Source organism: Caretta caretta, chromosome 17, assembly GCF_965140235.1.
Source record: "Caretta caretta isolate rCarCar2 chromosome 17, rCarCar1.hap1, whole genome shotgun sequence".
Lineage (NCBI taxonomy): Eukaryota > Metazoa > Chordata > Testudines > Cheloniidae > Caretta > Caretta caretta.
The window spans coordinates 7,154,124-7,439,408 of record NC_134222.1 but is presented as its reverse complement, the minus strand read 5'-3'; the positions used below and the strand labels follow the sequence as shown (position 1 = coordinate 7,439,408).

General features: G+C 42.2%; 8 protein-coding genes across 23 annotated transcripts; 2 read left to right on the top strand and 6 right to left on the bottom strand.

Moving 5' to 3' along the window:
* Positions 1–32,817: 32,817 nt before the first annotated feature.
* Positions 32,818–50,750, bottom strand: MRM1 (mitochondrial rRNA methyltransferase 1). 7 transcript variants are annotated; one of them, XM_048824110.2, is made up of 6 exons: positions 50,717–50,750; positions 47,571–48,454; positions 44,086–44,179; positions 39,570–39,690; positions 33,726–33,845; positions 32,818–33,620 (listed from the first exon to the last, which is right to left on the bottom strand). In XM_048824110.2, exons 2-6 carry the CDS (start codon positions 48,416–48,418, stop codon positions 33,580–33,582), a joined length of 1,224 nt encoding a protein of 407 aa, XP_048680067.1. In that variant the 5' UTR covers positions 48,419–48,454; positions 50,717–50,750; the 3' UTR covers positions 32,818–33,579. The 7 variants fall into 7 exon arrangements, 6 of the variants coding, with proteins under 6 accessions (XP_048680067.1, XP_048680065.1, XP_048680063.1 ...); XM_048824108.2 differs by lacking the exon at positions 50,717–50,750 and adding an exon at positions 50,493–50,710; XM_048824106.2 differs by lacking the exon at positions 50,717–50,750 and adding an exon at positions 49,729–50,474.
* Positions 50,751–64,275: 13,525 nt separating this feature from the next.
* DHRS11 (dehydrogenase/reductase 11) lies at positions 64,276–130,948 on the bottom strand. Of its 2 annotated transcripts, none has more exons than XM_048824235.2 (7): positions 130,743–130,948; positions 83,890–84,099; positions 75,189–75,283; positions 73,567–73,696; positions 72,163–72,255; positions 69,857–69,922; positions 64,276–68,014 (listed from the first exon to the last, which is right to left on the bottom strand). In XM_048824235.2, exons 1-7 carry the CDS (start codon positions 130,872–130,874, stop codon positions 67,973–67,975), a joined length of 768 nt encoding a protein of 255 aa, XP_048680192.1. In that variant the 5' UTR covers positions 130,875–130,948; the 3' UTR covers positions 64,276–67,972. The 2 variants fall into 2 exon arrangements, with proteins under 2 accessions (XP_048680192.1, XP_048680193.1); XM_048824236.2 differs by lacking the exon at positions 130,743–130,948 and adding an exon at positions 127,242–127,431.
* Positions 130,949–145,250: 14,302 nt separating this feature from the next.
* On the bottom strand, positions 145,251–171,635 carry GGNBP2 (gametogenetin binding protein 2). 7 transcript variants are annotated; one of them, XM_048824543.2, is made up of 15 exons: positions 171,332–171,635; positions 169,770–169,894; positions 164,238–164,318; positions 162,461–162,714; positions 161,522–161,620; positions 155,481–155,606; positions 155,256–155,369; positions 152,338–152,547; positions 151,029–151,203; positions 149,154–149,348; positions 148,073–148,223; positions 147,730–147,855; positions 147,485–147,636; positions 146,646–146,888; positions 145,251–145,916 (listed from the first exon to the last, which is right to left on the bottom strand). In XM_048824543.2, the coding sequence occupies exons 2-15, from the start codon at positions 169,860–169,862 to the stop codon at positions 145,713–145,715; spliced, it is 2,223 nt and encodes a 740-aa protein (XP_048680500.1). In that variant the 5' UTR covers positions 169,863–169,894; positions 171,332–171,635; the 3' UTR covers positions 145,251–145,712. The 7 variants fall into 7 exon arrangements, with proteins under 7 accessions (XP_048680500.1, XP_048680498.1, XP_048680496.1 ...); XM_048824541.2 differs by lacking the exon at positions 171,332–171,635 and adding an exon at positions 171,193–171,287; XM_048824539.2 differs by lacking the exon at positions 171,332–171,635 and adding an exon at positions 170,993–171,116.
* A 2,694-nt stretch (positions 171,636–174,329) lies between these two features.
* PIGW (phosphatidylinositol glycan anchor biosynthesis class W) lies at positions 174,330–180,482 on the bottom strand. The gene is made up of 2 exons (XM_048824551.2): positions 179,902–180,482; positions 174,330–176,857 (listed from the first exon to the last, which is right to left on the bottom strand). Exon 2 carries the CDS (start codon positions 176,847–176,849, stop codon positions 175,329–175,331), a length of 1,521 nt encoding a protein of 506 aa, XP_048680508.2. The 5' UTR covers positions 176,850–176,857; positions 179,902–180,482; the 3' UTR covers positions 174,330–175,328.
* An 862-nt stretch (positions 180,483–181,344) lies between these two features.
* Positions 181,345–211,968, top strand: MYO19 (myosin XIX). Of its 2 annotated transcripts, XM_075120748.1 has the most exons (26): positions 181,345–182,317; positions 185,558–185,698; positions 186,182–186,552; positions 187,780–187,924; positions 188,983–189,131; positions 189,700–189,813; positions 190,532–190,664; positions 190,934–191,003; positions 191,447–191,549; positions 191,797–191,893; positions 192,417–192,493; positions 193,333–193,423; positions 195,138–195,309; positions 197,070–197,143; positions 197,247–197,368; positions 200,805–200,918; positions 201,392–201,568; positions 202,596–202,742; positions 203,321–203,428; positions 204,584–204,654; positions 205,806–205,912; positions 207,717–207,886; positions 208,670–208,799; positions 209,021–209,106; positions 209,639–209,947; positions 210,889–211,968. In XM_075120748.1, exons 3-26 carry the CDS (start codon positions 186,334–186,336, stop codon positions 211,015–211,017), a joined length of 3,114 nt encoding a protein of 1,037 aa, XP_074976849.1. In that variant the 5' UTR covers positions 181,345–182,317; positions 185,558–185,698; positions 186,182–186,333; the 3' UTR covers positions 211,018–211,968. The 2 variants fall into 2 exon arrangements, with proteins under 2 accessions (XP_074976849.1, XP_048680476.2); XM_048824519.2 differs by lacking the exon at positions 186,182–186,552 and having other exon boundaries at positions 181,348–182,317.
* ZNHIT3 (zinc finger HIT-type containing 3) lies at positions 211,300–220,433 on the bottom strand. Of its 2 annotated transcripts, XM_075120749.1 has the most exons (6): positions 220,347–220,433; positions 216,937–217,031; positions 214,756–214,787; positions 214,546–214,638; positions 213,152–213,232; positions 211,300–212,574 (listed from the first exon to the last, which is right to left on the bottom strand). In XM_075120749.1, exons 1-6 carry the CDS (start codon positions 220,416–220,418, stop codon positions 212,384–212,386), a joined length of 564 nt encoding a protein of 187 aa, XP_074976850.1. In that variant the 5' UTR covers positions 220,419–220,433; the 3' UTR covers positions 211,300–212,383. The 2 variants fall into 2 exon arrangements, with proteins under 2 accessions (XP_074976850.1, XP_048680511.2); XM_048824554.2 differs by lacking the exons at positions 216,937–217,031; positions 220,347–220,433 and adding an exon at positions 215,457–215,635.
* A 3,355-nt stretch (positions 220,434–223,788) lies between these two features.
* Positions 223,789–224,751, bottom strand: LOC125624101 (lysophosphatidic acid receptor 1-B-like). The gene has a single exon (XM_048824447.1). It carries the CDS (start codon positions 224,749–224,751, stop codon positions 223,789–223,791), a length of 963 nt encoding a protein of 320 aa, XP_048680404.1.
* Positions 224,752–239,850: 15,099 nt separating this feature from the next.
* CA4 (carbonic anhydrase 4) lies at positions 239,851–283,798 on the top strand. The gene is made up of 8 exons (XM_048824553.2): positions 239,851–240,156; positions 273,411–273,464; positions 275,253–275,423; positions 279,178–279,335; positions 280,318–280,410; positions 281,021–281,084; positions 281,713–281,876; positions 283,208–283,798. The coding sequence occupies exons 1-8, from the start codon at positions 240,099–240,101 to the stop codon at positions 283,397–283,399; spliced, it is 954 nt and encodes a 317-aa protein (XP_048680510.2). The 5' UTR covers positions 239,851–240,098; the 3' UTR covers positions 283,400–283,798.
* Positions 283,799–285,285: the final 1,487 nt, after the last annotated feature.

Sequence of the window (285,285 nt, the reverse complement as noted above, 5' to 3'; positions counted from 1 at the left end):
AATCCGAATGTCTGCCTTTGATTCTGACCTAGTCTGCAAGCTCTTTAAGTCCTCAGGATAATATCTTTTGGCGCACACACACAGTTATTTCCTATGTAAATACAGTCAAATGTGAAATGTTGAAAAATGTTCCCCCATCCCACGATTGTATTATTTGATAACACCCATATTGATTGTAAACCTCAGCAATCCTTACACACTGACACTTCAGCTTTATAAAAAAAACAACCTAGCATGTTTTCACCTGCTTACTAAATACCTTTCTTCAGATAGACATTTTGACATTGGAGACAACATTCTTCACACAAAACTTAAAGGAACAGACACAGACTATTGGAAAAGAGTGAGTAGGTCTGAAAATCTCTTTAGACACACCTCTGTATCTTGATATAGTAATTCTTTGTGTACATATTTATCTAATTCAATTCCCTCAGAAAACATATGATTGCATTAAATGATAAAAGACATTATTTTCATATATACCCCAAAAAATATATATGCCAAGATAATTTGACGCAGCTGTAAAGTTCTTGTAGTATGTAATTCCAAATCAGCATATTTTCATTGCTTTATGCAAGACTTTGCATTCAGATAGCAGGGATATGGGATGGAGAAGACACTGCCTGAGGTCAAAACAGAGAGATATCTAGTTCCTTCTCTCCACAGTACAAGAAGTATTTGTGCATCAATTTCTTTTTCAATAATTGTATTCTCCTGTTCTGCAAGATATCAAGGGCATTTTCCTCTTTAAAATATGTTATGTATCAAGATGTAGAGGCCTGTGTGATTATACATGCATATGCTTGATTCTCATTTAACTTAAGCTCCTTTTACCACTCTGGCAGTGTAAAGGCTTCCCCATTGAAATCCAGAACATAAGCAAATTAGAAGAGTTAACAGTTGAGAGTTACTTAGATTATAAACTCTTTCGGACCAGGACCATCTTTTTGTTCTGTGTTTGTACAGAGCCTAGCACAATGGGGTCCTGTCCATAATAAATAAAAATTCTAAATAATTATGTCTTACAGAGTTGTCTGAAGATATTATAGGGTAACAAAGTCTGATTTGTAAGGTGGTGTCACTATTCTGCTTTCTGCAGTCCCTAGGCATAGAGTGGTTTAAGGTATGTAACCTCAGAATTTCCTTCAATTTTCAGTTTAAATCATGCCCTTAACCAAAAATGCTAAAAAAAAATAAAACCTATGGTTAAATTATATTATAATTCACACAAAGAGAGAGGGATACTCTGATATAGGATTCAGAGGGGTAGCCGTGTTAGTCTGTATCAGTAAAAACAACAAGGAGTCCTTGTAGTGCTCTATAAGTGAGAGATGGCCATATACATGCAAAGAGTTTAATAAAGTGCCAGTAGAGGATGTTCAAGAATATATGTCACAGGTTTCTGATTTTTGTAGGACCAATACAAATTGTGTACTATAAATTGCTTCTTGTGTGTATTCTTTACATGGAGCTTTTAACATATGCCATATGACAGAGACAGGGAGGTGAAGTAATCTCTTTTATTGGAACAACTTCTGTTGGTGGAAGGGACAAATTTCAAGTTTCACGGAGCTCTTCTTCAGGTCACAGGGTAGAAGTGTGATAAATTACACAGCCACATGAAAAACTGCATTTGAACATGCACCTTTGACCACCTCACGAGCACTCTGCTCACTAATCCATCCCACCCAGGGTTTAGCCTAACATTCTAAACCACAAATCAGGCTCAAAGAGATACCTTTATTTTCTTAATACATCTGCCACCAAAATGTTTCCTTCTTTCTGTCCCAAACGTGAACTTTTTCAGCTTTCCAACATGGCATTGCTTCCCCTATTTTACATCACAGGCTAGCCAAAATTCAGGGTCCAGGGGGTTGTTAAGGTTAGGAAGAGAAATTGATGCTGGAGTCAAGTCTCTTTGATGCAATCATAGAATATCAGGGGTGGAAGAGACCTCAGGAGGTATCTAGTCCAACCCCCTGCTCAAAGCAGGACCAATTCCCAATTTTTGCCCCAGATCTCAAATGGCCCCCTCAAGGATTGAACTCACAACCCTGGGTTTAGCAGGTCAATGCTCAACCACTGAGCTATCCCTCCCTCCTCCCCTGAATCCTGTCTATTCATAAAAAAGGTATCAAGTCCTGTTTCCTTAAACATAACAGGAATCAAACAGCAGGAGACAGTTTTCTTGCACACAGTTCCAAACCACTTTCCAGCCAGCACCTATCCCAAAAGCTCTCTCTCCTTCTAGGCTTTTCTCAGGGCCACATGCCCCGTGCTTGTTCTGGCTATGTCCTTTGCATTCTGCTGCTTCTCTCCCAGCTGTTTCTTCTCATGCTTCTCCAATAGAGACAGACACACACCCCTCCACCAAACAACAGCCAACAAAACCCCTGCAACCCACATGTACCTTTGGTTTGAGTGGTGACATGTGCCTCCGGTTTGTCATGGTCATAGACCTTAAGGCCAAAAGAGACTATTGGATCATCTAGTTTGACCACCTGTTCTGGGTGGACCCTGCTATTATTTTAGCTATGTGGTTCCATAGAGGGGCTTAATTGTTTCTTACATTTATTTATAACGAAGGGTGGATACTACACCCACCATTTTCAGCAAGTTTTAATTCAACCCATAACTAGGGCCCTACCAAATTCGTGGCCATGAAAAACGCCTCAAGGTCCGTGAAATCTGCTCTCCCCCTGTGAAATCTGGTCTTTTGTGTGCTGCTACCCTATACTGTATAGATTTCGCAGGGGAGACCAGTGTTTCTCAAACTGGGGGTCCTGACCCAAACGAGAGGTTGAAGTGGGGTTGCAAGGTTACTTCTGTGCTGCCTTCAGAGCTGGGAGGCTGGAGAGCAGCAGCTGTTGGCCGGGCGCCCAGCTCTGAAGGCAGCGCCCCGCCAGCAGCAGCATAGAAGTAAGGGTGGCAACGCCATACCATGGTGTCCTTACTTCTGCGCTGCTGCCTTCAGAGCTGGGCTCCCAGTCAGGAGCCGCCGCTCTCCAGCCGCCCAGCTCTGAAGGCAGGGCCGCCGCCAGCAGCAGCGCAGAAGTAAGGGTAGCTGTACCGCAACCCCCCCTACAACAACCTTGCAACCCCACCCCCCACAACTCCTTTTTGGATCAGGACCCCGACAATTACAATTACCGTGAAATTTCAGACTTAAATAGTTGGAATCATTAAATTTATGATTTTTTAAATCCTATGGCCGTGAAATTGACCAAAATGGACTGTGAATTTGCTAGGGCCCTACCCATAACACCACGTAGCATTTGTTTTTGGACTTGAAGGTCCAGAGATGTAGAAATCCAAGACTTTAAAGTTGAGACATTTTTTATGTTTAGAAGACCTATTGTAGGTAATTTGGATAGTTGTTTTTAATGTATTAGTGATTTTTTTATCACTAATAAAAAAATTTTATTTGTAGATTTGTAGAATTGGACTTGCGACACCGATGAGCCAGGCTTTACAGCCAGAGCTATACAAAAGCAAGCATCCCAATACATGTTTTTAAATTCACCTACACTTTTCTAAAATATATGACAACTATAGAAAATGTGATGGGAGATGCGCACGCCAGTACTCCTTCAGGATAGCCTATTGAACTCACTTGAGACTTTGCTGCACAAGTGACACTGCTGTCCCAAACACAAGCTGTCAATACCTTTATATCACACTGTACTATCATGTCTATCTTCTTTGGCTATTCGGCAGGACTGGTTTAGATCGAGCGTTCATCTTCATGAGTTTAGAGACAATGTCGTAACTCAGATTTAAACACCTGGTTGAGAAACAACAGTAGACCTGCAAAAACCAAACTTTATGGGCTGTTTATAGAGCTGGTCCTGTGAACTCTGCTCTTCATAATGACAGGTTTCAGAGGAACAGCCGTGTTAGTCTGTATTCGCAAAAAGAAAAGGAGTACTTGTGGCACCTTAGAGACTAACCAATTTATTTGAGCATGAGCTTTCGTGAGCTACAGCTCACTTCATCAGATGTATGCATGGTATGCATCTGATGAAGTGAGCTGTAGCTCACGAAAGCTCATGCTCAAATAAATTGGTTAGTCTCTAAGGTGCCACAAGTACTCCTTTTCTTTCTGTTCTTCATGACTCTTAATGAGGTTACAAGGCCATGCTACTTTTTCAAAATGCAGGATTCACAGCCCAGGACACCTTTTTTGTATGAATATCCAGTTAGAGATCTTCCTTCATCACTAATTTCTCTTAAGAAATAAAGACAAACCTGAGCTGCCAAGTTCACACCAAGACCCAAACTTCACCATAATTAAAGGATGTGCCAATCTGGGAGCGTGAGTTAAGGCTCAGTGCTAACTCCATTTTACCTGATAGTTCATTTCTGATGACCAAGGTAAAACCTTTCCACTGCTTTGCTTTGCCATTTCGGACAGAGGTTTAGTAGCAAACATATACAGATCTTGCTGTATCAAATGTCCCCCATGGCATGGATTTACAGAGGTATGAGCAACCCTAGCATATATTGTATATCCACTGATACCTGGCATCTTTGGACTCTCTTAGACCTATCTGATCTAAGGTCAGACAGGTGAAGTCACTCAACACCATGGGTATAGATGGATAGCTATCAAACAAGACTGTCCTCAGAAGTTGCAGTGGAGGTTTTTTAAATTCTACCCTTTAACCTTGAAAATTAACCTAAAATGTTAGCTGCTGTACACATGACTTACTAAAATAAATTGCATCCTTAATTATGAACACCCTCCGTTCTTCTGTGCTTCAGGCCACACTGGATCAGAGGACACCTCCCCCTTCTAATGAGTAGTTATTGAACATGTTAACAACAATCAACCCTAATTAAATACTCAGCTGTTGAGAGGAGACAATGTTTATCAAAAATGCAAGAAGAGGGGAGCACATCTTCTGTTTTCTATAATTAGTTAACAATATTCCCCAGGCAGTGCTTGGAAATCGAACTTGGGTTTATTCACATCTGTTTCTCACACACACACACACAAAAGATATCCCACTTTTAGTAACTCTGTCACCTTATCATAACACTTAGGCGAGGCTGCAGACTAAAGATACAAACAGCATTTCTTTTCCTTCAGAGCCACAAGAAAGGTTGTGTTCAGTTTAACTGGAAACTTCCCCTCTTGTTTATGTTTGTGTAAATCAAAAGTAATTCCACTAAAGACAATGGAGTTCCACCGGTGTAGCTGATGTATGTGAAATCAGAATAAAAGTCAATGAAACAATGGCATTTGTTGGATAAATCTGACTACGGGTCAGAGCCACACCTGGTGTAAATCAGAATAGTTCTAATGACTTATGCCAAATTACTCCATCTGAGGATTTACCCCCAAGAAACTCAGGAAGTTTTGCCCCAGGATTAAAACTGAAAACAACAGCTAGTGCATAAATAACTCTCTCCCGGGCTGCTGAAAGGTCGATGCGTTCTCAAATGATGTTATTGCATCCAAGTTTCCTCCACTTCTGACTGCGAAGTACAAAATCTGCCATGAGTTATGCTGGAAAGTGCAATAAGCTCAGCTTGACTGTTTAGGCAGCCAATCACCCCTTAGTCTCCTATGCAATGACAGATGACTGAAAGCTGCAGCTGCTATGGGGCAATCAACAAGATTTGTGTAGGGAAAAGCGTCTCTCCACCACACCACGTGCACCGATGGCACTTGGTAAATAAGTAACCCTTCATTTTAAAAGATCCTCACCATGGGTAAATCAGCATAGTTCCATTGGAATCAATGGTGATACACTGATTTACATTTGTAGAGAACTGGGCCCTATGTTCCTAGTCCTACTAAAACATGTCCTAATTAATATAGATCCAAATCCTATATTCCTTACACTGTACTGGCCCCATATTGATTAAACCAGTTATCCTCAACCTTATCCTCAGTGGGATCACCCCAGAACACCTCTTCAATCTAACCAGGGCCCTCTCCCGTTTTGCAATGTGGAAAGGGCAGAATGATCATGCTCCTTTGACATCTAACAACCCTTGAGCTAGAGCAGGAGTTCTCAAACTTCATTGCACCGCAACCCCCTTTTGACAACAAAAATTATTACACGACCCCAAGAGGGGGGACTGAAGCCTGAGTGAAAGCCTGATCCCCTCCGCCCCGGGCAGGGAGGCCAAAGCCGAAGCCGAAGGGCTTCAGCCCCCCGCAGGGAGCCTGTAACTTGAGCCCCGCTGCCGAGGGCTGAATCCCTTAGGCTTCAGCCCTGGGCGGTAGGTCTCAAGTTTCTGCTCTAGCCCCGGGAGCAGCAAGTCTAAGCCAGCCCTGGCAACCCATTAAAATGGAGTCCCAACCCACTTTGGGGTCCCGACCCACAGTTTGAGAACCGCTGAGCTACAGCTTACAATGGTGGTGAGAGGCCTTTTGGAAAATCAAAGACTCAGCAAATAATCCCAGTAAAATCAATGGCAGTTTTGCCTGAGTAGAGACTGCAGAATTTGGACAATGTTATTTTAGCTAAAATAGAATTAAAATCTCTGATCTGTGAATGAGGCAATTGCCAGATTTTACTGTATCCACGAAAGACTTTGGTCTTAATTCTGCTCTCAGTTACCCCAGCATAAATTTGGAATAACGCCACTGAAGTCAATAGCGTTATTCTGGGTTTATACTAGTGTAATGGAGATAACAACCTGGTCCATAAGGAAGAAAAAGTCTAGTCAACATGCACATACTGATATTTATTTGATCTGTAGAAAATAAACTATGAAAATAAAGCTTAGGGTTTGTCTTCACAAGGTTTTTTTTCCCATCAAGATAGCCTGATAGCGAGCAAACCTCAAACCACACACAATGCCCCTCTACAATCCCGAAATAAAATGTGACACCCCAATGATGATCACTTCAAAAAAGGTGCGTGTTTACATTCAGATACTAATTCCATGTAAAATTCTAGTGGAGATAAAGCACTGTCATTTCTACCTTGCTGTAGCTAGTCAAGGTGAATCTCAGCTGTGGGGTATAGGGCTGACGTCAACTAGCCACGTCCAAGTAAAAACTACCTTTGCCTTCGCCTTGTCTCCACTAGGATTTTACATCGAGTTAGCTATCTTGATGCAAACACACACCTTTTTTGCAGTGAAGACAGAACCTTAGATAATCAGTGGGGGTGTCACCTTTTATTTCTGGGTTATCGGGGGGAGATTGTGTGTGCTTTGGGGTTTGTTTGCCTCTTGCTTGAGCACCACTTTAAACCAGTTCTTTACTCCCATTTTCTGCAGTCCTTATGCATCCTCCCAGATTCACAACTGTAAATCCAGAGTAACTCCTGAAGCCAATGGAGCATCTCCACATTTACTTACAGTCAAGTGGGAGGAGAATTTGCCCCTTATCTGATGCTACAGCAGAGAGCTCGATGCATGAAAGACACAAGCATCAGATTGCAGACATGTGGGAAATGTTTAGATGTGACTAAAATCAAAACACACAAAAAGCAAGCGACGATGCATTCCTCCTCCTAAATGTCAGCAGGAGGCCCTGCTCTCTCTGAGTGCATGTATAATGGGGCAAGTCTGGGACACAAAGCATCTGTAATGATGAATTTCCTTCTAGTTCAGGTTTCAGAGTAGCAGCCATGTTAGTCTGTATCCGCAAAAAGAAAAGGAGTACTTGTGGCACCTTAGAGACTAACCAATTTATTTGAGCATAAGCTTTTGTGAGCTACAGCTCACTTCATCGGATGCTGATGAAGTGAGCTGTAGCTCATGAAAACTTATGCTCAAATAAATTGGTTAGTCTCTAAGGTGCCACAAGTCCTCCTTTTCTTCTAGTTCACATTCACTTCTTGCAGCGTACTCCACCTCAGGTGACTAGGTAAGATCACACAAACCCACCGACTCCTTCCATCTCTTAAAGCACTGAGCATAACGCTCACCCTGCTACTTAGAATTCCTGATTCAAGATGTCCCCCGAAATGCAGAGATTCCCATCCTCACTAGAGAGCCCAGGAGCCTGCTTCCCTGGTGTAACAGCCAGCTTCTGGACTCTGAATCCAGCAATCCGAGTTCAAATCTCTGTTGGACCTCAACATTTTTTTCTTTAGATTGTAAACTCTTTGGGGCATGGATCATCTTTTTGTTCAGTGTTTGTACAGCACCTAGCACAACGGGGCCCGGTGCATTACAACACGCTACCACAATACAAATAAAGTATTAATTATTAATTATTATTATTATTAATAGAAAAATTGAATATAGAGCAAGGCAACACCTGGAGTGAAGCAGACAGAACCAAGAGTACCCCCCACAACCACTTGGCATATATACCCCTGTGACCACAGTTGCCCGTGTGCAGGCTGCTTCAGAAACAGAACAGGATTAATGTAGAAGCAGGAGAGAAACCAACAGTGAAACTATTAGAACGGAGTAAAAAACAAAATCCGCATGTGTGGTTAATGTTTAGTGTCCTCTGTTAAATGATCGTAGTTCTCAGCCCATTTTCCAGAAGTCCATGTCACCCTACTCAGCATGGTCCACACCATGTTAAAAAGTTTTCCTTTTTATTTCCTGATTACATTGACTCTCTTTACCCTCTTGTTTCAAACACTAACCTTTGAGGAGGAGATCATGCTGACTGCGACTCTTTGCTTTTTTTCCTGCTGAGTCATTCCACAAACTCACATACGGGCCCCCAAAGCCTGATCAACAGGGCACTTTAAATTTCTCCTCTCTCAAGATCTGCTCGGGGGTGCCAGAATCACCAGGAAAAGTTAATGCAAAAAGTTCCCTGAAGCAAACTGAAGTCCAAGCGGAAATATGCATAAATGAGTGAAACTACTAATGGTTTCCGGGAAAGGGTGAAGAACATAGTAGACACAATCCCATCACTGCCATCATATTGAGCAAATTTCCCTTCTCTCTGTTATTCATTCATGAGGTGTCTTTTGCTTGTGAGGGCAGCTGTTCCTGGCTTTTTGTCACCTCAACAGCAGTGAGGTGGGAGGACCAATGAGGATTAAGATTTATGAGGAGAGGAAAGAGTAGCTGACGCAAATAAACTACTGTAAGCGAAAAAGATCCTATTTCCAAGCATATGTTCTAGGCACTTAAGGGGACGTACATCTGGCCAGAATAATTTCCATGGCTGTGGGGCTTAGGAGTTTCCGTGAGTCATGGTTATAGAGGCTACTATATACCTGGTGGGAGAAGCACCCCAATTTGTTAACTTTTCTCACTGCCCAGGAGCAGAATTTCTCTCCACCAAGCCCTACTGCTGTATATTAAGGAGGAGGTAGGTTGGGAGAGACACGGGAACTCCCTTCAATCAGCAGAGAATGGAATCTTTCACAGCTGATTGGCAATCAGCAGGACGGTTAGTCTCTAAGGTGCCACAAGTACTCCTTTTCTTAAAGGACTATGTGGCTTGAAGTCATCTCCCTGGCTAAGGAGTCTTGATATCTCTGTGTAGCTCTGTTTCAAAGGGAGGAATCTAGCTAGGCTGAAGGTAATCTCCACCCTACTCTGCACAGGCATGCCATGGTCACCCACCCTGCAAGGTTCAAGTCCTACCCTTTGTCTCTCATCTCCCACCTCCTGCCCCAGCAGGTAAGAGCTGCTAAGGGAAACGGGGATGCATTTCCATGCAAACCCAGCAATACAGAGCTGCAATGCCCATCCTGAGGAGTGGTGATAGGTCCCCTCCTCTCCCATTACACCCAGCCCAACATCCTCAAGAGAAATGGGTCCTGGGGGACAGTCAGTGACTTTTGTTCATATCAAGCAGCGGTAAGATCCTTACCGTTCCCTCTAAGTTAGAAACCAAGGGCCAGATTTTGATCTTATTTATGACTAACTTTAGTGGAGCTATTCCATTATTATAGAATCTGGCCTAGTGGCAGAAGTTTTCTAGAAACTGGCAGGCTACATCTAGATGCTAGTTTTTAAACAGGTTCCTTGGCTGAGGAAATAAATTATGGAAGGAGAATTTACAGGTAATCTTTCACCCACAACACAACACAACACACTGGTCACTACAGAATAACTAACCTTGAGACTGCACTGTGGGAGAATAGTACGTGATACATACCTAATTATACCTATGCCAAAAGCTTGGAGGGATGCAGCTAAAGATAAAAGAGATGGCAAGGAGGGGAAATGTACATAATATTCCTCACATCATGTTAAAAATGAACCCCTCCACAAGAGAAAAATAATTTGAATGCAAATTTATACCCCTTTAATTCTACAGCTATGATCTTTGGAGGTCTTCGTAAACAGAATGGGCAGGCAGAGCCAGCTAATTCCCCTCTGACTCACATTATTACCAGCTTAAATATCTACTCAGAACTGAGGACAAGAGTTAAAATTTCCCTAATGAAGGGAAAGTAAGACGATTAACGTTCATGAGTATTTGAATACCGAATCCTAGAAAGGGTTCCTGATAAGAAAATGGTGTTTTCATTGGTTTGTACATGAATGCAGAACAACAGGAACAAAATAATTCTTTGTTATACTTTATGCTCAGACATTTATACTAGGCCTACTGAACATTCCCCACATTACAGCCTCTTCTATTAAATACCGCTAGCCTTTCTGAATATTCCCCAGGCCACATTGACTCATTTTAATAAAACTAATGTTACTGAACAAGCCCTAAGTAACCCTACCGAATGCTTTCAATATTGCACCACTTACCAAAACTACTGGCTCCTCTGAATACTGTATACTCTGACATTGATACTGTAGACCTATACTGCAGACTTTTTAATATTACCAGCTCTTATAAATAGGTACGCTGTCATGCACACTTTCATACCAATACTACTAGCCCTTCTGAATACTCCCCACACTCCCCTATTAATAGTTAATCTTATTAAATACTCTACATACTCTCATATTAACTGTACTGAATATTCTCCATGCTACATAATCTCCCACATTAATGCTACTAATCTATTAATACTTCACATATTGCATACTTCTTAATACTACTGGTTACTAAATTTTTCCCATGTCTATCCTACTAGCCCCATGCTGCATGCTCCTATTAAGAGTACTAGCTCTTATGGATAGTCCCCCATCCTGCACACACGTTAATATTACTAGCTCTCCTAACTATTGCCACTTTCAGGTGCAGCGAGTCACATATTATAGACCATTACTCTTGAAGTCCAAAGTGACTCAAGTTATAAACTGAAATATTTTGTTCCCTCTGCTGTAGTGAAAAGAAGTTAATATGTTTGGGGCTGGGGCTGGTCATTTTACAGAGTCTAATCCTTAGAGACACCACTCTGCCTTCAACCCCCCGGCCCATGTACAGCCAGCAGACGTTTGTTCCCATAATAGGACCCTGATAGCCAATTCAACCTGTCAATACTCGACCCAATCACCATGAAGAGAGAGCACATTCTTGCTCCAAGCATCACTGCTCAGGCTCCCATCCTAATCAATAGGCAGCAGCCGCTATTGATGGCCCTGTTGGGAATTTCATTTTGGTTTGTGCGGGGAGATGGGCCAGTGTGTACAGCGCCACACTGGTCGACTGAAGCTAAGAAAAGAAAAATCATATTTAATAGGTACCCGTTTTTTAAAAAATCAGAGGGCGGGAGCAGCATAAAGTCTTGTAATAAACTTCCTAATGCTAATGATGATGTTGGCAAAAAGAAATGCCAAACAAAAGATTTGAGAGGTTTCAGAGGAACAGCCGTGTTAGTCTGTATTCGCAAAAAGAAAAGGAGTACTTGTGGCACCTTAGAGACTAACCAATTTATTTGAGCATGAGCTTTCGTGAGCTACAGCTCACTTCATCAGATGTTTACCGTGGAAACTGCAGCAGACTTTATATACACACACAGAATATGAAACAATACCTCCTCCCACCCCACTGTCCTGCTGGTAATAGCTTATCTAAAGTGATCATCAGGTGGGCCATTTCCAGCACAAATCCAGGTTTTCTCACCCTCCACCCCCCCACACAAATTCACTCTCCTGCTGGTGCTAGCCCATCCAAAGTGACAACTCTTTACATAATCAAGTCGGGCTATTTCCTGCATAAATCCAGGTTTTCTCACATCCCCCCCACCCCCATACACACACAAACTCACTCTCCTGCTGGTATCAGAGGAACAGCCGTAAGTACTCCTTTTCTTTTACCAGCAGGACAGTGGGGTGGGAGGAGGTATTGTTTCATATTCTCTGTGTGTATATAAAGTCTGCTGCAGTTTCCACGGTATACATCTGATGAAGTGAGCTGTAGCTCACGAAAGCTCATGCTCAAATAAATTGGTTAGTCTCTAAGGTGCCACAAGTACTCCTTTTCTTTTTAAAAGATTTGAGGTTTGCCTTGAGAAGCAAGGGCTTCCCTTAACACATCTGTATCACCATCCATTGTGTTTCAGCCATTGCCTCTGACACAGCTAACAACTGACAAGCTACTGGAAAAAACAGATTAAACTTCATAGTGGCGCAGTGGTAACTATGGGCTCTTGGTCCTGCACAGTTCCTGATAAAGAGGTCTTCCCCTTGCATTTCCTCTTTGTCTGGAGGTTTGGGTAGCTTTACTCTTTAGAAATCATCTGGGTGGAAAGCTCTCTACAAATCAGGATTTGACTTGTCTTGGCAAGCTTAGAGGTTACAATAATTGGTAAATGATATTTTTTATAGTGCCCCTCAGCTGAGGATCTCAAAGCGTTTTTGCTCAGACTATGCATTAAGCCTCGCCACACCTCTATGAGATCAGTAAGTATTCCTACCCCATTTTTACAGATGGGAAAACTGAGGGACAGAAGTTAAGTGACTTCCCTGAGGCCACACAGCAGAACTGGGAACAGCACCCTGATTTCTGTGACTTCAGTGGCTTAGGATCTAGCCCTAAAATAGATGCGGTGGTTTACAGGCTAGTGAATTCACCCTTGCACAAGTCCTATGTACCATTCAAGTCTTCAAAATAGCCATTGTGCTGGCCCTCTGAGAATCTCCCACTGAGCAGTCACTTGAAAATATCAGCTGAGTGGTCAACTGTACATCTCTCCCACTAAAGGGGCCTAATTTTGTTTTAAATGGCTTAGCAGGAGAGGACCTAGACGAATCATAGTCCTGTACTAGGACCATAATGAAAATGTCCTTCTCAAATTAGATTTCATATAATGAATATGAATTTCTAATAAAATATTATTTTTTTAAACTTGGGTCGTTCCATAAACTGCAGTTTTCATAAATGGTTGACTAATGGAGCTAGGACTTTTTTTTTTATTAGAAGACTAATAAAGCTAAATCTATAGTTCAATACGTATTTTATGAAAGGCTGTTTATTTTAATAATATTGTAAACTACAGCTATTCTTTTCAAGACATCAGAGACCCTTTAAATAGAGCCTGACCAAGGACAGAGGTGATGCATTTAGGGGCAGAGCAGCAGGAATCTGCATTTACTTTAAAGCAATTATTGGAGAGTGTACTTTCTATAATTAAAAAAGAGATTGCTCTTTTTGGGGGACCAAAGCCATGATTCAGAAACAGCTGCTTTCCCACCCACACAGAGCCTGGAAATGCAGGTGGCCTGTGCTGGAAGCCAGAATTAAAAGCATGAGTCTCTACAGCTTGTACTAAAGAGACAGGCTCTGTAACTTGCAGACTGTACCAGACTGACATCCTCTGTGGATCAGACACAAAACAGGACACACAACACACCCTGACCGGTGGGTCACAAGAGTAAACAGCTAAACTCACAGCTATCCATTGTGAGTAAGTATTTCAGAATATGGCCCATAATAGCTGAAGAGCATTTGGCCCATAATAGCTGAAGTGCCTCAGAGAGAATATGGACCGTAATAGCTGAAGTGCCTCAGAGAGAATATAAATGCATCCTATCTACCTAGCTATGCATCCATCCATCAAGGTTCTTCTATTGGCACCCATCACCATAGTATTCAAGTGCTTACTCCACTCTAATTCTAATTCACCGCTGGCAACATACTATGGAATTTGTATTTTTTTTAAGCTGTGGTATTAACTGGGATGTTTTAACAATAGTGAGCTGTATATGATACATGTACCTTCACCAGTAGAGGGTACATCCTTTAATAACTTACTAGGCTTGTGGATTTAGTATTACTGATTTATAACATCAGGATTTGGAAATAAATACATTGCCCCCACATTCCACTGTGATACAGCCTAAAGACCTACAATATTTCTGGTAGTAAACAATCTCCAAGACTCATTTCTTAGAGCAGCAGCAGATGGTCAAGAGCATTTCCTGAAATTGAATATTATAATGAATTTAGGATAGAAAACATTTACATAATAATCTTTTTTAGATTCTGATAGTGAAGAAACCTACACAGAAACTGCTTCTTTTCAGCTATTTGAATTAAAATATAAATCCTCAAGTACTTTAATTATAAACAAACTGCTCTCTATTTCGGATCCCTGAAAGAAACGGAAAAATTATCTACCCAGTAAAGCTCAAGGCCACGTGTCATACTTAATTCATCTACAAGCTTAACTCTTGTGACCCTTACACTAGGCTCACCAACTAGAGAGGGACTGGAATGAGACAGCATGGAGCTATGAGTGCAGGGGACTGGACTAGATGACCTCTCGAGGTCCCTTCCAATCCTATGATTCGATGTATGTCAGAACTCAAATGTAATTTTGCCTGTTGTACTTTTAGGTTGAGAACTTATCTAAACCTAGCAAATCACCACTATATCTACAAAGAGTAAACTCCTACACGCTTTACTCGTATGACGATTCCCAATAATTTTCAAACAGAGTTGGTGGAATTACTCACAGGAGTAAGGGTCGTTGGATCGGGATCTATTTTGGAGTTGGATGTTGGCCACGAATTTTCTTGGAGAGTCAAACTGCTAATTATGAAATAGCTCACGAAGAAGGAAAAATAAAACCTTAACAGAGTGATGGAGAATAGGAGGGAGAATGTTGTTTAGTCATTAGAATAGCCGGGAATGGAGCATCCAGTCTCACAGATTCAGCTCCCCGCTCTGTCGCTGACTTCTGCCCAGGTGTGGACAGCATGAGGGCATCTTTGCCCTTTGTGGCCTTTAGGAACCCCCGGTGTCACACTTCAGCCATGTGTGATGTGGATGCTGATAACACCTCAGAGGTGTGTTGTCTTCATTAGAATGTGGAAAGTGCAGAGAGATCACTGGCTGAAAGGCTCTGCATTATTGCAAAGTAACCTACTTATTACAAAATACAGATGATATGAACGCTCTTCAGGGTATTAAAATTACACAACAGGGAACAGCAACAGGATTTGTAAAACACAGTCAGGGAGTGGGAACAGCGCAGTGTGGATTTTCTCAGAGGCAGGTGGCTTTTCAACCTACAAATACAATGAAAAACATGCCTATGTGTCAAGAATAATCTTATTTCTTTTTCTTAACATAGACAACTATATGAAGGGTAATGCCAAGCACTTATGTTCAGTTTAGAAAAAAGCCCTGAAAGGCCTCGGGTTGTAGGAAAACAAAAAGCCCAGAATGGGTAATAGGCAAGGAGAAATGTAAAAGGGAATCCAGATTTGAACTCTAAGGCTATGTCTATATTGACCCAAGTTCTGACTACAGGGGTGTGAATAGCAGTGTGCACCAAAGTGCTGCACTGTAACTCCCCCAAGTGGGAGCTGTGGGCAGTTAGTTCAGGTTAACCTCGTCCTCTTCAAACAGGATTAGATTAACATGAACTAGGAACCTCTTAGTTCGCGTCCACAAGGGGGAGTTACCATGCAGCACTTTGTTGCACACTGCTATTCACACCCGCATCGTCTGAACTGCAGGGCAGAGTATAATTGACCTAAGACACTAGGCATCACCCTTAGACTGCAAGCTATTTGGGGCAGGGACCATCTTTTCATTGTGTGTGCACACATGCCCAGCACAATGGGGTTTGATCCCTGACTGGGGCCTCTGGACACTATCACAATAGAAGAAACGAATAATAAATAGCAACAACCATGCTGCATGGAAACTACTTATTGTCACTGGGCACCACTGTAGGAACACAAGCATTTACTGATTTTTAAAACATGCAAGCAACTTTTGGAGGGCTTTTTCCAGAAAGGATAAAAACAGAATGAAATCCATTAAATGTCAGTTCTAACATTATACTAATACTTAATATTTACATCAACTTTGCATATTAAAGCACTGTGCAGACACTGAGTAATTAATAATCCTTACATCACCATGAGGTAGGTGGGTAAGCATCATTATCCCCGTTTTACAGATAGGGAAAGAGATAGAAAGGGTGACTTACCCAAGGTCACACTGTGAATCAGTGACAGAGCCAGGCTCAGCAGTCAGATCTTTTCCTTGTGTCCATTCCTCCAGAGCACACTTCCTTCCATAGAAATATCACAATGATGCTATAAAAGGCATCTGGGTGAAAGGGATGCAATGCAGTCTAGGCTGAAACCTATAAACAAGGGACATCTGCCAGCCTAGTGTAGCCAGCCCCCCGTTTCTTTAAAGGGTCATTTCTCTACAGCTCTAAAGATTTCCAAACTGGCTTCAAAGGGTCTCACTCAGGAGTGTTTATCTTCTAAATATGCTCTGCACTAAGCAGTCATTACACGGCGAAGAAATTCCTTGAGTAGCCCATGTTCCATCATCCCTCACAACAGCATTCGGTAACTAATTTCATTTCCATAAATACCACCCCTGGCCGGCAAATGATTCTGAAGTGCTGCTGCTCCACCACAGTGGCACGTGGTTTGTAAACGAGGGCACAGGCGCACAATGGCGAAGGTGATGGAGATGGCACTTCGGAGCAGGGGTCCAGGCACAATCTTGCTCTCAGGATGTAGAAACTGCAGGTGCTAGAAACTGGAGAGGAGGTGCAGGGGTTGAGGCTCGCACAGGGACAAGCAGCGCTGGGCCAGCACAGAAAGGATCGTATACTGCAGCCTATGAAAGGGTGCAGCAGACGACAACCTGCACTCTTACAGCCGTTGTGCCTTCTTCAAGCATAAGCCCGTTGGCACTACTGCCAAGGGATGTGCATGAACAATGCTGTTACCATGGGCAATGTCTTCTAGCCAGAATCTAGCCCTGATCAAGTCATTGCCTAACATTTTAGGTTACAATATAAAACATCAAGAGCATCATCTAACCTCCAGCTGCACTGGATCGACCAGGGCTGCACTCAGCTACGCACACTGTCTCCTTTTTGTGCTCCCCCAATTGGCCTGTCTGTCTGTGCCCATCAGTTGGCTATTGTCTTATAATTAGATCATAACCTCTCTGGGGCAGAGACCATTTTTTGTCCTATGTTTGTACAGCACCTACCACCACGGGGTCCTTGTCCATATTTAGGGCTCCTAGACATTACAGTAAAACAAATAATAATACAAATGCCAGGAGACAAGGGTGTGGCTTTTATGGTCCTTTAATGTTATCACAAGTCATGACATTATTTTACTTGTTTTATAAGATCAACTTTTAAACATGCTGAGGCTGAAGGAACTGCTACAAGTCAAGATAACATCTCTAGGTACATATCAGTTAACTTGGTCTCTTCGTTTGCACAACCTGAGAGGGGACTGAAAGATATAGACTAATTTTTAGAGGCACAGATCAGCCCCAAGGTCCCACTGAAATCAGCCGGGGCTGCAGGTGGCTCGGAACCATGGCAAATCAGGCCACGTTTCTCTCATTCAAGAAAATAACACCAGTTGCTGTCTTTATTACTGAACAACCGTAACGTGCTCACAAACGATATGAACTGGCTCAAAAAACCTACCCTTATTAGATGCTAACTGGAAGCAAGAGGGAAGTTTCTGAATTTGAAATGTGTTTGCGCTGTTCAGTTTGTTTTTCTCCATCTTCCGATTAGCTGACCACCATCACTAGCAATAGCAGATTCCAGCCACAGGGGGTGGAATACGCCTGCTGATCTATCAGAATCAGACATGGTCTTTATGGCAGCAACGCACTATGGTTAAGGAGGGCAGTAGCATTCTACAGGCTCACAGGTGGGAGAACATTATCTACACAGAAACAGCCATTTGTGGAGGGGATGTGACATGACAATGCTGGGATGCCAGGCTGTCGCCCTAGTAATGTGAAATTGCTGAGTTATAAATCCCTGAGAGCAATGCTGACAAATCCTTAATTATAATGATAGCCTAAAGCATCATAGCTGGAATCAAATGTTAAAGTCAAGCAAATCTTAAAGATGTTCAGACACCACCGTGAATGGCTGGGAAATAAGAACCTCAGCAGAAGCGAATATAGAGCAGACAAATACATTTTGAAATACAGCTCTTAGCTGAGTTTTGTGGGGGTGAACGGGGCCAGACTGACAGCCTTGGAGACTGATAGTCTCTACATATCCACACATCATGGGCAGTAGTAACATGAGCCCTCCAGGCACATAATTATGTAAGAGGGAAAACTGACTAGGTGGGAGATTTTCAGTGGGAAAGTCAATGGGAACTGGGAGCCTCATTCACACTGGTGCCTTTGGGAATTTCCGTTTTGATGGCTAGTCAGCTGGTGATGTTGATTATTATTGTTTACTATTTGTATTGTGGTAGCTCCTAGAAGCCCTAGTCAGAGATCATGCCCTCCCTTGTGCTAGGTACTGTATGTACACATGGTTAAAAGACAGGCCATGCCCCATGCACCTTGCAATCTCAGGATAGGAGGACTAGCCCTTTTCAGGCCTTCCACTGAGCAGCTCTTCCTGCAAAGAGTTTACAAAAGCAAGAAGAGAGATTACAAGGAATCCTGCCCCCTCCAAAATTCACAATAATAATACAGGAGGCAGAGTGAAAGGCACAAAATAAAGCAGCAACAAATGGAGAGCGGGGAGTCGAGAGGAGAGACGCCCCCAAAAGAATCAAAGAAAAGGGAAAAAGCGAGAAAAAAGCAACAAAGAACAGGTGGAAAAGAGATTTTTTAAAATGTGCAAAAGGCCCCCTTTCTGTCTCTGTGTCAGAAAATCTCCTGCTTTCCAGACTTTTACCCTCTGCAGGCATGTGGGTCATTGGAGGGGTGCGTGACAACCCAGACAACAGCACGTCCTAGAAACTCTGCTATTGGACCCTGGGCAATTGCAATCGAGCAGCCTTGGATTAGACAATTTAAACATCTATGATTAGAACTGGCAGTAAGACCCAAGGAGAGCCAAAGGAGCTGTCTCCAAAAGAATTCAGAGACAAAGCCACTTAGAGTATCTCAGGTCCCTAAAAACAAAAGGCGAGATGCAAAAGCAGCACCTAATCTAAACAAAAGAGCATGCAGGCTGAGCATGAGCCAGCTCCTCCCTCTACACACAATCAAAGATCAAAATACTGCATGAACTTTAAGAGAAAGTAAAAGTACAACTTGTAATTACTGGTGATTAAGCCAATGATGAATCTGTTAAAGGGGTGCAGGGAGACACCAGCAGGAATCAAACTGGGAATTTGGAATGGGATCCAGTCAGAATTACTGCAGTACTTGGTATAAAGCAGAGAGAAGTGGGGGAGAAAAAAATCACTTCCTGTTATGCCCCCCTGCAAGGTGTCAGAATACATGGTAATGTTTTAACACAGGGCCTGATCTTGCAAGGTCCTAACAGCCCTTCCTTTTACAAAAGCAAATATTTACACTAGATAAAGAACTCTGAGTACACTTTCCCCAGGTAATACTAGTAACTAAAATAAGCACATTAGAGTTCCTGGTTTAATTTTATATTTCCATTTCTACTTTATCTTTTTTCTGCAAGCATCATTAAACTGCACCATAACAAAAATACACAAACTGTTATTCTTTCAAGAGAGGCCATAAACCACCTCAAAGCTTTTCAAGTCTATTCTTATCTCATACATTTGCCTCTGGTGGTGGGTTGGTTTTTTTTCCCCCCTCCATGCATTTCAGAAAGGTACGTTTTCCCTGGCATTGAAAAGAGGTGCTGCCTCTGAACACCCCTCTGGAGGATTAAAGACGTAAAATATACTCAGAAAATAAACCAGAATTTCATTAAAATAATTTTGCAAGAAGAAATCCTACTTTACAATAGGTTTTCAGTGTCACTTAGAAAATTCTTAAAGTCACATATACATGTTTTTAATTCAGGACCGTCTATTACAAAAAGGCATTAGGAAAGGATCTGAAAGGCCATTTAGTACCTTTGTTTACATCAAAATGTATGTTACGCACAGATGAAATCTAAAGTAAAAAATTTGTGTTATAGTTTGAACAAGCGCCGCTTTGCTGAGAGGTGCTAATGAGGCTAGGTAAAGCTGTGAACATGTTGACAGACACTGCTGCCTAATTTATTCTGCTGGGTAATACAAATCCTAGCACATCATACTTGCATCCCCAGTCACTTTTAAATATTATAATGCTGCCAATTCACCTATGATCCATTTCGAAAAATGCAGGTGATTTTTTTGGGGGGAGAAGGGGGTTCTTAGTCTATGTACGCCAATGTTATTCATTGGGCTTTTAGAGAATCTTTGTGTGAAATTGCAAAACTACTCAATTCTTCAGAATTGATGCACAATTTGGTGGTGTTTATGTCTCAGTAATAATCCCACAGGGAAAGCCAAGGAAAGGGGCACAAGCAATTTTCCTTGCCGTTACTAAATGACCCTCAACGCCCCTGCCGTAGAAGCCCCTTTTTAATTCTGCATAAATCTAAATAAGTAAATATCAGTGCCAAGTATTATTATTCATCTGCACACATATGCCCTCATCATAGAGATGCAACTTTTGTAGTGAGTTGATAACTTTGTGCAATCAGCGTCCAAAGCAGCCACAGTATAAATAATCCTTGGCCTGAACGTTATTTTCCAACAGTTCAAGACATTTGGATTAAGAACAAAAAACTTTAGCCCGAGACATTTTTTAAAAATGTTTAAGACGTATACATCTGTGCTGAACTGGGGCTAGTAGACCTTTTGCTCTGTGAAATTGACACTCAAAGGAACAGCAGCTCCAGGACCTTAGTATCTACATGACGTAAGGGATCAAATTTTTAGATATTCAAATAAAACAGCTGATTCATCACTTATTGAGCACATGAAAAACTGCTGATTTTGCAGCTTCTAAAACAGGCCAACAGAAAAAAAATTGGCAGCATTAACTTTGCATCAAATTCATACTGCATTGTTACACTTTAAAATATATAAACTATTGATTATAAGCAAGCATTACATGCAACTCAATTACCTTTCCCCATATTTTAAGTCACATGCTAGGCAAATAAGGAGTGATTGCTTAATAGACATAGACCAGTAATGCACACTCCATTTGACAACTGGGCAAAAAAAAACCCAAGTCAGAAAAAAGACAAGAGAAGGGTAATTATACTGGAACCCCAGTGTGTTATGTCCAAGACTGCTGGTTTCAATAAGTGCCATATGCTGCACTTTAAACATATACAGTTTGTAAGCAGAATAATTCCAGCGCTAAAGAAAAGCAGCACTGAAAGCTTTCCACAATTCAGAAGCTATCAACAGCTATTTTTATTGAGCTCAAAGGGCACAATTGTTGCCTCTCTCCATACTTTGGCAGGTATTACTTTTCACGAAGGGCACCGGGTGATAGATGGAGGAACAAACAGACATGCACTTTCTTTGGGACATTTGTCATGATGAGGTACTTATAGGGTTCCCATTACTGTAGTTTCTGAGCATCTTATACTCTTTATCCTGAGAGGTAGGGCAGTGCTATTATCTCCATTTTACAGATGGGGAATTGAGGCACAGAAAGAATGAATGACTTGCCCTCAGTCACACCAGAAGTCTATGACAGAGTAGTAAATTGAACCCAGGTCTCTGAAGGCCCAGGCTAGCACTCACACCACTGTACCATCCTTCCTTTCTCCCATTTTTACTCTGGTACTGGGATTTGTTTGCTGCTAAAACAGCCCCATGAACAAAAAATAGCCACATTCAAAATACACCATTTCACAGGCTCTTGGGACACGATTCACCTCTCATTTATACCTAGTTTTACATGGGTGTGAACTGTACTAACTTTCTGGAACCAAGCCAGTCTCAAAGGAAAATTCATCTCATAATAAGAAAAGGAGTACTTGTGGCACCTTAGAGACTAACCAATTTATTTGAACATAAGCTTTTGTGAGCTACAGCTCACTTCATTGGATGCATACTGTGGAAAGTGTAGAAGATCTTTTTATACACACAAAGCACACACAATACAAAAAGATCTTCTACGCTTTCCACAGTATGCATCCGATGAAGTGAGCTGTAGCTCACAAAAGCTCATGCTCAAATAAATTGGTTAGTCTCTAAGGTGCCACAAGTACTCCTTTTCTTTTTGCGAATACAGACTAACACGGCTGTTACTCTGAAACATCTCATAATAGTTTATGATTAATTGTGAATTTCCTTGAGGAACGTGGATTGATTCCTGGGATCAGCATGATCTGAACAGGCATGGCAGCATTTTTCTCATGAACTTCCAGATTGAGATCAGATTGGATTTGGACGTCATTTAATCTCATTGTGCTTCCACTTCATCTTCATCAATATGGGGACAATCTGGACACTAGGTCAACCTGTGGGGCCAGTTTGATCTGTGTGGGAGAACTGTAAACGCCTTCCACATATAATTTTACTAAACCTGGATTGGATCCAAAAAAGACTATGGGTCTGATCTTGCATCCATTTAAGTCAACCATCATTTTTGTCCATTTAAGTCCCATTCATTTAGGTGGACACAGGATCAGACCCAATCTGAATAGGACAATAGCCAATGATGTTCTTGCACTGACATCCATAGAGATCAAACTGGTCTGAGGATGTAATCTGTTCTATGCAGAAGAATGGTACCAGATCAGATTTCAGACACGTAAACAATGAATATCCCCAATTTGAATCACCAAACAACCATTCAGTACGGCTGGTCACACATTTTTACCAAATCCATTAACCAAAAACAACTTTAAAAAAAAACAGTACACTAGATGATGCGAATCAATGCAAACAACATTCACCTACAAAATGTTCCCAAAAACTTAAGCACAACAGACCTTCCAAGGGAGGTTGTAGAATCCCCATCACTGGAGGTTTTTAAGAACAGGTTGAACAGACACCTGCCAGGGATGGTCTAGATTTATTTGGTCCTTCCTCAGTGCTGGGGGCTAGACTTGATGACCTCTCAAGGTCTCTTCCATCCCTACATTTCTACGATTCTATATTACTGGCTTTCTTAATAGACCCTGGTAAGCCTAGTAATTGAGGGCATAACAACAATATGTATTTCCATAGCAACGTCCATCTGAGAATCTCAAAACAATTTACAAATATTAGGCTGAGATTTTTCAAATAATTAAGGAGAATTAGATGCCCAAATTGCACGGAAAATTCAAAGAGAGCTAGGTGTCTGACTCCCCTAAACTCTCTTGAAAACGCCAAACTTCTTGAATTTTAGCCTTATAATATTCTTATTTTACCAATGGTGAAACTGAAGGATAGTGAGGTTCAATAACCTTCCAATGTAACCAAATAATGTTTTGACCTTGTGTGTCAAAAATGAATGTTCCTTAATGTTAATATTGGTGCAATATTCCATGTATATACACAGTGTATAACAAAAATACGTCTGTAGCAAACAAAAACAGATTGTATACAATATTTGAGTAACACAAGTCTTACAGAGAATAGTATCACACTTCAATATCATGGTAACTTAATAAGTTTCACTGGCAAATACGATGGCTTTTTTATGCTTCTACCAATTACAGAAAAATTACATGTAATATAGATCTGGAGGACATGTATTTGAGCTGTAATACATTCCTTTGTTTGTTAAAAAGAAAAAGGCAACTACTAAAAAACAACTTTTTTTTATAAAAACTCCCATTAAAAGCCATGTGCCACTATATTCCTGTGTGACATTATTAAAACTCAACATCAATATCAAACTCAAAGCGAACACTGCCATTTCATTAACACATCAGTTGTGGGATGATCAATAAAAATTTACTTTAAACCACGCCATATGTCGCTTCCAACAAAGTTTTATTATTCAGATTCATCAGTTAGTGCCCCAACCCCCATGCAATTAAATCCCATTTAGCGGCAGCGACCTTTTGATTTGAACTTGTCATTCCTACAGCTGGTTTGGAGTTTAACAGCACTTTTAAATAATGAAAACAAAACGTCCTGTGAATTAATGGCGGAGTATTGAGAACCCTCCACCGGGAAATTCCTTCCATGCTTCCACTTCTAATGGTAACACACACACACCCACACACACAAAGTGAGGGGGGGGGGAAGAGTTCAGGCACATTTTAACATGTTGTAGCATATTTGTAAACATCGTTAATCATGGATTAGCAGATGGTAATGTTAATTGCACCTGTGGAAGTAACAAGACCTCAAGGTTGATTACATTTACAAACTCCGATTATCACTATGGTGCGGCTGGAGGATTCAACACAGTACCCAGAGGTATCATTTATTCAGGAAGAACAGTCTGCAAAATGAACCAACAAGCAATATTTTCATCACGGCCTCTTTATAAGGCTGACACAAACAAACTTGGGACAATTAACAGTGGTGAGGACCTGGGATAGTGAATGGCTGGGGCGTTGGGTTTAACAAACATGATACGGCTAACAAAATGATGACTATGTAACTTTCTTGAAAACAGCCTCAGGAAAAAGTCAGAAGAGGAACTTTTTAAAAAGCTCTTTAAGGGCCCAATTCTGGGACATGCTAAATCTTCTCAACTCTCACCTATAGGAATGGAGGAGACATGGGGCCAGGTTTTTAAAGATATTTAGACTACTAAAGATGCAGATAGACACCTAACGGGATTTTCAATGGGAGACAGACATCTAGGTACTTTTGAAAATCTCACTAGGCACCTATCTGCATCTTTAGACACTTAAATACCTTTAAAAATCTGGCCCATTGAGCTTAGTGCCAGTGAAGTCAATTTTCAGAGTAGCACCCGTGTTAGTCTGTATTCGCAAAAAGAAAAGGAGTACTTGTGGCACCTTAGAGATGAACCAATTTATTTGAGCATAAGCTTTCATGAGCTACAGCTCATTTCATGCGAAAGCTTACGCTCAAATAAATTGGTTCGTCTCTAAGGTGCCACAAGTACTCCTTTTCTTTTAGTGATGTCAATGTGAATAGTGACAGACTGCTTAATCAGGACCTAAGCGCCAGCCCAGCATCAGATCCGACAGCATGCATCCATGGGGAGTCTCAGTGGGTATTTATATGAGCACTGGGTTCTGCACTCGCAGCGCTCAATGCAGGATTGGGACCTAAGTATTTCGGTAACATTAACCACTCATCCTCTCAAAGACAAACAGAATCACGTTACACTGATTTCCAGACTTTACACTTCAGATCAGAACAAACAAACAACTAGACAGGTTACTGCAAAATCATTTTTAAATTCCTAAAAAGAACAAGCTGGGATTTGTTCACAACTTGGGGTTAGGGGCATTGTGTGTATGTTGTTTTCACATTTAATGTTTGTATGCTTTAGGGTTTAGGGGGAGAAGGTTAATTGGCATCCCCTCTGAAAAGGGACATGTGTGAGCCTCAAAGAAATTAACATGCAGAGTTAATCGTATGCACGAGAGACGGGGTATGTATGTGTAAACTTCTCTGTACAGCTATCAAAACACTGCATAAGGGGCCAAAGTCAAATCAAGTGGAAGTGAGTATTAACCCTTCTAAAGCTGAGAGCTGTGTTACACCCAGGCTGTATTTAACCCAGCATGAGGCAGAGCGCTGGAGTTCGGTGGGGGATTTTCCATCTGTCTTAGAAATTTTAATCGTGTAAGAGCCAATGAAAACAGTCCAAGCACAACAGGCTCAGTGTTGCAGCTTGGTTAGTAAGCATAGAGGCTATCAAGATTATGTTATAATTGTGGCAAAAAAACATACATCCGCTTTGTGCACTGTATAAACAGGTAGAGCGCAGGCACTGGGTAAATGGAAAACTCAGAGAACTTTGTTCACTAAACAGCTATGACATATCTAAAACAAATATGACATCTATATCCCTTTTAAGATATAACAAGAAACAAGAATTTGATATGCACTGTATGTTTGTTAAGAGGGGGCACTGCCAAGATATAAAAAAAGTATCTATTTTTAAATCCCTCACTGAATTACAGATACAAAACTTTACCGGATTAAACCTGAGAGAACGTGTAGGCAGAGATGTTCAAAGAAGCCTGAGGGTACGGCTGCACTGCAGTAAAATTCCCACAGCTGGCCATGTCAGCTGACTTGGGCTCAAGGGGCTCTGACTGCAAGGCTATAAGATTGCAAAGTAGATGTTCAGGCTCAGGCTGGAGGGTCCCGAGCCCGTATTTCTAAACTGCAATTTGACAGCCCCACAGCCCAAGCCCCACAAGCCTAAGGTGGTTTTATGGCCGTGTAGACATATCCCAAGAGACTTGGACACAGTGACCCCAGTTAGGCAAAGCATTTGACTATGTGTTTAGCTTTATGCATGTACTTAAGTTCCATTGAAGTCCACACACCTGAAGCGCATGCTTAAGTACTTTCTTGAATAGGAAGGGACTTAAGTATTATTACTTGTCTTGCAGTAGCCCTCAGGAGCCACTGTCATGGATCAGGACCTCAAGGTGCTGTACAAACAAAACAAAAAGATGGTTCCTGTCCCAAAGTATTTACGCTCTAAGTATACGGCAAGAAAGAACAGGTGGATACAGACAGATGTGAGAGCTCCAGGAAACAAGGAGACAATACTGGTCAGCATGATGGGCAGTGATGTTAGCTCACCAGCTGCCTAATCACTGTCAAGTTTTTGGAGAGTTTTAAGGTATAAGCACATTCTTAAATGCTTTCCTGAATTGGTTCCATTGCAATTAATGGAATTTGGGTGTCCAGGTCCCTTAGGCAGCTTTGACATTCTCAGCCTTCAAATCTCCTTTACTTTTCACCAGGATGCATGGTCTGTTTACCTTCTGCACTCCTTTCACTTTACAATCCAGGCAGTTCTCCTGCACTAAAACGGTATTGGCCAGATTCCTAACATGGGAGGGCAGGGGTGGGGAAATGATTAAATTAATTTTAAAAATTTAAAATCTTTCAACTGAAAATAAAACATATTTGTATTTTTAGAAATAGCCTCCATTTATGTATGTGCAATTTTGCACATGTAAGCACCTAAATTTGCACTAACATCTGCTGCACACAGTACTATCACTTGTGCACACAAGTGTTAGAATTTATTATTATTATTAGTCTTGTGAAAGCCCCAGACATGCATCAGGACCCCTTGGTGTTAGGCGCTGTATAAGCACAGAACAAGAAGGCAGTTTCTGCTCCCAAGGAGCTTCCAATCCAAGTATATGTGCAAATCTCATTGAGACAAGTATTTGATTTCAGAAAAAGGTTTTGGGTTGTGGGGGTTTGGGGTTTCTGTTTTAAAGCACAAAACCTAAATTTGGGACTTAAACTAAATTAATGGAGTCCCTTTAAATAATGCCTCGCTTGAACAGTGAAGATTGGGCATGAAACAGATGTACTCAGCTTTGTCTGGGCAAAGACACAATGTGCATGAAGTATCTACTGAACTAATAAGGAAAATATTTTGCCAGTGTGCTTAGACACTTTGACTATTGAAAAATCATTGTAGAAGGGCAATTACTAAATTTTAAAATCAATTTGGTAAATATGTTCCTGAAAATAATCCATGACAAGCAGCAGGGAGGGAAGAATTGACTTTCAAATTACACACTCACGTTATTCATATCGAAGTATCAAAGAGATGGTATGTACAAACAGAAGTAATCAGCCAACATGTTTTGATCTTGCAAATGTACGCAAAAATGACAATTAATAACTTCCTTTATGATATGAAGCTGGGAGGTTTTTTTACAGTTACATTACAGGGACAATTATATTCAAGCTCAAGGCTAAAAATAATGAAAGACTATAAAAACTACATTTTAACATTTAAAAATACCCAGGAAATTAACTGGAGAAGAAGGCAATGATCCAATTAATGAATCGCATTTATTAAATCAGGGGGCAAATGAGATAGCACAGAGCTCTGTCTCAAAGGGCATGATCCTGCCAGGGGGCCAAAGATCCTTGGCTCCTGTTGATCTCAATGGGATTCAAGGGTGCTCAGTGCTTCTTAGGAAGCTTTCAGCATCCTGCAAAATAGGGGTCAAAATATGGAGAGAAATTCTGATGGCAAATGATCGTGACTATCCCAGCCACCTGGTCAATTGCTGCAGTGAAAGGACATGCATATCAGCACAATGAAACAAGAGTGAGAGCATCAAGTGACCCTCCCTCCTTGGAGATTTGGATAGGAAGAACCCTAGAGAACAGAGAACGCAGTCCCGACTGAATGTTAATACGCTTACAATACCTTTAATACAGCACATATAAATACAGGAACAGATATCTGCAAAAAGAAAAGGAGTACTAGTGGCACCTTAGAGACTAACCAATTTATTTGAGCATAAGCTTTCGTGTATGCATCCGATGAAGTGAGCTGTAGCTCATGAAAGCTCACGCTCAAATAAATTGGTTAGTCTCTAAGGTGCCACAAGTACTCCTTTTCTTTTCGCGAATACAGACTGACACGGCTGCTACTCAGGAACAGATATGCAATTCTAAGTACTCAGTGCATTTGTGGAGCTGGCGTTTTGAATCATGTACATGTGTGTCAATTCATACCCCTACCCTATGTCTGCATTAGACCTAATGTAGTCACTAGCACACCAGATGCATTTCCACAGAGATCCAGCAGTGTGTTAAATACACAGACTCATTAAAAAAATTAAAAAACAATGTTGCTACCATGAAATGTACACTATATGCCACGGCCAGCCCTTGTCCTCTGATCCTCTGTTGCCAAATCAGATTACCAAAAAGAGCATAAAAGACCACAAGAATGAGAAAAAAACAGAGAAGAAGGCAAGGAGTCTGTCATCCCTTTTGGTAAATGCAATTAAACTACAAGACAAACAACTACAGTTTCTTATTTTTGATATGCATGTGCAAGCTAATAGTGAGATCTATAAAATCTATGGAATAATCTACCAAGAGAAGTGGTGGAAACCTCACTGCTTGGCACATTTAAAAACAAGATTGAACAAAGCACTTGCATCTGTACATACGATAGGGAACAATTATGCACTGGCCAGGGAGACCTAATAGGTCTTTCTCCACCTCTAAGCTCTTCACAAACTTAAAGCCAACTTCTGTTAGGCTTCTTCCACATGTGAGTAGGCATGGCTGACTTCTAAGGGTAAGAGCAGCAAGGTTTGGCTCTAAATTCTCACATTCTGACCTCCATATCCTCTCACTTCCAAGTGCATTTATTCCTTCTATGATAGAGGGAAGCCACAGTTTACACAGCAGCATGTTGTGATATCAGGAAGTCAGGATCAGGACTTCACAACAGACAGGAGCTGGGTGGCAATAAACGATAACAGGAGGATAATAAAACAACATAATGTTCCAAAAGTTCCCATCAGTCTCCACTCATCTCTAATTGTGTATCAGAATTCCTACAGGTCTAGTGTCTGCAAAGTACTTTTGGAACCTTCAGGAAATGGTCAAAATAATTGTCAAACATGTTCACGTTATTTACAACTGCCTCTTTGTTAATGTGTAACTTTGCTTTACTATTCTTACACTTGAAATTACAAGAAATTTCTCAGCATACATACAGGAGCAAATCAAACCTAAGGATGTGCCTCCCCTTGCCAACTAATTACATAAAAAAATCAGTTAGTACATAGAAAAAAAATATATACCTACCTATATGACAAGAATAAAGAAATGGCTTTATTCTCCTCTCCTGATGTTAACAAGGATGGATTTTGTTTGCTTCTAAGTCTCTAGAATCTTTCTTTCCTCCCCTAATGCAAAAATGCATAGTGGGCACCACCTAATGGACAGAACAAGGGTTCTCCTTAATAACAACCTGAAATACAGGGAAAAGATTCATATGAACCTTTCTTTATCCCTAGCCTTTTTTATTACTATATTAAAACTGACTCATTCTGCACAGGAAACTAAAATGCTATATATCTACCAGAAAAGCATTACTACTCTCCAGCAACCAGTTGTTTCAATGTCACCTAATAGACAGCTCTCACCTTTAAATTTGATGACTACAAAGAATCTGAGTTCCAAAGAGCTGTGTTCCACAAAATAATAATTGTTTGCTTGGCGAGTGTTTTATTTTCTCAATTAAGAGTTGGAGGGGAAAATATAATTAAGTATAACGAGTCTGTTGCAGGGATGCTGAGCACCCACATCTTCCCTGGTTTGCAATAGGAAACATGAGTGCTCAGCACCTTTAAAAATCAGGCCAAATAAAGGTAAAATGTCAAGAATTCAACACAAAACACAGATGATCACAATCTATTATTCATTTGTATTACAATTACCCCAAAAGGCCTTAATATGAAATGTTTGCTAGGCACTATACAAATAGATGGAAAGACAGTCTGGTCCTGAAGAGCTTACAATGTAAATAAACAGGTGGGAGAATGGAAGTGTTACTATCCCCATTTTACAGAAGGGAAACTGAGGCACAGAAAGATTAAGTGACTTGCCCAAGGTCACACAGAAAATCTGTGGCAGAACGAATGTTAGCGTTATCTCTCAAGTCCCAGACCAATGCCTTAACCTCTATCCCAACTTTTTTCTCTGTCCATGTCTACATGGAAAAGTTGCAAAGGTTTAATGTAATCAGTTTTTAAACCAAAATAGTTAAACCAGTGTAAATCCATGTGGATGCTCTTATTTTAGTTTAAGGGGGGCTTACTTTGGTTTAAACTTAAATCTTTTCTCTATCAATTTAAGCTAAACTGAAAAAAACCACTCCCATACCAAAATCAGTGTGTTTGCACACAGGCTTGACTCAGTTTAAGTCTACTGGTTTAAATTCACACCTCAGGTGATACCAGTACATTTTTCCCATATAAACAAATCCTCTATTTTATTAATGTAAAAAGGTACACAGATTCTGTCTTTGGAAAAACAATTTGAAACCATGCTTTAAGAAATGCCACGAGCAACAATTTGTAACAAATGCCAGTCGGTGGGATCTTGCTATGAGCTGCACAAAGCAGGCTATTTAGGTGCCAGCATCAAAGGAAAAATAATGTGTGCAAAGCAGCCACAAGACAATTCAGTTCTTGAAAATATTTGGCAGGTTAGTTTTCGAAACAAGGCAAATGCCAATGAACTTTGCCTGTGCAAGGCTTCAAGGTCCATTCCCTTTTTGAGAAACCATTCGCTTCATCAAGGTTTTAAGGAGACTGTACAGTGCCAAGTATAACTGAATGGAAATATTGGTAAAAATAGCAAGCCAGAGGCATGCACCTCAGATAATGCAAAAAGAAATCCTGAAGGAATGGCACCTTAGTGAGCAGCAAGATTATTATGACTCTGTTCATTTCAGATCCCAAGCATCCACCCTAAAGGAAATATTTCACAGCAACACTTCTCCGCAGAAACCTAGGCCCATGGCAAGAACAAGACGGAGAAATGGTTGAGAGTGAAGTAAAGAATGGAATCTCCCATAGCATATTGACAAAGACTATGGGCCAGAACCTCAGTTGATGTAAATCAGATAGCTCCACCGATTTCAATGGCACTACACTGACTTACATCAGTTGAGCATCTCGCCTCGGGGCAGCCTGTATTCCTTGCACACCTGAAATTCCCATCAATTTCAGTGGCATTTTTTGGGTCTGCACAGGAATGCAGGAACCAACCCCATAACTGCTCCAAAGAGGGGCTGCGATGAAGAGAGATTGCAAAAACAAAGGAATCAAACAAAGTACTACGCTAAAAAAAAAAACCAAAATCCCCTAACAACAACAAATTGGGACGATAGCATTGTTTAGACTGAAAGTTCTTTTTGGCGGGGAGGGTTTCATTTATTATGTGCTTGTGCAGCGTCTAACACCATGAGGCCCAAATCTGATTGTGTCCTTTAAGTGCTAGCAAAATACAAATGTAACACAGATTCACACCCACTGCATCTAGAACCTACAGCATCCCAGAAAGGAATTCACGTACATGAAAATGAGCTAGGACATCACCTTCCTTCCTACTAAATAAGCCAAGGCAAATCCAGGCAACGGAATGGCGACTGGGCTGGCAGACACCACAGCTTTTCCAAAGACTATGAAATCAACCACCCGCCTGAAACATCTGAAAAACTTTCAGATTCACAGACCAGAGTTTACAGACTTCATTTAGCTCAAAGGAAAGTCTAATTAGTCTCTCTGAGTGATTTAGCTGCTCATTTGAAAGGGGGGGATGGAGTAAGCTAAATTGTTTGAAATTATCCCTAAAGGGCACTGTAAATCAAGTGTTAATGAGTGATCCTATGCAAAGGGCCACAGTAACTAAATAAAATAGTCAAGGTGCTAAACGATAACATTCATTTTGTTTTCAATAATTTAACAAGTGTGGTTTTCCAGCCAGAAATATTTGCAAATGAAACCTCCGTCACACACCCCCCCAAATGCAAGGCAAGATGTTGAATGTCATGAATTCCCATTGACTTCAATGGGAGTTGAAGGTGCTCAGGTGTTCAGCCTTCTACAGGACAAGAACCATAATGGAAGAGGAACATTCACAATGTGAATGAGAGAACATGCTAGTGAATCCACTAATGTGAGGCTTGACAAAGCCCTGGCTGGGATGATTTAGTTGGGGATTGGTCCTGCTTTGAGCAGGGGGTTGGACTAGATGACCTCCTGAGGTCCCTTCCAACCCTGATATTCTATGATTCTATGATCCTTGTTCCTCACCCACAGCTCACACAAATACACTGTGTCCTGGTTCACTAATCATATGAGAGAGAAAAAAAGGAACAATTTAACACAAATCTATGACAAATCTTTAGACAGTTTTATTTCAATGGGTTACTTTTTTTCCCCCTCAACTGAGTTTCATTATAGGTCACATCTGTCACACGATTGAGTTTACGGACCTATTTTACAGTCAGATTCAATGCAACTTTTTCAGATGTCCAAACAGTGATGTGGAATGGGAAACACCATCACACTATGAAAAAAATACAGAATAGGCCCGACTCTGCAGTCCTTATTCCTAGTGAGATCTTTGCTGCAATGAGTTCTGTAAAGGGGTGTTAGTGTAAAAAAATCCAAGGTTCATTTACTTTAATGACTGTTTTGCATCAGTAAACACAGAGAGATTTGGCTCCGCTTTTGAAATCTAGCTCTCTCTCTGTCACATTTTCCTTTAATCTTGTCTCTTGGGAGTTTATGTATTCATCAGGTTCCTGGAGCTTTTGCAGTCTGTAAACACAGCTTGATGAAGCAAGTGCATCCAATGCTCAGGTGGAATATTGTGCAGAGACAACCTGGAGTGCAGGACATTGGACATAACCTGGAATGGTATCTGGAATCTTCTAAAGTTTAAGTTGAACATTTCACAGCAGAAGGTTCAGTGTTTACTTTCTCCTTAGCTTCTCAGGAGCTCACAGCTGTACAAAGACTCTGGAAAGTGCAAAAGGGTGTCCACCTCTACTTATTGTCAGTGAAACCACACAACGCTGAACTGTTTTCCCTGCTCAAAAGGGTTGGATTTGTAAAGATCTACGCAATTCATGGTAAAAATCACATTCTGTTACTTTATTTTTTGGCTGCATATAGAATGCAAGAGAATCCCTGCAAAAAAACAAAAAGGCATCATTAATAGAAACTCATCCTGAAAATTTTTATCTTTAAAGAAACAGGAATTGCAATCAGTTTGAGCAATTAAATTATTTTTACCAGTAGCAACAGAGACATTTAATGATTCGATCCCAGGCTGCAACGTTCTTCCAGGAGGGATGATTAGCATCCTGTGGCACAAACTTTGTGTCTCCGAAGATAGCCCATACCCTTCATTCCCTGCAGAAAAAAGATATTATGTGGGTATGTTCATGGATCTGTGTTGCCAACTTCGCACATTTTCACAACTCTGCTATTGATTTATGAATAAAACCGTCAAAACACCCTCCTGACAAACGCTGACTCACAGAAGTTGTCCCATTAACTTTGTCCCATAGGACAATATACATGATCAAGAGCAGTTTTGCAGGATCCAGCTGTTAAATTGAAATCGGAGGTAACAAATGACAGTAATGCATGCAGTTTTCCTTACTGGCCCATTTCAACCTGTCTGGATTTGCTTTTAGAGGTCTAGGGAGTTTCTGAGCCAGTGCTAATACCTTGCACTTCTGTAGCACTTTCATTACAAAGCCTCATAGCACCCTTTCAAGGGCCAGGGGAAATCCTTCCCTATTCCCAATGTAGAGCAATGCACAGTTGACCAGGTACTTAGTAGAGGAAGCTTCATAGTGTCCACTGCTGGCAGCTGGATACAGGGGTTGATGGACCAATGGTCTGATCTGGTACAGCAACTCCTATGTCTCTACTGATACTGACTTGTTCAACTTTTCCAATAGACGGTACTACCAGCTGGGTGCAACTCGTGAACACAGAGAGTTTAACCAGAGGCTTCAATTGATTAGTTGCTAAACCATCCAACAACCCTAATATGTTTGACCTGATACACTAGTGAAGCAGAGTAGAAATCTATGCCAGGTCATTAGTAGTAGTTTGGCTTCCATTGTCACAAAGGAAAATGGAAAGGGAGCTGCTTAAAACAATTCCACTTGTGCACAAATGAATACAGAAGGCCCAGACTAACCCCAGTACCATCCCCCCCCCACCTCTGACTCCAGATCGGCTCTATTATTTATAGAGCTCCACAGGTGCACCTGGCACAGTTCAGACAAACACAGAATAAGGTCCCTGGTCTGCAGTCAACAGAATAGATCCATGGACCAGGAAGCCACCTATTCCCCTTTCTTAGCCTTGCCAAAAAGGGATTGATAATAGAGACACTGGCTATCTCTACTGGATTTTAGGCTTATTACTCTAGAACCTAGCTGCTGTCCTACATGCTGGAATTGTCTCTGTAAAATGCCTGCAAGCCTCCATCTTCTAATGCTGTCACCAAATCATCTCTCCAGTCTAAGGTACTTATATTACCACCATTGCTGTACTATCTGCGCACCTCAGTCTTTAATGTATTTATCCACTCAACACCCCGGTGAGATAGGGCGGTGCTATTATTCCCATACTATGGATTGGAAACTGAGACACAGAGCAGCTAAGGTAACTTGCCCAAGGGCACACAGGCAGTCTGAGGTGGAGCAGGGAATCAAACCTGGGTCTCCCAGGTTAGCATCCCAACCACTGGGCCACCATTCCTCTCAGTCACAAGATACTGGTGGCAAAAGCAATGATTTCACCTTCCCTTCTACTTTTTCTTGATTTGATACAGAAGAGAAAAAAGTTTTATAACTTCAAACACATTCATCTCATCAGCCTTTCACGCTCATATTATGGTGTGTTCCTTCAGCTTGGGCCAGCAGCTATTGTCAGAGGTGTCATGTTTCCTAGAACACTCCCTTTCTCTCACTGATAAGGGTCTTATGATTCCCAATAAAAGCAGCAATTTTCCTTCCAGCTTTTACAAAGCTTTTTATGGCCTTAGTCGCTTAAGATAATTAGAACCCATAAATTCAGGGCAAAAAGACTTGTAGATAGAGAATGATGTGGGAGGGAGTGCTGATGGAATCAGATAAACTAATACAAGATGCTAGTTTATATTGCTGCACAAAACATTTACCACTTTGGCTCTTTGAATTTAATCTCATAGTTTTGTCTCTCCTTGAGAGTGCAGCTGAAATGCAATCATTTAATTATTTTTTTTGTCCCCATTTCTGACTGTAATATTGTTCAGGGTGTGGCCTGATGATTCGGGGGGTTGACAGAGATGAAAGGCTCTGCATCCCATTAAGTTAGGATTTGCCAGACTGAATCAGATCATGGTCCATTTAGTCCAGTATCCCATCTCCGTAGTGACCAGCACCTGATGCTTCAGAGGACAGCGCAAGAAACCTCGTACACCACGTAGTCAGAACTTGGCTTACGCCATGAAGCATGATGTTGAATATCACATCCAGAATTTATGTTATCATTAACTATTGTAGCGTTGGATGTTGACAACTCAAATCCAGCCAAAATAAGCAGCGACCAAAAGATGATGGTTGTTCAGTGGCCTGTGAAAAATGAATTTGATTGATCTAAGTGGACAGGTGTCCAAATAAACAAAACCACAGTAGGCACCCTTATTCCCAGACTCAGCACCCATGCCAAGAACTGAAAGGATATGAATAGCTGGCAGGACAGGAAAGGGAGCTAATCCTATCCTGGCCCATGCAGAGATCTTCAGTCTCTAGGGAAGTCAATCTGTTGCCTTAGGCATTGACTTTGCACACAGACAACATTAAGAGATATTGTTCAGATCATTCTCTTTGGCAAGCAAGCAAGACTGTAGCTGACTAGGATGCTGGGAAGGCAAATGCAAGTCTGTAACACTTTTCTTATAAGACAGTGTGTGGGAAGCTTGCTTCCACACTAATTTATTGCTGCTCTTCTCTGTTTGCTGCTACAGGTACGCTACATATTTAGATCCAGGACATTTCTTCAAACAACCCCAGTATCACACAACTCCATAATGTTCAATTTTCTTTTCAGTGAAGAGTTAGTGCTCAGCAGAGAGTTGAAGTCATTACTGTTGTAAGGTTTGGGAACTCTTCTCATGCATCTACCAATCAGCATCCAGTCTCCCCTGACAAAAGAATATTTGGACTTTTTCCTGGAGAAATCTCTCATAATTCAAGATAATGACACTTCTGTCACTTTCTCTCTCTTCCTTTCTCTTGCGGTTGTCATTGTTTCTGGTATGTATTTCTTTGTGGTCCATCATCTGCGTTGCCAGCCTTTCTATTCCCTTTGTAATATAGTGCCACACATCTTGTAGAGATGCCAGATTTGCTGTGTTGTCTTGTCAGTATTTCCTGGAGTTCAATAAACATTTTAATTAAAGAAATGTCTTCAGAGCCAAGTAAATGGTAGCATCAGGCAGGATTACAGCCCCTCAATGGCTGATCATCAGCATGACATTACCTTTCAGTGCAATGGTTCAAACCACGTTTGTTGCCTGCTCACATGGAGCAGCAAAAAGAGCTTCCAAATATGCATTCTTGGATGAATTCTGCAATGTTTCTTACTTCAGCTGTAACGTCCACATGCTTCTTTACCATTCAGACCCTATAAACTCAAACATTTCTCCATAAAAGACACCATCTTGATAAATTCGTTGCAATCGTCTCCGTTATCTGCTTAAGATAAGTTTGGTGGGGAGAGGTGTGCATTGTTCAGGGGTCTAGTAACAAACTAGAGTCGCTCCAAATGACAAAAGGGTTGGAAGTGAACAAAAGGTAATATTGTATCTCCATGGCTCCCATCTTTCTTGACTACTGTACCCCTTCAGGAGTCTGATTTGTCTTGCATACCCCCAAGTTTCACCTCACTTAAAAACTACTTGCTTACAAAATCAGACATAAAAATACACAAGTGTCACAGCATGCTATTACTGAAAAATTGCTTACGTTCTCATTTTTACCATATGATTATAAAATAAATCAATTTGAATATAAATATTTTACTTACATTTCAGCACATAAAAGTGGCAAAGAGTCCTGTAGCACCTTATAGACTAACAGACGTATTGGAACATAAGCTTTCGTGGGTGAATACCCACTTCGTCGGATGCATGTAGTGGAAATTTCCAGAGGCAGGTATAAATATGCAAGCAAGAATCAGGCTAGGGATAACGAGGTTAGTTCAATCAGGGAGGATGAGGCCCTCTTCTAGCAGCTGAGGTGTGAACACCAAGGGAGGGGAAACTGCTTTTGGAGTTGGCGAGCCATTCACAGTCTGTGTTTAATCCTGAGCTGATGGTGTCAAATTTGCAAATGAACTGAAGCTCAGCAGTTTCTCTTTGAAGTCTGTTCCTGAAGCTTCTTTGCTGCAGGATGGCTACCTTTAAATTTACTATTGTGCGTCCAGGGAGATTGAAGTGTTCTCCTACAGGTTTTTGTATATTGCCATTCCTAATATCTGATTTGTGTCCATTTATCCTTTCACATAGGGACTGTCCAGTTTGGCCGATGTACATAGAGGGGCATTGCACCTTATGAGTCCTGTAGCACCTGGCACATGATGGCGTATATTACATTGGTGGACGTGCAGGTGAATGAACCAGTTATGCTGTGGCTGATCTGGTTAGGTCCTGTGATGGTGTCACTGGTGTAGATATGTGGGCAGAGCTGGCATCGAGGTTTCTTGCAGGGATTGGTTCCTGAGTTGGAGTTACTATGGTGCAGTGTGTAGTTGCTGGTGAGAATATATGCTTCAGGTTGGCGGGTTGTCTGTGGGCGAGAACTGGCCTGCCTCCCAAGGCCTGTGAAAGTGAGGGATCATTGTCCAGGATTGGTTGTAGATCACTGATGATGCGTTGGAGAGGTTTTATCTGAGGACTGTATGTGATGGCCAGTGGAATTCTATTGGTTTCTTTCTTGGACTTGTCTTGCAGCAGGAGGCTTCTGGGTACACGTCTGGCTTTGTTGATCTGTTTCCTTATTTCCTTGTGCAAGTATCGTAGTTTTGAGAATGCTTGGTGAAGATCTTGTAGGTGTTGGTCTCTGTCTGAGGGGTTGGAGCAAATGCGGTTGTACCTCAGCACTTGGCTGAAGACAATGGATCATGTGGTGTGTCCGGGATGGAAGCTGGAGGCATGAAGGTAGGCACAGCGGTCGGTGGGTTTTCGGTAAAGGGTGGAGTTAATGTGATCATCACTTATTTGCACCTTGGTGTCTAGGAAGTGGACCTCCTGTGTAGACTGGTCCAGGCTGAGGTTGATGGTGGGGTGGAAGCTGTTGAAATTATGGTGGAATTCTTCCAGGGTTTCCTTCCCATGGGTCCAGATGATGAAGATGTCATCAATGTAGCATAGGTCGAGAAGGGACATGAGCTGATGAGACTTCAGCATATAGTGTATAGAGCAGTATAAACTAGTCATTGTCTGTATGAAATTTTAGTTTGTACTAACTTTGCTAGTGTAGCCTGTTGTAAAACTAAGCAAATATCTAGACGAGTGGATGTACACTCTGGAAGACCTCTGGGTACCCCCATGTACAGATGAATACTGAACTCCCTGGCCACTCCTGTAAGTGGTCAGCCTAGATCAAGGCACGGTGTGAGGAAGCGAAACTGTCATTTGCCCTGTGGTACCCATTCTATGACTAAACAGGGACTGGGTTGCTAGTCTCTTTATCATCAGCACTAAATTTGCAGGGTTCTTTTTAATAAAAGGAAAGGTTTTCAGGCTGGCTCATTAAACTGAAAAAAAAAACAAAAAACAAGAAAAATAAAAGCCAACTGCTGCTCTCCCATCTATTGCACCACTAGGCATAACCCACTCAGCAAAGGGTGAGCAAATGTCCACCTAATAAGCTTCCCCTTAGCACATTCACTTTATAGGCACCTCGGATATGACTGTCCCAGACAGAGTGATTGTTTTACGTCACCTGATGCTTAGCTTCTTTTCAGAGTTAATGTGAAGAAGACAACACCGCTACATCAGCACTAGCTTAAGAGGTGACGTCTCCATATCACAGACCTTCACCCCAGTTAAAGTTTTGCAACATACCATACCTAATACTAAAAGAGTGGGTTTATTCCAGTGAAATTCTAAGCAGCTGATGACAGGGACCTTATCCTCGACCTCAGATTTGCTGACTGTTCCTATGACTTCCCAGCCTTCTTCAGTTTTAGCCTTAGAAAGAAAACGGGACAAAAAAGAAAAATATGATTCCAGGTTCTTTAAATTCACAAAAACAATACATACACACACAAGCTTTTAGATTTTCAGCACAACCATGTAGCTAATCTACTTTGCTTCTTTTTGTTTGTTCATTTTTTAATACATCTAGGTCTTGTTTACACAAATTATACCAATATAGCTATTCCGGCAAAACTCTGCTACTGTAAAGATAGCTTCTCACAGTTTCAGGGTAACTGCACCTGTAACTCCACCCCCATGGGCCACTCCAGGAGTTCCCAGTCAGGTCTCCAGCCGTCCCCTGTCTCTGGGAAGGGACCCTTCTCCCACTCCTTTCTGACCAGGGATTTTTAAGGCTGCACAGCTCCCTGCTGTGGTATCCCCAGCAGGCCAGCCTGTTGCTCTTTCCGAGGGCTATGAACAGTGTATTCCCAGCTGTCACAAGTTACCACACAGCTCTTTCCAAGCACACACACATTTTCTAAAAGTAGAAAGAATTACAGAGAAAGCATACAGAAAACAGTAAACAAATTTAAACACACACTAAACATACCAGGAGTTACCCGTCAGTCTTAGGAGGCCCTAGTAGGCCAAAGTCTTTCCAACCCTTCCGCAAGGGTCGGGGTCCCTCTTGTCCGTTTGCTGGATCAGAAAGAAGGCCCTGAGTCAGTTCAAACCCAGCCTTTTAATACCAAAATCCCTTTCTCTGTCTGTTGGTTTCTGGGAAAACCAGTACATGCAAACCTCCCAAGGGGATGGTACCTCTCTGGAGGTGTTTGCAACCTAAGTGATTCACTTTAATAGAACTCCACTGTTTCTGGTTCCTGAGGAGCTGCGGTAACCTTCCCCTCTGGAGTAGAACACATTCATATATAAATTTAACACAATGCCCCCAAACATACTGCAAGGGGTTGCAAATATCTGTCACATAGCTTATACCAGCAAAAAAGTGCTTTTGCTGGCATAACTTATTCCAGTCTGGTGAGCAAAATAAACTATGTTGGCAAAAGGATTTTTTTGCCGCAGTAGCTGCATCTCTGCTAAGATTTCTGCCAGCATTGCTAAGTCCTTAAAAAAAATATCACACCTGTAACCAATACAGCTATGCCTGCAAAACTTTAAGTGTAGACCTAGCTTAAGAAGCCCAAACCAAAATTTTCAAACTTGGGTGCCTAAAATTATGCCCTTAAACATGGAACCTGATTTTCAAACACTCTGAGCACTTTCAGCTCCCAGTGCCCTTATCTAACTAGTGGGCCAATTCTGCTTCCCTTACTCTTGTTGAGTGGCAGTTTAGAAGACTATGAATCCCATTTTGTTTGATAAAATCTCAGTACAGGTGCCTTAATTTGGCCAGGGTCCCTTTAACTAGAAAATCCACTTTAACAAGAGTCAAGTTGCTGTTTCTTGCCAGCTTCATTTCCTGTGAAATCTGCACTTTTTACATTACACTACATTAAATTTACACTCCTGTGATGCCACAGGTTAGACTGACCAATCTGGGTCCAATTAAATGGACTTCAGCAATGGCCCAAAATGTTAATAAATTGAGCTTTATAGTAACACTGTGATTCTTCCAGGTGTTTCAATTAAATATCAATATCTTTTATGTGCTTTTTATCTCACCATCATCCAGAGCTCTGGCGGGAGGGGATGAGGGCTCTGGCTGGGGGTGCAGGCTCTGGGGTGGGGGCGGGGTTTGGGGTGCTGGAGGGAGCTCCAGACTGGGGCCGAGGGGTTCAGAGTGTGGGAGGGGGCTCAGGGCTGGGGCAGAGGGTTGGGGTGTGGGCTCTAGGAGGCAGTTAAGAGTGCGGTAGGGGGTTCCGAGTTGGGAAAGGGAGTTAGGGTGCAGGAGGGGGTGCAGGCTCCGGAGGGGTCTCAGGGCTGGGGCAGGGTGTTGGGGTGCAACAGGATATTTGAGGTGCAGGCCAATGGGAGCTGCGGAGCTGGCGCTCGGGGCAAGGGGAGCGTGTGGAGCCCCCGCAGCCACACCTGCACCTAGAAGCCGGACATGCCGGCTGCTTCCGGGAGCCACGCGGAGCAGGGGCAGGCTGGGAGTGTGCTGGGGTGTGAGTGGCCGGTGTTCGAGGAGGACCGGACTTTTAGCAACCCGGTCAGCGGTACTGACTGGAGCCACCAGGGTCCCTTTTTGACCGGGAGTTCCGGTTGAAAACTGGAAGCCTGGCAACCCTAATGCAAGGATATTTTTTGTTTAAAGAGTCTTTTCAAAGCCTTCTTCCCTCTCTGTAGAGTCATTCATCAGAGGCTTCATTATGGAGCTCAAATCTCCAGATTCGTTTTGTAGCTGCCCCTCCAGCGAGGTGAACACATCCACAGCATTTCAACCCACCCACAGTTTCTCTTTTCCTCTACATTTTAACTACTGCACAATGCTGCCCTCGTGTGACCAGCCTCTGAGCAGCAGCCTGTAGCGGGTGGTACATAAGACAGAGAAATATTGCACAAACTCAACAGAGGCCTCACAGGGTATGTCTACACTGCAGCTGAGAGCGAGCCTCCCAGCCCAGGGAAGACAGCTAGGCGCTAGCTCCACTCAAGCTAGCGCACTAAAAATAGCAGTGTGGATGTTGCAGCATGGGTGGTAGCACGCACTAGCCGCACAAGTATAAGCTCGTCTGACCCAGTGGATCCACGCTCAGGTGGCTAGCCCATACCACTGCCCGTGCCGCAATGTCCACACAGCTGTTTTTACTGTTCTCCCTTGAGCCCTCCCCAGTGCATCTGTCCACCTGGGCTGGGAGCCTTCCTTCCAGCTGCAGTGCGGACATACTCCCAAAGTCTATCGCAGAGCTGCCTACTTGCTCTGGGCTCAGTGACGTTGCTGCAGCAGTTTCTTTCTCTCAGGCTCCTTAATAACTTCACAAAGATTTTGTGTATCAGCTAACACCCCTTCTTGGGATCTGGTTTATTAATACCAAGTTCTAAAGGAAACAAACCCCCTCCTGAAACTTCTCCTTCAGCAAGCTTGGTCCCTACACTCTAGCCTCTCTAGCTGGTACTGGCTCTGCACTTTCCGAGCCCAGTGCCTGGGAGCTCAGAAGAGTTGTGTAGACCTGCTCACACAATCCTCCTGCTCCCTTTTTAACTTTCCCCTCAGAAAGCCTGATTTAGCTGCATGACCTGCCTGTCATGTGATATTATCATTCTCTCCACCTGTTAAGTGTCACGGGTGGGGCTGGGACCCATCTCCCCTTAAAGGATCAGTCACACTGAGACAGGTGTAGGGTACAAATTTCAAAAGCATCTAAGTGACTCATGAGCCTAAATCTCATTTTTCAAAGTAACTTAAGTCACCGAAAATGGGATTCAGTCGATTTTGAAAACTGTACCCATAAATTACATCAATATTAGATCTGCTCTCTTTGCACATTTAGGGGGATTTTCAGAAGCATGTAAGTGCCACTGACTTTCAATAGGAGTTGTGCTTTTGAAAATTCCCTTAGCCCTTTAAGGGACATTCATTCAAAAGAATTACAAAGTGCTTAGTTCAAAAGCATCAACCCTGACACCATGGAAACAGGTGCCTTTATTCATTTCAGTTTATAAAAATGTTCCTATATGAAGCATTAAGATCTACAACCATTGATACACGGAGAGAGGTACTCACCTGGCCCTGCAATGCATTTATTGCAACTTATTTACTGATTTTAGCCCCCTTAGAAAGCAGACACTGCACAGTCTCCTTTGGCTTGAACCATTGTCCGCAACCCGTGGGGAGTTCTTCCACAGACGCCTTGGACTGAGGCCATTACTGCTAGTCTAAAAACAGTTTGGGATTTTTATCTAGTTAGATTGTAAACTCACTTGGGCAGGAACCATCTTCATGTTACATATTTGTACAGCGCCTAGCACAATGGGGCCTTAATCCCTGATTGGGGTCATAAGCACCAACACAATACAAATAAATAATAAAGTGGCTGAACCAGGTTCTCACCACCGAGGAGAATCAGAATAAGTGGCAGTCCTGTTATTGTTCAGCTAATACATGGTATGGTGGCCTAAAATAAGCAGCTGATAGATATTTATTTATTTTAAATTCCCTTAGCTGTTTAAGGGCTATTCATGCTAAAAGGCTACAAGATCCTTAGTTCAAAAGCATCAACCCAGGCAAGTGCCTTTATTTACTTGATAGATAAAGATACAGCTTATCGCTATAGATAGTAAGTGAAGCTGGGTGTCATTTGTACCTTTGAAAACCTCCATCTCTGTCATCGGGGATATGTGTGTAACAGCTTATAACTATGCACCTAATGCTGTAAAATGGTGATCTCCCCTACTGACAGGCCACGCAATCTAGCTGGTGAGACAGCCTGAAAGTTCTTGGTAAAAGGGCAAAGAAAATAAAAACGGAAAGCTGGGCTCTTCTACCTTCAGAAATCTCTGGAGATTATCTGTGCTGTATACTTCCAAAACCTCCATGGCTCCAGCGCTTGCTTTGCTCACTGTAGGAGTAAGGGGGCAGCTGTCAGTAGAGAAGCCAAGAAAAGTTCCAAGTTAAACAAAGCAAAACAAAAACCCTGAAAAACTGTTTTGCTAGGTCATCCTACTGCCTTCATGACTCACTTTAAATCGGTTTACAAATGATTCTAATCACTGTATAGATGCACTTTCTTATAGGGAATGGGAGGTTTTGACAGGAACACAGGGACGAGGCTGGAGGAGTACTTTTGAGCACAATGAACACCAAGACTAACTAAAAATGGTAATAAAACAAAACTTCTCATCAAACCAAGTTTAAATATCTCTGGCTATCTTTATATGTACCTACTGCACTGGCGACTCCTCCCCGTTGTTAAAAATCTATGTGAATCCTAGCCTTGCATACATGAGACCCTCCTGCCACACACCTGAATCAGCGGGGCTAATCCCCTATTTGCCTCCCTCAGCAGAAGCTGTTCAGAAGAGAGAGGGCAGGGAGAAGTGAGCATCCCTCCCATTATCACTGGCCTCACAAGGCTTCTACACTGTCCTCCTTAAAATCTCTCCTTAAAACTACCTCTGCTGTGATGCCTACAATGCAATAGTTAGGCTGCTGGTCTGCTGGGACCATTGCTCATCACCCCGCTCATAATCTTCTCGCTATTCCCTTGTGCTCCCCATGTCTGTCCATTTCCACCTGTTGTTTCTCATTTTATACTTAGATTGTACTTTCTTTAGGGCAGGGATTATCTTTATGGTATCTGCATGTCCAGTGCCTAGCACAGTGGCACCCTACTCCCTGACTGAGGCCTCTGGGTGCAACCTTAATAGTTCTACTACAAAATAATCATATTCCCTCTGCATTAAAAGATACCTCCAAAAAACACACACAGTGGTGGACTTGCTCAGCAAGTGATATTGATCAGAAAAGCACAGCTCAGAGGTGCAAGAATGCATTAATCCCTGGAGTGAGAACAGCAGGGACCAGGCCAAATCTTGCAATCGTGCAAGCAGCAGTCTTGCACTTTTGAATCTAGAGGCAGAGGGACTAGAATAAACGTACCGTGGAAGGAAAGAAAGAAAAAAACCTAGGGTAGTAAAGAATTCAGGGCTCTTCTGACTAGCAGCACCTGCGCTTTTTTAAACAGATTATACACTGCCCTTAGGAGCTACGGACACCTGGCAATCTGCACGTGTGTGTGTGTTTGTGCACAGCACAGAACTGTGAGCATGCTTACAAATCTCTTTGCATCCCAAGAGATCCCATCTCTCTAGCTATCTTGAGGTTCTATACTGCTGCCCATCACCACAGTAGCTGAATGCCTTCCCTCTAAAATCAGTAGCAATAGTCTTCTCCCTAGCAGACTTCAAGGGGGCTCCAGCTCTGTTTCAGGGCAAAACTCTACTTGGGGGTACAGGTTTTCAATTTTTTCGGTAGCATCTTGGGGTAGAAAGCATGTCAGTTCTGTGAGGGTCATTTTTATGATGGAAAGGCCTTCTCAAAGAGGAAAGCTTTGCAAGATTTTCTAAAGATGGTCAAACTCTGGATTCACCCGATGTCCTCTGGGAGTTTGTTCCATAGCCAGATCCCCTCGACCGAGAATGCTTCGTCCCCACCTCTCACACACTTTTTCCTGGGCTTTGTGATCTGCATTGACCCAAAGGAGCGCAGCTGTCATGGTAGTGAACAAATCAAAATTGATGTAGCTGGGGCATGATTAATTGCTTTGAAACCCTCAGTAGCTCAAACATATACACACACCCTATAAAAGGATATGGCCATCCACTTCTGGGGTGGAACATGGCAGCTCAAAAATTTAAGACCGAAAGTGAAGAAGGCAACATCCAGCTGAAACTACAAGGTAGGCAGGAGGCAACAACCTGAGCTGGAATGCATCCAGAGTGGTGGGACTGACTCTTCTATCCTTACAAAAAGGATGATAAAAACTTTAATGCCTATAAAAGGACCTTGGTTTTACCTCTTATTTGAAAGACCGGTGAACTGTTTAGGCAGAGACAACAAAGCAATATTTACTGGAAAAAGGAAATTACTCTTGGCAGCTTGTATAGAATAAGCTCAGAGAAAGGCTCCAGTTCCCTTTATGTGGAGTTAATAGTACAGCACTGGGGGACAGGACAGTTAAGAACATGTGAGCAAATCCTCATTATATCCTGGAGTCCTTCCACATGCAGGATCAAACCCATAGGGTTTGAAAACTTGGACTACAGAAAAAAAATCCCTTAATCTCTCCACAGCTGGAAGGGAATGGCTTTTCGGTCACTGAAATGAATGAGTGCAGAGGGGGCAGTTAGAACGCCAAAGGTTAAGATATGTTTTTAATCCCTTTGCAACTCAGAAACTCCTACAGCAATAAGGGGAAAAAGCAACAATCGGGGATTGCCCAGTGTGCTGGTGGCTACACAACACGCTGTCCAATAGGAAGCAGGGGATTTTCTGATTTTGACTCATCGTCCTGCTGCAGAAGCAGTGAGAGGGCAGTCCAATGGGGAAAGGTGCACCCCCCACCCCTTCCAGCTGAAAAATGGAAACTGCATTAACTGGCTCCTGAGGCAGTTGACTTCAGCAGCCTCAGGTATAGGAGGAGGACTTCAGCAATAAAAGGGGGGAACGCATTTGAAAATGGAGAGATCCAAGAGGAGTTAGCAAACAAAACTTTCCCCACCTTCCATCCCTGAAGGAGCACAGGTTGCTGAAATGAAATCAGCATCTGTCCCAAAGCAGCAGGCAAAGCCGATATCCTAATGCTGCCATTATTTACACAGCACTATCAATTCACAAGGCACTAGACAAAGCAAATAAGAGATCTAGGTCCCTGCCCCAAAGACTTTACAATCTAACAGAAACTAAAACAAAACATGGGACTGCACTGGTGAGAGGAGCATCGTAGGAAGGCCCTGTGGAAAGGAGGGGAATTTAAGAAGGGATTTGAAGGAAAGGGAGGGCACTTGGTAAACAAGAGGTGGGAGCTTTTCCAATTATTGGAGGACTCATAAGTGAAAATCAAAGATTGTAGATGGGGTGAAATAACAATAGTACCACACTCGACCTGCTTTTCATCAGTAGCTCTCAAAGTGCTTTACAAAGGTCAGCATTATTATCCCATTTTACAGGCAAGGAAACTGTACAGGCACAGAGGCGTGAACTGACTTGCCTAAGTCAATCAACTGGCCCAGGGTAGAACTGAAAATAGAAGCCAGGCCTCTCCAGGCCAGTGCTCTATCCACTAAGCCATGCTGCCTCCCATATGCAGAGCTTCAGCAGCCAGCATAGTTTCTATATCTGCTTGGAACACGCTTTGGGGGTCATTTAGGGTAAAAGGAGCTATACAAATATGCAAGATAGTAACATCCTTTGGAAGCCAGCAGTAATGTGAACAGGAAACCCCACCACAGAAGCAAAGCATAAAATTTACCTGTCCTTTCGGCTGGTCACCACTCTGTCAACTCCTAAGAAGTGCGCGGAACGCAGCACTGCACCCAGATTCATAGGATCCTGTATCTGCTCCAGCACCAGCCAAATCAGCTGTGTGCCCAGTCCAGTGGCAACCCCAACATGGGAAGCTTCAGCTTCTTCCAAGCTCCTAAAATGGAGAGGAGTAGCCTCTAAGCAAACTCCCTGGTGGACTTGACCTTTGCAAAGGGCATCCAGCACCTGCCTTCTAACATGGTGCACGGGGACCCCGCAGGCCTTAGCTCGTTGGGCAAACTCTTCCATCACAGGCCGTGCGCAGCTGCTGCCCGACTTGAGGAATAACTTGAAAAAGTCCCTCTTTGACTGCGACAAAGCCAGGGAGCAGGGCGCAATGCCAAACAGGATCTCCGAACCTTTGGTCCTTTCAATGGATGTAGGCTTTGGCACTTGTCTTTTCCGCTCTTTTGAAAAGTCATCCTCTCTCAGGTTCCTAAATTCCTCACTGGAAGATGCAGCCTGCTCAGTGCTTCTCATGTTAGACTTCCACTGCCACCGCAAATTCTTCTGACGGGCGAGACCTTTATAGCTTTTGTGAGGAGGATGTGATTTAGGCATCACTTGTGCAGCATCCCCAAGTCCCGACATTGGAAAATGGTGGCTGCCGTGGTGGTGTGAATTTCCTTCATTCCCAAACCCTGGGGGTGATGCAGATTGCGAGGGCTCCTTCTCCTGAGTTGAAAAATGTTTGACTGCCTGAAAATGACTGTTGCAACTAAAAGTAAATGAAACTCTTGCAGCTTTCCAGATGCTGAACTTAAAGATCGGCACCATCTCCACCACAAAGGCCATTCTACCACTCAGTCTCCTCCCTCGGAACGGCTACCCCTTGAAAAAGGAGATAAAGGGCCAGTTATGCAATATGGGTTAATATCCCACTGATATTTACAATTTTAAAACATGCTTATGATCAGAAAAAAGGACTATTTACAAATGGAAACTTTACACTTAACTTTAACATCTACTCCCTGCCTGTGTTCCAAGTCATAGCTGCTTTTTGCTGACTAAAATAAGTTTTTAATATTAGCCTAATATGCTCATGGGAGAATGAGCTGGATTCCATTCTCGCTCATGCATCACTAATAGAATAAGCTAAATTCAAACTGCAGAATCTTTCACTGATGGTCACATGTAAGCCACAGAAAGTGTCCAGCTTGACTCTCAAAATCTAGTTAAAATACTCTGGGCCAGATTCTGAGCTGGTGGAAACCGGTATAGCATCATTCAAATAGAAGATGCTATGCCCGTTTAAATCAGTTAATGATCTGGTCCTCTATTTCATCACTCCAGCCCTCCTCAAGCTCTGGCCAATAACAATAACTTACAGTCATGGTTAAGAATGTACCCTGCATGATTTTCTTTTAAATACACATCTATTTAATCCAAGCATTTCTGATTGTATCAACAGACTTAAGAAGCCATAGGTTGTGCCATGTCATGTGACAGAGTATTTCATAGATTTGCAATAAAGTTGTCACACTGAGTATTACCTGTCTACATGATATATTACTGATGAACTCCATGAAGGAAATATACATATTTTTTGTGTAAGTATATATATATTTACAGTAATAAACTCAACTGGCAGGACTTGTTCACACTGAATATAGTCTATTTAAGGTTCTTATATGGCCCCCATTGTCATACTGAGCACCTTACAAACTGTAACGTATTTATTGTCACAATACCACCCTGAGGAAGGAAAGTCCTTCTTTCTATTCTGGGCTCTCCCATTGGCCTACTGGATGACCTTGGCCTAGTCACTTCCCCCTTCCATGCGTCAGTTTCCCCATCTGTAAAATGGGGGCTAATGATAATGACTTCCTTTGTAAAGTGTTTTGAGATCTGATGAAAAGCACTAGATAAGAACTAGCTATTATTATTATTATCCCAGTTTTCCAGATGGGGAAGTGAGGCACAGAGCAGCTAAGTGATGGACTCAGTGTCAAACAGGAAGTTTGTAATAGAGCAGGAACATGAAGCAAGGTTTCCCACGTTCTAGGCTTGTGTCCTAACCACTGGAGCCTCCCCATTCCCCTCTCGGGCATAGCTTTATTAGCCTAATATATTGCTACAGACATAAAAACAATAAGCAGCTGCACCAAGTCTGCATCGATCCTTGCAGCAAAACTTCAGTCATCTTCAAGTGCTTGCCGCTGTTGCAAACCCGAGCACCAAGGCACTCGTCTGCTATCCAGTAGCATTACAGCAGTGGCCCTCAAACTTTTGTACCGGTGACCCCTTTCACACAGCAAGCCACTGAGTGCGAACCCCCCCCTTATAAATTAAAAACACTTTTTTGCATATTTAACACCATTATAAATGCTGGATGCAAAGCGGGGCCTGGGTGGAGGCGGACAGCTCGCGACCCCCGTATAATAACCTCACCACCCCCCGAGGGGTCCCGACCTCCAGTTTGAGAGCCCCTGGATTACAGGAAGATGGAAACAAACGGCCTCCAGGGGGGAAAGAACTGCGGGTTTTAGGGCTGACAGGGCCGGGACTCCAGGGCTCTCCGTCCAATTCCCAGCTCGGCCACGGACTTCTTCTGCGGCTCCGGGCAGGTCCTGTGCTCTCTGCCTCGGCTGCGCTGGGCCAAGACACGGGCGGACAGGCAGGAGATGCCCAAGCAGCACGGGGGCCCTGGAAGCAGGGTAGCAACAGGGCTCGTTACGGGGAAAACGAGAACGGGGCCCAGCTCCGGGCTGCGGCGTGGGGCTGTTGTCTACCCGCTGCGAAGCCGGAGGCGGGTGGTGCTGGACCAGCCCAGGAGGGAGACGGGAGTTCTGCGGGGCTGGGAAACCCCGCGGGCCCAGCGCGGAGGAGACAACGCCGCGCCCGCCCCGCCGCGCTGCAGGCGCCTTACCCGCGGGGCTCGGGCCGGGGGGCGCGAGCCGGGCCTGCGGCCCTGGGCGGGAAACCCGGGAGGCAGCGCAGCGGGCTGGGGGGAGGGGACCTCCCCCCCTCAGGGAAGAGGCTCCAGTCTCCCCGGGCTGGGAGAGGGGTCACCCAGACCCCGCCAGCGGGGACCGCTCGCCGGGAGGGCTGAGAACTCAGCAACCTCTTCCCCGCCGCCACCCACTCCCCTACCTCACACTCCACTTCCGGGTCCGCGCGCCAGGCCCCGCCCCTAACCCACCATAGAGAGGAGAGGACAGCGGGGCGCCCTGCCCTGCAGCGCCACCTGCTGGTAGGCGTTGTCCCTTGCGGGGCGTGCCCCGTGGTGGTGGTGTGGGGGGAAGGCCTGGTGGCGTGGGCAGCTGGGTCACTCAGGCTATAGCAGGTCTCGGGGGGGGGGGGCAGCTGCTGGGCAGGGGGCACCAGCACCAGGGGCTGGAGATCAGCTGCGCCCTGGAGGTTGTCCGGGGGACTAATGCGTCCTGCATGTCCTGCAATGGGCTGGCACAGCCCGAGAGGGCCCCCAAGGTTCTCCCAGGGTGGGGTGACCGTGGGTGTGCCCTGGAGTGGGCCGGCGTGGGCTCTGTGCCCCAGAGAGCGCCATTCCCTGCAGAGAGCCATAGCCCAGAGAAGTGCCCCATAGCCGGCCGGGCGCCTGTGGGACCGGCTGCTGTGCCCGAAGGCTGGGAATAATCATGCTGACGCCAGCAGATGCTCAGGACCCATGGTCAGAATATCCAAGTGAAAACAGCCCCTTGGCAGCGTGCACTGAGAGGAGAGACCTGGCCTGGCACCTGCAGATTTGCCTGCTTTCCCCACTGAGGAAAATCCCACCACCACCACCACACAATCTCATGCTGAGCACAAGCTTTTGACTCCCACCCACCTACTGTGGCTTTAGTTGCACACTAAATGGTTCCACGACCTGAGATATAAGCTTATTTTGTAAAGACGTCATTTATGATGATGATTTTCTATCCTTTAGTGTATGTATTAGTTTGTATTACAGTAACACTTAGAGACCACAACGGAGATCAGAGTCCCCTTGCGCTAGGTGCTTTATAAACACAGTGTCATAGACAGTCTTTGCCCCAAAGAGCTTCCATTCTAAATAGACAAGACAGGTAAAGGGGAGACAGAGGCACAGAGAGGTGAAGTGACTTGCCAAGGTCACGCAGCAGAACTGGGAGTGGTATTTAGGTCTCCAGCTTTGCTGATATTTTCTTGGAAAAACTAACTTCTTGGCAATTATTACTTCCCTTTTCTGTAAAGTGATGCACTTCCTCAGAAATTCCCAAAGACAGCGACCAGCTCTTTATCTGTCCTAGTTTGACAACTTGATTTAATTTCCACAACTGCCAAGTGAACCTTGGGCATGGGAGAGAATGGCCCAAGTTGCTAAAGATGTTTGATTCCTTGGTTGCCAGCAGAGGGAGCTTGGCTACTACTAATGCACAGAAAACCTCCTGATGTACAGTGTTAAAATCCAGTTAGGGTAAAGAGATGCTTGACAAGGCTGACAGCATAAACAAATCTTACAGAGCCAAATTCATCCCAGGTGTAATTCTGTTGGCTTCAGTGAAATCTGGCTCAGGCTTGTGCTTGAAAATGCACATTTAAAAATGCAGCTTCTTTTGCTAATGACCAAACGCCTCAGCTCCTCTCAAAGAAAAAGCTGCAACAGTTCTAAAATGCCAGCTCGGAGGTTGGGCGTGACCTGCTGCTAAAAGCACAGTGATGGTGGATTCAGGTTGCCACTTTTCAGATCTCCGGATTGCCCATGACTTGATACAAGAGAGTATGTTACATGATCTGGTGAGGCTGTGTCATGATGTCAGAAGGCAGTAGCATCACACACTGGTACGATTGGGTGACATAGACCTCATCGACAATACAAAGTTGTACCCTTTAATAAATCAGTGTAGGCAAAGCAGTGGAACCTTCCTCATGTGGGTTCAGTATAAAGGACTATACTGGTATAGCTATTTTCCTACAGCAAGGGGAATAACTATACTATATAATGCAACTTTATAATGGTATAACTCTGCCTAAACTACAGCGTATACTAGGATAAATCACACCCCTAGCAGACATAGTTATATTAGTACAACTTTCAAGTGCAGATCTACCCCTAGTGTCATTTGAGTCATAAAACTGTTACAATATCAGAGGGACTGGCTATTGTGCTATAAGCTGAGATTCCAGGATGTGGGATTGATTGGACAAAATCTAGGCTGTCCCACAAATTCTGTGATACACGGCAGATGTGTGCCCACTACGTGCCATCCTGCTCGCCTGCCAGTTTGCTTTCTCTGGCACTCGAAAGCAATGCACATCCTGCTTTCCGACGCTGAGAAAGCAGTGTGACAGCTGGTTACGTACAGTCACAACCCAGCAAGTCCCTGTGCACAGGATACTTCTACAACAATAATACGTGGACCTTCCATCCAAAGATCCGGTGGAACGTTGAGGAGTGGGATGGGGGTGTGTGTGCGGGAGTTAAGTGTTTCTTTCAATGAGCTGCAAGAGCCTGGAGACAGGTGAAGGGTTTTGCTCTAGATTGCAGTTGTTAATAACTCTTTATAATTCATATGGTCTCATTAGAACATTCCCACAGGAGCCCATGGCCTGCCTGAAGGACTTGCGCCCCCAGTAACAATCACCTTCTAACGAGTGCCCTGTCTGCCTTTCCCTCTAAGGCATGTTGTTTAAATATTACGAGAGGGCGGGGAAGTGACTCCTCCTATCTCTAATAATCAAAGATATTTGAATAAGGCCTTGCAGCAGAGCTTGGTATGTAGAATTAGATTCAACATAGGCAGACAGCACATGGAAGGAGCTGTCCTACAAACACTTGGCCACAGTCCCCCTGCTTGAAAACAGGTTTCAGAGTAGCAGCCGTGTTAGTCTGTATCCGCAAAAAGAAAAGGAGTACTTGTGGCACCTTAGAGACTAACAAATTTCTTTGAGCATAAGCTTTCGTGAGCTACAGCTCACTTCATCAGAAGCAAAGTCCATATTTTTGCTACTCATCCACGCCCCTCTGTTGCGCAGCCAGTGGCCAGCTGTCCTCTCAGCAGTGCTGAGCCCCTATGGTGCCCACACACAGACTGGGAGGATCCATAAAAACAGACATCCTAGTTTCAGAGCTGCAGACTCACTTTGTTTTCTCCTCCAGGTCAGGAGGTTCTAGAAATAGAAGGAATCTTTGCACGCTGACTGCAGTGTCCTGGGGACATCGCCCTCTGGATTTCTGCTGCAGGAACAGACCAAATCAAACTTTGCTGCTGCCTTCTCCCCCCAGATTGCTTATGATGTTCCGTGCAGTTAAGGCTGAGGCTGCAGCATATAAAGATTACAAATAACCTAGCTGGGCTGAGGGCTGGAAAGGATCCATTCTGTCCTCTGGGATCTGTTTTCTTGATGGTTCTGCCTATGCATTCTTCACAATTGCTTATGCCGCATTCCAAGGCATCTCAGGAGGACATAATACTCCACATTTCTTCATGGTGCCTAGTCAGGGGCAGCTGACATGTTTTCTTATGTTATTTATGTTATATTTATTACATTTGCTATTTCTTTGGTGTGCTGGTGAGAGCCCACCTGTTGGTGAAAATTGTGTCACTCAGGGGTGTGGTTTTTTACACCCCTGAGTGACATAAGTTATACCAGTAAACGTGCTAGTGTAGCCGTACCATAGACACCCATGTCCAGTAGTTAGCCAATGACATGGGACTTCATTTACCCCTCTGTAAAATGAGTAAAATACCATTTATCTAAGTGTCGTGAAGCTTAATTAATGCCTGTAAAGGACTTGATGATGCGAAGAGACACAACCCGGTCTAGAAGAAAAAAACCAGTTCTAATCCTGGCCCTGCCACTGACGGACTTGGCCATCTCTTTTAATCTCTCTGAGTCGCATTTGTTCCATCTGTATTATGGGGATGATACTGCTTGCCTCTCTGGGATGTTTGGAGCATTAGCTCATGTTTGTATAGTACTTTGAACATGGAAAGAGCCGAGTGTTAGTTTTTGTAATAATACACTAGCCGCAGTGTGCATAAAGGAAAATGTACTTTCATTGATTGTGTGTGTTCAGGAACAGCAGCAGCTTGGATGGTGTATGTACACACTTCAGCTCGCAAGCTACTCTTCTGCACCAAGTACTTAGCTACAGATCATCAAAGGCATTTAGGCACCTAACTCCCATTTCCCACTCTCCCACCCCGCAGTGTCCCAGAGCCCAGGCTCCAGCCTGAGTCCAGAAGTTTACACAACAGTGAAACAGCCGCGCAGCCTGGGCCCCGTGACCCTAAGTCAGCTGGCATAGGCTAGCCATGGGGTTTTCTGTGCTGTGTAGACGTATCCCTAGAACAGCAGGTGTGAATGACTGCACAACATAGTTAGAGAAGGTGCTACTTCTATTACACTTTGCCTGTGACCCAGAGACAACACATGCACCACCCAGCTGGAGCAGGGTTGTGACTGAACCAATGGCAAGATAACAGAACAGAGGAAAACAATTCCTTGGCCTCAGCCTCACAATCTGCAGTGTAATAACATATTAGGCGGAATATGGGGCTGGTGGAATTGGAACCCTGCCACTGAGCTCTTCTCTTTACTCCACATAAAATATATTATTGGGGAAGGATAAATGCTCTGTCTCCTTAGGGCAATTCCAGCTGTGATGGGAAGTGCCTGCTTGGGAGCACAGACCTTTCACGCGCCTTGAAATAAATCAGATTTTTTTTCCCTTGGCTTAATTAAATAGCAAAGTGGCTGCAGCAATAATGAAACCTTTTTCTACATAATGAATTTTCTGGCTTTCACCGTCAAGCGTCGGGGGGTGTCAGGAGCTGTCTTCAGACTGCTTGGCTCTGGGCTCCAAGATGCAGAGGCATTCAGGAACAGTCCTACACAGCTGTGCTGCCTAGGCCAGCCCCCAGCTGGTGTAAATCAGCTTTATCTCTATTGATTTCAATGGAGCCCTGCTGATTTACACAGGGAACCTGCCCATGACTCCCCTAAACAGAGCCAACGTTATCTCTCCGCACGTGTACAGTGAACCCCGTACAAGCCACTTTTATTTAGGCAATCTCCTTTCTTAAGAGACTGCCTTCAAAGCCACTGGGCCCACAGCAATGCATCTCCATCCACTTCAGTTCAATACTGTTATTTCTTATGATTCGTATTACCATAGCACCAAGGAGCGTCAGTCAGGGACCAGGAGCCCATTGTGCTAAGCTGCCGCTGTGTAGAGAGGCTGCACTCTGGATCCAAGGACCCCCCAACATAGCTCTGGGGCAGTGGATGAGTTTTTCTTTCCAACTCACTGCCCTATATGACCACATTAGGGCTCATAAGAATGGCCATTATGGATCAGACCAAAGGTCCATCTAGCCCATTTTCCTGTCTTCCGACAGTGACCAATGCGAGGTGCCCCAGAGGGAATGAACAGAGCAGGTAATCATCAAGTGATCCATCCGCTGTAACCCGTTGCCAGCTTCTGGCAAACAGAGACTAGGGCCACCATCCCTGCCCATCCTGACTAATAGCCATTGATGGACCTATCCTCCATGAATTTATCTAGTTCTTTTTGAACCCTGTTATAGTCTTGGCCTTCACAACATCCTCAGGCAAGGAGTTCTACAGGTTGACTGTGCATTGTGTGAAAAAATAATTCCTTTTGTTTGTTTTAAACCTGCTGCCTATTAATTTCATTTGGTGGCCCCTAGCTCATGTGTTATGAGAAGGAGTAAATAACACTTCCTTATTTACTTTCCCCACACCAGTCATGATTTTATAGACCTCTATCATATCCTGCTTTAGTCATCTCTTTTCCAAGCTGAAAAGTCTCAGTCTTATTAATCTCTCCTCATATGGAAGCCGTTCCATGCCCCTAATAATTTTTGTTGCCCTTTTCTGAACCTTTTCCAATTCCAATATATCTTTTTTGAGATGGGGTGTTCACATCTGCACGCAGTATTCAAGATGTGGGCGTACCATGGATTTATATAGAGGCAATATGGTATTTTCTCTTTTATTCTCTATCTCTTTCTTAATGATTCCCAACATTCTGTTCGCTTTTTTTGACTGCCGCTGCACAGTGAGTGGATGTTTTCAGAGAACTATCCACAATGGCTCCAAGATCTCTTTCTAAAGTGGTAATAGCTAATTTAGACCCCAAACGCTAGCCCTTTTCAAACACAAACCTTTGTAGGTTTCGCAGTTCCTGATCACAAGTGTGCGCCTCTGGGGAACACATTCGCTACATTCAGCTTAGTCAAACGCTGAGCCTAAAAACACCGACATTGTCCCTTTTAGTGTGTCTCCACTGTGTGCTTATTTCAAATCAAACCATTTCTAGGGGTTTTCTGCCGCATAATCCTTGAGGGCTGTAAATACAGCCTCCTTTACCCTGCCTCCTTTACCCATCTCCATAAAAGTCTAGGATGCTATATAGGAAAGGTGAAGCCAGTTGTCCTTTCTGCCCTGCACCATGTGATAAACACAGGGTAACAGTACAAACTATTATTATCTTGGATTGATTAAAAGACAGTAAATCATTAGCAACTCACTTTAAAAACAAAAGATATATACAGAGACAGGAATGTATAGATTACTTCATCTTTCATTTCTATAGAGCATGCATTAACCTGGCTCCAGCACCTTGTTGTGATGCTGAGGCAGACAGTTAATTTCAGACCCATCACTGAATTACAGCTGTGCATTGGAGACCAGAGGCAGTGGGAAGCAGTTGTGTGTATGTGGGTGTAAATCAGAAGGCCTAAGGCCCTATTCATTAAAACTGTGTTCATTTAGGAAATAGAAAGATGAAATGGCAACTTGCCTTTCCTACCGTCTGGTATTTAGAGCAGTTGCAGGCTGCTGCTGGCAGATGGCATTTTCAAGCAGGCCCATATGTTCCTCTCCAGCTTTATTTATTTATTGTGAAGAACACACACACTCTCTCACACACACACACACACTCACTCTTTGCACCCACAAAAATAAAATCAAACTTAGAAGTGCAGAGGCAGATTCTATTCTCACATGCCTGGGCACCTGGAGATCAGGTCCAAAAAGACATTGGTCGGGGAAAGAGCAATTCAATGAGACTGGGATCCTTTGGGAGCTCTTCCATTTTCCAGCAATATTTGGCCCTCTGTGCTCCTGAGCCTTCTAGCCTTATAAATAGGCCGTGGGAAGCGAGAGAGAAAAGTTACTGTGTTGTAGTACAATGCACGTCGGCCATGCCCCCATCAGCTCCTGCCACTGGGCAGGGTCAGCAGTTTTCCACCAGCTAGGGTCTGTTTTCTGCAGACTTTTAGGTGTCTTTATGCTGTCAGGTGAAAAGGGACCTTTGTGTGACTGAGAATCAGGCCCAAGGTCTCACACCAGTTTCATACTGGTGTAACTCACTTGGCTTCAGTGGATTACTCCTGATTCATTCCAGTGCGATAATGAAGCAAGTCTGCACGTTACAACGGCAACAGGTTTCATGAGACATTACCCCCTGCATTTATAAGGTGCCCATCAGGGTAGTAGCCATCTGCCATTGCATGAGTTTATAAACACATCAAGGCCTTGCTCCAGAAGAGTCAGCCCCCGACCCCCCCCAACAGAAATGACATTTACTTAAGAGAAAAAAATTAATCTAATTTGCTTCCCAGAAGAGAACAAGTCACCAAAGTCATTCCTCAGCATCAAAGCTGGTTCGGAGCTCTCCCTCTGCCATTAGTAACACAGCTAAAAAATGTCCATTGAAACCGGATTTTTAACCTGACAGTGCCCTGCCTATATGCATCTGTCTACAGGCCTGATCCTGAGCCCGCCGAAACAGATGATAGTGTAGCCGCTGATTTTAATGAGCAGACACATGCGCTATACCTGTCTAGCTCCTGTACATTGATTTATAAGATACTAGGGTGACCAGATAGCAACTTTGAAAAATCGGGACGGGGGTGGGGGGTAATAGGTGCCTATGTAAGAAAAAGCTCCAAAAATCGGGACTGTCCCGATAAAATCGGGACATCTGGTCACCCTATAATATACTTATCACTGTAGCATTTGGGCAGAGGTTGTGGATCTGAACAACCTGTCCATGCTCAGCTGGACACAACTGGAGTGCCAACAAGCCCTAACCCAAGGAAGAGGTATAGAGCAATCCTTATTACCTTTGCATTTACTACTATATGCCCTTGCTTGTAACTAACCCTGATAAATACCCTCACCACCTAATCCACCTAAGAACGCTCTTTAGGGCTCCTCATTTACCATGATCTTTCAGCGACAGCTTTGTTTTTAGCTTCCCTTTTAGCCTGAGCAGGATGTGCTCCATATACTGTAGTCCATTAGTGCCTTTTGTCTGCTTTCCAAACTCAAAGCATTTTTCAAAACCAGGGCTTCTGCTTTGCTGACCACAGTTAAAGGAACATTTTGTCTTCTCCCTGATTGGGTTTGACAGTCTGAACATGGTACCTTCCTGTTGCCTCTTAACTGCCCCTCATTAGGCGGGATGACCCTCAGTTTAGACCCAAGTTTGTCTCAGTCCCATCCAATGTTGTGGCCTCTCGCTTTCATCATCATCCAGAATTGACATTCCTGACACCAGGTCATGTAGCTGCCATTACAGACAATACAAACCATTTCTTTAGAGGCTTCTTTTTTTAAGGCAGGGGCAGCTGCTCGTTTTGGGGATCTCTCTCCCCACTGCATCCCACATTGGGGCCTTGTCATCATGAGGTATCCATCAGTCTCCCCCGCTGATGGAGCTACATACCCATCTGCAGAGAGACAGGCTTTGCCAAGGGAACCGCTCTGCAAAGCAACAACAGTTTGCATGGTTTAACTCACACTAGAAAACAAAAGAAAAATTAGGACATAGCAACACCAAAAGGTCCCAGTTCCAACCTATAGACAATCAGGGCACCATGGAATGGGTATTCATATTATTCCCGTGTTACGGATGGGGGATACTTACGCACAGAAGGGCTTTCACTGAGCTCACACAGTGCATCAGTAGCAATGGTCGGACTAGAACCCAGAGGTGCTGAGTCCCCATCTCCTGCTCCAACCGTTGCCCATCCGCCTCAGTGTTTCCATGTCCCTTAGTTCCATAGCACTATCTGGGCACCTTTTGTGCCCAGTGCTAATCCCCAGGCTATTGCTGAGCACCATAGGTCTGAGTGGATAATAAACGGGATGTAATAGCAGTCAGCAGTATGTAAGGGCTGGCCCTTCCTTGATTTCACTGGAGCCTTAAAGTTATAGTGGCAGGACAACCAGAGAGCTAGCAAGGAAAGGGTCATATACCAGCCGCATTTTTGTAACCAGTGGTTAGTTTCCAATATCTCTAGGGGTTACTAGGTTAAAGAGATTATCCTGAACAACCACGAAAGACAGGGTGCATCACGGTGCCTCTGAGCTCATGAACGCAGGGCTCAAGCACCTGCAATCCAATTATCAGGTTTTCATTGTCAAGACATTAAACAGAAAACTCACCGGTACTTTTTTAACCACTTAATTATCACATGCCACAGGCTGGGGTCAGAGCAGGCGTGTGCTGAGCCCGTCCCCGTTCTCCTGCCTCCCAGCAGCTGCCGTGCCCTGATCACCACTCCGCCAGTGAGCCTGGGGGCTCAGGCCTGTGAGCCAGAGCAGAGCCCACACTGTGCAGGAGGGAAAGCAAGAGCAGGAGCGGTGCGTTCAGCAGAAGCGCTGAGGCTGCTGCAGTCAGAAGCCAGACTAGGAATATAGGTCATGTTGGAAAACAAGTTAAATCCCGAAACTTGAACAAAACCAGCTAATGCTTTCTTATCTTTAAAAAAAAAAAGTGTTAGACCCTTGTCTACACAAGCATGTAAACACATATTAGCTAACATTTTAAACATGGATTCTTTTCCTGGTCTCTACATGGCTGGAGAGCAGAGATCTGATCCTCTCTCAGGGCTTGTAAACCTACGAACCAGGCTTGACAACTGGCTACAACCTGTTTCTCCCCATGTGCAGCAAGGTCTTGTCTACATTCCTGGGGCTCTACCTTGATTTCAACCATCAGCAGAGCTGCAACCTCCACATGCAAAGCTAGTATTTGGATCATTGCTACAACGGGAGTTGCACTGGGGCAGTGACACCAAGAGTTGGAAATAGGACTTCCCCAGGATAGACAAGGCCTAAATTAGTTCTGTAAATCCCGCACATACCAATGGGAAAATTACTCTGTCCCCCAGATCCCATTGTCCTCTGCAAAATGAGGCAGACACCGGCTGACAACTGGGACAGGAAAATTAGCCTCAGCAGAGCCAAAAAAAAAAAAAACTTAAGCAGCTGGGCAGAACAAAGCTAGCTGGATAATTGACCTTTATCAACGGGGAATATATATGGCCTGGTAAAGGTCAATGTTGTATCTTCACGGGCGAGGTTACAAAGAACATAAAAGAAGAGTACAGGCTGCTGTATTTGCCAGAAAGCACCGATGAGCCTCCAGGACAGGCGACATGAAGAGACTGCACAATGCTGCCTTATCCAGCAGTGTTTCCTCCCTCCACAGCTTTACGGGGAGGGGTCAGGTGTACCTAGCAGCCCGTGGCAGCACAGCCAGAAAAACAGGTGCACTTTGGCGGGGACTAAGGGCTAAATTTAGCTCTCAGTTGTATCCCTTTAAACTAACGGATTTATTCCGGTTTCGAGGTCAGATTGTGCCACTATGCCACAGACATGACCGGGGGGCTCTGTGGAGCCCTATCAGCCCCCAGGGAAGCTCCAGGCTCCAGCCCGCAGGGAAGCTCCAGAGGACGCATTGCACTGCATGCAGGCAAACTGGGCTGGCTTCTCCTCTTCTGTACGCTGGTGTAATTCTGGAGTCACTCCATTGCCGAAAGTTGAGCCCCTGTGGGTGCCAGCTCTGAGCAGCTCCTGACTGTGAGAGCCTAAGGGCTGTGACTGTGGCTGGGCCCTGTAGAGAGGGCTTGAGATGGAAGCTGTGTTCATGCATGCACAGAGCCTGGCCCACAGACTGGTTTAAGGCTGGCAGAATTTGGCCTTAGATATCTGTCTGCGTGCACACATCTGGGACCCACATAGGCAGTCTCTTCTGTCCACCCCGAACCCCAGTGAAGTCAATGGGACTCTGTGTGGTAAGAAGGGTCCCTCTGTGGGACCGGGGCCTCTGATGTGTTGCCGGTTTCCAGAGCTGTTCTTGAACTCCTCGCTTCCAGCAACACCACCCAAAGAAACCCAACAGCAAAAAAACAACTGCTGAGAACTCAGGGGCCTCTCAGCCTGGCACGAAGCACATGTACATTCTGAGGCCCAAGGAGCGCCTTAAATATTGAAAAGCAAGTGAGAGAACGTCAGTTACTCCAGAGCTATCTGTGACTCCCTTCTGCAAGGCATTGTGCACTCAGGCAGGCTGTAAAATTCAGTGGACAGCTGAATCTGTCCAAACAATGTCTAACCAGCTGGAAATACAAATTGTAAAGGTGAAATCCCGACCCCTTGAAATCAACAGCAAAACTACGATTGACTTTACTGAGGCTGGTATTTTACCCTAAATGTTTACAACTGAGCTACATCATATTTGCAACATATTTAGGATTACAAATAGGAATGGTTCATAAACGATGCATTGAATCAGCCAAATCTGCTCCCATTGGCTCCAGTTCACTATTACCCTGCACCTTTACACCAGTGCAAAATGCTACCGTTCTGATTTGGAAGTATTTTTATGTCCTCTTTACACTTGTGTAAATGACTAAACTGGGTGCAGGACAAAGGTGAACTGTGCCCATTGACTTCAGTGGGTGCGGGATCATGTCCATAATAAATGTTAGTTTGAGCTTTTGGACCTTTAGGATTTTTTCCTGCACACCTTGCTCACACAAGTAATTCTCCTAGGCCCAGCTCCTGCAAAGTGCTGAGCCCCTTCTGCAAACCTGGAGGTTCAAGACCTTAGAGCATGTATTCTAACATTCGGACAATCTTTTAAACAACAAAGGATTTAATAGAACCAGTCAAGTTTCTTTTAGTCCTTTCTAGTATTGTCAACCTGAAACTTTCAAAAATCATGAATCAGGCCCCCAAAATCATGAGATTGGCTTTAAAATCATAAAATGTAAAGAAACACTGGGCTCTGTTTATTTGCCTTCTGGTTTTTGAACCTTTAGAATGCACTTACATTACCTTTCTAAGGTTTTCTCTGCAGATGGCTAGCAACTTACTATTTTTTAATTAAAGCTGAGATTCTCACAAACTCATGACTCCCGGAGCTAGGGCTTCATGATAAATAGCAAACAATAGGAGACGTATGATAAAAATCACTAGAGTTGGCAATGCTGCCCTTCTATTTCACAAGGTCTTTCTGGCTGCTCACAAGACACCCAACCATTCGTTAATACTCAGTTAACAATTTTTTTCCAGCCACCTGTTTGTGGTTGCAAACAATTCTGTTTGCACTTGGGTAAATTAGAAGGTGATTCATAAATAAATAGCCATGATGGAAAAAAGAGTCTTCTGTATTGTTTGCCCCCCAGTAATGAACGAAAGACTCCCTATAAGGATACAGTGCTAGTTTCAGATGCAAGTCTATGTTTTCCAGGGTGGTCGTAGCTCATTTCTTGAGTAGCTCAAAAATGCAATTCAGACTCAGAGTCTGCCACCCCGATGTTTAGTACTTTACCTCACAGACAGTCCCACTGAAATCAGTGGAAGTACTTGCAGATTAAGGTACTATTCAATGCGAGGACGAGTAGCAGAGTCCAACCTAAACTGGTTATTCATGAGATAACTGAATGCTCTTTCTGCAAACATCTCCCTCTGAAAGACGAACATCCATGAGGCCAATCAAAAGTCCGCTGGAGTCATTGGGACACCTTATATTGACTTCAGTGGGTTTTGGATCATCCCCTGTATGTTTTAAAGCAATTACACAAATGGTTGCCATGAAAGTAAGAGCCCAACCGAGACCTTGGTTTTAGTGAGAGTACCCTTAGCACAGACCATGCAGTGGGATTCATTTGGGTGCTCTGGTGGATCCCTGTTGAAGTTAATAAGGCTCTGTACAGGTGCAAGGCCAACCCATGCGGCCTGACTGCAGGCTTGGGGCCCACCTGAGGAAGGGATCAGACCCAGACCCAGTAGTTTTAAAACCACTCTGTTGGAAAGTGTTTACTTAAAATGCTGAGACAAATAGTTCATTTTGCCCCTGTACTATGCAGAGTGGGACTGAAGGAAGAGGGACAGCTTTCAGGAGGGATCTAGTTAGGTGTGACACCAGAGGCTCCGGATTGTATGCTGGTAGCCCAGTGCTACCTGACAAACAGTGGCCTCTCTGCGTGTAAACACTGGTCTCTATGCATGTTCAATAAAAGTCTTTCTCCTGCAACTCCACCTGCCTGCTGCATCACTTAACAGCTAGCAAAACCACCACCAGCTCTTACACCAGTTTGAGTCACCCATTCCTAGAGATGTAACCCGAGAATCTTCCCTCTGCCATATTCGGACACAGGCATTGGCAGATACTGTCAGAAAGGACATCTGTATCTTTAATAAAACAATCACTGCTACAATTTAACATCAAGAATTAACATCGGTTTCCAGTAGTGCCACCAATGTGCTAGGCCCTGTACAAAAACAAAGGAAGCTATGTTCTCCACCCTGAAATCACTCCGCTTGAATTCTTCATAAGACAAGTGTTTTTTTACACACGGATTTAACTGTATATTATATCTTTAAAAAGTAGGACAAAGCCATAGTATTTTTCTCTTTTTATTTTACAGTTCACAATTAGAAACCTATCGATAAATTAAACAGTTCACCCTTCTGTTTGGGAGTTTCAAAACAACCCCTCCTCTTCCTAGTCGTGTTGCCAATGCCACATCATTCTGGAAAGATGGTTCGAAGTGCAATCCATCTAGGTAAGTGTAAATGAGAGGCAGAGCAGCAGAACTAGCCATCTGTTTTCAAGCCCCTTAAAGGTTTGCACGTGTTTTAGGAAATCAGCCAAAGGTAGAAACTTAACCGGCAGCAGGAAAAAAATTCCCTAAAAAATTTGGAATGGAAAATATACTGGACAGTTGGAAGCAAAATAATTTGAAAGACAACACATTATTTTATCAGTCTGAGAAGGTTACAAATGTAGAAAAGCATTTGAATGGGACTTTTAAAACCATGAGGCTGCCAGTTCATATTTTAAGGAACACTAGCAAACTGGAATGGCCCTTTTCATAGAATATCAGGATTGGAAGGGACCTCAGGAAGTCATCTAGCCCAACCCCCTGCTCAAAGCAGGACCAACCCCAACTAAATCATAGGAAGATACCTTAGGTAATGCTTTCTGAATTCAAAGCAGAATTATCAATTTAGGCCCTGATTAAGAAACACACTTAAGCATGTGCTTAACTTTAAGCGTGTGAGTATTCCCATTGACTTCAATGTTAAGCATGTGGTTAAATGCTTTGCTGGACGGGGGCAGCAGGTTTCCAATTTCTAAACATTAATTTGGCTCAGACTCCAAATATTGTCACCATTTCCAATATTTTCTTTTTATAACAACACATAAGAATGGCCCTACTGGGGCAGACCAAGGGTCCACCTAGCCCAGTGTTCTGTCTTCTGACAGTGGCCAATGCCAGATGCCCCAGAGGGAATGAACAGAACAGGTCATCATCAAGAGACCCATCCCCTGTCGCTCATTCCCAGCTTCTGGCAAACAGAGACTATCACAAATGTGGCACAAGTACATCTGTCAAAATGATGAGCTCCAGTTCCCAATGCATATAAATCCTTGGAAGAACACGAAGAGTTTTAAAGTTAAACCAAGCTGAATATCACAAGGGTGCTGTACAAAATCTGGGAGGGCAGCTTTCGAAAATGTCTCACTGCAATTATGCACTAATGCTGTGACCCTCCTTACCCCAGTGCCACAAATCTGAGCACAACAAGGGCTCCAGTATCTAGAAAAGCATGTGCCAATTGTCTTGAGCTCTGTTGGACTGTTGTTAGGGACAGCGTCTGTTAATCAAGGCCTCACTGGTGTCCCCTAATTCAGCACCCAGGGGAATGCTGCCCAAGTAACAACAACAACAAAAAAGGATGGCCGGAATGCCGCCCCTGGAATTGTGCCACCCCAAGCACGTGCTTGCTTTGCTGGTACCTAGAGCCGGGTCCTAGTTAAGTGGGACTTGAGTGGTGCATTTGCTTGTTTCATGTCCTCTGCACAGTGATGAATTTACCCTGCAATGAATTAAAAAGCCAAATCCAGAAACGGCTGAGTCAGCACTTGCCTTACCCAGGAGGGAGGGGGATGAGAAACCAGGAATGGAAAGAAAAAAAAAATAATGAACACACTTTTAAAGAGAAAAAAAAGTTATTTGTTTTTTCATTTATGCCAGCATTACTAATGTATGCATTACCAGCTATTCTGGCCATATCTGTCTACTGTTGCCAACTTTTGGCACAAGCAATTCTGTGTATCACAAGATGTAATTAATAATACTTAATAACAATACTTAGCACTTACATAGCGCTTTTCATATTCAAAGTGCTTTACAAAACAGATAATGAGTCCTCACAACACCCCTGTGAGGTAGGTAAGTATTATTATCCCCATTTTACAGATGGGGAAACTGAGGCAGAGAGGTTAAGTGACTTGCCCAAGGATAAAGAGGGAGTCAGAATTCAGGAGGTATTTGGCCTGATCCTGGTCTCTCGTACACTGATATAAACAAGGAGTAACACCCATAGATGGTGTAAAACTAGTGTACATGAAGATATCAAAATCAAGTCCCCTGACTCCCAGTCCTTGCTCAGGTCCCTTGACCAAACCTGCTCCACCTAATACAACAGGTTCACCACCAGAAATGCTACAGGAAATTGAGAGCACAGCAGAAGTGAAATCAGAATCTTAAGGCAACACATATTAACAGCTCCACAATTGCATATCAGGTTGGAGTGCACACCTATGGCTCTTTTATACCATTCTAACGGAGCCTAAACATGGGAGCAAAAGTAGTTTCGCAACTATAAGTGTAATCAGCTATGGGCCTTACTGTCCTCAGTCCTAAACCAGTGTAAATCAGGTGTAACTCAGCGGAATTACACCAGCATAAAACCGGTTATGAGAGCAGAATGAGGTTTTATGCAGAAGTCATGCATTCTGGACAGCTTCAGTATGGTTCACCCCTCTCTCTCTTCCCCCGCAACTCCAAAAGAATCTGATCGTATACCATTTCACAGTTTCAACATTTCCAACTCACTAGCTTTCAGCAATCAGCATTTAAACAGCACCATACAGCATTTCTAAGACTGTGTCAATACTTCCAAAAAGTGTCATTGCATGCAAATATCAAACATACAAAAACATCAAGAATGCTATGAGATGGTACAAAGGATATATATGATCACAAGAAGACCGTACACAATTTTATCTTACTTTTATTAAAAAGACCAAACAACTCACTCATACTTTAACTATGCCACTTATACGTTAGATCGTCATTCCCTAACCTGTGGAAATTCAGGTGCGTATCCCTCCATCTATCTACCTATCTAGAAAGAGAGAGAAACGGCAATCACACAGAGATACTTCTTCGGATCTGTCAGGCACAATTCATGTAAACAGGAAAGGAGTATTCTTTACACTTCTTCTGGCACTGTGGGATACAATGGGGAAGGGGAGTCACATGCGCCATTACTGACAAGGAAAATTAGCTTTGAATAGATGCAAGAGGAACAGAAATTAGATTGACTGATACACAATATACACCAAAAATCTGAAGCATTATGTATGTTGAAAAAGGTGGACAGCGGATGTCTTGTCTATTGTTTTGACTTTAGAAGAGAGGACTGGTATTAAGACAAATCCTTTGTTCTAAGTACAAAGGAAATCTCCTTCCAATGCATTAGTATGTCACAGCTGAACAGGGAGGAGGTGGAAATCACATCTGCCAAATGAAGTAGTTGGGACACCTCCAACAATAATACTTAAAAAACAGAGAAGAAAGTGACAGGTCATGTGCCATTTAATTCATTGCAACAATTCAAAGAATGCACAACAGCAGAAAGGAATCAGCAACCAAGTGATGCTTTGAAGTTGGCAAATATCTCATGACGCTTCACCTGTGTCTGTCTGGAGCATCAGCAAACAAGACCCAAACAAACTAAACTAAAAACCCAAACCAATCATATACAGTATTCCACTGATTTGCTTCCCTGCAGTGTTTTCAAATTACATTTACAGTAACAGTGAGGGGGAGAGATACCCAAGACCAATAGTAATTTTTTTTACTGGCTCAGCACCAGCTCAGAGAGAGAAAATGAAAATTAATTCTTCAAATGCGATCCTTGGCATCCAATTAAAATGTTGTCAACCAGCAGATGAAACCCTAAACTGCTGGAGGGTGTGAAGGGGGATTGATGCATGGTGCTGCTTGCATTCCTCTTCATTTGCTATGAAATCTGCTCTGTAGGCCTCATCTGAATATCTCCGATCTGGAAAAGACCAATAGGTGATTTTACAGTAGCACTGAAGCCCATTTTAAAAGGTTCGCAGTGTGCTAAACATAAACACGCTAAACATGAGTGAAACATAATAATGACAAACTGCAAATGAACACAATGCATATGACAAGATATAGATCCCTTCAGAGTTATTCAGCCACCAGTCATTAGGTTCTGTTAGTTTTTAATAACAGGTTTTTTTCTTTTAACCATGATTTTTTTCTTCTAACAGAATTACAGTGATTTTAATCTTAGTACACAGAAGAGAAAGAAGACAGCGTAAACTGATATTGGTTATAAATCCTCATGCTTCAGGGCATAAAGCAACTTCTACCGAATGAGAGTCAGGAAGGAACATTGCTCACAGCCAGGTTATTCTATAACCGCTTATAGCACAGATTCTTGCAACTTTCTCTGAAGCAAGTAGTGGCCACTGTCAGAGAGAGGACACTGGACTAAACGGGCCACTGTAATGATTCAGAAAGACCGCTCTTATATCCACATGTCTCATGCCCTGGCTTTACAGGAGCCCATGTAAAGATCTTGCTAGACATTTTTTTCATGTCCAAAGTCATCTGACATGTTTTCTTGCTTTCGTGGTATGGACTGATATCTACATGGGTCTCCACTCATTAATATTTTTTTCAGAGACTCTACAAATGTGGATTGTCGGGGGTTTGTCACTTCACATCAGCAAAGAGCTGAAACGCAGCAGAGAAGCAAACTATTTATTTATTTATTATATAGTGGGTGAAAAATATGTCTGGAAGCACAAAAGATTTGAAAACCCCTTTGGGACCCTCGATGAAGAGGCATAATGCGAGTACAAAATAGGTATCAGGCAGATTTCCTGAAGTGCTCAGCATCCAAAATCTGGCCATATAGCTGAGGAATGAGTGGAGTTTGTGCATAACACAGAGGGAGACATTCAAGTTATTTTCATGTCTGAGCCACAAATTCATTGTGATTTTAAAAGCAACTGAAAGTAAAAACTACTTCAAATGCAAATTTAATAGAGGCATAAAAGCAAGACAGCCAGGAGCAGAGGATCAGCTCTTCAGTGTCTAAGAACTATTGGATTTAGTTGTGGTGAGGTATTGGAAATTTGATACTTCACTCTGAATTCGCAGCTTGCAGGTGTCCTCACTGGTAACAGAACCTGTGCTCTTTAGCACTAAAAGCACAGGCTTCTGGAACTAAAGGAGCAGCAGCAGTAGTAGTCTGTTATCTTCTGTGTGGACCAGCCACTGGAGGGGAGCGGGTGCACCTAGGTGTCAGACCTGTTAACAGCCCATATGGCATCCTTGGGTGAAGTACTCAGTACCCCTTGGGAAGAGCTGAGGGACAGGAAGGATGGTTCAGTGGGTAGAATGCTAGCCCTGTAGGACACCTGCATTCAATTCCTGCTCCGCCACACGCATCCTCTGTGACCCTGGGCACTTAGCAAGATTGGGCCCTAAATTGGTGACTGGTAGAATCTGATCTAACCCCAAGAATGTCAGCAGGACATCAGGCGATGGGCAAGAGATGTCCATGTTCCTTCCATTTTATCTAGGTTCTAGAAGGAGTCCCAGATAACTTTTCTCTGGGGGCAGGAACTTTTTATCTTGTGGACGTACAGTCTTTAGCGGTTGGATCCTTGCAGTTTCAATGTTGCCACAAGGTACATGTAAACGAAAATGATCAATGTTAATCCCTAGGCCATGCTCTTCTGAGCACACAGCTGATATGGAGACTACAACGCTGATTAACAGATGTCAGATCTGCAAAATTCCCCTTTACTCTTTCAGTTACACACAACAGAGATGTCATTTTACATGAGCTGCAACTTACCTGTACATGAGGTGGAGCGCTTAGTACATATATGACAGCATTGGCCATATCTTCAGCTTTTAGACACTGGAAAGACAGAACCAATATTAGCCAAGACAAAGGATTACTTAGGAAAATATAACAGTAAAATTGCTCAGTTTTTAACAAACAACACTTAGTGCATTTCAAAAAGAAAAACAGACATGGGGAAAACTGCATAAACAATTTAACAAGGGAAGTGGATTGTTTTTATTTTTGCATCGGCTATTATTAATATTACTATTACAACAGTGCTTTGATGCATCAGCGGAGATTAGGCCCCCAGTGTGCTAGGTGCTGTACAAAAACACAGTGAGATAGGCGCTGTCCCAAAGAGCTTACAATCTAAATAGATGAGGCAGGCAAGACTCAGAAGGGAACCAGAAGCAGAGAGAGAAAGTGACTTGCCCAAGGTCACACAGCAGGGCAGCAGAAGAGTAGAAACTAGAACCTCGTTTTCCTGACTTCTAGTACCGTGTGCTCTCCACTACACCACTCTGCCACTCCCAGGAAGTGTATTTCACCTTTCTGGACCTCAGACACTATCCCTATGAGACATATTGCAAATACTTCTAGCAGATTTTCAGCCAGTGGCATAGTCATAATTTAATGCCTGCAAAGATGATTTTACCAGAGCAATAGATTTTCAGAACTGGGCTGTTTGCTAAGGAAAAATATATACTCTTCTCTCCCTGCCTTAGTCAGCGGCAGACTATTCAGTATCAAAGTTAAACATACTCTATGCACATCACTCACTTGTGCTGGCTTTTATGTTCCATACTGTGTATACACAAAAAAGGTACCATGATCTAACCAGCATAACTAGTGAGTTTGTGATGTGCAGAGAGTTTTCAAGCTGCCAAGGAAGACCTGCTCCCTAGGTTAGGCAAATTGTGATCACACACAATAGATTCTGGCAGGCTCAGGTTGGGTTTTAAGCTTGTTTTAATGGGATCTGTTTTATTTAGACACTTTCTTAATATATTTACAACCCAAAAGGCTGTTCAGAATAAAACTCCCAGTATAGTCATTGTGTTAAAGATAAAGGGACAAGTCCCAGGGTGTGTCCAAAAACACCTGGCCCAATAAGCAAAGGATAGCAGCAGCAGCAGAAACCACACATGGGAAAATCACCCTGGCAAGACTCCTCATTTCCCCCCTTAGAAAGGAGGTTTTGGGGTGAGCAAGGGATGTGGCCTGTGACAATGTGCATTACACAGATCCACTGGGCCAAAATCCTGCATAGGGTGGGGAGGAGAAGAATCAGACCATATCTGATACTCTTATCCTTGGCCTGGATTACAGCTCATGGCTTTACTTAGGGTCAGACCAATCAGTTGGGTTGAAGATTCCATCCCTCAGCCCCGATGTACTTCCTCACAGACCTAAACTTTCTGCCCTTTACCCAGGATGGAGACCTACATTCTGCTTTTGTAGTGGGGAAGAGGGGGCAATGTAACTAGGAGAGATATGGAAAAGCAACCTTTTAGCAGAAAGCTAGGGGTTTTATGAGGAATGGGGTGACACTCCAGACTTCATGGACAAACTGCGTAATAATTAGGAACATTAAAATTTCCAGACTGGATCAGTCCAGTGACCCATCTCCATACTGATGAGTACCAGCCATTTCAGAGGAAGGTACAAGAACCCTACATTTGTCAATTAAGGGATAATCTGCTCCCTTGGAAGGTTCCTTCCTGACTTCCATTAGTTTGAGGCTGGCTTGTGTCCTGAAGGGTTTATATTCCTCCTACAGCACTTCATTAAATAAATCAGATTTAAGATGAGCTCCAAAGGCAAGATGCTTAGTTTTTAAAAAATATTTTAAACCAACATCTCTACAAGAAGCTGGTTAGAGTCTGAATTTCCAAAACTGCAAGGTCGAACTTTCAGAAAGTGTAGTAGCTAATGGAGTACACATTCTCTCCAATAAGACACAAGTCACTTAAACCCACACAATGTTAAAAATTGGTTGATCTTTATACTTGGATGTTCTTCTTGTAAATAAGAAAATTTAAAAAAAAGACTGAGACATATTAAAATCTACAAGGTATATGTGGAGGTCAGTGGTTCAGTCTGAAGAGTCCAATCCTGCTGAGAACCTCCTAATGGGTCCTGAGTCCCTTCACCTCCCATTGATTTCAATGAGATTTGAGGGTGCTGAGCATTTTTCAGGAAGTGCTCAGTGACATGCAGACTTGGGGTCCTAAAAGATTATTAGTTAGAGAGAGATAATTAGCCATGCAATCAGTGTAAATGTACTCTGCATTAGTTTCTCAGTTCCCTACCCTAATGCTCTCGTAGGTTGCAGCAGCTCTTTCTGGATCATTATCGTGAAGTTTAAAAGCAAATCCAGTTTCCACCAGTCCTGGAGATATACACTGGAAAAGAACAGAGCACATCCTAATGGGATCTGTAACTCCCCTTTCATTAAAAAAAAAAAAAAAAAAGACAATTATGTTAAGAGAATAGATATTGACTTAAAGATCACTGAAGGGTATTACCATGGGGACCTCTGATAGATATCCCCTACCCCACAAAGAGAAGGTTCAGCACAGCAAATAACAAAATAACTTGCAACACAGTATAACTGCTGAATAAAATACCTTTGAGAGCCAAGCTTACTAAACAGTTCGAGCAAAGCTACTATCTGACTGGTATTATCCATTTTTAATATATTTCCCCTGCTTCCTCAGTAAGTTACTGCAGCTCAAAAAAGGCTATTCTCCCAACAGAATCCATATCTCCTGTCTCTTGGTCTGGTTCCCCATCCCTTTCTCAGAAGGGAAACTGAGGCACAGAAGGGCTAAGTGACTCGCCTGAGGTCATTCAGTGAGTTAGGGACAAAGTCAGCAGTAGAACACAGGTCTCATGACTCCCAGTGCGAGGCCTTGTCCATTCACATTTCTATACTTATCACTTCACTAACATGAATTAAGCCTCCTCAGACCCTGGTGAGGTAGATAAGAATTATTAACCCCATTTTACAGATGAGGGACCTATGGCATAGATAGGTTAAATTTCTACAAGCATCCTTAATTTTGGTTGCCTCAACTTTTGGGTGTTTAACTTGGACAAATTAGGTGCTGATTTTCAGTGTGTAGTATTCTGAAAACTGTTAAATCTGTACGCTGTCACTTTTAATTTCAGGGATTTTTCCTGGTCCTTCTTGCAGGTTAGGGAGGTTGGTAGGGGGTCATGTGATATGAGTCTAACAGCAGTCAGTCAGCATTCAGCTTAGAGTAAGGTTGGGTGAGTTGTGCCGCTCTGTTTTAGGGAGCTGTCTGCTTTCTCGCTCTCTTGTTTATTTGCGGCTCTTACGTGTTATTCTGAATTCTAAGAAATAAAGCAGTGTTACATGGCAACCTTGTGGTAACAGTTTTTATGTTTTTATCTAACTTCTCTCGGTGTGTGCCACGAAACATAACACAGTGGTTCTGAGAGCCTGTATCTTTGAGTAGTAGGTTCTCAACATCCCTTGAAAATCAGGCCTGAGATATCTCAAGTTTGGGTGCCCAGAAGCTGAGGCACACAGCAAGTCAGAGGCAGAGCCAGGAACAGGTCTTCAGCCCTCTGGTTTAGGAGTGCTACCCTCGCCCTCAAAAACATGACTCAAAAGATAAAACTTCCGACACACATCACGAGCGAGCATTCCACTGTTCATTACAACAGCCGAGAGAAAAACCACTCACTGTAGCTCGTATATGAGTCTTGGCTTCCCTAAGTTCTTGTCTTAGCCCCTCCGTCAATGCTGTAACCGCGTACTTGGTGGCACTGTAAAAATGAACAACTGACTGGGGTACGACACTGTGACCGTTCATGCTGAGAAGAGAACAGAAAGAAAGGGGGTGATGTGGGGGAGAGCAGGGAACAGCCTGAGACGTCCCAAACAGGAACCAGCACCCCAAAGAGGGATGGGGGGGAACAACCTACCTATCCGACATGGATGAGTACATATGGAATTTCCCCCTTTCCCGCTAATGGGCTGTGAATAGTGGAGGAGCATAGTCAACTATAAAATGAAATGGGGGGAATCATGTATGCTGAGATTTTTTTTTTTTCTTTTAACACCATTGATTTCTAGAACTAGTTGAAAAGTTCGGAATTTTTTTTTTTGAAGGGGTGGGGGCAACATTTTTATGACAATCTTTCTGGCTTTTGACAGGAGTGGTCAGAATGTTGAAAACATTTGAAATTTTCAATGAAAATGTTCCAAGTTTTTAACCAGCTCTACTGAAGTTCCCCAAAACAAATTAAAAAGAAAGTTCAGACCCATCCCAAAGACCGAGCTCCTAGGGCTTCAATATGGGATAACACTAAGGCTCTGTCTACACTGGGAGCGTTAACCAGAGGTAGCTGGTCAGTGGTGTAGCCACACCAGAGAGTCAACAAGAAAAAAAAAAAAGCTAAAAGCTGTGATTTGTACTGGTGCTATATGGCTGGATAGACACCAATGGTTGTAACCAGGAAAAATCTCCAGTAAACAAAGCCCGAGTTTATTAGAAGGTGAGAGGAATGTTTGTAATTGTAGGTACAAACAGAATAGGACAACATACAGGGCCCAGCATCAGTTGAAGTCAATATTAGTACCAGACATGGGATTGTATCATGCCAGTGCAGAGGGCCAATAAAATGTGTAAACCCTACATCGTGGCTGTGAATGGAGTCCCCCTTCCCAGACGGCTTCTCCATGCTACCCCTACATTTGCCAGCTCAGTGGGCAGCGAAGAGTCTGGGCCAGGGAAGAGACCAGAAGATCCATGTGTTTGTGCAGATTCTTAAGTGGGTCAGCTGTGGTCTCTGCCTGTACCTTGGTCCTGGGCTAGAGGAGTGAATTTCATCTTCCCAAACCCAAAACTTCACCCACACAGAGCTCCATCATTCAGGCTTTACATGAATGAATGTTGTCCATGAACTGCCAGCGTGGGCGCCTGGGAGAGAAGAGGGCTCATTGATAGCCTGTGTCCCGATACCGCGTGCACAGTGGCACAAGCAGCAGCCTTATCTGGAAAAGGAGAAGCTGTGAAGTGCTACAGTACAGGCCCATTACTAGAGCATGAAACAATGTGGGACTAGTCAGCAACACATACTGGCAACCTGCTGCATGAATCTTTGGTATCGAAAACAGAAAGGCCCAAAAACACAGATGCACAGAAAAACTCCCAGTGAGATACAGAGACTTCCAGAGACAAGCAGCAGGGGAGACAGGGATGGATAGCTTTGCACTGTAAAGCAACAAAAGAAAACAGCGAAGAAAGCCAACCCACAGCAAATTAGGGTTATTTTCAGTGACAGCCACAATCCAGTCTCTCACCTGTTAATGTTAATAATGTGGCCATCATCAATGTTTCTCTCCTTCATGGACCGATAGACCTCCCGGGTGCAGATACTTACGGCCATAACGTTTACCTGAAATAGCAGGGAAAAAATGAAGATTAAAGCCCATTGCAGTGATCAGGGATTTCATGCTCATCCTTGTATGCTTGGGATAAACTCTGCCTTGACTTACACCCCATGTAACCACACTGCAGCCAAAGAAATGGGTTTTGCTTAAATATACTAACACACACTTTAAAACAGGTCATGGAGGGAAATGTGGCTGGAACTAGCGTTGGTGACTTGCAAAGAATCCACAGCCACCTGGGACTTCACAGTTCTCACTACAATTCAACCACTACCATTCAGAACTTAGCAGGATAGAAGTCTGATCCTTCAGCTTCAAAGCACAGGTTCTTACAACTTGAGATAAAAAAGACCTGCCATTAGCTGTCACCAGTATAGGTCCTCAGATAAATGCCAGGCAGTTCTGATTCCACCCTGTAGAGTGCAGTGGTGATATATACACCCTAGCCAGTTCGTTACAGTATCTATAGGACTTGTAAAGTTTGATACCATAACAACAACATCATTCATTTTAGGGGATTAAATTCTCTAGGCTTTGTCTAAGCCAGTATGAATTTGATTTAATTGTTTTAAAAGAAAGTGAGAGGAAACTCGTGTTTGGTTGGTTTTGAGTTACGGGAAAGTGAAAACTATGTTTTCTCATTGTGAGTTCTTTGAGGCAGGGACTGACTTTTTATTCCGTGTTTGTATGACACCAAGCACAGTGGGATCCTGGTTCATGACTGGAGCTCCTCACGGCTACCACAATTAAAATAAATAAATTAAATAATAATAATAAATAATAATAGTAAAAAAAATTTTTTTTTACTACACATTGGCTGAGCATATAAACACTACCTGGGCATTTAGCCAGCACAATGCCATCACACTGGGAACTTGAGGCTGAGATCCCCACATACCAGGTTAAAAATTTACCTTGGTTATGTGGGAGGTCTCTAGAGGTCTCACCAAAGTTGCCCTGTATTCCAGGGCTGGAGTAAAGCCCAGAATAGGCAGGGTATTTCAAATCTATTTGATTTCACAGTTAGCAAGGTCAAGGAAGTGTGAATGGATTGTTTCAATCCAAATCTTAAACAAACAACCAAAAAAAAAAAAACCTTTGCGATACAGATCTTGGCTTTTAGTAGCACAAAAAGCCTCCATGAACACCAATGCTGCTCCCCGTGAAGCCGTAAAGTTGTGAGTATAATGGCCTCAGATTCTTATCTGATGTAAATCAGCATTATTCCACTGAAGTCAATGGAGCTGTGCCAGCTTACATTAGCTGGGGATCTGGCAGCTTGCCTCTCTATTAGGCTATTTGAAGGAGCAAGGACAGGGGGGACGGGGGGACATTTCTGCACTGTTTAATGTAGAGGGCTAAAATCATCATGATCTTGCAACACAGAGCGCTTTACAACATGCAGTTACGTTTGGGGAGGATGCCAAAAGTTAACGTTTTACCATCAGGAAAAAAAACCAAAAACCCCACCCACCACATTACGAATCTTATTAACGGCGCTACTTTAGTGACAAGTGTAGGGAAATCTATCCGTAGCATCAAAGAGCCTCCACGCCTCAGCTGGACAAAGGTGAAGAAGCAGCTGCCAGGATTCATTTTGCTTGTCCTGAGGCTCGCAATCATCTCAAGTAGTCGAAGCCTCTCCAGGAGAACGTGTTAGATCTACTGGCAAAATCTGCCAGCGTCAGAGCTACCAGTTTCACGGGCCTCTGTGAAAATGTGCCTTACACGGTACTGTATTGTCGCTTTGCATACACGCACAGCAGAGGTATAGTCAAACAAACTGCAAAAAGCACCCCCGGTCAATGAAGAACTGTCAAAAGACCCAGAGAGCCAGGACTTTTCACCCAACCCTGCACCGTGCAAGAGTTACTGAAAGTGGTAGTATGCATACTAGAATCTTTTGCCTCTGGGCTGGAACGTAGCCCACATGGAGTGGATGGAAGGTTCTGCTTGAATTCGTGGCTGTAAAGGTCAGTGGGTAAAACGTGAAGGCGCTGTTCAAAGATTACTGTGTAAAATAAGGTGTGTACACAACACAGGACTCCAGATGCTCCTGAGCAGAATGTAGAAGGCTGAGCAGACTTTAGTCCGGTCTCATTTAGAGCACAATATTATAAACAAGCTGGGAGAATAGAGGGGAGAATGGAAATCTCATAAACCGGAGGAAAGGAGATGGAAGATTTTTAAGAGCAGGTTAGATACACACTTATCAGGGATAGTCTAGATAACACTTAGTCCTGCTTTGAGTGCAGGGGACTGGACTAGATGACCTCTCAAGGTCCCTTCCAGTCCTACTATTCTACGAAAAGAGAGGAAGGATAGTCCTGTGGTGAAAGCACCATACTGGGGCCTAGACACTCAAAGGTATCTAGGTTCCTATTTCAGTGAGAGTTAGGCACCTAAATACCTTTGAGAAATTGAACCTGAGTCTTTGGGCTGGTGTGGATGGGCATGACAGGTGGGACTACAGCCCTGCCTCCTAACCCTTTCCCTTTGGAGGAGCTTAGCCCTGAGTGTCCCCTATACAGCTAAGGCTATAACTATGACCAGCCTCTGCACTGAGGATGCAGGCTCTTTGCATCCTCCCCCACTTGGGCACTCTTGCAGGGGGCAGCCATAAATCACGCCATTAAAGTTTCAAGGCCTACCAGACATTGCACAAGGTGGTGGCTCTTGCGGAGTTTGAAAGCCTAGATCTCTGATTTGGTGTTAAACGTTAACCTTTGGTTATCTGTTTTCTGGGCATAAACCTGGCTGCTAGAAGCCTCTCTGTGCCAGGAGATGCAGGGATTGTTCTCCAGGTATGGTGTGTGTGCGCTCCTATCCCAAAGCCACCACCTTGTGATAATGCAGAGCCATCCCATGACTCGTTGGGCGTTGAGATTTGGGGTGAGATTTTCAAAACCCCACTGGGTTTTATATCCCTAAATCATATAAGTGCTTTTGAACCCTTCCCCCCATCCCCACCCCCGGTTCACACCCTAGCCGGGAGCTGCATTGTACATGTGGAGACGAGCCATGCTGAGGAAGCAAACATTGTTTTCATTCTGCCTGTGATTTTATGAGCTAGATCTTTAGCTGGTGTAAAATCGGCACAGCTCCATCAAAGTGAACAGAGCAACGCTGATTAACACCAGCTGAGGACCTGCTCCAACACATGTAAAACCTTTCCTATTTTTGATCAGAGGGATTGTTGCCTTTGATCCATCTTGCCCGGGATCAGCCAGTTCTCATTTCTGACCTTTTCAATTTCTCCGCTACTTTCTGGCTCTACCTGGAGTGATTCAAAGAAAAGAAACTCAATAAAGAGATATTGGAAAAGTTGGTAATTTGCTGGGAGTCCCAAAATAGAATCAGCTGAGCAATATCCTACCAATATACCTCTCCTCTCTCAGCAATGGATTGGCAAGAGGCCATTTTTCTGCCCATCCAGCTGGAGACAAAGTACCTTAATAGGAAACAGAATCAGGGGGAAATTCAGACAAAACCATGCTGTAATACCAGCCAAATCGGAGGTCCTTCTCGAGATTCTGGCCAATGTCAATGAGAGTGCATCCGACCAAGGACTGATAAAAATCTCAGAGTTTGTTTCCCAGTTGCTCCATTCTTGCACTTAGGGGAAGGGCACAAGGGTGGCTTTAAACCACCTTTGTAAGCCCCATATGCTGGGGTCCTGCAGGAGCCTGGCTAGCCCCTGCCTTGAGACTGCTCGAATGTAGCCCTCTGTGAGCCCCGGGACACAAAGAATAGCCATAATGCAGTATGCATCCGTGATGCCCCCGACGTCCCCCTACACCAGGGGCTGGAGCCAGGGGCTCTCTCCACACCATTCAAAGGAGCTCCTCTGTACAAGGGGCATTTTGTGGATACTTTCAGGCTAGGGAATATTTCCACTCATTTTAAGGCCCCTTTATGGGGCCAGAGTGGCATAAAATTCACACTCATGCACTGTGAATTTGTTAAATGCCAACAGCTTGCTCAGTGCTTTAGAGGACACAAAGCGGATGTGGTCCATGCCCTAAGAAGCCTGCAGTCAGGGGCGCGGAGGGAATAAACAACAGACAACAGTTCAGGTGACGAGGATCTGGAATCCTGCAGCAGAGCATTAGGGGCTGTAATAAATAAATGATAGCACATCTTCGGCTGGTGAAGCTACAGGAACAAGTTTCAAGGAAGAAACATGGGAAGAGGGATCGTTAAAAGTCAAAGTCAGTCTCAAAAGCTCATAAATGATGTAAAGAAAGAAGGAACAATTTAAAAACCCTTCCAGTAGATTTAAGGCCATAAATGTCTCCTAATGAAGGGATCTACGGTTATTTGGGGATTTTTTTTCCCCTCTCCTTCAGCACAGCTGGACTTTGAAATGCTTCCGTAACACCCTTCAAAATAAAAGCGTTCTCTAATGCTTTTCTTCCTGCAGAACATTTGAAGAAATTCTCTACGTACTATTCAGAGCACTGCGAAGACCCAATGGCCCATGAAAGGAGCTGGCAGCCTCCGTTTCAAGAAACTCTTGAAAAGTTTTGGAAAGTGCATCAGAACCAGACCAGACAGATGTTGATTAGAGGCACACATGTGGCACTCAGTAAGCATATCCCTCTGATGCATATGTAGTTAGAGAGAGACAGCAAAAGCCCCACTAACAGACCGAAAGTTATACTCAGCTACAGTGTGTTCAGAGAGTGAGATTTCCAAGCTGTGAAAAGGGGACTATTCAGAGAGGAAGAAAAATCCAGAGCTATTTTTAATGGCATTTTCAATGTTTACTAGCAGGTTAAAAGTCATGAGCCAGGTTCAGTAAAGCTGCTCAGATCAGGATGGCTTATAGCACACGGGGACCTGTGGTTTCCATGGACTTTCCCTCCAGATTGAAAGTGCCACTGAAACTGGGTTCATTAGACACAAGTTAGGTTCAGCTCTCAGCTGCTGGCAAGCTTTCAATAAAGCCGTCATTTGGATAATATTTGGACATCCCGGTTTATCACAGGCGGCATAACATCACCCTGACAATTAATGCCACAGCTAGGTCAAAGCAGACACACACGGGTATGTTGTCTGCACACAATGAGCAGAACATACATTTCCAGAATGGAGGACTCTCTTTGTCATTTCCCATAACTTAAAATTAGAAAAAATAAAGTTTCCAGAAGAGGGAGAGAGAACAGAAAGTATCTTTCATGCTGTAAGATCCCAAATCACCTCACAACCCTGCCTCCACTGCAGATGGACTTCTGACCTTTAAAGGCACAGTGTGGTACAGAAAACAGAACCATAAATACATGCACTTATTGTTAATATTACAGTAGTATCTCCAGCTAAGATTCTGGTCCCATTATGCTAGGTACTGTATGTACATATCATAGAAGACTGTTTTTGTAAATAATGTGATAGAATTTCACAATTTCCTAGTACGGCACGTGAAATCGGCTCAGTGGTATCCAGCTCTAACCAGATTTTGAACGGAAAATAAAGTAATAAAGACCAGAAAAAAAGGAATGCTATAGCTTATTAGGCTGAGGGGCGGCTGACTACGGACCTGAGCAAGCAAGATTTAAGCTAACTTGGGGTATGTTGGCTCAGGCTGCAATCACACCCAGTGGCTGCAGTCTAGACATACCCTTATGTGAGTGGACATTTGATACAACTACGTGGTAATGACTCCCTGAGTGTGCAGGGATAGGACCATTCTCTAGGGCTCCTGGAATCAGCATGCCACAGATTCCAGGTCACCAATATTACACACAGACCAGGAGAGAACATTCTATCACATGAAATCTATTAATCAGCCGTGGGTTATAGATACATCAGCCACTTCCAAGGAGACCTTTGGAGCATTTGTCTACTATAAAGGGGACCTCCGTGTTGAAGAAGTGTGACACAATCACGACAAAGTGCAAATCTACATGAAATTAAAAGCTTTTGTATTTTGGTACCAAGTCAAAAAAAAAAAAAAAAGGGGGCTCATGTACTGGATTTGTCATATTTTTGTTTGGGGGGAGGATGATTTGGAGAGGGGGCTGCTTGAAAATAGGTCCTTTTTTTCAATTAAAATGAAAACGAGGCCATTCCCAAGTTAAAAATAATGGGAGCTCAGCACCTCTGAAAATCAGTCCCAAGGTAAAATATAATCCAGTTAAAATTCAGAATTAAACAGTGATGCAGTATTGCAGACCCCAGTAATATCACAATCCATAGTTTGGAATCCATGTAACACAAAATGACGAAGCATAGTTTTGGCAAGAAAAAGCAGAATAGTCCACAAGTGGCAAAGCCACAAGAAAGCAAACTGTGGTCTTTGCCTTCACGAAAGAGGACAGCAACGGCAGACCTATCCATGTAATGAAGTCATCCTGCAGGTATGTAGCAGACTCTCCTGGAATGCTGCCACTTCTGTAGCCCAGTGGGCTAGTTTGCCTTTATTTACTGCTTTGCATTATATTCTGATTTGCATTAGATTTAGCAGTAATGCAAGAAACCTACAGGCCTGTATCCTGTAAGACATTAGCTTCAGCAAGTTAGCATAAGGCTAAGACCTGTGACCCTGTGAACTTTGAACAGATAAACTTTGCACAGATAAATGCCCCAACCGAAAACCCCAAGTATTTGGGGAGTTTAAGGGGAAGTTCTGACCACAGATAAATAATTTAACTACAGAAGTGTCCTGGCAACGAACTGACGTACATAACAGGTACATGAGATACATTTAAGGCTGGCCTGCTTACTTGCCTATATATCTTTTCTTATACGTTTCTTATGGGTTTGATTATTTGTTTTATTATAATAGGTTTATATTAGTGTATATTTTGGCTGTAACATAAGGTACCTGCAAACCACATCCTGTATGTTGAGCTAAGGCAAAGTTAGCATACATATGGTTTGGGACCTTTCACTAGATAAATGGTGATGAACTAAAGCATATGGTTCATATATGGCTGCAACCTTTAACATAAAGAATGCATTGAAGTAGGTTGGCATAGGGGCTTTCCTAAGTTCATACCCTTTTAAACTTAACAGGTACACCACCACTTGGAACTTGGAAAGAGCCAAAATAACCAGTTAGGACAGAAATAACAAATGTGATACCTAACCACAAAAGGGCCATGGTAACGAACAGACGTATACGATAATAAGTTAGGATCATTGATAAACTAACCTGTAGGAAAAAGACACTCCAACATCAGTAAGGTGAGGAAATACAAATAAGGAGAAGGGAAAAATTCCCTACTGAACATGCATCAAACATAGCGGCAACAGCATAATGTATTATAAAAGCCTAAGGGGGGTAGGAGAGAGAGATTTAGTCCTTGGGAGGTGCCACAATGATGGCCACTGATGAAGATGAGGAAGGTGATGGTGATGAGGAAGACGATGGCTAACGTTTCAGGCTGTTCTACAAGGGATGGTGTGAGTATATGGGTGTGCAGATGTACATGCTGTCGTATTTCTATCTATCTTCCTAAGTTGGGGTGTTTGTGACCGTGCTAAATATATTAATAAACTATATTTGTAAAGATAAGAGAGTTCCTATAGTGTGTGTATTGCAACTGTGTACATCAGGGTTCCCAACTGTATAATAATTTAAATAATACTGGGCATGATCTTGGGGCAAGAATCTGGCAGCCCCCAAAGTGATAACTGGGGATTCTAAAGTAATCAATATAATTAATACATAATCTAAAGATCAGGCAACACTTCTAGGGTGGAACACAGCAGTTGTTTAACAGCACACAGCAACAGTGCTCAATTGAGATGGTGAACCTCTGTGAGGGGTGGAGATTTTGCAACACTTCTAAGACTATTTGTTAGGCTGTGCCTTCACATTTGCCAATCTTTTTCCCATGAAATTTATACCCATGTTTCACCCCCTGCCAGAAAGTGATCTCATTTAAAACCAAAACTGATGTTTCTTGGTAAAGAGAAGCCTGTGATGAGTACTATATTGGGGCAAAATAATCACTCCCCACCCCAAACTAGGCCAGGATCAGTGGATGCCTACAGCATATCAAGATAGAGAGGCGGGTCGATTGGCTAGGACACTGGGTTGTGACTGAAACTGGGTTTGATCTCTGGCTCAGCCACACCCTGCCTGGGTGACCGTGGGTAAGACACTATCTACCTAATGCCTCTGTTCCCCATGTGGAGACAACAGAATTTTCTACCTCACAGGAGTGGCCTGAAGATAAAATCCATGAATGACTGTGAGGTGCCCAGATACTAGAGTGATGAGGGCCAGATAAATACCTAGGTAGACATACCACAGTGTATTTTTTAATTAGGATGTCCTCTCACCATCCCTGCTCCTTATTTCCCCATTGTCTCTTTGTATTTGGTTTTCACTCCACCTGGTCTCTGCTCCATTTTTTGCCCTATTTTTTCCGGTGGAGAGTTCCCTCCCTTTCTGCTCCCTTTTCCCCCAATCTGTGCCCTACTCTAATCACTCCTACATTCCAGATGGTTCAAGAATCAGGCAAAACACATTTTCCCACCCCTAGCACCCAGCCAGCAGGCGACACTTGTCTCTGCATCCAAACGCTTGGTCATGGCAAAGACTCGCTTCTCTCTGTCCAGCCCATCATAGTTCCCATTGTCTCGTGGGCAAACTACTCACATCTATCATCATCCTCCAACCCTCCGTTTTCCCAGACAGCAGGGGCTCGGGGCGAGCCAAGCCAGCATTGTTGATGCACACATCAACCCCTTGATGTAGAGTCTTGATTGCAGAGAACATAGATAGGATCTCCTCTTCATTGGACAGATCGCACTTATAGGGAATTAGGATGCCAGGGTATCCCGCACTCTGGCATTCTGCTGCCAATTTCTAGAGAAAGAAAAAAGGAAGGAAGAGAAAAGCAATCAGAATCCCTTTCCCTGGGAAAGGCCCAACTGATCAGCTGTGCACTTCATTTCTGCCAGCAAGTACTTTCGTCATTAGTTTGTATTACAGCAGCACCTAACAGCTCCAACCAAGATCAAAGCCCCACTGCGCTAGACCTGTATAAATGCATAGTACGGGACAGTCGCTGCCCCGAAGAACTTGCAGTCTAAATAGGAGAGACAGACAATGGGAACAGAGGCACAGACGGGGAAGTGACTCACTCAAGGTCACAGAGCCAGGAACAGAACCCAAATTCCAGCGTGGTACCCTATCCACTGGACCACGCTGCCTCTGCAGATAAGGCTGCCAGAATCTCCTGTTCTGATTACTAAAATTATGGTCCTTGACCCTTGATTTTAAAACGTCTTCGCAGAAAGGGACTAAGGCTAGGTCTACACTACAAGCTACACTACTGTAGCTATGCCACTGAGGCACAGTAGTGTAGACACTTGCTCTAGCGATGGAAGGGGGGTTTCAGTCACTGTAGTAAATCCACGTCCTCGAGAGGTAGTAGTTGGGAGAATTCATCCATCATCCCATCGACCAAGCCATGTCTAAATCGGGGCTTAGTTTAGTTTAACTACATCTCTCCAAGATGTGATTTTTTCATACTCCTGAGCAATGTAGCTACATCAGCCTAAGTTTTAGGTGTAAACCAGGTCTCAGACTTGGCAAGAGGAGGCCTGATCTTATGTGTAGCATAGGCTGTCTTGCTAATTGCCTGTCACTTGCACATTACATTTGCTCATCCAGCTCCACAGAGCTTATCCTCTTGGGTTGGATGCTATAAATGTCACAGACATAACTACTCAAAACTGAATTCCCCTTGGTTTGCATTTGTAAGGCCAGATCCTTAGCTGGCGTAAATCAGCATCATTCCACTGAAGTGAATGGAGTTACATTGATTTACACTAGCTGACAATCTGGCCCCATGCTGTCTAATGTGTGTGCTGGATTGTAGTATTTTACAGTAAGAAGATCACCTCTGCACCTGGCAGATTTTTTAAATATCAGCCATTTCCAAGAAGCTTGAATAAATTGAACCAGGGCACAGCATGGACTGTGTTCTCAGAACCATTAAAGGATTTATATAAAGTTCAGTCTTGGCCCTTATGACTCTTCACTGAAGTCATTTTTTAAACACTTAAATGTGTTTATTATTCAGATCACTTAATTCAGCCGCCTTGCATGGTGCACATAATTGTCAACCTCTACATTTATAATAAAGAACAACAAAAAGCAAAATTTGTCCACTGAGCCACTGGGCAGTAACTCAAACAAAACATATGCTCTTATCAAATAATCCCCCCAAAAACACCCAAAGGAGAGAAAGCCTTGTAAAACAGATAGCTTTGCCTTCTGTCCTGAAGATGGTCAGCAAATTTAGGGCCCGATCCAGTACTGTAAACCATGGGAGCCTTTCCATTTACTTCAATGGGAATTGGATCAGGCCTGGGGAGGAATGAATTCAAGTCAAAGGTCCTCCAAACACACCAATCCAGCACTGTTAGCTTGAGCTTTCCATTGATTTCAATAGGACTTAAGTATGTACTTAAAGTTAAGCACATGTTTAGGTCTTAGCTGCATCAGGGACTTGGTTTAAGCTGACTGGCTTCCATACAAGTACTTTTCAGCGCCATCCGCACTACAGCGTATGCACCATGAAACACTGATTTAGATCCACCGAGGGTCTGAGGTCTTGGCACACCCCAAAATGTACAGTAACAGAGCCCACGCCTGGAGGTGACTTGCTGTTGATTTAAGTTTCATTCATGTGGTTTAACTAGCCAAAATAAATTACAAAGCACCAGCTCTTGAAGGAATCTTCCTAAAGGGCACTTAGGTTTGGGAGGACTGGCCTGTCTGCTGCCCAAAAGGAAGTGATCGAGGTAAAGGTCTAAGGATCAGATCCAGCAGCCACTGACGTCAATGGAAAGACTCCCCTGGATGTGAGTGGGCACTGGATCAGGCATTAGCATTGCTGTGCAAGAATGATTCCCAGGCTAGTGATCCAGCCCTGATCGTCCAAGGTGACTTACTGTGACAGACGTAAAGGGTACCATATATAATAATATATATTATTAGTATTAATAATAATACAAATAATTAAATTGATCAATTATTATTAAATAATTAATCATAATAAATATTACCCTTCCCTTACCAAGTGATATATTCAAAGGGGTTAGCTCTACAAAATGGACTAAAACGTATCATTAATGCTTTTAGGTCATTCTGACCTCCTGTATATCAGAGGCCACTAAACCACCCATACTCAACCCAACAACCAGAGTTAGACCAAAGTACTGTATTACGGCCTTCGGTGACTAAACTATTGTACGCCCAACCTCGCTCTTCCCAGTTGAACTGAGGTGTTTGTTTTATAAACCAGTCTTTGCAGTAACAAGTAATTTAAACAACAACTAAAAGGCAAGCAAAAACCATGCCTGGCTTCTGGTGAGTCCTGTAGAGGACAGGGTCTGAGTGAAATTCACTCTCAAAAATACAGACGCAGAGCTTTGCTAATGCAAGCAGCAGGAGGGGATGAGTGATTTAAATTGAGCTCTCCGCAACAATCAGTTTGTCAAAGAAGCATCAGTGGAACATCGACATGAAAAGAACTAGCTCATTTTTAAAAGACACGGGGTGAAATAAATTCTGGCCCACTGAAGGCAATGGCAAAGCTCCCATTGATTTCAATGAAACCAGGATTTCCCCCACCGTGTGTACATTTTGGGAACTAGTTACCTTGACATTGTCTTTTAAAATTAATATATAAGACAGAGTGAAAGCGTACCAGAGTTCACACATTGCCTTCTTGGAATATAAATACTCAGTTGGAATGTTAAACAACAACATATACCATATAAAGAGTTCCTTTCTTTGGGGGGAAAAAATTAAAAACCAAATCAGTAAATGAAACTGGATTCTCTTAACTGTTCCCCTTCCTTTTCCATAAAATATGAGGGTTACAGTTGGTTCACATTTTTCAAAATTCACCTTTTTGATTACATTTTCCATTGAAATATCTATTTTTGCCCAAGAGGGTTAGAGGGGGAGGGAGAAATCACAACAAAATGTGATTCTCTCTCCCCTACTCATTTTCTGATTAGCTCCAGTCAGAATTTTAAAATATTAGCAACTGCTTCAGGGGTGTTTTGGAGGGGGTTTTTTTGGGGGGGGGGCCTCAGTCAGGGAGGGGGAGTCAGAAAACCTCTGTTTTGTTCCCAGTTACTGCATTCGTTTGTGTGTCACAGCCACTTTTTCAAAAGTTACTGTTTCATGTACTTCCACCTTTAGAGGCTGATCTTCTCCTTTGAACCTAATTTTCAGAGGCACTCGGCTCTCACTGACTTCAATTGGAGGTTTGCACTCTCAGAGCTCTTAAAATTCAGGAAGTTTGGGACTCCATCAAAGTCAACAGAGCTATCCTGATCTACACCAGCTGAGAATCCAGCTCAAAGAATCTCAGAGGTGGGTACCTAAAATCAGCGGCTACTTTTGAACATTTTGACCTGAACGTTTCCCACTGGCAACACTAAAGCGCTTTAATGTGGCTTGTGTGGTTGTGGCAGAGAGCTCTCCCTGCGCTCGAAAAAAACCCACTTCCACCAGGGGCGCGGCTCCCAGCACTGGTGCACTCTTTACACTGGCACTTTACAACGCTGAGACTTGCTGCACTCGGGGATGTTTTTTCACACCCCTCCGTGAGAAAGTTGCAGCACTGTAAATTGCCAGTGTAGACAAGCCTAATTCTGACTTGCCTCACAGGCATATTGTGAGGCTTTATTCATTCATGTTTGTGAAGAACTTTGAGATCTTGGGTGGGAAAGAGCTACTGTATTCCAGGTTTGGACAGGTTTCAGAGTAACAGCCTTGTTAGTCTGTATTTGCAAAAAGAAAAGGAGTACTTGTGGCACCTTCGAGACTAACCAATTTATTTGAGCATGAGCTTTCGTGAGCTACAGCTCACTTCATCGGATGCATACCGTGGAAACTGCAGCAGACTTTATATACACACAGAGAATATGAAACAATACCTCCTCCCACCCACTGTCCTGCTGGTAATAGCTTATCTAAAGTGATCATCAAGTTGGGCCATTTCCAGCACAAATCCAGGTTTTCTCACCCTCCACTCATTATCATGGTATCTGAGCTGGAGACCATGTAAAATAATATTCATAAAGCTTTCAATGTACACACACGGCACCTCCAAATAGGGCCTTGTGTCACTATAAACGATATACATAAGAAACAAGAATGGTTAAAACCTCTAAAAAGTAAGAATATAAAAGCCAGATGGAAGGGTGGGGGGATTGAATACATAAAACAAGAGTCATTTAAAAGACAAAGCACTTGAGAAGGAAAGACAATCTCACATCCTGCAGGCTACTGCAGTGAAGCAAAAGGCTGCCTGCCGACCTGTGGGGAGGTGGTGAGACCTCAGATAGGTTGGGGGAGGGACTTAAGTCACAAGCAGATCAGCACTGTTTGTGCCAAAGCAAGGAACGTGATCCTTCGGGACTCGTTCACTCAGCACTGGTGCAAATGATGAGACAAGGCGTAAGTCAACCAAGACTCAAACCCTGCCCCAGATAAAAGAGAAAAAAAAAATCAAGCTTTAAATATGCAAAGAATAGTACAGAGTGATACAAAAGTCTGTACCACGAGTAAGAGTCTGTAAGGTGATGTCCTTTCAAATTAACCTCTCTCTGATATTTTTTCCATATCCTTGTCCTTTATTTCCTTGAAATTTAGCTGGTCACCTTGGGCCTGATTCTCAGTTATGCGAAGGCCCTTTTATGCTACACTGGCAGCATAAAAGAGTGATGGGACTAAGAGTGGATGCAAGTGTAATTCAGGGTTAAAGTAGTTCTCAGAGCTTCCAAAAAAGAGGAAAAGGAGTACTAGTGGCACCTTAGAGACTAACCAATTTAAGCTTTCGTGAGCTACAGCTCACTTCCGATGAGCTGCTACTCTGGCTGCTACTCTGAATCCAAACAAGAGGTAATTTACACCACCTTTAACACCCCTTTTACATGGCTAGAGTGATGCAAAGCAGTGTTAAGCCTGGTCGACACTGAAAATGTCCATCAGCATAGTACATTTCTGGGGGTGTGAAAAATCCACAGCCCCGAGAGATGTCGCTGTCTCTAACCCTTGTTGTAGACAGCACCAGGTCGAGGGACGAATTCCTCCATCAACCTAGCTACCGCCTCTCTGGAAAGTGGATTAATTACACCGACAGGAGAACCCTTCCCAGCATTGCTGTGTGTGTCTACACTGAAGAGCTACAGCGACACAGCTGCAGCGCTGAATGTGTGCTGCTGTAGCATTTTACGTGTCTACACAGTGTAAATGAGAATTAGTCCCTACATCCCCAAGTGACATTAGAAAAAGAAAGACGTCTTTGTGTTTTGTTTCTCCCCAGACACACCCCTTCTATTGAATCCCACAGGAATAACGGCGCTGAACTGAACGCAGTAAGGGTTTCAGGCTTTGGGCCTAGGGCTTGACTTCACTGCTAAAAAAAGACGCATTTTTTATCTCAGGGTAACTAACATGCAAGAACCATCCTGAATTAAAAATACAGGAAAGACCAGGCACTTAAGTTTTATATGAGGTAAACTGGGTAAAGTCTAAACTTCACGTGAAGTTATAGTGCTGACCTCGCCTAATTTACCTTGAGGTGAAGCAAAAATGCCAGGCTTTCACCATGTTTTTACCATATTAGTTACCCTGAGGTAAAAAACACACACACACCTTTTCAGCAATGAAGACAAGGCCTGATTATGATCTCACCTACACCAGTGCAAACCAGGAATAATTCCACTAAATTAATGGCATTACCAGATTAAAAACAGTGTAAACAAGAGATGACAGCACCTAGTATATTGACAGCCTGGTCCATGACTGGGACTTCTTGGCACTACAGTCATAAAAATGATGTTTTATTTATTACTAATAATCAGGAGCTGTGGGCCCAGTTCACGATTTCCTGCATCGTATACAATCACACCACGCTAAAATGATTTAAAGTGCTACCATTATCATCTGGTAGCCTTTTATCCCCATTTTGCATTTATGTAAATAACTAAAGGTGCAGGGAAATTGTTCCCTAAACTACAAACCAACTTCCCTAATACTGGCCTGAGCGTTACCCCCACTGACTTGTCTGGAGCTCCTCCTGGTTTACACCAGTGTAACTGCAATCACACAGTCATACCTTTAATTAGCAACTAAATCCCAGCAAAAGCGCCTTGTTACAAGTCACTGTCAGTTTGCACAATGTAATTTTACATTCAATTTTGTTGAATATTTGCCCTTAAAAAACAAAAAAGGGACATGTATACCATGCTCAGAGGGCACTGGGATTCATTACATATAGTAAACAACAAACTCTACATTGTGAAAAGCATAATGATCCGGTATCAAAAACCTGGCAAGTGAGAACAGGGTGAAATTCTTTTCCTTCACAAGAAGCCTAAGAAAAGGTCTTTGTGCAGGTGAGGCTTAGGGCTCATTGTATCTGAACAGAAAGATGAAGATTATTGGATACATTTTTTTCCACAGTTCTATTGTACTTGGGTTTGTTTGTCCTGTTTTCCCCCTGAATTTAAGAGGCAAAACTCATAAAGCAGCATTACATTATGGGAACCAAAGGGAATTTGTATGTACGTGCTTTCTAATGTGTATGCTTCCAACATAAATATGGCTCAATTTATTATTCATTTGTGCAGCTTTAAGGGCCTGATTCTCCTCTCACAGCAGTGTAAGTCATTTGAAGTCAATGGTATTACACTGGTGTAAAAGTCAGAGGGGAATCAGGCCCAGAGTTTATTAGGTTTATTTTTTTTTTTAATCCTGCCTGCGTGCAGAGAGGAATAGAATCTTCACACACATTCACAGGGGATATTAACATTGGTACTGTATTTTGTTTCCTTGCTTAGTTTTCATCTTTTATTGCAGGAGCTTGAATAGCTTTCCAGTGCATCACCTACACACTGTAATGCATTTGTTCTATGCATTCGCACCCTGGAAGCCACATCCTGGTCTCTGCTTCCACTGCTTTAAAATTGCCCTAGTTTAGAGCAACATTGAGGCTCCTCAAACTTGCACACAGGGCAAAAGCCATGTCCAAACAGCCCCTGGGATCAGAAGGGGGCATGAAAGCAATAGACTTTTGCCTCCCTGTATCAGGTTTTGCATCAAGAACAATACAATGATCTAAACAATACAATGATCTAGCTCCATGTGGCTTATCTATCCTATGTTTTTGTATCCATTCGCCTGGGAGGTTGTGACCTAGTCTGAGCAAACCCTTAATCATCTCCATGAGAATTTTTAAAGGCAAAAATCAGGTCATTTGAGAGGGAAAAAATGTAAATGATCATATTAAAAAAAATATTTACACAGACAAGATTCTGAATCTGGATGTGAAAGTCTTTTTAACACTATTTAACTGCATACACATGTTCTATACTTGTACAGCACCCCGCACAAGAGGGGTCTCGTTACAAGATCGGAGCCACTAATAAAGAGAATAAATAATGTCACAACATGGAGGGTGACAAGCTGTAGGCTTAACACACACAAGTGTGGATAAAGGACACAGCAATTGCATGCATTACCGTTGCTAATTAATCATGATCGGCGATTATTATAAGCATCCAGCTCTTTTATCAAACTAAATGATACAAAGCTAATGAAATGAGAGGTTCTGCGGCTCTCTGTGTGTGTTAATCATTCAACAGCCACAGCCCAAAATTCTCCAGAGGATCCCCTCTCACCCTTTCCAAAGGGCCCTGATGCTAATGAGAAACAGCATCTCATCGCTGATATGTCACATTAGAGACAGTGACAGCTTCCAGTATGAGGCGATAGTCACATGATGTCTGGCTGCTGGGGAGAGATGGACTCTGGCTACAAACATCCACCAAATCACTTGCAAACTCTGTAGCCTGCAGCCGTTTCACCAATGTGACATTTCAGCGGGTGAAATAAAATGTACATGGCATTAAAGGGAGCTTTCTTTTCCTTTATAGCCCTTCTCTCTGTATCCAAAGTGACTGGCCTATGCGTTTGCAGGACAGTGGGGACACAACAGTGCATGACTATGTGACATACCACGTATCATAAGTAAAAAGAAAAGGAGTACTTGTGGCACCTCAGAGACTAACCAATTTATTTGAGCATGAGCTTTCGTGAGCTACAGCTCACTTCATCGGATGCATACCGTGGAAACTGCAGCAGACTTTATATACAGACTAACACGGCTGTTACTCTGAAACGTATCATAAGTAGTTTCCTCCACAGGAGACTGATTTGTGTTGCATCCTGACAATGCAAACAGATAACATGTTGCCTCTGCAAAAATTCAATCAGTAAATGGCCCACAGCCACACCAACTTGTGCTGTGATCTGACCTGCTCTCGTGATCTATGCAGCCTTGTGCAGGGTCAGTGCTTGAACAGGAGGCATTCAAGGAGCATCTTGAGAGGGTGTGGTCAAGGATTTCAGAGATGGCACCGTTCCCTCCATGTCCAGGGTGAATAACTGTGGTAGTGTGGCGCTAGGATTTCAGAGCACGTGATGATTTTTGGATGAGATGTAAAACTAAGGCATTAGCTGCTTGCAGCGTTTTCCTCATGGGCCATCTCCAGACCGACTGAAATCAGTGGAGTCCTTCCGTTGACTTCCATGGCTGTTGAATTAGGCCCCATCCGGGTAAGGTGCTAATCCAAGCTGGAACCTGAGTGGCCAACAAGGCTGCCTATCTAAATTCCAACTACATTTCTACGGGATACAGTGGCCCAGATTGCGTTGTCTTACAGAAACACCAGTGAGATGAGGTTGGAAGCTGAAAACCCTGCAAGGATACCCTCCATGTTTTCCCCAAAAGCGTCCCAGTAAATGGACAGCAGCTTTGCCCCTGCAGCTCCTCTGCATCCCAGTTCCCACTTAGGACAGAGGTTCAGTATAACAAGAGTGATAAACCAATGCATTAAAGGTATCTCCTGTCTGGGGGACGCTAACAAGCCTGGCAGGCAACTTTCACTGCTTATTAACAGAGTTATTTTTTTGTCAGCTATCACAGAGGTGAACTTCAAACAAAACCTCCAGGTCCAAATGCTATGAAATTTGGGGTTGGTCAGAATTGAAACCAAGACCCCGATCTGAATTTTGCAGCTGGTCCATATCAATATAATGAGCCAAAGCCCACAGATCTAAATACCCTGGTTAAAATCCTGGCCCTAATGAAGTCACTGGAAGCTTTGCCATTGACTTCACTGGCAATTTCACTCCCTGAACTTTCAGAGTGTTTGAGATCTGACTCCAGAGCCAAATTTTGCAGCTCAGGCACTTCTCAAAGGGTTTTCCTTTTCATCAGTCCATGACTAAGAATGAAGGAAACAGATTCTCTTAACCCTGTTGCACATAGGAAAGCTAAACTATGCAGGTTCCAAGGACGTAAGCAGCTACAATGCATCCTGAATCTGCTGTTGTAAGGGCAGTGGGAATTCTGCTTTCAGAATGCTTTGTTCCACTTGTACAATTACCCAGGGAGGTAGAGAGCATCTGTCAGAGTCACCAAGGGGGCACAAGAAAAATGATCATCTTCTAAATAAACATTAGAGACAGAGAAAAAACAAATGTTATGGCGCACAAGGAAAATGGGGGGAAAAGTACACTGTGAAATCTTCTCTACATGTCACAAGATTTGCAGAGAGAAATGGGAGGAAGTGCAGTGTGAACTGATGTGTGATTGCAGTGTATTTACAAATAATACAGGACCTGTTAACCACAAAACCAAAGCGTAAGCATTGGCTCCTATCCAGCTTGCCTCTGATGCGACAGATTCCTCAATGCAATGTGCGAACAAGAGAGAGAGAACTTTGACATACACGGCCCCCTACAGCTTTGCAAGAATCAACATTCTGTTCATCTGCCAGCAGAAATTAGGACAGCAACATAACTCAGAACTGTGCAACTCATTCACTCCTCTGGCTTTCGTGGATATGAGGAGAGACAGCAACATGGTCAAAGAGGCCAGAAAATCCTAACAAGAAAATTTCTCCCTAGCAGAACTTAATGAATTCTGCATCCTAAAAGTGTGACCTGGGAGGCACAACTGGGGATCAGGGTTCTGACTCCAGCTCTCCTGATCACTTGCTGTGTGGCCTTAGGCAAGTCACAACCTCCAATGAGTCTCCACTGGGATGAGGAGACTCACAGGCTGAGATTGGGTTTAAGTGCCCAATTCTCATTTATTTTAATTGGAGTTGGACATCCAAATCTCTTAGGCGACTTTGCAAATCTCAGCCTTAATGTCTAAGGGTCTAATCCAAAACCCATTGTCTTCAATGGGCACTAGATCAGGTCCTAAAACACTTCAAATTACTTAAATGAAGGCGTTATACTAACGCAAACTGTGATTACTATTATTACTAGCATTACAGAACAAAAGGGGGGGCACTTGCTGAGTTCAGCCTAAATGACGGGGAAATCGATACATTTGAATAGCATCATTCTGTCTGTCGGGCTCTGCTTGTTCTGAGCTAGCCAATATTTCTGTAGGACACAGCATAAAATTGCCCCTCTGATTGAACGATAGCCCTCCGCCCCCTTATTGTGCGTGGTTTCATTTGGCCATCTATGTGATTTTGCTGATAGGCCACTGTGTGCTGATAAGGTTTGAAGGAAGATGTGTGTTTAAAAAGAGGGGAAAAGACTGTAGCATACACTTAAAGAAACATTTTTAAAAGGCCAGCAGCAGTTAGGCAAATTAAAAGAAGCATCCAGAGCTGCTGGGAGGTGTTCAGATTTTAAAATTTAATCAAAGCTAATGTTAAAATTATATAATACACAGGTTAAGGAAGGAGTGTCTGTACATCTGGGTATAGGGCTTAGATCATTCAAAATTACAAAGTTGGTTTTAAAAGTCATAAATTACATACAAAACAATCTGCAATAACCCAAATTTAGATTAAAATTTAATATAGCATCCAAGTTATACAGAGAGTTGGTTTTAGAAAGCAAATACAGCAATGACCGTATGAGACTCTAGACGGACACAGCTGATAAGATGGAAGGGGCCATTCATCCCTTTTGATCGTAGCTTTACATCAAGGCGTCAGCTTTCATGATTATTTCAGTGGTTGAGAGAGACATAATGCCCAAGTTCAGAGATCTTCCCAGCCAGAAAACAGTCTTGCAGCCTGGATGCCAATACCTCAAAAGGGAGAGCTTATCACGCCATATTTGCCCGTTACAAAGTATCACAGCGGAAGAGTCTCCACAGCATTGGCGGTCACATTCTTTGCTCCCATAAGCCTGTCCGTGGCCATGTACTTTCTGTACTTGGGATAAGATCTTAATTTGCTCCCAAATGCAATCACTGTATCTTGGTACGTCGTGCCAAGGGAACAGGAAGTCCTAGTAAACAACCTACGCCAGGCACTCAGACACCAAAGGTCACTCTCGATTTTAGGATTTCTGAGCAGCAGACGGCACATGTTAAGCCATCATGCCCACTGCCATGTAAAATAAATTTTCAGGAAATTAAGATACACTAATCCAAATGCTGCAGTTAACACGCAGCACAAAGAGCTCGGTCAGTTGGAAGAATATTTCCTTCTGTCCTCTTCCTGATAAGATAATTCTCTCCCCCGCTGAGTCTCCCTAAGAAATTTCACTTGAGATAGATAGAGATAGAGAGATTTTACACACACACACCCATCCCCCCATCAGGTCCCTGCTCCCCCAAGATACAGAAGAAAACAGAACACAGGGCACATGAGTAAACCTACTGGAGACCTGATCCTGTGAAACAGTGTCAAAACTGGTTGGATCAGATTCTCATTTACAGTGCAGAGGGGCCTTAAAATGGGCATGAATTACATTTACATCCAGACCAGTGTAAAAGGGCCTTGTGTAAATGGGAATAAGGCTCCCTCTATCTTGTAATTAAATGTTTAATTGAGACAAGTGGGGCAATACCCCCAAATTCTGGCATCTGCAGAACATTAAAAAGTTCTAACTGTGGGTGGCTGGGAAGAGAGTGGAGAAAATTAATAGCAACTAATTCCAAACTGACTTCACCTGTCTCTTATTACTGGGAACAGCAAGACAACTGGGCAGAGATGTAACAAGAATGAAATAAAACATCAGGTAGGCTCAAGACTGAGCTGGTCTTAGTTTCGCAAGTCTTGGCCATTTTTAATGTTCCTGAATTGCTCTTCTTTTTAAAAAACTTACAAAGTGCACTGCAGTACACCCAAGGATGATGTGAGAATTTTGTTCAATTACTGTTCCAGCAGTGCCTGGAATTTTAACGGTCACTGTCACTTTCCATCATGGTAAAGCAGGATGCAGTCATTGGATGTTAATGTACCAAGGTACAGAAAACAAAAACAGGACATCCACTGTATCTCAAGGTTACCAAGAATCATTGTGCATCTTGGATAACAAAGAGAAAGAGTAAAACAAAAAAACAAACAAAAAAAAAAACCAACACCATACATTTACAAGCTGTAAAAGTGTAGAGAAACATACATACACAGTCTTTCTTATTTCATTCTCATTGATGCAGGTTTATTGGAGCGATCCAAAATGTTTCAAATTTGAGTTAATTCTGAATTCTAAGATTCAAAATAATGGTAGGAGAGGGGGAATTTTAAACTGTGTGTGGGAAATTACACACGCACACACATTTCTCCCCACACGACCCCAAAGACCAGTAGAGCTGGCTGAAATTCAATGTAATTTCAATGTTTTTAAAATAAATGGGGGGGGGAACCAATCAAATCCTCATCAAATTTCCCCCCCAGCCAGGTCTATATGGTCTCCGGTTGTATATGCAAGTTTCCCAGCACGCTTCTACACATAGGACAAATCATTGCGGTTACTCTGAGGCACATGCCTACTCAAGGGAGGTTTAAACAGTTGTTGCTTCTCCAGTTTTGAGGGCTGATCTAAGAGCCATGGGACAGTTCAGAAGAATAGGGAACACCTAAAACTTTAGGACATACTTCACCCCCTTCATCTTTGCTAGATTAGGGAAGAAGTAACACAGAACCAAATAGGTAAAGGTGGGATGGTGGCAGAAGGTGACTAAGGGCCGGTCTACACTACGGGGGAGGAGGAGAGGAGGGGGGGAGGTCGATCTAAGTTACACAACTTCAGCTACGTGAATAACGTAGCTGAAGTTGATGTACTTAGATCTACCTACTGCGGTGTCTTCACTGTGGTGTGTTGACAGAAGACGCTCTCCCGTCGATTCCCCTTGCGCTTTTCATTGAGGTGGAGTACCAGAGTCAACATTAGAGCCATCAGCGGTCGATTTATCATGTCTATACTAGACATGATAAATCGACCCCCGCTGGAGTGATCGCTGCCCGTCGATCTGGCCGGTAGCATAGACAAGCCCTCATGCTCTGATCTATGCTTTCCATTGACTTCAATGAGCTTAGGATCTGGCCCTCACAGAGCTAGCCCTGGCCAGCAAAAGGTTACTACTTGGCCTGATTCTGATTTCACTTGCATCAGTGGTAAATTAGAAATAATATGACTGAAGTCAATGTAGTTACACTGGAGAAAGAGAGACCAGAATCAGGCCCACTTGCCGTAGGCCAGCGCATAGGGGAAGACTGAGGGGAGAGAATAGATCTGCCAATGCTTGCAGCATCCGAATGGTGATGTGAAAAGAACAGAAACACTAGCAGACAGGGATTTATATTTAAAGGTTCGACTTCAGTCCTTTGCCCCCTGGGTGTGCTGAAGCTGGCATCACTCACGGGACTGACTGTGTGGACAAGACCACAGGGAAGCCTGGGGGAAGCGTTTTGCATATTCCCTTGGGGAATGAGAACATACCCTCAAATGTATCCAGAGAGAGAGAGATCCGTCATGCCATTTAAAGTCCACTCCAGGATTCTGCCCCCCTTATTCCCCTCCATGGGGAAAATTTTTAATTCTGCACCGAAAGAAACTAGTTTTGCAATTTCAGGCTTCTCAGGCGATCCATTGCTGTTTCTTTGGTTTGGCTTTCAGCATAAGTTTTCAGTGCACTGTTGTGAGCCAGAGAGAAACCAACATTTCTAACCTCTCTGTTTCCACATTCAGCTGGCTAGTGTTTTTAAACATTCAGTACAACACAGGCCTAGATGCCATAAACCCAAGCATATGGACCTTGATGGAGATTCAAACAAAACAGAAGGGTAGACCAGCTGATGATGATCCAGAGCTGCTAATGCTGTTTTCCTGAGGATTGCAAAGGACACACCTTGCCTCTAGTTAATCTCATCATCTTGGGGTTAGAAACCACATACAACAGCATGTAGTTCTTCCTCACTTAATGAAGGGCTCCGCTGTCAAGATTGACCACAGCAATCATCCCAGAAAATCTCCTGAGGGTTTTTTTTTTTGGTTGTTGTTGTTCTGTGCAGTTTGCCACCTGCAGAAACATGAATCAAGATGGCTCTTTTCATCTCCCAGGTTACGTCTGCTCTAGCAAATTCTCTTTGAGAACAAAGCGCCTGGTGTACATCGCTGGCATTCAGTATGAGCCAAAAATCGCTTAATGGGATCTTGTGAATAAAGGAAAGTCACAGGCTCTCCTCAAAGACAGACCAGCCTCATGGAAGTTTGCAAAGAAATGGTGCTATGGAAAATATGGATGGCAACTCTACAAACTGAAGGAGATTGTGATATTCTTCCAGGGCATCATTTAACTCTTAGCCAATCCTAAACAAAACACTAGGGACATTTTCTCTGGGTTTCAGAAGGATAGCAGCTGCTGAGCCAACAGAGAGCTCAAATAGGAAACAAAGGGTAGGAATAAACAGACAGTGTTCACAGTGAAGAGAGGTAAACAGCAGGGTTCCCCAAAGATCTGTACTGGGACCAGTGCTGTTCAACATATTCATACATGAGCTGGAAAAAAAGGGGGTTAACAGTGAGGTGGCAAAGTCTGCAGATGATACAAAATTACTCAAGACAGTTAAGTCCAAGGCTGACTGTGAAGAGTTACAAAGGGATCTCACAAAACTAGGTGACTGGGCAACAAAATGGCAGAGGAAATTCAGTGTTGACAAATGCAAAGTAAAGCATAGTGGAAAACATAATCCCAACTAGACCCCATAATTTTAAGGGTATAAATTAGCTGTTAACACTCAAGAAAGAGATCTTGGCGTCATTGTGGATAATTCTCTGAAAACATCTGCTCATTATGCAGTGGCAGTCAAAAAGCTAACTGAACATTACACACCATTATGTAAGGGATAGATAATATGACAGAAAATATCATAATGCCACAACATAAATCCATGGCACACCCACAGCTTGAATACTGCGTGCAGTTCTGGTCACCCCATCTCAAAAAAGATATATTAGCATTGGGAAAAGTACAGAGAAAGGCAACAAAAATAATTAGGGATAAGGGACAGCTTCCATACGGGCAGGTTCATCTTAGAAAAGACACAACTAAGCAGAGATATGGTAGAGATCTATAAAATCATGAATGGTGTGGAGAAAGTGAATCAAGAAGTGTTACTCACCCTTTCACAAAACACAAGAACCAGAGGTCACCCAAGAAATCAATAGGCAGCAGATTTAAAACTAACATAAGGAAGTATTTCTTCACACAACACACAGTCAACCTGTGGCATTCGTTGCCAGGGGATGTTGTGAGGGCCAAGACTATAATGGGGTTCAAAAGAGAATTAGATAAGTTCATGAAGGAAAGGTCCATCAGTGGCTAGTAGCCAAGATGGCCAGGGACACCCAAGCCCATGCCTCTGAACCTCTGACTGCCAGAAGCTAGGACTGGACAACACAGAATGGATCACTTGATAAACTGCCCTGTTCTGTTCATTCCCTCTGAAGCATCTGACACTGGCAACTGTTGGAAGACAGGAGACTGAGCTAGATGGACCTGGCCATTCTTATGTTCTTATATAAATAATACATTTTACTGTCTTTGCTCACAGCTCTTAAATAGTAATAATGATAATAATAAAACTTAGCACCAATATTGCCTGTTTTAATCATAAATATCAAAGCACTTTACAAAAGGTGGGTGCACACCATTATCCCCATTTTACAGATAGTGGAAATGAGGCACAGAGAGGCGAAGTGACTTGGCCAAGGTCACACTACAACAGAGTGACAGAGAGAACCGAGGTCGCCTGACTTCCAGTCTGGTACTGTATCCTTTTGCCTTTATATAGCCTTCTGTCTCAACTTGAGATGAGAGATGTCTCAAATAGGGTTCCCAAAAAGTGAGGCACTGAAAATTGATAGAGGATTTGAAAATATTTAGGCGTTAAGTAACACAGCAGGTGACTAACAGAACAAGGACCAAAACCCAGATCTGAGTCCTTACCCTGTAGTTTAGTTGCCACTACACTCGACAAGGCCAGAAGGGACCCCGGTGATCATCTAGTCCAACCTGCTGTATAACACAGGCCATAGAACTTCCCCAAAACAATTCCTAGAGCAGATCTTTTAGAAAAACATCCAATCTTGATTTCAAAATTGCCAGTGATGGACAATCCATCACAACCCTTGCTAAATTGCTCCAGTGGTTAATGATCCTTGCTGTTAAAAATGTACACCTGAGTTCCAGTCTGAATTTGTCTAGCTTGTTAGGCTAATCCCTCCTAACATTCTCCATTGGAAATAGACATTGATCAGAACAGTAAATTCCCTGCTGTTAAGATGATCAAGAACTCAAATAGGGCTGGACCATTTCCATAGGCCAGATTTTCATTTACGCAGAGACTAGTCAGCTTCTGATCACACCTACAGGGGGTAAATAATACAAAAGGTAATACAGTGAGTCTCTCTAGACATTTATACTAAGCTAATCACCTTGATGTCTATGAAGTGACAGCTTCGATTCAGAAATGGGAAAGCCAGGAAATTTTAAAAGCATACGGTAAGCATTTGGTACATGAAGGTGAACTTCAAAGGACAGATTTATCAGCTGAATACCCTTGCTACAGTTTCAACTAAGGCCTTTTCTACATGCAGGAGTTGCATTACTTTAACTACATGACTACTGTTACAGCACCAAAACCCCCACAACATAGACACAGTTAAAAGTGCTTATACCGGTACAGCTTATTCCCACAGGAGGTGGAATGAGCCTCACAGAATAAGGGACTTTTATACAGGTATAACTGCTTCCATACTAGGGGTTGTACTGGTATAATAATTTCGGGAAAAATTTTCACCCTTAGCCAAAATAGTTATACTAGTGCAAAATCTGTGTGTAAACCAGGCCGAAGGGTCTGATTCTTCATTGCTCTGTGATTTGTGGGGTTATTTACACCAGTGAAAAATGGGTCTGAAATGTGTAAGCAGTTAAACACGATTTGGAATCAGGCTGGGAATGTTTTCCTAGCGTCTAACCGGAGATCTAATCACTGCTCCTGCCCAATCCCAACTCCTTTTGTTCCTATACAATCAATCTCATTGTCATGATCTCATTTAAACCAGGATGCCCTATGGGGGAAGATTATTTCCTGGCAGTTAACCACCAGCTGGTAGAGTTGAAGATTTCAGATGAAGCCCTAGCCCTTTAACCCAGCTTGTCATTAAGTGCCAGCCAGGTGGCCATTAGTACCATTATATATTAGGAAAATATAACAAAGAAAAAATAATTACTTCACATGTTCAAAAGTTAAAAATGGAACCACCCATTGCAATAGAGACAGTATTTCCTAGCTGCTAAGCCTGAAAAGTAGCCAATACAAAAGCAGGATTTGAGCAGGTCATTCCCAACATCCTGTTAGACTTATAATTGTTCATTAAGCACAATGTTTTGCAAGGAGCATCACTTCAGTGAGGTTCTACTGCATCAGATACTTGATCTATAGGGCAGGAATGTCCTCTCACTTATACCAGTCTTACTATTGATTGTGTCTGTGTTAACCTTGACCTAAACTAGCATAAAGGAAAGAAGAACTAGGTCTCCAATAAAGAGCCAAAGGAGGAATCTGGTCCAGCTGTTTAGGATACGTTTGGTTACCTTTTTTTAAAAAAATTGCATCTTGCTGTATCATATGACATGTGCCATGAATATTAAAAATAGACAGCAGCAGTCCTTACGAGACTTTTGTGCACTAGACAATTGTAAAGGACACAGTTACGTATTTTAGACCCAAAATTTAGGATCCAGTAAATAATTCTTAAAGATTTTACAAAAACTTAATATAAATATTTAAATGACTCTTAAAAAAGGTTTAGGCCCTGATTTGGCAAACTAACCCATTAACTCTATGCTTAATTCATATACTTGAAGGCCAGAACGAACCATAAGATCATCTACTCCATCCACTTGTATATCACAGGTATTTAAATCCCTTTGGCTTAAAGTTAAGCATGTACTTAAGCACTTTTCTGAAAGGGACAGACTGGTGTAAATGCTTACGCGCTTTGCTATATCAAAGTCTTAAATATTTCACCTTGCAGTGTTGTAACCCAAATGTTCCATAACAAGAAACTGACTAGAAAGGAAAGTGAAACTGTCTCCTCTATTTTCATTTTCCAAGGTGAGTGAAGTACAAAAAAAAAAAAAAACACTGCATCAATGGTGAAAGGAAATTGGGTTTTGTAAGTTATTTCCATTTTTACTTATTGACAAGTTTGATGCTTGTTTTAGATAAGATGTAAAGCCAGGATGGTAACACAAGAAAGGCACTGCAGCCCAGCGGACAGCACCAGGAGTTCTGGCACAATTTTTATAGTGGGGGTGCTGTGAGCCATTGCACCAAACTGCAAACCCTGTATATGATGGAAACTACTTCAAGCCGGGGGTGTAGCAGATCCTAGTTCCAGCACCTATGGATAGTGAACTGGACTGCGACACAGGAGACCTGGATTTGCTTGCCACTTCTGTCACTGCCCTGCTGATTGACCTTGGTCAAGTCATTTCACCTCTCTGTGCCTTAGTTTCCCAATCTGTAAAATGAGAATAATGATACTTATCTCCTTTGTAAAGTGTTTTGTGATCTACAGACGAAAACACTAAATAGGAACTAGATTTTTTTTTGTTTATCTTTAAATCACCAAAAGCATTTGGGGTTGCCTATAAACAAAAGTTTAGTCCTTGTTTAACTACAATTGGCTTTTTAAATGATTTCATTAAGCAGGTGGAAAGCCCTCTTGGGAGACATTCAAACAGTGTCTGAGTTATATCAATTTAACTAAATTCTTTCAAACAGATTTAAGTGTATCCACACAGGAACATGCACCAGTTTAACTAAATCAATTTACAAAACAAGTTTAACTAAACTGGTGCAATATTTGGGTATTAAATCCCCCTAACCTGGTGTGATATTTGGGTATTAAATCCCCCTAACTTTTTGTTTTTAAATGGATTAAACCAATGTATTTTAAACATAGTGAGTACACTGCTCCTCAACTCAGATCTTCTGTTCCAAGAGGCATGGTAGAAGAGAAAGACGACTTTTGCCCAGATCCCCAAAAGTATTTAGGTACCTAACTCCCATTAATTTCAGTGGGAGTTAGGCACCTAAATACCTTTGAGGATCTGGGCTTTTGAAATAGAACATTGCAAGTGGAAAGGCGAACACATGCAGATTAACGAGACATCACATCAGCATTCAACATGGAACTCCAACACCAGGAGTTAACAGAGAACGGAGGAGTCTTGCAGTTTCTAAATAGTTTACACCAAATGCATCTGAAGTGCTGACTCATTAGCAGGAACGAATTTATAACATTGCCCCAGAAACCGTCAGGCTCACCTCTAGGCTTCGACAAAGGAAGATGTGATCAAAAGCTGGTGGAATCTATAGGGAATTCAGCTCCCAACGCACAATTTTCATTCTCCATAATTGTAATATTACAACAGGATATTCTTAGTCAAGACCTGCTCCTGGCATGCAAAATAAACTATTTTAAATAATATGTAATGCAGATCAATTATTAGAGCTGATGTTTGTGGAGGAGGGAACACGACACAAGGATTTTCTTGGCCTTACTCACCGTCTATTAACAGTGCACAGTGACAGGCAGCACCCATGGGAAGCAGCTAGGGAACAGCTGCCACTAGTCATTGTCGCAGCTACTCTGCGAGGGAAGAAGGGAGATTAGATGCCGGCAGTGCTAGAAATGCTGTCTTATCAGCATCTACTGAACTGCCAGTCAAGTAGCTCAGATGAATTGCTATGGCAGAAGCAATGCAACGCAAAGGTGATTTCAGGGTGGTTACAGGTGATCATAGGAACTCTGGCTGGTGTGAGAAATCACAACTCCATTGAGGTCAGTGGAGATTCGTCATTAGCATAAGTGGGTGTATTTGGCTTCATGTTTATAAGGGCACTTGAAAGGGTTTCTGCACTGGCCCCAACCCACCGAGCTCTGCATGTGTTACTTGGATTGTAAGCTCTTTGGGACAGGGAAACCTCTTTTTGTTCTGTGTTTATCCAGTTTATCTGTGTAGTAGGTGTCATTAATGATCCCTTCAAAACGGTGCTCCTGAATCCAGTTGTTACAGGGAATCATTAACAATGAACAGATGCTCCACCTGAGTGTTCCACCTTCTTCTGATAGCTTCTGCAACCTCATAAATCATCTTGCCAGGGCGTGCCAGGCAACAGGAGGAACCCTCATTTAACTCAGGCAGCCTTCTACACACAGAACAAGGTATTATATTGTTGCCAAGAAGGCCAATGGCATTTTGGGATGTAGACGTAGGGGCATTGCCAGCAGATCGAGGGACGTGATCGTTCCCCTCTATTTGACATTGGTGAGGCCTCATTTGGAGTACTTTGTCCAGTTTTGGGCCCCACACTACAAGAAGGATGTAGAAAAATTGGAAAGAGTCCAGCGGAGGACAACAAAAATGATTAGGGGACTGGAACACATGACTTATGAGGAGAGGCTGAGGGAACTGGGATTGTTTAGTCTGCGGAAGAGAAGAATGAGGGGGGATTTGATAGCTGCTTTCAACTACCTGAAAAGGGGTTCCAAAGAGGATGGACCTAGACTGTTCTCAGTGGTAGCTGATGACAGAATAAGGAGTAATGGTCTCAAGTTGCAGTGGGGGAGGTTTAGGTTGGATATTAGGAAAAACTTTTTCACTAGGAGGGTGGTGAAACACTGGAATGCGTTACCTAGGGAGGTGATGGAATCTCCTTCCTTAGATATTTTTAAGGTCAGGCTTGACAAAGCCCTGGCTGGGAGGATTTTGTTGGGGATTGGTCCTGCTTTGAGCAAGGGGTTGGACTAGATGACCTCCTGAGGTCCCTTCCAACCCTGATATTCTATGATTCTATGAAATGTCTGATATGTACAAGTCAAATAATTCCGTTTATATTTTAATGAGTGTTCCGGCTACCTTAAAGCACATAAATAATCATTCTCCACATCAAGATTAAAGACACTGCTTTGCAGTGATTGCTAATAGTGTTCTTCTGGGCTGGGAGCATACACGGAGGGGAATATGCCATTTCTATTGTGACAGCTCATTAAAACAATGTTTTCTTTGAAGTGTGAATATCCTGAACTGAACATCTTAGATTTCTGCATTTTCCTTAATTCCACAAGGCAGTTAGTTCCACAACACAAATTCAAACTCACCCCTCCCCCACCCTTGTTTTCTATCAGAACATTATTGTTACCATTAAGAAGGAAGTAAATGTTCTGCAGTCATACGTGTCCATTTGCCAGACACTCGGCAGTCTGAGTAACTCACAGTGGGGAGGGTTTAGTGAAAGACTGTGTTGTCCAAAATACATGTAAGTTCTTCCACCCAGCAGGCCTGACTTGTTATGCATTACAGTATGGATCACTGCCTACCTGGGAGTAAATTTCCAAGGCAACCTGCTGATACAGAGCAGTGTGTGCTTGCAATATATGAGGGGAGGATCTGAATTTCAATATCAGCTAGAGAGATACTTTTACACAGACACACACACACTTCTATTTTATTCTATCACAACTGACGATATTTGTATACAGTTAGATGTTGCTAATTTGTTTTAATTCAACTACTCTTGATCAGTTCTTGCGGCAGTTGTGGGAGTATCCATGAAAGTCTGCTCCAGAAAGGTGGGAAACACCTCTGGATACACTGTATGAATTTAGGGCTTGATTCAAAGCTCATCGAAGTAAATAGAAAGACACCCAAACACACATACCCTTGCTTAAAATTATTTTATTAATGAACAAGTCATGATGATGCAACTAGGGGCAGTGGGATTAAATTAAAGGGAAAAATTAGGCTGAATGTTATAGAAATCTGTTTTTGACAATTACATCTCTTGGGCTGTGGATCAGTCTCCCAAGGGAAGTGGTGAATCTTTCAAACTAACCAGGGCTAAGCATTAGAAAAATACTTCATGGGAAATAATCTTGCAGGGGTTCCCAGGAGATGGGGTAGATGATCTAACAGGCCGCCTCCGTCTTGATTTTCTAGGCTCCCCTCAAGTAAAATACACTTGGGGGCTGGCAGAGAGCGGGGAAAGATGTCACAATTGAAGGATTTTTCAGAGGAACAATACTGAGGCAAAAAGAAAAGGAGGACTTGTGGCACCTTAGAGACTAACCAATTTATTTGAGCATGAGCATGATCCGATGAAGTGAGCTGTAGCTCACGAAAGCTCATGCTCAAATAAATTGGTTAGTCTCTAAGGTGCCACAAGTCCTCCTTTTCTTTTTGCGAATACAGACTAACACGGCTGTTACTCTGAATACTGAGGCAGCATCTGTGGTCAGTGCTTCCCTCCCCTGCAGTGTCAGCATCATACACCACAGTCCTCTGTAACAGCACAGTGGTTCAGCCAGCCTCCCACCAGAATACTCAGAACACTGGCCTCTGCTCTCATTTTTTCCCCCCTAAAACCTTGCTGTGTGAGCCTTTGTATGGACAACAGCTATAAATCAAAGCCAAAATTGTGGAAATGCAACCAAACAAAGGGTAAGGAATGTGCACCTGCTGTTTTCTTCTCTATACTGGAGCTGCTTTATAGATGGACATACACACACATACTTACCTTCCTCGCCTCCTCCCCCACAGTTACCCTAAACAGCAGTGTCTACATCTAATCAGCCCAGTGTTCACCAAATCAAGCTGCACCAATGGGCTCCACAATGCTTATGCCTGCATATGAAAAAAAAAATACAACTGAACAGTAGGCCCTTTGAGTCCTCTTACATCCCATGCACACCCAGAGGGACTGACAACAGAGCAGGGAAAATACTTTGTGCAATGGGATCTGCCAAGCAGGACTTGGCCTTTGTTCCGAGCATGTAGCACAAGGCATTCCCTGGTTCTGGAGACAGCCCTAATTTTTAAGCTCCTCCTCCCTTCAACATCCATTCAGGAAAGATGAACTGTATGGCTGAACCCGCTCCAACTTACCCAAACTATCCCTATCCCCATATAGCTGATGAATACTTCCTGACCCAGCATATTACTTCCCACCTGATCCCCTCCCACCCCCACTTCTAGAACTCTCCCACATCCCCTAATAAGGATCACTGACCCTCCCAGCTTCCAAACCAGCTAGTTTCAGATTTGCTAGATAGTTTGCTCATATCTGCCAGAGGCCCTGAATGTCTTGCTTCACCTCTGCCCCCTTCTCTTCATACTGATACCTTCTGCAATCTTGGGCCAAGGCGCTTGCAGGCACATGGGGACAACATTTCTTTGTAAAACAGGGTTCATGAATTTGAATGTCACCCAGGGGCAAAATGATAAAGTGCCACCCAACACTGGCACAAGAGTTTTTCAAGATGGCCAGGGTGACCTCGCACACTTATGTCAATTGTAAATCTGAGGGACAGGCACTTTCTTTTTGTTTTGTGTTTCTACAGCACCAACCACCATGGAGTCCTGGTCCATGAACAGGCCACCTGGGTGCTACCAATATACAAATAATAAACAACAACTTGACATGGGGGGTCTAGGAAAGACAGTCGTGGGGCTAAGGTTCAGAAGTGGGAACAAGGAGAATAGAGCCATATTCCCAATTCTGCCACAGGTTCACTACTTGACCTTGGGCAACTCACTTTAACCATACTCTGCTTCAGTTTCCTCACCTGTAAAATAGGGCATTGTGAGATGAGCCATTCATGGGCTTTGAGAACCTTGGGTAGGAGGGCAAAGTGTTAGTAACAGCAAAGGACGGAGTCTGGTAAATTCCAGGCGTGAATTGCTCAGTTGCAACAAAGTTGGAAGGAGACAGATAAACTTCCAACAACTCAGCTGCAATCTGTGCCACACTATAAGAAACGTGCCTGTCAGTAAAGCAGCCTGCTGACTGGTTGGAAATCACTCAAACACTATCATGGAAAGAACAGTACAAGAACAGCAGGTCCCTGCTATAAGATCAGTCTTTTTTTCCTTTTCAACACTCCCCAGTGTTTTGGTTTTTTTTAAACATCCAAATACAGGGCTGGATATTTTCCCACACAGCCCCCAATGTCATTCAGACAAATATTTATGCCAGGGGTGTACAGGAGAGGAAATTATATTCCTCATGCATTTATCTCCGATTCATTGGCTACTACTACATGCCACTATAATCCTGAATGAATTCTCTTCTGAAAAGGAAGATTAACATATGTTTGGGAAGGAGTAGGCTTCTCTCACAAGGCTCTGATATTCCCCACTAGCAAAATATAGTTGATGGTTACTGAATTTTAATATGTTTTGGATTTATGACCCACAGCCAGGTGAAGTGAAGGATTCAGCATAGAGTGGTATAGTAATACTCAGAGTGAAAGACACATACAACAGAGATAGACATTCCAACTTCTGAGCGGAAACACACAGCTACAGATTTGACATATTGTAATTAAATATCTGCACAAATACCAACAGTACTTTAGGCGACCAGCAACAATGGGCCAAGTTCAGATCTAATTTACATCGGTGTTCGTTTCAGAGTAACTGCCGTGTTAGTCTGTGTTCGCAAAAAGAAAAGGAGTACTTGTGGCACCTTAGAGACTAACCAATTTATTTGAGCATGAGCTTTCGTGAGCATCCGATGAAGTGAGCTGTAGCTCACGAAAGCTTATGCTCAAATAAATCGGTGTTTGTGTCGTTTATGTTCCTAACAGATACTGAAAATTGAAATGTAACCTATATAAATTCAGCTTTAAAAAAAAAATTTTTTTTAAATTCATCAGTTCACTTTCCTTTTCTATTCATCCCTAAAGTAATTTGGACTCTTTTTCTTCGTTGCTCTGACAAGGTCTTCATAAGGGTCGTGGACCATGAGTTGAACTTCTAGGCATTGTGGAAATGCAAATAAACAAAGGGTAAAGAATGTGCACCTGATGTTTTCTTCTCTATACTGGAGCTGCTTTATAGATATAAATGAAATAAATAATAATAAACAAATAAATGAATAAATAAATAATTGTATGATATGAGTCTTTGATCTTGACTCAATACTTTGTTACTGATATAATTCTCTTGAAATGGTAAGTAATGCCAGTAAGAGTCCACCCCATTCTTTTTTTTAAAGAAAGTTTTACTATCTTTGTACTTATATGGCCCTGGGTTACCACTGTATCTCTCAGTTACCACTGTATCTCTCCGCATTTTGTAAACGGGGATCTGAGGTACAGAAAGGTTAAATTACTTACCCTAGGTCACGTGTGGAAGTTAGTGATAGCCCTCAAGCTTGAACTTAGGTCTCCCGGGTCCTAGGTACATCCAGTAACGGATTAGCGCATGGGCCAATGGGGCCCATGCCTAGGGGCCCCCACCAATTTGGGGGCCCGCACAGGAGCGGCCAGAACTCTGGCCACACCCCCCGCTCCTCCTCTTCCCCCCGAGGCTCACCTCCAGCCAAGCCAGAAGCCTGTGGAAGCGCCAGGTGAGTAATATCCCCCCCGCCTCCAGGCGGAGCTGGCTGAGGTGCCGACTCGCCCCAGCGCCACGCTGAACTGGCCCAAACCCCCTCCGACAGAGGAAGCCCCCTGCCCCATGCAGCGTGCAGCTGGACCAAGGGCCCCGCCCCCATTCCGGGCTGGACCAAGCCCCCCACCCTGCATGGCGCTAGACCAAGGGCCCCCACTCCACCCTGTGTAGCCAGGGCTGGAACAATGTGCACCCCCACACACATAAGACTGGAACGAGGCACCCCCACACACGTCCTGTGTGGCGCAGGGCTGCACCAAGGGGTCCCTCCCACCCCACGCAGCACAGGGCTGGACAGAGGTGCACCCCCTACACCCAGCGCTAGAACGAGGCACCCCCACCCCGTCCTGTGAGGGACCGAACCAAGCCCCTCTCCCCCCCCCCAGCATGGAGCTCACTCACGAGCCCCTCTCCCTCCCCTCCACAACGTGGAGATGGTCTCAGCCCCCCACCCCCACCCCCACCGTCGCGGAGCTTGCCTGCGTCCCTCTCCCCTCCCCTGGGCAGGGCTGGCCCGAGTGCACTGAAGTTCACCTCTTCCCCCACTCACACTGCCCCCAGCTCCTTTTTGGCAAAACTGAGCATTTGTCCCATTTGTTCTTGCCAGCTAATCACCGTGATGATCAGCTGGCAAGCGCAAATGGGACAAATGCCCAGTTTTGCCATACGCACAAAGTCGGGACGTCTGGGGCCAAAATGGGAAGCATGGTCACCCTACGCCAGGAGTCCCCACACTTTTTCGGTCATGCACCCCCCTCTTACCCATTCTGCGCCTCTCCCGGGAGCCAGGGCCGGGAGCAGGGCTGTGGCCCATGGCTGGGGGCTATGAATGGGGGGAGCAGCCAAGAGCAGAGCCCCAGCTGGAGCTGGGGGCAGGACAGGGCCTCACTGCACCCCCCAAACACTCCTCTGTGCCCCCCTAGGGGGGTGGGCCCACAGTTTGGGGACTACTGCCCTAGGCTGTGGTAAGAGCTGTCCAGTGAGCCCAGACTGCTGTGAGGAGCCCAGGACCCTGCATCTGAGCAGCCCCCAGCCCATGTCCCTGTCCCTCAGGGCAAGTGAAGGGTCCAAAGCTCCTCACAATGGCCCCTGGGCAGCTCTTACCATGACCCAGCTTTGGGCCAGGCCAGGGGGCGGGGCCTTGGAGGTGGGGCCCTATGGCAGAGAGGGATGTAGGGGTCCCAAATGTTCTTTGTGCCTGGGGCCCCAATATTTCTTAATTCGCCCCTGGGTACATCCCCTAACCACTGTCCCATCCTTCCATTCAATCTAATCACCCTTCTTACGGCTGGCTACAGTTCTGTCCACCTCTAACTGTGCTGTAAAAAGTGAGACTATTTTTGGTTAGAAAGCAGAGAGGACTATATATAAATCATAGCCAACCCTCAAAAGTGTCCACCTCTTCAGTGCTACAGATCCAGAGCACTGTGGTCAGAAGATGAATTCGGAAGATGTGGGACTAGGCAGATGGTCTAATTTATCTAATTCTTCCTCCATAAATGCTTATTCTATTTCAACCATTGAGGCACAATAACGGGCTTGGATGGCAAAATATCTTGATTGTACTGAATCGGAGGCTGTCCTTTTTTAACCTCATTAAGAAATAATAATAAAAAAGAACAGGGGAAGAGATGGGAGATTTTCAAAGCATAGTTGAAAAATATAAACACCCAAGGGTTATTTTTTTAATTTGTTTTTTAAAACGTGTTCAATTCACTCGATTCAAGGATTGAGAAACTGTTTAGTGCAGTGAAGTATTTGTTCCAGCTGCTCACAAAACACAATTACAGGATCTCTTTCACATTGATCAGGAAAGGAATCTGGTCAAGGGGCAATAAAGGGTGGTTTCTTAGAGGCAGTTAGTATTCAATGTCTCTCAGCCCTTGCTTCCACAAAAGAAAAACAAGCCTTTGCAGGGGGCCAGGAAATTTTGAAGGTCATTAAAATTTTTAAAGGTCGTAAAAAAGCCTCTGGCAAGCTGCGTCTGGGGCCCAATTTAGTGTCAAATTAATGGGGCTCCCCCATGGCACAGAAGCTTTCTGAGCTGCATGCTCCTGAGGGGGGCTTCCTCTAACAGAGCCTCTGCAATCCTTTCCTGTCAATAAGGGGAAATCCAGCCCAAACAAAAATCCCTGCCTTTTAGGAGACCAATTTTTACTCCTCGATAACAGTGGTCAGCACTGGGGGGGAAGCAGCGGGCAGGTTCTAACCCCCCTGGGAAGACAAAAAGAGCAGGCAGCAGCATCTTCCAAGACCACCATGGCAACACAACCAGGAAGCACTCAGAGCCAGATTTCTCCCACTGAAGTCAGTAAACACGGTGGCTGCTCAGCACCTCTGAAAATCAGGCCTCTGCCTTGTTCACTCAGGAGACAGCTGCTTGAGGGGTTGTTACAGTTTTCTGAACATGAGACAAGTAACAACAAAGACTGCAACACAGGCCAGCAAGGTTCACCTTGTCTTTATTAGACCGCCCAGCATTTATATTCTCCTCAGCCAGCTGGGCACACGCACACACACACACACACGCCTGCCTGTGCTCCCTATCGACATTCTGCCACTTCCTGAATCAATACCCCGTTAAACTGCCTACTGGCAGTGACTTTATCCTCAGACCACAACAGCTCCCTACTCCACCACCATTACTATGCAGAGGAGACAATGGAGATAGCCCTGCACGCTGACCTGGCCTTATCCTTTCAAGTTTCAGAGTAGCAGCCGTGTTAGTCTGTATTCGCAAAAAGAAAAGAAGGACTTGTGGCACCTTAGAGACGAACAAGTTTATTTGAGCATAAGCTTTTGTGAGCTACAGCATCTGATGAAGTGAGCTGTAGTTCACAAAAGCTTATGCTCAAATAAACTTGTTCGTCTCTAAGGTGCCACAAGTCCTCCTTTTCTTTATCCTTTCAAGTTACGACACATGAGCCTGATCCTGCAAACACACAGGAGTAACTTAGCACACATGATAGTCTGGTTGACGTCAAATAAACCAAAGGGCTGTTCATGAAGGAGCAAGCCACTACCGACTTGTGTTGTGTCTTCTACCTACAAGAGAAATAGTCCTGGTTTCGGTTTATTTCTTAAAGATACAGGATTAAAAATCACAGTGGATAAAGTTCTCATATTACTTTCCGGGACTGTCTTCCTTAAAACTGACATTTGCAGTATAGTTGAAGCTGTGGCAGTCCCAGGATATGAAAGAGACTAGATGGGTGAGGTAATATCTTTTATTGGACCAACTTCAGTTGGCGAGAGAGAGAAGCTCTTGAGACATGCAGAGACAACAGAAGTTGATCCAATAAAAGATATTACCTCACCCATCTTGTCACCTGTAAAACGGAGTTATTTTAGAGAGACACTATGAACTGAAATATTACCAAGAAGCTATTAACAAAATGCCTAACTATTATTTAACCTAGAAAATTCCAAGGCAATTTCTGAGGTTGATGCAGCAGGCTAATCATTTTGGAATAGAGTACATTTCTCATTAACTGTTCTCAAGCTGGATTCTGTTCTGTACAGTTCTGTCCCGAGGCTAATTAACTTAGGGGCAGGCTAAAACATCAGTAGCAAAAACGTACCACTTACCCTCAACAAGAAAGGAAATTTATTTTTTTACCATTGCACCTAGGAGCCCCATTCATAGACAAGGACCCCATGGTTCTAGGCGCTGTACAAATACAGAACAAAAAGACAGTCTCTCCCTGCCCCAAAGAGTTTACAATCTAAGTATAACACAAGAGATCAACAGAGGGGCACAGACAGACTGCCGGGGAAGTACAAAGAACCAATGAGACAATATTGGTCAGCATGACAGACCGTGATCTCAGTACACCAGCGTAGCTGCTGTCAATTTTTTTTTAGGAATCGTAGTAAAGGAGAGTTTTTAGGAAGGACTGAAGAGGAGAATGAGGTAGCTTTGCAGACGTTTATGGGGAGCTCCTCCCAAGTGTGAGAGGCAGCGTAGGAGAAAGCACGATGGAGCTTATTTGAAAATTTAACAAGCAGGTCCTTGGGGCTAACGTCATGGCCAGTTGGAGGCGGGCATTGACATTTCAATAGTGAACTACAGATGGCAGGGAATGGTGGGAATAAGACATGTAGAGCTTTGAAGGTGAAAACAAGTCTCCATGCATTTGAAGAAGTGAGGTTTTTACCCACGAAAGCTTATGCCCAAATAAACCTGTTAGTCTTTAAGGTGCCACCGGACTCCTTGTTGTTTTTGTGATACAGACTAACACGGCTCCCCCTCTGATACAAGCAGCTGGTGCTTGTTGAGATAGAGAAGGGACCATTGGTGAAGTGAGTCAGAGAGCAAGGCAGCATGATAAAAGCAATGGGTTTGGAAAATGACCTTTGAAGCAGCATTCTGAACGGACATGAGCAAGACAAGACTGCACTTCACAAAGCGAGAGAGAAGAATGCTGCAGTTATCAGAAGGCAAGTTGATGAAAGCCTAGGCAAGAGTTTTAGCTGTGTGGCTGGAAAGGAAAGGTCATATGTGAGAGATGTTATGCAGAAATAATCAGCAAGATTTAGGTCTTATCTACAAGAAGATGACTTCAGTAAGCTGGGCTGTAAATCTACTTGGCACTGACCGGCCTCACTACCTGGATGCATGCTGCTGACGTAATTTAACAGTTCTTTCGAGCCCTTTGATCTTGTCCTGTTTGAAGGAGGACTAGAGCGAAGCATTCTCACAAACTGGGAACATGCAGCAGTAGTGTACACAAGGACACTTAGACCACAGCAGGATAGTGTGGAGTAGAGTCAGACCCCAGCTTACTTTGGTCTAACTGTTGGCATAGACAAACCCTTAGACACAGCCTGGATGTGAGGACCTAGAAAGAGTTCCGAATCGAAGAGGACTCCCAGGTTACAGGCCTGAGTGACAGGTAGGATACTAATGTTGTCCCCAGTGATCAAGAAAGGAAGTAGTGAGGAGGGATTTGGGGGAGGAACGACGAAGAGCTCTGTTTTAGCCATGCTGAACTTCAGCTGATGGCTAGATATCAGAGAGACGGGCCAAGATTTTAGACTGGACAGAAAGAAATAAGTCTGGAGTAGAAGGGTAGCTTTGAGAGTCACCTTTGCAATTTTCCTAGAACCTAATTTACTCCCATGTGCATACACTGAGAGAGAATTTAGCATTTAGTTAACTAACCAAAATACTGTACAAAGTACATATAGGGTCTAAAGCTTTCCTCTTGCTTTATATTTTATAATTCTGGCACCAATTACTGTGGTTTAAAGTGACCAGCATTTAGTGGTATTCAGAAAATTAAGGCTACCCAAGTCTTAGTGGTCTAGTGTTCTGGGAACTTCAAGTTCAGGACTGGGAAAGATTTTGAACGCAACCCATATGCCAAACTGAACCAGAGGTACCAAATGCTGGGAAGTTCGGGTTGGACTCAAAAGAACTGAAAGGATAATTTGATAAATATGAACCAATTAAGCTTAAAGACCCACAATTACTGAAGCAGTTTACACTGCCATAAAATAAATCCTACCCGGGGATGGGGTTTGGGAGGGGACTCTGGGTGGGGGCAGGGGGAGATGAGGGCTCCGTCTGGGGGTGGGGCCAGGGATGAGGGGTTTGGGGTGCGGAAGGGGACTCCGGGCTGGGGCAGGATCCCGACGGCGCTTACTGCGGTGCCGAGGAAGCAGCCGCCAGGTCCCTGCAGCCTCTAGGTGCATGGACGGGCAGGTGGCTCTGCGCGGTGTGTTCTGCCTTCCCGCCTGCAAGCGCTGCCCCCCGTAGCTCCCATTGGTCGCGGTTCCTGGCCAACAGGAACTGTGGAGCCGGTGCTGGGGGCAGGGGAAGCGCGTGGAGCCTCCTGGTCCCTGGCCACCCCGGTGCCTAGGGACTGTAGTGACCTGGCAGTCGCTTCCGGGAGCTGCATGGAGCTAGGGCAGGCAGGGAGTCTGCCTTAGCCCCTGGCGCCGCTGTGCCGCCGACCGGTCTTTTAACAGCCCCGTCGACACTGCTGACCAGAGCCGCCAGGGTCCCTTTTCGACCAGGTGTTCTGGTCCAAAACCGGATGCCTGGCAACCCTAAAATCTACACAACTGTTTAGGACAAAGTAAATTTGCCATGTTTACCTGAAGCTGGAGGGGGAATTTATTAAGGAGACAGAATGTAATGAGCTGGAATTGGGCCAGCATTCTTGTTCTTGTGGAAAATGCCATTGGATTGTTAATGTCCGCAAGAGCCTGACAAGGTCACATGTCAAAAACAGTGCAACACATCCTAGTACCTTGGTTCAGTGCTGACTAGGAGGAAAGAGTGCTGGCTACTGAATTGCAAACAACCTAGCTTTTCCTTGGCGGTGTCTTATCCAAGTACTAGCCCAACGCAATGGGGCTTTCCTTACAAGAGGGGAATACAGTAGCACCTGATATGGCTACAGCTCTTATGCAGGTTGCTTGCATTTACTCTATGAGCTGTATATGAATAGGGCGTTTGACCGGTACTGATTTGAATTCTTGGCTCTGGCAATAATCTTGGACAAATCATTTCTTCTCTGGGCCTGTGTTCCTCCTTTTGTCTGTCTGTTTAGAATGCAAACTTTTCAGGAGGGACTTCACTGCAGGCATACTGGGGCCCTGATCTCCATTGGGCTCTCTCTTGGCCTTACTGTACTACCAATAATTAAAAATAATAAATATACAAGTGGGATATATCGGGGGGTTTTAAAGAGTGAACATTTATATATGTGCATATATCAGGGAGACTGAGGCCCAGCATTTCTCTTCCCCCTCCTCCTACTTACAGCTTGCTTGAAAAGGAAAGCACTAATCTGTTAAGAAGCTGGGCGTCTAGAATTTACAGTCAATAGCTCATCTTATCAAAGGCTGTTTCTTGAGCAACATCTAACCTTGACAAAGTAGGCCTTGGTTATAAATGTTACCTTTGATCAATAACTGTCACAAATGCATTAAAATTAACCTGTTAAAGCTTGTAACTGGAGCCACATTGTATCACGCTGTGTACAGCCTACCAAAATAAGTTGTTTTGTAGGACACAATATCAATTATAAAAGCAATCCAAGGAAAAATCAAAACACACCTGTGAAACCAGTTATATCCTGTCTGATCTCCCAACACTCCCCTTTGCTAGTTTGGGTCTCTCTGGTCCTCCTGTTTTGTCCTGTTTATTAAGAACATGGGGGGAATGGCTGGCTAAGGGAACTATGTAATGGGATCCTGAACCTTTTACTTTTCAGTCCCTGATCCTAATCCAACCTAGATTAGTAGTGGCTGAAAGTTATTGCATTTGGTGGACATTGGGTGGCCTGTGTGATAATAAATAATAATAAGATACTAACTCATTCATCCATTTTTTATTGTAGTAGCACGTAGGAGCCCCAGTTGTAGACTGGGACCCCATGGTGCTGGGCGCTGTACAAACACAAAACAAAAAGATGGTCCCTGCCTCAAATAGCTTCCAATGTAAGTAGTCCAATTCCTAATGGCCAGACGTGTGGAGAGAGAAAAGGAAAAAAGCTCCCATTTTGTTATTTTTTTTAGCAGAGAGGCTAAGATTGAAAGAGACAGCTGAGCTCTCTCTCATCCTTTGGCTGAACGACCTGAGGCAGGGTAAGGAACACAGGTGGGGCTGTGTGGGTAAGCGGTGCATGTTCTGTACATAGAAGACCTCAGTTTCCTGGGCTGTCAATCCAGGAACGTTCACAAGCAATGAATTCACAACATTTTAAAAAAGCCTATAGGTTAATGAAATAAGTGACAGCTGCCACGGGCGATCTTAATGCAAATTGTCAAAGGGAAGACATGTATGGATCTCTGACTGTTCAAGGATGTGTGTTAAAACCAAGAGGAGAAGAAAGGAAGCACCTCACACTGCTCAAATGTTTCCGGGGGTTACACTACCTGTTTCCAGAGGAAGCCACATCTAGGCCTCCTCAGCTAGAAAGTTGCCTCAACGCAGGACTTAAAGGAGAATTTAAGATGGAAAAATTATTCCCCAAGAGAAACACAAATCACAGAAAGAGGAAAGAGTGGAAAGTGGAAAGAGTCATGGGCTGGGAGATAGTGCTACCCTCTGCCCTGCCATTGACCTGATATGTGACTTTAAGCCAGTTACTTTATCAATCTGTGCCTTGGTTTTCTCGTCTGTAAAATGGGGAGAACGATACCCATCTTTCTACAGCATTTTGAGATCTACAGACGAAAAGAGCAAAAGTACCTTTGGATACCTGTCAAATTATCTACAGTTAGATTCCTTGGCAGCCGTGAGCACAATTTCATAATGCATACTGGTATTAGAACATAGTTAAGGCTCACTCCACCTTGCCACCTATCTCCAAGGTACATTGCAACCATGATCAGTGCTGGCAAATAAAGAACATGTATTTGCAAATCTTAGAGAAAAGGAAAGAGTGGCAGAGGAAGTAAGGAGCAATGAGAAGGATAAAACCACCAAAAAATTCACCTTGAAACTTTTTCTCCTATAGGGAAACCAACAGCCTAATGACCTATCAACTTTTCTGAAATGGGACCAGATCCTCAGCCTGTCTAAACTGACAGTTCCATGGGCGAAGCCAATTTACACCAGCTGAGGATCTGGCCCCAAATGAATACAGCTAGGATGGGAGGATGATCCCTATATAAACTAGAAAGAAAGGTGTTTAAAAAGCGTTTCACAACTCATCCTGACCCTGGCAAAGCAGATGTGAATGCAGTTTAGCCCTGTGCATACCAGCAGCTAGTTTAGAAACAGTTTTCAATCCCCCTAAGCAGCCGCTAAATGTAATGAAATACGAGGTAGCCCCCTGAGCAGTGGTTAGCACAGTTGCATCAAGTCTAAGCAAGGATCCCACTGAACTCATCCTTTTGCTACAGTCAGAGCTGTGCTCCGTCTGCTATTTTTTTGCTGCAGCTGTGTCCCCAGGGCGTCAGCGTAACGCGCCTGCCTCCCCCTGCTGTGTCTGGATTGTGTTGTGTGTGCAGCACACAGAGGACGAGACAACACGCGTCTCTGATGTTCCCCTCTTGTGGTGGAGTGGCAGGGAGTCAAGGAAATACTTTAACCCTGTCTCAGTCTTGTAATGTTGTGTCCCACGCTTAATGCTGCGACATGAGCCACAACGTCCTCTTTAGCAACTAGCATCTCACCGTTAAAAGGAAGAATACACATAAATAAAACATGGACAGAATTATCACGGGTGAGGTGAATATGCCTCTGAAGCCTATTACATTTAGACAAAAGGAAATGAAAAATCGACCTCTGTACTCCAAATCCATCTGGTTAAATAGAAAACTAGAGAGCTGTGCACGAGGCAGCATGGCCCAGTGGATAGGGCACTGGGCCGCGACACAGGGGGCCTGGATTCTACTCCTGACACTGTTCATGGACAAGTCACCTCGCCTCTCTGTGCCTGTATTCTCTCTTACCCTTTGTTTTTCTTGTCTATTTGGATTGGTTGGGATGTTCATAAGGACAAGAGAGGGGGGTTAATCCAGCCCCAGAGTTTTAAAATAGTAGTTTTAGGTATAGTTCCACAGCCAAGGGGTTGAGGAGAGTGGATTTCTTCCAGCCCAGCTGAGCACTTTTATCACATAAATATACAACCCATACATTGACGACTAAGGTCAGTAGGGAAAAGAAAAAATCCACCAGCTAAGGGTATACAATCCAGTCTGAATGGACCTGAAAGAACAGGATGACATAGAATTTTGACTGTAAATTCTCTAGGCAGAGGGACTCTATGCTTAGCCCACTTGTCTTATTGTGCAGCATTCTACCACCTACTGCACTGTGTTAATAATACATGATTTAACGTTGAAAGCCTTCTTATAATTGTACTGGTTAAATTAGCACAAATATGTTCCCTGAAAATTACACAGAGTAATGTTCTGCTGGCTGAGAGAAAGAAGGAGTAGCAGAGTGACTTGCTATCTGGTTTCATTCTTACACATGGAATTCATTTTCATATCCCATAGGAGCAGCTTTGTTCTCTCTCTCTCTCTCTCTCTCTCTCTACTCTAAGCCTCTTCTTACAGAGGAAAACATTTAATATGTTCCTGCATTCTAATAAAAAAAAGCACACTGTTACAAGTGACAGGATGTTCAGCTGCCTTTATTATGCCTCCAAGCCATATAGACCCTATGCTTACCAATAAATACTCAAATTTTATCTCAGGTGTAGAGTGTTGCAAAATGTAACTGATGCATTACATTTTTAAGTAAGAGGAGCAGAGAATGTTGTATTAGCCAGTACAGCCAGGAGATGGGATATTTTATTCTCAGTGACATGAACAGATCTCAAATATTGCTTGAATTTTCTTGTTACTTTAGAAACATCTGAGTTTTTTAAATATTCAGCTGTGTTACCAAGTCTTCTCAGTTACAACACTCACAAATTTGTCAGGGTGCCCTTCTCAACACCCAGCGAAAAATGCTATATTCACACACGCAGGTTTCAGACTACAGAATGGTTTTATGAAACGGAAGTCAGAAATTCAAGATGGAAAAAGCCTTGCAGATCACAGAGTCCAACACCCAGAACGAAACACTGCTTGTACACACAATTCTTCTCCCACACAGAGGATAAGAGAAACCACACAAGTGAGTCACTTAATGCAAAGTACTAAATGCTCTGGGGCCAATCCAGCAAAGCACTTAAGTACATGCTTGACTTTAATACATGCATTGCCCAAAAACTTTAGTAATGCGGAATCAAGGTTGACCAGCAGTGCCTGTACCCTTCAAGAACATTGAATACACCTGTAATTAAACGTTGGAAATATTGGGTTTCCGTACCCACCAAGAACTGTATTACTGCTTAAATGCCTCAAGGATTCCCACTTAAAAACAAGCCTTTAGACAAATTAATTTAGCAGACTTGCACAGAAAAAGCAGGGTTATCTTATTCCTCCAAACTTTAATTATAGAAGACCACCACAATTGTACAACTGACACAAGTAACCCTTACTCACAAGCGTAGTGCACGGATTAAGATTTAAAGACTTTCGCTGGTGAGAAACTGACTTAAATTGAGTAATGAACTTTTACGTGAGTCACAGTTGCTGGATTGGGCTTGTAGAATATTTTATTTTAGACCATCACTACGGGACATTATTATATAGGATAAATCCAAATGACTAAGCTAGCTCTTTATTGTGCCACACAGATAAAATAACTATCGATCCAAATCAAACCACACAGTAAGTACTGTACTCACTGAAACCAAATGATGGTCTAACTAAATAATAATGGCCCATGCTCTATTTCATAGAGCTGATCCAAAATTTTTCATTTTTCACAACATTTTTGACCAGCTCTAACATTTTACTTTTATTCAAAGTCAAGTAAAGAGCGTACCACTCCCACCACCACTTAAAACCCCAAACCACAAATCGGCAACTCCTTTGTAATCTTGCCTCTTCCTCTTATCTGATTTTCCGAGAGATTAAGAAATCTTGACATAGTATTTATTGCCCTAGATAAATTCCCCCACAAGATTACATATTCTCTCAGTCACCAATTTGCAGTAGGTTATAAAACATCTACACATGGTGGTTCCAGCCAGTTTACCTTAGAAGGATTAGAGATTATGAATATGATTATCTGGTTTTGTTTTTAAACCGTACCATTTATGCTCCCCCAGTTAAAGATGGCTTGGATTTATTTTCTATATACAAGAGTTACAATGGTTTATCTATCAATGTATTAGATTTTAATCAGTGAGATACATACTGTACCAACCGTCTTGCCTACTCTTGCCTCCTCCCTCATTATTGCTTCTTCAGCACCCACACTGCCTCTCTCCAATCCATTCAAATAGTCCATGTCACCGTGGCTCCTTTTGACCCCTCCACTGCCTTCCCATTTCCCACTTAATCAAACACAGGTTGCTTCTCTTCCCCTTTAATTCCCTTCCTGGCTCATCTGCTCCTGTCTCTCACTGCATTGCTCCCATCGCTCCCACTGATGCCAGCCGTGAGCTCTCCATTTGCCTGCTTCTCTCCCAAACATGACCAGGCTTCCTTCCACACTGCCCTTTACACATGAAATGCTCTCCCTGAACTAATCCATAGGTCCACTCATCTTTCATATCATATCATAGAATCACAGAATATCAGGGTTGGAAGGGACCTCAGGAGGTCATCTAATCCAACCCCCTGCTCAAAGCAGGACCAATCCCCAATTTTTGCCTCAGATCCCTAAATGGCCCCCTCAAGGATTGAACTCACAACCCCGGGTTTAGCAGGCCAATGCTCAAACCACTGAGCTATCCCTCTCCCTACTCAAGACCCACTGCCCCTGTGATGCCTACAAGAAACCAGCCTTAGAGTGGTGGCTCAGAGGAGCCGCAGTCAGGGATAGCAGTCTGACTTATTTGAAATCACCAAGTTCTAAATGAATCTATGTAACCACATGTTCTTTTTAACCTTGCCTTTGTCCTCTCTCCCCACTTCCCAGCTAATATTTGTTACACTCATAGGCGCTGGAACTACAGGTGCTGCTGCACCCTCTGGCTTCAAGTGGTTTCCATCATTTAGAGGGTTTACAGTTTTGGTCAATGGCTCTCAGCATCCCCACTATAAATAATGTTCCAGTACCCCTGGTTTCACTCACTTGGGACCCAATCCAGTTCCCACTGAAGTTGACCGGAGACTTTCCATTGACTTCAATGGGAATTGTGTTGTGCCTTTTGCAACTTTCAAATTAGATTCTAAGTTCTTTGGGGCAGGCTTCATGTCTTCCTATGTGTTTGTATAATGCCTAGCACACAAACCTGACCTCCACTCTTTACACTAGTTTCCCATAGTCAAGTTCAAGGCCTTTATCCTCAAGGTGCTGAAGGGCCTACACCCAGGATATCTAAAAGATCACCTACATCTCCAAGATGAGGACTATGGTTAACAACTCCACTCCAAAATGGAACTTTCTACAAACATAAGGTTAAAGCTTGTCAGTGCAGGAAACAGCTTTCTTGGGGGCCAGTCTGAGACGGCGGAATGACCTTCCCTGGGAGCTAAGGACCACCAGAAACCTCCCACCCTCTGTTCCAAGTGCAAGCTGCACTTCTTTAACCTTGTCTCCTCTAACGCAAAAACAGAGCCTTGTGGACACTTAACTATGACCACCAACCAATCAACCAAAACCCTAGCAAAACAAATCACTACACTGCACATCCAATTCCGCCCTGGGGACAGGCTGAGAGAAAGAATGGCCCACACACGACAGATGTTAGTGCATTACTTCATGCACAACTGGAAGATGCTCAGATTCTACAGTGACATAAGAATCTAAACAGAATTAGAATATGGAACTTGATCTTATCTGGGACATTTGGGTACTCTGCAACACAATCTATATACAAATAAATTACCAGTATAAAATGTGCATTTTGTGCTGGTTTTATTAAAAAGTAAAGATTTTAAAAGATAGCATTTCTGAGGTCCACATTATACACAATGTACTTTTGCCAGAAAAGTTTGAGTAACAAAGACCATTAAGCTGAGATTTTCAAAAGCACTTATGAGATTTAGAGAGCACAAGCCTCATTGACTTTCCTGCCCTAAATCTTTCAGATGCTTTGGAAAGTCTCTCCTTTAAAAGTTTTGTGCAATTACCAACATCAGTTACACAACTCAGTAAACTAACCAGTACTACTGTACCAGAGAGGCCCAGCAGAAGTCCAATATTCAGTAAAACACCACTTTAAATGAAAGTCTGTATACATGTTACAATGGTGCTTATGTTGCTCCACCGGATAGTAAATGTTGTGAAAGGTGATCATCTGTGATTCAAGTTTCAGAGTGAACATTCATTCATGTTTGTGTTTCATACAAGCAGGGCAGAACTCCTTTGTGAATGGATGGATAATGTAGCTGGGTGGAGTGAGGAGTACAGTTTCACAAAGACCAGTCCAACTCGATTAACTAAATATATAAAAACTCTAGCTCCAAGTAAACCATGCAACCCACTTGCAGGATATTATCTGCAATTTTTCAAAAAAGTTCAGATGTATGCATTACCATATGCCAGTGCTTATGGATACCTAAAAAAGCAAAGGCGTATTAGGAACTGTGCAGATTTAATGCCAGTCTAAAGATATGATAATGAAGATTAAATGAAAAGGAAATAGCAAGATAACAGGCCACTTTACCAAAGCCTCCCATGAAATGTCAATAATAATTTTCATCTGTATAACTCCTTTCACCTAAAAACCACAAACTGCTTTACAAATATTAAGGGCCTGATCCAAAGCCTTATAAAATAAATGGTAAAACTCCCACTGATTTCAATGGGCTTTTGGATCAAGCCCTAAATAATTACGCCTCCTAAAACACTTGGTGAGTTTTTATTACCAGCAGGACAGTGGGGTGGGAGGAGGTATTGTTTCATATTCTCTGTGTATATATAAAGTCTGCTGCACTTTCTGCGGTATGCATCCGATGAAGTGAGCTGTAGCTCACGAAAGCTCATGCTCAAATAAATTGGTTAGTCTCTAAGGTGCCACAAGTACTCCTTTTCTTTTTGGTGAGTTAAGTAAGCAAGAGCATCTCCCTTTTACAGATCAATAAATTGAGGCACAGAGAATCAGACAAAGATGGGAACAGAACCCAGGAGTTCTGACTTTATAAAAAATTTGGGTAAACAATCGTTGACAGATTATGACAAAACATTACTCTTGCATATGTATAATGTTATCCAACTTCAGATTAGAGCGCTTCATTATCATAATGGATTAACCTGACCCTCCACAGATCACAATCTTATTGGCAAGTTCTGCTATGCCTCTATAGCAAACAGCAAAATTTTAGGAGGATCTGATGCTAACCAATCACCCCATAATGAAAGCTATTATAGAGCTAGTTTAGAAGGACTTGTGACCAAGGCAATACTGGAAATGGCTTCTTTTTTAAAGGAAAACTCATACAATGGCATCATTTACAAGATATTACAAAGGAAAAGGAAATGTTAAATAGCCAAAAGACAATAGAGTTTTAAATAATCTGACAATAAACCAGTTTCCCCCATGACAAATTGCTCAGCTCTCCGTCTGTTATGATCTCATCATCCTTGTAGTTTTCATGAAGTATCCGGTTAGACAAAACCTGAATTTCTAGTGTACACACACACACACAAAAATAAATAAACCAAAAAAACACCTTTCACGCCTTTGTTACATTTCATAAAGATGTTTTGTTTGTTTTGTCCTGTATGGGTGACCTTTAAGATTATATCTTTAAAAATAAAACACAGCACCTCCTGACCCTCAAAATATTAGAATGTATGGAAATGCAGTGTTGCTACTGTCACACATTTATGGAGACTCTCAAAATATGAGGTGTTCTTCTTAAAGCCCCAGCCCTTGGAGTCACGTGATTACACGAGACTCCGCTTTTTTTGAAGTAAGCTACTAGCTCTCATGGTTGCGGAGAAAAGTTTGAAAATGTTACCCACAAACACAGCAATGGCTGAAAAACCAGAGGGCAAATAAAGATCAGTCCCCAAAAAATGTTTTGTATTTTGGAGTCTGACTTGTGAGTTTTGAATGCTTGGGGCTGGCAATACTGATTTGAGGCCACTCCAAATTCCTTAATTCTGCCCTGTGCTCACAGGGACTGAGCCCAAGCTTTCTGAAGTAGATAAGAATCTTTCCACTGACTTCAATAGGCTTTGGCTCGGACTCTGGGTAAAATCTTTGCCCACGGAAGTCAGTGGCAAAACTTCCATTGACTTAAGTGGAGTCAGGATTTTACCTTTTTACCTTTTGTAAGATGGAGATATCTGATGGAGGACTTTTAAATGAAGTAGGACCTGATGAAAATTTTAAGAAGTTTGTAGCCTGTGACTACAGACATAAATTCCCCTTCTTTGCAGGGTTTACCTGTGGAGTCAAGACTGGAGTACTTGGCTTTGGTTTTAAACTAAAGCAAAATGAATAACTCATAGGGAACAATATATTTAATGAATTGAAGGCCTAATTCTAGTTGGTAAATCAGCTTAGCTCCTTGCTTTCACTGGAGTGATGTTGATCTGTACAGCTGAGAATCTGCCCTTATGACCATTCTCTATTTGCAAATCATCCACAACCAACTTATACATTTTTCAGATTCATTCATTGTTCAGAGTTATCTGGCAAACACTACTATCATAGCTTGCTTAGAAGAAGGTAATTGTGGTTATCTAATATTTTAAACTCAAAATATATTCATTAATTTTGATTGGCTAGATGGGTCACATGACATTGTTTTTGCTTCCTGACTGGTTAGGTGTAACTCTCATCTCGCAACCATGCGGCTCTCTCTGTTCTGCTCCCCTGAATACCAGCCCACTCCTCTCTACCCTATGTGGTTTCCCTCTGCCTCTCCCCACGTGGTGGCCATCCAGAGTTTATAAACTCCACGGAGTTGTTAAGCTATGCAAAAACTGCTTCAAATAACTGCACAATTCCATCCACAAAACTACTCCATGGTACCAGTCCTTGCCAACCACAACAGATTAAAACCGATTTGGAGGTTTTAGGCCAAACCATTTTGGAGTTTTGGTGTCCCCAAAATATATATATCAACATGGTCCCAAATAACTAATATACCTTAGGCTTGCCCAAAAAATTTCTTACACTGGCATTACAAAAAAAATCACATCTATAACATTTCAGCTAATTTGGTTTAGTTCTGGAGAAGTTTGCTGTAGGGACAAAACTGTGTTTAAAATGAAAAGCTATTTTAACCTCAATTATGGCAAGATCAGCATTTCTCCAATGTTCAGATGGATTTACATGGCCTAGATAAAATGTATTAAACCACACATAAAATATAAGTGCCTTAAAATGCTGCATGGCCCCCAGTCAGCTCAGAACATAAACCAATTCTGTTTTTCAGACAATTTTAAAATAATACTTTCGTACAACACAGAAGCTAAAAAACAATAAAATGATATCTTAAATACAGGCAGTAGGTGGTAAATAAAGGTGGATTTTGGTTATGTTTAAAACTTAACGGTACAACCTCCAATTCTTCTCTTTGAACAAAGAGCTTTGTGAAAAATCTGATTAGAAACAGGGCAGAAATCTCAGGGGAAGAGCTGATGAAAGAAAAAGTTGAAATTAATTTGCATGGCTAGACTATACAAGGCAAACAGAGACTATTAAACATGTATCTGCAGCAGCCCTATTGACAATAAAGCCAAGAAACTGACCTGAATAAAATAAACAAGCAGCTGGGATATCAAATCCTTCTGAGAGAGAAGTCTTCCCAAAGCCTTATTGGCCATGATATTTACATCCTCCTTCCCATGTTCCCTAGATGTCTCAGGTATTCTTCTCTATTACAGCCACTCTCCCAAAGCTTCACCATATTCTATTTACATGTATTTTCTGTCTTCAGAGTCTTGCCACCTCATCCCCCAAGCTCTAGCCTCCAAATTCAGGCTTGTTGGGAAGTAATTTTTCCCTCTCTCTGTAGGGGCATAACAATAAAGCCAGCATTTTTAGTACCTCAAATTTCCAAATACATTGCTGGAGATCATTAGGTGTCGTCAATATTTACATAAACCATGCTACTGCTTAGCTTTTAACTAGCTCTGTAGAGCCAACATTGCACAGAAAGATCTGTCTGGACAAAGGATAAATCAAGCTTTTGGGAATCTTTCCATAATAAAAAGGAAAAAAAAGCATGCCTTACTCTCTAGCGAAACCTAAATTTTCCCAACTAGATTAACAAGCTACTTCCCCTCAAAGGATTTAAACCTAAACTGCGAGGCAACAAATTTAACAATCAAAATAGCACATACAGTGTGTGTTTTAGATGTAACCTAATAAAAATATAATAAGTAACTGCTACCCAGTGATTTCTGAGAGGAATATAATTATAGTTGGCTAGTGGTGTACCTCGACTCCAAAAATGACTTTCCAACTTACGCACTGAAGCCCCAGTTCATCAGAGCATTTAAGCATGTACGTAGGACCCAGTGAATTCAAGATTGAACTTAAAGTTAAACATGTGTTTAACTGTTTTGATGAGTTGGGGGCCTAAAAGATTTGTAATAAAACTGAATTATTGTACAAAGTGTAATCAAGCTGGCAAAGGAGAGAATATATTTTACATTTATTGCTAGGTGAGTCAATTAAATGTGCCTTTGACCATTACAACAGCAACCACCAGATATGAGACAACGTGTAGTCTTACCCAAAAAAAGTGTATACGTGAATGTATTTCACCCTTACAATCACAGGTGACTTGAGTATCTTTAGTGAACTTCACTCACAGCCCTTTCTGGAAATAATACACATTCATAAACACTAGGTTTCAAACTGGCATGAACAGTTATGCAGAATACTAAACCATTCTTCACCTCTCCAGCTACCTTTTTATGAAATTTACACTCAAAGTATTTATACTATGGTATTTATTATCTTAATGTGGGTAACAGTCAAAATGTACCAGAAACTTTTCTAACAGAGCACGGTGCAGTTTCTGCCCCAAAGAGTTTAGGTTATATTGGTAGCCATAACACAACAAGTGAAAGCCATAACAGATGAGGGAAAGAGGAGGATGAGCACATGAGGTTTTTACAGAAATATAGGCATGAGGTCACTTAGTTGTTAAGAAAAGGAGTACTTGTGGCACCTTAGAGACTAACCAATTCATCCAAGAAGTGAGCTGTAGCTCACGAAAGCTCATGCTCAAATAAATTGGTTAGTCTCTAAGGTGCCACAAGTACTCCTTTTCTTTTTGTGAATACAGACTAACACGGCTGTTACTCTGAAACCTGTCATTAGTTGTTAAGGTTATCTTGTTACAAGATATGTTCACTGTTATGCACCAAACTCCCTCTGTAATCTCACCACTATCCCTCTATTATCCCTTACGGATTTTCTACACTGCAAAATTGTATTGTGCCGGAACATAACTTTTAACAGTTGAATTAGCTGACATGATGCTGCTGACCATATCTGAGTGGTCTGTCTAGACCAGGACAAATGGTGTTTAGCTTCATATCAGCTGACTGATCATGAATCACACTTAGCTGACCTGATGATGATTCTGAATACAAATTGTCCACTTAGATGTGGTCAGAATCATGTCAGCTAACTTATTTGTTCACAATCATTTTCAAACACCATACAATTCTGCAATGGAGGTAAGCCCTTGTAAAGCAAAATGCCGCCTTACCCAACTACCCTGCACAATCTCCCTCATGTAGGGTGACCAGATGTCCCGATTTTATAGGGACAGTCCTGATTTTGGGGTCTTTTTCTTATATAGGCTCCTATTACCCCACCACCCGCTGTCCTGATTTTTCACATTTGCTGTCTGGTCACCCTACCCTCATAACACTATCTGACCTTTTCTCCCTGTGGTCCTCCTTAACCAACACACCCTTTACTATCCAACCCTCCTTTCTGCTTCATTTTAAATACAGTCAGCTGCATAATGTAATACTTCGCACTTCTATACATCTTTTCATCTACTGAGGTCAAAGTGTTTTATTAGTATTATTTAACTAGAGGGACTCAGGTCAATTTTTTCCCTACATTTAGGTTTTGTAAAAACTCATCTTTAGAAATCCTAACACCAATAGAAATATTTCCAGGAATTTTTACAATTTAATTTCAATGGCAACAGTTTTTGTCATGGTTTCCCTGAAATGTCTGCAACCCCTACACTGCAGCATTGTGCTAGAACCAGAGAGTAAACTGGGCTCATAAACAGTAGTGAAATTGACAGGACTATTTTCCAAGGTGAAAAGTGTGTAAAGTAAACAAACAGCAAAAATTAGGAGAACTCAGTTGAGTTTTAAAATTTAAGCTAAATAGGTTATTTCTAATACACACAAGAGATCCTTTCAAAATAATATGGGCCATGATTTTCAAAAAGGGCTAGTGGTTTTGAGTGCTCAGCCTGAGATCCCTTCAAAGGATCTGAAGCTCAAAAAGTGCTAAGAACCCACCTTCTGGAAACCAGGTCCCTTTCAAGGCACCTCAAATGAGACAAACCCCCACTCTTCCCCCCCCCCCCAGCATAATGGAGCTAACCACAATTACCAGTCACTTTGGAAAAATCTTGGCCTTGAATTTTAACCTGACAGCTCAATAGAGAGCGTAAGGCTGGGGGGGGGCGACTATAAACAAACACAGGGGATCTGCAACTTTAACCGGTGACTTGAGAGGTGGGAAGGGAAGAGCTCTCGTCAATTTCAGATGGGGGAATAAGAGTTTAACTGAGGGCCTCCCCCCAACTTCCCAACCCCTTCCCTGCCCCCAAAATGCACTGGAAGAATAATGGGGACAGGGACTGCTTGCACGGAGTCCCCAGGTCTCTTTCATCCCCCATCCCCGCTCCGGGCCGCCCCTTGGAAGGTTTTTTTTCCCCCCCTTCACAGCTGCTGAGAGGGACCCGTCAACCTGCCCCTAGACCCCCGGCTCCGAGCTGCCCCCTCCCCAGGCACCTCGGCTCCCCCACGTGCGGGGGGTGGGGTGGGAATCCGGCATTGTCCGCAGCCCGCACCGGGAGCGCTAACCATGAAGGGGCGGGAGGAGAGGCTGCGCCCCAGTGGGGAAGGGGATGAGTGTGTCCCCCCTCCCGGGTCCCAAAATTCAGGGGTTGGGGGGGGATCCCCCAGAGACGCCTTCCCCATTGCTCCTTCTCTTCCTAGCCCCCTTCCCCCCCCCCCCCCCATTCCCCATCCCCTCCCTACCTCTATCTTGTCCACGCTCCGGGCGCAGCCCACCACCTTCATGCCCCGCTGCACCAGAGCCCGGGCCACCGCCGCCCCGATGCCCACCGAGGCGCCGGTCACCAGCGCGACTCTGCCCTTCCAGCGCTCCATGGCCCCGGGCTCGCTCCCCGCACCCGGGCCGGCACGGGAGACCAGCCAGCCTCCTGCCCGCTGAGGATGAATCCTTCCCCGCCCCTCCCGCCTCTCTCCTCCCGCCCCTTCTCCAAGCCCAGCCTCTCCCTCGCCCTATTCAATATTCAGCAGCTCAGGAAAGCTTATGCTCAAATAAATTGGTTAGTCTCTAAGGTGCCACAAGTACTCCTTTTCTTTTTATAAAAATGAGGGAATGCAAAGCAGATGAGACAAAGCCCTTAAACTCTTTGGAGGCAGAGACTGTCTTTTTGTAGCATTTGTACAATGCCAAACACAGCGCAGTGGGGTCCTGGTCCATGCACTTCCATGCTACCAGGGTGCAGATAATAAAGTATAATCAGTAATAAGACACAGTAAAACCTCAGAGTTATGCACTGAGCAGTCAACCAGAGGCCTCATTTAGAACCGGAAGGCTGCAATCAGGCAGCAGCAGAGACAAAAAAATAAAAGCAAATACAGCACAGTACTGTGTTAAATGTAAACTACTAAAAAAACAAAGGGAAAGCAGCATTTTGCTTCTGCGTAGTAAAGTCTCGAAGCTGTATTAAGTCGATGTTCAGTTGTAAACTTTTGAAAGAACCACCACAATGTTCTGTTCAGAGCGACGAACAAACTCCATTCCCGAGGTGTTTGTAACTCTGAGGTTCTACTGCAGGTAGGTTAAACAGAAGAGGGGGAGGGGTGGGTTCGCCCGCCCCCCCCCATTGCGAGTCCCGAACTCATGGTTCTGGTCCTAGCTTTGCTAAGGACTGCCTGTGTGACCCTGAGCTCGTCACTTCAAGGAGCCGAAGGGAGTTAGACACCTGGGATAATAAATACTTCTTTTCTCTCACCTTGCCTATTCTAGACTGTAACCTCCTCAGAGCAGGGACCCTCTCATATATACGTACAGCAACAATGACAGTAAGTCCCCAATCTTGGAGGGGGCTTCCAGGGCTACCGTAATAGAAGAAGGATGGTTTTATGGTTAAGACACAGGACAGAGACAGGACAGCTGGGCTGCAGTCTCAGCTCTGCCTCAGACTAGCTCCGTGACCCTCCTTTAACCTCTCCGTGCCTCAGAATCCACACCTGTAAAATAGGGATAACACTTCCCCTGCCGCACAGGGGAAAGGGGTTTATCAGGATAAATTCACGAATATTTGTGAAGAGCTCGACGTTATAGGCATCTTAGAAATGCCTCTAAATAAAAAGGGGTAGACTCCTGTATACATGCTGCTATTTATTTTAATTTATACAATGCTCTTATTTCAAAAAATCTACATCCATGAAAAAAAAATCAATTTAAAACACAGAATACACTAGTGTCACACTGTCACTGCTCAGAACCTGTGACCGACAGAACGGAGGGCCTGATTCTACACCCGAGGAGCTTTTGTATCAATGGAAGCAACACTGGGCTCTGAGATTACCTACCTCAAAGAAAGAGCCTGATTCTTAACTACCGTTGGCTTCAGTAATGCAGCATTTCACCCAAAGACCTGGCTAAAGAGATGAGCTTTGCACCTAGGGTTCTGTAACCTACTTCCTCCATGAGTCTGACAATGCCTGACTGTGTTCTTCCTGCAGCAGGCCCTGTGGATTTACCTATGCACTGAGGGTTTCCCAGGAGGCTAGAGCTGGTTGGAGTTTCGTTTGTGAGCTGAAGGAAATTTCTGAGAGGTCTTTTTTGTCACTTGCAGGGCTTTGTACATGCAGCTAAAGATTAGGAGAGGTGCATATTTAACAAGATATTATGTAACAAATAGATACAAGTCTTCAGAGTCTGGGGCCCTTTACACAGAATAAAAACAACAGATCAACCAGGCAGCAATAATAACCAGCCAACTTGCTACCCACCTCTTGTCCTTTGGAAAACAGCCCTTTCCTACTTTTAAACCAACTTTTAAGCTAATGCTTTAGCAAATAGATGAACCTTGCCTTTGTTGAAAGAAACGGAAGGAGGTGAGGATGGCTTAGTCAGAGCCAGGCCAAGGGTCATAAGGAATATGCAGTCAACCATGGGTCTAGTCTGTCCATAGTACCCTCTTCTCCATCAGGCTGACACTGTTCAGGAAAAAGCACAAAGGGAAGGAACAAAGCTCAGACCATTGACAGGAGGCAGAGGAAGGCAACACTTGTAACAATGTAGTAACATTCTCTTTGCAATAGAATAAGATGCTTTCATGAGAAACGGGTAGTGGGGGCAATGAGACCCTTATGATGGCATGGGGGAGTTTCATAAAGACTTGGAGAAGTGAATTGGGTCTGGCAGGGATGGGGAGATAGGAACTTACCCTCTTAGGACTAAACATCAGGATTGAAATACCTAGTCTCTCGGGGACTTGAAGTTTAAATTCCATCAGGGTGGACTCAGCCCATCATCACTTAGAAGATAGATTAACCGTGTACCAAGCAGTGTAGAGGGAAGATTTGATCTTCTCTGCATGGATAGCAAAGATCCCTTGGCCTTTCTTGTAGGTGCAGAGATTCACTTCAGGGTTCTTAACCGACATTTCCCCCTCTCCACCATTGCTGGATTAGTTGGTTGCCACCCTCAATGCCACCGATGACTGCATTTCCATGTTGCATATTTATATAATTTGCGAAGTGCTTTGTGATCTTTGAGCTCAAAGGGGCTATAAAATATGAGATATTTATATAGATCACCAACTAGATTAACTTCAGATAGAAAAAAACAATGGGAATACCGTTATCTTTTTAACACAACTGTAGGCCATTGAGAGGAACCAGCAAGAGCCAGTATATTTACAGATTAGAAAAAAAAACTACATTAAACCAGAGGGTTTGGTAAAAGGCCAATTATAGCAACAATAAATGGGAATAAATCAAATCTGTGTGTAGGACAGAGCATTTCATCCAGAATGACTGTGTACCATGTATCTGGGGACAGTTAAAGGTGATTGTCAAGCAGGTTTTTTTTTGTTTTTTTTTAAGAAATAGTTTTATATTTGTTTCACCCCTCTTCAACCCAATTCTTCCCTGTTTTGACTCCCAGTGCTGCTGCCACTAGACTGAGGACTGTATGTCTATCAATGCCTTAAGGAGGCCAACTGCCCCAATCTCTTTCAAAGACCAAGTCTATTGCTACCAGTGATGAGCATGGGTTGGATAGACAGGTTAGACTACATAACATTTTAGCTTCTCTTCTACAGAGTTTGCCACCTCAGCCTTAACATGGAACTTTTCAAATCAAACTTTCTATTTGTTTGGCAAAAAGATCACTCAGTCCAGTCAAATTGAACTGAAAATTCACCCAACAGCTTTGATGGGCAAATAGATGAAGACATGGCTACCTTGCCTTCTCGCATTATTTATTTGCCTTATAGTACCACCTTGAGCCTCCAGCCAAGATCAGAACACCATTGGGGTAGTCTTTGTACATGCACATAGTAAGCCCCTGTCTGAGGAGCTTAACAGCTAAACAGACACAGGATGGGAGGGAATAAAAAAGGGATCACCACCACCAGTTTACAGATAGGGAACTGAGATACAGAGAGATTGTGACTTGCCCGAAGTGCCAACTGAATCCAGATCCAGTCCAGTGCCTTAACCGCAAAGCCATCCTTCCTTCACTTTGACTTCTTGTTTTAACTTGAGAGTAAGCAAACACCTTTTCTTCTGGCTTAGGTAGGCAATTATTGGCTTCTCCACCTCAAGTGGTGACAAGTCTCCGGAGCGCAGGTCCTAAAACCTGAAACAAATCAAGTGCCCATTAAATGGAACAAGTTTGATTTATTCCTGCGAAGTGCTCAAAAGTCACGTTATGAATAAGGAAAATCTGGAGAGTCAAAGGGAAACTGTGTAATTATGGTTTTCGAGTGAGCCTTGGCAGCCTCCCAAGGTGAGGAGGTAGAGAGGTTCTTAAATAAGTTAGTCCTGAGAAATTGAGACTCTCAGTGTTAGGGCTGAATTTTCAGAGGTGCTGAACAATCATCACAATGGGACATGGGAGTACTCAGCACTTCCGAAAGCCAGGCAAAAAGTGACCTGGACGCTATCTGCCTTCAGACAAACCCACCCCTTGGAAGCTGTAAGTTTCTCTTTTTGCCTACCATGCTTATTATTTGTACTGCAGTAACATAGAGGTCCCAGGGACAACAAGGCCCCATTCTGCTAGTCAGTGTACACACACACACACACACACACACACAATGAGAGACAGTCCCTGCCCCAAAGAGATTACAATCTAAGCAGGCAAGACAGATAAAAGATGTGAGGGAAAACAAAGGTACAGAAGGGTGGAATGACTAGCCCAAGGTCACACAGCCACTCAGTGAGAGTCAGGAATAAAACCTAGGTATTCTTAGTTCCAGGTCCAGTGCCCTATCCACTAGATCATGCTTGGTTTATCCCTATGATTTTGAATGTGCAGTATCTATAAGGCTTGAAATGTATAGAAAACCTGAGGAAAAACTAGGGGAGGTTGGCATTTACATTTTCTTCTAATTAAGTATTTCTGAGAGAGAGAGAGCATCCTTTGGAAGGAATGTATTTGTACCAGACAACTGATGTCACAAATGTCATTTTGCAGTGATATGGTTAATTCAACTTCTGAGCAGAGCTGTCAAGCCTCCAGTGACTACTTGTTACTATTCCTACAGCACTTTAGCACTTACACCCCTTTGAACACATAAGAAAACAAGGTCATGCTCCAAGGACCTTTAAAGTTAACGACCCAATCCTAAAAGATGTAGGTCAATCCTTAGTACTCTGAGCTCAGTTGAGTGTTCATAAAATCATAGAATATCAGGGTTGGAAGGGACCTCAGGAGGTCATCTAGTCCAACTCTCTGCTCAAAGCAGGACCAATCCACAATTTTTGCCCCCGGTCCCTAAATGGCCCCCTCAGGGATTGAACTCACAACTCTGGGTTTAGCAGGCCAATGCTCAAACCACTGAGCTATCCCAAGTGTTGAGGCCACTCAACAGCTTGCAGGAGTTGCCCAGCGCTTCCCAGGATGAGGCCCTAAATAAATAACCTGAGCAATGCAAGCTGTGTGATGGGAACATCTGCAAGGGATATGAAATCTTTAAAGAAAACTGCTTACAATTCACTAGGCTGGAAAAGGGGCTTCTGTCAGTGACACTCACGCAAAACCGAAGCAGCACATGTCATTGGGACTAGCTAAGCCTTACTCAGTTTCAGACACTGACTAGAATACAAAATTATCAGGCTGTGTATACCTTAACAGAAAGAAAAAACCCAGTAGGACACAAGGCAACCAACAATACCCAGGAGATTGACAATAATGGGCCCGATCCTCCTGCTATCAATGAAAGTTTGTCAGTGGGTCCTCGACTGGGCCAAATTCATCCCCGCCTGTAACCTTGTTGATGCCCATGGAATGGCACCAGGAATGAATTTGTTGCATGGTGAAAGTGGTAGTGTTTTTAAGGAAATTCATTTACAAGCTAACCACTATGGCAGGTGTTTTTGAATTCAGATAATATAATTCTAAACAAAACAAAAGTACAGTACAGGAACCATCATAGACTTCAAGGGCAACTTCCCCCCAAAAGTCAGAAAGCTTTTGCCTTGAAGATAAGGGAGTTCTGTAAAATACAGTAAACTGAGTATGATTTCACTTACATGCAGATATTTACAGGAATAATAGCTGCAAAGTGATTAATATCACTGTCTTATTTCTCAATCATGCTTCCATTGAAATCAATGGACATTTCACCATTCACTTAACTGGGATCAAGATCTGGACCTTAATTTGGTCGACAACCAGCAAAATCAGAAACTACATTTTACTTAGTACCAGGAAATGACCTAAGTATGATAAATAAGATACAAGTTGATGGTGCACCTGGGGTCACAGGATAATTATAGCAGCAGTCTCCAGTGTGCTATAATTAGAACTGTGCCAGTGTTTCCATTTTAAGTTCAGCTTTATGGGATTTAAACAGTCACACTGGACTGGAACTTCACATACAAACTCTGCTTGAAAAAAATGTACACAATTAAAGAGAAATCATGTGGCCGTTTTTGCAGTAGACAAACAAAACAATCACCGGGCTAAATTTGAGGTGTGATTCTAATGAAAGCAGATGAGTTACAAAAGGAATGAATATAGCCCAATATAATCAAAGTTTTCAAGATGACCTTTCCATTCTTTTTTGGTGCACTGGGGCACGGAGGATGGGATTTAGAAAAAATTATGGGGATTTCAGTGATTTTGAAGTTACAAAAGCAAACACTTTTCACTACAGCAGAGAAGTAAACATTTTTCACAACTTTTTTGTTTTAAACCACATAATTACATGGAGTCCTGTGTACAAGAGACTAAATGGAAAGGTTGCAAAGCCAAGATGCTGGTGGAGTGTTACAAAAATCTACTACCCAACCTCCTGAAACTGTAGGAGTTGTTCTGGATGAAACCACACAGAAGCACATGAAAGAGCTTATCAGAAGGTTGGACCAACTGATGAGTGTTAAACTGTGTTGGGAAGAAGTAACTAACCATATAGTAAGTGTGCTGAGCCCCAAAAGGAAAAAGTGATAAGAAAAGATAATTACATGGACTAATTTTGTAATTACACATTAATTTAATTACATAATTATACAATAATCAATGTGAGGTGAGGGAAACCCTGCCTAATTACATATCTAACTGACAGGTTTCAGAGTAACAGCCGTGTTTTAGTCTGTATTCGCAAAAAGAAAAGGAGTACTTGTGGCACCTATCAAGCATTCTTACAACTACAATACCCACCTGCGGAAGTGAAGAAACAGATTGATAGAGCCAGAAGAGTTCCCAAAAGTCACCTACTACAGGACAGGCCTAACAAAGAAAATAACAGAACGCCACTAACCGTCACCTTCAGCCCCCAACTAAAACCCCTCCAACGCATTATTAAGGATCTACAATCTATCCTGAAGGATGACCCAACACTCTCACAAATCTTGGGAGACAGGCCAGTCCTTGCCTACGGACAGCCCCCCAACCTGAAGCAAATACTCACCAACAACCACATACCGCACAAGAGAACCACTAACCCAGGAACCTATCCTTGCAACAAAGCCCGTTGCCAACTGTGCCCACCTATCTATTCAGGGGACACCATCACAGGGCCTAATAACATCAGCCACACTATCAGAGACTCGTTCACCTGCACATCCACCAATGTGATATATGCCATCATGTGCCAGCAATGCCCCTCTGCCATGTACATTGGTCAAACTGGACAGTCTCTACGCAAAAGAATAAATGGACACAAATCAGATGTCAAGAATTATAACATTCATAAACCAGTCGGAGAACACTTCAATCTCTCTGGTCACGCAATTACAGACATGAAGGTCGCTATCTTACAACAAAAAACCTTCAAATCCAGACTCCAGCGAGAAACTGCTGAATTGGAATTCATTTGCAAATTGGACACTATTAATTTAGGCTTAAATAGAGACTGGGAGTGGCTAAGTTATTATGCAAGGTAGCCTATTTCCCCTTGTTTTTTCCTACCCCCTGCCCCAGACGTTCTGGTTAAACTTGGATTTATGCTGGAAATGGCCCACCTTGATTATCATACACATTGTAAGGGGAGTGGTCACTTTGGATGAGCAATTGCCAGCAGGAGCGTGAGTTTGTGTGTGTATGGGGGTGGGGGGTGGGGTTGAGAAAACCTGGATTTGTGCTGGAAATAGCCCACCTTGATTATCATGCACATTGTAGGGAGAGTGGTCACTTTGGGTAAGCTATTACCAGCAGGAGAATGAGTTTGTGTGTGTGGTGGTTTTTTTTTTGGGGGGGGGGGGGGGCTGTGAGAAAACCTGGATTTGTGCTGGAAATGGCCCGCCTTGATTTTCATACACATTGTAAGGAGAGTGATCACTTTAGATAAGCTATTACCAGGAGGAGAGTGGGATGGGAGGAGGTATTGTTTCATGGTCTCTGTGTATATAATGTCTTCTGCAGTTTCCACAGTATGCATCCGATGAAGTGAGCTGTGGCTCACGAAAGCTTATGCTCAAATAAATTGGTTAGTCTCTAAGGTACTATATTTAACTGAGACAAGGAAGCCTCCAAAGGGGACACTGAGCCTCTCAGATAAACAACAGGGATATTTGCAGCTAAGTTTTGCTATAATCCTATTTGTCCATAGACACGCCTAATATGCTCGAGTAGCTGAGATGGCTTGTTTAGATCCTTACATTGTGACTAACTAGATATAGGTTCCCCAACCATAGAGCTGCTGCAGGTGTCTGCCCATACTGCTTGTGGGTAACATATTTGCATGCAGGTCAAGCCCGTTACCTTAATGTGTAGAACAAACAAGGGCCCCCACTCCTGCAAAGATTTATCACCACCTCCACATCATAGAATTGTAGAAATAACAGATGAAAAAGCTCCCTTATGCCATCCAGTCCATGTCCCTGCCAATGCAGGATTGTTTCTTAGCGCACGTTTACTAGCATGTTGTCCAGTCTGGTTTACATGTTTCAAGTAAAGAGGCTAACACCACCTCCTTGTGGAACTATCAACTCAGTCTACCATGGGCAGAAGTTTTCCGGATATTCAGCCTAAGCTTTCCTTTAACATCACCCCACTTCTCCTAATCATACTCCAGTTTATCATCTCAAATCATTCTAATACAGTTACGTATCACACTAAAACTCATTTACTGTTATTGATGGGGCACATTTTAAATAGAATTTAAAAACTGGAAATTCATACACACAGACCAGCTTTTCAGTAAAATAGGACAGCGACAGAGTGAAACTAAGAAAATTTAGCCAGCTCAGAAGAGTATCAACTTTCTCCAAAACCTAAGCCTAAAGCGGATCCCAAGAGGCATCTTAATATAAAAAGGAAAAGAGCTGCCTCTTTGAAGTCTGGAAGCCTTTAAAATCGATCGGGCACCAAACCAAACGGTGTGCACTCAAATACATTGCAGATGTTGAAAGAGTGGTTTTCAGACACGTTTACAAGTTCACTCAATTTAGGAAGCATCCCAGAAGACTAGGAAGAGGCAGTCTAATGTTAGTGCATGTGGGGGTGGTCATTCATGTGCGATCTTTTTTGATAGGCCTCTGGGAGCCACTGATGGAGCCAAATCACCACAAGCCCTATGTCAGCCCTATAAATTACTGCCATCCAGAAGCAACTTCCCTCTCTCCCCCCTTGTCAACGTGAAAGATATATTTGGGTGTAATCAGGTTCTTGCAGAGAACAAGTGCTTAGCCCTACTCAACAGTAGAACATCTGGCCTAGGTCATATAATTTTAAAAGAAAAATGCAGGGACACAGACAGTAGGGTATTACAAAAGACTTCCATTAATTTCAGTTGTGAGAAGAAGTCTGAGGGGAAAAATTTCATAAGATCAAACAGGAAAAAAGGTGCACAGGATAAGCAAAGCTTAATTAAGGACTGTCAGCTTCCTTCGTAAGAAATGAAGATCATGTTTTAATAATTTGTAGAAATTCTTTTGAGGAAACTGCTGAATAAAAACAGCTGATACAAAAGCAAGGATATTTGATTTTATGAAAGAAGAAGAAAGCTGGGCTGTCAGACTACATACCAAGTTTCCTGTTTTTCCAAACATTGTGTGTGTTATGATCTCAACCATATTCTAGAAATTATGAAGGCAAAGACCCTCTGGATACTCTTTACACCCCAGACAAATGGTCAGGTCTTAGTTTAGAAAACTAGATGCAAATAAATGGGCAAATAATTTTAACCTAAAGGCAATAAATACACAGTTGAAGGGCATGAATTTGAAAGGTGCTGAGCACTTGCAACTGCTAATCTGCTCTTCCAATAAAAATAAAAACCATGATAGTGAATGTCTTAAGCAGCAGTGCAGAAATATTATATGGGTACTCTGATGACTAAGTACGTGGCAAGGACCATACACTAGTATCAGGGTCATTATATGCAGAAGTCTATTATAGGTCAAAATCTGTAATTTCTGAGTCATTATGGGCACACGTTATTTCTGCAAGAGCAACAATCAATCATGCACTTACAGTCTGGCTAGATATAGATGGCCCTAATACAGGGTACAGGTTCTAAAAACTAGATCCCGAGTCAAAGTTTGGATCCAAGTCTGTCTTTCCTCTAGGCTGAGGGTAATCATTTTTCAGGGTTTCAGGTCCATGTTTATTAAGAAGACTATATGGACCATGCTCCTGAATCAGAATTCATGCAATGGTGGAGGGAAACTAAGAACTCCACAGAATTCTTCTACCCTGGACTCCCCTACTGGATGCAACTTCTCTTGTTAGATGTATTTTCCTGGCAGCAAATACAAGAAATTTTCAGTGAATCCATCCGGCGTTACTCCTATCCAGAGCAGGAAAATAAAAATGCCCAAATACCTTCCCTCAAGATTTATCTACCAACTACAATCTCTAGCTTTCTGGTTGAAATCATCAGGAGCAACCACCTACTATGGAGCCCACTTTGAAAAAAAAGCCAGCCAGATTTGAAATAGATGCTTTCCTTCCACCTTCACACTCTCACTCTCCTAAAGTGCTGTTTGGCATCAAGTTTTTATTGGTTTAAAATTTATTTCCATTTCCAACATACAAGAATGAAATTACAGAAGTCTGTAGGAAACCAACAAATCCCTAGAGCAAAATCCAAGAGTCACAAGTATTCAGCATTTCACTGAAGTATGAAGATACCTAGTTTTACAAAAAATGAAAGGTTGGGTTATATGGATTTATTTTAAATACAAAGTAGCACTTCTTTAGCTCATTTGTGAGGACAGGGAACTGAAAGAGCTCTCTTCCCTTAAAAGCTGAAGTATCCTTAGTGTTTTTCAACAAATGCAACACGAAACCAGAAAAGCGCCATCAAGTGGACAATAGTACTAAACACACATATTCCTTTGGTTTGTAACTGTCTTTTTTAGCATAGTAAGGAGCTGAAAAACTCATGGATTTGCCATACCAAAAAAACAGAAGTCTTGATTTTTTTTTTTAAAAGAACAGTTTCAAGAGACTCACTCTCTCATTATTTCAAAGAGGTGCTTTAAAGAGAAGGGGGCAATTTTTACAAGGGCATGTCATTAGAGCAGCGTGAAGTTTTTTGGACAAATAGTTTATGCAGTTTCCAGAGGAATGAGACTACTCGCAAATTTGCGTCTAATTCCGTGAAGAGTTTCAGCTTTTTTTTTTTTTTTAATAATTTTTTAAGTCATGTTTCAACTTTTTAAAATGAAAGGTTTTGACTTTTCAAAATGTTTTGTTTTGACATTTAGCTAGATTAAAGAACAAAAAAAGCAGAGCACACACAAAAACAAAGAGAAATATCCTGTGGTGCTGAATGAGATGTTTTGCTCAACCCAGAACAATATAGTTAGTTTGGGTTGAACAAAATGTTTAATTTAACCTGAAATGAATTTCTCAGGTTTTTGTTTCATTGAGTAACCCCACAAAAAGTCTATTTTGGGTGAAGCTGAACCAAAAATGGCCACACCAAAAATCAATTTGTTCAGCTCTACACGGGCTATCCATTTTGTTTTCCAGACATCTTGTCCCTTTCCTTTTATATAGCCCTCCATAAAAAGGGAAAGCATCTATTTTCTTACAGCCCACCTCTGCAAGTCCTTAAGGCGTAGAATGCTCTATCCAAATAATTCTACTTACAGACTTGATAATTCAAACTCCGGGATAAGGGAGACTGAGTCTACCTAACTAAAGGTTTTGGTTAATGATGGTATTTTTCATGCAGTCAATCAATCATCATATTATAAACTCCCTCAAATAGATGTCAAAGGAACAGGACCACGTTTCAGACAGTTGGGAGCTCTAGATAATTGGGTTACATTGTATACCGAAGAAGAATTCTGTCTCGCTCAAAAGCTTGTCTCTTTCACCGACAGAAGTTGGTCCAATAAAAGATATTACCTCACCCACCTGGTTGCTCTAAACTCCTGGTACCAACATGGCTAAACACACTACTGCAAACTTTAGCCACATGAATCACAGTGGCCCTGATAAAGAATGGTTACTTACACCTTAGAATAACTGTAATCCTTCAAGATGTGTTGTCCATGTGAATCCTGCTGTAAGTGAGCATTCTCTCCATGCACAAGATCATTCTTTTATTGAGCAGTATTTTTGGGACTGCACCTATGCCATGCATGCCCTCACACCCCTACCTGAGGATAGAAAGGCAATGAATGGCCAATCACCATTTTTCTTCACCAATACAAGAATCAAGACTATATTGACTCCATAGTAGCAGAGAAGAAGAGTGGGTTGTTAAAATTCATGGTCTGGGTATACTTAATTCTGTGTTTCCATGTGGGCAGATGAACTAGTTGACTTCTTGAGGTCCCTTCCAGTCCTACATTCTTCTTAGGACTCTATGATTGCTCATTTGTGCCCCATTTACCAACCAATCCAGGTTGTTCTGTATCAGTGATCCATCATTATTTACCATTCCGCTAACTTGTGTCATCTGCAAGCTTTATCAATAATGATGATTTTGTTTTCTTTCAGGTCATTAATAAAAGTGTTAAATAGCATAGGGCCTAGAACAGATTACTACCAGAAATGGGACCCTAACAGAAATAACTGACAATGAAGAGTCCCTATTTACCATTCCATTAAGACTCATCAGTGGCCAGTTTTTAACCCATCTAACATGTACCATGTTGCTGCTGAGAAATAACTGATTTAACACTCCCATGTTACAAAGTCAAACAGATGATCCACAAAAATGGTTTCAGTAGTCACATGGCTAATTAAGACTTACTCATCTATTTCTTTGTACTTGCATAAAACAGTTGCATTCAGCTGTGTAGTCTGGCACCTATGCTTGAAAGGGACATTTTTACTATATTTAAATTATACATTAGTATTTTACTTTTAATTCGTAAGAGGACCCAAGGAAAGAAAAGATTCCCTCCCAGCCTGTTCATATTACAGCCAAAAAATAAAAAATGAAACTTTGATCTAGACTTCAGACATATGAACCTGCTTTGTAAAGCAAAGAAAACCAACCAAGCTCTTACTGATACTAGAGAATCTCTATTTCTGAAGTCTCCTATCAACAGAAATAAGAGGTGGAAGCCAAGTGAGGAAAACTTTATGTTAATCCAAAAACATCAACTTTTATGGTAGAGAACTTCAATTCAAAGATGTGTAAAGACTGTGTAATCACTTGCATCTCTTTCCCAGCAAAAGCAGTTGCATCACAAGCAATTTGATTATTGGCTACAGAAAGTTTTGGATATTCTTTTGACTAGATTGTTCTTTCCTGCATACTTAGTAGGCCAGCAGCGTGATCAGAGATTTACCTGTATTTTTCATCAGAGATTTAGTCTTACCAAACCATAGATTTTCCAAGTTAACCAGCAACAGAACCATTTCCACATTAAGGGAGAACATGTGTTCAAGACCACCACATTTTACCAAAACAGTGTTTTTAAAATATTAGTCTACAAAAATGAAGTGAGACTCTGAATCAGTGGAGTGCAAGCCAATTTCATTGTACAAAATATAAATGTGGAAGTTTCTGCTCTAAGTACCAACAATTTTAATTGAGTTTCGCATGTTGAATAATTTGTGCGCTTTGGGTTTTTTGTTTTTTAAAAAGCTACTTCCCTTAGCCCCATCCCATGAAGTACACGGATGATTCCATGGCCTGCAGAGTCTTTGGAAAAAGCACTGCTATTAACACCAAGTTCTGAATGAAGCGTACGGTAAAAGCAGGACACAATTGGTTACAATCCACCATAAAGTAAGGGGATAGTTCCCAACGACTTCAACGCCAGTTGTACCAATTTACTCCAGTTGAATGTAGTCTACTGCAGACAACCTGTGTAATCCACATCTACCAAGAATCAGAAGGCTAATCATTTTTCATGCTGGCATACCTCTCCCACCGCTCCTGTCCTCAGTACTGAACAAATAATCCCATGAGACTAATAGGCTGCAACATTATGTTACTGTATTTTTAAACTAACCAAAGCTGAATGTACATTTGTGCAAAAGCACCTGTAGTCACCTACTCAAAACCATCTTCCAGGCTTCCACCAGCCAAGGCATCCACCACTCCAGTAAGCAACCCTCCACGTGTGTTGAAATACTGTCTGCTTTTCATTTGTTCAAATGAAGCTTCCAGTCTGTTTTGTGAGGTAAGGAGGAAAATAAGGAAGAGACGCTGGGATACTACTCATCAGTACTAGCATTTGTCTTGTCCAGACATAGCATTTAATCAGTTTGTATGGAAAAGGGCAGGTCAACTCAACTCAGTTCTGCTATCAAAACCTACCAACAGGGACTGATGGTACAGTAGTTTAGCCGCACTGAAAAGACTTGGTAATACTTATATCCACAATGTTATGAAAAGTAGAAACATCTAAACCAACTTTTACTATGCATATTAATAAATATTCTTTATTTAAATTTTGCACATTGCGCTTTAACATATTACATCCAAAACATTTTGCAAATGGATGTCTATTTGTAAAATCTTATATTCAGCTCATTGTCATTCTGTACAGAATTATAGGTACAACATTACTTTGCCACTAGGTTGCTTTTTGTAAGTCTCACAGTAAGAGAAACATGTAATGAAAAGAGATGGCATAAATTATGAGAGGCTTGCACAGCTACTCAACTAAAGAAACAAGCCTGAAGAAAGATCAAAATTAACAAAATCACCTCCACCAATCTCCCCACCAAAAAAAAGAAAAAAGAAAAAAGAAAAAAAAAGGATCACATTGATTTTAAGATAAAATTTTGCCATAAGTCACTAAATTAAGGTTTTGAAAGAGAAGGCGCAGTAGTCATCTTGAGGATTTCAATGAAAGAGAGCTATTTTATTGTATTTAGTTCGCTCCAGCCGTTGTCAACCAACCACTACAAATGGGCCTCTTGTGATCATTTAAGCGGCAGTATTTATTAAATTTCTCCTTCAGATGCTGTCGGTACTGTTCTCTATTGCTGTAAAAAGACTTGTTGTTTGCCATAAATGACTGTATTTCGTCTTGTGAGATAAAGATTTCCTCATCAGAAGTGCATTCAGATTCATCCTACAAAGGAAAAAAAGATAGTTAAAAATATGAACATTGCTCTTCCAACACTGCACATTCTCTAATCTGTAAAATGACAGTGTCTCCAGTTCAAGTTTCATACCTATGTACAGTGTTGTTCAAAGTTTACAGTTGCTCTGAACAAAGAATAATTGTCACATGGTGGCAACACCTAAGTCCTAACTAGCTAGCCCAGTGATCTGGGTTTGATTCACAATGCTTTGCTACATGCGGTGTCTACTCAGCATTGAACTCTGGCAAAATTAAGCAGCAGCACTGTTTCGCTTTAGAGAGTTATTCTGTTTTCAGGTGAAAGGTCACGGCATTAATATGGAACTTTCAAAATAAGGAGCGATGCAGATCAATGAAAAAAAGGGGGAAATGGTCTGAGAAAATCTGTGCTCGCACTAGCATGCTCCACAAGAGCACAGATGGTGCACACATCTTCATTACAAGATTGCCATTCTGCCACTATTATTCATTCCACTGACTCAACTTACTCAAAAATTAGAATGAGACGTCTCCCATAAGGCTGTCTCACCAACACCAACCAACCAACCAGACACCGGGAACAGAACACCGGGAACAAGGTATGAGGTGCATCTCCACTTACCTCTTCCCTGTACCAAGCCTTAGCATACCACATACAGAGTTGGAATTCCTCAGAACCTAAGATTCAGAGCAGCAGGCTACAAACCTATGCCTTCAAACAAACGAACGGTTACTTACAAGGAGTTCCACTAAGCTCTTGGCGCCCTTTCCCGAGTCAGGAGCAAGCGAGGGTTCTGTAGATTCTGCAAATCGTGACACCTTTTTCCTGGGGTCAAACCAAGGCAGCTGCTGCCCATTTTTTTCTGAGTTGCAGCAGCTTTCAGCCTGGGGGTCTCTGGGCTTGTCAAGGGGAAACTCTCTGCACACGGTATTTCCTGAGGTCTCCCGGCTACTTGGGTCCGCAATACAACTTCCACGCTTCTGAATCAAAGAATTAAGATAATTTACAATGGATTACTGGAAGGTTTTTGTTTTTTTTTTAAACCTGTAATATTGAATTGATTTCACGATTGGGATACGACGATTTGGTAGAGACACCGGACAGTATTTCCTCACAAAAACAATTCCACAAAGCAGTATTTAGAAAGGGGGTAGAGAAGGCCAGTTCAAATGCTGAATACTTCAGGTGACGGGAAATGGGCACTTGGTATGCTAGTTTACTACCTTCACCTACGTATTATTGATTACGGGACCATGGAGATAACTAGCCTATCACAGGTGTGTCCCACCTGAACAGGGTTGAGATATACAGGAAGAGGAGAGGGCATAAGGGAAAAATGCACTACTAAAGTGTATAGGTAGCTGATGAATAAAGAGACTTTTTTCAAGACAATCTGATACTTGCTTCAAAGATTTTTTTGAATGAGAAAGTGGAGGGAGGGAGGGAGATGAAAAACCCACACCATCTTGCTTATACCTGTAGCATTAGCCACAATCCAAATGAGGGAATTTGCAATAATTATTTTACAATACATGCATAACTAAGTTAGAATTCTAAAGCAAGCAGTTGTCCTTACATGATCGTTCTCACACTTCAACGTTTTGCTTTTCTTTTTCTTCTTTTTGTTTTTGCCTTTTGTGTTATTCTCTTCAGAATTAGCCCAACATTCCACACAACTATCCCCATCCTCCTCTTTATCCTCACAGCGGTGGACACATGACTCATCACCTGTGAAAGACAGTTGATTTCCTCTCTCAAACACATCTTCTATGCTTTCTATACACTAAGATAATGTTAACATTAAGTTCTTGCTGAACCTACCATTTTCGTCATGGTTACAAATGCCTTCAGTGCAGGCTACATCTGAACCCTCCCGAGATCCCGTTTCACTGCCCTCCATGCTAGATGAATAGCCGCAATCACTACCATTACAATGTGGAGATAAACCTGAGATGAAATGAGAAGTTACTGTAATCTACAGCAGTTAAGTTATAGGTTCTTTAGTTAGGGATCTACAAACAAGAAGCTCGTAAATTTTTAATTCATATTCTCTTACTTCTTCCAACTATTTTTTCCAAAAGAAAGAGTGTCTGAAAATATCTTCCCTCACCCTACATTAAAATGTTTTCAGAATAACCACTTATAAAAAATGAGTTTAACATACCTTTCTTTATTTTAGGCGAACCCAAAAGAGTGCCACTACTGGGACAGGTACATGAAGTGCTTTCATTGGTAACAATTACTTCTACACAACTGCTAGTATCTTCTGTACTACCACAGGCTTTGCAACTATTGTCCATGAAGTCTGCGTTTTCCTTAAAACAAAACCAAGAGAGGTACGCAAGTGTTGAAATAACCAGCCAGCTGATAACGTTGGTCTATTTCTGCTTTCTTTAAATCTCTAGAAAGGATAGTCCTACCACAAGAGAAACTACTGTGGTCAGATAAGGCTGTTAAATATCATATTGCTTGTATCACTTCAAAAAGCAAAATATCAAACTTAAATAAGACATCCTTTCTTTCCCAGAACATGGCCATGGAGAACCCTGTTCCAACAGTTCAAAGATAGGTACATTTACTGATAGCTAGATTCAGCAGCACAGAACTTGAAGCCATTGTAAGGAAGAGTACTTTATGGTGTGTCTACACTGCAATTAAACACCCGTGGCTGGCCTATGTCAGCTGACTTGGGATTGCAGGGCTCGGGCTGGGATCCCAGTGCTTGGGTTCGTGCACTAGCCCAAACATCTACTCTGCAATTTTACAGTCCCTCAGCCCAAGCCCGCAAGCTCAAGTCAGCTGACATCAGCCAGCTGCAAGCATTTAATTAAAGTGTAGGCATACCCTTAGTCTCTTTATAAAAGGCCATCATTGGTGGTACTTGTCTTTGAGTAGCATGCAAAACCTGATGTTCTCTTTAGTTAAGTCATCTTTTTAAAAAAAATTAGGTTATTACCTATTCAAATAACCAGAGTTAGATTTAGTAATTCCATAAATCAGAATTCTTGTTTGAAAACTATTCCTTTACAAGAAGGCAAAACTATTCTAAAGTAGTATAAAGTTCCTTAGAGAGACGCTTTAAAAAAAAAAAAGTTAGTCCCTCAATAAACATAAATTAAATTAAAAAAAAAAGCACTGTAGAGTCCAACAACGTGATGAACAAGAGAACGTAGAGTGTTATTAACTCAAAATTAGTTAATCAATAGCAACAGAAACTGTTAAACCAATTGATCAGCAATATTTACCTTCTCCTGACTTATTTCTTTCTCTTCTGTTGCCTGTAAGGGAGCAGGAATCTCACACACACACTTATTTTTCCGCCTATTCTTCCGTTTTTGGCGCTTCTTCTCTTGTTTAAGTTCTCGTACTCTTTCCTCTTCTGAAAACTCTTCACAGAGTTGTTCCAATCGACTAATACCCTGCACTTTTTCCACAGCCATCTGTTAATAAAATTCAAAGCCTGTTTAAAGGAGTTAAAGCTAAACTTTTGCTTCTCCATTTATAAAACAGAAAGGGCAATAAAAAGGATATACTGGTAAGTAGTTTGAGTCAATCATAGCACGATCACTCCCAGTGCTTAAGGAAAACTGTCGATTCAAATGTGGCCCCAAATTTAGATTTTTGGGAAGGATGCTCCTAGAAGACTTATGAATAAAAATGCATCAATATAAATTTTATTAAATGATTTAATTATTTCAAGAAATGTAAGTGGAATTGAAGTGCATTGAAAACCTGGAAACAAACATTAGTGAAACAGATTTGTGAATGTTCCTTGTCCAAAGTGAAAAGTGGAAGAGTAAAGCAAGAAAATTGATTTGGAAAAATGTTCTGTTTAAATAATTATGGTACTACTGCAACACAGATAAAGACATAGCAGTATTCTCATGGGTATAGCTGCCTGGAGCATCAGCAAGATGAGAAATCTAAACCCTTAAAAAAACATCAGAATCTTCCATAATGTATTTAGAGTTAAGAATATCACAATAAGGGCGTTCATATATGGGAACTTTGACAAAACATAACTCCCTATGTGGGCACTCATCTTGGAATAAGAGTGGCTTTTCTTGGTTAAGCTTAAACCACTTCCAAAGCAACACAAGCTTTGGGGAGTTATACCAGTCTCACTATAATGGTTTATATTTACATCCTACCCTTGTAGACCAGCCCTTCGAAAAAAATCACAGGAAGATTTTAATTTTCAACCGTGTGTTTTAACATATTGGAAAACAAAGGTTTTAGGTTTTGCAAAATAAAAAACCTGTCATGTTATGACTAAAAATCAGGCTCCCCCATAGCTGTGGTTTTTAAAGCAGCTCCCTCATTAGGGAATTGGAAATGCAAAGCACTGGTAATTCAGAGCCACATCTATAGCAACAACAAAAAATTCTTACAAAATGTTTTGTAAGGCTATAAGGTGGGAACAAGTTGAGCCTTAATCTAGTTAAAACTTCACCCAATGGGGATTTTCATCTTTTTCTTTTTCTTTAAACTTGTTCATAAAGATTTTGGACACAGAACAGTCATTATGAAAAGGAACCAGCAAAAAAGAAAAACCATATAATATACAAGATGAGGAAAACAGAACTATTCCAATAAAAATATTGGAATTTTAGTGTCAAAGGCACTGAAGGATGCATGAGATCATGAGTGAGTAAATGTTAAAAGGACACTCAGATAAGGTTCTGACCCAAATTTAGGTATTGTAGGTTCTCCCCTTCCCCCAAGTACTTGGAAGTTTCCAGTGAACGCAGTTTTGTTTGAATGTAGGCATTTTGCTATAGCATTTGTAATTCAAAGGCTTCCCCATCCTTCCAATTCTTCACCATAGTTGAGACTAAATAAGGTAACCTTATTACAGCATAGCTAAAACCTGTAGCATAGAGAAGTTTTCACCATGTCCCTGTGACCTAGTTCACTGTGGAGAGTCCAGCGTACAGCAGCACTGGACTGGGAAATAAAATAATGGGGTGTTTTTCCCATTGTCGAAGCTGCATTTCATGTCAGAATGAAAATCATAAATGGTGAAGAATTAGATAATTTTTGTAAGTTAATAGTTAATTTAGAAAACCTTTAGTTTAAATGCTCAGTCATAAGACTTTAAAATAGCCACCCATTTTTACCTCAAAACTCTTGCGTAAAGCATCAACACCAAGGTAAAAAAGCATCTGCCATGTCTGCTCTTCAGCCCGTAGCTTTTGCCAGATTCGGTGTAGTCTTTCATAAAGATGAATACCCAGGCAAGTCAAAACCTCTTCTTGGGCTATGTCTATTGTCTTAGCATGCCTTTCCCTTCGTCTGGAACAAGATTATACTGAGTTGGTTTGGATTATGATGAACAATGTATTGATGTAGAGATATGCACAGTAATAAACTATTCCTTTCATTAAGAAAGTCAACAGAATCTATTTACTGTACATTTAAGGCAGCTGAATGTGAACATTTCTACAGAAGATAAAACAATCTGAAGAGACATTTGCATAATGACAGTAATGACTGTATAGAGTTCTGCTGTGCCGCATGCAAATGCAAAATACAAGGAACCAGAACAAAAATCTGAAGCTGCATCAATCGCTCTCATGACACGTTCACCTGTGCACAGCACCTTAAAGGCTGCATTGCATCTACCATTCTATGGCTTTCGAGGGGAGTTATCCCACCAGTACATGATTTCTACTGGTGGAGGGATATTGCAAGAGCTTTGTTATAATTCTGAATGTCAGTAGGGCACAGTTAAACATTTGATTTTCTAGGATTCATCGTCTATCTAGTTTATAGTCTAGTGAGAATTTTAGTTGCACCTTTAAGAGAGAAAGTAGGAAACAAAATGTTTATAACATCTTTCAAAAAAGGTGAATGCAAGTTTACGAATTACCTACCTTGCAATAAAGCAACTGTATCCCAGTACCAGTTTATAAACCATTATCTATTAAAAACAAGTATTTGTAACATCATGCTTCTGCTTTTCTCACAACACACACAACAGTGAGGAAAAGTCTAAGTTATTCAAGTTCAGAACTATATTACCAGTGGAAGATTTTAGGACAGTGGCTAAATTAATCTTTAAATTATGGATTTTATATATATAAAATTACTCAGCAAAACTTTCATTCAGGATTCCCGTTCTATTTCACACATCTTGAACACCTCAATGGGAAAGCAAGGCAGCCCTAACGAGTGAACAAATTAATTTCAAGGCATTTAACAATTTCTTACAATTTTGCTTATAGATTTAAATGAGCCAAGAGATTAATGAAATGTTCACTGCTTTGAAACATTATCATGAAGGTATAGATCAAACAGAAATGGTTACATCTAAAAATCCGTTATGCAGCAGAGCCAGAAAATATTAATCATCACTCTTGCAACATATGTTCAGAAATAAAATAAAGAAGCAAAGCGCTAGATAGCCCATTCTAGCAAATTACATACTCATACCCTCCTGCAAACTCTGGTTCAGCTCGACCCAAGAGATGTGCAATGAAGTCTGTTTCACAGCATACATGTATATGACGTTCATGTGGACAACAACGCAAACCCTCATAAAGTGCAGCACAATATCCCTTTTCTTTGCTGCAGTCTAGTTCACCAATAAGAATATTGTATGCCCGAAGCACTTTATTTTTGCAGTCAGTGCAAAACCTGTATTAAAATAAAATTAAAAAAAAAAAAAGAGTAGGAGTGAGTATTCTTATTGAAGTAGCAATTTAGAACAGAGTTTAATACCATTATAAGTGTCATTTAGGAATATAACCGTGCATATTACATTTATTAAACTAAACCACTACAAGTTAAGATATTTCAAACAAAAATGTTAAAAAGACTTACATTGATAATATCCAAAGTATATAGTAGATTTTATAATATAATGAAGTTGTTAATATGACCTTTCATACTTTAGGGCATAAACCAACCACAAACTGCTAGCATTAGGAAGAAACTTCCCCTATGGACAGATTATTCCATATTGTCTATTATGCAGATTCCTGCAAGATATTGGACCAGGTGAATCACTGGTCCAAGCCAGCACAACAATTCCTGTACCTTTAAAATTATTTTTCCATCTATGGCACATTGTAAGTGACTTTGTAACGCGACTTCAGAATGTTTTAAGTAACTACAGTGAATAATGGGAGACATCAAAGAATACATTCTTACCTAGTATGTGCTGCATAAGATCAGTATTTCCATTATAAACTACTTTAGTGCCTTAGATTTTACTACAGCAAAGTGTACATATTAAACAAATAAAATGTGTGCAAGTAGCTACACAAAGATGTGTGGTTATACAAGGTATCTAATTCACCTTAAGTGTGTCATAAAACAGTGCACTAAGGGCTTTCAACTAGCTGTGAAGTGCATTATTCACTTTTAGAAAAGTGCTAAATCGAAAAAAATAGAACCAAGCTTAAAACTATTTTGAGAAGTAATGTTGATATTCAAGGCTTTAATTATTCAAATGACTGACAGCTACGGAAAAAATTCTATGGTCCAAACTCAATGTGCGCGTAGTTCAGTTTTAAATTCTGAAAAGTTGCATGCCTACTTATGTCAACTTTGGGTTGTATGGTGTTATATTTCCCCACTAACCCCCCCACAAAAATTGTTTTATCTACTGAAAGAGACAATATTTTATAAGTCAACCACGTTTCAATTGCTAAGCAGTGGCCCATTTATATCCTATTTTTATGTGGTCAAGTGAGGGAAAATAGAAATATTTATCCAGGTTCCAGTAACATATTATATTAGGCATACTGCCAACTAAAGGCTATTTTGAATTTTGTAAAAAGACTTAAGCTGTTTGTGACAGACAGCTGTTTGATTAGTTTTATCAAACACTCTGTTCCTATGAATTTTAAGGTTTTCTTTTCTCATAATACCTATTGGTACCTTTGGATTGTTGTAAGGTAAAGAATTTAATTTGGTAAGATAGCTGCCATGCATATGCAGTTGTGATTTAGTGCACACTCACCAGTTGCCACACTGACCAGATTAAAAAAAACACTGTCCTATATTTTCCTACGCACTAGAGATAATGGTGCCAAAGGATCATTAAGAACTTTAAAATATTAAAAATAATTTAGATGCTATAGCAACCCTAATTGAACACCCTTGCTTTCACTGGTTTTGTTCTCATTGTTATTTTAAAAGTGTAAGCATAAAAGTAATTCCAAATTAAGACGGTTAATTCTAAATGGAAAGCAATTCTTAAGTTTGCTGAACGGGTCCCATAAATATTATGGCAAAACAAGTTTTTATTGAACCTTTTTGGAAATATACAGCTATAACAGCCAGCCGGCTGATCCACAGATCAATTGGACTCTAAGAGAAGTATACGTTTAAAAAAAAAAATAATGCAGAAATTGCACATTTAGGAAAGAATTACTTCATATATTTTTCTAATGCAAGGGGTAAACTAAACACTTTTTACAAAGTGTAATATGGTATAAAGGACCTAAAATGTCAAACACTGGAAATACTGTTTTTATTAACTTAATACATAAAACATAGGCATATTTTGATGGTTAAATATGGTTGATTTTTACCTGCTCTTTTAAAAGTATAACAGAGAACAGTATTGAGAAACTTTTACCATTGTTTTGCTTTAAATACACTCAATCTAGAAAGTTAAAATAATGGCCTGAAGTTCTATCCAGGCATTGCCTTGTTACTACATTTTGATTAAATTGTGAGACTAAGTTACAAGTGCAAGTTAAAAAGGTCAATTATAGCACAATATTCTCTCAGATCAAGAAATAGTTTTGGAAGTACTGCTCATACTCTTCAATCAAACTCAATAAAAAGGGGCACAGGGTGTAAACACGTGGAGTTTGATTCTTAAGTTATCTTCTGAGAATAGTTTACATCAAATCAAATGCTGATGCCTCAGATAAGTCAGCTGCCTCTGATATTTTTCTAATAGCTGCCACATGATAGTTTAATAGTTGCAAATAAGACTTCCACAATCTTTATTGAATGGGAAAGGAAATATATTAAAAAAAAGAATGCCATTTCATATCTCAAGTGACTATGTAGCTAGAATTAAGATACAAGTTACAGTGTTGTACTAGCTAAAAATCATAAATGAAAAGTAAGCTAAGGCCTGATCTTAGGGTTCTACATTTCTCCTGCTATGACGCATTATTACTATCAAGCAACCAAATAGTACATCTTGTTTTTTGGTGTCTCATCAACTATTGCAGAGCTTTGCAAAATTGTCAGAGCTTAACAAAGACCTTTTCAATTGACCTTTAACGTCAAACTGTATTCTTTATATACTTTGTTTCATGAGAGAATCCCCAGTATGTAAGGTATAAAGTGTAAAAAACATTTTAATTCCCTTAACTTACCTGTGTTTTCGCAGATATGTTTCTAATGTTTCTAAAAGACAACTAGAATCAATTAAAACGACTTCATCCCTGCATTCTTGGGACATGAGTTCCCACACATCCATCCAACAACCCCTGCAGAAAGAAACATACCATACCAATTAAAAACAAAAACTGCACATTAGTTTCTTTTGAGAGAGAGAAAGAGAGGAAAGCAGTAGTGTTATTTTTCTTTAATTATTTTACCTGGCAGCTCCCTGGAAAGGTCCATAGTGGAAAGTGATCCTACATTTGCTCTCCTTCCTGTTGTCTTCACTATTTTTCTTATCTGCACCTAATTTCTCTGTACTGAGTGTGCTATTGCTCCCTTCACTGTAGCATAGTATTAAAAAAAAATTACAGCTATAACACGTCTAGAGTAAACTACAATGTTTTCCTGAAACATGCTATCAAAATCCTACAGTAGCTAATTTAGTTTGAATCCTATATATTCCAAGATACAGGAAAGCATTGCACGTCCCAGAAAAATTATTATTCTTCCATAAAATCAGTGACAAGGACTCTCAAATGGAATTTGTTTTCTGCAAGAATCATGATCTCAATGACAAGTTGTAGGTAACATTTCCCCCACCCCCAAAATCAAGTACTACTTTTCATGTAAAGTATCTACAATCTTTATTTCCACAGCAAATTGATATTTAGTTTGCAATCTGAAATTAAGACATGCTTCAATACCATCAACTACTTCAAGTTCAAAGCTAAAACACCGTATTTCAGTTATCTTAAACAGCATACATTTGCTGAAAGAGTTAGCAGTTGTATGGCAGAGAAGAAACAAAGAATTCACTTTTACTGAAGGGCTTGCTGACTCTTGGAAGTTTACCGAAACAGCGATTTGGAAACAATTACCCTGGAAAATTTATTTCTGTATAAATTCCAGCATTAATACGCCTATGGACGAAAAGGATGAATCTAAATCAGAAAAGGACACGCTTATTCCAAAATAAGAGTATGTCAACACTACACAAGCACTACAGCAGCACAGCTGCAGCTATGCCGCTGTAGTGTGGACACACTACGACAACAGAAAGGATTTTCGGTCACTAGTAAATCCACCCTGTTGAGAGGCGGCAACTATGTCAACAGAAAAATTCTTTCGTCAAAGTGGGACAACCTATGTCGCACAAGGAGTGAATTTTTTTTCATAGTCCTAAGAGATACAGCTAGGTCTACCTAAGTTTTAGGTGTAGACCAGGCCCAAGAGTGTCCACACTGGGGCTTTTGTCAAAAATAACTATTTTAGAACAGTTCTTTTGATAAAATTTCCAAGTGTAAATAATCCTTAAGACTTGAAGTGGAGTCTAAAGTTATCTTCTGAGCCCCAAAGGGAACACAATAATGATATGCTTTTTACAATTCAATAGGTGGTATGAATATAGGCTCCTAACTACTTGTCAGCCAATAACCACAGTAGTTGACTATTTGTAATTATAACTACAAATTTAGTATGTTACTGAAAACAAATTAAAACTCCATGTTAAATCTTATATATAAGATGCATAATGCAAAGCTGTGATTATCTTATTTAAAGGCAAGGCTTCTTGCAAAGGAAAAATAAAATCAGTCAGAAGTTACTTTGAAGATCATTCACAACTATTTATTCTTGGACACACACGTAAATTCTATCCCACCTCCTCAGTTAAGCTATTAATACATTTGCCTTCATTCAAAACTGCAGATTTAGTTGGGTTGATAGCAATATTGCTAGTACCTGATGATTTCTGCAATATATAATAGTATATGCAGTACTATATTGAACAGTATATTTTAAGCAAACCGCAAGCCATGTAAATTAAACTTCCTACACACGTTGACTACATACAGCATTATCTGAGAGTTGGAAGCCTCAATTTGCATACTATAGAATATATATATATATAAAATGCAAGTTGAGAGAGCTAAGGCAAAATTTTAATTATGTTCATGTATGAACCATTCTGTTTCATAATCCTCTTTGGTCTGATTCAACCTGAGAATAAGATATATATTCATTTATTAGAGAAAAAGCGGCTTTTGAGGATTCATCTTACAGAAATCAACGTGCAAAAAAGACTAAACTTGTCATATTCCCTTGGATTTACTATATTACTCTAGCTTCTATGCCTCTGCTTATGCCACAAAACAGTGTGTACTACCAATTATATTTCTCTTTATTGAAATATTTAATCTAGTCAGAGATGGAACTAATGACTAGCTACTATTATCTCAAGTTCAAGACATACAGAGTTTAAAACAAAACAAAAAACAGTATCAATTTTATTTCCCTCCTCCTACCCAGCCTCTCAGAGAATGGACATCATAAATGAAAGACAAGTTTGTGTTTAAAAAAAAAAAAAAAGTTTGTCCTACAACCTGAAACTTCTGATCAAGCTCTGACATGTTGTTGTTTACTCTGCCAAAGACAGAGCACAACTGATACTGACAAGGTTCCTATACATTCCAATGAGGGATAACATTTACATAGACTTTATAAGGCCAGAAGGGACCATCATGATCATATAGTCTGACCTCCTGCACATTGCCCAGAACCTCATCCCACCCACTCCTGTAATACGCCCATAACCTCTGGGTGAGTTAGTGAAATCTTCAACTCATGATCTAGACTTCAAGTTACAAAGAGTCTACCATTTACTCTAGTTCAAACAAGCAAGCTTCCAAACTCTAGAGGAAGATCAAACAAACAAACAAAAAAACACAACAAAAACCCCAGGGTCTCTGCCAGTCTGAACTAGGGAAAATTCCTTCCTGACCTCAAATAGGGCGATCAGTTAGATCTTGATCATGTGGAAAAGACCCAAACAACGGACACCTGGGAAAGAATTCTCGAGGAACTCAAAGTTCTCCCCATTTACTATCCCATCTCTAGCCCCCAGAGTTGTTTACTAATAGCAATTGCACATGAGCGACATGCCATTGTAGGCAACTGCATCATAGCATCCCCTCCACGAACTTAAGTTTAGTCTTGAAAAAAGTTAGGTTATTTGCCCCCTACTAATCCTCAGTTATTGCCTCCAAAACCAACAGAGATCAGATAAATTCATGCTTTCATTTGGACTTCTGAAGGAAAAGCTAAAATGGAGTAATGTCTCCATCTCCCTATACATATTTGTAAACACATATGCACTCTCCTTTTCCTTAACTCATGCTGCAGTATTCTGAAGGGTATGTTCTGCAACTCCAGCATTGACTATATTGGATTTTTGTTTCACTTAGTCTTATACTTTTGATCACAAGATTTTCTAAGAATTTCTCTTTTACTAATTAAGGGTTTGTCTACATTTGCAGCACTGCAGCTGCGCCACGGTAGCGCTTTGAAGACGCTACCTATGCCGACAGTAGGTACTCCATCTCCCAGAGAGACAGTAGCTATGTCAACGGGAGAAGACTTCCTATCAACATAGTTCTGTGTACAGGGGGAGTTCAGTTTGTATAACTGCGTTGCTCAGGGGATTATATCAACGTAAGTGCGTAGCGTAGACCCGGGCTTAGTTACATTTACATCCCTTGCAGTCCCTGTTATTACACCATTCAACTTAGCAAAGTAAATCCCACCCAACTAGAGATTCAGTATATCTTATTTATTTGCTTGAATTGTTTTTAAAATCAAAAGACCACGACCTAATATGGAAACAAGAAAGACAACATGAATGGCAAGATGTCATAGCAGCAGCCAACTAGTAAATTTTACAGTTAAAAAACCAACTATATTTTGAAGTGTGTACACGCCTATGATGGTGGAGGGAACTAATGAATTTTAGACATTTTTAATGCTTCAAGCTCTGCACAGTCCAAATGAGTCAAATATTATGGCATCACATTTTGAATAAACGATATGGTTAACTAGACTTGAGTCTATTTATACTAACATACTATATATTCAATTCAAAACACGTTTATTCATAAAATCTGCAGTCAATGAATCTTGCACACTTTCACACAGATGTATGAAAGACTTACAGAAAGCTTCTACAAGCACAATTAAACACATGAAAACTGATCTAATTTATCTTTATTACACATTCTCTTTTGATTACCAGCAGTGCCTAGGGGCCAACCAAGAATGAGACCCTGCAGTGCTAGGTACTGTACAAAAAAAAAAACAAAAACCCACACACATGAAAGACAGTCGCTGTGCTGAAGATATCATCATCTAAATAGACCAGACAAAGGGAAAGAGATACAACATAGAAGCAGAGCTGACAGAATGGTGGTTTGCAACTGTAATGTTAGTATCATGATTCCCCCTCCACCCAAAGGAACTGTGGTTTTATTTGTTTCCACGCCCCCCTTAATTCTTTCCATGGGGTCAAAAAAATCCGGCCACACAAAGCAAATAACCGTGATAAAAAAACAATTAGCAATTCAGTAGACTACATTAAGAGAATCAGGGCTACTAATATGCATTAACATACACATCAGAGCTCTGACCAAGGACTTGGGGACTAAGTTAGGCCTAATTGTTTATTAAGAAGAAGATTCAGTGGTCACGTTAGAGAGAAAATATTTCAAGTTGATGTGAGAACAGCTACCTGGGCAGAGGAACTGTGACAACAGAATGAGCCACTCAGAACAGTTTGTCTTCGTTCATTTGATACTGACATCATATTTGTTAGGATGGAGGCAGTAGAAAACTGCAATAACTCCACATCCCACCTGAAATACCCACAGGATTGGACATGGGGAAGTAGATACGACTGTTATTCTGCATGTTGCTATCCCCAAATTGATATGATTGCGATAGGGTGACCAGACATCCCGATAAAAAATTTGTCCCGATATTGCAGCTTTGGCGTTTTTGGGGTTTTTTTTTTTTTTGCTTCAGCAGCTCGGCTCTGGCCGCCTTTTTTTTTTTTTTTTTTTGCTTCCCCCATGTGTCCCGATATTTTGTCCATCTCATCTGGTCACCCTAGATCGCGATCCTGCATGTTGCTACTCCCAGATTTTCAACTTTTATATTTTGTGGCAAGTAGTCTTGCCCTAAAATACTGAGTTTATTGAACCAAACTGACTATTGCTTTAAACAAGTATTATAATCCATAAAAAAACTTTCACAGGAGTCCAACACACTAGCTGACAGCAATATAAACAAACACTTCTTTAGCTCAGATTTGCAGGACAGTAGAAAACAATTATCGGAATGTTCTGTACAACAGTTAGCTATTTGCGTATATAAAGACTTATTTAACATTTAAATTATAGTAATGCATAGATTCCAATAAGTCTGGGACCTCATTATGTAAACCTTTACGAATATAAGATAATGACAGTCCCGGCTTCAAAGAGCTTATGGCGCTATTCCTAGGAAAGACCTGGTAAAAGAGGGGATTTTCTTCACAATTTTCATAATTATGCAATTTTTTGTGAAGATAACAAAAAAGTGACCACCCCCCCCATTCCAAAATCAGCAAAGAATTGTCAAATTAAAAAATGTTGACTATACCCATTATGAAATATTGTTTCAAGCTAACAATATAAAAATATCACTACGTTTAAGATGTACATGCATTGGTTGGATTTTTCAGTAGTGGTTAAGTGGACTGGATAAGTGAACATATCTGGGTTTCAAATTAACATTGAGCTAACATAATGAGGTTCACACCACTGTACAATTGTTTCAGTTTGACAGCAGACCGAACAGTAAATTGGCTTGTAAAAATAACAGTAATAGTGTGAGAGAGCTATAAGTTTCCACTGTTTAAGTGAAAGACAGACTTTGCTCTATTCTCTGCAAGTGTTCATCTGTGCTGGCTTTCCAACCATATTTAATAACAGCTGCACACTAGTTTAGCTCCATCCACAATGCTATACATGTTTAAAATATATACATGCACTTTTTAAAATAGGGTTTGAAAGCCAATGTAGATGGGGCCATTCAAAGTCTTCAAATCAGATTTTTCTGGTGAAGATTTCTACTCTCAAAGTTCACAGACATGAAGTTACAGCAGTGGAATACAACCTTCAAAACAGTTTTATAGCTATAAAATTTTGCTTTTGCGAGGCTGCTAAAAGGGTTTTGGACCTATGCATGCAGTTCCATACTGTATATTGCTGGCCCCCCATCTCTCTGCCTACAAAAATCAGATAAACCTACAGAATTTTCACTATCTCTTCATAACAACAAATTGTGGAAATAATACTCATCTATAATTCTGTTCTTCGAACATTTTTAGATTTTAAATGTACACAATATACTTTAGTGACATAGTATCCAAGTTCTCTTAACTTACCCCAAAGGTTTTGGCTTGTGCGTGTCTAGGGAGTGCAATTGACATCTCTTGTTCTTCTTACTTTTTGGAATTGCATCTATCATATCATTTAATTTGGACCTATGTAGACACATTTCAGAAATCAGTTTTAAAATTGAAGTTACAATTTTGCAAACAAATCTTTACAAGATTATCCAGCGAACATTAAATGAAGACAGCCTGTTACAGACACTATCAGAGATACAAATACTGTGCCACTCCTTTATTAACTCTAAGCTTTTCTTTTTCCTGCTTTCATTATTGCCTTTGCCTATAAAACGTTTCAGGTAAAGGAGGGGAGGGCAGTAGGCATTTTCCCAACCAACCATTCTAGCAAGCAATACGAATCACAGTCCAATATGCCATCCAGACACATTTATGCCTTTATCGATAGAAAACAAAGCCTCTTCTGTGCCTACTAAGTCCAACCTTTCCTACACTAAAGCATTCCTTCCTCTCACCCCACGCGCAAACTTACTGTAGTATAAAATGGTAAGAAAATATCATTTGTTTTAATGATTACAATCTAGAGAAAGAGGGAAATCCTGTTCTATTGCAAGCATCCTTCCTCTAGACATGCCAACGAAAGTCACATATGGCCACTTGGAAGCCATTGGCTAAGAATCTTAATACTAATTCTGAATCCTTTTCGCAACTGGAAAAAGCAACAAATTCAACTTGTCATCTGAAAGATTAGCTAGTTTAAACTTTAATAGTTTAACAGATCACACAATTTCCAGTTCAGCTTTGCTTTTGAGTTAATTAGCATCTGATCACAGTGCCAATAATACGTTCATATCTGCAACAAGAAAACTAAGCAAAACATACATGCAGAAGTTAGCTTATTTCTTTCAGAAAGGGGCATGGAAAGAATAAGCCGAGTGACTGCATTTTGATACATCACTAAGAAGTTAAACTTACCCATGCACATAAAATAGAGTATAAAGCTTCTTTGCATCAGTCATACAGCTTCGAGTTACAGAAAGGACTCCCTTTGGCCCTACCGTAAGGGGCTCAAGTGCTGGATTTCCAGACTCAACGAGCTGGGAAAACAGACGTTCCACACTACGACGACAGCCAACACATGGGACAAGCTGAGAAAGTGCACTCAAGACTTCACGCGATGTCACCATCATGGCAATATTTAGATCCTGCTGTTTAAGCATACTATGTCGCTGAGAGATAGAGAGAGATGCAATGAATTAAGATTTCTAAAGGGTTGATTTTTAAGTTGTTTATTATAGAATTCTAGACTTTCACAGAAGTTTCCTTTCAAAATTCCTTAGTGGATACTGTCTGCAGCCCCAAAATTTCAGGTCACCAGCTCACTCCATCAAGTTAAATATCTTTTTTTTTTTTTTTGGGGGGGGGGGGGTTGAGAGTGAGATTTGAAGTCCTCCTATTAAGAATTCAGGACACACCTAAGGATTTTTTCTTGAAAGCTACATGCAATTTCATATTAAAAAATTAATAACTTAAAAGAAGAGTGTGTACCATTTCTTGGAAACAAACATTTTGCTTAATCATCATCATTTACTGAATGTGGGATACAACTTTCAGACTTTGATTTTAACACCTATAACAATAAAGAGCCCCTCAACTTTCAATTACATTTCTATAGTTTCAGGAGCCTGAACACCTGTTTAAGAAAAAAAAACAAAAACAAAAACCACCAACACAGCATGTTTCTCTCTTCCCTGTGGTCAGTGAAACTGACCATACAAACAGATATCAAAGCACAAGTTGGGGGTATGAATGAGGGAAAGCATTTTAAAAAATATATATGTTACTAATCTTCTATTGTTACTTAAAACAAATGTAAAAAATGCAGATAGAAGTCTTTAAAGGAATACCAACATAAAAATATTACCAAAATGTCAGAGATAAATAAAGCAACAGTGTAGCAGTGATGATGCTATGCCGCAATTCTACTCAATACTTGACTAACAGCAGAAGAAACAGTGCAATTATCCTGCATAGCAATGCTTTACATACAGCATCTGTGTCAGAAATACCACAGTTAAAACTAACGTACAATATTGAAAGAAGCTACTTTGTCTACTGCTGACAACCCCAGCCTAAAGGAGGTAGAATAAAGAGGGAGAGACAGGATATCCCCCTCACCCCAAAAAGCCAACTTCATTAACATACAGTTTTCCACACCAAAAATTGTGAGAACCACAAATTTGCTTTTTTAGAATCCCACTGTTAACCATACTATAAATTAGTGCATTCACCCCTGCCTTGGAAGTAGATGCAGGCACCTTATGTTCAGAAGTGACAAATTTATTTATAATAGAATAAACAGATTAGCAGCATCCTGAAACCAAATAATGGATTAAAATAAAATTAGGAATCACAGTTTCTGTAAAGTATAATACACAAATACACACTGACAACCAGATGTCACTTTGCTAAAATTTCTGTTTTAAATAACATGGTATTTCATCTTTGGAAAGAAGAGAGTATAAATAAAGGAGCAGCAATTGCAATGGGACAAAAGCGTAATGTATCCAGTGTCTTTTGGTGCTAGTGCCTAAGACACATTTCACTGCACATCAAGCTAGCAATGTACTTTATCAACATGGTGACTGATACAGCTTTGAAGAAGTACATACCATAAAGCAAGTAACCAGAGAAAGTAAAATCTGGCAAATGGATTTTTCAAACTGACAGGAAGTTAAGGATTGTGTCTTACCTGAATGAACTGCTTTAATTGTGCACCATTATTCTGATGTCCATCAAGGTTTAGCACATTATCAGGAAATTCCATCACCATCTAAACAAGAAAAAAATAACCTCTCAGAACACAAAAATTCAAACATAATCCAGACCTGACTTTATTCTACTTCCTTTAAAAAAAAAAAAAATCCATGTACAGTTGCCTGTTGAATCCCCTCATTCTTCTCACATTACAATAATGGAAACTTTAAATGTAAGAGTACTCCATACAGAGGTATCAGAATGGTCAGCAAAGCATTCAACTTTGTCTTGCTGTTTTAGAAGACACTTTAGAACATGTGCTTTTCTAAAACATTTCTTTAGGAAGTGGCAACAATCATTAGGTTAGACAGCAATACTGATGTTACTAATATGATCTACAAAAGTGGTTCTCAACCAGGGTCTGGGGAGCCGCGAGCAGGTTTCAGGGGGTCCACCAAGCAGGGTCAGTGTTAGACATGCTGGGGCCCCGGGCAGAAAGCTGAAGCCCCACCACATGGGGTGGAAGTCCAGGGCCCTGAGCCCCGCCATCTGAAGCTAAAGCCAAACAGTTTTGTGGGGACTCCCAGGAAACTGCCCTGCTTGCTACCTGCTAACACCAATTCTGACTTTTATATGCAGAAAACCAGTAGTTGTGGCACAGGTGGGCTGTGGAGTTTTTATAGCATGTTGGGGGGGGGGGGGGGGGGCTCGGAAAGAAAAAGGTTCAGAACCCTGATTTACAATATTTGAAGAAGTGCTTCAATTAAAAACAAATAAGAAAACCCACCACACATTATTGCAAGGCATTATATAAAGTGATCCAATAGCTCAACTACAGAAAAAAAAAAAGTTATGGAAACGTGTACGACAGTTTAATCACTTCACAGTCTATTCTTGCAAAGTATCAATTTTAAGAAAATATTAATTTAACAAGGTATTCCAAAGGCATTTACATTGCTTTGGATGACTGTAGGTGCAATTCTCAAGTGGTTCAAAGCAAGATGTTAAATCCACAGAGCTACGTGATAACTGGTACAATATTTCATACTATTTCTTGCCTAATTACTTATCATGCACCATGGAAGCCAAAAGATGGAAAAATAAGGTGATTTGGTATTCACTTACGGTGCCATTTGCTAACGGAGAGTCAAACAACACGACTGTTTAAATAATGAAAAGCACTAAAATCTATTTTGCACCCAAAAACCCAGCAAAATATTTTCTTGTTTACAAAGTGCAAGTTCCCTCAATCCAGTTAGTATTATTTTAAATTTCAGTATCACATCATGGATCGGGAGTTTCAACAGGCAATTCTGTTCTACCATTTTAACAAGGGTGCATAAATATTTTGTCTGGAACAATAAAAAAAAACATTTTACCAGCTGCAGTTAGGAGAACACAAGTCTCTTCCTTTAGTATTCAAATTGCTATTCCCTGCCTTCATCGCATTCCACAAGACATACAGAACTGGACTCCTTCAAAGGTACAATTAAGATACGTCTCTTCACAGTTCCTCCAATGTGTATAACAGAGAACAGAGGAGATGCAGAAAACTAATCTGTTAATCTTTTGCAGACAGTCCAAGTTTTGTGTACCTTTAATTTAAACACTATTTACTTAAAAAATGTAACATATTACAATGCCACTCTTACTCTAGTAGCTTACCAAATAACTATAGCTAAATTTCTTCCTCTTATTACCTTTAATTTCATTTAACAACCTTGCAGAGAACATTCCAACCCAGCTGACTATAACTACTGAAAGAACTGAAGCCCTGATGCTACACCTGGCTCCAGGTGCATGGATCACTGAGTCTTCACAGAGCCCCACTAAAGTAAGTAAGGATCAGCCTGCACAGAGCTCTTTATGGAATCAGGGCCCACACCAGTTCAAATTCAGTCCCAAACTTAGATTTTTATTTAAAAAATTGTTTCCATTGGATAGAAACATCCTTGTTTTAAACAAGAAACCTGCTTCAGCGTTTACATTTCAAATTGCACCATGGAGAGGCAAAGAAAGACTGACTAAAAAAAAGTGAAGTTTGCTTAACCGATTTTCATTTTCCAACAGAGAAATGCAGAGAAGTCAAATTTATTTTTAAAATTCAGTTTCAGTGAGCTTACGTGTGGGGGAAAAAAACCCTGTAATTTAACAGAAGTCTCTGTTGTTACCGTCCCTTTAAATTGGACTAGTACTAACATGAACTAACATGTCAACTCTAAAAATGAAGTAGTTTGCTTCCATTTTCCTTTTCACCAACTCCTTTGCCTCGTTAATTGGCTAGAGAAGAGGGGCGCAACCTTCTGAAATCCTCATTGTGCTTCTGCTTCCCCCACAACACTGAAACCAACTCCAGAGCTCTGATGCATCTCTCTTTAGAGCCAGCCAATACTACTCTTTCAGCTAGAAAGACGTTTACTTGAATGATAATATCTATTCTCCCAGCCTTGAAAGCACCTTTGTCCCATTAGAACATGAATGCTTCGTTCTATTCTTTAGAGGATTCTGTTTTACTACCCTGTGCCATTTATGGTTTCTACTTCTTTTTTGCCCTTCCTTTGGTCCCACTTTACATGCCTCTGTGGTCCATAACACTTTGCGAGCAACAGCATGTCATTTTTGGTGCAGGATTGTGGTTTCCTACATTTACTATGTTTGTATAGTGCCTGACACAATGGGCTAACCTGGTTCAGGCCTGTAGGTGCTACTGGAATATAAATAATTGTTCCCTGCACCCATATATTCTCTGCCAGTTAATGCCACATATGGTATGCAATCATGCTGCACATAGCAATTTCCACCAGCTGCCTGAAACTGACGATCTTTGTCAGTGTTGATATCATACTCCAACTGGGAATGTGCTATGTACCAGAATGATCTGCTGCTATTAGTGAAGAAAGGCCAATAAGTAATTTCTGTCTTCCACCCCAACATCAGAGAATGCCCTCCAAGGCTCCTGAACAGTACAGTGAAACTGTCAAAGATCAAGCTTTTGGATGAAGTTCTATGGACAGGAGCAACAGCAACCAGTCAGTTCCTGAGGTTCTGAAATGGAAGAGGAGTCCCCACAGTACCAAATCAAACCCATCCCCTCTACAAATCATATAGAGTATGTTATTTTCATAAACTGAAAAGGTAAATTATTTTAATCTTTCAGCAATTTCTCTTTATGAGAAGACAGGACACAAAAGCTAGCGCACTCTTCATTTAAAGGGGCAAAATGCTACTGCATCTGTGCAATGTCTATGCCACTTTATCATTATTCCTAGATGATGCAGGAAGTTTCTACCACATTTTAGTTCAAACACACATTTACCAATTTCGGGTCACTTTGATGTTTTGTTTCTAAATTTCAGTTAGAGTTTAAGTTTGCATAATGACTTACACAGATGCAGACCTTCTCAATCATCTATGTTTTTAATTAAGTTTTAGATGGGTTAGTACCAGCCTGTTTACATCAAACAAACACTCATTTTATAACTTTTAAATTTAAAAAAAAGTAAAGCACTAGAGCTAAGCTTTGCAGACAACTGCAGAACATGCACTACTTTTTTCTTAAGTATCTGAAAAAGTATTATAGATACTTAAGACCTAGGGCAAACAAAACAAAACAAAACAAAAAACCCAAGGAGACCACCCAATTACTATTCCCATAACTGTTAAAGAGGAGCTTCCAGCATATGTAGAAACGTGAAATTTTTTTGTGACTCCATAGTGGTAACAGAATGAGACTGAACCAATAGTAATGTCTCTATATAATGAGAATGACAGTACTTATACAAATACCTTTCACCTAAAGGGATCACAAAACAACTTAGCGCTATACACAGGAACCTCTTCAATCACAGCTGTAGCCTACCTCTTGTTTAAAAGCACAATGACAGTCTGATGGCACTGAACAACACTAACCGTTTAGGACAGGAAAAGAAAAATATTTCAGCCCACTAAAATAAGAAGGAATTTTAGGTAAGCAAAATTTAAATTACCCAAATTGTGACTTAGGCAGAACAGCAAGACTTCCCTGGTCTGTATTTCATTTTAGTCATACTTCAAAAGACACAGGAGAAATACAAGAAGTCTAGAGAGGTAACAAATGTTTAGAAGCAGGAATATCCTTCCATATGAAGAGACTGAACTATTTAGTCCAGAGAGGAGAAATGTGTATTCAAAATACTTAACAGCTAAAATACAGCACATCAGGCACTCCTATTCATCATCTCATAATACAAGCCAGGAAAATCACCAAAATAGAAAAACAGGAATTTAACACAGATAAAAGGAAACTTTTTACACAATGCATAATAAACATATAAAGAAAAGGAGTACTTGTGGTACCTTAGAGACTAACCAAGTTATTTGAGCATAAGCTTTCGTGAGCTACAGCTCACTTCATCGGATGCATACTGTGGAAAGTGTAAAAGATCTTCTACACTTTCCACAGTATGCATCCGATGAAGTGAGCTGTAGCTTACGAAAGCTTATGCTCAAATAAATTGGTTAGTCTCTAAGGTACCACAAGTACTCCTTTTCTTTTTGCGAATACAGACTAACACGGCTGTTACTCTAAAATAAACATATATAATCCATTGTCACCAGATAGATCAAGGCCAACAACTTAATAGGATTAAAAAAAGAGGACATTAATATGGATGAGACTATCCACAGTTCCATTAGATTGGATAAAAATAAAATTAGGGATAAAGTTTCATGCTTCAGGGATAAGGCAAATACTAACCAGCTAGGGTTAGGAAGACATTTCCTCTATAGGCACGTTGTGCCACAGTTTCTAATTATGGGTTTTCTTGCACCTTTCAGTGAAACACCCAAGAGGATCCCAAACCAAAGCCCCCCAAATTACATTCAGTTAATTTTACCACATTCACCAGATAGGGAAGAGGGGAGAAGAAGAAAAAAAATCACACGACTGTAGATTTTGAACATTAGAAGAGTGCAATGAGAGACAGGACAACCAAACCATCAAGCAATTCAAGAAGAACTGTACAAAGGACAATGTTCTGATGCAGGACCTAAACAACAGCAACATCCCTAAATTGTTTTATTTTAAACACAAATTTACCACCAATCCACTTAATCCTCTTCTCACTTATTTTAAAATGTCACTTATATTTGGCCAGCCTCGTTTGTTACCCGAGTTTCATGATTCACCGATTATATTAATCCTATATTATTTAAAGATTGCTTTGCCTTACTTTTGGGTAGACAGACACATGCGTACCACTTCTTGGAAATTGTACATACATGGGCCCCAAATAAGCAAAAAGTATTTTCTGATTTTGTCACCTATATTTTTCTGAAGAAGTCTGGTGAAAAACGCATTGCTGCGTTAAGCGTTATCAATTCCCAAAGATTATCGCATTGAGAGAACTCAAAGGAGGAGCCTAAGAGGCATGTCTAAAGAGAAAGGCCTCGCCTAGGAATTGCAACATATCGTCTGTTTATGTTGTAACTGCTAGGTGCTCAGCTAGATACATAGAGATTAGGTGTCACTTGTACAACAGACACTCACTGTAAGGGTGTCATCTATGTAGAGGGGGATCTGCCTCTTTTCGAAGGGAAATTCCTCTTCCCCGTCTCTGCAAACTGCAGCCAGCCGCGCCATCTCTGCTGTTGCTGCTTCCTCCTAGCTTCAGCCTGCAAACAGCCAAGCCCCGGAGAGGTAAATAAGAGCACTGGTTCTACAAAACACTTTCACCAGCAGGGAAATGAGTCCACTTCAACAGATCGCCTGATTCAACACACTAGGGTGTACATTAAAAATCTCATCTTTCCAGGCACCAATGCAAAAGACCCCCTCCGCCCAGCCCACACCCATTTGCTGTACTCAGGTCACTGTTTCTGGGTCTGGAAGAAACTCAGACGGATAAGAGATGGGACGTAAGGTGTAAAGACTGGGAAATGCGACACAGCCTGTGGGAGGAGACAGCGGGACGTGGGAGGAGTCAAACCTTGACCCTCTATTGGGGTGTCACCAAACCACGGGGAGGCACTGTGGCAGATCACGGAAAGTCTGCCCAGGCCTATCAAGCGCTTACTAGGACTCAACCCCCTTCCTGTGGGATCACTACGACCGGGGGGAGGGGGGAGAAGAAGAATCCGCCCGGGCTGTCAATAGGCCTTTACCCTCAAGCCTTGACACACACAGGGGGGCCGGGAGGATCCGCCCATCCCTTCGTGGGGCGCAGCCCCGTCTGCGAGGCGGTCACCCCCGTGCAGCACCTGGGCGCTTCCCGGCACGGCGGTTATGTAAGGAGCGGAGAGGAGGTTCCTCTCTCCCGAGCCCGGCCCCCCCGCTCCCGGACGGGGCCCCTTCCCCTCCACCGGGCCCCTTCTTCCGAGGGCGCCGCCGCCCGCCTCGGGAGGAGGAAAGAGGGGCCCGCTCCCTCCGCGGCCCCCCAGCAGAGACCCGGCCCCCGCCAGCTCAGAGCAAAGCGTCGCCGCCCCGGGGCCCAGTAGCGCCCTGCCCCCGCCGCTTCCTGGGCACGCCGAGGAACCAGAGGCTGCCTGCGGCCCACGCGTCCGACCCACCCGCTCAGGCAACTCCCCGGCCTGGGCGCCGACCGGGGCCGCTCAGCCCGGAGCCAGCCGGCGGGCGGGGATCCCGACAGAGGGGCCCTCCCCTCCCGTCGGGCCTTCCCCGGCCCCCTTGCGCCCGCCTCCCCTGTCCGGCCGCCCCCGTCACCCTCTGCGGGGCCTGTCAGGCCGCCCCGCTCGCCCCGCGGCGGCCTTTACCGGCTCCCGAGCGAGTCCGCAGCCTCAGGCGCTGTGACAAGCCAGCGGACGGCCCGGGCCCCAGCTACCGCGTCTCCTCAGCGCCACCCCGGCCCCGCCTACCTCTCGCGAGAGGCCGCGGCCCAACCGCCCCCCACCACCACCACCACCACCATCACCCCCCCGCCCGACCCTGCGCCCTCGCCGAAGGAGAGCCTCACCCGCCGGCGTCACCCGGGCCTAGGCCGCTGAAAGGAGACCCCCGCCCTGTTACCCACTCGGCTCCCGGGCTCTTCCTGCTCCCGGGCGGCGGAGCGAGTGACCCGCCCAGGCCGCGCCCCCAGCCCTGCCGACCTTTACCTCCCGCCACCGCCTTCTCCTCGGGCCTCCGAGCTGGGTTCGGCCTTCACCGGGGGAGTGGGAAGCCTCGGAGGTGTCACAAATAGCCGCGGGGGCCCAGCGCCCGGCTCCCTCCGCCGCCTCGGGAAATAGTCCGGCGGGGCGTCAGTGCCCCGCTCTCAGGGCCGGGGGTATTGGGGATAGTGCCCGCTGAACCGGAGTGTGAGGGGACTCGGGGCAGCCCCGGGTCATGGAGAGGCGCCGGGGCAGCGCCGGCGAGGCGGGATCGGTCCGCCCCTCCCGTCCGCCCTGAGGCGCTGGCTGAGGAAACGCGCTCCCCGCTGTGCGGGTAAGGGGGGCACCTCCCTCACGGGGGGAGACCCTCTGGGAAAAGAGAGAGAGAGGGTGGGGGGCACCCTCCTCTGAGGGGACCTGGAGCCCCCTGTCTGAAGAGGGGTACACACCCCGTGAGGGGGGCCTTATGGAGAGTCAGCTACTTATCCACCCTCTGTGGGAACATAGTCCAAGGCACCTCCCAGAGACACCCCTGACTTGGAGGGTTTGGTTATGCCAATAAAACTACTAGCAAAATGCTCCAGTGTTGGCCACAGTTATATGGGTATTAAAATCCTTACACGGGCGTCGTTTATGGAGTTCCTCTGGCTATAGCAGTTATGCTGGTTTAACTGTGTCCACGCTAGGGCGTTTGTGGTCATAGTTATGTTGGTAAAAAAAAATAATCATGCCCTCTTTGACCAACATAGCTATGCCAGTAAAACTTATGTGTAGACCAGCTCGAAGGCCCTGTCTTGAGGGGGAAAAAAAGGTGAGAGGATTTTCCGTCATGTTAGCTGAGTCGGGTTGGCTTAACATAGTTGAAAAACTCTGTTAATGCCAGTGAGGACACAGACTAACATGTCTGAAGCTGTGCTATCAGGCATGCCCTTTGCCTTGTTTATACAGAATTAGATTTTTCTAGCATGGGCTAAGCTCACACCTTTAAAACCCAGCTCTAGATGAGGTACTGGGCTACACTATCACCTGCTAACAGGCCCTCTTCTGCATTTGCCTACATTATACAAGTATTAACAAGGCTTTTCAGTCAGGTTATTAAGCTAAGCCTTGAGCTAACACAATTGAAAAACACCCTTGCTCAAAATTGGGCCTAAGGGGAAAGGAAGGGCTGCCTCCCAGAAATACACACATGTCCCCAACCCTTGAAAGAAGACAGATGAGGCCAGGTTAATGAGCTCCACCCAAAGAAGACAGCTTTGCAGCTCTGGGCTTGCAGCATCAGTTATGAAAGTAAAAAAATTGCTTGAGTCCTGGTACCCTCCCTCCTAGGGCATATAAAGAGGAAGTAGGTAAGGTGAAAGAGAAATTAGAAAGCTAGTAAGGGAAGGAGAAAAAGTTGGGGGTTAAAAAGGAAATCCCCTGCATTTTATGTGACTGCTGATAAAGGTAGAGGGGAAAATGGGAGTGTGGGATGGGGTTAAAATAAGAACTAGGTTTAATTCCCACCTGGCACCTATTTTCAGTGTCATCTGGGACAAATTAGGTAACTTCTCCAGCCTTGTGTACATCATGAAAAGTAGCTGTTGCTGCTAACAGATACTACAATAGCTGTTGCTGAACATGATTAGAGTGCATGTGTAGGCAGGAGAAAACTTGTTCAGAACCATTTCCGAAACCACAGCTAAAATGTGTACAAACATCAAAATGCAATCTCAGATTCTCCTACCATCATTATCAAGGCCCCATGTACTCTAGCCTAAATTCTCCAGCAGGGTCTTGGTACTGTAGACTGGAAACTCACTTAATTTCTCATTAGAAAGTGATAAGCAAAAAAATGATTTAATGTCTTGTTCATATTGTGCTAGCTTCTCAAATCATCACACAGGAGTTAACCTGAAAAGCTTTGTTAATCAAAGAACTCTGCTTTGCATTTATTGGTTCTTTTAACCTGCCCATGAAATATGGTTAGCTATCTGTAACTATTCATGGACTAAACATTCTGTCCTAAAAACTATGCCAATTGCCTCAGGTCAGAAGTTGTTATGCTTGTTATTGACAATAAGGAACATGAATTAACTGGTACTCTCACTAATTCAGTGGTGAATGACTTACTTTATATAGATTTAAAAATGGGTGACTGACCCATGATGTGGAGTTCTGCCATCTTCCACCTACTATGAATAGTTCATTGTTGGGACTGTGACATCAGAGATAAAAGAGCCAACCCTATCCCCTATTTCATAATTTATTTGCATACTACAATCCTATTGGTTTACAGGGGTCAATTGTTAGTCTTTTTCATTACAAACCAAGCCTCCAGTCCTGCAATCAACAGCATGTTCCTGGACTTGAACCCAACTAGAGTCAGTGGGGCACTGCACAGATACAGCGGGCCTCCTCTAGGGTAAATCTACTCAGCAATTAAAAACTGTGGTTGGCCTGGGTCATCTGACTCAGGCTGCAGGGCTGTAATATTGCTGTGTAGATGTTCAGGTTTGTGCTGGAGCCTGAGTTCTGCAACCCCACAAAGCGGGAGGGTCTGAACTAGCTGACCTGGGCCAGCTGTGGCTATGCTGCCGGTCTTTTATTCCTGCATAGACGTACTCCTACACTCTACCAGTTGCAGGATCAGGACCTAAACCTTTGCTCAACAAAGTGCAATTTAAATAATACCTTGCCCAGCCTGCTAGATGTAGTTTGCTTTTTTTACCAACAGACAATTCAACTTTATCATACCCATATACATCCCTATCCTGCACCCAGGCAGAGGTCGTTGTAGGATCTGGGCCTTAGGCTCCAAATCTCCCAACCATTAATACACGTGAGTCACTCTGAGTTTATGACTGAGGCCTTAGTTTGGTTGCCACCTAAAGTAACGCTTGAATCCTTTTTAATAAATATGTACTATTGGTTATCAGAAAATTGTACTATGAATTAGGGCTGTCAATTAAGCACAGTTAACGCACATGATTAACTCAAAAAATTAATCTTTGCTGGATTGGAGTCACAGTTTTTAATATATTCATTTATTCAATATAAAATTTTCCTTTTACAAAATAATTGTTTCTAATACCTTATTCATACCAGGGCCTTATCCAGGAATAACTGTTAATATACATTCAGTGGCCCCAAACCTACAAACACTTGCACATGTGAATAGTCCTATTGTATTCAATGTGTAAAGTTACTCTTATGCACAGGTGTTTGCAAGATCAAGACCAAAGGTCAATAAACAGTTTGTTGATAATACTTTAAAATGTATTTTTAAAAATAAAGAGATCCAGAAATGTAAATAAGGTGTTTATTTTTTTTTTAAAAAGTGTTAACATTTTCCATAAATTTCACTGGGTGATGATATCATTTGGTAAAAATAGACCTGGAAGGATTAGGTTTTTTTCCAGTAAATGTCAATTTCACTGTCAGGACATAAATCAACAACAACAAAAAATATTTCCATCAATAATAGTTGAAATTTACAGAAAAGCATAGTAAGAAAAATACTGCTTAAAAACTTAGTTTGATTTAAGGATATTTACTTAGTAAGTTCTGTTATGTTGACAATTTGTGCATTAATAGCTATAAAGCTTTAACTTCTTGAATCTCAATGTCTACTGTCATTAAATGATTGTCTGACCTTCCCCAATGTCTGATCTCCATAATTTCCCGCAATTGTGAAAATTTAAATAGATAAAAATACAAAAAAAAAATGCTTAAAACCCATAATTTTGCACACCTGAAATTTAAATTGGTAAACATAGGGAAAATGCTTAAAAATAAACACTGATATTAGCTGTCAAAAATTTTTTTTAAACTGAATCCTGCCAAGCCTAGATATAAATCATAAATACACAGTATACTACAAACCAACGTGTTTGCACAGAAATAAATCTAAGACAAAATTTGTATTTTCCATTAAAACTATCACTTGAGCATGAATAACAAAATATAAATTTTACTTGTACACTTAAGATACAAAGTACTAGAACACAAGTCGTTTCAATAGTCACCAGCATTTTAATATTACATTTTTTGCATGCAATATATACATAATTAAACAGTTAGTAAACATATACAAGTGTAGCACAAATAAGGTAAATGTGGTATTGCTGTGGATTGTATCGATCATCATATTCACTATGCCAGTCATAACATTTGCTAGCAAGAAAAAAACTAACTGATTTTTATCAATAGCATTAATTATGCAAATACTTAGCCACTGTCTTTCTCTTTTGATAGATGTGGGCTCTGAATCGTGCTTTGTATTTGTATTAGGTGGTTGTGTAAAATTCCAACAGCAAGGCACTCGAGACCCATTTACCAGAAGTTTTGTAAACACCAAAATAAGATCAGTCACTAAAAAACAGATTAAAAATATCAGGCACTGAGCAACTATCCAGATGCAAAAAGGCAGATTAGCCATCCTGCGGGACACAGGCTCAACATAAACTTGAGACATAGGAAGAAATATAAAGAGTATGAAAACTGTCAGCAGAAAGAAACATATTACTTCAATCCAGTCCTTGACTAAAGTTCTCTTCTTTAACAAATATAACCCCACTTGCACACTAGCCATATAGATAGCCAGATAACCAAAAAGGGAGAACACTCCTTCTCTGTTAGCATTTAAAAATCCAACCCTTGTATCTTTGCCATCACTCCCATATAAAACAAACATCTTCAGATGGGTAGTGTCAAGAATAAGCTGATAAAATACAGCAAGAATCATTGAAACAATCCATGATTTGTTGGTTGGAAATAGAGTTAAAAGTAGTGATGCGGTCATTCTCACAGTTGCTAAAGTGAAAAAAAAATTCCAGTGCACTCCATACTCTGAAAAATGTTCATGATACTCTACAGTTTTAACACTGATCAGTCGTCCCAAGCCAAGAAAAACTAATGGCCAAACAGATAACAACTGTCTTGCTAGACAGGAGAATTTGGATTGCACCACATCTGTTTTTTGTCTAACTTCAGGACAAACAAGAGCATTACCAAAAATAAAAGCTCCCACTCCAAAATCCATAGCGCCTGTTCCATAGGTCTCAGTTTTAGCATACCGTCTGGGGTACTGTGGAAAATCCACTGCTAGAATGTTGATTGCAGTTAACATGTTGACATAAACACGAAACACTGTTATTGATGGAATGTAGTCTGGTTCTAAGCTAGTCTTCAGGAAATCATGTATGATTTGCTTCAGAGGAGTCCTGATACAATGATTTCGTCTGTTGTATATTTTATAAAATAATCCTGCACAGAAGGCCCCAATAGTTATTGGCAAAAGAGGGAGTACAGGGGACAAAATTGTACAGCTGAGCACAAAAGGAACTACTAGCACTGTAAAGTCGAGTAGTAGATGATACTTTCTTGAATGTAAAGGTCTTCCATTGTGCAGATTATACAAAATTAACAGCAAACCTCTGCAAGCTATACACAGTGGAGCTAGAGTTAAACCTACTGAAATTTCTAGAAAACTCGTTCCATTTAAGTTACTGATAAAGGCTTCTTTCAGCAGCTTTTGTGACATTCTTCTTCCTAAGCAATTCAAAATGTAAACTAGGATTAATTTTTGTAGTGCAAGAATGTTTTGCAAGTTTGTGTTTAATTTACGCTCCGCTTCCTTTTACATATGGAAACATAAGACATATTAAATAAAAATGATTTTCATAAGTACCAACTTAATTTTAGTTACAGGTGAATTCTTTTTGCCTCCCAAAACATACGCTTCCCATAAGAAATGATGCAATGTCATAAGAAGTGTTTTGGCCATCTTGTTGGTTTTTAATGATTCTTAAAATATCTATTAAAAAAAATAAAAAATAAAAGCCTCCTTCCCCCCTCCCCTCCCCTCCGCTCCCCACCCCACACAATAACAGGCCCACTTCTGCAAACATTTATGTATGTGCTTAACTTGGGACTACTCACAGTTGTAAAGTTAAACACATATGTAAGTGTCTGCAGGATTTATGCCCAAGGTTTAGCATACAAATTTTGCTTTGTTATAGTGAGACATTTAGAAGCAGTATTTTTAAACATAGTTTTGTTACACCAAAGGATTTTTTCTGAAAGTTATTAATGTTAAAATATATATGCAACTAGTCTCATAGCATTTATTGTTTTAGAGAATACATTTAGAGGTATTAAATATGCTGCAACAAAAAAGCTGTCGTTATCTATTGGACAGCTGTTCGGCGGCATGTGCGGATTAAACTAGTGGCCTTCATGGAGAAGACTCCAACCCTGCAAGTTACTCCACCCAGGTGCAGTGATCTGCCAACACAAAACAGTCTGGAAGATTGTGGCCCGTGTCCACATCAGAAACATCATCACAATTTGCACCTTTGTTTACATTCTCAATGAAGAAACCAAATACAATAGAAACTGACTGAAGTATCCTCTTAAGGCCCCAGTTCTGCAAGCTGTTCCATATAGGCCTGTGTGGAGCAGCATTCAGAAGGACCTAGGTTACACTGGAGGCATATTGGTGGGAAAATTAGCATTGCTCCTGCCCATGCTTCACTTGTTTTATGGATACATACAGAACATTTCAGTGAAGCTAATCCCTCATTTTTCACAAGCACTAACAATAATTTTGCATATAATGTTAAATAATAAATTTGTAAGCTTACTAGTTGATGAAGCCAGGCAAGCAGAATGATTTCAACATGCATTAACTCAAATTAGTAGATCAAACCCAGCAAAAGTTTACAAAAATGGATTTTAAAAAGGCATATCAAACATATTAGTTTACATTTCCATTAATACCATTTAAAAAAAAAAGATTCAAGCAGCTTAATCAAACACAAATTCTGAGGGGCACTGATGTACATTGACAGCTGTCATGCTAAAATTCTTGGAGCCTTCACCTTTAGCAACCATCTCTGTTTTCTCTTTTCTTTACCTAGAAAATTTATCCAGCACAAACTTTGTTGTCAAATGCTCCTTAGAAGATGACGCCTCAGGATTATGAAATAGGAATAAATCATAGAATCCTAGAACTGGAAAGGACCTCGAGAGGTCATCTAGTCCAGTCACCTGTACTCATGGCAGGACTAAGTATTAAATAATCAATTTCATCTTGTCTCCCTACCACTATAAATACTTTTGAAACTAGCTCTATCTCCATCCACAGCATGTTGTAATAATTCACCACCCCTGCTCTCTTAGGCCTTAAACACATGTTTAACTTTATTACTGTGTTTGCAGTGGTGGTGTAGCCGTGTTGGTCCCAGGATATTAGATATAAGATAGGTTTCAGAGGAACAGCCGTGTTAGTCTGTATTCGCAAAAAGAAAAGGAGTACTTGTGGCACCTTAGAGACTAACCAATTTATTTGAGCATGAGCTTTCGTGAGCTACAGCTCACTTCATCAGATGTATACCGTGGAAACTGCAGCAGAGTTTAAATAGCTTTTATTGGACCGACTTCTGTTGGTGAAAGAAATAAGCTTTTGAGCCATACTCAGAGCTTGTTTTCAGATCTCAGAACCTACTCCAGACTTGAAGAAGAGCTCTGTGTAAGCTCACAAGCTTGTCTCTTTCACCAACAGAAGTTGGTCCAGTAAAAACAGTGGAAAGGTTGAGAGCCAGACTACTATATCCCTTTCAGGAGTCTGATTTGTCTTGTGTACCTGCAAGTTACACCTCACTTAAAACTACTTCCTTACAAAATCAGACATAAAAATACAAAAGTCTCACAGCACACTATTACTGAAAAATTGCTTATGTTCTCATTTTTACCATATAATTATAAATCAATTAGAATATAAATATTGTACTTACATTTCAGCTTATATTATATAGAGCAGTATAAACAAGTCATTGTCTGTATGACATTTTAGTTTGTCCTAGCTTCCCTAGTGCTTTTTATGTAGCCTGTTGTAAAACTAGAGAAATAGATAGATGAATTGATGTACCGCCCAGAGGACTTCTGCGTACCCCTGGTTGAGAACCACTGCAATAAAAGATATTAACTCACCCACCTTGTCTCTTTAATTTCGTGAGTAGTTCCTTTGAAATGAACTCATGGCAGTAAAGTTAAGAAAGTGTGTAAGTGTTTCCATGATTGGGGCCTTACTTAATCTCATAATTCTTTAATTTAAATTCACAGAAATAACAACAAAGAACACTGCAAATATATAGCATACCAAGATACAGCTAAATTCAACTGATCAATCACTTCATTTTCGTATTGGACTCCTGGCCCTCCTAGTTTGTCTGTATTTTGTCTATTTAGATTTTAAGGCATTAGGGCAAGCAATGTGCTCTCTTCTCTCTCTGTAAAGTACCATGCACATAAATAGCACTAGATAAATAACAGGAATAAATTAACCAAAATATTGCATCATATAACATTAAGTCAATTAAATAAAATGAGTTCAAAGACTGTTTTAAGCAATGGTTCCATCTAGTAGTTTCCTTTCTTTACACTTTTGTGACATCCCACAAGAGATGATAGATACCAAGTAATTTTGGAAGAGCTCTGAGGCATTAGCCAGCATATGAAAAATAATAACGGTTTATTTTAATAATTTCTATAACTTCTGTGACTCTGACATTTATTATGCAGGAGATTCTCACCATGAGCGTTCTCTGTGCGGAAGGGAATTTGCTTGTTAAATGAAGTTCTTCTTCCCTCTCTCTCTCTTCTGCTTGCTTTTACTTCCGGTAGTAGCCTGCCAAAATCCACATCTAGAGAGGTAAATGAGGACTCTGTTTCCTCCAAACATTTTCACCATTAAGGGAACCAGTCTGCTTTACTTTATTGCCTGATTCAACACACAGTTGGCTAATAACCTCTTCTTTATTTAGTATAAAGCTGCCACCACGAAAAACAAATGGGGGGGAGGAGCCATGCCCTACTTTCTACTCATATAAAGGACAATACCTGATTATTTACCACTACATACAGTTTTTTGGATTAGGGAGTGTGCAGGTGTGGAATATATCTCCACTGTCCCTCTTAGGTGCAACCCAAATATTTACTTTTTCACTCTTTTCTTCCAGAAATCTCTTCCAATCCAATCTAGGGGTTTATTGAGCTACATAATGAGGATTTTCTGCTGTTTAATTATTTAAAGATTGTAAAATATTTTAAGATTCTTGGATGCAAGATACTCGGTAGAAATGCGAAGCATTGTTATTAAAAGACACTTTTTTTTCTCTTAAATGTCTCTATTTTTCTCTTTAAATGTCCCTTTTATACTTTCCAAATGTTGGCAAGGGAGGTAGAGAATATAAGAGTTGCCTAAATCCCCATACACTTGTAAATACAAAGAGATGCAATTCACTTGCTTTTTTAGGGTCAAATGTCACCCTCAGATATGTACCTTCAATTTCAATTGAAGTCAGCTTTCCTTAATGTCAATGGGAATTGCAGATGAGCATCCATAGGTGGAATTTGGCAGTTACTGTTTTGGTAAATTGATATACCGTTATAACAATGACCTCTAAAATAATGTTTTCACAAAATACTGGAACATTTCATTTTGGAGGAGACAACTAGGTAGAAAACTACTCTAGTACCTCCCCCGTCCTAATTTTTGTTCTGCACTGAGTTTTTTAACACTTTCCTTAATATCCTGCAAAACAGAAGAATGGGATATAGGCCTGATGCTCAAAAAACAGGATTGTTGTGCAGTTTAAAATGGGTGGAAACTCTTCTTCTGAGTCCTGATCCCCTATAGGGCCTATAATCTCGTGCTGTTTGAGACACCAGAAGTTCCTAGTCTTGCTGTTGGCTGCCCCTGAACATTTTGTTCCCCCGGTCCATCCGCCCCCCCCATCAGTGACCCCCCCAAAGCCACCCAGAGTAGGTGTTGTTGTCTTACATAAGCAGACCATTTAAAACAACTTTTCCTGCCTCTGAGTGTTTATGGAATAAGATGGTTGAGGGTTTGATGCTGAAGTTATCAATTAGTTGTTTGAGCTTTGTTGTTGACATACAGAGGTTTCACGTGGTCTAGGCATTAGATTTTATGTGAAATATTGGGTTTTTTAAAATTATTTTGAAGTGCGAGAGTTAAAGATAAGCACTTAAAATAAAAACACTTGTATTTTTAGTTCTGAGTGATAATTTACTGTCAATAGTTAGGGCCCTGATCCTACAAAGCCACATGCAACTTCATGCACGTGACAGTCCTATTGAAGAAAATGGCCTAAAGGTAAGCATGTACTTTAAGTCTTTGCAGGAGTGGGAAATGACATTTTAAATGTGGTATTTCTTGAAAATGAGACTACAGAAAAGGTTATAAAAATTATGTAGCACTTCTATCAAGGCACTTTGCAAATATTAATGAATTCAGACTCTCGAATGATCCTTCCCTGGGACAGAGATTGCCATTTTACAGACGGAGAAACTGAGGCACAGTTAAATGACACTGCGAGACAGAAAGCCCCACTGCCACGCCCCTGTGGTACCAAAACACCCACATGCCCTCTCCCTTAGCGTATGTATGTACATGACCGATGCAGGCACATACAAGTTTGGGAGGAGGAAGTGGGAGAAAATGTTGTTAGCATCTCTGCATTAGGGGCTGCTTTTAAAGATTCAGGACAACACCCCTGGATTTGCCATAGAGCCCCACCAGCCCCTACTCCAGAGATCGATGCCAGCATCGTTCCCACCCCCTTCCTCCTGCTTCAAAAAACCCCACAGCAGGGAGGGCGAGGGCCGGCACCAGAGACACGTGTGTTCCTGGCGCCACGTGGTTCTAGCCGCGGTTGAATCAGTCCGGCCGGGAGAAGCGCTGGGCTCGGCAGGCAAGGCCAAGGCGGTCACGTTCTTCTTTCCAGAGGCCCGCTGGGTGCTGTCTGCGGGCGGGGTGGCGCCCGGCCAGGGTGTGGGACCGGGCTCTTCTCCGGATTCAAACTGCAGCCTCCGCCCTTGCGCCTTCAACTCCTCCTTCCTTGGCCAGCCCGGCCCCGGCAGCCGCGTTCTCCTTCCCGGCTGCCCGCCTGCCTGGTTGCAGTCTCATGTGCGCGCCCTGTGGAACGGGTGAGTCCCAAATTAGGGATATTTATTTTATTCCAGCTCTTCTCCCCCCATTTAACGTTTGCGGCGCTCTCCCACGTCCCGCGCTCTCCCCTGTTTAACATCTGATCTGCTCCTTCTCCCCCGCCCCTTATCTCTAATGATGGGAGTGTTTGAGTCAAATTCTCTCCCCCAGCTGCACAAACTCGCCCTTATTCCCTGCACTTCTACACAGTCCTCTCCACTTTACGCATTCTGAGATCAGGAAGAGATTGGTGGTATAGCCATTCTGCTTTACGCTTTTCTGCTGTAGACCTTTCTAGATGCGTAGAGTGTAAACTCTTTCTATTTCAGCCCAATCCACAGAATTAACCACTCACTGACTGCATTTAAAAACAGTTTTCAACTTCAGAAGGTCATTGGGGTGCCCTTGAAAGCCTAAAAATCATATTTAAAATCAGCAATAATGCCTTAAATTAAAAATAAGGCTAACTGTTTTACTATAAAGCATCCAGCATACATCTGTAGATTAGATAAGTGTTTGATTAGATAAATAGTTTGTTTTATGCACTACAGAACTATATCTTTAACTTTATATAGGCACTGTAGAAATGAAGTGAGCTGTAGCTCACAAAAGCTTATGCTCAAATAAATTGGTTAGTCTCTAAGGTGCCACAAGCTCTCCTTTTCTTTTTACTGTAGAAATGGAGTTTCCTTCCTAAGTGTCTTTTGGTTGCAAATCTGGATTAGAGGGGGTTGTCTGCTTATTTTACATGTCCTTTTGCTTATGGGAAGGTTAACACTAAACTAGATGCTAGCAAAGCCTACTCTAGAATTCTTAGACCGCAAAGAGATCATTTCAGTCAAGGTTAAATCGTGTGTGTTTGAATAGAAACATAATCAGGGAAAACTTTAAATAAAACCTCTTTCAGAGATTAATTGAAGGCAGAAAACAAATAACTTTGAACACAATGCAGAAGATGATGCAAACTCCCTCCCCTTTTTAAAAATCACTTTCTAATAGATGTCTCCAGTGTAGTCAGGAAAAGCTATTTTTTTTGGTGTTGTGCTTGGATGGAAGTATAGTCTAATAGTTAAAATATGGGGTTGGGAGTCAGATCTGGATTCTATTTTTGGTTCTGTCACAGATTTGCTGTGTGACCTTGGGCAGTTAGTTTGATATCTGTAAACTGGAGTTGTTCTCTCCTGCCCTGTTTCAACAGCTTGTAAGATTTAAATCAGTAGTTTGTAAAGCACTTACATATTTTAAGATTGGAAGGAGGTAGAGAAGTGCAGAGTGGGGTATAACAGTTCCATGCATAACTGTTAATAACATGTGTTGCTCTCTGGATCTTTCAAATTAAGGATCACTGTACTATTAAACAAGTCTTATCTTTAAACACCACTTACATGAAACTAAAACCACGGCAGTTCACCCATCTAGGATGTGTGGTAGGACGGATACAGTTATTGAAGCCTAGACAATCAATCCTTTTTCATTGCTAGAATAAGAAAGCAAAAAATATGGCTTAACCTTACTTCAATTGAAGTAAATAGGAACACTCCCTTTGATTTCAGGGGAAGCAGAATAAAGCCAGTAATGAGCAAGTATGTCTTGCTTTAACTTTCAAGAGTCGCACCCTATCCAGAAATGCTCTGACATCACTGATGCTATCAGACCCACTAACTTTTCCTATCTGATGTAACCGCAGGAATGAAGATAAACTTTATTTTCATTGTGAGGAATTTACACTATGCTTTACTCCTCTTAATCCAAGAGAAACCAAGTAGCTGATTTTGCAGTAAATAAATGTTCACACAACTCATTTTCCTAAAGAAGCTTTATTTAATTTTTTTTTCTTCCTTCAGTGAGTACAAAGAGAATTAGAGGAGATGCACCTAAATAAATGTACTCAGTTAGGTCATGAATCTACTTCCACTCAAGTAAAGGGCAAAGATCCTGTTATTTTCAGTGGAAGTAGAATTGAATTTGTTGACCCCGCATTCTTAAGCCAGCTCCACAAAGGCATTGAGGGGCCTAACTCCTACTTAAATCAATGGGAGCTAGGTGTCTAGATACCTTTGAGGATCTGGGCCAAAATGACTTATGCTTTAGAATTGGTTATGCATAATGCAATCAAGTTATTCACCTGGACTTCTGAGACTTAAACACATAATGAAAGTTGCACTGAAATACAGAATTTGTTAAAAATAGGACACTTTGGTCTGGTATCACAGCATTCTGCAACTTTAAGGACCTTGATTCTGAACCTGGCTGGGAATCCTAAGAGCTTAACAAGTTCATGTTCACTGGGAAGTTTGGGTGAAGGACAGGAGGGCACCTGCAACTTAGTTTAGTACAAAGGTGTCTTTGAGGGAAGCTCTTGTCTGGTGGTCTGGCTGGATGAAATGGATTAGAAGTGATCAAACAGTAGCTATAAGTCTACACTTCTGTAGAGAACACATGTTAAAATATTAGTGCAAACTGAATTGTAAGAATAGTTTGGGACAATGGAACAAGATGCCAGGACAGATAGTGGAATCTCCTTTGCTGGAAATAGTCAAGACTAGATTTGACACTGCTCTATTGGTGATGAATGATTTGATGATGATGGGCCAAACTGATCATTAGCGTATGTCAATGAACCTCTGAAATTACACTCGTGATGAATTTGGCCCAATTAAAGCAACAAAGGGGAGGGCAGGATTAATGGGCCACTTGGAATCTAAATGAGCCCAAAAGAAATAGCTCTATAAGGAAGGCTCCGTAAGTTTAAGTAGTTAAATAAAAATGTATTTAACAGGCTAATTCTTTTGAAATCTAAGTGAGGAGTGCATCTAAAGCCAAGTAGTTCTTGGTTCTGCATGTTTCCTAGTTAGGACACTTAAAACTCATTCAATTTGCTTCTTTCAACCCCATGGCTGAAAATATTTTATGCCCCCTCTTTGGTAGTAGAACTTGGTGGAGCACAGATGTTGGGAGTATTAATTTTTTGTTTTTTTTTTAAATCCCTTTACAGATCAAGTTGCTTAAAAGTGGTTGGCTGAGGGCAAACCAAGTATTTTTATTGTTAGTGTAACAACATGTATAAACTAGCTAGCTCCATTGTTAACTAACTCCTTATTCTGGTGGGGCTGGCTTCTCTAGAGAAGAACATTACATCCGTACTAGAGTTCAGGCTTGAGTCTCTTCTCCAGGAAAACAGTGCAGAATTATGTGGTTTGCATTACTCTTTCTGAAATAACAAAGTTGATTTCTTTTAGGACCTCCACTTTGACTTGAACAAGGTCCACCAGTCTGAAGGCCTTCACGGTATCAACTCTCCTACGCAGGAGTCCTGTTTCTAGAGCTTTACAAATTCACCCATACACAGCATCAGACAACTGAATAATATGCCAAAACAGGTAAAAGCCCCAATATTGTCCGTCTTCACTAATTTAAACTTTTTGTCATAAAATAATGCTGGGCTGAGGTTCAGTTGATTTGTAATCCACAATCGGAGATTGTTAAACTATGCTCTTCCTCTTTCCCCCTCCCTTGTTGCTCTGCAGCTGCTCCACAAATTTGTGAATAACCTCTGGGTAATATCAAGACAGTAGATTTGATAAGTTTAAGGTTTTGATCTGTGTTACTAAAGATTGTTTTTTATATATGGCTGATAAAATGAGTAAGACTAGTGAGTACTGGCAATTCATTAATTTAGGTAGGCCTGCATTCAGGGATGTAGCCCACTACAACTAGAAATTGCAGAATTACAATAGACTATCACTATTTTTTAATCATCGTTCTTCAAATTAAATTTTCAATGACATTGTTAAAATGTGCACTTTTTTCCTCCTGCCTGGATTTTAAGAGTTGAGCCAATTCTTGCATATTTTTGATTTTAGCCATAAATATCAATAGATGAAAGTGAATGCAAGGAAGTTGGGCTAACTAATACAAGCCAGCAAAAAAGCCTCCTTTTCCAGGACTTATTACAGCCAGCTCTGCAATGGAGTTTGCAACCATTTATCTACCGTAAACATTAAACAGTAAACCGATGAGAGGGCCGGGGGAGAACAATGCATATTGTTCCACAGATAGGGGAATCAACAACAACAAAACTCGAGTATTATCTGAAGAGCAGTATTTGGCTTTGTGTAGTTCAGCATGTCCAGCTGTGAACTCATTGGGTCCCTTAATGCTCATACATAGTATGATAATGAAAACCATGTTCATGTCAACATCTGACCTACTCTTGTCTCATTCAACTTTACTGGTAAGCAAATTTTTATTCTTATGCTATAGAATTGTGCATGACTTTAAATCCAGTTATATCCAATCTGGAAAGAAATTGGAGATCCCCAAGTGCATATATTAATTTTGAGGAATTATTATTCTAGTTTGCATATTATTCCTGCAGAGCCATATGTGGAAGTGGTGTCTAGAGGATGTTGTTTGTCCATTTGAATGCTGCTGAGGTCAGTTAACAAATTGTATTTGCAAACTGTATGCAGCAGCTTTTTGGTATAAACAAAAAACAGCGTGTTAAGATGTGGTCAACTTGTAACGCTAATGATAGTTACATAATTTGGGGGGGTGGGGGGGGAGACAGAACGCTTGCAGGAAGGAATGCAAAAATCAGCATTTGCCCAAAAAAAACCAACCCAGCACCTGAAACCTGTGTGTACTGGCTACGCTTTTCATTATGTACGCTTAACAAACAAGTGACCTTCCAAACAGTGTTTTCAAGGACACTGGAGCCCAGAGGCTCAGATTAAAACCTTTAAATAAGTTATTTGTAGAGGGCCAGATTCTGGTTTGATGCAGACAAAATAGCATAACCTCTCCAAATGGGCACTATATATACACATTGCAAAACCATAGTTGTGGAGCACTGTTTGGCACCAAAAAAGGCAAGCCTGGGGAACCTCCATTAGCCTTAGTACCTCTGACAACTAATATGATCTGTGCACCAGCCATTAAGGCTAATAGGCCATTTCCTTGAGTCAGATCTTGCGTTGAATATATGGTGTTTAGAGGAGTCAAAACCCCCTGGTCACGAACCACTGTGTAAGTGTATTTGTTCTTAAAGAATCACAAAGTTGCCAACATCAAGAACTATACATCTAGGGACACATTTATCCATGGTGTCATTCCTCTTGAGTCAGAATTACACCAGGGATGAATTAAGCCCATAAAAATTGTCATTAGTTCACGATCTCTCATGCATCAAATAAACACCTTCTAAAGCATGTCTAAAGACTGAAACACAACTTCCACGGTAGTGAGATATATAATAATTTTTTTTTAATACTTCCTGGGCAGAGAGGTCAGACCAGTAGTAAAAATGTGCTGAATTATTTGTTTCTTGCTAAGACTGAGCTTAAATCAAATCTGTCTTATTTGGAAACTGGAAAGGGACTTTAAACTGCAGTTGAAGAGGTGAAAGTCCACCCTGGTGTTGAGTCTATTACAGGTGTTATCTTTTATATGTGCTTTCCAGGTGAATGGCCCAAAGAGAGATCCTGCCATCCAGAATGAGCTTAATGACTCATTCAAAGAAGAGGTTAAAGCTTTTCTGAGTGATGAAGATAAATTGCATCTCTTAGATGACCTTACCAAAGTTAATCCTGTAACCACAACAACAGGTCAGTGTTTGTGGCCGTCTGGGGCATCTCCTGAAAGCTTACTTCACTTCACATAACAAATAACTGTCAGCATATACTGTGACAAGATGGATGAGGCAATCTCTTTTATTGGATCAACTTCAATATATTTAAAAGATATTCCCTCATCCACCTTGCCTCTTTAATATCTTGGGACCAACACAGCTACAACAATACTGCATACAAAATATATTGTGGTCAGCTATTCTGATCCCTGTAATACTAGCATGAAAATAGTACCTGTGGACATGATCCAGAGCCTGTTGAAATCAGTGGAGAGATTTCTGTTGACTTGAGATCAGTCTTTAAACTTGGCTTGATCAATATTCTTTAGCATTGCTTTGAACCCACACCGGTCTTTCAGCAACATGGAACTAAGATTTAAACAAAAAACCTTTCACCTATGTCACTGGTTCAAATACACCTTGAATTGGTAGTGGTTGGCAGTTGTTACTGGATGGCTCTTACATGGCTATGCGAAAGGATTTTGTGCTCTGTCCAGTTTCAATTAACAGATTTCCTTATCTCAAGACACCATCACAAACAGTAGAGCCCTCTTACTGTAATAGTCTTTGCAGAGAAGCCAAGGATTGAAATCAGGCTTGGAAACTGCAGTCTTCACTTAACTTTAAAAATGGTCCTTTGTAGACTGAGATGAGGCATATTGATGGTACAATGTGGAGAATTCTCCAATGCTTTCTCCTTTTTCTGTGAATGAATAGATGATTCAATCTCCAGGGCTGTGTATGTGGAACCTATAATGAGAATGCATAAGAAATTAATTAGTCAAATTTGGTGTTCTTTAAATTTTTGTTTTTAAGACCAGAAATGAACCTATAAGATGAATATTTATTCATGGTAGACATGCTAGAAATTATCTTATTTGACTATTCTCAAACTCTGTAAAAATCAGATTTAAATCCATCTGTGAATAGGCAGAAAAGATAGTATTTCCTAAATATTTCTTGTACAAATAGGACTGGGGAAAACAAAATACATTTGTTTCCAATAATTGCTAATAGAACGTATGTTTATTTCAGTACTGAAATGTCTGCAAGCAAGGTACACAGTAGATGTGTTTTATACATACGCTGGCTGCAGTCTTGTGGCTGTAAATCCATTTCAACCTGTCTGTCACCTCTATTTGCCTGAGCTTATGAAAGAGTACCACACTGCACTTCGCCCTCAGGTAACGGTGATGACTGTTCTTCTTACAAAGCAAAAGAGATGAAAAGTCATCCAAATCTGAACTAATAAACCAGCTGTGTTAGAACCACTTCGAGCAAAACTATATGCTTTATTCAGCCAGGGCTCTTGTGCATTTTTGCCTTCTCCTCTCGCACTCTTCTATTTGCCAGGTTCATTCCTATAGTGTATAGTTAAGTGCGCATCTCAAATTTTAGATTTAGAACCTAACATAGAGCTCTATGTAGAAGAAAAGATGTGATTGATATTTCTGTGCTCAAATTCTTCAATCAACTAGAAGAAGAGACAGTATGTTCTAGTGACCTGAGCATGAAGCTTAGTCAGAAACTCCTGAGGTCTAATCCTTGTTGTGTGGCCTTAGGTTACATAGTTTATCCTTCTGCTTCTGTTTCCTGGGCCCAAATTCTTCTGTTCAGTTCTATTTCCGTACCTCACTGGGCAAGTGAGGATTAAGTAATAGAATCTGCTTTGTGTTAAACATAACTGTTTTCCTTTTCAAACTATATATATATATATATATATACATATACATACACACTCTTTATTGTTAGGAGTTGAAACCTCATATCTTTGCTGTGGCTGAACAGACCTACAGAAATGTTGAAAGCCAGATTGAACCGATAAACCAGTCTATAATTGTTAGTGGTGAAAGTGGTGCTGGAAAGGTAAGCATAGGATGTTTGTTTGTTTGTTTTGCCTCCCCTTTTTAATCGGGCCACTGTTCTGACATTGTTAGCATGTTCTGAGACTTTAATGTGGTACAAAGCATTTCAGTTAGCTCTCTAATTTGAAGAAGGAAGAGAGAAACACAATGCAATTGGTACAAAATACAGCAGGCAACTGTAAGCCATTATAGTATGGGGGAAGACAGATGGGAGGGGAATGCACTCTGGTTAAATTCAAATGTGCCATGCTCAGTAAAACTGCTCTCTGGACCATATTTGTAGTTCTTAATAGAGTAAAATTCCTGTTGAGATCAAGGTAAGGATAGCTGAGTTTGGCCCTTTGTTAGGACTTGACACGTGGGGCTTACGCTAAATTGTATCAACACATCCACAAGATTTGAGGAGTTCAGCTTCTAACTCTGACCCTGATTCAACAGTCCATCCCTGCTCAGCAAAGCACTTAAGCAAAGCTGTATGTGAACTATAGCTGTCAATTCTGGCTATAGTTTCTGAATAGCTGTACCTTCATTTTTCTTACAAGAACCTAGTCCAGTAAGGCACGTAAGCTTGTTTCATGCATTTGAAAAAAAATCACTTTCCTCAACATAATAACTAGGTGCACAATGTTGTTTTCTCATAGCCAAAGCTCTTGTCAGACTTGCATCTAATTAATAATGTGAGAGCAGACAAAGGCTTATTGTCAAGATTCTCTTTTTAGACTTGGACTTCCCGATGTCTTATGAAATTTTATGCTACTGTTGCTGCATCATCTACCTCTCCTAAAGGCAATGAAACAGTGGAGAGGATAGAGAAGAGAGTGCTGGACTCCAACCCTGTTATGGAAGCTTTTGGTAAAGTCCTTTTTTATGTCAATAGTAAGGAGAAACAAAACCATGACTACATTGTCAGTTTGTGCGTTTTTAATTTTTATACAAACCTTCACTATTCCCCATTATTACTCTTTTAAAAAATCACCTCTGAAATACTCAAGCAGCATGCAAATCATCCTATATATTTGTGTGTCCCTAGAAGAAGACTAAAACAAGCTCTGTTTTTTTTGGTTCCCCATTATTGGAGAATAATTATGCTTTGTGTCCCCCCGCTCCTGGTGACTTCACAGGAAATGCATGTACTCTTCGGAATAACAACAGTAGCCGTTTTGGAAAATATATCCAGCTTCAATTAAACAGGTATTAATTATTATGTAAAATGCTCAAGCTGTGTGGTGGTTTTTTGTTGTGTTGTGTTTTTGACATTCACAACTTTCTCTTCTTGCAAACGTGTGTCTCGAGTCTTCCACAGAACATGGAATGGAGTGTTTTTTGTAACATACCTTGGTATATTGGGATGAATTAATGTTTCCTGGATTTACCTAGTACATTGTCAACACTGAAAGGACATCTATCTTGCAAAGATAGCTTTTCAGTCCAGAAGACTGTACCTATGGACTACTCTGCACTTGCATGGCTAATCTATTAAAGATACTATGATAGAGTTCTTAAATTAAGTAAAGACACCAGAAGCTTAAAACAGTATTAAAAGATATGGGGCACCTTGCATGCTGTGTGACAACGGGCTGTCCATAAGACTTCTGTTTTTCGGGCATATACTAACATGTTTGTTATTTCTCTAGATCACAACATCTGACTAGCGCTTCCATCCAAACATTTCTATTGGAGAAAACCAGAGTTGCTTATCAGGCCCTGCGTGAAAGAAACTTTCATATTTTTTATCAGGTTTGTACTAGATTAATTTATCTAGGTATTTCTAAAGTACATTAGTGATAGAACCATTAGATCTGGCAGAAGATCTGCTTGCAACTTCCTGTTTAGAACAGTTCAGTTTTTTACTCATGGTTTAATTCAGTTTTCTGGACCTTGTGTTATCATCCCATTAAGTATGTTCCCAGTTTGCTAATCATCACTCTGCCATTTATGTTTCGTACAATATTAGGATTCAGTAGTCTTCTTTTTTTGTTGCAAGATCACAAAAGGTGCCACAAAGGATGAAAGACTGGAGTGGAACCTGCCTGAGGGTGCCAATTTCTTCTGGCTGCCAAATTCTGAAAGAACACTGGAAGGTAAGATTTAAAGTTGACAACTGAGACTGTTGTATGTAGAATATTAATGGCCCATAGGAGTATGGTCTTAAGGAAGAAAAATCACTCTATAGAGACTTAGGGCTCTGGTACATTGGATTTATGTTCCATTTTCACAAAGCCACCTGCCTGACTTTGACTCTGTTCAGATTTCACTTTACACTGTTAAGAATTTGTACTTGGCATTTCTCTGAGGCTAAGTTTACAAACCTCGTGTGATACCTGGCTGCTTCAACAACTTGCTGCCTAACCTCTGGGGCCCACAAAGGTTCAGTATTAAGTCACTCAGTGGCAGTAGTATAATTAATAGTATGACTTCTGCTCCTTTGGTTTGGCAAAGCAGATGTTCTTGTGCTTGCAGCTGGTACTTTCAAAGGGGTGCCCCACCCCTTAGGCTCTGAAAATTTCAGCTGACCTGTCTACACTGCTGTTTTGGAGGGATGAGTGGTGTTGGGTGGCTTGTTTATGTGTTTGTTTTTTTAACAACACCCGTTTGGCTTTCCAGAGGACTGCTTTGAGGTGACCAGAGAGGCAATGTTTCACTTGGGCATTGACCGCTCCACACAGAACAATATTTTTAAGGTCAGATAAAAACACTCTGCAATATCTGTAAACTCATCTTTGAAACTAAGGATCTTGGTATGCATTTGGTTGTTTGGTGTGTGATCAGTCTTAGTACCAAATTCTGCAGTCCTTGCCTTACCAGGCAAATCTCTTACTGATTTCTTAGGCAAAGTTCCCATTAGTAAGGACTGCAGGGTTTGACTTGTTAGCAGCAAATCCTAAGCCTGAGTGAGAATCCTGGGTAAGGAATCCTACCCTGCCTCCCCAAAACTGTGGAACCTGTTTGGCTATTGTTGCAGTAGTCCCCACAACTTCTGCGTTTCTGTCTGTGGGTGCGGAAAATGGCTCTCCTCTGGCATTCCCCAAGATCTTTTTGACGATCCTGCCCACTCCTGGCATCTGTTCAGCTGCATTTAGAGCCCTTGCTAGCAGCAGAGCAGGGTGGTGGGACGATAGGGAGGATGTGCTTCTAATGCTTCATTTCAGCAGTTGACTGTATTTGTTCCACAGTGTTCAACGTAAGTTGTAGACAGATGTTAAACTAATAGTAGTTCTTAATATAGCACCTGTGGTTAGGATATCCTATCTAAAGTGTAAATGTTAACTTCCAATGGCTCAATTCTGCTCTCACTGAAATAAATGGTAGAATTTTCATTTACTTGAATAGTGCAGGATCAGGAACTAAATTAGTGGCTTAAAAAAATATAAGCAGCGTCTTTCAAATGATTTCTGGCTTGCATATTTGCGCAAATGTTTCCGCTGCTGTGCTGTTTTTCTGAGGTATTTGGAACCCAGCTGCCTCTAAAAATGATAGGTGAATCTGAACTCCAGAAGTCAAATGACTGTTTATGTTGCAGATATTAGCAGGACTTCTACACCTTGGTAACATTCAGTTCTCTGATTCAGTGGATGAATCGCAGCCTTGTGAACCAGAAGATAATGCCAAAGGTGAGGCCCCAAACATGCATAGTTTTAGTGTTTAGTTTCCTATTGGGTAACTACTATTGAAAGATAATGGCACCAGAAAGACCTAATGATGTCAGAAGTACATAATCTCATATACTGTATCCTTCCTTTCATTAGGAGACCAAAGTGGGGAGAGGAATGACAAGAACTGTCAGTTAATTGTACCCTCTCCATTATTCCTTTTATCTGTTTTTATAAAACATCAGAATGCTGCACAAACGCTAATGTAATCGTCCCACCCCAGTGAGAGATCCCTGTCTTTCAGATCAGGGGAACCGAGTGATTTGCACAAAGGCACAGAGTGAGTTGTTGGAAGAATCATGATCCTTGTTCTTAGTCGTATACTTACACCACATGGCCCCTGGAGGCAAAGAGACCTAGACTGGAGGTTTTATATATATCTATGTGCTTAAATATTCAGGCTGTAATTCTACTTTGAGATTCCAATCTGAGCAAGTCTGTCAAATTGCAGCCTTAGATACTTTACAAGGGAGAACATATATTAAGCTGCTTTCCTTCTATCCAAAGATCATCTCTATGACCTAAATTTAAATGGCCCCAGTTTTCCATGGAACTAACAGTGGCCTAATCAGGAAGGCTTCATATTTCTGTTTCACAAGTTCTGACAAATTCCAGTGGCTTTAATTTGGGCCCAATAATTTCTAGTACACTTCAGCTGCTTTTTTGAGTTAGCACGGTCTTAAGTAGTTTACATTTTCTGCATACGTTGCACTAGGAAATCTTGACTCCTCCTACTGTGACAGGGTTAAGTTCTCTAACTATGCCAGATCCGTTTCTTATTTTCCTAGCAATAACTGTTTGTATACTACCCTTCGTGGATTTAGAGACCTCTTTGGGCAGTGCATGCTGGGGCTTATGTGAGATGACAAAGTAAACAGGCAAGGGTATATTTTAAGAGATGCAACCTAATTTCGGGTGGCCAGTTTTAGACACTGAAGATATGTCTACACTATATTTTAAGCCCAGGTTTCAAACTTTGGACGCTAGGTTTGAGCCTTTCTGTCTACACACAAATCGTGCTAACCCAGGGTCCCAAGACCCCTTGGGCTTCAAGCCTTATTGCTACGCAGTGTAGATTCAGCACTACTGGACTCATGTTCTGGGAGTCCACCAAAAGTGTCCCACAATCCCACAGGCCAACTTCCTTTGTCCTCTGGACAGTCAAGTTTGAACAGTCAAGTTTTCCCACACTGCACCATGAACAAAAAGCTAGAGCAGCCACGTTTTGGGTGGGCATTAGGAAGTCTGGAATATGAGTGATTGGACTGTGGGCCCACATCATGCAGTGTAGATGCTTGAGCTCCAAGTTGGGACTCAAGGTTCAACAATTCCTAACCTGGGGCTAAAAATAAGTGTAGATGCTCAAGCCCTGCTTGACTCAAGTTCTAACCCTGGGCTTTCATTGCAGTGTAGACATAGCCCTAGAGGTGTGTGTTTTTTAAACAGGCATTGTTGAGCACCTGCAACTCGGGTAAAATTAGTGGGCATTCAAAATGAGAGGCTAGTCTTACAACATTCTGTCTTAAAAGTAAAAGAGCATATTCCATGAAGTCAGAAGCTTCAGTGTGGGCTATCCAAAGGCCACTTTTTAATATATATTAAATTTCTGGAAGGTGCTTAGATTTTAAGAAACAGATTATATTCCTATGATACTTTTTTGGCTGTTTTGAATAAGGTTTTGTGAAGACAACTGCAAACTTGCTAAAAGTATCTGTAGAGGAGCTGCTGGAAACACTAAGAATTCGAACTATAACTGCTGGAAAACAGCAACAAGTCTTCAAGAAGCCATGCTCCAGATTAGAATGTGAAACAAGAAGGGACTGCCTGGCTAAAGTTATCTATGCTAAGTAAGTTCCATCAGCAATGTTGCCCTGACTGTCTATACAAGGTTTAGTTAAAGTGTCAACGTGACCAACAGGGTTTTATCCTAGTCCAGTCAGTCATTTCTACTATATTCCTCTGCAGCCTATGTAGCATGACGACATGTACTTGTCCTTGGAAAGCTTGCCATGTGATGTCTGTTCAAGAACATTTCTAATCGGTTAAGTTTTATCTTCTACATGTTTGAACATTTGAGGATTTTTTAGCATTTTCAACTTTCTAATAGCTTCATGTATATAAACATTTTAAAAAAGCATAATATGGCAGCACTTTCCAAACTCTTGTTTTATAGCACTGGCTTTTTCAGTTTCAGCTGTGAAATTGCATTAAGACAACTGGAAAACAACTACTCTTCCCCTCTCTCTTGCAAATACAGCAATTGCTTACATGGATGTTATGCAATTACAAATGGGAAGGAGAAGTGGTCTGTGCAATCACTAGTGGGATTTAAATACATTTAAAATGTGGCTTATATTATGAAAAAGCTCAGGAATCCCTGAGCCAGTGCTCCTCACTGTAGATATTTGACTTATGTTTTGAAAGCGGGAAGTTTGCTTATTGCACGAGTCACTGTTGTTGTTTAGATGCAGCACTAGAGATATATCTCCAAGTTAAAATAGTTTGAATACATGGGTCAGTGCTGTGAAAATTTTTTTCTTCTCATCAACTTCCATGACAGCCCTATGTGATTCTGCCTTCTGATAAACATTAGAGAAACAAATGTGCATATTCTCTCTCCCTCCCTCTCCTCCCCACTTCGAGATCCTGATCCTACAATAAGTTCTGCATAGATAAGGGGCTTAGCACATACCTCATTGTATGACTAGGGCCTTGGATTGTAAGCTTTTTGTGGGAATTGGTCTTGTATTTGTGCAGCTCCTAGCACAATGGGGCCACACTGCTGGTGCTACTTCAGTCGAAGATAAAAAACGTGGTATAGGTGATCTTAAAATAAAGAAAACCGTTTCTTGAATGTCAGGTTTCAGAGTAGCAGCCGTGTTAGTCTGTATTCGCAAAAAGAACAGGAGTACTTGTGGCACCTTAGAGGCTAACCAATTTATTTAAAAGTGCCACAAGTACTCCTTTTCTTTTTGTGTTTCTTGAAGAAACTCTAGATCAAATTCTGCCTTCACATTCTGACTTCCCTTTGATTTGAGTGAGACAACGTGATGTAAAGTAAGGCAGAATAAGGCCCTGTGTCCTTAACTGAATCAAGCCCTTAAAGGTTTAGGTCCACAGGAGTTTTTTAGGTGCCATTTTCAAAAGGGCCATAGGCTCCTAAGTCAATTAGTCGTTACAGTGCTGAGCAGAGCAATACCTAAATACGTGTACTAATCTGCTAAACTCCCACCAAACTCCATGAGACTAGAGGGAGTAAAGGGAACAAACACGGTAAAATAGGGTCTTGACCTTGTGTTCCCATATTACAGTATAGTCTTCTGCTCTTCAAAACTTATTAGACACAATTAAGTGAATTAGTGGCAGGGGTGTGTGGGCTCTTCATTTGTTTGAGGAGATCTCTTAACTTTATTCATATAGTCATGGCCTATCTCTGACTTCATAAAAATTAGTTTAGCTGCCAAGATAAAGTGGGAACCTATAAAATATTGGGGCATTGGCAGTAACAGTCGGAGTCAGAAAAAAATCACTGGAAAACATAAATCAACTGATCACTTACCCTGTAAATATAAATCTTTTCAGCTAATCAGGGTTCTGTTATTTACAGATTATTTGACTGGCTGGTCTTAGTGATAAATGGAAGCATCTATGCAGATTCTCTTGTGTGGACCAACTTTATAGGTATGGTTTCTAGTCCCTTTTTAATTCAAGAGTAGAAAGTAAATCTGTAGACCCAAACACACTAGATCTGATAGAAAATAAATATTTTCCCATATTTCTCCAGGTTTGTTAGACGTTTATGGTTTTGAATCTTTTCCTGAAAACAACTTGGAACAGCTCTGTATTAACTATGCCAATGAGAAACTGCAACAGCACTTTGTAGCACACTATCTGAAGGCACAACAGGTACTGTCCCTCCACAAGACGTCTTTTATTCCTACGTTACTATACTGCTAAATTCCTGATTACAAGACTGATTTTGGTTTTTTAACCTAAAACTCTATTTTATGGCCTGATTATGCAATTTTTACTCTGTCACAGAAATAATGGGCATTGCACAGGTCGGTCAGGATTACTTAGGGTATGTCTACGCTACGGAATAAGGTCGAATTTATAGAAGTCGGTTTTTTAGAAATCTGTTTTATATATTCGAGTGTGTGTGTCCCCACAGAAAATGCTCTAAGTGCATTAACTCGGCGGAGCGCTTCCACAGTACCGAGGCTAGAGTCGACTTCCGGAGCGTTGCACTGTGGGTAGCTATCCCACAGTTCCCGCAGTCTCCGCTGCCCATTGGAATTCTGGGTTGAGATCCCAATGCCTGATGGGGCTAAAACATTGTCGCGGGTGGTTCTGGGTACATATCGTCAGGCCCCCGTTCCCTCCCTCCCTCCGTGAAAGCAAGGGCAGACAATCGTTTCGTGCCTTTTTTCCTGAATTACCTGTGCAGACGCCATACCACGGCAAGCATGGAGCCCGCTCAGGTAACCGTCACCGTATGTCTCCTGGGTGCTGGCAGACGCGGTATGGCATTGCTACACAGTAGCAGCAATCCATTGCCTTCTGGCAGCAGACGGTGCAATACGACTGGTAGCCATCCTCATCGTGTCCGAGGTGCTCCTGGCCACGTTGGCTGGGAGCGCCTGGGCAGACATGGGCGCAGGGACTAAATTTGGCCATTCTGTTTAGTCCTGCAGTCAGGCCTATTGAACCGTCTTATGGTGAGCAGGCAGGCGATACGGATTGCTAGCAGTCATACTGTACCATCTTCTGCTGGGCAGGCAAGAGATGAGGATGGCTAGCACTCCTTCTGCACCGTCTGCTGCCCGCCAAAGATGTAAAAGATAGATGGAGTGGATCAAAACAAGAAATAGACCAGATTTGTTTTGTACTCATTTGCTTCCCCCACTCCGCTGTCTAGGGGACTCATTCCTCTAGGTCACACTGCAATCACTCACAGAGAAGGTGCAGCGAGGTAAATCTAGCCATGTATCAATCAGAGGCCAGGCTATCCTCCTTGTTCCAATAAGAACAATAACTTAGGTGCACCGTTTCTTATTGGAACCCTCCATGAAGTCCTGTCTGAAATACTCCTTGATGTAAAGCCACCCCCTTTGTTGATTTTAGCTCCCTGAAGCCAACCCTGTAAGCCGTGTCCTCAGTCGCCCCTCCCTGCATCAGAGCAACGGCAAACAATCGTGCATCTGAGTTGAGAGTGCTGTCCAGAGCGGTCACAATGGAGCACTCTGGGATAGCTCCTGGAGGCCAATACCGTTGAATTGTGTCCACAGTACCCCAAATTCGAGCCAGCAAGGTCGATTTAAGCACTAATCCACTTGTCGGGGTGGAGTAAGGAAATCGATTAAGAGCCCTTTAAGTCGAAATAAAGGGCTTCATTATATGGACGGGTGCAGGTTTACATCGATTTAATGCTGCTAAATTCGACCTAAAGTCCTAGAGTAGACCAGGGCGTACTTGACCAAGGATTGTCGTATGGGGCCCTTGCAGGGAGGGGGACCATCTGTGGAGGAAATAAAACGTGTATCCATGTACATATTAAAAAGCTGTCACCGAGGGTCCGGTGACCTTGGGAATTGCTGAAATGTTCAGAGCTCATCCAGGGGGCATATTGGTGCTGCTGAATTTATTGGGCATCTCTTAAGGTACGTGGAGTCTGAACAGCGATTTCCTCAGAAATTGCAGCCCCAGCACCCCTTTCCTGTTAGGAACAAAGGAGTTAAACCCATGGCTCTGTAATGGTCTTGTGGGCAGTTCCTGAGGGCCAAAATTCATCCCCGGGCAGAGAGCTCATGCGGGGCCCTGTAATAAGGGCTTAAATGATACTTAATGCTTTGCGTGGGCCCTCTGCCTTGGCAGCACTCCTCATAAACCAAGTTGCCACTCCCTTGTCCCTACACTTACTGTCTGCCCTGTGTTATGAGTAGGGAAATAGCCCTGGGAAAGGACGAACAGTATTTCCTACTCTGCATTTCAACCACTAGAAAAGAAGGGCTTGAGTTAATTTAGAACCATACAAACATTTATGAAAATACTTTGCACTTTGCGAAGCTGTTTTTGCAACCACTGGCTAGATCACAAGAAACAAACAAATTCATTGCTAATTAGATCTTGATGCATCTGAATATAAATTTCAGACCTATAAACCTTCAGACTGTAAGTGTTTAAATTTGCCAAGTTGTACAGTGTCTAGCACAACGGGGGCCCAACCCTCACCGGGGCTTGTGGCTGCTACTGTAACATACTTGTTGCATTCTAGCCCATTATTACTCATATATCCCCATTATGCTTTTTGCCCTTTCAAGTGAGCTGAAGGATACAACGCTATCTAGTATTTGTGGCAGTGAGGAGATAGCATAGTAGTGCAAAAGTGGCCCTGAGTGTAAGTTATCCAGAAATTCACGATCTTGTACGCTTGTGTGTTCCACTGACTTTTTTTCTTAAACTGCTCTCCTGGGGTGACTGTGTACAACTTGCCAGCACACAAGGGGTTAACCATCTGTACAGATGGAAACCAGGTTTTGCGCATGTGCGCAAATGACTTTTCCCCTTCTGACTGAAACAAAATCATAATCTCCATTTACAGAGCCATTTTATGCCAGCTGCAAGTCACTGCTTGACTTCTTGCCCTTCTTGATATGGCTGCATGCCAAAGAGTTTACGTTCCATTCGTGAGTCTGCCTAAGCAAGTTTAACTTGCCACACACTTTTAAAGTTAACAAAAATGAGAACTCGTTCTGCTTTATCACTTGTCCGTTTTGTTTTGTAAGAATGCTGAACTCTGCATCACAACAGCAGTACTCGAATCAATTACATTGATTTTTAACTGCAATACAATCCTTTTCCTTTTGGATCTAATTTAGTTTTCAAACACAGAACTGTTAGTGGGTGGGTGTGTGAGCTCTTGCTTAGGGCTTAATTCTGCCCTAAAGGTGACCATGTGGGACACTCTTTCCCTTTAAGGGAAACCCTGAAGGGGCATCTGAGTCACAACTTGGCTTTAACCTTGTGTGATTTGCTCTGTAAAGCATCTCTGCAGTTTTATGAAAAGCTGCACAATTCCCACCTATCCCCTACAGATGGCCCTGTGGGGTTCTGGTACTAGGTATTAGGCAAAGATTTTAGAGCTCTTATGTGAGAAAAGACTTCCAAACATTTGTAGTTCAGAAAATGATGTTTAAGGGTATGAACTGACTTGTTCTTTAAAAAGCCAACATGAAACAACTGTATGTCGAGTGACAAAAGCCCTATGTGAAATACTTCACCAAGTATACTGTGAAATACTGGGGCCCTGAGGAGAACATTCTCCCCATTTCTCTTGTATTAGGAAGAATATGCAGCAGAAGGTCTAGAGTGGTCTTTCATAAACTATCAGGATAACCAGAGCTGTCTAGATCTGATAGAAGGAAACCCTGTCAGCATCTTTTCTTTGCTGAATGAGGTAAGTTTGAGCTGAACTGATAATACTGTCTCGCCTGCTTTTCTTCCTTTCCTCAACTGTCTCCGAAAATGACCAAAGAAAACAAGTCTGATAGCAGGTATACAGTGTGTACATTCTATTTAGCACGAAACCTGCCAGCAGTGAGCTTCATAGTAGATTCACTTAAAGGCGAAAGAGCCAACTGTTCCCATAATACGATACGGGAGCTTCTTTTCCCCACATCCCTCCCCCAGTTTTGCAGGGTATCCCAGGCACTCCATTGATGTCAAACATAGAACCCCAATGACTGGGTCACTTTTTTTTAAAGTACTTTAACATTAAAGGACTTGGAATACCAAATGCAACATCGACCTTAAGGCATTTTACTTGTCTAAGTATACTAATGCCTGAAAGATTTTATTTGTTGCGCAGGTAAAGTTTGCCTATATCAAATAGGACATGCTGCAATTCTACCTTTTGTTTTCATTACACAGGAGTGTCGTCTGAACAGGTCCTCTAATGTCGGCCAGTTCCAAACCCGAATTGAGAACGCTTTGTCTCATAACGGGTGCATAAGCCGGGACAAGTTTAGTAAGAAGCCAAACTTTGTTGTTTCCCATTATGCTGGCAAAGTCTGTTACCAAGTGGAAGGTATGGTGGAGAAAAACAGGGTATGTATTTTAAAAATAAAAATAAGCACATGGCTCATGAAAGAAGCTAGCCTTAAAATAGTGTTTAACTGCTGTTTAACATGGTGCATGCATCCACTACTAGTAGATGACTGTTTTGGCCATGTGAAAGGGGTTGATCATCTCAGTCCAGTTCCTAGTGAACAATCACCAGGACAGGTAGCACCTTTGGTAGCAGGCTCAGAGGCCCAAGGATTAAGGGAGCCATGCAGACTCCATGACCTCTCGCCCCTAAAGATGTTCTCTCCAGGGTTTGGTCATATTGCTGGGGCAGCGTAGAGGCGTTTGCACTACTGTTGCATATTGTGACTAGCGGACATCAGCTTCCAGAACTGTCATTGTGCATTTAATTATGAATATTAAATTCAGATTTTAAACTTCCACATGATCAGGGAAACAGCAGCATGGACTTACCTTTGGCCGTTTACTAATATCACATGGAAACTTAAAACTTAGCGTCTTTCTGCACCATGCCTACCAGGAAGTTAATGAGGTAATCTGTGAACACTAGAATCTATTTTATATTATGTCATTTCTGATACGGCAAGTCACCTTTTTTGCAAGGAACTTTTAAAAAATGGTATTGTGATGCAGTGAATATCATCTCTTATTCAGCATAGGAAAGTGTTTTAATGTCCATTATGAGGACTGCCTGATGATTAGTTAACTAGCCCTAGGGCAGCTTAACTTAAACTAAACTCCATGAGTGCTTTAGTCTTCTCACTGTGCCATCCCTCCATAAGAAAATGCTAGTAACAGACACCATTTTTAGTAAATATGGTCTAACTCTCAGCATTTTCCTGTATTTGTGAATTCATATTCAATACATGGGGTCAGATCTGAAATGGTGTCTAAACCATTGCTTTTGTTGAGTAATAAAATTCTGATACAGCCTATTTACTAACCTTATTGACGTCAAATGTGATGACTATTTAGTTACATCTTTAAGGGTGCCTTATGTATCCAAGTAACTCCACCAAATTCTAGTGACGTGTATTTGCTGATATAGGACCCAGTTCCACTGGAGTTACTCCAGCTTCTGAAGAATTCCCAAGACTGCTTGCTTCAGAAGTTCTTTCCCATGACAGAAAAGAGCCAAAATGATACCAAAACCCAGAACAGAGCAGCAGCAGTTACAGTGGTCTCCAAGTTCAAGGTTTGTTTTGTTTGAGTGATGCTACTTACATACTATATCCTTCTGCCTGATTTCTGCTGCTGTCTTCAAGTAACTTATGGTAAAATCCTTCCATTTATTTCCTGACTCTGTGCCAAATAATGTTTTGATACACTGGTATAAAACTCCACTGTTGAGTAGAGAGCCTCTGTATTTAAACAAGTAGAAGTTGGAGTCTGTTGTACTTCCTTTGTGCTTTTTAACCCATCTTGTGGCTGTGTGTCAAACCGATACCTCTGTCTCCGGACTTGCTACAACCCCAGGCATAGAGCAATCAATCCACGTACGAACATTGAATTACCCCCAAAATAAAAAAGTGCCAGAAGCTATCTTTAAAGGAATACTGATCATTTGTTCTAGCTGTCCTAAAAAAAAACAAACCAGCTGTGCTTATTATGCTGAAATTAAGCAGTTCTGGTCTTGTGGGCCTGTGAACACTGCCATGAATAAACATCAAGATTTTTTAAAAACATAATTATTGATTAGCCAAACTACTCTGGAAAAACAAAAGGGCCTCAATATGGCATGGTCATTAATAATTGCTATGTTTGTTTCTATAGGGTTCACTTGAACGTCTGATGCGGATCTTGCATAGCACTACACCTCATTACATCAGATGCATCAAGCCTAATGCTGATTGCAAGGCAATGACCTTTGAAAAAGAGGAGGTAACTCTACAAAGAATTTTCCTCAGAGTCCATGTCTTTCCATTGGTTTCATACTGAGCTTTGCATCAGGCCCTGTATGATATGGATTGTAAAGCACTTTTCTTAGCAAATAACTTGAAAGTTTCATTTGAGACAAAGGAACTTACCAGAGGTATCATAGATGATACTTAAACTTCTCCAAACTAGGGTGAATCTTCAGTGAGGATCTCTTCACTGCAGCTTCATTGATAAATACTGTGTATGTGAAACCTCAGTTTCTCTTAGATGATGCTGTTCAGTACAAGTTTGGATTTAGTGGTTTGGGGGGCTTGGAGCGCACTCAACCTAGCTCTGAGTCAAGACACATCTTAATGGCACAGTCTATTTTAGAATACACACCTTCAAGCTGTGCCTACTCCTAGTTTCTATACAAGGAGGTCTGCCAACTCAGATGAGAACAGCTGAAATGCATGCTGAGTGGGAGGTTCTTTGGGAGCTGAGCAATTGTAGCTAAACTTGGAGAGTCTCAGCTGGTGTTAAATCAAAAGCTCTGTTGAATGGAGCTATGCTGATGCTTATATCTACAAAGGATCTATCTTGATGGTCCTTTATTGACATTAAAAACAAGAATCTGGTTTGAAAATTCAGGATAAGTTTCCTGCCACTTGTGGTGAGGCACATAGGTGGCAAATCCTCAGTACAAATTGCAGGTAAAAGTTTAGCTTGGGGTTGGAGCAAAACAACCTACTTCACAAAGTAAAGGAACTTCTGCCACTAGTGAATGAGCTGAATGTGTGAGGGGGTGGAAATCGGACACCTAACGAAATTAAGTTTCAAGACTTCTGGCAAACTGTCTGGGATAGGACAGTCCTGTCTAACTCTCTGCTCAGAGTTAAATGTAATGTATCATTTGTTTTAACACACTCACGCTACAGTACTTAAGCTAAACTCCCACTGCAGTAAGTGGGAGATGAGCTCCATAACTTTGCCGTCTTTCAAAGAATCAACAGATTTGAGAGATTGAACAGGTGAATGTTAATTGCTCTTGGAAACTTTTTGAATAGAAAGGTTCAAGTCTTTTGAAAAACTTGTAGGTTATCAAAGGTAGTTTGCACTGATAGAAACCCTGGTAAACAATACCTAAACAGAATGAAAGTGTTTACATTCATGCTATAGGTTCTCAGTCAGCTTGAGGCATGTGGCATAGTAGAAACTATCGGCATCAGTGCAGCTGGATTTCCTATTAGGTAAGTCCTAATGAATTTTAAGTTTCTCGTGTTTACTTTACTTTATCTTCAGAATATAGCTGCTTAGTCTTCATAAGACAGATTTGTCTAGTGTAACTCCGCTGGCTTCCACAGAGTTTGACCAGGGACAATTTCATCCCTCTCTACATATTTATATTACAACGTAATTGTTGAGTACTTGTTATCATAGAGATTGAGTGGGCAGATAAGCTCTTACCTGATTAGCCAAATGTAAATTGGCAGGAAACCTACATATTCTGCTGTATGGCTTATTTAGACAAATGCACCTTGGTGAAGAATTTCACAACAGTGTAGAGAATTTTAGATGCATATTCCGCTTATTTAAACAGAAGAGGCCTAAATTCCCCACCTTCCTTTTTAAAATCTCCATGCTGAAAGGCAACAGCCCTATGACCTGTTGGCTTAAGAAATATGGGTATAAGATTTGTCACCTATGTCCATTTCTCCACCCCCACATCAGTGTAACAGTTCATTATGCTGCCACTAGATCAGGTCAGCCTTTGTACATGACAATTTTGAAATCTGCCAGTGGCACAGACAAGTCACTTAATTATTCTGTTCTTAGTAAGGAATTTTGTATTCTGAGACTGAGATTTGGAGAACCAACCGGGGATTTAGCAACACAATTCCCACTAATTTTTAGTTAGCTAATGTCTAAATCCATTAGCTTTTGGTGGAGATTTTTGAAAACCAGCTATCATGAGTGCTGTCTCTGGATTTTTCTCATAGAAACAGTGGGTTTTTAAAGCCATCTGAGCAATTCTTTTGCAGGGTTGTCCTGTATTTAAGAGCCAAGACTTAACACAGCAGAATAGCTTTGATGCAGTAAGTCACAGTGATCTCTCTGGGCAGTGATAGCTAGCTTGCCTCCAGTAGTAAAACTCTGAGTTTAACCAACTAAAAATGGAATAATCCTGTTAAACCAGGGCATGGAATATCTGCTGTTGCAGTGTAGAATTCCCTAAACAAAAACTAAGTCTATACCTGTGTGCAATGGAACCTTGCTCATCCTTTCCTTTAATAATCCACACCAAAAATTAGTTTTTTTTTCATTAAAAGATAATTTTTAAGCATTTGAGCCATACTGTAAATGGTACTCATGTAGGATTGATTTTCATTTTGGCTGTCAGGGTCTCCTTCCAAAGTTTTACTGAGCGTTATAAAGTGCTGGGAAAATCACATACATCCAATACAATGCCAGATGAAAATGGTTTCTCTCCCGCTAAGAAGAAAAGAGGTAGGTTTTATTCATTTCACTCAGCTCACTGTAGTATACAGAATTTCTTGATATTGCATAAATCAAATACAGCTACTGTATTATCACATGTTCAGTTTTGGGGAAGTACCTCATTTTTGAGCTTTCATAGTATTTTTACATTCTAGTCATTAATTTAATTTCCATACAATCTGGCATTTAAGGCAGGTTTTTAAAACTGTTTAACTAAAATTACTTCCATGCTAAACCCTCCATCTTTGTGCAGATGGCTGTATTCTCATCTGGAGTAGAATACGATTTTTCAAATGATCCTGTTTTTTCTTTTGTGAATATTTTTATGTTTTTTGCATTAGATAAGTAAACTGAAGAATTTTAGTGTTTCTTTTTGTTTGCTTACGGTCCTTTCTCTGTTTCATGTATCTGTTGCCAAATATACAATTGGCCTCTAGCTTTACTGGATTCTGCTGCTGCTATTATACTGCTTCTTCTACCTTTCGCAAACTTCTCTGTGCGAGTCTGTATTTCAGAGCAACAATTGAGGATGCACTGTAAAAAGTAATCCTATTCAGAAGGTAATACATATGCTGTGAATTCCTGAAAGAGGGGCTATTAGGAGACGTACCAGCTCATTCATTGTTAAATTTGGCATGGAAAGTATCTGCAACGTGCACCATATTAATCCATTTTTTAACCTTAATCTAATTAAGTTTGTACATCTAACTTTTAACATAAAAAAGGAAGCCCGGTAAGCTAGGAAACATTGGTCATTGGTGCAAGAGGTTCTAACTCGCTCAGTCTCCTTGTATCTGGGAAAATAACAATTGCTTAGCTTTGGTTAGTTATATGCAGTAAAGTATAAGCAGATAAATATTTTGTCTGTGGCTCGCCATTACAAATTTACTGGACACTGGCCTGGGAAATGCCTTCTCCTGACTAGCTACTTTCCCTGTTTATTGTAGTAGGTAACAGGTTGAGGATGAAGAGGAGGAAACTATTTCCTGTTGAATAAGCAATACGGCTGTTGGTTCCCAGTGGTGGTCAATGGAAGCACTGCTCATCCCCAGGTGTTCTGTTGGCAAGAAAAGCAAAACTTCAGCATTCAGCCTAAATGTACTGCTTACTCCAACTCTTCCATTTCCTAAAGAGAAATAAGTTTTGCAACGAACAAGCAGAAACGCATGCATTGTTAGGGGTGGAAAGATGCAGGGATTTCCAGCTTCCTATATTTGACATTCAGAATCACCAGGCAGTACTATTTTATACTCGGGAAGAGCTATGTAGTAGTTCTAGCCTGAATTGTCTATCCTCCAGTCTTCCTTCTTCCAAAAGAAAAATTAACATGTGAAACCTTTTCTCAACCAATTTCCCTCATTCTCGTGCTCACTCTGCTGTCCCTTCTTTATTTTTTGGCAATTTCCTAATAACGTGACTAGAACTGTGTCCATCCTATCTCAAAAGTGGCCAGAATAATCCCTCATTCATTGACAGAATCATCTCCTATTTAGGTACCTCAAATGTTTCCCTTTTAAAACTACAATCTAAAGCACTGTGGTGAAGTCCTGCTCAGTGCTTTTGCTTTTTTGCAGAACATTGTCACTGAAGGTCTAAATCCGTTGCCGCTTGCTCCTGTTCTCAGTTTTGTTTTCTAGATTGCATAGGATCTGTTTATCTGTTCAAATCAAGTCTGACTGTTTCTGATCAGTTTCTACGTAGGTGGTTTTAACCATTGCAGTAATTCTGCCCTTTCACATATATTGAGACAATTTTCCAGTCTTTTTAATTAGATGCTTGACTTTCCCTCCCTTCAACATCTTGTATTTTGCAGGTTTGACTCCAACAGCAGATGATGATGAAGCATTACGCTTTGTCATCCATGATATTCTTCAGAAAGTGACCGTGGGACAAAGTGCAGTGTCCCTGAAGCAAACAGAGACCAAATCAAACAACTCTTCGATGTACTGCGGAAAAACCAAAATCTTTATGACCAATTTCATGGTAAGCACGTTACATTCACCTCCTGGAAGAACAAGGGTGTGCTTCTGCAATACAAATCAAAGCCCAGTTCCATTATAGACAATGACAAAACTGTTGACTTCAGTGGAACCACGTTATTTAAAAAAAAAAAAAAACTTTTACACTTTGGTATGTGGTGAGAACGCTCCAATGGGAGTAGGCATTTAGTCTTTTAAAAACCCCATCTCCATTGTGTCAGGGACATGAGGTATTCACCCAGACTGTACCTGTTTCCATGCCCACTCATTTGCTATTGCTCGTCACAGGTGCACTGAAGACTATATTCAGTTTCAGGCTGATAAATTTCATTCCTCTCCTATGTGTCAAATCTCCTGTTCACCACTTGCTTAACATGTTGCTGAACTTATAGCTACATGCTTTGCTGAACTGGGCCTAGGCTAATGAAGCAGACCACTTTAAACAAGCTTCTTGCATTGGCTTTGATAGAAAGTCTCTTTCTTCTAGGCACTTTCCCACCCCTAGGTCTCTTCCCTCTCACTTTAGGAATAGCAGACTATCTAATTAGTATGTCTTTTCTTTGGCTTTTAAAAACATGATCTACAGTTCTAGAAACTGAAATATTTTCATGTCTCCATGGAGACATTAACCCACCACTGTTTAATAGTTTTCTGAAATGTGTTCATGCAAAATACCAAAGGATCCATCTTCTAAATTAATGAAAAATGAGAGGCCAATCACAGCTTTTCCCTAAATGACTGAATGAATATGCAGTCTACTAATGGCAAGATTTTTTCCTTGCCACAGCTAGAACAGCTTGAAGCTAGAAGAGCAGCAGTACTATCTGAGAAAGCATTTTGCATTCAGTGTTGCTGGAGAAGATTTAAGCAGAGGAAGCTATCAAAGCAGAGATGGTCTGCTACCATCATCCAAGCTGGTAGGTGAAAGCCGATACAGGTGTGGTTGTGATGTCCAAAGGTAATTTTTCCAGATGGGTTAAATAATATTCAAAGTGCCAGGGTCTGGGTGCCATAACTGAACATTGGCACAAAGTTTACAATTAGGAAATGTATACAACTGGCTTTGTTACAGGTAAAGGCTTTGAGATCCTCTATACACCAGTTCCTTTATTCTTGACTCTTCTGATTAAATCTTCAGCTATTCGCTCCTGGTTAGCAAAGAAACATTTTCAAGGAATGCGCCGGGCTGCTACTGTTATAAAGCGTGCCTGGAGGAAATGGAAAGTAAGTACCATACGAACTGCATTGAGTCAGTGTCTGGTTGCCTGCTTCTTTTTACGTGTTTAAAAATATTCTCCTCCTTCAGGTAGTCATAAGACAACTTAAAAGTACAGTGCTGTGACTTGCTGTTTTATTCCTTCCTTCCCATTACTATAAATATGCCTCCTCTGTGTCTCTTAATGGGAAAGGAGAAAACCAATCTCTGTAGTCTCCTCTCCTGGGACCAGAGTTAGTTTTCTCAAGCTGAAGGATGGGGGAAAGGCAAGAATTCAGAATTCAATCCTGCAGTTAGTCCCCTTTGAGGGCAGCGGGATCAACTCCTCAGTTGCTCTTCAGCTTCATTTAATGGAGAGTTAGTGTTTTAACCAGCCACCTAGACTCTTTTAATTCTGCAGAATGTTGTCCTAGTGGTTAAATTGCCCATGTTGTTTTTGGAAGATTCTAATAACTTAAGGGCATAGGGGGCTACTTCTGAACTAGCTACCTCTGCTCCTTTCAGTCTCTCAGGAATATTGTTTTGTCTCTCTTCCCTAAGGCAAGAATGGATGCGCTAGCAGCAGAGGAGCTGGATTACGCTGAAGAAAAATTCCATTCCCCTGTTCCTGGTGCTACCGTTTCCTTAGACCGGTCACCTAGTCCACTGGAAAAGACTTGGCCTCTAAGTGCAATAATCCAGTTCTGGCCTCTTGGACTAGTTCTATCTACTGCACCTGTTACAGTGGTTGGCTTTCGAAGAGACCTGTCCCTTCTGGCATGCTTGAAAATACTTCATCGGAACAACGGTTACAAAGTGGAGAGCAATCTGTTCGGCTGTGGCATCACCTCCATTAGAGCACTCCCACAGGTAACATACCTAACACTGAGAACACTTCAAAGTCAGCAGTATGACCTGACATGCAACAAACTCTGGTTATTACGTAACGGCATAGTTAGTGAGATTTACTGTCCAAACTTGAGCCTTTTGTGCTTGTAAGACACAGCCTCGCCCCACGAATGTCCAAGGCTGAGCGAGACTTCCTAGCTCAGCCAGACTTCCTATGACCTTAGGCATGTCATTTAACTTATAATTATCTGTGCAGTTTCATAACTTGTGCACTCCATCAGGACGCTGAAGGTTAATATAGTGCTGGAAGCATTTTTGAGACGAAAATGCTTGCAGAAGTGCTAAGTATGGGCCTATAAAAAATCTGCGACACCAGGGCTTTCCTAGTTCAGTGTTGCCCTCCTCTGAATTCTATCTCCTCTCCCACTTCTCTTTGTTTCCAGAAGAGAGCAAATTGGGGAAAGATTCAGTTAGGTAAAACTACCCCCAACAGGTCAAGTCACAACCCCACACTTGCTTCTCCATAAACTGCTCTTTACTTAAAGGCCTAGCATTTTTTAGTCCTGTTTCTCAGCATGAAATGAACTCAGACGCCATCATAGGACGCTAAGCATGAAGGAACATTTGTGTAAGGTGATAAATGTGCTCAGCACACGGGGGACCTAAATTCCAACCACTGGTTGCATGCAAGTTAGCATTCAAAACCAAAATCTCCTATTTAAAAATGTAGTACTGTAGCCCCTGCTGGTTTGAAGGGCTTATTGTACAAGTTCTTCTCTGCTGTAACTTCCCTGAAGTCTGAGGGCCAGATTTCCCCACCCCTACGTACAGGGAGTTGTATTTATTCGCTCTGCAGGTAGTCTAACGTCAGTGGGTTGGTGACTGGTAGCAAACTGAGCCCAGTGTGTGGCTGATTTCTTCCCCCTCCCCTGCAATTAAAAACTAATTATTTTTCTTCCTAGGGCTCTGTCAAGTTTCACTGCAAGAAGTCTCCTCTGCCTCACGCAAACATCAGTCCACATGACCAAGCCTGTATGATCGCTGGATTCAACCAAATCTTACTAGATAGGGGAAAACTGCTCACTACATAATATGAACTTTTGGCCACCATAAATATTTATTGCACTTTCTCCTTCAAGGAAGGACTTCTTTCAAGCTGCTGCTTCTAAATGTTTTAATCTATCTACAATATTCCTGTATGAGACAAATCAATTTTAAAAATATCAGCTGCTACCCTGGAACCTTGATTCCTCCCCCCACCCCAGTCACATATGTAAGTATTACAGATATATTGGCCATTAGCACAGATTTCTTACTTTCTCCTACAGGTAATAGAGGAAGTATTAATACCAAGAAAACACTACAGTAGGACAAACAATCACAACAACCTTTAATAGAACTAAATTATTTTTGGGGAAATAATTGAACAAATAGCTCTATGATCTGATGTAAAATATCCTTCCAGCCCTCCACTGCATAGGGAAAAGTAAGAGGTCAACAGTGAGTTTTTCAAGAAATCTGAACACTACTAGGGATCATCCCCCCAATCTCTTCTCTTCCCCCCCCCCGGAGGCAAACATACAGCCATTTACCTCGAAGAGCACTAAAATTCAACAGGTTGCTAATGCTTATGAATAAAATACAAGAATTGGTGGAGCTTAGTGCTGGACACAACTGTCTCAGGAAAAGTGGGATCATAAGACTGGGCTCAATGTATCTGACCAGCTGAAGAAAAATTAACATGCTGCTTTTAAGCAGTTAAATTGTATTGCTCCAAACTCAGATAAAAGTATACAAGAAGTTTCACCCTCTTGATGCTGCTAAGGTCCAGAGCTCCTCACTGTTGCACCCATCCCCAGGATTAGGGTCAGATTGTGGAGGGGCAGAAGTGTTTCTTAGCATGGGAACCTTTAGAGCAAGAGAGAGCTCAAAAGGGCTCTTTTCCTCTTGCTTGACCTGAAGCAGGGAAATGTATGTTTTGTTTGTTAATCTTCCCTACCTAGCATTTTAATAAATATCTTGTGCAGCTCTCTGGACTCTAATTTCTCAGCAAGGTTTGTCAAATGCTTGAAGGATAAAGTTTTAAACACTAGGGGACTTAATCTAACCTTTCTCCTTCCTTACACACCTGACAGCAGCAATGCCTAGCACAGCTACTGTTGGCAATGGAACCTGTACTAAGAGAAAGTAAGTCACAGCACTAAAACACTAACCTTCAATTACACCTAGTAGATGCATACATATTCCTCCTCTCTTCAGCCACCTGTGACATAGCTTACCCTATGACAACGCTGGAGGTGAGAATTAGAGTGCAGACATCCAGGAGTTAAATATGTTTTACTGGGTAGGGGGGGAGAGAGAGAGAACCATCTGAGGCTGTTTCAGCAAAGCACATGGTAATAAAACATTTCTTCCAGGTTTAGAAAAATTCATGATTAGTTCTGTTCCTGAAGAGTCTCACTCCAAAAGCCAATTCTCTTTCTCTGGAGGTTCAACAACCCTCAAGCAGCAGTCTGCAAACTCCACAAATAATGGCTCTTGCATATATATTTTCATGAGGGAATCTTTTTCTTTGGCTTGATCTACAGTTAACAGAAGTTGCTGCAGATGGGGGTTGAGTAGTAAGCTTCTCAGTTCTTTAGACTCCCCTATTTTAAAAATAGAAACTTAATTAAAGGAGGAAGAGTGCCACATTGAAATTAAAACATGCAGGGGATTAATCATGGGTTTGAAAGTGTGTTTTTTGTTTTTTAAAATCAACCTAATGCTGCATCTGCTTGAGGAAACCAGAAAAACTTAATATGTAGGAGGGAAACTTACACACATATTTAAGAGGAAAAACCCAAGCCCAACCTTTCCCATTATCTGTTGTCTAAGAGGACTTAAACTCACCCCCCAAAGCTTCAGCAGATGCTACTTTTGTAAATACCTAATTTCCTGCAATTGGAGAATAAGTCCAGCAGTACAGTCAAAGAATGTGTTGCTTATTTGTCCTTGTGTATGTGCTATGGTACTCCCAATTCAGTTTATTTGGAAATTACTCTTAGTTTTTGTACAAAAACTAACACACACCTTACTAATGGTATAATAAAGATTCCCATGAAGAACTAAAGACCGAGCACTGAATTTCTCAACTTAGCTTTTAATAGAATTCTTAGGTGTTGACTGAAGCAGAACTGGTGTCAGGTCTTACAGTAGACATCACACATTAATTTTAAAGATTACCTAAGAGTTTGAGTTTCTGCAATGGAACTCTGTCCACCTCATCATCTTCTGTCAGGATATCATCTACAGACCAATGGCTTCCTAAGACAAACAGAAATGTGGTTTAACTGATAAAATAGAAAGAAATGTTCATCTTGTTGCTGTGACTCCTATCTACTATCCCTCATTTAGAACTCAGATGCTTTGCATCACCCACTGGCATTGGGGTAAACCTCAGCTGTGAAATACCTAGACTCCTTCATCCCACTTTCCTGTAACCTTCTGAGTACCATTCAACGTAGAGGTCTCTAGACAAGACCTTACACAGTTGTAATACCTGAAACACTGAATAGGTATTCTCTCACATGGCACTTTCTAAAGAAAAAGGACTTGGCCCTTCTGCTTTTGGTATAAATGTAGAGGACTCATTTGAAAATCTGGACAACTACCCATTCAAGTTTAGTCTTAGCTACATATTTAATTTAAAATAAAAAAGCAGGTGTTCCGATTAAACTCACGTGTTAGCTATAGAGCCCATTAGCTTGTTACAAGGTACTTTACAAAAGATAGCTATTTAGTAGAAGGATTCTGGGTTCTAAGCATATTCTAACCAGCTAAAGGAACAATTCTATTAGGAAGCAGTACTATTCCAACCAAACAGGCTACATTCTACAGTTATAGAAAAACTTTCCCTCCCTTACATAAACAATAGCAGGCATTTGCTAAAACAGGCAAGTATTCAGCAAAAAGTAGGAACAATTATAAGACTGTTTCAAATTACAGCCTTTATAATAATGTGCTTTAATTTTATGTATTAAAAAACCTGTCTATGGGGGGATTAAATGTATTTAGGCAGTTTTAACAGGTTTACAAATCATTGCATTTAAATATCAGACAAAATTATAATCATTACCACAATGAGCTTTTGTTTAGAAAAACATTACATAGCAATCTAATCATTAGATCTCTCTAACTATATTACAGAGAAAGCCTCTTTACCGTATCCAGGATGTGGTGTTTCTGGTACTTTTATTGGAGAGAGTGAAACTTTTGATGACATTTATTAAATCAGGCATGTCTATCCACTGTTAATATAAAATAAGTGGACAGTTGTACTTTTTTTCCCTTTAGCAGACAAATGTTTTTTGCCTGAATACTGAATAAATGGTAACCAAATACCTATTTGTCCTCTATTTTTCTGGGTACATAATTGGTGTGTTAATTTTTCCTAGTCCCTAGGTTTTGGGCTATTTTTCTTTCTCCAATGAGAAACTAGCAGTAACCAAGCAGATGAAAGATGATCTCTTTGGTTCTTTTTGTGTGACCATTTCTGCTAAGAAGCCACAGAAGGCTCATTTGGTAATCGATATCCAGAATTTATGCTTTTAGTACATTTATAAAGGAAGCAAACATACCTTCATTTTCCACTGGTTTAACTCTTCTGAAAGGTGAGGATGGGTCTGTAATCAGCGTCTTTACAACCTGATCCTGTTTGGGTCTGCACTGTTCTATGAAAAATTCAAAGTTACATGAATTCTCCACAGTAGGAAGGTCACAGATCTTAGCAGTATCTTAAAAACTCGTTTCGAACAATGTACAACGCTGAGCCAAAGTCATCTTCTTACCTTTATGCTTCTTGTAGCAGGGGACAGAACAACTACAACAAAGAAAAGTGTAAGTGAGTATAAAAAAAGAGCCATTTCTTTTTTTAATAAAACACCCGTTAACGGGTGCCTGTGCGCCACCAGAGACTAACTGCAGCCACGCTCCTTGCAGAGAAAGCAACCTCGGGGATAAGCAGCGGCTCCCCGAGGAGCAGCGAAATGAGTTAGCCCCGCTCCCCGCTCCCCGCTCGGGGGCTGGGCCCAGCAGCGCTTGTGAACCAGAAACGAAGCGTCTCGCTGTTGTAGGACAGAGGGGGCGCCCCCCCCCTCCCCTCCTGCCCCCCCCTCTCTCCCCTCCTGCCCCCCCGAGGGGGAAAGAGCCATCGCGGGGCTCCGGGGACTGCCGCGCCCAGCTCTAACCGGCGGCGGGCGGAGAACGAGGATCCCCTTCCCTGCCGCAGGCCGCTGCCCGGAGGGCGGACCCGTCCCGGGCGGAACGGCCAGGCAGCCGGCACGAGGGTCCCTTCGCAGCTGAGGGGCCACGGGCCACTACTGCGAGGGGGAGGGGGAGCGGCCCAGACCGGGAGCCAGGAGGCCCCTGCCGGGGGGGGGGCACGGGAGGAACCTGCCGTGCCTGGGAGCCGGGTGCCCCTACCGGGGGGGGAGGGGGGCTGTTTAACCGGCCGTGACCGGGGAGAGGGGGGCCCCCCCCCCGCACTCACTATCTGGCCCGGCAGCCCGGGCAGCGGTACCGGGGGGCGCCGCGCCCCGCGCACACGCAGCAGCCGCCGCCGCCGCCGCCGCCCTGCCGCTCCATGCTCCGTCCGCTCCCAGCCGCCGCCCGCGCTCCGGCCCCGCCCCAAGCCCCGCTCAGCCGCGCGCCCATCGCCTCCACCCGGCTCTACTAATCCATCGCCGATGCGCGCCGCCCCCAGCGCGGGGGGGGGGCTAGAGGCCCCTGGCTGGAGGCTCTGGGTCAGCCCCTGCCCGCTGGACTGGGGGCCTTGGCCGACGGGGACACCCCGAGCAACAGCAGGAGACAAGATGGGCGCGGGGGGGGGGGGGGGGCGGGAAGAGAAGAGGAATTAAGGAGACAAGACCCAGGGCCAGGCGCTTAGCACCTAGAGCATCAGGGCTGGCCGCCCTTAACAGGCACTCAGATGTTTCGGAAGCAGCCCCTGGTGCGAGAACGGGGTCGTGTCTGGTTTCAGAGGAGCAGCCCTGTTAGTCTGTATTCGCAAAAAGAGGAGGACGACTTGGGGCACCGTAGAGACTGGGCCCGAGGGACGTGCAGGCTCCTGGCACCCAGGGGTGCACGTACGGAGCACGGGCTGAACACCTGTTCTGTTCACGCCCTCTGGGGGCCCTGGCATGGGCCACGGTCCTTGGGTCTGAGCCCCTGTGGCCTCTCTTATGTTCATGGTTCCAGGGCTCCCAGCCCTTAACTGAGAACTACTCCCCACCCTGTCCTTCCTTACCGTGGGAGCGGAGGGGTGCTGTGTTACATATTTGGAAAGAACAGCCTCAGGTGACTGAAGCATCTCACCCTTGTACTCAACTTCCTCGACTGGCTCCCTCCTACGTCCATCTCTTCAACCTACTTCTATTGCCTTCGCCCCAGGAGTGGCTGAGCACGTCCCAGAAATTAAAATACAAACAAAACTCTCTCCTTTTTCCTCCTTTGTCGCCATTAGTCATAGAATTGTTTGCTTCCAGTTTTAAGACAGGTGTTTTAAAAACAGCAATAGGGCATCTAGCTGCATCTTTGGGTGCCTAAATACCTTTAAAAACCTCATTCTTACACCTTATTTTCAAGGCTCAGAATGGTCTGGTTCCAAGGTACATAAAAAAAACCCTCCTCCACCCACCAGATCCGTGCCTCTGCCACTCCCCAGAACCATGACCCTGTCTAGAGATTCCAGGGTGACACACATGCCTTGAGGAGACAGCACTATCGCAGGGATGGGCCCATAACTTCACTCCCACAGGACCAAGGAAGGACACCTCACCACTTTTATTTTCAGTCCTGCAATGAGTTCGGATACTGTGCTGATGGACATAGTGTAAGAATCTGAGAACCCATTAACTCATTTTACTTTGCTTCTAAATATTGAGCTGCTTTCCAGTTAACAAAGCATTTTTCCTCTTCTCCTGGCTGGAGTTTCTATTGTCATTAGCTAAATTTATGATAACTCTACTTACCTTTGAGACCTTTGCGTGGCTTCCACTTGCAAAGAAAGGGTGGGCATGCAGCTGTAGCTTTTCAACCCAATTTCAGGGCCCTGGGGATATTCCAGCTGGAAGGAGAAATTGATGGAATCTGGTATTTTCTTTGGTGCAATCTCGTTTATATACAAGGAATGTACAAAATCCCACTCCTCACAAACATAGGAAGAACCAAAAACAACCTGAGCAGTTTCTTAGCTTACAGCTGCCAGTATCTTTACAGACTCAAAAGCTCTCTCTAGTTTTTTCTAGGATATCACACCCCAGACTTCAGAGCCCGAGATCTAGCCTGAGCTGCAATGTCTACACAGCTGTTTTTAGAACTGTAGGCGAAGCCTAAATGTGTCAACCTGGGCTCTGAGCCTCACTCTCACAGGCTGTGTAGACATACACTTAGTTACACTAGAGGCCCACATAAAAGAGAAGGTCAGGTCTGCTGCCCCAGAAGAATTTTTTTCTCCTCCTTTTTGAGTCACTCTTCTTCTCTCCCCTCCCCCCATCCCTTTTAGATGGTTGAATTTAGTTTGATGCATCCAGACTGGATATTTTTGTTGACTACAGTGACACCTGCTGGAACGAACCTTTCAATGCTCTACAAAGTCAACTACGGGGGAGATTTTCAAAGGCATAAAACAGGAGTCAGGTGACCAACTCTGATTAGCTTTTCATTGAGAGTTTGGCTCAAGCTGCCTTTTGTGCCTTTGAAAATCTCCCTGTAAATTCATGCAACTTCAACAGATATTTGGCACTTTTTACCTGGGAGACGATGGGCTCATTCTATTCTATTCTTCCTAGAAACATTACCTACAAGCAATCTACATCAGCATGACCTGCTTTGTTCACTAGGAGCCTGAAAATTAGACAGACAGACAGACAAATCAATGTGAATTTGATGAACCTCAGACTATGGATCACTTTTTGGAACATTAAATATCTATTGTATTCACACAAAGAAAACATTAGTTCGTTTAATGTTAGTTAAGGTTACACTGTCACTTCAATAACATCTTCTTCAAGTACTGAAAAACTAGCAGACATATAGTTAAGAACCACGCTTCTATTGCTCTGTCTATACCCATATAAAATGTGTTAACTCTTGCCCATTGCTATCCTCCTTCTACAACTCGTTGTTCATGCCCCTGGCTCTGTACAGTCCCATGCAGCCTTAACTCCAAAATACATACAAGGACAGCACACGTGTTCAAAGAAATGTCAAAACCATCACATCTCTTAAAAGAAGAAGTTATAGTTTTAACTATATAGTTATAGTATGTCTCCTTCTCATATGTATATTGAATTTAAGGCTGTATGGTAGTTTACAACAAGGAGACAAGGTTAAAAGTTGTTCTCTTTTTCACAGCAATCCACAAACAAAAGCATATGTCTCCTTCCTGGATAAACTACCATACATGTTGCTTTGCTCTCGCTTTTAAAGAGGGAGTTGCTCACAGTGCTGTTTTCCACATAGTCCTGCTCTGGAGAAGCTTCTTGTGAGAAATAGAGGGACCCTCTTACAAAATACTCATACATTTCTCCCTCTCCCCCACTCTCTCTATTTTGTTGGTCTAGGGATGGGCCTGGAAGAGGGTTAGAGGCATCATTAGCTGAGATGAGATTCTGAAATAGTCTGGAATTTAGATGGATAAAGGGAGAGGCACTCTTCCAGACGAGAGGGACAGAGTAGGAAAAAATATGAATTCTCCATGAAAAAATAGGGATTCTGAAAAGAAAAAGAGAGAACCACTGGCTCTGTACTGTGGCTATGGTAATAATCTGCTACATGGAGTGACATATTTCTGGAAGGAATCCCTTTATAAGACACCGCAAAGGGATGGACACAGTAGAGCACATTATACATTCTCCAAGTGATAATAGCATCCTGCAGGTTACTGCCGGTTGATCAACAAGTCTCAGTTCCATGCAAGGTGATCAGAAGTGCTAGACTTGAAAGCTAGTGTCCATGTTTGATCTGAAAACAAGTAGAGGGAGAAGGGACCCCCTAAATGGCCACAAGATAATCGAAAGCAAACATTTACTTCTTTGCAGAGTTAATGGTTAAACTGAATGGTTATACTGGCATAAGAAAAGGTTCAGAGAAGGGCAACTAAAATGATTAGTTTCAGAGTAGCAGCCGTGTTAGTCTGTATCCGCAAAAAGAAAAAGGAGTACTTGTGCACCTTAGAGACTAACAAATTTATTTGAGCATAAGCTTTCATGAGCTACAGCTCACTTCATCGGATGCATTCAGTGGAAAATACAGTGGGGAGATTTATATACACAGAGAACATGAAACAATGGGTGTTATCATACACACTGTAACGAGAGTGATCACTTAAGATGAGCTAATGGGGGGGGGGAGAAAACCTTTTGTAGTGATAATCAAGGTGGACCATTTCCAGCAGTTGACAAGACTGTCTGAGGAATTGGGGGGGGGGGGGGGGGAGTACACCAGTCGGAGATCACTTCAATCTCTCTGGTCACTCAATTACAGACCTAAAAGTCAAAATATTACAACAAAAAGACTTCAAAAACAGACTCCAACTAGAGACTGCTGAATTGGAATTATATTTGCAAACTGGATACAATTAACTTAGGCTTGAATAGAGACTGGGAGTGGATGGGTCATTACACAAAGTAAAACTATTTCCCCATCTCCCCACTGTATTTTCCACTGAATGCATCCGATGAAGTGAGCTGTAGCTCACGAAAGCTTATGCTCAAATAAATTTGTTAGTCTCTAAGGTGCCACAAGTACTCCTTTTCTTTTTTTAAAATGATTAGGGGTTTGGAATGGGTCCCATATGAGGAGAGATTAAAGAGGCTAGGACTTTTCAGCTTGGAAAGGAGGAGACGAAGGAGGGATATGATAGAGGTCTATAAAATCATGAGTAGTGTGGAGAAAGTGAATAAGGAAAAGTTATTTACTTGTTCCCATAATATAAGAACTAGGGGCCACCAAATGAAATTAATGGGCAGCAGGTTTAAAACAAATAAAAGGAAGTTCTTCTTCACACAGCGCAGAGTCAACTTGTGGAACTCCTTGCCTGAGGAGGTTGTGAAGACTAGGACTATAACAGGGTTTAAAAGAGAACTAGATAAATTCCTGGAGGTCACGTCCATTAATGGCTATTAGCCAGGATGGGTAAGGAATGGTGTCCCTAGTCTCTGTTTGTCAGAGGGTGGAGATGGATGGCAGGAGATCACTTGATCATTACCTGTTAGGTTCACTCCCTCTGGGGCACCTGGCATTGGCCACTGTCAGACAGGATACTGGGCTGGATGGACCTTTGGTCTGACCCAGGATGGCCATTCTTATGTTAATGAATGTTAGTTACCAGAATTCATCTTACAGTCTGGGTAGCACAAAGCACAAGCACAATACTCACGTGATCACTCACGAACATCAGCCTGATAAAGGGCAGTTTGAGTTTCGGTGCCTTTGGATTTATGATTTGCATTTGTTTTGCAGCATAAATGATCAACAGAAGTGACAGGCAGCATTGTAGGTTTATCAGCACACTGATGAGGAAAATGCAATACACACTCAGGTATCACAGTGATAAGCATATTGTAACTATCCAGAGTATTTTACTTCTTATTTTCAGCACTGGATCTACAGTTCCTGTGAAACTAGAGGACCACTTGCAAATCCTGCTTCCCTTACTCACAAGTTTACAGTGCGGAATGCAGCTGCCCTCTTGTGGTGTTCCAAGCAGAACACACATTTCACACCTGTGCTCTCTCTAGCTTTCTGAATGGATCTTAAGATATTAACTCTGCCCTATAAAAGCCAACAAAGCCTGGATACAATGAACCTGGGCTATGCCGTAAGGGTCTTCTGTGTTACCAGGCTTTTACAGGGGCAGCGATGAGGAGGGGGCTGAATAACATGATGAAGTGGGGCGGAGGAATTTATATGGATGAGTTGGAAGATCTTATTTAAGGTCAATGATCTAATATATTTCTGGGTGTACATAGTATCGACTGTATCTTAGACAGAAGGCTTTTTAAATTTGAAAAAATAAACAAATCTGGATTCCTAATTACTGTACCTTCTCCTGCTTCTTACTGTTATTACTGATGCAATATTTACACACCCTAAACCAAATCAATGCCCCATTGTGGGAGGCACTGAACACACCCAGAGCAGGAGACAGTTCCTGCCATGAAGAGTTTACAGTCTAAATAGACACAGCATGAGAGGGGAAGTAGAGGCACAGATAAGTGAAGTGACTGGTTCAAAGTCACACATCAGTGACAATGCCAGAAAGAGAACCCCAATCTTCTACATCCCAGCCCACATTTACTTCAAGTTAAATCAATGTGAGTTTTGCTATTGACTTTAGTAGGAACAGCACTGTGCCTGAACAAAAGGGGCTGTAGCAGTACAAAGTTTTATTTGCGAATTGATAGGTTTGAGATTAACTTTTCTTTTTCTGGCTAGGGGCCAACTGTTTGTTATCTTGCTTTTAAAAGAATTTCAATATCTTTTACAATCACCAGCATAGATAAATGGTAAATGAAATATTCTGGTTGCTACATGTCAGCTTGCCAAGGTCAACATGGCTGTTAATGCAGCTAAGCAAAATAAATATCACACCCCAGTTTTATCTTTAAAAACAAAACCCACTAAAGGGCAGATTATAATCTCCTGATTTACAACTCAGGTTGAAATATAATTAGTGAGAAACAGCTGTTTAGATGTTGTAACTTCTGAAATACAATTAAGAATACAGTAATATTTAAAAGAAATAGAAGAGAATTTGTCCTACTTGACCTATAGGACATCATTTATTTTAATGATTATTCATTATTGTTTACCTGGTACTGTCACTTCCTTAAAAGTAATGGATGGCTTTTAAATGCTTGCTTAAAAAAATATAAAAACACCTCCCAGATTTTCCATATTTAGCGTCACAGTCAAGATGGCTTTTGTTACCAATATCCATAAAACACTAAATTGCCAGTACGTAAATGTTGAATTTACCTATGTGTTAATTTAACTGATGCATGTTACCATCATAGTAAACTAAACTTGCTGTTTCAGACCCTCTGAATAAAAGGCTGATGATGTTTAAGGAAAATTTCACCTAAGTCTTTAGAGGTTTCAGAATAATAATTAAAAGCAAAACAAACAAACAAACCAGAACCACCCAAAGCACAAACAAAAACCACCTTGAAATGTATAAAAATAAACAGCTTCATTTTCAAAACTCCAAACCAGCAATTCAAGGGCTGATTTTCAAATGATGATTTTGTTTCGTTTATGTGATGTGTGTGTTTGTTTTGTGACTATGAATCCATATTACTGTATTTTCACACACCAGACAATGTCCATTTAAGTAGCCTTTTCGATCAAAAAGGTGAGCTTGTGTAACAAGGATTTCTAAGTGCAGATTTCTGTATTCACAACCATACGTGTAGTGCTTTAGGACTACCTCAGATCACTCAAAACTTCTATCCCAAAAATCCCCCCAAAACATTTATCCCAAAAGTTTATTTTGAACAATAAGGGGCAGAGTTGAAAAATTAGTTTTCCATTTTCTAGTCTACGTAAGGAAATATGAAAAAATAAACTATTCAAGTATCCAATTTTTGGGGGGTGGGAAACCCTCCCTCTTTTTAATTAGATGCAGATGAACAAAGTTTAATACCAGTTATAAAATGTTTGCTCTTTTTATCTGAAAACTCCAACAATTTTCTTGGTACACGATTAACTCCATTGCAGTCTTGATATTGTAAAACTGAAGTGTGTTTTTAATTGAGGTTATAGTTCAAGTTTTAAAGTGGATGCAGTGTGAAAAGTAGAAATATGAAGAACTGAAAAGGTAGAAAGTATAGGATCACAAATGTTTCACAAAAAAAGACAATTCATCTATATTTTGCAATTAAAAGGTCTACAGTAAACTACGGTGAGTGCTATGTTAATAGAAAAAGAAATAAATTTTTGCACACAGAAAAGTGATTATAAATAAATAGATGAAACTAATTTTTTCCACTATTTCTGAAAATTTCCGTGTAAATGAACACAAAGTCTCCTTTAACAACGTGAAACAATACAAAAAAAGAAAGTTTGGTAGTAATGCAAGCACAGCAAAAGCACATCTCCAATGCAAAGTAAATAGTATCCATGGATTTATTTTTCTCTCTTAATGCAAAATAAATCTTATGTTTCCAATAAAGAGAGACAAATCAGGGATACACAGAACTGTCAGCAAACAAATAACTGCTACTCACAATTCCTGTGTTCAGGGTCAAGGGTTAACTGAATAATCAAGTAAAATTAAAATAATGTAAAGAAAATTGATTTAACTCACAAAACTCTTTCCTTTCAAGACAACAGCATTGCTATTTTATCACAGCAAGACAAACAGGGGTGCATCCAGAGAAGCACCTAACAGACCATTTGGATGATTGCATTTCTATAGTCCAATGACTGAAGTAGGCTAATGTTCACAGCCAGTTTTTGCTCATTAAAAAAAGCTCCCCTTGTTTGGGTTTTTTGCTCCCACAGGCACTCAGTATGAATTTCTCCATAGGTGCATTACAAAGCAAAGACTTGAAGAGCTCAAATCAGTGATGTTGGTGCCTATGAAAGAGTTAAGCAGTTCCAGCCCTGCCTCTGCCAAAGTTGCAACAGGGAGCTGTCCACTTGCCCTAGTTCTGAAATTGACCCATGGTTGTAGGCCAATCTTTGGCATGCTAAAATCTGAGTGTAGCTTTGCGAGAGAGAACTATAGTCCATCTGAAGAACTACATGCATGCAGAGATAGATAGATAGACAGACAGACAGAATGTGTTGTTAGTCATATGCAATTCCAGACTGGGTCAGATATTCCCAATGACTTGTACCCGGTTGCTGGCAGGGCACTTCAAAAACTTGAGCTTACTCCCCAGTGTTTTGACTTGGAGCGTGTATATGATGGGGTTCCCTAGACAGTTCATGGTTATCATCATAGCAGTAAAGTTTCGAAACACATAGACACTTGGATACAGGTCAGTGGGGCACAGACGGTTGGCTGCATCTAACACAACTCCTACAACGAAAGGTGCATAGGAAAACAGTGCCAGAAGCCAGATAAAGACACCAGTTCTGGCAACCTGGACTTCAGCTGATTTGTAGGTGCCAGTGGTTTGTCCACACGCTCCCACTGTGAACTTCTGTTTCCTCAAGACGGCAATGATGCTAAGGTAGGTGAACAGAGGCAAAATAAAAGCCACCACACAGTTGGGGATGGTGATTAAGATGAGGTAGTCAACACAAAAGGGGCTATAGAGAGCAGAGATGTTTTCTTTGTTGTGCAAGCAGTTCCACCCCACTAGAGGTATGCAACCCAAAAAGAATGCAACTGCCCAGTTAATTAGAGCTGCAGCCAGCGACTGGTTTCTGGAAACCCTGCATCTCATCCTGAGGCTTTCTGCCACAGCCAAGTAGCGCTCAATTCCAATGCTGACTAAGTTATAGATGGTGGACAGAATAGACATAGTATAAAAGGCATAAACTATGAGGATATCTTTGGATCCAAAGATTGTGCTTTCTGGATTAGTGATGAACAGCATTGAAATCCAAAAGCCTGAAGAGCTGGTGAGGAGATCAGAAAAAGCCAAATTGCAGAAAAGAATAAAGATGGGTTTATGCAGATCCTTTGTAGACAATATGGTAATGATGACCGCACAGTTGATGATCACAGATATTATGTTCATGATCAGTTGAGGGATACCCAGTGCAAGGACTAGATGGGAGCTCCAGATTTCAGTGCTGTTGACAGAACAGTTCAGGTATCTGTTCATGGTGGAAAATCCAATTTTAAACTGCTAAAAAACACTGCTTTGTATATCCTATATCCCATGAGAGTGAATACTACAAGATGTATTACTGCCCCCCTGCTCGGCAGTTCAAAAATTTATCTTTTTGATGGAGTTTCTGTTGCCACGATATCATCCTAATAATGGATTAAACTTCAACCCTTGGTGCATTTAAGCGCTTTGGTTATCAATTCAGGGGCATGGCTAAACCCCTTCAGGTTGCTAGGATAACCAAAGGTGGCAAACATATTCAATAAAGTATCATTCCCCTGCCTATGGCAACCTTTATCAAGCAGTAAATATTCACTGCCTACAGTGGAATTATATGATCAGATTAGTAATTATAAAGTCTCTGACGGTATAAAAAAATAGAAACTAATGTGAATTCGGGCCCTGATTCATAGATAGATTAGACAGAGATAGATATGCTAGTATGGTAATATTTAGCAGAGCATGTCATTGGGTGGAAATTAAATGTGGAAAACAATATTTTAGCTTCACTGTCTTGAGCCCCAATCCAGAAAAGTACTTAAAAACATGCTTAAAGTTAAACTTGTGAGTAGTCCCATTGATTTCAGTGGAATTCTCATGTGCTTAAAGTTAAGCATGTGCTTACATGCTTTTGCTGGCTCAGGGCCCTAGTCTTCAATTCAATTTCTTTGTAGAAAAAGATGCCAATTTATTGCCCAGCTTTCATTTCAGAGCAAATCTTAAAGCGTCTCATATCCTGGATGGTTTACAGACCTCTAGTATTATGTTCTTAACTAAAATCAGCCATTTTCTGCCTCTTTCTAGACCTGATATGAGTCAGGGCTGATAATTTCTTAATCCAGCCTCTCACACAGAATTGTGAGCTGTACTTTCATCTCAGAATGATTCTGAAGTACCAGAAATGCTACTAACCATTAAAGCTTTCATACAACACAGCATCCCCTGAGTTAAAATTAAAAATTGTTTTATGCACAAAAATACATATAGTTCATGTGTGCCTAATACATTACATAGGGAATACATCAGAATTTCTAACAGCAATTTGATAGAACCAACAATCTAGTAGCTAAATGCCTGTTTTCTCACAGTTGCAATTGGTCTGAACAGTAGCTGTTCAATTTTTCTAAGCACAGTACAGACATGGTAAGACAATAGATCCCCAAACCTGCAATCAAACCCCTTTGCAATGTCCCAGAGGGGCTTTATGCAGGTGAAAGGGTCTGCCCAAACAGAGCCAATTACAGAACTGAAACCTATATTTGCAGAAACATCATTTTCAGGCAGGACATTCAAAAATGCTTCATGACCAATAGCTAAATATAAGGGCCTGAGTCTCCTCTCTCTAACAATGGTGCAAATCATGAACACTTCCTACTGTTTTCTTTTTAAGTTAAAACATACACTGAATAAGAGGGTCTAGTCTATTCGCAGGATTTTCAAAAGCACCCAAGCAGGTTAGGCACCTAACTCTTAATGAAATCAATGGAAGTTAAGCACTTAAGCTACTTAGGTGCTTTGAAATCCCATCATATGTATTTATCTAGTCCTGATACACGTTTGTAGAAGGCAAATGACAAGCATCTGTATTTGCATATATTCATTATGGGCTATTCCATGTGGTACCAGTACAATTAATGACTACTTTCTGATCTATTTTTTTTAAAAAGCTATATGAGTTTCAAGAACCAAGTTTAAAGTGCTTCAGCCTAGTTGGAAAAAGGCTGGTGTTGGAACGTACATTATAAAAACGCATGTTAGACAGTAGAGGTCACTGTTGTTATAAAGAATGTTCTACAGCTACATACATTGTGAGTGGGAAAAATGAAGAAATTGGGACAGTATCAGAGCTCTCTGGGAGTACCACAAAAGGGCAAATATTCACATAATCCTCCCTTAGAAAGTTTTTGCTGAGTCTGATGGCTTTCTTTTCTTACATCATATCAGCCAATGCAAACAGTGAATCAATATGTGAATTTGCATTGGTACACAAACACAGGTACCTTTTTATACCCAAACAGCTGCTTTTGGTCCATAAAATTTTATCTTTTTTTATATACAGCCCTCTCTTTTTATCACAAGAAAACCTTCTGGACAGAGGACCTGCTGAAATATTTATGCTGTTATTTGGCTGTCCAAAATGAGGACCCACTGGTACAAGTTTCCTGTGAGCAAAATAACCAAATTGGGTTATACCGAAAAGTTTATAGAACAGAATAATTACAGAATAATTTTAAATCATCTGATGATGCACCAAGTCATGAGTCTGCATCATTATTCTATAATCATAGGATTAATTTTTATTCAAAATAAGCATCTATTACAGTGAAATGGTAATGTCACTACACTATAACTCCAACAGCAGTTTTGGACTTGATGCAGGAATTCCTAGCATCGGTGAATTTCTATGGACTATGTTATATGGGAGGTCAGAGACTAGATTATCAAAATTGTCCCTTCTGTCCTTAAAATCTATGAATCTGTGAATCACAATAGTTCTGCCAGCATTTTACAAAATTCAGCAAACCGGAAACCCAAGGTAAGAAATCCATATGAAAATGCTGGATGGACATGAAAAGGAAACCAAAATAATCCCACTTTATATTAAGGATGCCTTTATAAAGTTGATAAAGGCTTAATAGGTGTTGTAAGCATGTTACAAATGTAAATAGTATGCATTATAGAGGGTTATAAGAACATCAGCCAAGGTGTTATGAATGGCTATAAGCAAACTATCGACCTGTTTGACTCAACAACAGTTGATCAACCCTTTATTAAAAAAAAATCTATTCATGCTATATTAACCCTTTAGAAACATACCCAGTGCAAAGCGTGACCAACAAAAAGTTGTGTGTTAATGCTTGTCTATACACTCTTGTTTGTCCTCTTATGACTTCATCGTCCAAGCAGTTGGCATGTTTTGCTGTGTCCTCTTTTACTATTTCTGCCACTATCACTACCTCCCTGGCAATACCGCGAGGGGCAGCAGTTCCTGTCAGCATCCAGCTAGATCCACTGATGTACACGTCAGACAAAAGGGGAGAACAGTGGGACCAGCAGCAGTAAAGTTATTAAGGGTAAATTTTTCAAAAGCACCTAAGTTCAATAGAACTGAGGCTCCAAAGTGAAGCTAACACTTTTGAAAACGTTACCTTAAGTCTCTTGGGAATCTAGTGTTCTGGGGTGAAATATCATGTGAAGTGATAGCCTAATTAAAGAGTAATATCAAACAAAGCATAAATAGCTTCTTTGTGAAAAGCTCAGGGATCTTCTTAATTCTCTATTGGATTTGCCAAATAAAATTTTAAAAATCCATCCGATATTATTAGATTAAAGGAGATATTAGTGAAGTAGTAGAGAGTGCTGATTTATTATGCATTTATGTAGAGGAAGCCAGACTTCTCTCTTTTCAGCTTTTTGCAAGAGAGTTTTGAACTTTCAAAAATATATATAAGGAATGGTTTAAAGCTGAGAATGAAAGCTATGCTAGACTGGGGACCACCTACTCTGCCAGAGTTGAACATCTATCCTGGGCCTCCCCATGAGCGAACAGTGTAACACTGTTGCAAAAAAAGTGATCATCATTCTGGGATGTATTAGCAGGAGTGTTGTAAGCAAGACACGAGAAGTAATTCTTCCGTTCTGCTCGGTGCTGATTATGCCTCAACTGGAGTACTGTGTCCAGGAAAGAAGTGGACAAATTGGAGAAAGTCCAGAGAAGAGCAACAAAAATGATTAAAGGTCTAGAAAACATGACCTATGAAGGAAGATTCAAGAAACTGGGTTTGTTTAGTCTGGAAAAGAGAAGACTGAGAGGGGACATGGTAATAGTTTTCAAATACATAAAAGGTTGTTACAAGGAAGAGGGAGAAAAAATGTTCTTCTTAACCTCTGAGGATAGGACAAGAAGCAATGGCCTTAAATTACAGCAAGGGCAGTTTAGGTTGGACATCAGGAAAAACTTCCTAACTGTTAGGGTGGTTAAGCACTGGAATAAATTACCCAGGGAGGTTGTGGAATCTCCATCATTGGAGATTGTTAAGAGCAGGTTAGACGTACATCTTCTCAGGGATGGTCTAGATAATACTTAGTCCTGCCACGAGTGCAGGGGACTGGACTAGATGACCTCTCGAGGTCCCTTCCAGTCCTATGATTACCAGAGCATCTGGTGATCTTTATTTAGCCTCACAACACTGCTGAGAAGTAGGGAAGTACTACTGTCCTCATTTTACAGATGAGTAACTAAAGCACAGAAAGACTAAGTGACTTACTTAAGGTCACAGGGGAAGTCTGTAGCACAGCAGGGAATTGAACCTAGGTCACTGAAGTCGCAGGCTAGTGTCCTAACCATTAGAACATCCTTCCTTCCACCTTCCCTTGGCCAAAAGCTCAACAGGTTTAGATGTGTACCTGGTGTTACCAGAAAGTAACTGATTTATATCTAGCTGTTTGATACCTACTGATGAAAAGCACTATATAAGAGGTAGGTATTATTATATTATATAGTGTGAAAACAAATGCTAAGTAATAACAATATTTTGCTCTTCTGTATCACCTTTCCCCCCAGGATATCAGAGTGCTTTATAAACATTAATTAAGCTTCCTGTTACCTCTGTGGGGCAGGCAAGTATTAGTGTACTCATTTTACCGATAAAGTGAGACACAGAAATTTGGAGAGGCATGTTTTTTTAAAATGTCCACTACTAGTGGGTGCCCCAGTTCTTGAGTGCCAGCCTGAAACAATTAGGGTCCGATTTCAGACATGCTGATCCCTTGGTGTTCAGCTGGAGTTGTGGGTTGTCTGCACCTCTGAAAAATCAGGTCCTAGTTGTCCCACACCAAGTCAATTTCCAAACAGGGAGTAGAACCCAGAAGCCGTGACACTCAGCCCCCACACGATAACCATTAAACAACGCCGTCTCTTATGAGCACTATAAACGAAAAAATTGTCTTGAGGTCTGTTAGGTTTTCAAGTGAATCATTAGCCTAATTTAAAAATATTATTTGAATTTTTAAAATGGGAAAGAGTTTGCTGATATATTTAATTTCCAAATTTTGTTGTGGCAAGACAAGAAAAAAATACAGGTCAGGCCTTTGGATCAGGCCTCTCTCTCGCTAGCTCTCTTCTAAATCTAAGAATTTATTTATATTACAGGAGCACTCAGAGGCCCCAGTCAGGCTGAACCATCTTTGTGCTGGGTGCTGTATAAACCCACCAAAAAAAAAAAAAAAAAAGTCAGTCCCCACCCCAAAGACTTTGCAGTCTAATTCGAAACATGAGACAACAGGTGGGTCATAGCCTGCAATAGAGGTCATTGGCAGGAGGTGAAAGACCAGGACAGTGGTTCTAGGAACACATGGTTACTTGGACTAGCTATGTGCATAATTTGCAGCTTTCAGTCTTTTTTTAAATGAGATTGAATGGATCTCTAACAGGCCACTTGCCCAGCCATCAGTCAACCTGCTGATTGCTTTGTTTTAAATGCCATATTTTATGTTGCAGGAATGTACTGTACCATGCAGAAGATATATGGCACCAGAAAGATCATCTTGTGACTTTAACCATTCTTACGGTCAGCAAACAGATATAAAGAGATAGGAAATTACGGCCTTTTTATTACTGATAGACCAGAGCTCAGGAATGCTTGCAGGAAGTTTGCAGACAAAAAACAGTCCCAATAAACTATAATTTTTTTAGCTAGACAAATGAGAATGTAAAGTAGCATGTTTATGGGTACAAGAGGTCACTTTCCAACATCAAACCCTTTAGGTCCACAGTGTCACATGACTTTTAAGTGCTACATTCTGGTATACATTAGCTTAGGTTTAAGAATATTGAGCCACCCAGCGCTGAATAATTTAACGAGAGTCCTTCAGTCTTGGTCTTACATTGAAACATTCACTTTGAAACTGTGACACCCAACCATGGAAGGCCCAATACTCTCAAAATGCCCACTGGCACCAAGAGAGAGCTTGGACTATAGAGTTTTGAACAGCATGTCACTGGGGTCAAGCTTGCAGGAAGTGTGCAATGGAGCTAAGCATGCTCACTTTCCCCCTGAAGACACCCCCTTTTCTCTCTGTGCAGATGGAAGTGCAGGGCACATGCACAACTAGCCTCTCACACCTCGTATGGAAGCGCCTCGGGGCAGGGATCATCTCCTACTATATATCAGTACAGTGTCAAGCATAATGTTATTCGGTCTCAGTTGTGGCCTTTACGTGCTGCTGTAATACAAATAATGAGTGTCAGTAATACTATCTGCCAGGATCTGGGTAGAATCGCACCTAGGTGGGCTTCCTGAGAGGGGTCCACTTTATGGGAAAGTCATGCACAGTTTTGTCCATATACATTAGCATAAGGCATGTCAGAATTTGTCCTATGAGGGATATCATGCATCCTGGGTTTTGTGTTGAAACCAAAAAGCAGTTTGTAAAATATTTAAGACAAATTCTGCAAGTCCTTACTCAGGCAAAACTTCTACTGACACCAACGGGAGACGTGCCTGTCTGAAGACTGCAGAATTTCACCGTGATTTTAAATAAATGCGCAAAAACTGTTCCTGAAGTTATAGGAGAAGATGCAGCACTGCAATGTGATGAGTAAGACAATATTTTGTGTCTCCGTTGCACCTCACATCACCCAGTGTTATCCCTCCAGTCGTTTATGCTTATTTTACATATAGGGAAAGTGAAGCACTGAGAGGTTAAGTGATTTGCCCATGGAAACACAGGAAGGCAGTGGTAGGAATAGGAACACAACCCAGGTCTGGCTCACCATTTTATGCTTGAGCCCCAAGACCTTTCTTGCTATGAAATTCCACAGGCCCAACATACAATAACTATTTTTTCCAACCATCCCCTCATTCTATTAAAAATATTTTTAACAAACTGTGGACAGCAAATATCCTGTCCCAAATTATGAAAGGCAAAGAGCAGGCTGGGTCTTATTAAGGAAGAACATACCATTCCTGCTTGCCATGACCTCCAGCACAGTTTTGACACAAGAATACGCATCTACTCAGCATTTCAATCTAGATCCAGCAGGCCTGCAAAGAAGGAATATTCAGCAAAGGGGGTAGTAAAAACAAGGAGCCTATTTACCCAATTTTTGTTTTAATTAATGTGGATTAAAGCCTTCCTCTTTGGATAGGAAGACAAGAGTCGAGTGTATAAACTCTTTCCAACATTTTTGCTGGGACTCTTTCAAAACAGACGGTTTTGCCCCTCCCCCATCCCGTCCCACTCTAGAATTTCTGTGTCCTAATTTTTCAGTTAACTGAAAATGTTCTAGCCATAAATGTGTGGCCCTCAGCAGGAATTTGAATCCAAGATGATCAGGATTTAATGTCTCAGATCATTGTTCAGCAGCCAGTTAACAGAACTACATTAGCTACAAGCCACAGATGGAGAAGCAAAAGAAGGAAGTGAAAACCTTGCGCAGCCAAAGTAGCACATGACCCAAGGCTATACTAATCTAGTTCTCAGATGTAACATTTTCTAAATGTGCCTGAGTTACTTAGGAGTGTAAGTTCCATTTTTAAAAGTGATGTAGGCATGCATGAGCTTGTCTATACATGGAATTATTCCTGATTAACTCTACCAATTAACCCAGTGGATTAAGATGAATAGGAACCAAGTACTCTTGTTCCAGAACAGGAGTGTCCACACACAGAGCTAACTGGGGATAACTCCATGTGTAGAAAAACCCTTCATCTGACTGAAAGTTAGGATGACTTAGGGCCACATTTAAAATGATATTTAGGCACCTAAAGACACAGATAGGTGAGATTTTCAAAAGCAACTGTGTGAATTAGGTGCCTGATTTCCATTGACTTTCAGTGGGAGTTAGGTGTCTAAATTGTACGAGCAGTTTTGTAATTCCCTCTAGACACCTATCAGCATTGTTAGTCATTGTTAGACTAAGGGCCAGATTGACAGCCACTTTTGAAAAATGGTACTTAAGCTCCTAGGTCACTTAGGCACTTCTGAAAATTCTACCCCAAGTCTGACTAGATCAAGGGCCCAATCTTGCAAAATTCCCACAGATTTCAATGGGAGCCAATTTACAGAGCCAAAGACTCCTCCTGAAAATCTTCTCTGGGCTCTGCACATCCACTAAAATGGCCTTGGCAGGCCCTGTGAATAAACTCCTTTTTCCTTTTCATCTCCTGGACATGGACAGCCTTAAAAGGAAAAAAAAACAAAAACAAAAACAAAAAACATTTTCTGGAATATTACAGTTTGCAATTATTATACTACCTGCACTCGCTAAATAATAGTAATTATTATAACTGACAAGAATCACACTTATACTTCATCAAGAATTTTCCAAAAATAGATTTAGAGATCAAGAGAAGGAAAACTTAAAATTTATCTATCTAATCTAGGTACTTATATGACTTCCATTACTGCTATATCAGAGCATCTCAAAATCTTGCACATAGCTTTCACATATCCTCATGGCACCCCTGTAAGGGAAGGAAGTACTATTATTCCCGTTTTTGAGATAGGGAACTGAGGCACAGAGAGACTAAAGTTCAAACTTTTAAAGGTATTTAGGCATGGTACAGCCTGTACAATTCACCCAGATGCAGGGCTGTAATTTTTAACCTGCGTAGAATTTATGAGGTTGTCTAAAAAGAGAAAGACATTGATGTATACAGCACTGAAAAAGGGAACTTGCGTGTCATGCAGCGAAGTCCCCTACCTATAATTTAATTCTAAAGAAGACAATGCTTCCTGTATTTGCAGTCATAAACCCATCTGTCTCAACATTCCTGCTTTTTGCAACTTGTGCCTGAACCAAAATACCCATGTTCAGACTAGAGGTATGTTTGGCACAAGGGACTGGTCTTGCAATAGAAGCAGTGTAACAAATCCATGTACTGTAAAAGGCCAACACAATGCCTAGATAAACCACCTGCACACACCTGAGGGCTAGGAGTAGAAGCCTTGTCCTTTAGTTTAAAAAAAAAAAAAAAAACAGGCCTCTAACACCTGAGTTAAAGGAGAAGTTTTCTGTTACAACTCTCTCATTACCTATGAGACGGAAACATCACATACTCATACACACACAGTCATGCCGTAGACCAGAAAGACTGCTTGGAGGTGGGTACAGAGTCACAATAGTTGATGGTAAAGACTTACTGGAGCACATAAATGCCGCATACAGTTCTCAGATATAACACAAAACAGATAGTAAGCAGGTAACACAAGAACTGAGCCAAAAGGCTCAAGAAGCCCTGCAAATCTCTCTGGATGCCCCACCTACAATGATCTGTTACTGGGATAAGTTCCCCACACCACAGTGAAAAGGGCTCTGCTGTTAATGTTCATCACCTGTTCAAATCCAGCAGAGGCTCGTCAAACTGGTTGGGTGGTTAATGGGTCTTAGCTCTGTTCTTGGAGAAGGTATGTCCATAGTGCAAAAGCAAGGTCCAAAACTGGCACATCTGTTGGCCATCTAAGATTGCGAGGACAGGGTTAAGGTGCAGCCACGGGGCTGTGTGGCCTTTTACTGCCACCACCTATGCTGTACCCGTGTCTGTAGACAGAGGACTTCAGTCTCTGGGGAAGTCAATTTGGCACATTCCACCAGCACTAAAAATTCACTTCCCTTCAAAAAATAAACGATCAGACAAAACCCCCCGACCAAGTTCATGAGCAAATTTGGAAAGGTCTTGTTTCAAACCAGCAAGGGGACACTCTACCAGCATCACCTTTCAGCAGATCAATGCACTGTCTGGAAGGAACTGTTTGCCAGCCTTCCTCACCCCAGAACGAGCATTGTGGCTGCAGCCACATGGCAGAGCAGACTTGCTGGGAAGGATCAGAGCTAACTCAATGGAGAGAGAAGATGCCTTGGGAGCTTGGATCTCTCCAGGTTTTCCTGCACCTACCGGTAGAGATATTCCAGCTTTCCCAGCCCGTAGGCAGAAAACCTTCACACAGTGTAATCAGGAGCAACCCCACACGTTCTCTCATTCTTGAGGGCGGGTTTCCCAACTGGAGAGTCCCTAGTTGATCAAGGGTCAATCCTCCAGCATTCTTAGTCCCTCTAAATGCCCCCAGCTTCCCCAGATGGACTCATGTCACTCTCCTGCTCTCTGATCTCCATCCGAAGTGAGACAGGTGCTGACCAAAGCAGGTAGCCGACTGGAGGCAATACGCTGAGCACGGTGCCTGTGGCCCGCTACTCTGCCTCTGTTCCATCTGGTGTCCCCCCCTCGCCCCCCAGCCATGGTACTCTGATCCAAAGGATCCTGCTTTAATCCTCCCTTGGCTGCTTTCCTCAGATATCCAAGAGGCCTCCAGCCATTCATCTGGAGAGGATGCAAACTGCTTTTACTTCCTGTCTCCAGGCTTCTGCCGAAACAGACTGGCTTAGTCATATGCAAACAGCCCTCAGGAACGTTACAAAAAGGATCACATCAATTCTTGCAGCACATCCTTTGAAGCATTGTGGGGAGTGGCTGGCGAAGGTCAGATCTCTTGGAGGCCAGGATCCAGGCCCCGGCAGGAGATCCCCAGAAGTCTTTGCTGCCGAGCGCCAAGCATGATGGCATACCTTTTAGGATGCTTGCTGCTCAGGTTACCAGGCAATACAGGGTTTACCTCTGGCTTGTAGGGGTTCACAAGAGTGTGGAAGGGCTAGTCTGGACTGGGAGAACTTAAAATGTTTTCTGAAGCCAGGGTTTGGGGTAAGGAGAATCTCTGCAGAGAGAGACCACAAAGTGTGGGGGGATCCCACTGTTCTGAATGTCCCCAGTTCTTAGCCCACCCATGGCCAAGGAAACCACTGCAAAATATTCTGCGGAGGAACAGCTATGGAAGGGGATGAATGGCCTTGGGGTTAAAGGTCAGGAGACCTGGATTCATTTTCCAACTCAGCCACAGACTTCTTGTGTGACACTGGATAAGACACTGAGTCTCTCTATGCCTAAATTCCCCCATCACAATACTTCATTTCTCCTGCCCTCTAGCTATCTTCTCTATTTAGACTGTAAGCTCTATGGGGCAGGGACTATATGTATGTACAGCACCTAGCACAAAACGGGGCCTCTAAGAGTACATCTACACTGCAGCTAGGAGCAAGGGTCCCAGCCCAGGTAGACAGACTTGTGCTTGCTCAGCTGGAGCTAGCTCACTAAAAGCCCACCCAACTTCCTGGGTCTGAACCTGGGTGGCTAGCTTGTCTCTCCACCGGAGCCATGATGTCCACACTGCTATTGTTAGCAACGCTAGCTCAAGCTGATCCAGTGTGAGCCCGTCTACCTGTGTTGGGAAGCTTGCTCCCTGCTGCAGGGTATACATACCCTAAGCACTACTGTAATGTAAATTAAATAATAACGAGAGGATGAACATGGGTATACAGGAAAAAAGAAAGAGTCAGATTTGAAGGCCAAAGTTTCTCAACCTGATTCTCTGGTCCTAAATAAGGATGACGTATATGAAGTGTGGAATTAAGCTCTTGGCTTTCAGGGAGTGCAACCAGACCAGTGTGAGGAAATTGTTCTGGAGGAGCCACCGCCCTCTTCCCCACCAAAGACCTTATATCTGCACCTAGTACAACTGAAAAGAGCTCGAACAAACTTTGGTGCACAATCATAGAATCATAGAATCATAGAATATCAGGGTTGGAAGGGACCTCAGGAGGTCATCTAGTCCAACCCCCTGCTCAAATCAGGACCAATCCCCAATTAAATCATCCCAGCCAAGGCTTTGTCAAGCCTGACCTTAAAAACTTCTAAGGAAGGAGATTCTACCACCTCCCTAGGTAACGCATTCCAGTGTTTCACCACCCTCCTAGTGAAAAAGCTTTTCCTAATATCCAACCTAAAACCTCCCCCACTGCAACTTGAGACCATTACTCCTTGTCCTGTCCTCTTCTACCACTGAGAATAGTCTAGAACCATCCTCTCTGGAACCACCTCTCAGGTAGTTGAAAGCAGCTATCAAATCCCTCCTCATTCTTCTCTTCTGCAGACTAAACAATCCCAGTTCCCTCAGCCTCTCCTCATAAGTCATGTGTTCCAGACCCCTAATCATTTTTGTTGCCCTTCGCTGGACTCTCTCCAATTTATCCACATCCTTCTTGTAGTGTGGGGCCCAAAACTGGACACAGTACTCCAGATGAGGCCTCACCAATGTCGAATAGAGGGGGACGATCATGTCCCTCGATCTGCTCGCTATAGAATCATAGAATCATAGAATATAAGGGTTGGAAGGGACCCCAGAAGGTCATCTAGTCCAACCCCCTGCTCGAAGCAGGACCAAATCCCAGTTAAATCATCCCAGCCAGGGCTTTGTCAAGCCTGACCTTAAAAACCTCTAAGGAAGGAGATTCTACCACCTCCCTAGGTAATGCATTCCAGTGTTTCACCACCCTCTTAGTGAAAAAGTTTTTCCTAATATCCAATCTAAACCTCCCCCACTGCAACTTGAGACCATTACTCCTCGTTCTGTCATCTGCTACCATTGAGAACAGTCTAGAGCCATCCTCTCTGGAACCACCTCTCAGGTAGTTGAAAGCAGCTATCAAATCCCCCCTCATTCTTCTCTTCTGCAGGCTAAACAATCCCAGCTCCCTCAGCCTCTCCTCATAACTCATGTGTTCCAGACCCCTAATCATTTTTGTTGCCCTTCGCTGGACTCTCTCCAATTTATCCACATCCTTCTTGAAGTGTGGGGCCCAAAACTGGACACAGTACTCCAGATGAGGCCTCACCAATGTCGAATAGAGGGGAACGATCACGTCCCTCGATCTGCTCGCTATGCCCCTACTTATACATCCCAAAATGCCATTGGCCTTCTTGGCAACAAGGGCACACTGCTGACTCATATCCAGCTTCTCGTCCACTGTCACCCCTAGGTCCTTTTCCGCAGAACTGCTGCCTAGCCATTCGGTCCCTAGTCTGTAGCTGTGTATTGGGTTCTTCTGTCCTAAGTGCAGGACCCTGCACTTATCCTTATTGAACCTCATCAGATTTCTTTTGGCCCAAACCTCCAATTTGTCTAGGTCCCTCTGTATCCTATCCCTGCCCTCCAGCGTATCTACCACTCCTCCCAGTTTAGTATCATCCGCAAATTTGCTGAGAGTGCAATCCACACCATCCTCCAGATCATTTATGAAGATATTGAACAAAACCGGCCCCAGGACCGACCCCTGGGGCACTCCACTTGACACCGGCTGCCAACTAGACATGGAGTCATTGATCACTACCCGTTGAGCCCGACAATCTAGCCAACTTTCTACCCACCTTATAGTGCATTCATCCAGCCCATACTTCTTTAACTTGCTGACAAGAATACTGTGGGAGACCGTGTCAAAAGCTTTGCTAAAGTCAAGAAACAATACATCCACTGCTTTCCCTTCATCCACAGAACCAGTAATCTCATCATAGAAGGCGATTAGATTAGTCAGGCATGACCTTCCCTTGGTGAATCCATGCTGACTGTTCCTGATCACTTTCCTCTCATGTAAGTGCTTCAGGATTGATTCTTTGAGGACCTGCTCCATGATTTTTCCAGGGACTGAGGTGAGGCTGACTGGTCTGTAGTTCCCAGGATCCTCCTTCTTCCCTTTTTTAAAGATTGGCACTACATTAGCCTTTTTCCAGTCATCCGGGACTTCCTCCGTTCGCCACGAGTTTTCAAAGATAAACACAACCTTCAAGGCCTCCGCTTGACACTGACCCATTCCCTCCCTCCCTCCCTCCGACGCCCCCATCTCTGACTACGTGCTTAGCTTGGAAAATTCCACAGAGGCTGCCAAATTAGGAAGTTCTAAACTCCAACAACCCCCCACCCCAACCCCTTTGTTATTGTCACTACAGTAACAATTCAGCTCAGCACCAGGTGCTAGGTTCATTATTGTCCGTTCATGTTTCTAAATCTACCCAATCCAGGATGGAAAAATAGCAACCCTTCATTGTTACAACTTTATTTATAGTCATCATCTCTTGGGGGAAAAACAAAGGCCAGCGCATCACAGATCAGCTGGGAGATATTAAATTGTTATTATTGGCCCCAAACCTTATTCAGGAAAGACACCAACTGAAAGCAAAGGGAGATCTGCCCAAGTACAGACTTAAGAGTCTGCAGGATCTGGCCCATTATTGTTGTTTACTATGTACCTGCACACAGAGGATCCCTGCACCAGGGGCTTCCAGTGTAAAGGCTCCGTTCATACGAGGTGATGCTGGGTCAAGTAATTGCACTGGGAGGTGCGTGGGGAGAAATTATTGCAGACATTTACTGGGTAACCCTTGCTTTTCCCTTCAAACCAGCTCAGTTCTGATGGATGGCACTTTAAGACTCAGAGCCCCAGCATACTCATCTCCAGCTGCTGCCTATACTTCTGTTTGATGGAGCAAGCAGCAGGCAGACAACTCCAACTCTTCTCTTTCTATCCAAGCCAGGACGTACAGTGCACTAACATGGCCACAGGAAGGATCTTCTCTCCTTTACCCCTTTATTTTCATGCATGGCTGGGTCATAACCTGGCCCTAACTCAGATGCATACAATACAGTTTGAACAGATACACTGTATGAAAGGAAATGCTGCTTGCTAGTAGACTTGTTCATCACACCTCTACTGGCAGAGCATAAAGCCTGCCTGTGAATCAGGCACCTTGAATCAGTGCACTCCAATATTACAGGGATGAGGCAGTATAAGAACCTGCATCGCATGGCACAGCACAGCAATCAGAAGAGTTGCATCACTTTTTTATAGTTAAAGGAGCATTGGATGAAAAAGTTTCGCTCTCATTTAACTTTAGCAAGTTAAAACTATACACACACATAAGGTGCCTGGCAAAATGCATGAAAGCCATATGGCACTTGATAAAACATTGACTGTAATTGCACAAAGAGATCCTGCTTTTTCAGTCTCTAACCCTGCTACAAGTCTGAGTAGCTTCTTATTTTTACAAAGCACTGACTATAATGGACATACTCTCACTTAATCTGAAGGTCATGTGCACTATCAGAGAAGCTGCTATTTTTCAGTGGATAGAAATGAAACACTAAACTAATCGGCTACAAGATATCTGCCCAGTCAGTAAAATATCTGTCATTTAGCCCCAGACACTTATTTAGTGCTGGAAAATCACACCCCTTCTACAATACCAGTTTTGGGAGAAATTAATAAATTAAATCAAATCAGGAGTAGGGTATACCTGGAGAAATTAGAAAGGGGAGGAGTTCACCTTCCTGACTACGGCTATCAGGACTGACCACGACTACTTACTCCTGTATAAAAACTCCCAGAGCAGAAATATGATCACATCCTAATTGATTCTAGCCTCCTCACTCATCTTATCTAGAATAGGAGATAGATAATGGAATTGATTTTCCTTGTTCTGCTCTCTCTGCACACTGCCAAGACAGCAACAGAAGGTAAGAAGACCATGCTGTTCTTCCCACCCCTGGGTATCAAGGTTATTCATATTTGATTATTTGAATTTTGAATACCACTGAATTCTGTTCAAACTCTTTAATCCTTCTATATGATAAATCTGAGGTATTTGTTTGTTTGTTTCTCTCTCAGGTCATTTATGGGTTGGTATCACAAGTGGATTTATTCTGACTGTTTTATTTTACCTTTATGGTTACAGTATTTTTTCACCCCAAGAAAATCCATCAGGTTTTACTTTACCTCTATATGTAATTATAAATGTCAAAGATTCCGTAAAAATGTATTTTCTTTGCCTATGTACTATGCTGATTTAAATGGCATACAACTATAGGTAGCCTAATTATTTTATTTTTCTTCTAATAATGCTAAGAAATAATGTAAGAAATGAAAGAATTCAGGTTCTTTGTCTTATGCTACTTTAGCCTGATAGAGCCATATGTTTGTTTAAAAATTAACAGACATTTATAGTTCTCTTTCTTTCTTTAATTAAATTTTTGCTATCCACTGATGATGACTGTGTTAATACCAGATAATGATCTATCATCAGCACTGCAAAAATTTCAGATGGCTTTTGTACGCTTATATTGGATCAGGAATGCAGTACTATTCAATAATATCCTTCCCCATGTAAATATCAAAGTTAAAAATAAACACAACAGTCCTTAAGTAGCAATGAAGGCTCTGAGAGTTTTTGTCCTAAAAAGGAGCAGGCTGCATCATTAAGAAAAAAGATTCAGTATTATCAGATGCATCTAATGTATTGCTGCCTCGTGTCTGAGAGTTTGTGAAAGGGATGCAGCTTTCAACAAGATAACCCATTTCAAGATCCACTGGCAAAAGTAGTTGAAAGCAGCAAACGTTGAACGTGATGAGGACAGTGTTAAAACCTGAACAGAACACTACTGAAACGGAGGAGTTTAACCCCAGCGAGGGGTTTTTTAATTCTCCAAATCAACAATCCAGTAATTTACCCTTTTCCACATCCATCCTTTGAGAATGACATTGCAATACAGTTGCAGCTGCTCAATCTGACCGGTGTGGCTCTTCTGTCACTTAAGACTTCCAATAACCTCCTTCCTATAAACCTCCCCATCCACATCGAGTACAGATGCACATGCACAACAAGCCTCTGCTTTTCAAAGTATTCAGCAACTAATATATCTCCCACTTGGTTCAAAGCCCACAGCTACTAACACACATCTCTCTGACTGCACTCTTGGTGGGCTGTTTTTATAAAAGAGGTTTGTGCTTTTAAATAAGAGACAATCTATAACAGTTTGCTGTATTCACAAGACAGAGCTTAAGTTACTAGGGCTCTGTTTATACTTTTAGGGGTTCTCCCTAAACATGAGTGATCAGAGCTGAATTAAAAGCAGGTTTGATGGGACCATAGCTTGGGGACCTCAAGTTGTAGGAAGCCTTGACCTTTGGTAAGAGAACAATAACATCACCACCACCAAGCTCTTTTCATGCATATATCTTAAAGTGCTTTATAGAGTAGGTACATTAAGTATTATCCCCATTTTATCAATGGGAAAACTGAGGCACAGAACTGAAGCAACTTTCCCTAGGTCAACCAGAAGCCAGGAGCAGATCCAAGAATAAAATGCAGAAGTCCTAACTCTCCGGCAAACATCCTAACCTGGGCCATGTTGTCTCTCAGTATGGTAGCATCTCATGAAACATCAGAAATAATTTAATGATGTTAATCGGCTCCTACATATCTATCGTTATTCCATCATCAACAGCAGCATAATGTGCCCCCAAAGCATCCCATTTCAGTGCCTCCTGGGGATCACTGGTAGGGGCAAGACTGAACATGACAGATCCGTGTGAGATCTGGGCAGCTCCAACAGAGACATTCAAACCTTTTGAGAGAGGGTTGCTTAAAACCATCTGTAGTGCCATCGCCATTGTTAGCACATTATGGTCCAGATGTTATGTAACAGGGATACACCTGCCAAAGTGGGGATAGGGAAATAATTTCTCCCCAGGGCATATTAGCAGGGACCTTGGAGCGTTCTCACATTCCCCTTGAGCACTGAACAGGATTTACAGATTTACCACCCCAAACTATTAGTTTCTGGAACTTCAAAGGAAATACATATGGCAGACCTTGTTCCTTTCATTTTCTGTACTTCTACTTTATGTATTTTTGATTCTCATGGAAGTAAAACTTTGTAACGTACACTGGCACTGACGGGGTCTGCACGAAATTCTAGCCTTATGTCTCTCTGGGCCATGCAAAGGCAAAGTATGTGCTGTTCATAGCAATGCAGAGTTGCAAGGACAAAAAAATAAAACAGAACAGAACAAATAAAGGCATAAGAATTCTTTAACTTTTTCCATTTCCACTTACTGGGGCAAGAACTCTTTACAAACACACATTAATATTTCATACCCAGCTCCGAGATGGCAGAACCATGACACTGTCACCTTAAGATTTAATGTAAAACTAAGGAGAGTGAGAGGTACACGAAAAGAACACAAAGACAGGTTAGTACTGGAGAGCCAAGGAGGAAAGAAATCGCTGATCGCCTCCCTGCCTATCCTCACCATCCAACACAAGATTAAATATCACTAACAAGTTATCAAAAACATGATCTTCTCCCAGTAGTTACCTTGGCTATTACAACTGTCAAGGTTCCTTCCCCACTCTGAACTCTAGGGTACAGATGTGGGGACCTGCATGAAAACCCCCTAAGCTTATTTTTACCAGCTTAGGTTAAAACTTCTCCAAGGTAAAAACTATTTTACCTTTGGCCTTGGACTTTATTGCTGCCACCACCAAGCGTCTAACAAGGAAAGAGCCCGCTTGGAAATGTCTTCCCCTGCCCCCCCCAAACCCTACACCCCCTTTCCTGGGGAAGGCTTGATAAAAATCCTCGCCAATTTGCATAGGTGAACACAGACCCAAACCCTTGGATCTTAAGAACAATGAAAAAGCAATCAGGTTCTTAAAAGAAGAATTTTAATTGAAGAAAAAGTAAAAGAATCACCTCTGTAAAATCAGGATGGTAAATACCTTACAGGGTCATCAGATTCAAAACAGAGAATCCCTCTAGGCAAACCCTTAAGTTACAAAAAGACACAAAAACAGGAATATACACAGCACAGCTTATTTTATCAACCATTTAAACAAAAGAATCTAACACATTTCTAGCTAGATTACTTACTAAGTTCTAAGACTCCATTCCTTTTCTGTTCTTGGCAAAAACATCACACAGACAAAGAGACCCTTTGTTTCTCCCCCCCTCCAGCTTTGAAAGTATCTTGTCTCCTCATTGGTCATTTTGGTCAGGTGCCAGCGAGGTTACCCTAGCTTCTTAACCCTTTACAGGTGAGAGGGTTTTTCCTCTGGCCAGCAGGGATTTTAAAGGTGTTTACCCTTCCCTTGATATTTATGACAACAACACAGGCAGACTTTTGATCTTAAGTTTATATCCTTAAGCAGGATAGGTTCTTTGGTGCTTCCTTTTCTTTCTTCCTTGTAAGCATTCAGTGAGCGGCTGCCAGCACACTCGCAAAGCCTTATCTGAGTTGGCCTGTGAACATTCATACATAGCTACAGCGTGACAAACTCTTACTCAACAGACCCACTGTAAGCATGAAGGAAGGAAATACTACGTGCTGCAGGTTACTGAGCATGTGCCAAGAACCGGAGATGCTCAGCCCAATATTTTTCTGTCCTCACTATTCTTCTCCTGGCCCTGTAAGCCTGAAACGCAGGCTTCAGTCATCATGGGAACTGATAGCCCCACAATCTATGCTGTGACAATGAGAATATTTAACATTTATATAGTGCTTTACAGTATCAAAAGCGGTTAATAAGGGAGTAATAACTGAGCTTTGGACAAGCCCACAGAATAGGCAGGAGCGTACCTCACTTGGGATAGAGGATTTGGCCCACAACCGAGGGCTTCTGTGAGCAAGAGAAAGGCGTGGACGGACTTCATGGCAAAGAGACAGAAGAGGAATACGAGGGGAGGAATAGAGGGGAATTTAGGACATATTCATTCATCTCCTTAGGATTATGGTAAGGTTGGAGGCTATGGAAATGCAGCAACTCCAGTCTAATTCACTTCTTAATGCTAAAAGTCCAACGAAAGATAAAAACAAAGCAGCACAGGCATTCAAGTGCTTCCTACTGCGGAGACAGAGACCTAGACGATTTGTTCTTACTTAGTCGCTTCCATTTTTATGAGACACCCTAAGTGGTGGCAGACCAGGAGACACCACTATATGCTACGTGGTGTATCTGAAGCTGTCCCCACTTGCAGTCATTACCAGGTGAACCACATATTCAGGCACAATATGGCCTTTTAAATGAATATACTTTCAGTGTACTGAATTGAAATGTAATAGGCTATGGCGGGTTAGAAACCCCAATTGCTCTTTAATTAAAGAGTGTTTTGTGTGTTCTTACCGGTAGTATGGCAGGAAGCCTCTTCAGAGGTGTCCGAAAGGGTATTACAGCCTTGTATGAAACAAACCTTGAACGGTTTTAATCCTTTACAAGCCACACACCTTCCAGCCAGACAGACATGGCTTCATTACATATGGCAGAGAAGGAAGAAAACGTAGCTTCTTATAAGTCCACTGTATATCCCTCTTTGGCAGTCTTCTTGTAAAAGGACTTCAAAGCAGTATGGTCAACAGCACATGGATACCAAGCACATAATCTTCCGGATACCCCAGTCCCCATCAAACTTCAGGAGTGAATTCAGAGCCTGGTTCTGCAAAGCTTCCTGCAAGTCCCATTGTTTAAGGGGTTGTCCACACATGGAGTTATTCATGAACAACTCCATGTGCAGATGCTCTTATTCTGGAATCAGAGTGCCTTGTTCCTGTTTATCTTATTAATCAACTCATTGATATAAGCAAGCTAAACAGAAATAAGGTATTCTGATTCCAAAAAGAATATCCACACATGGAGTTATTCTGGAATAGCTATTGTGCTTTAAATTCACACTGTACCTTAATCTGAATTACTTTTCGAATGTGAAGCGCTCAAAAGATTACACAGGATCGGTTCCTTAGCCGGCCTCACAGTATGAAACAAGTTGCTGCCATACCAGCAGCTCCGGAACATTTACGTCTTTTTAACCGCTCAACGAATACGGCTGATGCCTGACCCCACAGTCAATGGGCCAGTACAAGTCCTCCCTTGCTGGATACACGCTTTAGCTCCTCAGCCAATAAAGGGGCTAAGGATCGCAAGAGAGTGCATTCTTTGCTGTGCCAATGCAACCAAGGGCATCACAGTTGAAAGTTCGCAGGTTGTTTTCCCCTACTTTTCACTTTGTCTCTGGTAATATTTAATGACTGGGTAGAATTTCTTCTCGTAAAAAAGCGGAGTCAACATCATTAATACCTCAACTTCTTTAAAGGATCAGCCTTTGTGTTGTCAGTACAGTGCACGGTCAGCATGTTGTATCCACTCACCCTGTTCATCTCCCTCTCACGTAGCAGCGTAGGTGCAGTATATTACATGCTTCTCCCCAGTGCTCTTCAATCCAGTACACTCATCCTGCAGGAGGAAAGGGACCATCCGATTAGCCAGTCCGGGGGAAAATGACATTTCCCACCAGTTTCACGTCAAAGATTATTCCCCTCTGCTACAGCAAAGAGTGCAAGACAAGCACCTGGACAGACAGATACACCATTCATAGGAAGCGTCATTTCAAAACAGCGAGAGCATATGCTCATTTCATGACAGCAATAGCAATCAGAGACACTTCTGCTCATAGTTCCTAGATTTAAATTCTGAAAGCAGAAGGGCATGAGAAACTCATTCCCTTTGACTGTTCACGAAGCCCAAGTGTTCAGGCCTTCAGCATGTGTCGCATTAGGTTCATCTTCCCAGTAAACAAGTCCAAGACTTTGGGCTACGTATTTGGGATTTTTTTTTTTTTTTTTAGTTGGAGCGGGAGATTGGTCAGTAACGATAGCCATTCTCCATATATTGACTTTACTGGATGTTTTGTTTTTAAAGGATACAATATGCCCAGAGGCCCCTTATTAGATTTTTCACTCACATTTCTATGCACGTTACCAACATGTACATAAAACAGCAAAACTAGGCGAATGTTACAAAATAATTCTATTCCTTTTTTTTTTTGTTAGTCATAATCATATTGAATAGGGCTCCCAAACTTTATCTAGTACTACCTTAAATAAAGGAAGATAAGAAAGATTCACCTTAGCCCTGCATATCTATTTAACGCCAGCTTCCTTCTTTGATAAGACAATCAACCTCACCGCAATAGCTTATCATTACAAAGGAATTTTATTGATGGGACAAGATCATAGGTTATGGCTGGAAAACAGAAAGGGAAACATTTAGAGTTATAAGTTAGAAACTTCCCTTCACGCTAAAGTGACAAGCTAATTTGGTTCTCTTTCTTCAACTGGCAGTGAGTTAAGGGCTTACAATTCTTATAAGTCATATGAGATAAGCATATGGGTGTGTATGTGGGGATAGTGACGGGGCAAGGCCAGATGGCCATAGAAAACTAGTGGGAGATAGCTCCAGGCATATTAGCTCCAGCCTAAACAAATCCCTGGTAACAGGATCAGTGAAATGCAGCTGCTCCAGGACAATTAAGACACCTGGGGCCAATTAAGAACTTTCCAGAAGGCAGGGAGAAGGCTAGGTTGATTGGGACACCTGAAGCCAATCAGGGGCTGGCTGAAACTAGTTAAAAACCTCCCAGTTAGTCAGGTGGGTGTGCATGTCAGGAGCTGTGGAAGGTAGTTGTGCTGTTAGAGAGGCTGGGTAGTACACACCATATCAGGCACAAAGAGGGAGGCCCTGAGGTAAAGGTGAAGTGGAGCTTGAGGAAGTGGGGGCTGCTGTGGGGGAAGTAGCCCAGGGAATTGTACGTATTATGTTTCTAAAAGGTCAGCTACCATAGCTGATACTATTAGGGTCCCTGGGCTGGAGCCCGGAGTAGAGGGTGGGCCTGGGCTCCCCCCAGCCACCTTTGCCCCCTGATTAATCACTGAGACTGGAAGACAACAGAGACTGTGCAAGGAAGGATAACTTCTCCTCACCTCCCTCGCTGGCTTATGATGAAAATGGCTCAGTAGACTGTGACCCTTGTCTCTAGAGAGAGAAGGATTATGTGCAGGGTCATGGTGAGCCTCTGAGGCCAGCGAAATCCTCCAGGAAACGTGGGACCCACGGAGACAAGGACAGAGTTTTGTCACAATTATATATATAATGATTAGCTAGATAGACCTATTATATAACTATACGTAAAGCTCCACCATTTTGAGAACATTTTTCCTTGGGCACCCACTTCTTAATGGTCTGGAAGGCATGCATTATAGCTCTCTGTCACTGGGTGACTGATGCCTTTTAAAAGAACAGGTCCAGCTCCTTGTGCTCAAACAGGTGTTCCCAGTTTGGCAACTGAAGAGGGCAGAGCAGCAGCTGTGGCAATGAAGAACCAGGCTGTCAATAAGGAAAGAGGAGCTGGAGCTGCGGAGAATTCCCAAGGTGGGCTGCTGAAATCCAAGAGGCATGGCAGAGGGAACTGCCTGGGGGAAATGTGCCTCCAGGGAAAGAGCCCTAGGAGGCAGTGGTCAGTTAAAAGGAAGATTCTTGCATTTGGCCCGGAAGCAGGAGTGGGTGTGGCAGTGGGTCCCCCATGGGCTGGGGACAAGCCAGCACCTTACACTGACTGTGAAGAATAAAATTATCATACAAAGGGAAGAAATACTGGGAACTGGAGACACTTGGTTGAACAAATCTCTGTCCCCAGCTGGTACAGCTACACCACTCGAGAAGTTAAATATTGGAGGCTGAGTCTACCCATCGAAGCCGACAATCAAAACTTCCCTGAAATGAGCAGCACGTTAACTGATAGTGGTTTCCTTCCCCTGTCCCCTAAAACAAGCTAGCCCAACACAACTAATGCTGAGGGTGACTTTGAACCCTAAGCCACTGCGTGCAAAAACGTTGCTAATAGAGTTAAAGGGCCAAATTCCTTCCTGGTGTACCGCTGTAAGCTGCAGGTGAGTACACCAGGGATTAATTTCCCCCCAGTGTTACAATACAGCAGTAACCAGAAGTACAACATATAGGTCAGTTTAAGTATTTTTTTTAACGTAACGTCAGGAAGACTAACGTAATGTTAGGAAACTAAGAGCTATCAAAAGAAGGATTGTGATGCTGGGAAACCAGGTACCAGCTTATGCCAAGGTCTCCATGTCTCCCTTGGATACTAACATATTCATATCTGGAAGTAGACTAGCTCCCCTGGGTGTTAGTATTGTTAAAAAAAAATATGCTTTAATCTCACTTACAATACCTGTATCCCATATTGTAAGGTAATATTTGAGTGTTTACACTGCAATTCTCTCTAACTGTGTAATCACCAGACAACACCGTAATATGAAATAGTGTGAAATGCTGGCTTCCAACAGAAGGTGTTAGGCCCTGCACAGTAGAGAAGGCCAATGGACACCAGACAAACTATTGTGGAACATCAGAGGACAAAAGACTTTGTTGATTGTTCTCCCCACCCCATGGCCACCCCAGCCGGCCCATGAAAAGGTGACGTGCAAGTGATTTCCTCCCATCAGCTGAGCTGGTAGCTCAGAGAAAGGGGAAAGGAAATAAAAATCTCTGACAAGAAGAAACTATCTCTGTGCTGCTTGGATTCTTGAAGGCAAGCTTTTTTGAGGCATAAACAGATTCCCCAGTGTTTAGCCTGGAGTAGCTCTAAGGGACTTATAGAGCTTGCTTATTATAGAAGTGTCTATTGCCTTTTGAAACTTAAAACTCATTTGTGTGTATGTTTACCTACTTTAACTTTGCATACAATTCTCTTATTTCCTTTTCCTAGTTAATAAATCTTTAGATAGATTATTATAGGATTGGCCACAAGCGTGGTCTTTGTTGTGAGATCAAACGTGCAACTGTCCTGGGGTAAGTGGCTGGTCCTTTGGGACAGGGCGTAACCTGAATACTGTTGTGATTTTTTTTATGTAAGGGACTATCTATCACAAAGGCATCTCAATCTTTAGGGCACCTAGGGCCATAAAGGCTTTCCAAATCTCAGAGATTTAATCCGTGTGTTTAACAATAATGAATAGATAATACCACTTAGCATTTTTCATCCACAGATCTCCAGACACCTTACAAAGATGGGTAAACAGCTCATTTAATATCTCTCTTTTATAGGAGGGCACACTAATGAAAAAGAGGTCAAGGGACTTGTACAAGATCTATATAGTAGATCACTGGCAAGGATTGGGAATAGAATCTAGGTATTCTGATTCCCAGCCAAGCGTGCTATCCACTAAACTGTTAAACAGCAGAGGGTGGGGTTCTAACTAAACGGAGCTGCCCCTTTCCCTGTGCCTTCTGTGGTAGCTAAAACAAATGATAATGTTCACAATAAAAAAAACAAAACAAACAACTGTATTGTTTCATGGCTGCAGGGGAGCCAAGAAATACTTTTAGTCAGGAAACTAGCGACAAACTGGACAGAGTAGAAACAGAGATAAGTGTGCACTTATTTGCCAAATGCACAAACAAGACTCCCTGGGTTTAACGGATGCTGCTACCTTGAACTTTGTATAGGAAGAAGAGGCCCTGAGGCACAATACACGCTGGTATAAAACACCAAGGAAGTGAATGGAGTTACATCCTGTATGTGTTGCATCACATGTTACATCCTGTATGAGTTGCATCACAGCTTGACCCTGGGATAGCTAAAATGCAGCACAAGGGCCTAATATGGTTCACTTGGCTGTTCTGAGCCTCAGCTGACTTCATCTGTTACAAGATGCAGGTCCTTCTATGCAGACTACAGGTCTCATAACAGCCACCCAGCTCACAGTGGAGCATGGCATGCTGGGCCTTGGTGTCTTGAAGGTCAGGTTGCCAACTTTCTAATTTCCAGAAAACTGAACAGCCTTGCCCTGCCCACTGACCCGCCCCTTCCCCGCTGCCCCACCCCTGCTCACTCCTTCCCACCTCCCTCCATCGCTTGCTCTCCCCCACCCTCACTCACATGCTCAATTTCACTGCAAGGCCCAAACAGGCATATTTATTGTTTTGACAGATGTATTATGCTAAGTTCTGGTTTTATTTGTTACAGGGCGCAAGAGCTGGCAGCAAAATAAATAGTCAAAAAGGGTCATTTAAAAAAAAAAGAAATTTCACAAAAGGTTTTCATGATTCTTTCCCTCCCCTCTTCCCATTTTTCGTAACCTGCTCCATGTTTTTTGTTCACTAAACAATTGTAATTGTATGTGTGGAATTAGGACAGACCCTTAAAGGCCCATTCCTGAAGCCCAAATACAAATCCATAGAGCACAACCACAGAAATGCACCTGTCCAGATACCTATATAATTAAATCTGTAGAAACTGACTCCCACACCTACATGCAGATATACGCAAAAAGAAAAAGGAGTACTTGTGGCACCTTAGAGACTAACCAATTTATTTGAGCATAAGCTTTCGTGAGCTACAGCTCACTTCATCGGATGCATACTGTGAAAACTGTAGAAGACATTATATACACAGAGACCATGAAACAATACCTCCTCCCACCCCACTCTCCTGCTGGTAATTGCTTATCTAAAGTGATCACTCTCCTTACAATGACAGGTTTCAGAGGAACAGCCGTGTTAGTCTGTATTCGCAAAAAGAAAAGGAGTACTTGTGGCACCTTAGAGACTAACCAATTTATTTGAGCATGAGCTTTCGTGAGCCACAGCTCACTTCATCAGATGTTTACCGTGGAAACTGCAGCAGACTTTATATACACACAGAAATCATGAAACAATACCTCCTCCCACCCCACTGTCCTGCTGGTAATAGCTTATCTAAAGTGATCAACAGGTGGGCCATTTCCAGCACAAATCCAGGTTTTCTCACCCTCCACCCCCCCACACAAATTCACTCTCCTGCTGGTGCTAGCCCATCCAAAGTGACAACTCTTTACATAATCAAGTCGGGCTATTTCCTGCATAGATCAAGGTTTTCTCACATCCCCTCCACCCCCATACACACACAAACTCACTCTCCTGCTGGTAATAGCTCATCTAAACTGACCACTCTCCAGGTTTAAATCCAAGTTAAACCAGAACATCTGGGGGGGGGGGGGGGGGGTAGGAAAAAACAAGAGGAAACAGGCTACCTTGCATAATGACTTAGCCACTCCCAGTCTCTATTTAAGCCTAAATTAATAGTATCCAATTTGCAAATGAATTCCAATTCAGCAGTTTCTCGCTGGAGTCTGGATTTGAAGTTTTTTTGTTTTAAGATAGCGACCTTCATGTCTGTGATTGCGTGACCAGAGAGATTGAAGTGTTCTCCGACTGGTTTATGAATGTTATAATTCTTGACATCTGATTTGTGTCCATTTATTCTTTTACGTAGAGACTGTCCAGTTTGACCAATGTACATGGCAGAGGGGCATTGCTGGCACATGATGGCATATATCACATTGGTGGATGTGCAGGTGAACGAGCCTCTGATAGTGTGGCTGATGTTATTAGGCCCTGTGATGGTGTCCCCTGAATAGATATGTGGGCACAATTGGCAACGGGCTTTGTTGCAAGGATAAGTTCCTGGGTTAGTGGTTCTTTTGTGTGGTATGTGGTTGTTGGTGAGTATTTGCTTCAGGTTGCGGGGCTGTCTGTAGGCAAGGACTGGCCTGTCTCCCAAGACTTGTGAGAGTGTTGGGTCATCCTTTAGGATAGGTTGTAGATCCTTAATAATGCGTTGGAGGGGTTTTAGTTGGGGGCTGAAGGTGACCGCTAGTGGCGTTCTGTTATTTTCTTTGTTAGGCCTGTCCTGTAGTAGGTAACTTCTGGGAACTCTTCTGGCTCTATCAATCTGTTTCTTTACTTCTGCAGGTGGGTATTGTAGTTGTAAGAAAGCTTGACAGAGATCTTGTAGGTGTTTGTCTCTGTCTGAGGGGTTGGAGCAAATGCGGTTGTATCGCAGAGCTTGGCTGTAGACGATGGATCGTGTGGTGTGGTCAGGGTGAAAGCTGGAGGCATGCAGGTAGGAATAGCGGTCAGTAGGTTTCCGGTATAGGGTGGTGTTTATGTGGCCATTGTTTATTAGCACTGTAGTGTCCAGGAAGTGGATCTCTTGTGTGGACTGGACCAGGCTGAGGTTGGTGGTGGGATGGAAATTGTTGAAATCATGGTGGAATGCCTCAAGGGCTTCTTTTCCATGGGTCCAGATGATGAAGATGTCATCAATATAGCGCAAGTAGAGTAGGGGCTTTAGGGGACGAGAGCTGAGGAAGCGTTGTTCTGATCTTCCTGATAACACCATCCTGGCTACTATGGATGTAGAAGCCCTCTACACCAACATTCCACACAAAGATGGACTACAGGCCGTCAAGAACAATATCCCCGATAATGTCACGGCTAACCTGGTGGCTGAACTTTGTGACTTTGTCCTTACCCATAACTATTTCACATTTGGGGACAATGTATACCTTCAGATCAGCGGCACTGCTATGGGTACCCGCATGGCCCCACAGTATGCCAACATTTTTATGGCTGATTTAGAACAACGCTTCCTCAGCTCTCGTCCCCTAAAGCCCCTACTCTACTTGCGCTATATTGATGACATCTTCATCATCTGGACCCATGGAAAAGAAGCCCTTGAGGCATTCCACCATGATTTCAACAATTTCCATCCCACCACCAACCTCAGCCTGGTCCAGTCCACACAAGAGATCCACTTCCTGGACACTACAGTGCTAATAAACAATGGCCACATAAACACCACCCTATACCGGAAACCTACTGACCGCTATTCCTACCTGCATGCCTCCAGCTTTCACCCTGACCACACCACACGATCCATCGTCTACAGCCAAGCTCTGCGATACAACCGCATTTGCTCCAACCCCTCAGACAGAGACAAACACCTACAAGATCTCTGTCAAGCTTTCTTACAACTACAATACCCACCTGCAGAAGTAAAGAAACAGATTGATAGAGCCAGAAGAGTTCCCAGAAGTTACCTACTACAGGACAGGCCTAACAAAGAAAATAACAGAACGCCACTAGCGGTCACCTTCAGCCCCCAACTAAAACCCCTCCAACGCATTATTAAGGATCTACAACCTATCCTAAAGGATGACCCAACACTCTCACAAGTCTTGGGAGACAGGCCAGTCCTTGCCTACAGACAGCCCCGCAACCTGAAGCAAATACTCACCAACAACCACATACCACACAAAAGAACCACTAACCCAGGAACTTATCCTTGCAACAAAGCCCGTTGCCAATTGTGCCCACATATCTATTCAGGGGACACCATCACAGGGCCTAATAACATCAGCCACACTATCAGAGGCTCGTTCACCTGCACATCCACCAATGTGATATATGCCATCATGTGCCAGCAATGCCCCTCTGCCATGTACATTGGTCAAACTGGACAGTCTCTACGTAAAAGAATAAATGGACACAAATCAGATGTCAAGAATTATAACATTCATAAACCAGTCGGAGAACACTTCAATCTCTCTGGTCACGCAATCACAGACATGAAGGTCGCTATCTTAAAACAAAAAAACTTCAAATCCAGACTCCAGCGAGAAACTGCTGAATTGGAATTCATTTGCAAATTGGATACTATTAATTTAGGCTTAAATAGAGACTGGGAGTGGCTAAGTCATTATGCAAGGTAGCCTGTTTCCTCTTGTTTTTTCCTACCCCCCCCCCCCCCAGATGTTCTGGTTTAACTTGGATTTAAACCTGGAGAGTGGTCAGTTTAGATGAGCTATTACCAGCAGGAGAGTGAGTTTGTGTGTGTATGGGGGTGGAGGGGATGTGAGAAAACCTTGATCTATGCAGGAAATAGCCCGACTTGATTATGTAAAGAGTTGTCACTTTGGATGGGCTAGCACCAGCAGGAGAGTGAATTTGTGTGGGGGGGTGGAGGGTGAGAAAACCTGGATTTGTGCTGGAAATGGCCCACCTGTTGATCACTTTAGATAAGCTATTACCAGCAGGACAGTGGGGTGGGAGGAGGTATTGTTTCATGATTTCTGTGTGTATATAAAGTCTGCTGCAGTTTCCACGGTAAACATCTGATGAAGTGAGCTGTGGCTCACGAAAGCTCATGCTCAAATAAATTGGTTAGTCTCTAAGGTGCCACAAGTACTCCTTTTCTTTTTGCGAATACAGACTAACACGGCTGTTCCTCTGAAACCTGTCATTATGCAAGGCACTGCATTTAGCCGTATGGAGTGGAAATCTATCAACTGCATGAAGAAACTTGTACAGATACAGACAGACATCATCTTCCTTTCCAAATGCAAACAGATGGACATCGTACCAAAAGGACTGAAGGTCAAAAATCCATTACAATCTACATACCACACAGACTATGCTGACAGCTTGTGCCTCACGCTCTCAAAGAAACTGCGGAATCACCTGATCAAGATCCTCTACAGCAAACAGGGAAAGATTAAGAATGAGCTCTCAAAAATGGATACTCTCATAAAGAACCAATCTTCCACACAAACTTCCTCGTGGCTGGATTTTACTAAAACTAGACAAGCCATTTACAACGCACACTTTGCTTCTCTACAAAAGAAAAAAGACACTAAACTTTCTAAACTACTACATGCTACAAGGGGCCACAGCAATGGTTCCCTCACCCCACCTAGCAATATTGTTAACCTATCCAACTATACTCTCAGCCCAGCAGAAGCAGCTGTTCTATCTCGGGGCCTCTCCTTCTGCCCCTCCACCCCCACGAACATGATACAGTTCTGTGGTGACCTAGAATCCTATTTTCGACGTCTCCGTCTCAAGGAATATTTCCAAAATACCTCTGAACAACATACTAATCCACAGAGGTCTCCCTGCCAACACTACAGAAAGAGGGATTCTAGATGGACTCCTCCTGAAGGTCGAAACAGCAGACTGGACTTCTACATAGAGTGCTTCCGCCGACGTGCACGGGCTGAAATTGTGGAAAAGCAGCATCACTTGCCCCATAACCTCAGCCATGCGGAACGCAATGCCATCCACAGCCTCAGAAACAACTCTGACATCATAATCAAAAAGGCTGACAAAGGAGGTGCTGTTGTCATCATGAATAGGTCGGAATATGAACAAGAGGCTGCTCGGCAGCTCTCCAACACGAGTTTCTACAAGCCATTACCCTATGATCCCACTGAGAGTTACCAAAAGCAACTACAGCATTTGCTCAAGAAACTTCCTGAAAAAGCACAAGATCAAATCCGCACAGACACACCCCTGGAACCCCGACCTGGGATATTCTATCTACTACCCAAGATCCATAAACCTGGAAATCCTGGGCGCCCCATCATCTCAGGCATTGGCACCCTGACAGCAGGATTGTCTGGCTATGTAGACTCCCTCCTCAGGCCCTACGCTACCAGCACTCCCAGCTACCTTCGAGACACCACTGACTTCCTGAGGAAACTTCAATCCATCGGTGATCTTCCTGATAACACCATCCTGGCTACTATGGATGTAGAAGCCCTCTACACCAACATTCCACACAAAGATGGACTACAGGCCGTCAAGAACAATATCCCCGATAATGTCACGGCTAACCTGGTGGCTGAACTTTGTGACTTTGTCCTTACCCATAACTATTTCACATTTGGGGACAATGTATACCTTCAGATCAGCGGCACTGCTATGGGTACCCGCATGGCCCCACAGTATGCCAACATTTTTATGGCTGATTTAGAACAACGCTTCCTCAGCTCTCGTCCCCTAAAGCCCCTACTCTACTTGCGCTATATTGATGACATCTTCATCATCTGGACCCATGGAAAAGAAGCCCTTGAGGCATTCCACCATGATTTCAACAATTTCCATCCCACCACCAACCTCAGCCTGGTCCAGTCCACACAAGAGATCCACTTCCTGGACACTACAGTGCTAATAAACAATGGCCACATAAACACCACCCTATACCGGAAACCTACTGACCGCTATTCCTACCTGCATGCCTCCAGCTTTCACCCTGACCACACCACACGATCCATCGTCTACAGCCAAGCTCTGCGATACAACCGCATTTGCTCCAACCCCTCAGACAGAGACAAACACCTACAAGATCTCTGTCAAGCTTTCTTACAACTACAATACCCACCTGCAGAAGTAAAGAAACAGATTGATAGAGCCAGAAGAGTTCCCAGAAGTTACCTACTACAGGACAGGCCTAACAAAGAAAATAACAGAACGCCACTAGCGGTCACCTTCAGCCCCCAACTAAAACCCCTCCAACGCATTATTAAGGATCTACAACCTATCCTAAAGGATGACCCAACACTCTCACAAGTCTTGGGAGACAGGCCAGTCCTTGCCTACAGACAGCCCCGCAACCTGAAGCAAATACTCACCAACAACCACATACCACACAAAAGAACCACTAACCCAGGAACTTATCCTTGCAACAAAGCCCGTTGCCAATTGTGCCCACATATCTATTCAGGGGACACCATCACAGGGCCTAATAACATCAGCCACACTATCAGAGGCTCGTTCACCTGCACATCCACCAATGTGATATATGCCATCATGTGCCAGCAATGCCCCTCTGCCATGTACATTGGTCAAACTGGACAGTCTCTACGTAAAAGAATAAATGGACACAAATCAGATGTCAAGAATTATAACATTCATAAACCAGTCGGAGAACACTTCAATCTCTCTGGTCACGCAATCACAGACATGAAGGTCGCTATCTTAAAACAAAAAAACTTCAAATCCAGACTCCAGCGAGAAACTGCTGAATTGGAATTCATTTGCAAATTGGATACTATTAATTTAGGCTTAAATAGAGACTGGGAGTGGCTAAGTCATTATGCAAGGTAGCCTGTTTCCTCTTGTTTTTTCCTACCCCCCCCCCCCCCCAGATGTTCTGGTTTAACTTGGATTTAAACCTGGAGAGTGGTCAGTTTAGATGAGCTATTACCAGCAGGAGAGTGAGTTTGTGTGTGTATGGGGGTGGAGGGGATGTGAGAAAACCTTGATCTATGCAGGAAATAGCCCGACTTGATTATGTAAAGAGTTGTCACTTTGGATGGGCTAGCACCAGCAGGAGAGTGAATTTGTGTGGGGGGGTGGAGGGTGAGAAAACCTGGATTTGTGCTGGAAATGGCCCACCTGTTGATCACTTTAGATAAGCTATTACCAGCAGGACAGTGGGGTGGGAGGAGGTATTGTTTCATGATTTCTGTGTGTATATAAAGTCTGCTGCAGTTTCCACGGTAAACATCTGATGAAGTGAGCTGTGGCTCACGAAAGCTCATGCTCAAATAAATTGGTTAGTCTCTAAGGTGCCACAAGTACTCCTTTTCTCCTTACAATGTGTATGATAATCAAGTTGGGCCATTTCCAGCACAAATCCAGGTTTTCTCACCCTCCGCCCCCCCACACACAAACTCACTCTCCTGCTGGTAATAACCCATCCAACTGTGCCCACCTATCTATTCAGGGGACACCATCACAGGGCCTAATAACATCAGTCACACTATCAGAGGCTCGTTCACCTGCACATCCACCAATGTGATATATGCCATCATGTGCCAGCAATGCCCCTCTGCCATGTACATTGGTCAAACTGGACAGTCTCTATGCAAAAGAATAAATGGACACATCAGATGTCAAGAATTATAACATTCATAAACCAGTCGGAAAACACTTCAATCTCTCTGGTCACGCAATTACAGACATGAAGGTCGCTATCTTACAACAAAAAAACTTCAAATCCAGACTCCAGCGAGAAACTGCTGAATTGGAATTCATTTGCAAATTGGACACTATTAATTCAGGCTTAAATAGAGACTGGGAGTGGCTAAGTCATTATGCAAGGTAGCCTATTTCCCCTTGTTTTTTCCACCCCCACCCCTCCCCAGACGTTCTGGTTAAACTTGGATTTATGCTGGAAATGGCCCATCTTGATAATCATACACATTGTAAGGAGAGTGGTCAGTTTGGATGAGCTATTACCAGCAGGAGAGTGAGTTTGTGTGTGTGTTTTTTGGGGGGGGTGAGAAAACCTGGATTTGTGCTGGAAATGGCCCACCTTGATTTTCATACACATTGTAAGGAGAGTGGTCATTTTGGATAAGCTATTACCAGCAGGAGAGTGAGTTTGGGGGGGGGGGGGTGAGGGTGAGAAAACCTGGATTTGTGCTGGAAATGGCCCAACTTGATTATCATACACATTGTAAGGAGAGTGATCACTTTAGATAAGCTATTACCGCAGGAGAGTGGGGTGGGAGGAGGTATTGTTTCATGGTCTCTGTGTATATAATGTCTTCTACAGTTTCCACAGAATGCATCCGATGAAGTGAGCTGTAGCTCACGAAAGCTGATGCTCAAATAAATGTGTTAGTCTCTACGGTGCCACAAGTACTCCTTTTCTTTTTGCGACTACAGACTAACACGGCTGCTCCTCTGAAACATGCAGATATACGTCTGTGTACACGTCTAGCATGCTCTAACACATATCCTTCCACATTATTTATTAAGACAATTGTTGTTTAGTGCTTAGAGACCCCACCTAAGATCAGGGCTCCAGGGTGGTAGGTGCTGGAGATACACGTAAAAAGAGAGAATCTGCAACAAAGAGTTTATAGTGTAGCTAGACAATGATGGGAAGAAATGTCTGATATATTGGCTCTTCCGCAATTACTAGTCAACAACATTCACTTTTTAAGAAATAATACATTTCTTTTAGAGTTCCCTTCTCTTTTAAAAACTTGTTATGAAATGAATACACAGATATTTTATGTCATCAATTTGCACAGAGACACTTTCATACACTTTTCCAGGGGCTGCCTAAATCACCCAGCTGGGAAGGGAGGAGGGTGGGCTGGAGGGGAAAAGATGCAGGGGGTGGAGGAGAGAGGATGGGGAGGGAAAGAGGGCATGGTGGGGATGAGAGGGGGCAGTGAAGGAGAGAGGAGCGGGTGTGGGGGGCATGTGGGGTGGATGGGGATGCAGGGGGAGGCAGAAGGCTACAGGTGCATGAGACGTGGGAGGGCACAGGGGTGTATAGGGGGATAATGGGAATGCAGCAGTGTACGGAGATGAATGGGGTACAGGGTGGGGATGGGTAGGTGTTGGGGGCAGGACAGGAGGGGACAGGGATGCAGTGAGGGGCGCTGGGAGTGCAGGGGGTGGCACGGGAAGGGACGTAACGATGGGGGTGCACGACAGGGAGGGATGCAGTGAGGGGGATGGGGTGCAGCCCCATTCCTAGCACTCAGAGACGGGGATACGCATACCTTCAACTCCTGGGCGCCAGTGCTGGGGCCACAGACCACGGTTCACGGCAGGGCACGTGCTGCAGCTCGAGGCCTGCCACGCGAGGAGAAGAGGGCCGGGCAACAGCGGGAGAGACTCGTGCCACGCAACCCCTCAACAGCCGCTTGCGGAGTGCTTGAGTGATGTTAGTTCCTCCCCTGCCCTGACCCACCCATGGGAGCTGCGCCTGAGAGCAGGGCAGCAGCAGAGCCCCCCCGGCAGCCGCCAAGGCTAGGAGCCGGACTTCTCGGCTGCTTCCCGACCCGGGAGCCGCGCGGTCTGTAGTGCAGCGGCTAGCAGGAAGCCTGCCAGCCCTGCTGCGGCATGGCACAAACCGGACGTTCAACGGGCAGGTCAGCAGCGCTGAGCGGAGCTGCCAGGATCCCTTTTGGACCAGTCCAAAACAGGACACCTGGTCACCCTACTCGAAGGGCTGCACCAAAGAGAACGACTGCCAGCTGCTCCATTCTGGGCCAGTGGGGCACATGGCTTTTGAGATCTTGGCCAGACTCAGGCTAAGTGTGGATGCTCATGGCTTAGCCCATTTGTGCCAATAAAACTGGCAAAAGTTTTGGGAACTAAACTCCAGCAGAGAGTTTAACCAGGCTATTGGGTTGTTACAGCATCAGTGAGAGTGATTCAGCAGCATCCTTGAAGCAGACACTTGTGGGAGGGAATATCAGCATTTCAGTCACAAAGAAGCATTTCCTTGCATTGTCCTGGGCAGAGCCAGTAAAGAATACAGCAACCTTGGAAAAGGGGAGGCTGATGGGAAAAAAATCTTATTGTAAATAAGACTTGGAAAACCTTTATCTACAAGCTCTGCTCCATCACCTTCTGGCTTTTAGGCCTTGGAAGTTTTAGGAAGCAGGTTACATTCCCTCTGAAACTCTGTATAACTTAATGGGAATTAGAAACTCGTTCAGGCTCCTTGTGATTTGAGAATAAATTAAATGGATTCCAGTGTTAGCGAAAGATATCTAAACAGCAGCTCCAGGGAGAGCAATTCTTCATTTATAATACTACCAGCTGCAGAGTAACTATGCCACCACCCAGGTTGGTGACTCTTCAAAGTAGCCAACCAAGCCACAATTCTGTCCTGGGAGCAGGGGTTCCCTTCTGTTGTTGCTGAGCCTGTCGGCTGTCTCCCCCTTTCTGCTCCTGTGCTAAGCATTTAGGTTGCATCCAGCAGGAAGCAGAAACAGTGGGGAGGCACCAGATGGTGGCCAAGAATCTCCTGGATCTGCCCACTAATTGCTAATGTGATCAACACCAGAAGGGTGAAAAGAAAAAAGATAAGAGATGGCCGTAGGAAAAGGAATTATGAGGACAGAGGAAGGGGAAAGAGAATGAGGGAGGGATAGGAGAAAGAGTCAGATGGTCAAAGTGGGCACAAGAGAGAAAGGAGGTTCAGAGGAAGAGCAGAGAATTAGAAGGATCTATGAGAAGCAAGAGGACTCAAGAGAGGGGAAAGACCCAGAAAAGGATACGGACATGGCTATGAGGTGGGGAGGGGCAGGATAGACTGGGGAAATCGGGATCACAAGAGAAACCCGAATGAGATAGTTTAAACAGGATTAGGAATTGGAAACCAGGGAGACAGTATTTGAAGACTGTACACACCAGGGAAGGAGAGGAATTGTTTAGAGTGTTACTAGGAGTGAAGGATAAAGATAAGCAAAGGGAAAATGTACACTGTACACCAGGAAATGTTTCCTGACAGTGAAGTGGGAGGAGCCCCCTGCTTTAGATATTTAAAACTGAACTAGACAAGTTTCAGAGTTGGTATGGCAACACCCATTTTTTCATGTTCTCTGTGTATATACATCTTCCTACTGTATTTTCCACTCCGATGAAGTGGGTTTTAGCCCACGAAAGCTTATGCCCAAATAAATTTGTTAGTCTCTAAGGTGCCACAAGGACTCCTCAGGTGACCAGAAGTCCAGATTTTATAGGGACAGTCGCAATTTTTTGGTCTTTTTCTTATATAGGCTCCTATTACCTCCCACCCCCGTCCCAATTTTTCACACTTGCTGTCTGGTCACCCTAAGTACTCCTTGTTTTTTTAACTAGACAATACACTCTAGGGGATAATTGCACTGTAGTCCATGAGTAACCGGCTGGATGTGACCATCATCATTTGCATCTTATCCAATGAAAGGTTCAGAAACCAAATCCAGTGGGTGAAGGGAACTTTTACAACTCAAAGTTCACATACACAGGGAGAAATCACACCTTTTTCAAATACTGCTTCATAATGCAAATTTTTCAATAACCTAGGCGGGTTTCTGACTAAGTCATAAATACAGTAAACATCCTGGTTCTCAACTTTTCTTAAGAAAAATAATAAAAGTCTTATTCACAACCAATATTAATTCAGCGCTGACTAAGTACTAAAATTAATATTTACTAAAGAATCCTTGTCACCCATTGTGAAACCCACATTCAGATTTATTGACTACTTTCCTGAGGAATTCCTGAGTATTTAGCCCATACTATGATCTGTCATTCTAAACCAGAGCTGTGATAGGAGAAAGCTACATACTTATTAGTAATTTCTGAACTTCTAAAAGGTTCATACAAAGTCCCCCAAGGTCAGATGCAGATCCAAATTGTACAAACAAATTATACAATTCGTATACAAATTATACAAATCTAAATTATATGCCTCCGTGCATTCTACGTGTAGTGGATATAAAGCAGCCCAGCCTGCCTGAGGTCTGGAGTTTCTCTCGTCTTCTCTAGTTATTTTTCAGCATCTGGATGTGCAGGTTCCTTGGTTAAAGATCCAAGGTTTTTCTGATGCATTCACCTGCCCACTGGAACTGGACGGAGACCCACAAATTCTTTTGACACAGGCCAAACAGGGTGTCAGAGGACATTTGATCACATTGGTGAACTGGGCTGGATTCAGACAGGTGATGAAAGGATCCATACATATCCCACTATCCTTTTCCAGAGGCATTTGCTCCCCTGGCATACGGATGTGGAGATAGTGGATTGTGATTATTAACACCATCCCGGTGATGCCTTTTTGCTCCCAAGGGGATTCCCCGTGTCCCTCTATGACCCTATTTGCATGGCTTTTGTCCCCATAGTCTGAAAGCTCCAAGAAGCAGCCTCTGCTTTTCCAGCCAATGAAATATGCATTTGATACATGCATCCCCCAGATCTAAATCACGTTGTATATGATTATTTAGACTGCAGCAACACCTAGGAGCCCCAGTCATGAACCAGGATCCTACTGTGCTAGGTGCTATTTAAACACGGAATAAAAAGCCAGTCCCATGCCCCTGCGAGCTCACAATATATGAACCAGTAACATGTATATTGAACTTAATCAGATCATTTCTGGGCAAAGGGAAAATAATCACTTAATGTCTGAACCAAGGTTGCTTTCAAGGTGCAGTAGTTCTTTTCCAGCAGTTCCTGGGAGAACACACACTAAAGGAAGCTGCCACTTCAGTGTGCTTGAGTTCACTGCACTATGCAACTCTGGTGTTAAAGCACATGATGAGCCACTGTGCTAGCTGGAGATGCCAAAAATACATTGGCAGCCATTCATCTCTGCAACGGTAATGAATATTAAAAAACATGATTGTCAAACGCCATGCAGGTTGACCTGCCCAGAGTCTGCTAGGCATTTATTAATTAAGCTTCTTCTGATTAAGTTAGCCAGCCATCCCATCCCATCCTATACTTGTCACATCACATTTTACTGTCTCATAATATAGAAGATGTGTTGGTTATCAGTTGTGGAGGTGTGGCAATTCTTTCAACGGAAATGGCCCTGAATCAAAACCCTAGATTCAATCAATTTGGAGAAAGCCAGAGCTAAACATTTTGGGGCTCTGTAAATTTTTAAATGTTTGGTAGAACTGGCCAAAAATTTTGCATGTAGAAAGTCTTCCTGCCAAAAAATTAAGATTTAATTAAACCCCCAATTTTTTCATGAAAAATGTCAATGCAAAATATTATTATAAAAGCTCTAATTAAAATGTAAAATTTATTCTTCTTATAACATGAATATATATATTTTTACTTAATTAGTTTAGCTGTGACATTCTGAGTAAGTTTCCCTGACCTGAAGGAGAGCTCTGTGTAAGCTCGAAAGTTTGTCTCTCTCACCAACAGAAGCTGGTCCAATAAAAGACATTACCTCACCCACCATTGTCTGTCTAATATCCTGGGACAGACATGGCTACAACAACACTGCATTCATCCCCTAATATCGTCTATATCCCTTAACTTTCACACCTTTTTAAAAATTTCACGAACTGACATGGCCCTCCTTGCTGTCTGCCATCTCTGACAGAAGCAAGAAGTCTGCCCAGCTCTGCACTACTGGCATAAGTGTTGCAAGCATAGAATGCGCAATCCTCCAGTGTGTGCAGAGCCATAATATAGGAATGGCATGGCATTTATCATAGGTGGTTTTTACCAGGTAAAAGCATGGTTTTTACCACCTTGGGAAAAACAAGTGAGTCCCAGTTTAAGGAATTTTCTATATTTTAAAAACTATTCCATTAATGCACATACCACATCACACTTAGTTTTAGTTACATATTCAAATTGTGGTTCAAATTACAAAACACAGTAAAAGAACTAAAAAAGAGCCACTGGGGCTTAACAACCATGTAAAAGAAGCAGTGAGAGATAAAAAGGCATCTTTTAAAAAGTGGAAGTCAAAGCTGAGTGAGGTGAATAGAAAGGAGCATAAACACTGCTAAATTAAATGTAAAAATGTAATAAGAAAAGCCAAAAACTCAAAAGGTAATAACAAAATGTTTTTTTAAGTACATCAGAAGCAGGAAGCCTGCTAAACAATCAGTGGGGCTCCTGGACGATCGAGATACAAAAGGAGCACTTAAAGACGATAAAGTCATCGCAGAGAAACTGAATGAATTCTTTGCTTCAGTCTTCATGGCTGAGGATGTTAGGGAGATTCCCAAACCTAAGCCGTCTTTTGTAGGTGACAAATCTGAGGAATTGTCACAGATTGAACTATCGCTAGAAGAGGTTTTGGAATTAATTGAGAAACTTAACAGTAACAAGTCACCAGGACCAGATGGCATTCACCCAAGAGTTCTGAAAGAACTCAAATGTGAAATTGCGGAACTATTAACTATGGTTTGTAACCTGTCCTTTAAATCAGCTACTGTACCCAATGACTGGAAGATAGGTAATGTAACACAAATATTTAAGAGGGCTCTAGAGGAGATCCTGACAATTACAGACCGGTAAGTCTAACGTCAGTACCGGGCAAATAAGTAGAAACAATAGTAGAGAATAAAATTGTCAAAGACATAGAAGAACATAAATTGTTGCGCAAAAGTCAACATGGTTTCTGTAAAGGGAGATCGTGTCTTACTAATCTATTAGAATTCTTTGAGGGGGTCAACAAACGTGTGGACAAGGGGGATCCAATGGACATAGTGTACTTTGGGCTACGTATTTGGAATTTTTTTTTCTTTTTTTTTTTTTTAGTTGGAGTGGGAGATTGGTCAGTAACGATAGCCATTCTCCATATATTGACTTTACTGGATGTTTTGTTTTTAAAGGATACAATGTGCCCAGAGGCCCCTTATTAGATTTTTCACTCACATTTCTATACAAGTTACCAACATGTACATAAAACAACAGCAAAACTACGTAAATGTTACAAAAGAATTCTATTCCTTTTTTTTTTTGTAAGTCATAATCGTATTGAATAGGGCTCCCAAACTTTATCTAGTACTACCTTAAATAAAGGAAGATAAGCAAGATTCACCTTAGCCCTGCATATCTATTTAACGCCAACTTGCTTCTTTGATAAGACAATCAACCTCACCGCAATAGCTTATTACAAAGGAATTTTATTGATGTGACAAGATCATAGGTTATGGCTGGAAAACAGAAAGGGAAACATTTAGAGTTATAATTTAGAAACTTTCCTTCATGCTAAAGTTATAAGCTAAGCTAATTTGGTTCTCTTTCTTCACCTGGCAGTGAGTTAAGGGCTTACAATTCTTATAAGTCATATGAGATAAGTATATGGGTGTGTATGTGGAGATTATATATATATATATATATAAAAATGATTAGCTAGATAGACCTATTATATAACTATATGTAAAGCTCCACCATTTTGAGAACAGGTTTCAGAGTAACAGCTGTGTTAGTCTGTATTCGCAAAAAGAAAAGGAGTACTTGTGGCACCTTCGATATTAACCAATTTATCTGAGCATAAGCTTTCGTGAGCTACAGCTCACTTCATCGGATGCATACTGTGGAAAGTGTAGAAGATCTTTTTATACACACAAAGCACAAAGCATGAAAAAATACCTCCTCCCACCCCACTCTCCTGCTGGTAATAGCTTATCTAAAGTGACCACTCTCCTTACAATGTGTATGATAATCAAGGTGGGCCATTTCCAGCACAAATCCAGGGTTTAACAAGAACGTCGGGGGGGGGGGGGGGGCGGGGTAGGAAAAAACAAGGGGAAATAGGTTACCTTGCATAATGACTTAGCCACTCCCAGTCTCTATTCAAGCCTAAGTTAATTGTATCCAATTTGCAAATGAATTCCAATTCAACAGTTTCTCGCTGGAGTCTGGATTTGAAGTTTTTTTGTTGTAATATAGCAACTTTCATGTCTGTAATCGCGTGACCAGAGAGACTGAAGTGTTCTCCGACTGGTTTATGAATGTTATAATTCTTGACATCTGATTTGTGTCCATTTATTCTTTTACGTAGAGACTGTCCAGTTTGACCAATGTACATGGCAGAGGGGCATTGCTGGCACATGATGGCATATATCACATTGGTGGATGTGCAGGTGAACAAGCCTCTGATAGTGTGGCTGATGTTATTAGGCCCTGTGATGGTGTCCCCTGAATAGATAGGTGGGCACAGTTGGCAACGGGCTTTGTTGCAAGGATAGGTTCCTGGGTTAGTAGTTCTGTTGTGTGGTATGTGGTTGCTGGTGAGTATTTGCTTCAGGTTGGGGGGGCTGTCCGTAGGCAAGGACTGGCCTGTCTCCCAAGATTTGTGAGAGTGTTGGGTCATCCTTCAGGATAGGTTGTAGATCCTTAATAATGTGTTGGAGGGGTTTTAGTTGGGGGGCTGAAGGTGATGGCTAGTGGCGTTCTGTTATTTTCTTTGTTAGGCCTGTCCTGTAGTAGGTGACTTCTGGGAACTCTTCTGGCTCTATCAATCTGTTTCTTCACTTCTGCAGGTGGGTATTGTAGTTGTAAGAATGCTTGATAGAGATCTTGTAGGTGTTTGTCTCTGTCTGAGGGGTTGGAGCAAATGCGGTTGTATCGCAGAGCTTGGCTGTAGACGATGGATCGTGTGGTGTGGTCAGGGTGAAAGCTGGAGGCATGTAGGTAGGCATAGCGGTCAGTAGGTTTAAGATTAAGATTAAGATTAAGAATGAGCTCTCAAAAATGGATACTCTCATAAAAAACCAACCTTCCACACAAACTTCCCTGTGGCTGGACTTTACTAAAACTAGACAAGCCATTTACAACACACACTTTGCTTCTCTACAAAAGAAAAAGGACACTAAACTTCCTAAAATACTACATGCCACAAGGGGCCACAGCAATGGTTCCCTCAACACACCCAGCAGTGTTGTTAACCTATCCAACTATACTCTCAGCCCAGCAGAAGCAGCTGTCCTATCCTCGGGCCTCTCCTTCTGCCCCTCCACTCCCACGAACATGATACAGTTCTGTGGTGACCTAGAATCCTATTTTCGATGTCTCCGACTCAAGGAATATTTCCAAAATACCTCTGAACAACGTATTAATCCACAGAGACCTCCCTACCAACACTACAAAAAGAAGGATTCTAGGTGGACTCCTCCTGAAGGTCGAAACAGCAGACTGGACTTCTACATAGAGTGCTTCCGCCGACGTGCACGGGCTGAAATTGTGGAAAAGCAGCATCACTTGCCCCATAACCTCAGCCGTACAGAACACAATGCCATCCACAGCCTCAGAAACAACTCTGACCTCATAATCAAAAAGGCTGACAAAGGAGGTGCTGTTGTCATCATGAATAGGTCGGAATATGAACAAGAGGCTGCTCGGCAGCTCTCCAACACCACTTTCTACAAGCCATTACCCTCTGATCCCACTGAGAGTTACCAAAAGAAACTACAGCATTTGCTCAAGAAACTTCCTGAAAAAGCACAAGATCAAATCCGCACAGACACACCCCTGGAACCCCGACCTGGGATATTCTATCTACTACCCAAGATCCATAAACCTGGAAATCCTGGGCCCCCCATCATCTCAGACAATCCTGACAGCAGGATTGTCTGGCTATGTAGACTCCCTCCTCAGGCCCAATGCTACCAGCGCTCCCAGCTACCTTCGAGAAACCACTGACTTCCTGAGGAAACTATAATCCATCGGTGATCTTCCTGATAACACCATCCTGGCCACTATGGATGTAGAAGCCCTCTACACCAACATTCCACACAAAGATGGACTGCAAGCCCTCAGGAACACTATCCCCGATAATGTCACGGCTAACCTGGTGGCTGAACTTTGTGACTTTGTCTTTACCCATAACTATTTTACATTTGGGGACAATGTATACCTTCAGATCAGCGGCACTGCTATGGGTACCCACATGGCCCCACAGTATGCCAACATTTTTATGGCTGACTTAGAACCACACTTCCTCAGCTCTCGTCCCCTAACGCCCCTACTCTACTTGCGCTATACTGATGACATCTTCATCATCTGGACCCATGGAAAAGAAGCCCTTGAGGAATTCCACCACGATTTCAACAATTTCCATCCCACCATCAACCTCAGCCTGGTCCAGTCCACGCAAGAGATCCACTTCCTGGACACTACAATGCTAATAAACGATGGTCACATAAACACCACCCTATACCGGAAACCTACTGACCGCTATTCCTACTACATGCCTCCAGCTTTCACCCTGACCACACCACACGATCCATCATGTACAGCCAAGCTCTGCGATACAACCGCATTTGCTCCAACCCCTCAGACAGAGACAAACACCTACAAGATCTCTATCAAGCATTCTTACAACTACAATACCCACCTGCGGAAGTGAAGAAACAGATTGATAGAGCCAGAAGAGTTCCCAGAAGTCACCTACTACAGGACAGGCCTAACAAAGAAAATAACAGAACGCCACTAACCATCACCTTCAGCCCCCCAACTAAAACCCCTCCAATGCATTATTAAGGATCTACAACCTATCCTGAAGGATGACCCAACACTCTCACAAATCTTGGGAGACAGGCCAGTCCTTGCCTACGGACAGCCCCCCCAACCTGAAGCAAATACTCACCAGCAACCACATACCGCACAACAGAACCACTAACCCAGGAACCTATCCTTGCAACAAAGCCCATTGCCAACTGTGCCCACCTATCTATTCAGGGGACACCATCACAGGGCCTAATAACATCAGCCACACAATCAGAGGCTTGTTCACCTGCACATTCACCAATGTGATATATGCCATCATGTGTCAGCAATGCCCCTCTGCCATGTACATTGGTCAAACTGGACAGTCTCTACGTAAAAGAATAAATGGACACAAATCAGATGTCAAGAATTATAACATTCATAAACCAGTCGGAGAACACTTCAGTCTCCCTGGTCACGCGATTACAGACATGAAAGTTGCTATATTACAACAAAAAAACTTCAAATCCAGACTCCAGCGAAAAACTGTTGAATTGGAATTCATTTGCAAATTGGATACAATTAACTTAGGCTTGAATAGAGACTGAGAGTGGCTAAGTCATTATGCAAGGTAACCTATTTCCCCTTGTTTTTTCCTACCCACCCCCCCTCCTCAGACGTTCTTGTTAAACCCTGGATTTGTGCTGGAAATGGCCCACCTTGATTATCATACACATTGTAAGGAGAGTGGTCACTTTAGATAAGCTATTACCAGCAGGAGAGTGGGGTGGGAGGAGGTATTTTTTCATGCTTTGTGCTTTGTGTGTATAAAAAGATCTTCTACACTTTCCACAGTATGCATCCGATGAAGTGAGCTGTAGCTCAGGAAAGCTTATGCTCAAATACATTGGTTAGTCTCTAAGGTGCCACAAGTACTCCTTTTCATTTTGAGAACATTTTTCTTTAGGCACCCACTTCTTAATGGTCTGGAAGGCATACATTATAGCTCTCTGTCACTGGGTGACTGATGCCTTTTAAAAGAACAGGTCCAGCTCCTTGTGCTCAAACAGGTGCTCCCAGTTTGGCAACTGAAGAGGGCAGAGCAGCAGCTGTGGCAATGAAGAACCAGGCTGTCATAAGGAAGGACGAGCTGAAGCTGCGAAGAATTCCCAAGGTGGGCTGCCGAAGTCCAAGAGGCATGGCAGAGGGAACTGCCTGGGGGAAATGTGCCTCCAGGGAGGGAGCCCTAGGAGGCAGTGGTCAGTTAAAAGAACAAAGAAGATTCTTGCATTTGGCCCGGAAGCAGGAGTGGGTGTGGCAGTGGGTCCCCCATGGGCTGGGGACAAGCCAGCACCTTACACTGACCATGAAGAATAAAATTAGATACTTAGATTTCCAGAAAGCCTTTGACAAGGTCCCTCAACAAAGGCTCTTATGTCAATTAAGCTTTCATGGGATAAGAGGGAAGATCCTTTCATGGATTGAGAACTGGTTAAAAGACAGGGAACAAAGGGTAGGAATAAATGGTAAATTTTCAGAATGGAGAGGGGTAACTAGTGATGATCCCCAAGGGTCAGTCCTAGGACCAATCCTATTCAACTTAGTCATAAATGATCTGGAGAAAGGGGTAAACAGTTGAGGTGGCAAAGTTTGCAGATGATACTAAACTGCTCAAGATAGTTAAGACCAAAGCAGACTGTGAAGAACTTCAAAAAGATCTCATAAAACTAAGTGATTGGGCAACAAAATGGCAAATGAAATTTAATGTGGATAAATTTAAAGTAATGCACATTGGAAAAAATAACCCCAACTATACATACAATATGATGGGGGCTAATTTAGCTACAACTAATCAGGAGAAAGATCTTGGAGTCATCATGGATAGTTCTCCAAAGACGTCCACACAGTGTGCAGCGGCAGTCAAAAAAGCAAACGGGATGTTAGGAATCATTAAAAAAGGGATAGAGAATAAGACAGAGAATATCTTATTGCCCTTATATAAATCCATGGTACGCCCACATCTTGACTACTGCGTACAGATGTGGTCTCCTCATCTCAAAAAAGATATACTGGCATTAGAAAAGGTTCAGAAAAGGGCAACTAAAATGATTAGGGGTTTGGAATGGGTCCCATATGAGGAGAGATTAAAGAGGCTAGGACTTTTCAGCTTGGAAAAGAGGAGACTAAGGGGGGATATGATAGAGGTCTATAAAATCATGAGTGGTGTGGAGAAAGTGAATAAGGAAAAGTTATTTACTTGTTCCCATAATATAAGAACTAGGAGCCACCAAATGAAATTAATGGGTAGCAGGTTTAAAACAAATAAAAGGAAGTTCTTCACTCAGTGCACAGTCAACTTGTGGAACTCCTTGCCTGAGGAGGTTATGAAGGCTAGGACTATAACTGGGTTTAAAAGAGAACTAGATAAATTCATGGCTATTAGCCAGAATGGGTAAGGAATGGTGTCCCTAGCCTCTGTTTGTCAGAGGGTGGAGATGGATGGCAGGAGAGAGATCACTAGATCATTACCTGTTAGGTTCACTCCCTCGGGGGTACCTGGCATTGGCCACTGTTGGTAGACAGGATGCTGGGCTGGATGGACCTTTGGTCTGACCCAGTATGGCCATTCTTATGTTATCATGTTTATGTTACATAAGGCACAGATCAGATTCAGAGATTAATTTAGGGTTGTACAAATAAAAAGTAAAGCTGCAGAGAGGGTACTACTAATGTATATAATTATAATATTGAACATCAGAATGTATATATTTTGGTTTGGTATTTTCTCAAGAAAGCTATACATCATGATTCATATTTCAGTCTTCAATATTATATAAACAAAAGTCAAAAACATTTGATTATATGAAAGACAATAATGCAGAGTTGTATGCTTGAAGCATTAAGCAATCAGAAGCATACAGAGTTTCAGGCTACCAGAGCTGGTCTGTTTAGCCATGCCACATTGTGTAGCAGAACACCAACTTTGATGTAGTGAATAGACCAAGACTACTGCTCAGTTTGGAATGGGTGAATCCAAGTTTGAAAAGATGCATTCTATGCTTTTTAGACACTGATGCAATTATTTTTTCTTGTTTCCCAGTTTAAACCGGTATTTACCAGCACTCTGTCCTAAACTAGATTTTCCTGGGAAACTGCCAACCCTGCCATAAGAAAAACCAAATCAGCAGGGAACATGGCGATTTCTTGGAGGACAGTGCATGTGAAACTGTCGTTGTCCTTAACGTCTGCTGGGGCAGAGATGCTGCCCAGTGTCACATGGAATGTTGGGTGGGGAGTGGCGAAAGAAGACGCTACACTGGAGTTCTGCAGGGACTGCAAAGGGAGACAAGCCCAAGGTTCACAAGAGTTTGCAACATGCGCATTTGCTGACGGAGAAGCTCCAGTATATCCTTGTGCATCTTCCTCTGCTTTTCCTGCTGGAATTCCTGGGCCTTTTTCCTGTCCGTTCTTTCCTTCTCCAGGCTGCCTGCGATGTTCACCCTCCAGGCCCTTTGCGTAGCTTCATGCAGCACTAGCTTGCAGGATCTCATTGAATGTCATCCCAAGTGCTCTTCTTTCTCCTCCTTATCTGGCTCAGGAGTTCCACAGGTGTGGAGACAAATTTAATTGTCGACAACAACCAGGTCAACACAAAACAGCTTACATTGACCTAACTTCCTGGCACAGACCAGGCCTGAGACAGCAAGAATAAGATGCTCCAGAGGGAAACTCTTGGGCATACTGAGTGAGATCAAATTCAGCTGAGCTGGAATGAGGAGAGATCTTTATTTCTTAAGAAAATTCCTTATTCCACCATATCATCTTTAAAGGTCTAACTTTTTTTTAAAGATTCCATCCCTGTTAGGTTGAGATGAGATGAGGTTTCTTGTAGACAAGAACAAGGGGACATTACATGAAATGAATGGGTGGCAAATTCAAAACTGATAAAAAGAAATACATTTTCCTCACAATACATATTCAGACTGTGGAACTCCTTGCCATATAAAATCATTGAAGCCAAGAATTTAGCAAGATTCAAAAAGGGATTGGACATTGACACAAGAATATCCAGAGTTATAATTGTTAATCCTAACACAGGTTTTGAAAGGGATATTAAACCACGTTTCAGGGTTGAAGCCATCTGTATCAGAGACCAGGATCAGATCTAATGAAGGGGGGAAATTATCCAACCTCTCACTGCAGCAGGGTTCTTACATCTTCCTCTGAAGCATCTAGTATTGGCCATTGTCAGTACTGGACTCATGTTTGATCCAGTAAAACAATTCCCATATTCTGGTTTTGCATCTTTTAATAAAGACTAGGCTTGCCATAGCTTTCAACCTGATTTACACGATGGCTGGGGAATATTCGCTAATGAGCTTTTTGTACAATCACAACATTTATGTGTGTCATCAGCCAGGGGTTCTCACATATTTTGGAGAGCAGGACACATTTTAATAGAGAGATTGTCTTGTGGACACCTCCTCTCCTCCAGGGACCACCTCTTCTCCCATGCATGATCACAGAACATACTTTTGTCAACTATACAGTAGGAAAGTACCTGTGCACTTTTAGCTTTCTTTTAAAGCAATTTAGCAGCTGGAAATAAGGAGTGGGAGTCAAAGCTGTGTGGTCAGCTAGCTCTCTCCCTAGATCACCGTACCAGAGCCAATGTCTCTATGTGGTCATTCTGAAGTTAATCAACGACTCATACAGCTTCTCATTTTAATGCAATTTTGTAAAGTTTGTCTGAAATGTTAATTTCTTCTGTTGCAGGTGAGAAAGAATGGTGCTACCTATCACAAAAATGCACTCACCCCAGCTGTGCAGGTAATTCTAAGCAGTTTATTTCTGAAATCATTTTAGTGCTGTGCTGTTTTACAAAGGGCCTACTTGTAGCAGTGATACAAATCTTCCCACAACAGCTTCAGATATCACATGCCACTCCATTATACTCTGAGACAGGGCCAGCTCCACGTGCTTGCTTTGCTGGTGCCTAGAGCCGGTCCTGCTCAGAGATTATATCTTGTGCCTCCATTCTCGGGCCAAATTCATCACTACAGTAAACAGGTGCAAGAACATTGATGTCAATGTAATAAATCCGATTGATTGTATGTCATCGGAAAGAGGAAAACCCAGTCCAATTAAGTTAAATGATTATTAGGATATTTAAGAGAAGGGGACAGAGATATGTTAATGACTCCAATGTTTGTTCTGGCTACCAATTTGGTTTTGGCTGAAGAAAACCCTGCCAATATAAGAAGTGGATCTAAAGTGCATCTGAAGAAGTGGGGTTTTTATCCACAAAAGCTTATGCCCAAATAAATCTGTTCGTCTTTAAGGTGTCACTGGACTCCTCCTGGTTTTCCTGTCAATGTAAAAGGAATTTACAACATACCCAAAAGATAACCCACAGGCACCAGGCAGGCATGCAATTCCTTAAAAATACTTGAGGCCTACATTAAGAAAAGTCTTCATATTTTAACTGGACTTGTATCACTGGGCTGAAGTAAAACAAAGGGTACAACAGCCAGCTGTACCACATTCGCTCCTTTGCTTCTATGCCAGTCGGAGCATCTAGTCTCACCTAGGCTGAGATGTAACATGTAAATCATAGAATATCAGGGTTGGAAGGGACCTAAGGAGGTCATCTAGTCCAACCCCCTGCTCAAAGCAGAACCAATCCCCAATTTTTGGCCCAGATCCCTAAATGGCCCCTTCAAGGATTGAACTCACAACCCTAGCTTTAGCAGGCCAATGCTCAAACCACTGAGCTATACTGGGAATAAAACTCAGGCATTCCTGGCTCCCAGTGCTGCCTTCAGCAAACACTAGAACATGGGTCTGCAATTTAAACCTGCCCCATCCTCCTTTTTAAATACATTCTAAGCTACAGGTTACAAATTTTTACTGTTTATGATCAATGAGCTAAGTCCGACACAGGCATGCTTCCCATTTAATCGGGCATTGCTACACACTTCATCTGCTTACATTTTCCAGTTGCACCAATCAGTCATTGTTGGGCACATTTCACTGTTTTGCATTTTTAAGTATTTTGTAAACATGTCAAGGAATCTCCCTATTAAACTCTGCCACTGAAAGAATTTTCCCAAGCTCAGAAGCAAATGTAGATCTACCAAGAGGTAGTTTGGCTTTATCAGGATGAAGTCACTTTGTCCATCAATTCTCAGGGGGTAGCCATGTTCGTTGTATCCACAAAACCAATAGGGAGTCCGGTGGCACCTTAAAAAGACTAACAAATTTATTTGGGCATAGGCTTTTGTGGGTAAAAACCCCACTCTTTCAGATGCATGGAGTGAAAATTACAGATGCAGGCATTATATGAAGAGAAGGGAGTAACCTCACAAGTGGAGAACTTGTATGAAGAGAAGGGAAGTTACCTCACAAGTGGAGAACCAGTTCTCCACTTGTGAGGTAACTTCCCTTCTCTTCATATAACGTCTGCATCTGTAATTTTCACTCCATGCATCTGAAGAAGTGGGGTTTTTTACCCACGAAAGCTTATGCCCAAATAAATGTGTTAGTCTTTAAGGTGCCACCGGACTCCCTGTTGTTTTTGTCCTTCAATGAAAGCCATTTTTCCTTTCTCTTAAACAGAACCCCGTCTCTGGAATACAGTAAATATGGAGTGTGGAAAAAATGAACAGTCACCTATCAATATTGTCACCAACAAAGTGGAGTACAAAGGGGACCTGAAACCATTTACTTTTGAAGGCTATAATACCAGTCAGTCCCCTCATTGGACCATAGTAAATAATGGGCATACGGGTAAGCTATGGCAATGAATGGGGTTTACTTATTTGCTCTGTTTTATTAGCTCCTTAATTGCTGTCAGAAACATTTTCACTGTTGAGATTATTTTCTTCACACACTGAAGTTAATTGGCAAGAGCTGATTAATTAGCTATTTACGGATTCAGCTTTAATGTCCTGCCAGGCTGTCTGTCTATTGGGAAGAAATATTACTGGGGATACTCTGCGGCAGTGCTGTGTGGTGTCAGGTTACTAAGTCTAAAAAAAACTGTTTTTTTTTAAAAAACTTAGTGCTGATTTAACCCTCATATTGGACCAAAAATCACCCAACTATTTCTATATTGTTATGTCAAAATGGGGGGGGGGGGGGGGCCGGGACATGGGAATTGGGAGGCATTTGAAGCTGGTTTTACTGTAACCAGTGAACTATACAACTATGCACAAGTTAAAACTTTCCTAGATTCAGATGCGTACTACACAGTACTTGTGTTGGGGTCTAACTGACCCCAGGATCAAACACATTTTAAAGAAAGCTACACAATAGTGTCAGGGTCTAACCGAGCCCATGTTTGAACAATGAAAATAGATAGCAACAGTAATAATATAAAAGCAAATACAGATACAGCAAACTAGCAACTCAATGGCCTAATACTTGGGAAAAAAAATGGAGCAAAAATTGGTGACCCAGGTTCTGAACATGCAAAGTATTTACACTTCACACATTTCTGATGTATTTTTCTGACTCGTTCTCTGGACCAGATGTAATATCTTCCCCATTTCTCTGGCTCTGGATCAGTACCCAGCACACTCAGATGCCCCAGCAACAGCATCTGTCAAGTGTGGGCTTGTCAGAAAATGTATCCAACAATCGTGGCTTCCCTGGAAACTTTTCCTAGCAAGTGCAGGCTTCCCAGAAAATCAGTTTGATGGAACTATCTTCAAAGAAATGCAATTTGCTCTACAATTGTGATGATACATGAGGCAAATGTTATCTGGGGTCTCACAGACCAACAGACCATTTCAGTATTTTTTTTTGCGTGGTGGGGGCGGAGGGGAGAAGAACACTGAAACTGTGATGATAAAAACAGTTATGTAGGATTCATATAATAATGGCTGCCTCAAAATAAAGACAATCTGATGCTGGAATACCTGCATAATTAATTTGGGGGCCCCCAATGCCTTTTAAGTAACTGTTTTCACACTATGCTAAAACCACCACAGATATGTAGACAAATGCTAACAGGTTTGCTCATCACAGCTTGAGAATACTTCAAGAAAGAAGAGGCTATGGCTTGCCCATCATGTTTTATTCAAATTTTTGTACCCGTTTGCAGTCCGAGACCGCCCCTCAAGACCTTGGATATGCAATACTTTCATTTCCCCACTGACTAACACTGAGGGGTCTAACTGACCCCAGTGACCTTCTCAGTGACTTTTTTTTGCTGCACAAAACCCACAACAGGTAGGATAAAATCAATGCAAAAAGATTGACCTCCTCCTACTCTGACAATAATGTATGAAGAGGTACAGGACAGGCATGAAAAAACTGTATTTATATTTGTGTGCATCCATTTTTTGTCAAAGACACCCCAAAGCATAAGGAGAGTTGAAAAAACCTGGGCTGTTGTCAAGAGAACCAGCTGCTTGACAGCCAGCCCCGAATCTGAATGGCCCCAATGCAAAGTGCTCCCCTGGGAGACAGCTGAAATTTAAAAAAGCACTTTACAGATCGATTGGGCAATGAGATTTTTGTTTTGAAATTCAGTAGTTAGGCAGATTGTTTTTTCTTACAAACTTCTTCTGATTTTCCACTAATGTGGACAAAGTTAATAGCCTTTTTGGTACAATATAAAATTGTGGAATCTTCAAAGCGTGGCTGATGCTCCGAGAAATGTCTTTGTATAAAAAATCAACCATCGTAGAAACAGCTTAGAACTTTAAGTCCCCAAGACATGCAAAACGGGGTTTGCAGCGGGGGGAGCAAGTGCAATGAGAATAAGATTGGATGCAATTATTATTTTTAGATTTCAATAGCACCTAACTGCTCTGAGATTGGAACCTCATTGCGCTAGGTGTCTTTCATACACATAGTAAAAGAGAGTCGCTGCCAACAAGACCTGACAGTCTAAACAGACACAAGAAATGTTACTAATCCATTTACAGACAGGGAAGTGAGGAACACAGCTATGAAATGACACCTAAGGACATACAGTGCAGCCAGTCTTTGGGAGCTGGGTATTGAACTCATGTCTCCCGAGTCCCAATCCAGGGCCTTATCTACCAGACCAGCCTTCCTCTCAGGGAGGTCCTAATTCCATCTCCCAGAGAGCACAAAGGCTGCTGTTTTCAAATGCATCACAGATCTCTCAAGCAGAGGACGGTTAAGGGAAATTATCACTAGAAAATATTTTTATTCTTCCCGGAGACACGTTTTATTCTCCTGTTAATACCGGACTCAAGCTCTGCTCTTACCTGGGTTTCACTTACCTAGTTTTACTCTATAGCATTGGTTTTAACCCTTTTTCATTTGCAGACCCCTAAAAAATTTCAAGTGGAAATGCAGACCCTTTTGGAAATCTGAGACAGAGTCTGCAGACCTCCAGGGGTCCCACAAACCACTGGTTGAAAACCATGGCTCTATAGTTAGACTGGTGTAAAGTGAAAGTGAGTCCTACAGTTGAGACATAGTAACAGTGTCTTTAACTCTAAACCCTGCAAGACCCTCAAAGCAAATAAATACTGCAGCACACACAATAGGCGACAAAAACAGAAACCTGCAAATAAACCTCTTGGGACCAAGTTCACCTTCTAGAATGCAGCTCTGTACATTTAAAGGGAAAAATCATCGCTTTTCTAGATAACAGAGGAAGAAACCCAGGGTTTGTCTTAAAAGTGAGAGAAGCACAGGCTCTTGCTTCTCTCCTGCCAAAAACCAGTCACTTGGACGCTCCCAGCAAGGAAGAGATGGTCAATTAACCTTACACTGCATTGAAAAGCTAGTATTGATTTATTTAAAAATTAAATTGATGAGAACAATTGATTGATTACAAAGAGGCAGATGAAGATGCTTCCACAAAAGCTCATTTAACTGGCTTTCACCAAAATAAATAGAACTATAATCCATAGATGGCAGCACACAAATTCTTTTCCGTTATGTAGCATTTTTCATCCATAGGTCTCCCCTTTACAAGGAGAGGTAAGTATCATTATCACCATTTTATAGATGAGAGAACTGAGGTACAGAGAGGTTAATAGCCTGAGCTGTAGAAGTGTTGTGGCACCTGGAGTTGCCATAGACTTCAACTGGAGCCACAGGTGCTCAGTACTTTGGCAAATCAGGCCCTAAGTGACTAGCACAAGGTCATGTAGCAAATCAGAAACTCAAGTATCACAGAATATCAGGATTAGAAGGGACCTCAGGAGGTCATCTAGTCCAACCCCCTGCTCAAAGCAGGACCAATCCCCAACTAAATCATCCAGTATCTGAACTCCTAGTCCTGTGCCCTGGATATAGGGATTGGACGGTTCCCCATTTTAATTACATTTGAACCGGTACTCAGGAGTGTTCAGAGTCAGATCTGGATCTGAAGTTCATTAATCTAGGTCACCCAATATAAAGGGCTGAGCCAAAGCATTGAATCCAAAACCCAGTGAACTTCTGGGAAACTCTGGATCCAGAGCTTTCACAACCAATGCCCCTCGCTCGTTTCAACTATTCTTAAAATCAGAGCCAAACAATTTATTTCTTTTTAACTACTTGTTTCTACCAGTTAAAGTTTCTCTTAGCGGGTCAGCAAAGATTGGAGGTGGAGGTCTTCAAAATAAATACAAGGCTATTGAGTTTCACTTCCACTGGGGCATGAAGCTAGACAAAGGGTACAGCCCTGGATCGGAACACAGCATCGATGGAGAGAGATACGCTATGGAGGTAGGCGAGATTCTCTCTCTGTTAATGCAGCCGGGTCCAAGAACTCTGACTTCTTAACCTAATGTTGAATGAAATAAACCAACAGATTCTTTTGCAAGACTCTAGGAGGAGAATTAAATAACTGAGAATTTATTGTTTGTTGAGCCCTGTGGAGATCACAGAGGGAAAACGATCAGGGTCTGGACGTTTTGCATGGCAAAGGCAAATGTGGAGAGGCAGTAAAACCCAGGGTTAGTTAGCCTTCAGAGACGGCAGTAGCATTTCAGGCTATAAAGCATTTATCTCCCAGTCTCACACTTGCTTATTCAGATACTTCTGTTGTGACCGTGCAGGGACAGGTATAAATTCCTTGAATAGCAGTGAGGGCAAATCCTACCCTCCGTAGACAAACCAGGTGGGCTTGATGCAGGAAGGTCCCAAGTGAGTTGGTGGGAGGAAATCACCCTCCACCTCAGGTCATGGAGTAACAGTGGAACCACTGCAGATTCAGGGCGGCAGTAGCCCATAAGCTCCTCTTATACCAGCGGTTCTCAAACTTTTGATCTGGTGACCCCTTTCACACAGCTAGCCTCTGAGTGCGACCCCCCACCCCTATAAATTAAAAACACTTCTTTATATTTAATGCTATTATAAATGCTGGAGGCGAAGCGGGGTTTGGGGTGGAGGCGGACAGCTCGTGACCCCCCATGTAATAACCTCACGACCCCCTGAGGGGTCCCGACCCCCAGTTTGAGAACCGCTGTCTTATACAGATGGGGGAGAAGGGGGGTGGAACTGCCTTTGGGTGCATGTCTTTGCAAAGTCACCAGTCCCATATCTTCCACAGTGCCTCTCGCCAGCTGTGGGAGGGAGTAGCCCTGCTCCACCTCCACAGTAGAACAGCAGGGGTTTCTCCACGCCCAGGGCACAGGGAAGGGGCCAGGATTTGCCGATAAATGGCTATAAAGGGAGTAATAATTGACCTTTAATACCTGTATTACAGCTTCATATAGTCCACATGAAAGAGGATTTCTCCACTATAGAGCAGGCAGTGAAAGTTGAAGAAGGTCTGGCCGTGCTGGGGTTCTTTATAAAGGTAAGTTGCCAGGATTTTTTTAACTGGCCACCTCAGACTGGCACCTACCAAAGCTTGGACCAAGTTGCAGGGTTTGGCTGTAGAACTGGCCAGGAGCCAAAGTTCCCCCAATGTTTTCAGGGGTCCAGATCAATCATTTAAGTCTGGCCTCACCTCTAGTGCTTAGCGAAGGTCTGCACTGCACTCAGAGAGACGTGACTGCAGCATAGCACCCGTAGACACATCTGAGCTAGCTTTGATTTTGCGAGCGTGAACAACAATACCAGTGATGCCACAAGCAGCACAGGCTACACAAGCCCACCCAGGACCCTGGGTGTGTACTCAGACACCAAGCCCATGCTACGGCAGCCTCACTGTATTGCGATTCGAGCTGGCTAGATCATAGCTTAGCTTGGGAATGTCTACACATGCAACAGTCACACCTCTGACTATGGAGTAGACCTATCCGCAGTGACTTTGTTACGTTCAGCTCATTGATTTTTGTTCAGCTTTCTTTCCCACTTCTTTTCTGTTTCATTAATAATTAAATTAAAAGTTACGGGTCGGGGGGGTGGGGGGGGGAAATGTCTGAGGAAAGGGATACATTTTCTGACTCAAAATATTGTTTCAGACCGGTGCAAAAAATGAAAACTATAAATCTCTAATAGAGATATTAAATGAAGTTGCTGTCAAAGGTAAGGAGCTTGGATTTATCATCGAGCAATTTGAATTTATTTAACAAGATAATCATTATACGTTCCTAGGCGTTACAGAGGCTAAGGTCCGGTCTACACAACAGAGCTATACCGGTATAGCTACGTCGGTCAAGGATGCGAAAAATCCACGACCTACCCTCCCATGTCGACAGCGCTGTGTCGGCAACAGAGCTTCTCCTGCCAACATGGCTGCTGCCTCTTGGGAGGTGGATTAACTAAGACGGCGGGAGAGCTCTCTCTGTCAGCTTAGAGCATCTTGATTCAAGCGCGATAGAGGGGCAGCTGCGCCCAGGTAGCATTTTAAGCGTAGACTTGCCCTCAGTTCAGAAGAAACTTTGAAGTGATTTTCAGCAAGGGAGCGGAGAGCTCACACAAGGTGTCCACGTTGTGAAGCTGCGCTTTGCAGGGGCTCTTGAGAAGGGCAGGCCCAGTGGTTCCTTGGCTATGCCCATCCAGTAGCCCCCGCCTCCCCCACAACCAGCGATGGGGGACTAGGACGGTGTCACTGCAACAGAGTTGGTAGTAGCAGCCAGAGTTGAAGGGAGCCGTAAACCGGGAACCTGTAACCATGCCCATTCCAGCGGACGTTTCTCCATTGTTTTCCTAGGGTCTCAAAAAAAAATGTCGTCTTTGCCCCTGGAATCGCTCATTCCAGCGAAAGAGGATCTCACACGCTATTATCGGTACAGTGGCTCCCTGACCACTCCCAACTGCTACGAGGCTGTCGTCTGGACAATATTTCAGGAGCCAATCATACTGAGTGAAAGTCAGGTAATGCATAGAGTAACAGACTGAAAGGAGCAGTGAGGTCATTTTGTGTCTGTCTCACTCATACTCCCCTCCCCACCCTCTTTTCTTCCCTCCCACATATGATCTCATATGCACAAAGTCCAATGTAGGATTGTCCCCTTCTCCATTACCTTTGCAGTCCAATCTTAAGAGACTCTAAGTCCATGTCACCACAACAGATCACACACTGACCAGCGTGTTTGCCATCTGTCCCACCACTCATTTTGGTGAAAAAAAACAAAACAAAACTCAGAATCCTTCCCTGCTCCAAAAAAGGGGCGTGGGCATATACTAGATCTTATATGGCACTTTGTATACAAGGATCTCAGAGCAATTCTCAAAGCAATGTTAGTAACATCACCATTTTAAAGGTGGGGAAACTAAAACACATTGTAATTAAGTGACTTGCCAAAGGCCACACAGTGAGTCAGTGACAGAAGTGGGAACAGAATTCAGATGAATGCTAGTTCAGTGCTTTATCCAATGCCCCATAGTGCCTCTAAATGAGGGTCTGAATCATCCCCTAACTTCAGATGTTTTGGAATGTGTCGCTGAATTGCTTCTGAGAACTGAATAATGAGTGACTGGCCTTTTTCCTCGAGCCCCATTAGAATTTTATTTTAATAGAACAGAATATTTTAAATTGGTCATGATCTGTTCGCGCTTCCATCTCAGCTCTACCATGAACTTATTGAGTGGGCTTGGACAAGGCACAACCCCTCTGGGTCAGTTCATCGGCAAACAGTGACCATGATCAGTATGTCCACAGTGTGATACCCCATCAGACTGAGTCCATAAGATTAACAATAGTTGCTCGGTGTTTGCTGAGAACCCAACACCCAGCCAGATGTGAGCCAGTGCAGTGGGGGATGACAGAAATTGGGGGTGTGCCTCTCAGCTGGCAGCTGCTGGCTAAATTTCTGCTTCAAGTAGCCAGGAGTTAGGCTCTAGAGAAGAACCAGAGGAGGTGAGGCATGTAATCTTGATCCCCGCAAGTTGTGTCACAGGGACCTGAGGGATGGGGGCAGGAGCTGAACATAGAGAAAAGACCCGTCTTTCCAGGGTGGCTTGTACTTAGACAGAACTAGGATGTTTAGCTGGGAGGAAGTTTAAAGAGTCTGCCTGGGCTAGAAGGAAGCATCTATCAGTGATCTGGGGGACAAGTTTTAGTGGCACTCGTTCCATTTAAGCTTTAATATACTCTTGTGGTTCAGAGCAACACCACAGTGAGAGGAACTATAGACTCAAGATAGGACAATTCCCTTTTCTTTCCCTCAGAAAAATAACAACTATTTTTGGATGGTGGTGTGCAGGTGGTGAACTTCTTGGAGAAGCTTTACTTCAGTGAGAATAAAACATTACAGATGACCGACAATTTCCGACCTGTTCAACCTCTCGGGAACAGAACTGTGTACCGCTCTGATGTCAGCGTTGTACAGCCTCCTGCAAAGGCTTTATTGGTGATCCCAACACTTATCTACCTCATGAGTCTTCTTTTCCAGTAAACACTACCAGGTTTCTGGGCTTTAATTTTTTGTTTCAAGCACTTCTCTCCAGTTGAGAAGCTCTAGACTACAGCTGATTGTACACCATAGCCTTGCTGTTTTTTCTAACGCTTATCAATATGATTTTTTTATATATAAAAATAGGGCTGTCGATTAATCACAGTTAACTCACACAATTAACTAAAAAAATCCATCGCAATTAATCACAGTTTTAATCACACTGTTAAGCAATAATAAAATACCAGTTGAAATATATTATACATATTTTTGGATGTTTTTCTACATTTTCAACTATATTGATTTCAATTACGACATAGAATATAAAGTGTACAGCATTCACTTTATATTTTTATTACAATATATGCAATGTAAAAATGATAAACAAAAGAAATAGTATTTTTCTATTCCCCACATACAAGTACTGTAGTGCAATCTCTTTATTGTGAAAGTGCAATTTACAAATGTAGATTTTTTTTGTTACATAACTGCACTCAAAAACAAAACAATGTAAAACTTTAGAGCCTACAAGTCCACTCAGTCCTACTTCTTGTTCAGCCAATCGTTAAGACAAACCAGTTTGTTTACATGTATGGGAGATAATGCTGCCCACTTTTTATTTACAATGTCACCTGAAAGTGAGAACAGGCGTTCGCATGACACTTTTGTAGCTGGTGTTGCAAGGTATTTACGTGCCAGATATGCTAAACATTTGTATGCCCCTTCATGGTTCAGTCACCATTCCAGAGGACATGCTTCCATGCTGATGACGCTCATTAAAAAATAATGCATGAATTAAATTTGTGACTGAACTCCTTGGGGGAGTATTTATGTCTGCTGCTCTGTGTTTTACCCACATATTGCCATATATTTCATAATATAGCAGTCTCGGATGGTGACCCAGCACACATTGTTCGTTTTAAGAACACTTTCACTGCAGAGCTGACAAAACGCAAAGAAGGTACCAACGTGAGGTTTCTAAAGATAGCTACAGCACTCAACCCAAGGTTTAAGAATCTGAAGTGCCTTCCAAAATCTAAGAGGGATGGAGCATGCTTTTAGAAGTCTTAAAAGAGCAGTACTCTCATGCGGAAGCTACAGAACCTGAACCACCAAAAAAGAAAATCAATGTTCTGTTGGCGGCATCTGACTCAGATGATGAAAAGGAACATGCATCGGTCCATACTGCTTTGGATCGTTATCGAGCAGAGCCCGTCATCAGCATGGACACATGTCCTCTGAAATGGTGGTTGAAGCATGAAGGGACATATGAATCTTAAGCACATCTGGCATGCAAATATCTTACGATCCCGGCTACAACTGTGCCATGGGAACGTCTGTTCTCACTTTCAAGTGACATTGTAAACAAGTTTCAGAGTAACAGCTGTGTTAGTCTGTATTCGCAAAAAGAAAAGGAGTACTTGTGGCACCTTAGAGACTAACCAATTTATTTGAGCATAAGATTTCGTGAGCTACAGCCCACTTCATCGGATGCATTCTGTGGAAAGTGTAGAAGATCTTATTATATACACACAAAGCATGAAAAAATACTTCCTCCCACCCCACTCTCCTGCTGGTAATAGCTTATCTAAAGTGATCACTCTCCTTACAATGATACACATTGTAAGGAGAGTGATCACTTTAGATAAGTTATTACCAGCAGGAGAGTGGGGTGGAAGGGGGTATTTTTTCATGCTTTGTGTGTATATAATAAGATCTTCCACACTTTCCACAGAATGCATCCGATGAAGTGAGCTGTACATTGTAAGGAGAGTGATTACTTTAGATAAGCTATTACCAGCAGGAGAGAGGGGTGGGAGGAAGTATTTTTTCATGCTTTGTGTGTATATAATAAGATCTTCTACACTTTCCACAGAATGCATCCGATG

Coding starts and splice junctions, on each gene's coding strand:
- GGNBP2 (XM_048824543.2), bottom strand. CDS start 169,862: ATGGCGCGGCTGGCTGCAGTTTGCAGAGACGGGGAAGAGGAATTTCCC. Junction 162,715..164,237: donor AATTAAAGCAGTTCATTCAG/GTAAGACACAAT, acceptor TCTATCTCTCAG/CGACATAGTATGCTTAAACA. Junction 161,621..162,460: donor ACTCTATTTTATGTGCATGG/GTAAGTTTAACT, acceptor GTGTCTACATAG/GTCCAAATTAAATGATATGA.
- CA4 (XM_048824553.2), top strand. CDS start 240,099: ATGGAATTGATTTTCCTTGTTCTGCTCTCTCTGCACACTGCCAAGACA. Junction 279,336..280,317: donor GAGAGAGATACGCTATGGAG/GTAGGCGAGATT, acceptor CCTGTATTACAG/CTTCATATAGTCCACATGAA. Junction 280,411..281,020: donor TGCTGGGGTTCTTTATAAAG/GTAAGTTGCCAG, acceptor ATATTGTTTCAG/ACCGGTGCAAAAAATGAAAA.
- LOC125624101 (XM_048824447.1), bottom strand. CDS start 224,751: ATGAACAGATACCTGAACTGTTCTGTCAACAGCACTGAAATCTGGAGC.
- ZNHIT3 (XM_075120749.1), bottom strand. CDS start 220,418: ATGCAAATCATAAATCCAAAGGCACCGAAACTCAAACTGCCCTTTATC. Junction 214,639..214,755: donor CTGCTACAAGAAGCATAAAG/GTAAGAAGATGA, acceptor AATTTTTCATAG/AACAGTGCAGACCCAAACAG. Junction 213,233..214,545: donor TAAACCAGTGGAAAATGAAG/GTATGTTTGCTT, acceptor TGTTTGTCTTAG/GAAGCCATTGGTCTGTAGAT.
- MYO19 (XM_075120748.1), top strand. CDS start 186,334: ATGAGAGGGCCGGGGGAGAACAATGCATATTGTTCCACAGATAGGGGA. Junction 209,107..209,638: donor GTGCCTGGAGGAAATGGAAA/GTAAGTACCATA, acceptor CTCTTCCCTAAG/GCAAGAATGGATGCGCTAGC. Junction 209,948..210,888: donor CCATTAGAGCACTCCCACAG/GTAACATACCTA, acceptor TTTTCTTCCTAG/GGCTCTGTCAAGTTTCACTG.
- PIGW (XM_048824551.2), bottom strand. CDS start 176,849: ATGTCACAAAAGCTGCTGAAAGAAGCCTTTATCAGTAACTTAAATGGA.
- MRM1 (XM_048824110.2), bottom strand. CDS start 48,418: ATGGCCTTTGTGGTGGAGATGGTGCCGATCTTTAAGTTCAGCATCTGG. Junction 33,846..39,569: donor ACCCACTCTTTTAGTATTAG/GTATGGTATGTT, acceptor TTTTTTCTGCAG/GGAATGAAGGGTATGGGCTA. Junction 33,621..33,725: donor AAATGTCTCTGTTGCTACTG/GTAAAAATAATT, acceptor GTTTTTTTGCAG/GGATTCTCTTGCATTCTATA.
- DHRS11 (XM_048824235.2), bottom strand. CDS start 130,874: ATGGAGCGCTGGAAGGGCAGAGTCGCGCTGGTGACCGGCGCCTCGGTG. Junction 73,697..75,188: donor CACATTATTAACATTAACAG/GTGAGAGACTGG, acceptor TTCTCTTCTCAG/CATGAACGGTCACAGTGTCG. Junction 69,923..72,162: donor CAACCTACGAGAGCATTAGG/GTAGGGAACTGA, acceptor CTGTCTTTCCAG/TGTCTAAAAGCTGAAGATAT.